Consider the following 288,358-nt stretch of genomic DNA (forward strand, 5'->3'; position numbering starts at 1 on the left):
AAACTCCATGGAAGGTCATGGATGACTTGGACAGCGAGTGTTCCCTGCCCAGATGAGGCACGGCTGATGGAAACGGCACAAGGATGGAAGTCAGGACAGCCGATTCCTGATCTGCTCTGCACTCGTTCACTGTGTGACCTACTGTGGAGCCAGCCACATCTCTACAGCCTCTATTTCTCAGCTGAGCAACAGGGACAACAGTGATTGCTCCACCCTCCCCATGGAAGATCAGCCAGTCCAGCAGAGAACATGTAGACAGACTTGCTGTAAGGGACAAGGTCCTAGACATGTGACATCATTAGGATTTTTTAGTATACTGTGTTTCTCTTTTCAGCATGCTTATAATAAAAAAAAGAAACAGCAACCCCGAATTCCCAATGTTATTTAATAGTTAAATTATAATAATTTATATAAAATAATATAGTATTCAGACAATACAAATGTTGCTGTAGATTAATACTGATTCTCATAGAATGATTTTATGATATACTGTTTGGTGGAGAAAAATAAGACATAAAACCAATAGGTCCAAAATGATTTTGTTTTTATACAAAAACTAAATATGAAAAAACTCATTTATATTCATATTCATGTTTTTATTGGGAGTCTGGAAATGCACACCAATGTATCCATGTGAGTTATCTATGGGTCAGGGAATTATTTTATACATACGCATGTAGTTTATCTATTTGATATAATTTTTGAGATTAAAGAAGATCCATCATTGAGAATAGGAAGACCAGACCAGACCAGACCACAAACTTCAGTTTTTCTTTCAGGTAGTGAGAAGAGAGGTCTCCAATGTGCACATTACCCCACAGCTCACAGCCGAGCTGCCTTCCTGCTCAGGCCTCTGAGGGTGAAACTAGCCGCCCTCCCCACCTCTTAGTTCCATCACCAACACAGGATCTTTCCTTTTATTCCCTGTCGCCACTCCCCAGAATTCAGCCACCATCTAAACCAGAGGCGGTGAATTCAGATGACAGAAGGACCAGGTAAGTACCATGAATGAGTGAACCAGCTTGGGTGTGGGAAAATGTGGCCACCAGAAATGACAACGCCGTCCTGGGAGCCGATACCTTTCAGCTCTGGAAGTTGCTGTGTCTCCCAATCTTTCAAGAGAAGATGGAAATCTGGAGTTTTATGAAAATCCTTTGAATGTTGAAAAGTTAACCTATAATTTTTAAATGCCCTACAACCTTGTGGAATGTAGTTCGAAGACTGTGGACTTGGTGTCAGCCCAGGACTCAACCTCTCATCTGCAGCTGCTTTGTTGGATGGTCTTGAGTAAGTTTCTCACTCTTTTGGAACTCCGGTTTCCTCAACTTTATGTTAAAGGTGGTATATGTATCCCCACGAAGGGGGTGATTTTGGAGGAATTAAATAAGATCATAGATAATTCATGAAAACTGGCCTGGTGCAGTGGCTCAAGCCTATAATCCCAACACTTCGGCAGGCTGAGGTGGGAAGATCACTTGAACCCAGGAGTTCAAGATAATTCATGAGAACTTCCTGGTACATGGTAGGCACTCAATAAGTGTCTCCTTTTCCAGGCCAGCAAGTTAATGGTATAACTAGTGCAATAACCCATACACCTCTATCTTCTGAGTCCCAGTTGTTTCTTCCCCCCACTGTATCCAGGTGTTCCCTTGCCTCTATGGCACTCATTGTCAGAGATATCAAGTATGACTTAACTTGGAACCTGAGCACAGGACTAGCGTTTTAGACACTGCTTTCTCTTCCCATGAACAAGCCACACTACTCCCTGGAGATCTCACTTTTCCTCTCCAGAACAAAAGTGACAACCAGTGTGCAAAGAGGTAATAGATCTGTATTCCCTCAAGCTAAATCACAGCAGGCCCATCTGTGAAGCCCCAGATGCCCATGAGTCTGGGATCAGCCTCTCATTTGATATTCATTTTAAAATGCAGGTTTGATGGTATGATTATTCGGGTATGGCGAGGCCGGCAGATTTTTATGATACAATTATTTGGGGATGGTGAGGCCATTGAAAAGACAGCTTGTTACTCATAGTCCCCAAGAGGAGAGGGGATGTCATGCAAGGCCACATGGGGAAGCACCAGGGTGGGTCAAGAAGCAGGAGGAACGAAGGGAAAATGCAAGCAAGGGCTTTTATTGTGGTTTACACAGGAAAAAACAGGCCAGGCAGGGTACACAGGCTTTGGATTGTCTAGTTTGAGTCATTTCAGTAGGCTGCGGGGTTAGAGACTGTGTCTAGTTGTCTGGTACCTGGCCCTAGGGTACTTAGGGCACAAGGAGAGTGGCCCAGAGTATGAGAGGGCACAGAGGAGGTGGCTGGGCTATGGGCTCCAGGTCGGTTTGTATATGAAAGGCATGCTCCTAAGCTAGGAATGGGCTAGCCCTGGCAGGGGCGGCTCCTCCAGGGTCAGCAAGGCCCTAGATGTCAAAGCATTAGAAATTTAGAAAATGGAAAGGCATGATTAACACAGAACATTCTCAAATCAGTGAGTATTTGCCCTCTCCACACACCACTGAAAAGATATCAGCATATTGGGGGGTGGGGGGCTTCAGAAACAGATTCCCCATAAAAGAAAGAGTAGGGCATGATAATCAAAGCCTCTGAAGGGAAAGGCCCCCTTGTGTGACAACAGAAAGCCAAGGTGCTCTGGTGAGGACAAGATAGAGCAGATCAATGTACCCTCAAGGCCAGGGCAGGGTTGGGCATGCTGCTAAGGAAAAAACAACACACAAAAGAAACAAACCAAAAAATCCCACATTTTGTTTTGTTTTTCCAAGTGAGCACAGTCCCTGGCCTTAGTTTCTAACATCCCAAGTCAGTCTGAGACTAAACGAAGCCCCCAGTCTCTGAGTGAAGAAAGCTACATTTGGATCCAGACATTGTAATGGAATGAAAATTACTCTGCTTGAGTGCATTGACCTTTATCAACCATTTCATCAGAATTTCTGGAGCATGAATCTGTTAGACATCCTCTGCAACTGTTCGTAGGAAGAAGGATCATTCCTTTCTGGCTCAAGTCCAAAGGATCTTTCTCAAGCAACCAGAGATGGGGAAGGCAAAATCAAATCCACAGACAGTTGAAATCTAGTTAGGGAATGGTTAGAGGAGACAACAAAAATAACAGTCAGGCTGCAGAAGTCGCTAGAGGATACTGTTTTTCTTCCCGTGGCTGCCTGAAAAAAACAATTACATTCGCAATATTCCTCCAACTAAGGCTTGGATTCAGTCCTATATAACATGCCGATTGCTGGTTTGAGGCTCTTCTTTCAGGCCAAGTAGATATCCAGGAAAGAATGGTTCGTTCGGCACACATACACAAATCCATGCTCATAAAAAAAATGCTTTTCAAAATAGTACCAAGATTGTAAAGACTGGGCAACATCTTACTATTTAAGAAAAAATATTTATTTGCAAGAAATGGAAATACAAAAGCATAACAATTTCAATTTATTTTTTTCCCCAAACTAAGTACAAGTGTCCTACAAAGCTTTTTTTTTTTTTTTTGGTATTTACTTAGCTATAATAAAGAATAAAAAGTCATTTAAAAAACGCGATAGGACAGATAACAGACTCACAACCTATTTAGATTTAAACACTGCTGGTCTACGTAACCTGTTACAAAAAAGAGCAAAACCTAACTGTCAGCATAGACATTAAAGCTCACTGTTGATTATAGCCCAGGGTCTGCTCAGCATTGTTTAAAAAGGGTCACTCACAGTTTTGTCAAAGAGTGCCGGTGTTCTCCATGAACTCAGAAAGTGTTTTATCCGAAAAGGTGATTTTCTAAGTAGTGTAAGCCATGGGTACATGGTGCAAAAAGTTCATGTTCTCACTCAGCTGGTGAGCAAAGGATGGGAGCAGAGAACAGAGCTAAAACCCCTGGTTTTCCTTTCCCCAGATGTAAAGCCTGCTAGCTGGAACTTACAGAAGATTGGAACAAAAAGGTAGGAGATGGACACCTGGGGGGCTGCTCCAGCATGAAGGGAAGCAATGAGCATTGCACAGCAGGGCCATTGCAGGGGACAGGTGCTATAATTCCTGCCCAGAGAACTTGAAAGCTTACAGTGTGATAACAGGAAGGAATCGGCTCAGCTAGTCCGGAAATTGTTGCATTTCCCACATTACTTAGTTCTTTATTCATCCTGTGGTAAAGAGTCACCCTTGTTTTCTGTATCTATAAAACTGAAAGACTTAACACTTACTTAGCACAGCTCCCAACACCTTAGTAAATGCTCAAGAAATATTATTTCCCTTCCTTCTAGAAACCAAGACTAAATAAAACATTCCTGAATTTTATGTTGTCCAAAGTAACAAAACAAAACAACACCGAGTTTTTTCCTGTGCTAAGTACCGACCCTTTGACCACAAAGGCATGGAACATTAATCTTCAAATGGGCCGGGTTCCTTTGCCCTGAGAAATGTTCCACTGTGAGGATTTATAATACCTTTAATCCTGGCTGGTTGTTTTTCTGATGTGATTGCACTCCTGCAAACTGGGATTTTCCTAATGGATGTAACCCTATTTCTTTTCTCCTGATGTGCAAATCTGATAGTGGCTCACTTTTAGGAAACCACTTTTCAGCCTTTGGAAAAAATTCTTTCCCCCACACCCACCTCAATCTAGTAATGGAAGAATATATACAAAATCTCCCAGCGACGAGGGATTCCTCAGTCATCCTGGATTTACATATAAGGCACATTTAAGGCACAAATGAGCATGCAAGGGAGGAATGTGAGTGTGTGTGTGTCAGAGAGAGAAGGAGGGAGAGAGAAGCATAGGCATTTGGGTGTTTTGAATAACTATTAATGTTTCCTCAATCCCTTCTATTCCCTGATATTCCCCAGGGCCTCAGGCAACACTCTTCCTTATGAAACTGAAAAGGCTTAGGAGTAACTGAATGAATGAATGAATGAATGAAACATCTAAGACTTGTCTCCGGATCCTTCACAGCCCCCACATCACCACCACTTACTCCCTCCTGTAACTGCTCTCCCAGTGGGGCCTATCCTAGCATGTGTCTACGGACAGCCTCAGTTGAAGGTGGCCAAACAGAATGACTCTCAAGAGGGCACTACCTGCCCACGGCTTCACAGGTCCAGCCAGCCCAGCGAGCAGAAGGGCTGGTGGATTTAACCCAGGTTTCTTAAAGACTGGCTTTAACAGAACCAACTGTAGTGACTTGGGGCAGATGAAGGGGAGGATGAAGGTCTTCTCGTGCATCTCTGCCCTCTCTGTGTTGGCAAGGTCAGCATGAATGGGCCATTATTCAACTGGGGGTGGGATGTCCCCATTTCTGGACTGTGCTCAGTTTCACACCTTGTATGACATGTGTGCAGAGGAGCTGGCCTGGAGAGGCCTCTGATTCTGCCTCTACGCTTTTGCTGGGTCTGAGGACATGGGAGGGAGGAGTCATAAAATGCTGGAAAACAATTTTAATAAAACACTTGTGAAAAAATGCTGGACATTGACTCCCTGCCAGAATAAAGAAGAGCCAATTCAACATCCCAACTTCATGGGCACGTAAGATTCACAAGCTGAACCGAGAGATTTAGGAAGAAAAAAAAACCATGGTAATTATAGGGGGTTTGTGAATAAGTTGAACTAAAAGCTGCTTTCACAATCTACAAATCAGGGCTCCAAATCAAAATCATTTATATTAACCAAAAGGTTATCTAATTTTGCCCATATTGGTGTCAAATCTCATCCCCACTCCCTGCCAAAAAAGAGCAACCTAGTTCAGCTGTCGGATTTTTATATAACACTCTCTTTATGTGAGCTAGACTCCAGAGTCCTCACACTTCACAGAAATTCTTTCTTAAAACTGGCACTGCAGCCTTTCATTTACAATATCCCTTTTTAAGTGCAAAGTCGAGAGCTGCGAAAAGAACCACACTGGGGGGGTCTGGGTTACGCAGGTCTTATCCAGTGAAAAATTAGTTCTCTGAATCTTTGCAAGATAGCTCTTTCACTGGTGCAATCTAAGAAAGGGAAATGGGAAACCTGTTTACATGATGAAAAATATAATTAAGAGATTTACTCTTTATTGCTTATGGTCGCTCTGACAGACTCGTATTTCTCAAAACTTACATTCAGGAGCCAATGTCTGCCACTATTTGAAATCTTTAGAGCTAATCATAAGTTAATGACTAGTCTAAGAGGCCACTTGATGGGGAAAACAAATCCACTGATATTCTGGTCTTAATTCCTGAACAGAAAATGCGCACACATCCATTAATTATTTGGAACCAATCTGGTGCTATACAACTCTTCTGCGTCCTCTTGACCCCATTGTGTCCTCCTAAAGGGACAATTGTTAGTTCCTTTAACTCACTCAAGCAAGGAGTGGAGGGCAGAGGTTTATCTAAAAGAGCAGTGATGTTGGTTCTTGGAGCCCCCTTAAAAGGGCCATCTGAGCTCTCTGGCTAATGTCCCATGTTTCTACATAGATTCCGTTTTGGAAGGACAGTTTCCCAGAGAAAGAGTCCCACTGTTTGGAGGTCTAGACAGAGTGATGTCAAGCAAGAGTAGGTAAGGGAGAAAATAAAATCCTCAAAGCACTAAGGACAGGGGCTAGAAGTTTCCTTTACCTTCTCCCTCCTCATTCAGAAGAGCACGTTTTCTACTCTACACCCGGGAGCCTTGAAAACCCACTCTGGTTCAGTTGCAGCAGGTACATGAGCTGGCTCATTCTCTCACTTCTGCTCTTAAATTTGAAACCTTTCCTTCCTCATTGCCCAAATCTACTTAAGTAAGTAAATCTTATCTTTTTGCCTTCTTTGGGCCCTATGGCTGCCTATGCCTGATAATGACCTGACAGTTTAAAAGAGAGGGATGGGTCAGTGGAGGCCCATTGGCTACCAGACACCAGCCAGGCCCAACAGGATCTGGCCTGCAGACAGTGGAGCAGAGAGAAGCAGAAGCAGAACCTGCTAGCAAAACCCTCCTCCTGCACAGCCCAGACAGTCTCCACCCCGGCTAATGTGAGGGACAACAAGAACCCTCCAGACAACAGGGCTGCCAGGACTACAGGGGCCCAGTCCAGCTTCCACTCACAGTGAGAAGATGAACTTGGCCGCGTTCCAGGCTGGAACCCTCTCCAGCATAGCAGAGAGAGGGGAATCACTCACAGGGAGCCCCAAACGGGCCTAGACAGACAAGGCAGGGCCCCGCTTATAAGATACGATGACAAATGTTAATAACATCAAATCCTGTACCTGATATGGAATGGAAGCCAGGTTGTGGGCTTAATCCCTCTAAGTACAGGCTCCAATAACAATGCAGATGACGTGTGTGTGGTGGAGGGGAGAGAGAGAGAGAAGGGGAGAGAGAGAGCGAGCGAGTGAGAGAGAGAGAGAGAAGCCAAAACCAAAGGCATTTCAGCTGCTCCTAAAAATAAAATACAAACTCTATGCATATTTCTTACACAAAATCTTTCCTAAGCCGGGAAAAAAACACTTGAGGGTCTTCTACATTATACAATAAAAAGGCAATTTCCATTTCTTATTTGTATGAAAGAGGAAAGATTTTTTTAAACTACAAAAGTTACTTTTAATCATAAAAAAAAAAAAAAAAACAACTAAAAGTAGGTTGGGGGTTACGTTGTATCTCTTTGGGCGAGCTGCAAAGTAGCCAAACCTGACTATCAAAGGTAAGAATGTGGATACACAAATGTCACCCACCCCACCGTGCTTTGTGCAGGCAGGGGACGAGGAGGACAAAGTGGAAGTGTGGAGGGAGGAGGGGGCCAGGCAGGTGTGGAAAGACAAGCCAGCAAGGCTGTCTGAAAAGTCTGTTGTCAGGAACAGGGCTTCCCTTCTCTGTCACGAAAACAGGATAGAAAAAGCTTGTGGCCAGGGAGCCCCGGGCCTGAGAGAGGCATGGTGCCATCTCTCGCTCTGAGCTCATCCTAGAGGCAGACATATACATGCTTAAGGGAACTTCTTTTTCAATGGTTATTATTCCAGTTAAAAGAAAAAAAAAAAAAAAGGAAAGGAAACAAAACATTGTCTGGAAAGACAGGGGATCCCAGAGCCTAAGGTGCCCTCCTCGCTCTGAAGGCTAGCAGAAAACTTGGCTAGCTTGAAAGGAGGCACTGATCTCTTCAGTGTGGTTGCTAGCAGGAAGCCTCGGCAAGCTAATAAATACTATTTACAAGTGGGGAGGAGAAGCCGGGGAGGCAGAACTATGGATGTGTGGGGAACCAGGTTGTGGGAGGTCCTAAAAGCGACAAGATGGGGCAGGTTTGCCTGGAGTAGAAAAGCCTGATCCCCTCAGGCATTGCACTTGCGGCCTGAGAATATGAACGGGAGCCCTCGTCTGCCAGTGCTGGTGCAGGAGACAATCCAGCGAGGGCTCCCAGAGGGCAGAGTGGGTGGAGGGCTGCCATCGGGTGCGTTCACACGGGAGACCCCAGTGCGAGCAAGGGAGGACAGGGGTCAGTGCTTTGCCAAATACCAACAGGCATCATGGCATTTTTGTGGCCAGAGTCTGGGGTCTTGACTGAACAAGAGCCATCTCGTCTCCAAAGCGGGAGCGGATCACGCCTCACAAGTGCACATTAGGCAGTATCTTTTTGGCACTGTTGGTGGAAACAAGCCTGCTTGTCCCACTTCCAGCCCCTAAAATAATTTCCTATGGCAGTAAGAGAAAGGAAGGGAGGGATGCAGGCTTCCTTCTGCACAGGAGGGGCATGGACCAGGGGGAGATGCTCTCTCACTGCAGGGCAAGTCCCAGGCTGGCCTCCCATCTGAAGCCACTAATGCTTGCCCATGTCTTCATGAAGATCCGGTGGCAAAGAGGAAAAGCTGATGACAAAGGTGGTTTGGGGATGTAAAAGTAGAGTTAAGGGAAAGGACGGGGTGCAGGCAGCCTCTTTAGAAAGTGGTGTTCACTCTTCTGTCGAGTTCTACAACTTTTAGTGTTTCATTTCCCTCCAGTTTGGCGCTGACCCTGTGAAGGCATTAAAAGGAAAAAGAAGTATTAGTCACCAGCTGTTAGCTACAATTCTCATGCTTTGTAGTGTGATGCAATCATTCAGGGGTTGTAACTTGGTGAGATGGCCTGGGCATGTTTCTTGTCCTCTTCTCTCCTAGTAGCAATTCTCTATTTCCAAAGTCCCCTGCTACCAGCCTCTGCACTGGTCCACATTCTTGCCTTTATCCCCACCCAAGGCATCCCAGTCCTACTAAGGATAAGCATGGTGGCTTGATAATCACCTGTTATGAGATGCATTAAATTATTCTATTTACTTAGGATGTTTAGCCCTATGCTAAACTCAGGGAAGGAGAAAATAAAATAAGAGCCGATCCTTGGCCTAGAAGAGTTAATAATCCAGACAAAGATTTTTAACAATGAGCTATTTGAAATAATAATAAATCCATAACAGAAAATCAATACATTATTAAACTGTGTAACGACATGGAAAATCTGTAGGCATTCAGAGGCGGCGAGGAGGCTCTGTTATCTAGGAGACATCACAGAACAAATGGGATTTGAATGGGGCCTCGAACAGCTTAGCTAAGAGGAGAGAAACTGTGTCCAGAGCCAAGTAAGAAGGCAATTGGGTCTTCTAGGGAGCCCAGCGGTGGCTACATTGGGAAGTTTCTCTATGACGGGAATAATAATGATGCCTTACCACCTGGGATAGCTAAAAGGATTTGTATGATACTGTTAGCCCTCATCCAAAAATCTAAAATCTAAAATTCTCTAAAATCTAGACATTTTTGAGCATTGACATGATGCTCAAAAGAAATGCTCACTGAAGCATTTTGGATTTTTGGATCAGGGATGCTTAACTGTTAAGTATAATGCAAATATTCCAAAATCTGAAATCTACAACACTGCTGGTCCCAGGCATTTCAGAGAAGGGATACTCAACCTGCCTCACATCTATAAAGTGCTTAAAATAGTAAGTGCTAGTAAATGTTAAATATGTATGTATAATGTACACACATAAAAGTACTTAATTATAAACCATCCCCTGCAGAATTAGGGGATGAAAGCTGAAGAATCTGAAACAAAATCTTTCACATTTACATTGGAATGGCCTCATTTCTGGGAAGCACAGGAGCAGAGTTCAGCTAAATCACCAACCATGCCACACGTAACCAGGAGCGTGCGTGCAAGCCCAGGGACCTCCCCTACCACAATAACAATACCTTGTCGTCGCATAAGCCTTTATGTTTACAAAGGGATTTTTCCCAGAAACTACCTAAGAGAAACAACTCATGTAGAATTGGAGCCAAATAGAGGTTGTTTTCAATGTGGAAATGCATGTCCAGCGCCTCTTAAATGGTACCTCAACATACATTTATAAGTATAAAACTATAATAGCTATAGCTTTAACACATATAACAAATATACATATAGCTTTAAATTATATGTATATTTACATATAAATCATAAACATATATTGACATATAGCCCAATATATATCTACTCCCTAGTTGAAGCCACAGAACATGTCTTAAAGTTGGATTTGCACAGTAAACACATTGTGGTTACCTGGGCTGTGCATTCACTTGTGTGGCTTGGAAGGGAGGGTGGAGACAGTGGGGGAAGGGATTCAAGCCCTTCCTCCACTTCTTGATGCCATCACGCCAGCTACCCACTGATGCAGCAGACATAGGGGAGCTCATGCTGGGTTTTTTCCCCATCTCTACTCAGGGCAGCTGTTGGCCAGCAACAGACTCTCCGCAGTCCCAGGTCCTGGAAATAGGTCCTGAGAGAGCTGAGGGACTGAACCAGGCCTATGGAGAGTCTTGACCTCACATTCCAGGTTGGTGACTCATAACCCACCATCAGTGCACTAGAGGAGTTGGCTCTGTGTCTCTATGACTCACAGGTGCTGCTGCAGCTCCAAGAGCACTGACTTCTCCAGGCTGGTCTCATTCGAGATAATGAAATGGGGAAGATCCACATCCGGCCTGGACTCCAGCGTTGACACCCTGAGCAGGGAGGAACCTCTGTCCCAGCCCCCCAGCTCCCCAGCTGAGCCTGGGCTGGACAGCTCTTCTTGGGGAGAATGTTCCTCATAGATCAGCAGGTTCCTGGATCTCACTGAGGACAGAGCAGAATAACAAGGTGTTAGCAAAAGACTACGGGGGTCCAACACATCTCCTCACACCAGGTACTAAGGGCTGGTGGCAGATGACAACGTGTGGGTTCTTGTTGCTCAGAACTATGGGTGCCAACAGGATTTGGCTTTCTCTAAAGACTTTAGAGCTTTGGAGTTTGTGCGTTGAAAAATTATACCAATTATACGGTACTGGAAGAACAATAGAAAAGCAAATAAACACAAGGCAAACTACCACCCCCACTGCTTTGAAAATATAAAACTCCCCTCCTTGCCAGCCATAACCATCTAGGGAACATGATTCGTGGAGAATGGGAATGGAATACTTGCAGATGTCCAGACCCAGCTAAAAGAAGAAGCATCCCCAGTGAGTAGGTCTGGCAGGGGGATGAGGTACAGGGCATTTCATTTAGAAAGTGAAGAAGAGACACAAAGCCAAAGCCATACATCAAAGGACAGACAATCTCCTTTGTTTTGTAGGACAGTCACACAGCTAGATGGCTCTGTAGCAATTTTCCACGACATAGAAACTATGCTTCCAATTAAATTTAGAGAGAGAGTTCCTTAGGGGGAAAAATTCCCAACAGGCCACTGAAATTATTTAATTGGAATGCCAGCACTTCTGTCATACCTGGCAGAGATGCACCTGCCTGGTGAAGGCCACAGATGTTTCAAAATGGCAAAATTTTCCCTATCCCAAATATAATACAGTAGCCCCTTATCCATGGGGTATACGTTTCAAGAACCCCAGTGGATGGTTGAAACCGAAGATAGAACTGAACCCTATGTATATGGTATAAGGTATATATTACAGGAAAAGCCATATTGGGTTTATATATGGGCATACAGCATATAGGGTTTATATGCCTTTTCCTATACATATGTACCTATGATAAAGTTTGATTTAGAAATTAGGCCCAGTAAGCAATTAACAACAATAATAATAAAATAGAAAAACTCTAACCATATCTTCCAATAAAAGTTACATGAATGTGGCCTCTCTCTCTCAAAATTTCTTATTGTGGTGTAGTCAGCTATTTTCACATAACTGCAGGTATTTTCATTGACTGCAGGTAATGTTTCTTATTTAGTGTATTCAGCTATTTTAAGGGAACCGCAGGTATTTTTATTGGCTGCAGGTAGCGTTTCTTATTATAGTGTATTCAGCTATTTTAAGGGAACTGCAGGTATGTTCACTGGCTACAGATAACTGAAACCTTAGAATGCAAAACCTCCTACTATACCACCTAACCCCACGCTTCTTCCTATAGGTGTATGTATGAATTTGTGTGTGTATTCCTTACTCACCATCCCTTTATTTCTAGATGAGAACACCATACACTTCTTATCTGACACCTGAGTCCCCAAATTCTCTAGATCTTGGGCCTAAGGTTTTGTAAGGCAGGCTGATTATTTTTGTTTGAGATGGAGTCTTGCTCTGTCGCCCAGGCTGGAGTGTAGTGGTGCAATCTCTGCTCACTGCAACCTCCGTCTCTCGGGTTCAAGTGATTCTCCTGCCTCAGCCTCCCAAGCAGCTGGGACTATAGGTGCGAGCGCCACCACGCCCAGTTAATTTTTGTATTTTTAGTAGAGACGGGGTTTCAGCATATTGGTCAGGTTGGTCTTGAACTCCTGACCTTGCTGATTCTTTTTTTTTTTTTTTTTTTTTTAGATGGAGTCTTGCTCTGTCATCCAGGCTGGAGTGCAGTGGTGCGATCTTGGCTCACTGCAAGCTCTACCTCCCAGGTTCACACCATTCTCCTGCCTCAGCCTCCCCAGTAGCTGGGACTACAGGCACCCGCCACCATGCCCGGCTAATTTTTTGTATTTTTTAATAGAGGCAGGGTTTCACCATGTTAGCTAGGATGGTCTTGGTCTCCTGACCTCATGATCTTCCCGCCTCAGCCTCCCAAAGTGCTGGGATTACAGGCGTGAGCCACCACGCCTGGCCCTGACCTTGCTGATTCTTTAACTTCACTTTACAAGCCCTTACCATATACATTACATTACATTACTCATACAATCCCACTCAGTGGAGGCAGAAACACAGCAGTTCTCTTAAAACGTCACAGAAAGCGACAGACTCTGTCCCTCATGTACTTCCCTCTCCCTTATCAGAACTCAAAAATTAGATGTCAGAATGGATCAGGGAGCACAGTCTAGAACAGTAGTTTGCAAACTGTGCTCTGTCCAGCTCTAGAAAATTCCCAGTGATGCCTCAGTCCAGCGGATGAGGGGCCCCAGGGGAACCCCCACTTGCTTCTTCTAAGGGAGAAGCTCCACTTTTACCACTTTTTAAACACTGAACTTTCACAGAAGATTCCTTTTGGAAGGCTGAGAAACCCAGCTCCAGGGAAATAAAACAAGACCCTGCCCAAGTTGCCACGTGCTGTCTTACCCACGGAGGCTGTGTAGGGCTCCTGCAGGGAATGCTGGCTGGGCAGAGCCATCTTGGTGGCAGAAGGATAGGGCCCATAGCCTTGAAAGAAGCTGCCGAATGCAACAGCAAAGCACAGCACCACAACCTGTGGGGAGAGAGAGAACACGAGGGGCTGCAGACTCCAGGCTCTGGACAGCACAGCTTTATACCCTGGGAGAGCCAGGGACACAGACGCTCCTCTTCAGGCCGGTGGACTGCACCCACGGGTGACATCACCGGAAGGCCTCACCGAGGAACAGCCTCGGAGTGGAGTTCCTCCGTGTGGTTTCTCCTGCTGCACAGCACTTGGCCTTGGTAAGCAGAGGGAGATGGGAGACAGGGGCCAGGCCAGGGGCGGTCACGGCACCACCCTGCTGGGAAGCTCACCATGAGGCAGGTGCCAGTCTGCGTGCCGGCTAACTTGCAGGTTCGAGAAACCTTGCCCATCACCAAAGTCTGAAGCTTCTGGAGTTGCTGAAGGAGAGTCCTGCCAATGATAACAACAGCCGTGAGGGGAGTCTGACAGAGAAGAGATGCTTTTTGATCTCCCCATGTGACCCAGAAAGGTTGCCGTGGCTTCATGCCTGCATTTCAACAGAGCCCCAAGGGACAGTTTCCTCTGGAAGAAGACACGAACACCAGTGCCTTCTAGCACTGTTGTCACAGAGCTCACTGGGGCTCAGAATCAGCCTTCACACTTGAAGGTCCTGTCCTTGCACTGCCCTGAGTTAGAAGTAGCTGCCTCCACATTACCCCTGACAGGCTGTGGCTTGTTTCTCAGCGATTGAGAACAAAGGAAAAGGAACACTCTGATTGGATGGTGGCTGAAGTCTGAATGGTTGTGTCTCTCCTAAATCCCTATGCTGAAACCCAGTCCCCTATGTGATGGTATTAGGACACAGCACCTTTGGGAGATGATTAAGTTATAAGTGGAGGCCTCGGCCGGGCGCGGTGGCTTAAGCCTGTAATCCCAGCACTTTGGGAGGCCGAGATGGGCGGATCACGAGGTCAGGAGATCGAGACCATCCTGGCTAACACGGTGAAACCCCATCTCTAAGAAATACAAAAAAAAATAGCCGGGCGAGGTGGCAGCGCCTGTAGTCCCAGCTACTCGGGAGGCTGAGGCCGGAGAATGGCGTGAACCCGGGAGGCGGAGCTTGCAGTGAGCTGAGATCCGGCCACTGCACTCCAGCCTGGGCTACAGAGCGAGACTCCGTCTCAAAAAAAAAAAAAAAAAAAAAAAAAGTGGAGGCCTCATTGATGGGATTTGTGCCTTTATAAGGAGCTGAAAAGACTAGAGTGCTTCCCTTCCACTATGAGAGGACACAGCAAGAAGCTGCCTCCTGTGAACCAGAAAGCAGGCCCTCGCCCAACACTGAATCTCCCAACACTTTTATCTTGGACTTCCCAGCCTCCAGAACTGTAAGAGATCAATTTCTGTTGTTTATAAGTGACTCGTTTATGATATTTTGTTATAGCAACCTGAACAGACTAAGAAAATGTTGACTAAAAGAAGAACTCATTTAACCAAGAGATGAGAAACATTGACAAAAACATAAAAAAGGGACAAAGGCAAAGAGAAGGAAAAATAAAAAATGACCAGCAGAGAATAACAGAAGGAGTGGCCAGGGGTGGGGGGCTGTAATTGGAAATGCCAATTCAGAGTAAGAGGCATTCAGAGGCAGGTTGGAAGAGAGAGAGAAAGGAGAGGAAAAACAAGCACAGCTCTATTTAGGGCAGAGAGGCAAACAGCCACCTGCAGCTCAAGCCTATGGTTCTTAAAGGCTCACAGCAACTCCAGAGTCAGAAAGGAAGCCAACATATGAAAGAACAGAGATGCCTGCTCAACTGGACCCTCATGCCCAGAGCCAGGGGTCTTTAAAACCATCCTTTGAAACAGACTCTAGCCTTTCTCCAGGAAAAAGACAAGAGAGCAAGAGTAGGAAAAAAAAAAAAAAAAAAGGAGACATTTTATCCCTAAAATTGGACAACTGTGCCTCTCCTTAAAAGGCAAAGTTTGAGGGATAAGAACAGTCTTATATACTCTGCTCTGTGTGACATCAGCACACAGAAAGAGCAGATGGTAAAATTCTTTGCAAATTCTGAACACTGCAAGGCGTAGAAAAGGATCTGACAACACACCCTCCTGAGTTACAGCACCCGGGATGAGTTCCGTGTGAGTGGTGTAAAGAGTTGAAGCTCCTCCTTACCCTCATCCCCCACCCCCAAACCCAGTGCATATGGCAAAGTGGAAAGATATGATGAGCAGATGCTCTCTCTTGGGTCTCAAGGATTTTCAGAAAATGCATGCTGTGATGTAACAATGTTAGACAGCCACATAAGTTCATTGGAAAACATCATCAAATCATTTATTCACAGAACACTGTGGGCTTTCACAGATAACTTGCTTCTCATCACAGTCTACCCCCGAATAGCATTCAGGTGCTAGAAGGACAAGCAGATTTTTCCTGGGCTTGCATCTTCGCCCCCAGCTAGTACCAATGAAACAAGTTCTCCCAATTCAAGCAAATTAAGGACAGGTTGGCCACAAGAATGGTTTTGCTTTCAGCAGTTCAAATGGCTAGTAGTAGTGGGTGAATTGGAGCAACCCTCAGCACACGGAGTAGAAGCTTTCTGGACTCAAAACGCCTTTGCGGGACAGGCGCTGTGGCTCACGCTTGTAATCCCAGCACTTTGGGAGGCCGAAGTTGGCCAGATCACGAGGTCAGGAGTTCAAGACCAGCCTGGCCAACATAGTGAAACCCCATCTCTACTAAAAATACAAAAAATTAGCTGGGCATGGTGGCAGGCATCTATAATCCCAGTTACTCGGAAAGCTGAGGCAGAATCACTTGAACTCAGGAGGCAGAGGCTGTAGTGAGCTGGGATTGCATCATTGCACTCCAGCCCAGGCAACAGTGCGAGACTCCATCTCAAAAAAAAAAAAAAAAACCACTCCTATACGGTTCCATCTACATGACATTTTTCCCAGGTATAGTGATTTTAATTTAAGCAACAAAAAGATCATTCATTCTATGAGTTAATATCACTAAATTAAGTTCTATTTAATGTGAAGATTTTTTTTGTACTTAATTGTACATTTTTGTTTGTTTCTGATTATATAGAAGTATGACTGAATATAGTTTAGACCTGGTTTATATTTAAATGTATTCAGGTACAATTTTTCTTTTTTTTTTTTCTGGAGATAAAGTCTTGCTCTGTCACACAGGCTGAAGTGCAGCGGAGTGATCACAGCTCACTGCAGCCTCAACCTCATGGGCTCTAGCAATCCTCCTGCCTCAGCCTCCTGAGTAGCCGGGAGGGAATACAGGCATGAGTCATCATGCCCAGCTAAGTTTTTGTATTTTTTTATTTTTTGTAGAGACAGGTCTCACTTTGTTGCCCAGCTCGTCTGGAACTTCTGAGCTCAAAAGATCCTCTCACCTCTGCCTCCCAAAGTGCTGGAATTACAGGCACGAGCCACTTGCGCCCAGCACCATTTTCTTTAAAAGCATTTTGTGGCCGGGCGCGGTGGCTCAAGCCTGTAATCCCAGCACTTTGGGAGGCCGAGACGGGCGGATCATGAGGTCAGGAGATCGAGACCATCCTGGCTAACCCAGTGAAACTCCGTCTCTACTAAAAAAAATACAAAAAACTAGCCAGGCGAGGTGGCGGGCGCCTGTAGTCCCAGCTACTCGGGAGGCTGAGGCAGGAGAATGGCGTGAACCCGGGAGGCGGAGCTTGCAGTGAGCTGAGATCCGGCCACTGCACTCCAGCCTGGGCGACAGAGCGAGACTCCGTCTCAAAAAAATAAATAAATAAATAAATAAATAAAATAAAATAAAATAAAATAAAATAAAAGCATTTTGTATGTTTACTTAATGCTGAGAAATACTCAACAGCATAATTACTTCAAATTCTACTTAAAGAAAGTTTGAGCTAAATGGTTCTACGATGCAGCACCTTTCCTTCTTCATGAAGCGTTTTCTCTGTTCTCCCAGGACTTCCCCAGAAAATTCCCTTTCTACCCAACAGCACAGCTGCCTTTTCCTTCTGCACAGCCACTGCCCGAGTGTGCATTCATTCTCACAGTGAGATTTCACTGGTCAGAGCATATATTTGACCGTCTACCACCTGTAATGCCAGCCCCAAAGCCCTCGCTGGGTGCTCCCTGCTGATATCTCTTCAAGTCCTCGGGTAAATTTACAGGTAAGCCCACAGATAAGACCACACGGCACAAACCCTGTCCTCTTACTGCTGGCCACTCTCCATCGTAGGAGCGGGTCTCTCCTTCCTGCTAAGCTATGAAAAGCGGTCTCCTGTTCCCCTGGCCTGCTCAAGAGCTCCTTCTTTAAGTGATGGCTGCCACTTTTCCTGGCACCTCAGTTTTCCACTGGGCACTCCTGCCGCCCGTAAGCTGGTGGCCTCAAGGTGCTGAAGTTTAGCTATGCTCTGGGCATGAGTGGGTTAACGTTTCTCCATCCAGGCTTCAGTCAGTACCTTTCCAGATGGTACCGAAGCACGTTACTTTTGCTCTAAAGTCTTAAGCTGTTCTGAAAGGGGAAGGACCACTCCATTTTTTACCAACAATCCCTATTGACCTGCGGCCAGCCCATACTTCCTCCCTACCCATCCCCTACCCCTTGCCTGGTCCTTAGAGCATGAATAGCTTTAAAAAAAAATCCACACAATACTTGGAATCAGTCCTGCCTTCCAATTTCTGGTTGAGATCTCTGGGCCTGGTACCCCTTCCCCTAGGAAGAACAGTCTCCCAGGAGGCTCCCCAGTACCTCCTGAAAACAGACTTGCAGCAGGCCAGATATATCCAAAGCCCCCTGAAAGAATATCTTAGGCTCAAATTGGAATCCCCCTTTTCCCAGTTACAGGTGTGAAGTGCTACAAGTTGGGAAGAAGGACCCTTTAAGACGGGCTGGAGAGAGCAGGGAGGGCTGGTGTTTCCTGACTGCACAGCACTTTGGTTGGCATTCACGGGCATTCGCAGACACATCCTTTCCCAACTCCAGATGATTATATTCTGAATCCACTGCAAATGAAAATGGTTGTTTAATAGTCCCTGATTTCTAACAGTTTATAATCTAACTCTTTAAGATGAGCAAACATGTAGTTTAAAATACACATTTTTAGTGCGAAATGTTGGTGGAAAGCGCGACAGTGACTAATAATGTACTGTTTGCCATTGGTTCTCCTACTGGTGCTGGAGAAAGTAAAAGGAACTGATGGTGGAAATGACAACATGCGCAAGGCCCCGTCAATCAGCAACACTGAGGCATTTCATGCAGTGTTGGATTTTGGATTCAACCAAAATCCAAACAGACTTCGATGATCCAATAAAGTTTGGGAAATTCATACACATCCATACAACAGAAACACTCCTTTTCATCATAAAAAAGAAAATGAACAATGACAGAGTACTGAGTGCCTACTACTTGAGTTCCAGGAACTACATACACTAAAATATTAAATAATCATCTCAAAGTCACGTAACTAATAAGTAGAGGACCTAAGATGTAAACCAAAACCTATCTGACCCCATAGCTTGTGTACATTCCAACGTGGCACAGCATGGTACCCTAATCAATAACCTACTCAAATTAATAATAAAGCATATCTTAAGTATATTTTTCTTAACTCCAGTGACATTATATTGACACCAGCCCAACTGGCAGATATGTCCACCATTAAATATGAAAATATTACTATTAAAAGAGACTAAGCCTTAGATGGAAGAGCCACAATAAAACCCATTCCAATGGCAAGAAGATGCATACTAACAAAATTTCAGTAACAACGACACAGAACCCATCAAGGCAAATGACTATTGTGTGGTATTTTCTCTGGGTACACCAAAGATAAAATGCAGATAATAGATAAAAGAATCAAGGGTACTCCTTGCCTAGTTAAGGTGTCAGGAAGACAAGCCTGGGCTTTATTTAGAAAAATGGAAAATATAAAATCTGTCCCTCTGTCAAGCACCAAAAAAGCTGATGAGATGGCTTTAGAATTGCTAAGCTGATGCATATAGATCAAAACAGGAGGATTGGCTCTAAAGCAAAGACACCTGAGTTTCAATCAGAGGACGACAGATATGTGCCTTTAATCAAGTTAAGTTCTAAGCTTCGGCAGCTACTCAGATGAATTCCCTTGACCACATCAGCTAATGGAATCATGAGAGTATGCCCCCTCCCAGGGTAACTCCGGGTTTGCTGAAGCAGATACATGTTTGAAGGGTGCTTGCTGTCTCTTTTCACTGATGACAGATGAGGCCAGCCCTTTTTATGGGAAAGCCTGTGACCTCATAACTGATATGTTGGTTTGAGATGATGTGGCACTTTCTCTGATGTCACTGAAACAGATGTCATTGCCTGCGGCAATGGGAGCTTGGATGACAACCCCCACCCTACTTACATGAAGGGCTGGGTGGAGAAAAGGCAGCCAGCAGATGAAATGGAAAAGTTATTTTTAAACTACAGCTATAAAAAGTCAACCGCAGGACAGATCCAATGGTGCCTACGAAGCTCAGCATAAACTTCCTCTTTATTATTGTATTTTAAATCATCAGTGATCATGCCTAATTATGGCCTTAATGAATTCTTGGGCTTCCGGGAACAAAATCTTAATTTAGAGAAAGGAATACTCTTAGCATACGTTTATCTGGGCCAACAGATTTTTCACAACTTGTTAAATTGGAGTGTCCAACACTTGATTGAAAATGTGGATTCTGTCCTGTGGTGAGATGTAAAAATAAACTCAGTGGCTATCCTCATGCAGTTCCTTGCAAAAGAGCAGTCGAAAGCAGCTGCCAGCCTTGCCCAAAATAAACCATCACCCTATATCTTGGGAGGCATCAAAGGAAATGGGGCAAAACATTCAGAAGCATCCAAGAGTGGGAGACACAATCTTACAATAACTGGGAAATGCATCAACAGTCTCGTGTTTTCTTTGTCTTTGGTTTAATTTTGCTTTTTGTATGTGTTTCCTTATTTGCGAAAGAAAGAATGAGAACAGTCATACAGGTATTGAATGTTGGACTTTGAACATTCAGGAACCTAATTTCTCACTGGAGTCAGAAACCAGGACCAGGGGAAAAAAACAAAAAGTGGTGGTTCCCAATTATTTGCTGTGTTGGGAGCTTCAACTTAGGCCCTCTCTGTAGATATACTTTCATCAAATCTTGTAACACAGCTTAGAAATGGAACTCTCTGGGAAGTGGTGTGTGCAGGTGCACATATTGTAAACTATTCCCTGGGTATATCACCCACCTTCTGAGATGAAGGAACTTTTTCACAGCCTTATGGAAGCACCTAGAGCAATAACTTCCAAATTCCAAACCATGAACCATTCGTGAGTTTGTGAAATCAATTGGGTTGTGACTGGTATATGTTTTTAATGAAATGGAATCAAACAGAATACATAATATCAGAGGGCACTGTATGCCGTAAAGAACTATCGATTTGTGCAGCATTCATATTAGTGAGGTGTATGTGTATATGCACATGTTCGTGTGGTATGTCTGGTGTGCCATTGACACTGCATAAACTAAAATAATTGTACAATCCAAAAAGCTTGAGTGTCACTTATCTAGAGCACACAATAAAAAAACAAACAAACAAACAAAGAAAACCACAGAACTTGGCCAGGCATGGTGGCTCATGCCTGTAATCCCAGCACTTTGGGAGGCTGAGGTGAGCGGATCACTTGAGGTCAGGCATTCGAGACCAGCCTGGCCAACATGGCAAAACCCCATCTCTACTAAAATACAAAAATTAGCCAGGCGTGGTGGTGTGTGCCTGTAGTCCCAGCTACCTGGGAGTCTGAGGAACAAGAATCGCTTGAACCCGGAAGGCGGAGGTTGCAGTGGGCCAAGATGATGCCACTGCACTCCAGCCTGAGTGACAGAGTGAGACTCCATCTCAAAAAAAGACAAAACTCAAGCGACGATCAGGTGGCCTAATGATGGAAGAGGTGAGCATCCATGTCCTTCTGAGGCAAAATCTCCCCTGAATCCCTTCCCACCCCACTTGAGTCACATGTAGAGTTAGTGCCTGGGAGATTCTGAGGTGAGGAGGGCGTGTCCAACAGCTGAAACCTCTACCTCAAAGTCCCGGGATGGACAGCAGGGAGGTGGCCGGATACAATGTTAATAATTACAAGTTCTACACATTTCATAAGGATATGTAAGGAAAATCATGAACAATCTCAAAGACTTTTAAATACTAAAGTGTGTCATACACAAAAGACAACCATATCAGCTCAGACTCCTAAACCTTGAGTAAATACCTATGTTTACAGTCTTTTACTTAAGTTTTGAAGGTTGTTCATGGGGCTCTGGCCTAAAAGAAAAAAAAGGGGGTATAAATTTTCTCCTTTTTCTTCCTGTGTTAATTGCTACATTACAAGAGGCTTCTTGATTTTGCAGGAAGCAGAGGGCATTTCTGAAATGCTAAATTACCTACTGACCCAGGAACAAACACTGGCCGAGGAACAAAACCTGAGGCTGTGGAATTTTGAACTTTACACTAAATTACACTAAAACGCCTTTCTCATCTCTCTGGGGAACATAGTTTAGTGCCCAATAATCCTTTGAAGTTTGAAATATTTCCACGTGAAAAGAAAGTTCATACTCTTCGCACAACCAGAAATTAGAGATAATGGAGAAACGAAAAGTGAATTAAAACCAAGGTAAAAGTGTATAGTAGAGGAACTTGGGTCATTTATCAGTCCTCAAATAGCTTCTCTGTGTGCAGCTGGGGGTGGGTTCAGCCAGTTATTGTCAGTCTAAGAGAGAAGAGATGAACCCACACACAGAAAACCGTAATAGTGTGTAGGGAACAAATACACAAAATTAGTGCAAACAGACACAGCTGTGTGGGCTAAACAAACAGACCAGGAGAGCCAGAATCCAGTCAAAGCCCAGTAAACTTGGCTGGAAAGACCTTTAACAGGAACCATATAGAGATTTTCAAGAACAAGAAAAGTAGAGTTAAAGACTATAGCTAAGAGGAAGATCAAAGAGAAAGATTAAAGAATTCTTATTTCTGATAACAATAGAGATAAATGTCAGGCAAGCATGTCCCTTACTTGTGAGGTCCGAGGAAAGTGTACAAATGAAGTCCCCATGCCACACATCTTAAGGTTTCTCCTTGCCTTACTCCAAGCCAAACAACCCAACACCTGCTCCTTCCGGCTCCCTCTATGGCCAGGTTTGAACTAGAATTCTTGGACCTCCCAGGGCTGCTTGCCAAAATGTGGTAGTATAAGCAGAACTACCCCAGGCCTCAGCCTGCTCCACTCCATTGGAGAGAGACAGTCTCTTGAGTCTTCTTGTGTTCCTATACATTCTGCTGGGGATGCCAAGATGGAAAGGCTCTCACTGCTCTTTTATGATGGGCCACCTCTCAAGGTTGTTATGAAGCTGGTAACCTGAACAGATGAGGTAATGTCTCTCTCTGGGCAAGAAGCAGGCTTATTGATTGCTTGCTATAAAAGCAGTGGATTCTCCAAGCTCAGGCTTCCTTAGCTGTGACACAATCCCCACTGAGAGCACAGCATCCACCCGGATCTGTCCTGGCTCCTGGGGGCAAGGAGAACTGATACATATACGCTTCCGCTCATACTGCCTGCTGAGCAATACAGTCCTTTGTCTCTGACCCAGGAATCGCATGTCTTCTACAAATAAGGCTAAATTGAATCCCAGAGCTGACATATTGTGAAGGATGTCATGCACACACCAGCCCTGGTTCAAACTCCATATGCAGCCCTCACAAAGAGCTGTCTCTGTCTACCCCACTGGCTTCATTGGTGCCCGCTGGTCCCCAGGTTTGCCCTTCAGAGAACAGATTTGGAGTAGAAGTCCACATAGGCCCTGGAAATGAGCTAAGACCTTTGGACAGGGAATTCCAAGATCCTAGGTAGTAGGGTAAGTTCTAGAGGGCTAGGGTGAGAACTCCAGATGGACGCATCCCTTTGTTCCTGCCAACTACGCATCCCATGGAGGGGGACATGGCTAAAGGACAGCCAGCACAGGGCCCTCTAGAACACTGAGTCCAAATCAAGGGCCCTTGTGTCTAGGTCTTAAGTTGGCTCTTGCTGGGGCAAGGTCCTTGAAGGAGCAAGAGGCACAGCAGCAAGAGAAACCGAAGTAAGGGCCAGTTCAAAAGTTAAGTGACCAAGTTCTCACCCCCTTCTAGCTCTAAATGTTTAGATGACTTTAACCCCACCAGGCCTCAGTTTCTCCTTCTGTGAAATAAAGTGATTAGCAGTTCAATACAATGATGTCTAAGGTGTAAATCAAGTCTAAGCTCCTACAATTCTACAAATCCATGCTCAAGGAGAGAGGCTGCGGCTCACAGCCCTGAAGAAGCCTGATAACAAAATAAGTAATAAATGGAGCAAACTGAGCCACAAACGCCTACAAGTGATGGGCCGGCCAGTGTATGTGCATCACTCGTGCAGAAGAAAACTATACCAGTGGGAAAAAATGACAAGATTTCTTAGGGATGAGACCAGGGTGGGGCCATCCAGAGAGCTTGCAGCTTAGAGAGGTGCATTCACTTAGAAAAGCCAGAAGGATTCTCTAGCAGCCACACACGGGCACTGCCCAGACACTGGCAAGTGAAAATGTATTTCTTGATGGAGCACAGGAAGGAGGGCCCCCTGGGAAACCATCTCACTCCCATCTTACACATTTCCTGATAGCATGCAATTAGCGGATCACCTCAGCAAAGGAAGTGTGAAGGTGCTTTCACACACTTCAGCTCTGTTCCGAGAGGCTCCCAGAGAAAAACCGAAGAAAGATGAAGAGGACTTCCTCATCTCTCCCAGCCCTGTCCTCTTCCAGTTCCCATGGCTCAGATAAAAGGTCTTTTCACCTAGAAATCAGTAATAGGCTAGGTGGCTGCCGCTGAGTCCAGTACAAAAAAAAAAAAAGAAAGAAAAACTAACTCAGGATTGACTCATAATCGGAGCACAAATTTTCATCTGGGTAGATGGGAAAGTCCCCTGTGGGGTATTGTATAGGAGTGGAAAAAAAGTAAAGAGGTATCATTTTCTTCCATTTGGTCAGTGATGAAACAGCCACTCCCCTTCCCTGCCATGCCATGCCACACCACATGAAACAATGGCCCCCAAGGCCTCTCCACTCCCCATTTCTGGTGACCCAGGATCCTGTTCACTTATCAAAGTTGTTCTACTTCCATCCAGCTGCCTCTGAAGGATGATAATATGAGAAGCACCAACAGGAACACACACACAGGTGTGCATTCCCCAGCCCAGCCCTGCACACAGCTCAAACACCGGTCACCTGCATGGGGCGATGTGAGTAAAGGGGTCCCGACGTCTTCCCTTGCCCAGCGCCCCAATCACCAGTTCCCCATGGCTGGCTCTAGGGCAGGGCATTGCCAATGCTTACATCAGTCATTCTGGTTAGCGTGGTGTTCTCTGAGTACCACAGAGGCCCTTGGCAGAAAACAAAGAGAAAGGGGGAAGAGCAGTCAGAGGAAGTCTAGGTCCATTCCCCCTGTTTGAGTGAGGCAGCCCTGCTTTTATTTACTTCCCTCTTGAGCCAAAATACATTAAAAGCTACTGATTTTGTTTGTCTGTTTGTTTTGAGATGGAGTTTTGCTCTTGTTGCCCAGGCTAGAGTGCAATGGCGCAATCTCAGCTCACCGCAACCTCCGCCTCCCAGGTTCAAGTGATTCTCCCGCCTCAGCCTCCTGAGTAGCTGGGATTACAGGCACACGCCACTATGCCCAGCTAATTTTGTATCTTTAGTAGATACGGGGTTTCTCCATGTTGATCAGGCTGGTCTTGAACTCCCAACCTCAGGTGATCCACCAGCCATAGCCTCCCAAAATGCTGGGATTACAGGCGTGAGCCACCGCACCCAGCCTTAAAAGCTACTGGTCTTATATGACCTTAGGAGGTCCCTGCTACAATTATCTGTGGGAAGATCACAGATGAATCCATTGCCAGCCATTACTACCATAAAAGTTTTGTCCACGAGGAGAGGTGAGTCTTGAAGAGGTAGAAATGGGAGAAGAAGCCAAACGGAGCCACTGCACTCCTAGAGTCAAGGGAAGGCACAGAGTACAGGGAAGGAGGCCAAGGGGAAGAGGAACATCAACACACTTGTCCTGCTTTGTAAGTAAAGTAAGCCAGACAAAGACAAATACTGTATAGTATCACTTACACCTAAAAAAAAAAAAAAAAAATAAGTCAAACTCACAGAAACAAGAGAATAGAAAGGTGGTCATCAGGGGCTGGGAGTGGGAGAACTGGTCAAAGAGTACAAAGTTTCAGTTATAAGGTAAATACATTCTGAGGATCTACTGTACAGCATGGTGACTAGAATTAAAAATGCCATATCATATACTTGAAATGTGCTAAGAGAGTAGCTCTTAAGCATTTGACCAAAAAGAAAAAAGAAAGGTAACTATGTGAAGTGATGGATGTGTTAATTAGCCTGATTGTGATAATCATTTCACAATATACACATACATCAACTCGTTACATTGTATACTGTAAAAATATGCAATTTTGTCAATTATACCTTAATAACACTGACAACACATAAACAAACAAAAAACTTTCCCTGCTTTAACAGGTGGCTAAACTAGCCCTGGTCACATTTAGTTACAGCAGCCTATCAGGGAAGGCTAAAGATCCCAATAGCATGAAGCAGATTATTATTATTATTATTATTATTATTTGAGATGGAGTCTTGCTCTGTCACCCAGACTGGAGTGCAATGGCACAATCTCGGCTCACTGCAACCTCTGCCTCCCAGGTTCAAGTGATTCTCCTGCCTCGGTCTCCCGAGTAGCTGGGATTATAGGCATCTGCCACCATGCCTGGATAATTTTTGTATTTTTAGTAAAGATGGGGTTTCACCATGTTGGATCCACCTGCCTTGGCCTCCCAAACTGCTGGGATTACAGTGGTGAGCCACTGCACCTGACCAAGGTAGATTATTTTTAATGGTGAGTCAAAGATCCTGTAGAAATGTATGAGAATATGTCCAGTGTTTTGTTATGTGGAAATAGTTCTTAACAAAGAAGTAAGCACAATATAAATACGTACACATAAAATATTCCAAAACATAAAGACAGTTCTGAGCGAAAGGATTCTATTTTTTTCTACATTATTTTTACAAGGAGCACATATTATGTATGCATCTTCCTTAAGTCTGAAACATACGATAAACAAGTAAAACTATATCAAACTAAGAAGCTTCTGTACAACAACAACAAAAAACAATTAACAAAATGAAAAGGCACCCCACAGATTGGGAGAAAATGTTTGCAAACCATATAAACCATGAGGGGTTAATATTAAAAATATATAAGAAATTCATACAACTCAACAGCAAAAACAAAAACAAAACCCAATTTTTAAAAATGGGCAAAGAACCTGAATAGACACGTCTCTAAAGAAAACATAAAAATGGTCAACTGGTATAAGAAAAGGTGCTCACTGACACTAGTCGTCAGAGAAACACAAATCAAAACCTTACATGATATCACTTCACATCTGTTAGTACAATCATTATAAAAAAGACAAAGCGTGACCAGTGTTGGAAAGGGTGTGGAGAAAAGGACCCTTCCACACTGCTGGTGGTAATGTAAATTAGTAAATCCATTATGAAAAACAGTGTAGAGGTTCCTCAAAATATTTTTTTTTTTTTTTTTTTTTTTTTTGAGACGGAGTCTCGCTCTGTGGCCCAGGCTGGAGTGCAGTGGCCGGATCTCAGCTCACTGCAAGCTCCGCCTCCCGGGTTTACGCCATTCTCCTGCCTCAGCCTCCCGAGTAGCTGGGACTACAGGCGCCCGCCACCTCGCCCGGCTAATTTTTTGTATTTTTAGTAGAGACGGGGTTTCACCATGTTAGCCAGGATGGTCTCGATCTCCTGACCTTGTGATCCGCCCGTCTCGGCCTCCCAAAGTGCTGGGATTACAGGCTTGAGCCACCGCGCCCGGCCGGTTCCTCAAAATATTAAAAACAGAACTCGCATATAAGCCAGCAATCCCTCTGCTGGTATATACCCAAAGACAATGAAATCAGCATCTTATAGAGTTACCTGTGCACCCATGTTCGTTAATGATGAAGAGTCTCGCTTTACAAAAATATTCTGCTAATAACTGGAGGAGAAACGATAGAATTCTACAAGGCTACTTTCAAACCCCTAATGTATTGCTCTCTCTAGTTAATAAGTGTACATTGTTGAGAACCAAATACGCAAATTTTATGTTCCTTCTGATAGAGGCGTGTAGTGGAACCTATGACGAATTCTTACCGAAAACTGAAACCAAACAAAGTAGAGTCTGTAGTGGGCGTAGGACTATGCTAACAGACACCGCAAGGATACTACAAGTAAACGAAGACCACGGAAGACTCTATAGGACAACTGACTCGGCCTTTACTAGATAACAGCAAAGACATTCAAGAGAACGTACAGACAAAAAGATATAATGGACGGATCAAACAGTTTGAACACATGGCCCTTATTTGGATATCTGACTCAAACAAGCAAACAAAAATGAAAATGTGCAAGGAGGGAGGAAAGGAGGGAGGGGGGATGGAGGGAGGAAGGAAAGAGAAAGGAAAGGAAAGGAAGGAAAAAAGAAAGGAAGGAAGGGAAGGAAGAAATGAAGAAAAAGAAGAAAAAAGAAAAAGAAAAAAGAAAGAGAAAGAAAAGAGGAAGGAAGGAAGAGAGGGAGGAAGGGAGGGAGGGAGGGAGGGAGGGAGGGAGGGAGGGAGGGACGAACGAACAAGCAGCACAGTCCACCTGCAGAGGAGAGGAGAGACTGCCCAGGCAAGGTGGTGGATCGGTCCTTCTCCCTCACACAGCCCGACTTTGCCCCCAGCACATCCCTGCTGTGCCTCTGCTGCCCCCATGTGGCCGAGGGAAGAGCTGACACTGAGGCTGTAGAGGACGAAACCTGAACGCGAACTCCAAGGAAGTCTTTGACAGATTGCTCTTCCCTTTTCACGAATTCCTGGCCGGGATTTGTCCCACCCACTTAGGAACATGGGACTGCTGCAGGAGCAAGTGCCAGGATGGGTGCCGGGATATCTGCTCAGAATGCTAAAAACTTGGATACAGATGCTGGCTGGGCAGGATCCAGAGAACCAGAGCCGCCTCAGGCAATCCCCCCAGGGGAGAGGAAGTGGAGATAAAAAGAGAGGAAGCCCCAGGAGACGAACGGCCAAAGGCAAGCAGTGAAACCAGCTCCCTTGCCTCCTGAGATCAAGGTAATGCCAAGCTAAGTTGGTGGCGCTTCCTCCCTTCGGGCAGTCTGTCTTACAGAGCACTTGCGGTGAACTGTCCCTGACTGCTCTCTGAGCACACGTTCCCAGAAATGCAGAGAAAATTTCAGGGGGATCCCACTGATGGTAGTTTTAGCTTATGTCTATATTAGCCAGCTTTTTGAGCAACAAACCATAAAGAATCAGGAAATGGGAATTAAATTCATTTGTTATTATCAAATAACATGCAAAGAGATTTAAACTGATCCCTTAATATTTGCACAACTGTTACTGGGCATTAATGCTGACCCTTAATCTGATTAAATTTTTGTTTACCCAGTAAGTTCATTTTTCTCTGCTTAATTTGTTGGATCTCTAACACTCAGGGTGACAGGAGTCTCTGACTAAGAAATAATTGTCACAGCACAGGCACGTATCACGTGTGCACATGAACACATACATTCTGGATGAAACTCCCCAAAAGCCAGTTTCTTAACCCTGCACTTTCACCCCTTCCTCTTGCGTATGACCCAGACATAAACCTCCATATACTCCTCCTATACTGAGACTCCAGAGCCAGACCACCTGGGTTCAAATGCAGCTTTAGCATTTACTGTGTGACCTTGGACAAATCACCTAAACTTTCTGAGTTTCAGTTACCTCCTCTATATAGTGAGGATGATAATAATGGCACCTCATAGGGCTAAATGAGTTCATAGCTGTAAAGTGCTTAAAACAGCACTTGGCACAGTAAGTGCCAGAGGAATTTATCAACTTGGTACCATTATAATTTTTGTAAAATGGGTTTGAAATACAATTAATTAACAAACTAGTTAATTTTTAAAAACAAATTTAAAAAACAATTTTCAGCTGGGCACAGTGGCTCTGACATGTAATTCCAGCATTTTGGGAGGCCAAGGGGGGCGGATCATGAGGTCAGGAGATTGAGACCATCCTGGCCAACATGGTGAAACCCCATCTCTACTAAAAAAAATACAAAAATTAGCTGGTCGTGGTAGCACATGCCTGTAGTCCCAGCTGCTTGGGAGGCTGAGGCAGGAGAATCACTTGAACCCGGGAGGCAGAGCTTGCAGTGAGCCGAGATCATGCCACTGCACTCTAGCCTGGGTGACAGAGCGAGACTCCATCTCAAAACAAAGAAAAAAAAAACACCAATGATTTTCTCTTTTTTTAAACTAGTAAGTATCATTTGCTACTAAAATTGGATTATAACGAAGTGGCCAGTGCCTCCTTGTTCACCTCTAAATTTTGATGTCATTTTCAGGAGAATCAGGCTTGTTGATCTTATTCTCCTCTAAGCCTCTTTTTTAACCCCCTAGTAATAGTCCTTGTCATGATCACCTTCTTCTTCAATGCTATATCATTTAGGAAAAGTAAAGAATATGCATGTATGTGTACATGTGTGTGCATGTGTGTGCATATGAGAGTATGTCCATGTGTATTGAGGATGTGAATATGACAGCATGTGTGCATATGTGTTTGTGTGAGAGTAGCACGTGTGCATGCGTGTGTGCATATGTGTGTGTGTAGCAGGAGCGGGTGGGTAGAGTTTGGCCATGCTGAGCATCTCAGCACATCTGCACTTTCACTGTGACCTCCTTTACTTTTCTTCCATCCCTGGTTCTGGATTCTATCCTCTTTCTTCCCCACCTTCCATTTGGCAGCACGATCAGCTCTCAGCCCAGTGACACTTACCTGTTAGTGTTCTCTAAAACCTCTACCTTCTTCCGAAGCTCCAAGTTCTCAGTTGAACAAGACTCCACTCTACAAAAGAGGGAGAAAGAAGAAAATTATTATCCATAGAGCAAACACTAAGCCAGGAGCTAGGGTAGGTGGGGATGAGGAAAATGAGGGTTGGGGGGATCTGCTACTCCATGGAAGTGTGGGAAAGTATGGAAAGAAGGACGAAGAGACTTAAGAAAAAAAAAATAGGCCGGGTGTGGTGGCTCACGCCTATAATCCCAGCACTTTGGGAGGCTGAGGCAGGCGGATCATGAGGTCAGGAGATCAAGACCATCCTGGCCAACACGGTGAAACCCCGTCTCTACTAAAAATACAAAAATTAGCTGGGCGTGGTGTCGTGCCCAGCTACTCGGGAGGCTAAGGCAGGAGAATCGCTTGAACCTGGGAGTCGGAGGTTGCAGTGAGGCAAGATAGCCACTGCACTCCAGCCTGGTGACAGAGAGAGACAAGAAAGAAAGGAAAGAAAGAGGAAGGAAGGAAGGGAGGGAGGGAGGGAGGGAGGGAGGGAAAGGAAGGAGAGAGAGAGAGAGAGAGAGAGAGAAAGAAAAGAAAGAAGAAAAGGAGCTGGGGCCAGGCATAGTGGCTCATGCCTGTAATCTCAGCACTTTGGGAAGCTGAGGCAGGCAGATCACTTGAGGTCAGGAGCTCAAGACCAGCCTGGCCAACATGGTGAAACCCCATCTCACTAAAAATGCAAAAATTAGCTGGGCATGGTGGTATGTGCCTGTAATCCCAGCTACTTGGAAGACTGAGGCAGAAGAATCACTTGAACCTGGGAGGCAGATTGCAGTGAGCCAAGATCATACCACTGTACTCCAACCTGGGCCACAGAGTGAGACTCCGTCTCAAAAAAAAAAAAAAAAGAGGGAGCTGAGTGACAAGTGCCTGAATAATGCAAGATGAATAGGGACGGTATAAAATATGACCCTCTTTTAGGGTGTTACAACCCTCTTTCCTCTCACCTCCTCCCTAGTGTTCTCAATGCCCATCATACTTCTCCCTCTATACTACAATGATCTGGACACTCCCGGCTACACTCTTACCAGGACTGATAAGAAGTGAAGAGACTTAAGCAAAGGGCAGGACAAGAGGGAGGACAAGAGCCCAGGACAAGGAATCCCGGTGCTGGGGCACACATGCCCAAAAGAGACAATAAAGAGATTTTCATAGAAACATCTTAACCCTGGATGCCCATAGAAAACGGGGGACAGCATGGAACTACAGTCATCCCATTGTATTCGGGGGGGATTAGTTCCAGAACTCCCCATAGATATCAAAATCTCCAATGCTCAAGTCCTTGATATACAATGGTGTAGTATTTGTATATAACCTTTACATATCCTCCAGTATATGTTAATCATCTCTAGGTTATTTATAATACCAAACACAATATAAATACTATGTAAATATGTGTTATCTTGCATTTATAGTTGTATTAATTTTTGTTGAAGTGTTTTTTATTATTATTATTGAGTTGTTTGGTTTGGGTTTTTTGAGACAGAGTCTCACTCTATCATCAAGGCTACAGTGCAGTGGCACAATCACAGCTCACTGCAGCCTCAACTTCCTGGGCTCAAGGGATTCTCCCCTCTCAGCTTCCTGAGTAGCGGGGACCACAGATGTGCACCACCATGCCTGGCTAATTTTTTTTTTATTTTTTAGGGGGTCTGGCTACATTGCCCAGGCTGGTCTTGAACTCCTGAACTCAAGCAATCCTCTCACCTTGGCTTCCCAAAGCACTGGGATTACAAGAATGAGTCATCACACCCAGCCTATTGAGGTTTTTTTCTGAATATTTTAGACCCATGGTTGGTTGAATCTGAGGACGCAGAACCCCCAGATATGGAGCGCTGACTATGCTTAATGCTACATTACCAGTACTTAAGTCAGGTGATAGAAGCACTAGACTTTAAATAGTAACTTCGAGAAACAGCCAGGAACCACCAGCCACTCCCTTCCCCAGATCCACATGAAGTTCATTCCTGTGTCTGGGGCCTCATGCCCATCTTAAAAAGGTCTTAAGTTTGTTAGCTGAAGAACTAACTTCTAGGGCTAAGACAAAACTGTATTTAATTCCTCTTTTTCTAACAGCCCGCCTGATGTTATAGACTTTTTAAAAGAACAAAGATTGCCTTCAAGTGTTTTTGCAAAAAAACATGAATTGTAGTGGCTGGAAAATAAAGGCCGCCAACCTGACATCTTTCTTTCCCTGCGTGCCCTCTCTAGAGTGTGAGGGAATTTGGCCAATGCGGGCTGATTAAGTAGCACTGCTCCTTTCGGCTAAAACAGGGTTTCTCCTGCTAGGAGTTTCAGGAATGTGCAGGAATGTTAATATTTGTACGTGTTAGAAAGGAAGTCTCTGAGGACTCCGGGGTCCTGGCTGGCAGTGGTGTGATTCAAACACCTACTAAGGTGCTTTTACTTCTTTCTTGCTTTATTATAGACATCTCCTCCAAATAACCACTAGGTGGCAGGCAAAATATAGCTGATAAACCACCGGGTTTCCAAGGTGGCCAGAAAGAGGAATTGAACTGCTTCTCCCCGATTCTCCACACACCCACATTTCTCAGTGCATATTGCCCGTACTGCCCGATGAACACAACAGTTTGCCAGCAGGCTTACTTTTTCTCCAGGCTGTCCATGTATTCTTTCTTCTTTCTCCTACTTTCTTGGGCAGAAATCTGAGAGAGAGGGGTGGGAGGAGAATGATTAACTTCCAGCTCTGTGAGTAAACCAGTTAAGACAGGAGGTGGTTAGTGTAGAAGTCACTAAAGTCCCGCTCACTTCTGCAAGCTGCTTGCCATTTGTTTAAGCTGCTGGTTCATCAACTAGTCACCTATTCTGTCCTCCTGGGTTTCCAGCTGCCAAACTCACACCTACTTTCCTACAAAGTAGGCCCCCAGTAAAATGGACACTGAGTGGCCAGGCACGGTGGTTCACGCCTGTAATCCCAACAGTTTGGGAGGCTGAGGTGGGTGCATCACTTGAGGTCAGGAGTTCGAGACCAGCCTGGCCAATATGGTGAAACGCCATCTCCATTAAAAATACAAAAAAATGGCTGGGCGCAATGGCTCACGCCTGTAATCCCAGCACTTTGGGAGGCCAAGGCGGGTAGATCACCTGAGGTCAGGAGTTTAAGACCAGTCTGGGCAACATGGTAAAACTCATCTCTACTAAAAATACAAAATTTAGCTGGGCGCGGTGGTGCATGCTTGTAATCCCAGCTACTTGGGAGGCTGAGGCAAGAGAATCCCTTGAGCCCGGGAGGCAGAGGTTGCACAGAGCCGAGATTGTGCCATTGCACTCCAGCCTAGGTGACAGAGTGAGACTCCGTCTCAAAACAAAAAACAAAAACAAAAAAATTAGCCAGGCATGGTGGCGCACATCTGTGGTTCCAGCTGCTTGGGAAACTGAGGTAGAAGAATCACTTGAACCTGCGAGGCAGAGGTTGCAGTGAGCTGAGATCACGTCACTACACTCCAGCCTGGGTGACAGAGTGAGACTCTGTATCAAAAAAAAAAAAAAAAGAAAGAAAGAAAGAAAAGAAAAGAAGAGAAAAAAATGGACACTGAGTAAGGAGCCAGGCCAGAACATGTAGCTCACAAACCATCAGTGTGGTCTCAGATAAGTGAGTTTAACTCCCGGACCTCTGCTGGCTGAACTACATCTATAAAATAAGACAGCTGGGGCTTGGTCATACATCAACTTGCTGCTGGTTCTGCGCATGGATAGAGTGACACTAAGCTCTTGTCTTCCTTCCCTCTTTGCCCCCACCCTCCCGGTAGGCCTGTGCCTCAGCCATCCCCCTGGTTTTCGTCAGCCCTGCTCAGCACTGAGTGGCCCAGGCGTAGGACACTACTGAGTCCAAATACAGACCAGCAAACTGCAGAAGTTTTGTAATCACTAAACCCTACAAGAAAAAAAAAATTAACCAAGCACTCTCAATGTATCTGTATTATATATATAATATACATATATGCTGTATTTTTATATATATAATACATATATAATATATAATACATATATAATATGTAATACATATAATACATATATAATATATAATACATGTATATATACAATACATATATAATACATATATAATATGTAATACATATATAATATATAACATATAATACATATATAATATATAATACATATATAATATATAACATATAACATATATAATACATATATATGTCTACTAGAGGAAACTATTGTATATATCGTAAGCCCAAAATTTAAAAGGCTGAGATTTTAAAGAAAAACTACATGGAAATTCTAATAGCTTCCTCCCACCCCTGAATGTATCATCGTGGGCACCAAGGAGGTAGACACTGATTTGGGAGTCTGCTGGCCTCAAGAGGGATGGGATGGGCTGGAGGAAGAGGGGCACGTGGTGAGGATGCTCCTCCCAGGGCCTAGGGAAGGGAGGGGCTTGGCCTTGGAGTCTCTGCCATGGGATGGGGTAGTGCTGGTCATTGGGAAGGCAGGGAAGGGGATGCTGACTCGATTCTGCTCGTGTCTCTGCTCTAGAAGTGCCTAGATTTGAAAGGCTCACCTTATTCTTGATCTTCCGCCGAATTTTCTTCAGGGCCTTCTCCTCTGATTTTGACAGGGGCAATTTGGTGGGGATGGGATAGCCCTCAGCGATCAGGGTCCTCTTTTCCTCCTCTGTCAGGACCAGAGGGCCTGATCCCTGCAGTTTCTGTGCAGACCAAGGAGCAGAAAAGGGTCAAAGAAAAAGAACTGGGACCACTGAAGAATAGCCTCCCGATGGGGTGACGAGAATCTGTTACAATGTCTTACAGAAGGCTCTGGGACAAGGATGCCCCACCTGCTTTGGATGATAGATGGGTATTTTGAAGGGCATGGGAAGATGGGGAAGACACTCTCATGTGAGTGTTATAACCTAGGGGTTATAATTCAAGGAAAAGAATAAAGAAACCTCCACCCATTATTTCCCAGGAAGCACCCCGCTCGCTAAAACATGAAAAGAAAAAGTAGAGAAGTCATTTCCCACATCCCTAGAGATTTCCTGGCCTTGGAGTGATGAAGGATTCATTTGCAGCCCTGCTTTGTACAACAGTTTTGTTGTTCTCCTTCTGAAAATGCAATTTTATAAGGTGCTCTCTACACACCAGGAGTCACTTCTCCACTTTTAGCTAAGGGTGCAGAGCACCCAGGGACACACCTGCAGACTCTTTCCATAGAAGCCTCTGGCTTTAGCAGTCTCAGACTGTCCATCAGCAATGAAGACAAGAACAGTAGCCCATCTCATGGACCCCACAGTAGAATGGCGTGTTTATAATTAATCAGAGTCCCTATTGCATTTTAGCTCCATACTAAATGCCATGGAGGACTATCTCTCAAGTAGCTTGTGATCAAGACTGTGAGACTGAATTGATACCCATGAAAGGATAAGAGTAATTAAATGCTAAACTGTACTCTTAGCGGATATGGTTTGGCTCTGTGTCCCCACCCAAATCTCATTTTATTGCTCCCATAATTCCCACGTGTTGTGGGAGGGACCCAGTGGGAGATGACTGAATTATGGGGTGAGTCTTTCCCGTGCTGTTCTTGTGAGAGTGAATGACTCTCACAAGATCTGATGGTTTTAAAAAACCGGAATTGCACTGTATAAGCTCTCTCTTTCCCTGCTGCCATCCATGTAAGACCTGACTTGCTCCTCTTTGCCTTCCACCATAATTGTGAGGCTTCTCTAGCCACATGGAACTGTAAGTCCAATTAAACCTCTTTCTTTTGTAAATTGCCCAGTCTCGGGTATGTCTTTATCAGCAGCATGAAAATGAAATAATACATTAGCTAAAGGTGCACTAAAAATTTGAAGTAAGAGAACAGTGCTATGAGCTGTGTAATCAGGAAAGGTTTAGGGCAGGAGATGAGATTTGAATTGGGCCTCCTGAAAGAAAGGGGATGATTTACATAAGAGAGAGGAGTGCATTCTAAGCAAAAGGCAGTATTTTGAAAAGTCACTGAAGAAGCCACTCTGCCTAGTGTGGGTAAGGAGTTCTTGAAGCAGCGGAGGGTTGGACACCTGATAATGAGTAAAGGTGTCACGGCTTGGTGCCAATAGATGATAGGGAAACACAACATAGTTGTTGTGCAAGCATCTGACATGGGGAAGAGTTCCTCCATCAACATGTAGAATGGACAGATCACAGTAGTACACACAGGTATATAGGATACAAGCTATTCTACTAATCCAAGGAGTGAAGTCAGGTTCCAGTTGAAAAGGTGAAGAAAGAGTGGAAAGGTGAATTCCCTTGTCCTCAGTAACAGTGAAATATAAGAATGTGGTTACAGATCAAGAACTTTCAGGGATGGAATCAATACAAACTTTCAAAGTTATGTTAATTAATGGATGGATGGTTCTTACAGAATTTTTAAACATCTCATTTCATTTAAATTTTCTAGTTGTGATACTGTAAATTCAAAATAGCTGATTATAATTTTTACAATTTCATAGAAATCAATTCACTCCTAGAACAATAAGAAGTTAATGATCTATTCTTCATTATGGTGTCCTCATGTATGTGAGGGATGAACGATGGGTCTTGATGTCTGATCTGAGTTTCTGGGTTAAGAGTCATATGACACACAGAAAAGGCTTAAACTGTTTTTGACCTTTAGGCATCAAAGACATTAATCTCATAGTAATTTTTAAGTTCACCAAAAATTGCTTATTTAAAATATAAAAGGTATTTCCTATGACATAGGTCACGAGGATCATTAACACAAATATTTATGATAGAACTTTGAGGAGAAAAACCCCAAATCTTTATTCCTCATGCCTATAGCTCTGTAAAATAAACATACGAATAAAAACCGGAAGTGTGCATGTGAAAACGAAGAGAATTGTGGTAGTAAAAGGTGAGGTGTGCAGGCAGTTCTTGGAAAGTGTTCTTTAGGGTTGACATCACTCCGCTTTGGCCATTAATCAGAAACTTCTTGACAAAAGTGAAAAACAAACAGCCTTGAGTGGTCCTGCTCTAGATACAGCCCCATGGGAATGAATGGAGAAGGTTCCTTTTGGTCCAGGAACGCCCGCTGCATACTTACATGAGGAGCCGTGAGAAGAGGGGAGCTGGAGAGGGCGGAGGGGGCCCGGGGTGCAGCTCTGGAGGGGCTGTGGGTCTGAGGCAGACTGAAGGGGTGCAGGCGTGGGTTGGGACTCAGGCTGCCCTCTGAGTCACTGCCGTGACTGCTCGGGGGGGTGGGCGGTAAATGCAGGTGGTCCACTGGGGCTGCAAAAAAGGAAGCACATCTCATCCATCCCAGAGCCACAAATCAGGATACAACTGATCTGTGGGACAGTGAACTAAAGCACAAGGGGCCTCCATGAGCTGACACAGACAGATCTCCAAAGTGCAGAGGCTGGATACAGGAGTCCTCCTTTTGCATGAAAACAGAGACAAAGAGGATATGGACCCCATATTTGCTTGTATTGGCAAAAAGAAACACTGGAAGTGTATACAAGAAACCAATAAACGTGCAACCAGGGGCCAGGCGAAGTGGCTCATGGCTATAATCCCAGCACTTTGTGAGGCTCGGGTGGGCAGATCAAATGAGGTCAGGAGTTTGTGACCAGCCTGACCAACATGGTGAAACTCCATCTCTACTAAAAGTACAAAAATTAGTTGAGTGTGGTGGCACAAGCCTGTAGTCCCAGCTACTTGGGAGGCTGAGGCAGGAGAATTGCTTGAACCCAGGCAAGATCACGCCACTGCACTCCAGCCTGGGTGACAGAGCGAGACTCCATCTCAAAAAGTCAGTGGCTGCTTTGAAAAAAGCCAGATTGTTTCTGGAGCAATGTGCGTGGTCATGCCTGCAGGCAAGACGCCAGGCATTCTTCATTCAGAAAACATGAAACCCATCTTCAGATGGGGGAGTGGGCACAGGAAAAGTAAGTGAGAGTTCAGTGGGGAGACTTTCTCCTGTAAAGTCTCCGCCCTTCCTCAGGGAGGCACAACACCCTCTCTGCCAGGGCCTATGGAGCCTTGGCCAGTGTCCATCAGGCATCTCCAGGGCAGCAGAGATGGGCTTCTGAAGGAGGAATCCAACCAGGATTCCTTGAAATGAAAGCACTCTTGGTTCTCACTGTTCTTTCTGAACAGTGCATATTTCTGTTGTACCAGCCACTGCTACTGAGCCAAGGGAGATAACTGCAGGTAAACACTTCATTCCTGGAGCCTCCAGGACAATGAGTCCTCTGTACGGCAGCCCCACGGTGGGCATGGCCCACACAGCTAGGTCTGCTCGGCCAGGGAACCAACTGCTGAAGGCCATGAGAAGCCTCAGCGCATCACCTCCTCGTCCCTTCTTCCAATGGAGACTACCCAACGTACTATGGACGGGAAGGGCCCTCCTGAGACACAACAACTGACCCAAGAAAGATGACCTCATTCATAGCTGCCTGATACAGTATGGCTGTGTCCCCACCCAAATCTCATCTTGAATTGTAGCTCCCACAACTCCACTGTGTGGTGGGAGGGACCCAGTGGGAGATCACTGAATCATGGCGGCAGTTTCCCCCATGCTGTTCTTGTGGTAGTGAATAAGCCTCATGAGAGCTGATGGTTTTATAAGGGGAAACTCCTTTTACTTGGTTCTCATTTTCTCTCTCGCCTGCCGCCTTGTAAAATGTGCCTTTCGCTTTCCGCCATGATTGTGAGGCCTCCCTATCCATGTGGAACTGTGAGTCCATTACACCTCTTTTTCTTTATAAATTGCCCAGTCTCGGGTACTTTATCAGCAGCATGAAAACGGACTAATACACTGCCCTCAGAGAGGATAAGCAGCAATCAGCAGCTCTCTCCTACAGGAATACCTGAATAGCCGAGGCCACAGCAGGCGATGCCTGGTCCCCCGGCCCCGGCATGCTATTTTTTCTTCTCTCTCTCTCATTGCCATTCCCTGTCTCTCTCCCACTCTTTCTTTCTCTTTCTGCCACATATAGCTTTTCTCTAGATGTTTCCTCTTTCCCTTTTTCTCTGCCAGTCTTGCCAAAGAGGTCCCTGGGGTTTTTAGTCTCTGTGGGCACTCTTACAGCTAAAGAATATGCTAAAATAATCCTTGTCACACTATTCCCACTACTCCTGCCACGGGTGCAGGCAGCCCAGGAAGGGAACCACATGCCTTAAATATGCAGGTGCTTGGCTAAGAAGGAGGAGTCCTAAGCGTGTTAATCAAGGTTTCTTGAGTGCCATGAATATTATGGCACTTCATAGTTTAAAAACAAAACAAAACAGGAAGCAGACGAACCTAATAGGGGCTCTGTGCTGTTACATTCCCAAGAATGTACCTAAAGTACCTAAAGCCACCCTGTCCCTTTCACTTGGTAGGGGCCAAATTATTCTAATACTGTTCTTCCGTCTAAGCAGAGGGCCCTTCACAAAAGACAGAAAGAGAATGATGAGAAAAGCAAGTGAAGCAACTTAAATCTTGTCTTTCCTACCTATGAAAGAGCTACAGGGCTGGCCAGAGGCACCTCAGGATCAGATTTCTAAATATCATTTGAAATGCTGCTTTTGGGTTACTGCAAGGTCTGGGGACAACAAGCTACTTTGCCTAGAAATTGCTGCAGTCAAGGATATAGAATTTCCTTATCTCTGTTTATCCAGGATAATAAGGAAGGGCTGTCCTTTACTTTATTCTTGAAACATTTCTCCTCCAATAACCCTGGATTCAGAAGCCACTATGGGATTCATTGTTATGGTGATGACACTTCTGAACCACATCGAAGCATAAAATTAAAAGAGTAAGATGCATTTGATAGTAATAACTAGTGTTATACAAATGAAAGCAATTACTTTGAAGCAGTATATGAAGCTGCAAGGCACTACTGTCTGTCACTCAGTGCAAAGAAATAGTGTCTCGATATGGATTCTACTCAGTATTGTTAACTTTTAAAATTTAATCATGTCTTTATTGATAATAAAGGCAAATAAAGGGCCAGCCCTGACTACATTGTTACAAACCAAATCCTGAGTTAGTTTCTAATGGAAAGAAGATAGCTGATATTTTCATGAGAAGTGCTCATATGTAAATATCCTCACGTTTATATACTGTAGCACATATACCTTTTTGGTGACAACTGTATAAGCCAATTTCTTATTTGTTGACCAAAGTAATGAACTGTACTTCAAAATTTGTACTGAAAGTATGAATGGGACCGGATGAGGTGCCACATGCCTATAATCCTGTCACTTTGGTGGGCCAAGGTGGGAGGGTCACTTGAGCTCAGGAGTTTCAGACCAGCCTGGGTAACACGGTGAAACTCTGTCTCTAAAGAAAATACAAAATTCAGCTTGGCATGGTGGTGCATGCCTATAGTCCCAGCTACTTGGGAGGCCGAGGTGGGAGAATCGCTTGAGCCCATGAGGTTGAGGTTGCCGCGAGCCAGGACTGCACTACTGCACTCCAGCCTGGACAACAGAATGAGACCCTGTTTCACAGAAAAAATAAATAAATAAAAAGTAGGAATGAAAAGGGAAGTGAGGGCATGACCGAAGGCACAGAAGTGAGAAGAGCAGGACCTATACAGGAGAATCTGTATAAACAAGGTGGCAGAGAGAGTTTCATTAGACTTTATGAGGCTCAGGGGTCTGCATCCGTTCCTAGCTATGGGCTTCACAGGAGAACAAAGAGAAACTCAGAAAGAAACTGACATAGAGAAAGAAAAATATAGACATATAACAACCTTGGCCAGACGTGGTGGCTTATGCCTGTAATACCAGGACTTTGGGAGGCCGAGGCAAGCAGATTGTCTAAGGCTGGGAGTTCAAGACTAGCCTGACCAATGTGGCAAAACCTCGTCTCTACTAAAAATACCAAAATTAGCTGGGTGTGGTGGCGCACACCTGTAATCCCAGCTTCTCAGGAGGCTGAGGCACAGGAATCGCTTGAACCTGGGAGGCAGAGGTTGCAGTGAGCCAAAATGGTGCCATTGCACTCCAGCCTGGGTAACAGAGTGAGACTCTGTCTCAAAAAAAAGAAAAAAGTATGACCACCTCTCAAGGACGTGTTAATTCTAGATGGATGGATGTCAAGAAGCCCAAAAAGATGCACAACTGTAAACTATGAACATGACCAAATAGAGAGGGGGCTCCTTGCAATGGCTGTCATCCAAAGTCAATGTTTACAAACAATGAATTGGCCGCATAATTAATTGTGAATTTACTTCACAAAGAGTTGAAACTAGAGTTGTTTAAAATAAGCAAGGTGCCTTTGTAGATGGTTGTTGATTTGTGGGGTTCTACAGGGTTCACACCTGGATGAGTAAGAGCTGCAGTTCTCTTGTTTGATAGTGTTATAGTAGCAGTCCATAAAGGTTTTGAAAAATATCACCCTGGCTAGAAGTAAAATATGGTAACACTTAGCCGAAACTTAATTAAGTGCATATATGGGAAAATAATATTTAGCTTGCAAAATTTTTATTTGGAAGCAAAATTTTTATTTTTTAAGAACAGAGCTATTTCATAAAGTCAGCTACATCTGTGGTACAAACTCATCCCAGCTCTCTCACCATATTCCCTCTCTGTAGACTCAGAGACCATCTCCACACCCAAAGGGACACAGGGAGGGCAGACAGACCTTCTTTAGGAGAGAAGTTTAGAAACTGATCCACTTCATGAGGCTCCAGCTTAATTTTAGGAATAATGGTCTGGCACGAGGAATCAACCTGGAGGAAGAATTTCAAACACAAGTTTTAAAAACCAATCACAGCCTTGACGACACACGCAGCAGAGCTATTTGTCACCTGTGTCTTCCTCTCGGGACAGCCCTGCCTATCCTGGAGAATAGCTGAGTGTATGCAGCTTCCCTGACAGGGAGTCATTTTAGTTCTTAACCTTTTTCTCATCGCCAAACTGGGCATTACAGCTGACAGGACCCTCCGAACTTACTTGAGACCACCCTGGGTAACATAGTGAGACACCATCTCCCCCAAAAATATAAAAATTAGCCAGTCGTGATGGCGTGCACCTGTAGTTCCAGCTACTTGGGAGGCTGAGGCAGGAGAATCACTTGAGCCCGGGAATTTGAGGCTGCAGTGAGCTGTGATCATACCATTGCACTCCAGCCTAGGTAACAGAATGAGATCCTATCTCAAAAAAAAAAAAAAGAAAAAGAAAAGAACGCTCAGAACTCTAAAGTTGAAAGTTAAATGCTCAAGCCCAAGACTATATCAATATTCTTTTCTAAGTTTTTGTAGTACTGTAAAGGCATTTTATTACAAAATATTCTGGTACTTTTTTTGTGTGGCATCATTCTGCTAACTTTATTCTTTATACACAGTTTGGGTTAAGGAAGAACCAAACATTGCTTCCACTCCCTCTATCCTCACTCCACTTTGGGGCTTTAAAAAGCGACTAATAGTTGATACGGGTCAGGATTCCCAAGACTGCAGAATTTAGCTGTAGAGCATAACTGTGCATTTGATCTCTGAAAGAAAATAAGAGACCTTCTAAGAGGTGGTGACCTTAGCAGAATGAGGAGGGGCCAGGGGGTCTGTTATCCCAGTTCAGCCTCACACCAGCCTGGGAGTTTTCCCTGCCTGCAATGTAAAGCAGCCTGTAAATTACATATAGCCACAATGCACTTAAATCGAGTCAATCACCATGGAAAACGGGAACTAAATTTTAAAAAGTCACAGGCGTCCACCAGCTTGCCCTGGGGTAGGGACTGTGCACCAAACTACATCCTTTCTCTTATATAACTTTATTAATATTGATTATTAATAATGTTTATAATATATAATTAATATTAATAATTAATGTTATTATTAAGGCTTCTTAATGACTGATTATATCTAATCATGAAATGCCTGGTAGGGAAAGGAGAAAAGTTACCTGGCCCATACACGGGAGCAAGGCCATGCCTCCGAGCTTTGCTAGTTACATGCTTTACAATAATTCAACTAGCCCAGGCGTGTGGCTCACGCCTGTAATCCCAACACTTTGGGAGGCCGAAGTGGGCAGATCACTTGAGGTCAGGAGTTCGAGACCAACCTGGCCAACATGGTAAAACCCCATCTCTACTAAAAATACAAAAATTAGCCAGAGGTGGTGGCAGGTGCCTGTAATCCCAGCTACTCGGGAGGCTGAGGCACAAGAATCGCTGAACCCGGGAGGCGAAGGTTGCAGTGAGCTGAGATCGTGCCACTGCACTCCAGCTTGGGCGACAGAGTGAGACTTCTGTCTCAAAAAAAAAAAAAGTAATAAATAAAATAACTAAAATCCTGTGGAGCAAGGAGACTAATAGAGACCCAGACAGCCTAGTCTAATAAAGAGACTCAGGTAGTTACTGAGAAAGGAATCCTAGCACACTTGCAGAGGCCTCTGTCTATAACCCTTCATCATTTACACAGATGGACTAACAAGTGAGTATGCAGTGACATTTTATGAGTCTACTGATTCAGTGTTATCTTATTCTGAAGAGGCAGACATTGTATCTTTTTTTCTTTTTTTTTTTTTTGAGACAAGTCTTGCTCTGTCGCCCAGGCTGGAGTGCAGTGGTGCAATCTCGGCTCACTGCAGCTTCCGCCTCCCAAAGTGCTGGGATTGTAGGCATGAGTCACCATGCCCAGCTGCAGGTAGACACTCTATCTTGCTCATAAGAAATAGGCTGGGCGCGGTGGCTCAAGCCTGTAATCCCAGCACTTTGGGAGGCTGAGACGGGCGGATCACGAGGTCAGGAGATCGAGACCATCCTGGCCAACACGGTGAAAACCCATCTCTACTAAAAAATACAAAAAACTAGCCAGGCGAGGTGGCGGGCGCCTGTAGTCCCAGCTACTCGGGAGGCTGAGGCAGGAGAATGGCGTGATCCCGGGAGGCGGAGCTTGCAGTGAGCTGAGATCAGGCCACTGCACTCCAGCCTGGGCGACAGAGCAAGACTCCGTCTCAAAAAAAAAAAAAAAAAAGAAATCTGACTTAAGGAATGTTAATGAAGTTGTTGTTTATAACCCGAGGCTTTGAACTTAAGGGAAGCTAAGACAGGCTTCCAACACTTGCAAGAAGATGTACAAATATGATGCTGGTCCATGGCCGGACACTGGACATACCCAGAAAGAAGGTAGAGTAGAATTAAATTCTATTTGCAGTAGGCATGGAATCCAGTAAGGAAAAAATCCTGATTTCTTATGCTTTCCACGGGTAACATAATAATAAGTGTTATTATTACTATTAATATTATTATAATGTTATTAATATTGTTATTATATTCATATTATTATATGAATCAATAGGTGGGAGGTTCCGGACTTGAGTAAGGACAACTCAGCATCTCACTAGGAAAGTAAAATACTACACAGGAGCTCACATTCCCAGGAGCCACGCACTGTAAGCCACAGATTGTGTCATCACCTCAATCACTCCCTTTCCACTGCTTAAAAATCAGTGCCATAGAGAATTTTTTTTTACCATAGATATTTTCTGTGTTTTTTATTTTGTAACAGTAATGAAAGACAGACTGAAATCAGCTTACCTACTATCTTTTTCCAAACAATGGCTTTAAAGGAAGCTGGCACCAAATCAACATACCCTTATTAAATGTATACATATGTATATACACACATACAAAGTTGCATGTCCTTAAATGTACACAGCCACTAACTCCAAAAAGATTAAACACCTTATTGGAGAATGATCTACCTGTATCTTTTAATCCAACCTGTTTATACAGAAGAAAACTGAGCATACCCCAGTATTCATTTCCAGAGGAGGTTCCTCCTTTTCATACGGGGTGGAGATGGCTGTGATCGTCAGAGTGACAGACGGAACGAGTCCTGGGGGTGGTTCGTCTGTAATTGGCTCTGTCTTGATGGTTGTTGAAGGGAAGTCTGTAGACAGGTACCATTTCTCACTTTCCACCTCATCTGCAGGAAAAAGACAAGCACACATGTGAACTTGTTCAGGGCATCAGGCATAAGCAAAACAAACAACCACTGGTTTTTCTCCCCAAAAAAGCTCAGTGAAGGATTACTGAGAGTGGAATAAAAGAAAATGAAGTATGTGAGAGAAAAGATCGATAGATGTAAACAGTAAAGTAAGAATCGATACTTGTATTCACTTGCATGTGAGTGTGCCTAAAGAAACTCTGGAAGGAATCCATAGAAAAGAGAAACTGCGTTTCTCAGGAAGAAGCCTGGGTTGATGGGGAATAGAATAGGAGGGAGGATTTTGAATATGTAATGAGCTACTCTTTTTGGTTGTCAAATCATGTAAATGTGTTATCTAATCAAAAACAGATAAATAAGCAAATTTAAAAACATTAAAGAAAGAAGCAGCTGGGCACAGTGGCTCACACAAATAATCCCAGCACTTTGGGAAGCCAAGGCAAGAGAATTGCTTGAGCCCATGAGTTCAACACCAGCCTGGGCTACAATGCAAGACCCTGTCTCTACAAAAAAAAAAAAATTTTTTTAATTAGCTAGGTGCAGGGGTGAGCATCTGTGGTCCCAGCTACTTGGGAAGCTGAGGCAGGAGGATTGCTTAAGCCAGGAAGGCCAGGCTTCAGTGAGCCGTGATCACGTCAGTGTACTCCAGAGCCTGGGCAACAGAGTGAGACCCTGTCAAGAAAGAGAGAGAGAAAAAGGGAAGGGAGAGGGAGGGAGAGGGAGAGAGAGAGGGGGGGAGGGAAAAAGAGCGAGGGTGAGAGTGAGAGCAAGCCAGTGAGAGAGAGAGAGAGAGAGAGAAGCAAGCAAATGGTTGGCAACCAAGGGGAGACGATGGGAGAGCATGGTGAGTAGGTCTCTCTCTCCTTCTGCCCAAAGGGAAGATATTTGGTTTTTTTCATATTTTTTCTTCTCACTCCATTTTTTTTGTTTGTTTTTGTTCCCTTCTGTTTTCACTGTGATCCCACCTAGGCCTTAAACCTTAACTTAGACTTCCAGAGACTTTGCTCAGCCCTTTGGGAGACTTTGGTTTGCAATAACCATCTGCCCTTTGCTGAAATGGACTAAATACTCTTCCAGAGAAAACAGCTGCATCTTGGTGAGTCTGGGTCTTGTCTGGTCTTTCCTGATCATCACCAGGCCTGGAGATAGCTAACAACCGAGAGACAAGATTAGAGAACAGACAGAGTGCCTCCGCCACTTAATGCACACTCTTCTCAGAGTCTAAGAGGTACCCTGTATTTCTTAACAAATTACTTTGGGGCTAGCGCCTCAGCACTGCCTGGAAAAGCAGGGAGGAGGGAAGGAAAGGGAAAGACGAGAGGGTTGGAAACAGCCACAGAACAAGACAAAGCAAGCTAAAGGCCACATTCCTTAGCTGATACCAGTTTTACTAAAATGAGGCTAAAATTAAGCAAAGACATGCTCCTTTACCAAAATGCTTAAACACATACACCACATTTCACATACTTAGTGACCCATGACTGTTAGGAGAGCCAAGTCGTTCACATTATAAATTTATTTTACATTTAAGAATGTGACTCCAGTTTTCTTATGAAACGGTACAATCATTCAGAACCGCTAGCAGGAAGGGAAGGGTAGATGCAGAAACTAAGAACTAAAATCTAAGATTATTAAACTTGTGTTTCATAAGCAACTTCCTTCAAGTGCAAAAACAGGTTCATATTTGAGGAAAATTATTTCCCCCCTAAATCCAGCTTATAATTGATAAATTATCCCAGCCTCAATTTATTTCCCGCGGTGAAATAAAGACGGGATGGGCAGGCCTTCTGGTGGAGGATGACGTTTTGCTTTTAGAGTGGCGCTGCTGAGTGCTATGGTGTGACGGGGATTTCCATCCTTCATGGGGTGTGGGCCATATCGTGGTGGAAGGGGAGGGAGGGGGAACAAAGGGCCTTCTGATGGCGGCCAGAGGAGGGAGACCACTCTGTACCGGACTCAGACCGTGCCCCAGCTCAGCCCAGAGAAGAAGCAACTGGACCACCAGCCAAAAGATTCTGTTGACTCTCCCCAAAGGAGTTTAGGAGCTGGAAGACACTGTCTGCTGCAAAGAACACCCACTTAGGACAGTCAGAGAAGGGTTGGGGAGCCAGAGACATCAGAGATTTCATTTTTTCCATTCAGCAATGACATGGTGATGCTTTTGCTTTTTTTGTTTTGTTTTGTTTTGAGACATTCTTGCTCTGTCACCCAGGCTGGAGTGCAGTGGCGCCATCTTGGCTCGCTGCAAGCTCCGCCTCCCAGATTCAGGAGATTCTCCTGCCTCAGCCTCCTGAATAGCTGGAATTACAGGTGTGCACCACGACACCCAGCTAATTTTTGTATTTTTAGTAGAGATGGGATTTTGCCATGTTGGTCAGGCTGGTCTTGAACTCCTGACCTCAGGTGATCGGCCTCCCAAAGTGCTGGGATTACAGGTGTCAGCCACCCTGCATAGCCATGCTTTTGCTTTTTGAAGTCAACACTTAAAGCCTGCCCACATTGAGCAATATTTATCCCTGGCAGAGGCTGGAAGAAAGACGGTAAGATGAAATATAGCCTCAGTACAGGCTGAAATGGATGGTAAGGAAGCAACCCTGAGAAAAAGGTCGCACACAATTACCAGGAAATTGTGAGATAAGCCCAGGTCCCTTGACTGTGCAGTGAAGGCGACTGTGATGAAACTTAATTCACAAGGCAAACAAAAGAAGAGGCAAAAGTTTAAAAAAAAAAAAAAAAGAATACAAAAAATTATAAGACAAAATGAAGATGGTTGATAGAATCAGTTCTTCCAATCTAGCGAAGCCATTCTCAAAGCATGCACATTCATAAAACAAGTCAAGACCATTTATATTCTTAATGCCCAGTGTCCTATAGCCTTCCTTACAAATGTGCAAATATCATCAGTGTTGCCTCAGGGAATGGAAACCGCAGGGCAAGCGATGGTACCTGAACTGTAAAAGGAAACTTTCTCTCTCAAGGACAACTACATTTCCAAGAGAGAAGCCCAATGCAGTGGCCTCTTCTCCCCTGAGCTTGTTTGAGGACAAACAACTGGCGCTGCTTTCGTGCTCCCACTCCAATATAGCAATTTAGTCCTTGATCCTGAGTTATAGAGAGATTTAAGGCCATCGAGCTCAAATATATATTTTTTTTTTTTTTTTTAGACAGAGTCTTGATGTGTCACGCAGGCTGCAGTGCAGTGGCGCGATCTCAGCTCACTGCAATCTCTGCCTCCTAGGTTCAAGCAGTTCTCCTGCCTCAGCCTCCCAAGTAGCTGAGATTACAGGTGTGTGCCACCATGCCTGGCTAATTTTTGTATTTTTTGTATTTTTAGTAGAGATGGGGTTTCACCATGTTGGCTAGGCTGGTCTCGAAATCCTGACCTCAGGTGACCCACCCGCCTCAGCCTCCCAAAGTGCTGGGATTACAGGTATGAACCACCACGTCCAGCCTATCATTTCTAGATGAGGAAAATGACACCTGGGCCTAGGTCACATGGCAAATTAGTGGCAGAACCCAGATCTCTGCACTCTGGCCAGTAATCTTCCCATTAACCCGAAAACTTTCTATGTGGATAAAGATTATGCATAAATAATGCTCACTGCGGCATTGTGTATAATGCCAAAAACTGAAAATAACCAAAACATTAAAAAGCAAGAGAAAAGTTAAGTCAATTATGGTGCATCCATACAATGGAATATTTACACAGACATTAATATTACATGTATACAGCCTTTTTAATTACAAAGGAAAGACATAATAAAATATTAAGATAAAAACTCTCTATATAAATTTATATACTATTAAAGAAGAAAGTGACAGAGAAGAATCAAAAGAAATATGTCAAATAGTAAGCATCTCTGGATAATCGTTCAGAACATGCATGACTTTTTCTTTAAATTTTATAGTACTTCTGGATTTCCAATCTTGGGACACTATTGTCTTTGGATGAACACACAGGGACATGGCCTGCTCTACTTCATGGCTTAGGATGGTAATTATTGGATAGAGGCTCCAATTGCCCAAGGGGCCATTTAGAAGCCCTTGACTCAGTAAGAGTCAATGAGTCCCTTATTATGTAAACACGTTGCATTCCTGGCTCCAGGTCTTCCTCCTCCCTCCTTCCAGGTCTTTTGTCTTAGAATTTTGCAGTGCCCTCCTACCATGGGCTGATCCCCACCTACAGCTTGGTTCTGTGGCTTGATGTACCAATAGTATGTGAGCTTTTTAATACAAGCAGAGTTTTGGAATGTGCTTGCAGGATGGAACTAAGGTTGCTGCAGTTTTGCCATCAGCATGAGAAGAATGAGCTGGGATAATCTAGTTATCTCAGGAGAAAGATGACAGCCACGGAGAACAGTCACCCCCAGAGGAGCTGAGCCAAGGCTAGCCAACTGTCAGCTGACCTCAGAGATGCCAGTGAATCTAGCTGAAACTCGCAGAACAACTCTGCTGACCCCCACGCAGAAACAGACACGTGGATTACCATAATAAATGACTGAGTGACTGCGTTTGGGGGTGGTTTGTTATGCCGCAACAGAGCTGGCCGATACAATATAGCCGAATGTATGAAAAATAAATGAAACCCATTACATTAGAATCTATTACAATAAAATTACTACATTCATTTCCAAAATAATTCCTCTGAACCATCAACTATGGATCATATCAATAAATATTTGTAGACTGGCTGATCGGACCTACTAGTTACATCATAAAATATGAAATGACTTCATATGAAGAAAGTCAGCCAGTAAGTAGTTTGGTGAGAACAGCATTCCAGTGGTAGCTGAAATGAAAGAAAAGAGCTTTTATTCTGAACTACTGGAGGTTGGCTTGTACTTTCTTACTCAATGGAAATAAATACCAAATCACAGAAAACAAAATGACAAATGTAATCTATGAAGTGAGGGTTAAGGAAGGACAGAGTCTAGGAGAAGGAGCAGAATATGTAACACAATGTTTCTCCATGACCTTATTTTTGTAGTTTTACTTTATTGGCAAAAAGAACAGTAGGGCTACCCTGGCTTAGAACTGGAATTATCCTTGGATGTCTTAGTTATTGGCTAAACTACAAACGTAAGAGTCAGTAGACACTGTACACCCTCTAATTTCTAAAACTTGAAGCTGAGATACCGAGTGGAAAAAATAAAAATGTTCTTTCTGCATTGTGTTTATACGTCTTTTAAGTGTCATTTCAGATGAAAAACATCCCTGGTAAAGTTTAGCAGTCCACAGTGTGAAGAATAAGAACAACCCCCGCCCCCCCATATCAGCTGATTCAAACAGCTTCCTGTCAAAGGTCAAACTGGCACATTTCCTCAGCTTCACCACTTAGCTGTCGCCAAAAAAATAAAAACAAGCCACCATTGTGGTGAGAAGCAAGTCCTTTACATCCAAAGACAAAACGGAGCAGCCATGATCAATGGGGCTAGATGCCAAGTTATCAAATCATCGAGATGGACAAAGAGACTGAAAAAGACACGAACTCAAAGCCAAGGTAACAGCAACACCAAAATGCAGGTGTTCCATCCTTTCCATATGTGCCACGTAGATAAGCACGAACGGATACAGGTTCCTAGGAAAGAAAGGAAAAAACAAACCAACCAACCAAAAACCCTAAATTGGGAGTTGGCATTATCTTGATATATAATGAAAGGAAAATAAAAACTCAGGACCCCAATCCACTATGCCAAAGGGAAAAATCAAGCTGAAAGCTGAGTCATGCAAGAAACTACCTTTCCTTTTATTCCTAAGCACAATTATAGATAAAAGGTTAAAGATCTCCACAAGTAGACACTCCATGTTGACCTTTTTTTTTTCTTTTTTTCAGACAGTCTTGCTCTGTCACTGCAGCCTTGACCACCCAGGCCCAAGGGATCCTGTCACCTCAGCCTCCCAAGTAGCTGGGACTACAGGCATATATCACCACGTCCAGCTAATTTTTTTTTTATTTATTTTTTGTAGAGAAGAGGTCTCACTGTGTTGCTGCACAGGCTGGTCTCAAACTCCTGGGCTCCAGTAATCCTCCTGCTTCGGCCACCCAAAGTGCTAGGATCACAGTCATGAGCACCCAGCTTAACATTCATCTTATCTTAATGAAAAGTGTTGATTTACTGAGCACGAGATGAATGCGTAATGGACTATTCCCCACCTGCTCCTTTTCTCTCTTGCAACATGTGGATTACCACACTCTCCCTTCTTTCCTGTTCAGCCACTTTTCCTTTAAATACTGAAGTCCTCAAAGTCATCTTTGCAGAAAGGCACAGACCACAGATTATTTCTGTGATTCTGTGTTTATTTGTTCTGGGTATGTCTTTAACCTTGGCAAAGTAAACTCCTAAATTGATTGAGACCTGTATCAGATACTTTTCGGTTTACAATACACACACACACACACACACACACACACTTATATACATGTGAACATAGAGAGAATGGGCATTTATTCTTAAAAAGAGAAATCAGATGACGTACTACCACTTAAGCATGAGAAAAACACATACGCAGTTGGTCCTTGAACAACACAGGTTTGAACCGTGCGGGTCCACTCACAAGCAGATTTTTTTTAAACAAACATTGATTGAAAATACAGTATTCATAGGATGCAAAACCCAAGAACAGTGAGGGCTGACTGTACATCCATTTACTATTTACATAACATATCTAAAGTAAAAAGAAAATTGTTTAAATTAAATAAATATGCCTCATCTAAATCCTTTAGCATTTCATTTGTTTGCCCTTTGAAAATTTTCAAAGGAGTTGGCACATCTTGACCAATTTTTTAATGTAAAATTCTCTTAAAGGAAAAATATAATGGCTGGGCTCTGGAAGCTGGGGAAAGGGGCAAGAATTCAGTTAAATGTGTCAGAATCATATTAAACTACAGCCCACTACATGCTCCAATGGAAGTTAGAGGACTATCTCCCCCTGGCCCCGTTCCTGAGTATCTTAACCCTGAAATAACTTTCACTATTGAATGGCATGAAGAGGTGGTGATAATAGTAAAAATAGAAAATATTTACTACATCCTTTCTTCTTCATTGAAGAAGTTATGACTCTCATTCATGAATATCCAAAGTAACTGTAATGACTAGATTAATGTGAACATTGCTTTCTTATACTAATCTAGCATGGCAATGGCTAGGTAGAGAAGTCATTATTTTACTATTTTTCAAAAAATAAAAAGGGGAAACATCATTATTGTTTTTATCTGTTTGGAAAAAAGTAAAAGGTAACACCAAAAACGGGGAGGAACAGCAAAATAGCGTGTATTACAAACCCAAGCTTCAGACGGAAGAGGTCAACTGGTCCTCTGCCTGTCCTCCCCAGTCACTGTCAGGTTCTCTCTTTGGCCGTGCAGGACAGAGGACCCGGTGACTCTCTCGGTAGATACACACACCTTCCTCTTCTACCCCTGAGTCTGGCTACTCTACGATGATTCAGACTGATGTTCTTGTCATCAGCTCACACTACATGTGATGAAGACACCGCTATGCACCTCATTTCTGTGATTTTCAAGTCTCGCTTCCATGGACCATGTCAACATCAAGATCTCTTCAACACTGCAAAGCAAAAACCTAAGTCACCTCTGACTCACCTCTGCCCCTTCCTCAGCATATTCGATCCTGTGCTTTTCCTGCTGCAGGTTTCATCAAATCATTTCAAAACCCATTTTTTCTTTGCCATCACGTTACATATACCTTTCCTCTTCTCCCCGGATAACTGTATCTGTGCACACCTTCCCTGTTCTCACATGGCAGCCATGAGATCTTTTGTGTTTCTTCTAAGCTCCAGAAAACGTCATCCTGTGTTTCTCAGTCCCTGCTTCCCATCAGGCAGAGATCAAACCCTAGTCCTTGCCCTCCTCCAGGCTGTCTCACTTACCCCATGTGACTTTGCCCCAGCAATGTCCGCTCACCTTTACCTCACAGACTACTGTGTTCATTCTCATCTGAGAACACAGCTCCATAAATTTAAGGTATCATAGTGAACCAGCCTATCCAGCCATCCCTTGCCACTGAGAGCCCTACTAAATTCATCAGGAGGAAGATGATTCTTATCCATGTCCCTGTAGACCTGGGACAGCCATAGTTAACGATCCTTTGTTCCACCCTTAACTACATTTGTGATGCAAAGGTAGTATTAGACCACTTCTGTATTAGCATATTTTATGCTAAGGTCTGTTGATAGTCTATATAATCTTTAGCTCTGTTCTTGTATCATCTTAGAGGATAGGGGCCATGTCTGGTTCTCTCTGAACAGCCCTCATCCAGCACCACAGAGTTTCTTCTTTAGGAAGAACACCAATATTAAAGGACAATGCAAATGCATACCTAGCATCCCAATTGAATTACACAAAGGAACATGACTGAAATACAGTAACTCATAAAGACAACCTCCATGTGGTGAGGTATAAGACTTGGTCATTCAAATGCAAGCTTTTGTTTCTCAAAGCATAAAAGTATCACAAATATTTTGCTTGGATGCTTCTGCTTTTTTGCCCTTAACCTCATTACACGTTTTTTTCTTTTTCTTTCTTCCTTTTTTTTTTGGTGTTTCGTTGTTGTTGTTGCCTTTTTTTGTAGAACAGAAAACCCTGCTTAGCGTCTGGTTCACAGCCTTAATCACAGGGAGAAATGGCTGAGTTGGATGTAGGATGTCTTTCTGCTGGTTTTGAAGCCTGCACCTACATTTCTAGGGTTGGCTCCTGTGGTTGCTGGGCCACGTGAAGTTCCTTAGCTCTAGTGTTTCAGAAGTCCACACTCAAAGTCCCCCTGAGATAGATGACTCCTGTGGAATCTTGGAACAGTTATTTTTAACTTTTTTGGTCACAAACTCTTTTGAGAATCTAAGAAAAGATGCAATAACTCTCAAAAAATTAACAAATATAGATAGCCCAAATTTTTATATACAGTTTTAGGGGTCCACAGTCCATCTGAGGTCCGTGATAGAATGATAGGATAAGAACATCTGCGCGTGCCCTTTTTAGTTGCCCTGGGGTTCAGGTGGAGGATGGAGGGAGGAAGGGAAGGTTAGGAGAAAAAGGGCAAAGGAGGAAGAGGGAAAGAGAAGAGTTCTAGTGGGAAGGAGACGGAGAGAGGGGAAGCAGGAGGCAGAGGGAGAAAAAAGAAGAAAAACTCTAATAAATTAGGAAGGAGTTTCCACTTAACTGTGTGTCATCACTCTTTTTCCAGGCTTAGAAGCAATTGCAGAAGAACTGTATTTAATCTAAGTACAACTGGACAGGGAGAGCTGAATCATTGGTTTTCCCAGGTATAATGAAATATTAATTCCCCATCCATCACTGAACACAAGGACTCCTAGTTTTGCTTAAGCTATTATCCCCATACAGCAGACAAAGAATATTTAATTTAAGGTATACAGCTGTCTATACATGCTACATATTTATGTATTGCCTAAAAAAAACCATCCTTCTCCATCAGGGTGTTATCTGCTCTAACAGAGCACTTGGATTTGGGAGAAATACTCGTGGATTGATTCCCCCACCCCACGGATCGCCACCTTAAGGGGGATGCAAACTGGGGTTCACATGAATAAAATAATTATGTTCCCAAACATCTGCCCATCCACACAACTCAGAAAAATAGATCCAGACAAAGCTTTGCTGGGCAAGTTCCCCATCCACTCATCCACACTGCTTCACTCTGATTTCACACATCTTAAATGACTAGTATCCTCACAAAAAAGTTGGTGACCAAAAAAAGCCTCCTGAGTAGCTAGGACTACAGGCACCTGCCACCATGCCCAGCTAATTTCTTTTGTATTTTTATTAGAGACAGGGTTTCACCATGTTAGCCAGGATGGTCTCAATCTCCTGACCTCATGATCCGCCCATCTTGGCCTCCCAAAGTGTATCCCGTGTTTGCTGTCTCAGAAAAGTGCTTTTGCTGGCCTAGGAAAGTGACTTTTACTCAGGGAAGACATTGGTACTTCAAAAAAGATGAGCTGTGGATCAGAAACCCTTTGTAAAATACATCTGACCCACCGTGCCTGTTCTCAGCAAATTACCAGCATGGCCTGTCACAGCCTAAGGGCTATAAAGAAAACAAAGCCCCAGCTGGGGGAACTGAATGGTGAATGCTTTGGCCTCACAATAAAAGGCCATCTCATGCCATTTAGAATGGCGATCATTAAAAAGTCAGGAAACAACAGATGCTGGTGAGGATGCAGAGAAACGGGAACACTTTTACACTGTTGGTGGGAGTGTAAATTAGTTCAACCATTGTGGAAGATAGTGTGGCGATTCCTCAAGGATCTAAAACCAGAAATACCATTTGACCTGCAATCCCATTAGTGGGTATGTACCCACAGGATTATAAATCATTCTACTATAAAGACACATGCACATGTATGTTTACTGCAGCACTATTTACAATAGCAAAGACTTGGAACCAACCCAAATGCCTATCAATGCTAGATTGGATAAAGAAAACGTAACACATATACACCACAGAATACTACACAGCCATAAAAAAGAATGAGTTCATGTCCTTTGCAGGGACATGGATGACGTTGAAAACCATCATCCTCAGCAAACTAACACAGGAACAGAACAGGAACCAGATGTTCTCACTCATAAGTGGGAGTTGAACAATGAGAACACATGGACACAGGGAGGGGAACATCACACACCAGACCCTGTCGGGGGGTGGGGAGCAAGGGGAGGGACAGCATTAGCACAGATCCCTAGAGGATGGGTTGATAGGTGCAGCCATCTTCAAAAGATGCTGCCATACGTACAGTGGTATAAGAACAAGAGGTCAACACTAACATCAAGAAGGTCAAGTTAGTGAGTATTCCTCACCATGTCATCCTCCTGTAAAGAAGAAGGCATATGCTGGACTGGCAGTAGGAAATGTAGTTTTAAAAATTTACAGTACTAAAATAGCTGGTTATCCCTCTAAGAAAACAAAACATAGAAAATTAAATTTAAAGCTGGGCATGGTGGCTCATGCCTGTAATCCCAGTACTTGGGGAGGCTGTGGAGGAAAAATCACTTTAGCCCAGGAGTTTGAAACCAGCCTGGGCAACATAGTGAGACCCCCATTTCTACAAAAAAATAAAAAATAAAAAAATTAGCCATGTGTGGTGGCACATGCCTGTAGCCCCAGCTACTTGGGAGGCTGAGGCTGAATGACTACATGAGAGCCCGGGAGGTCAAGGCTACAGTGAACTGAGATCATACCACTGCACTCTAGCCTGGATGACAGAGTAAGACCCTGTGTAAAAAAGAAAGAAGGAAAGAAGGAAGAGAGGAAGGAAGGAAAGTGAGGAAGGAGAGAAAATAAATAAAGAAAGAAGGGAGGGAAAGGAAAGGAGAGGAGAGGAGAGGAGAGGAGAGGAAAGGAAAGGAAAGGAAAGGAAAGGAAGAAGGAAGGAAGGGTGGGAGGGGAAGGGAGACAGGGAGGGAGCGAGGGGGAGGGAAGGAGGAACGGAGAGAGAAAAAGAAGAAGAAAGAAAAGAAAAGAAGGAAGGGAGGAAGGGAAGGGAGGCAGGGAGGGAGGAAGAGGGAGGCAAGGAGGAAGGGACAGAGAAAAAGAAGAAGAAAGAAAAGAAGAGAAGAAAATTACACTTAAAAGATATATATATATGCCTTGGAGAGTTTGGAACGAGATACAGTTTTTACCAATTATGGGCTGTAGAGTAATGGTGAAAACATCTTAATATCTCCAAGGTCAGAAAAACTAGACCTTCAACAAATACCACACTCATGGCATTGATGATGGGCATGAAAGGGTAACCAACAAGAAAGTCTAGGAATGTCCACTAAGATCTGGGGTGGGGGACATGGGGTCAATAGAACATGATGGAAGTGGGTTAGAAGGATGCCCAAGAAGCTTCTATAGAGGAATGGTTCTTTTTCATAAAAAAAAAAAAAAAAGGCATGACCCCTTGAAACAATGGACTTACTGTACTGGCAGGAACGACCAGCCAGATAGGCCGGGCTGATTTGCAAAAAGCTGTTCTGCTGCTGAAGCCACAGGACGAGAGAGTAATGACTATCCTTCAGCTACGGCAAGTCCCCAGGGGACCTGAGCAGTGTAGAGAAATGGGTCCTGTGCCTCTTTGCTTTTCCCCACAGCCCAAGCACAAGGCCTTACACACTGTAGGTATCTCACTAACAAGGGTGCTGACACCCTCTTTAAGATAATACACACTCAGCACCCTCAAGAGCTCAGAACCAAAGGGGCTAAGGTCTAGGTCTTCCTCCTCCTCTGAGTTTACCGTCATTGAAGCTGTCACTGGTGGTAACGTGGGTGAAGGGCGACTGGGCCCGAGGCTCCTCGCACAGGGAGTAGCTGTGCTCAGCCTGGATGAGAGGCGCCGGGGACGTCGGGGAAGGTTCCACCTCCATTGACACACTCTTCTCTGAGAGGAAAGGGTCATTCAGGAGCTGACCCAAGACGTTCTGGGAAAACTCATCCAGAAGTTCTGAGAAGTGCTACAAGAAACAAAGGAGGAAGAACTCAGTTTCTCTTAACCATGATGCGATAGTTACCCTACACACATATTCTAAGGCAAATTACCTCGTCCATGCTCGATATGAAGTCCCCTCTACACACACAATGTCCAGTTAGCACATGCTGTGTAGCAAACCACCCCAATGTTTAGTGGCTGAAGGTAACCATAATATTAATATATTACTTCTCACTCCTCAGTGGGTTAGGCTGGATGGGTGAGCTGATTTCATCTGGGTTCCCTGACACAGCACATTAGTGGGAAGGCTGGCTGCGAATGCGCTGGGCTGGGACCCCTGGACACCTGGGCCTCTTTCTCAAAAGGGAAGATCAGGCTGGACTTCCTCCCATGATGGCAGAAATCTTCCATGAGGGAGAAAAACCAAAGCTGAGTGGCCCCAGACATCACATACCATTACACCCTCCACATTCTTTTGGTCAAGGCAAGGGACAAGGCCAGCTCACGCCCATGGGGCAGGAAAACAGACTCCGCTGCTTGATGAGAGGAATGGCAGAGTCACAATGCAGATGAGTGTGGACGGTGCGGGGGGCATGATTCACTGGGGGTCCTTGCTGTCATGACCTACCACATTTTGCACTGATAATATTAATATGTTTAAATAAGCAATCCTCTATTTCTATAGCAGGAAGGTGCAGTTTACACTAAGGTGCCATGCCCAAAAATATTAGAGGTGGCTTCTCTCTAGTCTCCCCATGGCCTGGACTTTGTTCCTCTCTGGTTTTTCCTTAATATCCTCCCATCCTTCATCTCTAATACCATGAACTTTCCAGTCCCCATCATGCTTTGGACATAATATAGAACTAGCCCATATAAATTCCCTGGGATTCCCATACCCGCTGTAACACTGTCCCACTCTAAAGGAGCTGCAGTCCCGTCCACTCTCCCTCCTTGATGGGTCTATATTCATGGTATGAGGATCTTCCGAGCAGGGTTTCTCAACCTTGGCACTAATAACATTTTGGACTGGATTATTCGTTGTGAAGGGCAGGAGTGGGCATTGTTTTGTGCACTGCAGGATATTTAGTAGCATTCTCAGTCTCCACCCACTAGATGCCAGTAGCACTCCCCCAGTTGTGAAATCAAAAATATTTCCAGACACTGCCCAAATGTCTGTAGGTGAAAAAGTCACCCCTGGTTTAGAATCATTGCTATTGACTATATTAGAAATAATAATAACAACATAAAATAGGGCCAGGTGTGGTGGCTCATGCCTGTAATCCCAGCACTTTGGGAGGCCAAGGTGGGCAGATCACAAGGTCAGGAGTTTGAGTCCAGCCTGGCCAACATAGTGAAACCCCGTCTCTACTAAATATACAAAAAAAGAAATAGCTGGGCGTGGTGGCAGCTGCCTGTAATCCCAGCTACTAGGGAGGCTGAGGCAGGAGAATGGCGAGAACCCGGGAGGTGGAGCTTGCAGCGAGCCGAGATCGCGCCACTGCACTCCAGCCTGGGCGACAGAGCGAGACTCAGTCTCAAAAAAAATAAAAATAAAAAAATAAAGAAGCAAAGTGAACAGCAGAGAGAAGGCCCCTGCAGGCTAGGTCCCTAAAGAGTCAGAACAGTGAAATTCACTGACATCACAAACACGGGACATGGCATTTCATCAGGACAGAATGCAGGGAAGCTACAGGACTTGGGTATGTCCTAATAGTCATGATTGTCTATGAGAACAAGAGAGAGGATCAGGGAGAGAGGTGTCTGAGTACAAATACATTTCAAACTGGAAGGTCCTTAGGAGTATTTGAGGCCACTTGCCAACTGCCTGTATCACGATTACCAGGGAAATTTGGGTTAGTCATTTCATAATGAAATATTTTAAGCATTCAGAAAGATTATACATATTATGAACAATTATGTAGTCATTCCTTTAAAAAAAAAAAAACAACAAAAAACTGGGCAGGGCTAGGTGGCTCATGCCTGTAATCTCAGTACTTTGGGAGGCTGAGGCAAGAGGATCACTTGAGCCCAGGAATTTGAAACCAGCCTGGGCAACATAATGAGACACAGTCTTTACAAAAAAATACAAAAATTAGCCAGGCATGGTGGTGCATGCCTGTAGTCCTCACTACTCGAGAGGGTGAGGCAGGAAGATTCCTTGAGACCAGTAGGTCAAGACTGTAGTGAACCATGATTGTACCACTGCACTCCAGCCCAGGCGATGGAGTGAGAACCTGTCTTTAAAGAAAAGGCCAGGCATGGTGGCTCATGCCTGTAATCCCAGTACATTGGGAGGCCGAGACGGGCGGATTGCGAGGTCAGGAGATTGAGACCATCCTGGCTAACATGGTGAAACCCCATCTCTGCTAAAAATACAAAAAATTAGCTGGGTGTGGTGGCAGGCGCCTGTAGTCCCCAGATACTCAGGAGGCCGAGGCAGGAGAATGGCGTGAACCCAGGAGGCGGAGCTTGCAGTGAGCCAAGATCACACCACTGCACTCCAGCCTGGGTGACAGAGCAAGACTCCGTCTCAAAAAAAAAAAAAAAAAAAAAAAAAAATTGGCCAGGCTTGCTTGGTGGCTCCTGCCGGTAATCCCAGCACTTTGGGAGGCCAAGGAAGGCGGATCGCCTGAGGTCAGGAGTTTGAGGCTGGCCTGGCCAACATGGTGAAACTCCATCTCTACTAAAAATACAAAAATTAGCCGGTGGTGCACACCTATAGTCCGAGCTACTCAGGAGGCTGAGGCAGGAGAATCACTTGAACCTAGAAGGCAGAGGTTGCAGTGAGCCGAGATCACACCACTGCACTCCAGCCTAGGTAACAGAGTGAGACTCTGTCTTAAAAATAAATAAATACAATTTTTAAAAATTTAAATACAAAATTTAAAAATCTTATTTTTACATGTTTGCTGCTGTAATCTTTTTTTTTGCTTTTTCTTTTTCTCAAAAAATAAAACATGAAGGACTGTTAAAGCTCCCATTATTCCCTTCATCGGTCTCAAAGTTAACCATTAGCCAGACTTAGTGTTTATCTTTCCCATCCAGGTCTTTATCCTTTTACTACATATGCATGTATCTGTTATACATAGGCTTCTTTAAAACGTTAAGTAAATGGTACCATATCTCATATATCCTCTGCAATTTTCTTTTATTGAAAAAAATTTTTTAGATTTATTTATGTCTATACATGTAGCCCTATTTCATTGATTTAAACATCTGAATTCTACTCCATTGTATTTATCCATTTCCTCTTGAGGAACTCTTACATTTTCTTTACTATATGTAATATTGCAAAAAATATTCCTTAACATGAAAGGAACTTTCAAAAACACAAAAGTTTTGCTTTCAGAATGTGGTTTAAAGGCATAAATAAATAAAAACATACAAATTTGATGAGCCACCCTCATAGACTTTGACTTAGTAGGTTAAAAACATCTATATTAAAACTACCACCTAGGCCAGGTGCGGTGGCTTACACCTGTAATTCCCACACTTTGGGGGGTAGAGGTAGGCAAACGGCTTGAGCCTAGGAGTTCAAGGTCAGCCTGGACAACATGGCAAGACCCCATCTCTACAAAAAATAACAACAACAACAAAACTCACAACACCAGTCCTTCTATGGTCACCTCAGTTTCTCAATCACTGGCTCCTTTTCCACTCAACACTCCTCTCCCTACGCCACTTTACAGTTAAGTCCCTAGAAGCTTACAAAGATCCTAGAAGTTCAAATATGCCCAAGGTAAGAGGAAGATTCAAGGATTTTGCAGCTACTGTGTGTTAAACTTCAGATAGACACTGGAGATACAAAATAATAAATAAGAAACTAGAAAATGCCCATGCCCTACCAGAGTTTACCACTTAGGTCAATGCTCAAAGTTTTATGTGCAGGTGAATTACCTGGGGCTCCTAAGCCATCGCTTCTGATTCACAGGTCTAAGCAGGCCCAAGATTCTGCATTTTTAATCAGCTCCCAGGTAAAGCTGTGACTCCACAGACCACACTCTGGGCAGCAAGGCGCAGAGCAGTGGCAAGGCTAAGATTAGAACCAGACTTCCTGATTATACAACAATCTAAGTCAGCATTTGATTGCCTAACTAGCTCCCCAAGGACAAATTTCCTGGTTGCCTGATGGTGACTACTCTGCAACTGTTTGACAGAGATCCTTTCAAGACAAAACTAAGTTAACAAAAAGAGAAATAAATAACCGAATGCAACATGCAAATGCAAGAGGTAAACCCACAGTCCCTGTATTTCCAAGCTACAGTTTTGTTCCCTGAACTACAAGGTCAAGTCCCGATCTGCTGTGCTGGCCACTAAAGCTCTGGAATCCCATTCTATCCCGAGGCAAGGCTCTCTTTGATTGGCCAGGCTTTCCCATGGAAGTTGCCCAGGTTGGCCCGCTCTGCTGACACTCTGTTTTCTTTCTTCTGAGCAGCACTAATGAATGTTTTCATGAACATCCCCTGGATAACCAATAATAAATGTTCTCTAACTCTGCTAACTTTCCCTGAACTCCCCCCACTTTGGATTTTGCAGTAATTCTCATATTACAAACCATTTAGCCCTAATGATAGACAGTTTTGAAGCGTTCGCAGTTGTTATCAAGTGTATCATAACCTCCCCTCTGGAAAAGGATCCTCCTCAGAAGCCTAACTATGCCTAAACACCCACCCACACCCAGGAATTTAGCAAAGTGGTGAGCTCTCAGTAGGCTCAGGGAGATCCTTGTGATGGAAAAGAAACCGGTTCCAACCACATGCTATGACTCAGCCCAGCAAATTAGCTCCAGCTGGGTCTCCTTAGCAGTGGTGGGCTCCAAGACTCAACAGACAGGTCAACATCCCATTGCTGGTGCCAGGATCAGGCCAGAGTGGGCCCGTCTTTAATGCCAGCCAGTTGGAGAGGGGCCTTATGGTCCTGAAGGCCAAAAACCAGAGAGAGGAGCAAAGTGAGCCTCAAAGAGGAAGCCTTTCTGGATCCTGCAAACGCTTTAGCAAAGTACTACTCATGTGAACCCAAGGGTTATGGGATTTTAGTTTAATTCCTTCAAAACGCAATGGCATAACAACATTTTACCATTCTGTCTAATATTTGAATCAAACCTTATGGGTTTACAAAGTAATTTCATAGCCTTTTCCTCACTCAATACTCATGACAATCCTGTAAATTGGCTTTTAGTCCATTGTCCAAGATCTCTGTCCCCAACTGAGAGACCTTGAACTAGGGTACTCTTATTTCAAATTCACTGAATTTTTTCCTTCTTGTTTATCCTAGGAAAGAGGTATTTGAGCCTCACAATCCAACTGTATGGAGAGGTTGTAACAAGTGTAAAACCATCATGGTGATGATCATGGATGATGATGTTGACAGGATTAGGTGCTAGACTTGTCTGATGGACTAAGTACTTGACATATTAGATTTTCAGAAAATGAGCTGGGTGTTTTCCTAATATAAGGTAAACATGTCCCCATTTACAGATGAGAAAACTGGGGCTCAGGATACTTAGCTATTTTGCCCTGAGATGCACAGCTGATGAAAGGTGAAACTGACATTCCATCCCATGTTCAGCCAGTTCCAAATCCCAGGCACTTTCTACTATAGCATGCTGCCTCATTTGCATCAGCCTCTAAAGCTAGATAAAGAGAGGCTCGCAGACGGTCATCCACTATGAACACACGGTCTCCTGCACTAAACCTGTAGAAACATGCCAAGAGTTTGTTAGAAGGACAGGCTCCTGGTATCACTTGCTGTGATACATCAGCAATAAGGATGGAGATAGTTATTCGGACTTAAAGGATATTTCTGCCAAAGGGTTCAGGTAACATCACAGAATCTCAGAGTTGAAAGAAATCTCCTAAAAGGATCGAACCCCTGCCTCACAACATAAATGTTCTTCACCCAGTTCAGAGAATATACATGGCAACTTCCCTTAAAAATTGTGTCAAGTTTTATCTGCCCCATTTGTGTCAGGTTTTATCTTCCCATTATCTAAAGAGTCTGCATTAAACATCCTCCAACTATCCCAGAAAGTTTTGTCTCCCTTTATTCTTATAAACACAACACCTTCATTCCATTCCTAATGGTCAGTGTATGGCATTGTGGCAATAGAGCTTTGGAGTCAGTCAGCCCTGAATTTGAACCCTGGCTGTGCAAGCCTGAGCAAGATATTTCCATACTCCAAACCTTGGTTTATGAAGTTAACAATAATGCCGGTAAAGTGAAGTTGACAATAGTTCCGGCCTTGTGTCATGAGAATTAAACTAAATAATGCATGTAATACACCTAACACTCCACTGCATAGCAATCTTTAAAAAAGCTCCTTTGAAAAACTAGCATAATTAAAACAATAAAATGTTGGCATTTTCTACTTGTACACCAGCTTCTTGCATTGTTCTTCCTAGAATATGCTTTCATTTTCATCTTTACCAATCAGTAAGCTACCTAAGACAGAACAAATGTACTTCTTTTAGAAAGTCATCCCTAGACAGATACACCTTGAATTGATCTTTCATTTCGCTAAACAAGTAAAGTCCTTTAAATATCTCTTAATTTGACACATTTTTTCCTTTTCTTTGATGTTCCTTTCATTGCCAAGTTACTTAAATATCTTATCAGTAGGCCTTCCAAACTCTATGGTCCAGATATAAACCGTTTACCCACCCCTCTCTCTGGACCTAGCCCAGATCAGAGATCATAGATCGTAGATAGTTGCTGCATTCAACAACTATCTCATCTGGATCTACTATCATTCTATAACATCTTAACGAAATAGAAGATAAATCCAAATTAGGGCTAGATCTCCCAACAGTTAAAAATAAGTGTCTTCAAACATTTAAAATGTATATCCAAATTTGAAAATCAGATAAATTAGGAGAAATTTTTACCCTTACAAGAATTACTTATTTTATAAAAAATTACCTTGGCTCTGAAGCATTTACGCTTTGAGTTTTCGGGTCACTAATGAACTGCCAAAGTAGCTTGCAAGGATGGAGTGGTTTATGATCTGGGTCACCTCCTGCTGCTAACAACTGCCCTAAGATCTGAGGTCACGAGGGTGAGGAAAGGGGAACAAGGTGGGAGGAAAAGGAAGGATTCATGATTCTTTAGTTCAAATAACTGGCTACGTAAAGCTACCAACCTGTCTTCCATACAGCACTCTCCACTGAGGTTCACCCACTCAACAAATACAGTGGGAGCATGGGCAGAAAGATGAATAAAGGTCTTATAAAGAGAGAATTGTCCCAAGCTGCAAAATGAGTTATCCAGAATGTATGTTCCAGAGAACTTGTAGAGCGTGTTCTAAAGCAGTTTTGCCATCCCATAGTCAGCCCAACAGGCCTCTTCTGTGCACAGGCTAACAGAACAGCGCTGCACCGGACCAGTTAGGGACAGGAGTTCTAGTCCCAGCCTTGCACTTCCCTGGTGGTCACTCTGCCTCTTCTAGATTCAGTTTCCTTATCTGTAAACCTCTGTGTGTGTGTGTGTGTGTGTGTGTGTGTGTGTGTGAGTGTGTGAGTGTATGGGTACTGGGGTTTTAAACCCGCTCAGTAGTTTGTCATCTTTTCTCACCTTTTTTAAATTTCTTGGACCCTTTTGGGAATCTAATGAATGCTCCTGCCTGAGAATCTAATGTTCCTTTTGGGAATCTAATGACAGTCCTGCCTGAGAAATGCTCACAGTCACATATACACAAACACAGCCCAGTATTTCAGGAGGTTGACCCGCCCCTGAAGTCTGTCTGCAGACAGCAGGGGGATTCCATGGATCCCGGGTTAAACCCTGCCAGCAGCGAAAGCAGTAATAACAGAGGGATATTTATAGGTCATGGCTAACAACCTATTCAGCTCTACTACCCTATCATTTTCTAAAATGTTGCAGGCAACATAAAATGGAGCTACAAAGGTTTTTCAACTTGGGAAAAGGAGGACGGAGAACACCCTCTTTCTGCCTCACGGGTTTGTTTAGATTTGCCCCTGTAACACCTGCCCAGGGGCAGTGAAGCAGGTAGGCACGGCAGGTAATAGGATTCAGAAAGCAGAAGCTGGGCTGGCAGCAAGAGGCCCAAGGCCTGCCTGGGCTCCGTCTGAGCTCCCCAAGCATGCAATTCCCAGCCCTGCCCCCTGGGAAACAGGGATGCTTTGCAGCCAGTCTCTGGCTGAAAAGACAGTTCTCAGGCAGGCAGAAGAAGCCTTGTACTTAAAAATCGTGGCTAGGAGCCTTGCCTAGAGCACAGAATGCCTCCCAAAGACTGGAGCCATAGAAGTAGTGAGTGTGGCGGGAGCAAGCTGACCCTCTCCATAAATGATTCAGAGGACACACCTCAAATTCACATTAGAAACCAAGGCCCCCTTGCAGCAAAACACAGTTTGACTGTATTGCTCAGGCAGGGAGGAGCTGCCCTGGGCTCCTGGCATCCCCTAGGCCACCCTCCCTCCTCCCCTTGCAGGGAGAGAAGGGAACTGCCTTCAAAACCAGTGCACCATAGACCTGAGTGGCTCTCACACAAGTACCCTGCACACAACACACAGAAAAGGGCCAGATGCCAACCAGGAGTAAAAAGGTGACCTTGTCAAAGTCCCAAGAAAAAAAATGGCTCACAAGTCAAACCCCACGACAGTAAAATTTCAAGGATACCCAATTCTTTTCTAGTAGAAAAATGTAGGCATATTACATTATTTCTTTAAATTTTAAAAAATGGGGGCTGAGTTTGGAACTCTTTATTACACCAGAGGTTTGGAGGTTTGTGGCAGGGGTTATTTTAGGGAGGGTTGTTTTGTTCTGAAGTGATATTTCCTTTACCAAAATTTCACTAGCAGTAACAAAAGCTGTGTTAAATTTAAAGGGCCTTATTACAACAAGTAAATAAATAAATAAACACCTTGCTTGGTAGTATCCAGATGAATAAATGGAGTATGTGAAACAGATTAAGCAATAAAGGCATTGAGAGATGATATTTAAAGGAAACCTATTATAAATCCATTGGTAGGGTATATTGGTATAACATTGGTAGGGTATATTCGATATTTTGTAAAAGGAGTCATCCTGGGAGAAGAAGGAATAAATAAGTGGACTACAGATGATTTTTAGGGCAGTGAAACTCTGACACGGACATTATAATGGTGGAGACACGTTTTTATACATTTGTCCAAATCTACAGAATGTACATGAGAGTGAACCCTAATGTGAACTATGGACTTTGAGTGATAACAATGTGTCAATGTATCTACCATCATGTCTACCAATATGATGGTAGATGCTGACAATGGGGAGGCTATGAATGCGTGGGGCAGAGGGCATATGGGAAATCTTTGTACCTTCTGCTCGATTTTGCTCTGAACCTCAAACTGCTCTCAGAAATGGGAGTTTGTTTTTTGGGGACAGAGGATCACTCTGTTGCCTAGGCGGGGGATGCAGCAGTGTGATCTCGACTCACTGCCACCTCCGCCTACCGGGTTCAAGCGATTATCTTGCCTCAGCCTTCTGAGTAGCTGGGATTACAGGAGTGCGCCACCACACCCAGCTAATTTTGGTATTTTTAGTAGAGACAGGGTTTCACCATGTTGGTCAGGCTGGTCTTGAACTCCTGACCTTGTGATCTGCCCGCCTCGGCATCCCAAAGTACTGGGATTACAGGCATGAGCCACCGTGCCCGGCCAGAAATGGTTTATTTTTTAAAACTCATTCCTGATGTATATGTTATGTAAAAATGAATTTTTACATATGATATTTGCTTCAAGGGTCATGCACCACACTAATTCCTTTTAAACTACATAGTTGTTCATCATTAAAACAAGTAATGATCCACTTTCCCAAATGCATGCCAATCCTGAATGGCCTATAGCAGTTATTAGAATTTGATATGGAAAAAAAAATCCACTGTTTCATTTTAAGAGCATCTGCCCACAATACAAATAAATCAGTTAATGAGATGAAGGCAGAAATATCCCATAGGTGGCTCCTGATAACCAAGGAGAGCTGCAAGATTCAGAATTAGCCAGCACACAAAAATTCAATCTGCTTCCTTCTTGGCTTATTTACACATATAGCCGCAAATGCCCCCAAAATGCACTTCTTCATTCTTTCTGAACCCAAACTAGCCTCTAGCCTGGTAGGACCTGTCCTTCCAAGGCCCAAGAGTATCCAACAAGTACCAACACGAATAAAAATACTGCGAAGAAAATATAATAATAATGGCACCTTCCATGTTCAATGCATAGTATTTACATACAACAAAACACTTGCACACTGTGACTGTATGTGATCCTCACAAGATGGAGAATTATCCCGAGGGTGGAGACAGTGGGGCAGCCTGGAGTAGGGCAGGACTCCTTTTTGCTCTCCCCTTCCCAGGCACGTTCAGCATAGTCCCTGCTGTCTCCCAATCACTAACACAGAGAACTCGGAGCTCAGATTTCTAATTGTTCCCCAAAAATGCTTTTTAAATTGTAACTTGGGCCTGAGAAAAGGGCAGTCTCCTCATGTTAATGGAGGAAACCCTCAGGATCCTTTTAGAGCACGCAGAGCTGTTCCAGAAATACCCGTATCAGGTGGAGAAGTCCTCTGATTTGCTTCAAGAAACTCAAACCATCCCTGAGTCCTCTTGCCCCTTCCTTCTGCCGCAACAGACAGCTGAATCTCACCAACAAGTGAAAGACCATCAAAGCCATGATCAAGCCAACTGTTCAAGGCTGAGGCAGTATAGAACCTGTGATTCTGTTCTCATCATCTGTGGTGGGGAAGCCACGGAGACTGGGATGCTGAGAGCAGCTGCCATCAGGACCACCAATTCTTCCCTCCTCCTTTTCCCCACTTCTATCCCTGAGTCTAGACTCTACACCACACTCTTGGACGGGAGTGCTGGAGGCCCAGCAGGGCTTTTTGCCTGGTCTATCCCACATGCCAAGGCCAAAAAATATTTGCTTTTAACCCTCCCACACTTAAGAGCCTCCCACATAACTCAATCTATGTCCAAATTCCCCACAGTGAGAGTTTTTTTTTTTTTTTTTTTTTTTTTTTTGAGACGGAGTCTCGCTCTGTCACCCAGGCTGGAGTGCTGTGGCCGGATCTAAGCTCACTGCAAGCTCCGCCTCCCGGGTTCCCGCCATTCTCCTGCCTCAGCCTCCCGAGTAGCCGGGACTACAGGCGCCCGCCACCTCGCCCGGCTAGTTTTTTTTGGTATTTTTTAGTAGAGACGGGGTTTCACCGTGTTAGCCAGGATGGTCTCGATCTCCTGACCTCGTGATCCGCCCGTCTCGGCCTCCCAAAGTGCTGGGATTACAGGCTTGAGCCACCGCACCCGGCGTGAGAGTTAAAGTAGACTTAAATTTCTTACTACCCAGTTAAATTCTCTAGATACTCTTCCTAATTGATGTTCTATTCCTTGTCGATATCCCTCCTTCTGTCCCTTATCCTTCAATTTGCAGTTTTCAACCCTTTTACATGCTCATTATATAAGGAAATTTGGAGGGATTTTTGGTCAGACTGTTCTAATGAGGTTCTTGCCCTCTCTGTAGTCATAAGATTCTCCTCTCTGGTATCTTCCACTCTCTTAAACAGAAGCCATCCCCATTCCCTCTCCCACAGTATACACCTTCCATCTGCAACAATTCAGTCTTTACCTCGCCAGGGAACACCCAGGGCATCCCCTCATATCCTTCAGTGAAGGCACAAGCTAAGGTATTTACTATTCCTACGCTCTTGCGTCCTACCCTAAAATAATACAATCTGGTACTTTGCCATTCATTCCAGAAAAACTTTGGTTTACAGCAGGCTCCGAATCACAGACTTATGAAGCTTGAGAAAACACTGGATACCATCTGGCCTGACCTGGTCACTCTAATTTGAGAAAACTGAGGTCCAAAATGGCACATGAAATCAAAGAGTTGAGAATTGAAATCTACACTACAGACTTCTCTAACAAGAGAAACGGTGACCACACATAAAGATCCCCAAATGGGTGACTGAAAAGGCTTCCACAGACAACCCCCACCGAATTCTCTGAACAGAACGTGCATGTTGCAATGGAACAATTCCAACTCCAAGTCAAGATCCAATGCCAAAAACATCAGGTATGAAGCACTAACGGGGTGATGAAGTTTGTGGGAAAAAATGAACGGTATGCATACTTCCTAGAAACCTATGCTTTATTTATGAGCCAAATATGTCATAAGCATTACTGAGATAATCTCATCCCTAGAGGACCACACTGGGGTAAAGGAAAAGTGCCTGAGAGGTACAAAGTACTATCTGTGTTGCTTAAATTCTCAGGCATGACTCTGCCAGGACGTACCCCTCTACCACAAGATAAGAGCTAAGGGAATCCCGCAGGTCAGCAAATGGGAGACCAGGAAGATTCTGGCTTCTAGCCACTTTGGCTCCTGCTCTGTGAGACCTCACATGTATGCCCCACCTCTCTGGAATGACACGTGTTGAAATATACCAGGGGATCTTAGCCTTTGGAGCCCTTGTGTTATGCACTGGACTCATGAGACAGAAGGCATATAGTCTACATCAACTCTGTAGATCCTAGCAGGAACCTTGGGTCAAATCACTCACGCTCTCTACACCACTAGAAAATGAGAAATCCAATCTGCCTTCCAAACCTGTAGTGAAGATAAAAATGAATTCATCGATACAAGTCTAATCCAGATACAAGATGGTGCTATATTATGGTAAGTGAAAACTGGCCAAGAAAACCACGTGCAGGCTATGAACACGAAAGTGACTTCCCAGACATCCACAGAGTTATTTCTTATCTCCATCGTGGCCAGCCAGTTAGCAACAGCAGTTATTGGGAGCGCAGCAGCCAATGGCTGTCTGCTTCTGCATGTTCCTTCCTCTCAAGAACCTCAATCAGCTGAGGCAATGAACCCTCTTCTATCTCTAAGTGCTACCAGAATCCAAGAGCTTTAAGGCCTGCTCAGGACAGACTGTCTTGGAGCAGTGGGAAGTAAAGGGCTCCGGTTGGCTCTCTGTTATCCCACATTGCTAGCCCCAGCCAGGTTATTCATTCCAACCACATTTCTAGAAACCAGACAGATCAGAAAGGAAAGCTCCATTATTTTAAATGAAGAACCTGACGTTAAGGTACACTAAACCACTACCCCAAAGAAGCCGAGTTTGATGTTTCTCTATTCATTTAGAAGAGTTACTTTCACATAAGAGCTTAATAAATGTTAGCTGTTTTGTTGTTGTTTGTATTACATGCCTCGCTAAAACCGGGACAAAATTCTTAAGCATTTCTCTGACTTATCAGTCTATTAACACCATAAAAAATGATGAGGGTCATAAAACACCATTTTTCTTTAGTGAACTCAGTAGATTCTAGTTTGCCCATTTGCTTACCAGGGGGCTCATTTTCAGTTCATCAATTCATAACTGATCGATCTTCCTTTCCCGTTTTTTGAAAACTAGGCCCATATCTCCAGTCTCAAAGCATCTCTCTCATTCCCTGCAATTTCTCCACAGATCACCAGCCACACTGTGCTCACATCCATATGCTTCTTTAGCGCCCTTTCATCTTAACCAGCAATTATAATTTTTAGGCAAACCTCTCATTCAAACTTTTATGAAGGAACTGTTTAAAGCTGAACTGCACTATCAAGTTCCTGCTTTGGTGGCACTGCTGAAAATCAGACGAATATTTTCAGGTTCTCAAATCTTTCTCCGGAAGTGGGGTCCAGGTTCTCCTAAAAGTGTCCCTCTAAATCCTTCTGCCCTCAGGCGGATCTCCCCCGTCACTGAGCCACAGTCCTGTCATAACTTTTGGAATAGAAAGGAACCATTCTCAATGAATAGGGAAACATCAAACTCTGCTTCTTTGCGGGTAGTGGTAGTGGTTTAGTGTACCTTAACTTCAGGTTCTTTATTGAAAACAATGGAGCTTCAATTCTTCAACTTGGTAGAGTCGAAGAATTTCTAAGAAGGGGGGGAAAAAAACCCACGACGCCATAATATTCTCTTTCTAAGAAAGACCATAAATAGAATCTAGTGATCTCAGCAGGTTATTATGAGAACAAGCAAACAGAGATAGTCTGCAGTCCTGCTGGAAAACACATGCAACCACCATATGTTAAAAGTTATTCCCAGTTTGAATATTTTTCTCCCAAAAGACGAGGTAGAGCAATGCTTCTGAATATTTTTTCATGACTGAACAATGGTGGATACCTGCTTATTGGATCATGAATAGGACACATTTGCCTTCTAGTCACAAAAGATCATTTTCTGTTACCTATAAAGCCAATGGTATCAGAAAGTACACAAGGTTTGAATGTAATAATGATGCAATGCCTCAGGGTGGGGGGCAGTGGGGAGATATTCTAGAAAGAAAGTCAGCACAGCTTCATTAAGAAGTAAGAAGTCAAAGGGGTAGTTGCTGGCATAGCAGAAAGAATGCCTTGTTTGGAATCAAAACGCTTGGGTTTTAGACCTAGCTCTGTCACTACTTGGTTCTGTGACCTCGGACAAGTCACTGAATCCCTCTGGGTCTCTTATTTCTTAGGAAATAAAATAAGAGGTGGGACCAGGCGGTCTCCCAGACCCCTGCAGCTCTGGTATTCTGAGACCATCTATGATGTAGGTAGCTTCTGCTTCCCCTCACACCTAAAGGAGTAAAACAGCCTGAAAATAAATCTTAAGCCTGAGTCAATGTTCCCTGCAACTCCCCCTCTCTGGCCTTTTCTGAGACTCCTTTTGGCAAAGAATGGGTTCCCTTGAGGATGGCTGAGCTAACAGCTGGGCAGTACTGGATGATTTCCGCCCTTTCAACAGCTGGTCTCTGAGACAAACAACCAGACAGGCTTTATCAGAAAAAATGACTCAACTTGTGGAGACCAAGCATAGATGGAGAGCAGTATCAGACTTAAAACTACAGTACTACTTTCCCCTGAACCAAACCTCTTTCCATCTACCAATATCTTCTAGCCTCAGTTATGCAGAACCTCCGTGAGAAATGGGGGAGGGAAATGGCACTAGACAATTTCTGGGAAGCCTAGAAAAAAAATTCAGGGCCATAGTTTCATGTTTTCTGCCCCATTCCTCAGAAGAAACTAACAATTTCTGAAGTGGTTAGAGATGTTCAACCAGGGCCATGTTGATATTGTCGATAGGATGATTCTTCATTGATCAAGATTTTCCTGCACATTCCAGGGCCCCTGGGCACACAGTGCTAGTAACATCCCCCTTCCCATTGTGATAACAACCAAAACTGCCACCATATTATTTCCAAAAGTCAAAAAAGGAGCTTTCAAAATGTAGACCCAACTAAGAGGGATTGATAACGTCGATTTAGGTTCTTTCCAAGGGTGTGTTTTCAGCATTCATGCAAAATGCAGCACTGTGTCAGAAACTTCTCTTCACGACTGTCTCTGGCATGAAACTGTATTCTCTTCACTGTCTAAAGACCCACCAATATCCAAGAGCCCCTTTCCCCATTAATCCGAATACTCTTCACATTTGCAAAGTCTGGGTGTCTAATAGGTTAAACCTCTAACTTTTGAAGTCTGGGCTTTAAACTGATCTTTTGCTTACCTTTATTTAAATAGATTTTTGCCACCAGCAGCCCATTTAGAAAGGAAAGAAAAATAGCAATTCACAAAGCTGTACACAGAGTCCGTGTGTGGAACGAAGGTGCAGCTGGACCACCTCTCTGCCTAATGATGTCTGCAAACGCACAGTAAAATTAAGAAATTGTGCCAGTGCTAATATTCCCAGTCTCAACAAAGTGGTTTATTAGGTCTTCTAGCTCACAAAAGAGGTATTTTAAAACTCTGCATGTAGCCTTGGGAACCAACCATGGAAAAAGTAAACCTAAAGCACAAGTTTTGCCTTTGCAAGCAGCAAGCACTGAATCAATGAACATTAGACCATTTGAGTGAAGGCAACAAGATCACAATCAGAAAGAACAGCTTACTGATCAAAGGTAGATGTCCCTGAATCGTGATCCATCGATCTGTAAAACTTAAAATAGCCCATGTAAGAGTATTTAAATAAATTAAGGTATGTCTAAGTGGTTACTGAAAACAAATTGCTATTGTAGAAAACTATCTGTTAATATACAGAAATGTCCATACCATATATCTAAATGAAATATATTGTGAAAACTGAATTCCCTAATTTATAATTGTCTTTATATATGTATACATTTTTGTTACATACTTTATACATTAATGTATTTTTATCTATTTCATAAATTTATACTTTTAGAATTTATAACTTTTAATTGAAAGTATAAATTATAAGTGCTAGAATATAAAAATCTATGGACAGCCTTTTAGCAAAATGTTGACGCACTTCTGGGTAGTGCTAACAGGGTCTTTTTATTCTTATCTATATTTCTGACAACGAAGACCTCTAGTTTACAATGGGAGGAAGAAAGCATTTGTTTTTTCAAAACAGACTCTGTTTAACTGAATTAAGTGAGACCTGGTTTAAATAGTCCTCAGGGAACAAAAACCAGGGAAGACAACTGACTAGAGACAACATTTTCTGCCCAAAAGATAGATACTCTATATTTTACGCATGTTAAAAAATAAACAAGCAAACCCATTGGCAGGCACAGGCCTAAAAGACAGACTTTTCTGCAGGACAATAATACCCCAAATCACAGATACTTTTTCCTCTGACACTTTAAATGTCACATAGACAGAAATCTGCTCTCTAATTTTGCCCTCCATGTTGACAGCAATCTGGACTAAGAATAACTGGGCCTGTCTCCGACAAGCATGGCTACCTACAGGTGAACGCACAGGTTTTGTATTAGAACCTTAAATGCTAGAAAGGAGCTCCTCTTCATTCACTCCCCTCCTTACGAGGGTGGGTTCCGAAATGACTCCCAACAAATTGTCCTATCAAAACACTTTTCCTTTCATAAATCCAAATTTCCACCCTGAGCCACTACAATTAAGCTTTTATCTTTAGATTGCATTTAGTGGCCACTTCTGTTCTCTCTCATGACTTGAGCTACCAGCCACAAATACTTAAAATAATATTTTTGATCCTGCTGTGCAAATGCACCCTCCCCCAAATTACAGTCTGTTAAATCCCTCTGCTTTTATGGAAAGAATAAACAGGTACTGGCCACACACTCTCTCCTGCCCACTGTAGTAGGCTGAAATTCTAAGATGACCCCCAAGATTCCTGCTCCCTGCTGTAACATGCTTGGTATAACCCCCTTCCCCTGAGTGTGGCCTGTACAACCTGTGATTATGACAGATGGCCGTCCTGTGAGTGCCGGGTTACAATGGTGAAGGCAATTTTGTAGGTGTCATTAAGGTTCCAATTCAGTTGACTCTGAGTTCATCAAAATAGAGATTATCCTGAGTGCGTCCGACCTAATAAGGCAATCCCTTTAAAAGAAGGTCTAGAAATGAGAAAAATTTTCCTCCTGCTGGCCTGGAAGAGGCAAACCACTAGAAGATGTATTAAAAAAACAAAAACAAAAACAAATAAAAACCCTGAATTCTGTCTCCAACCATGTGATCCTGAACGAGGACCTCGAGCCTCAAATGAGACTGCAGCTCCAGTTGACACCTAACTGCAGGTTGGTGAGCCACTGAGGACAGGACCCAGTGAAGCCATGCCCAGACTCCTGACCCGTGGAAAATATGAGATAATAAATGTGGTTGTTTTAAGCCACAATGTTTGTGGTAATTTGTTAGGTGTAGTGCTCTGGATTGAACTGTGTCCCCCCCCAAAATCTAAATGTTGAAGCCCTAGCTCCCTCTCTCTCTCTCTTCCCTCTACCCAGTAAGGACACAGCAAGAAGGTGGCTATTTACAAGTCAGGAAGACAGCCCTCACCAGAAACCAACCATGCTGGCACCCTGATCTCAGACTTCCCAGCCTCCAGAATCATGAGACATACATTTCTGTCGTTTAAGTCTCCCAGTTGTGGTATTTTGTTATGGCAGCCACACCCGATCAATACCTGTAGCAAGAGAAAACTAATACACCCACTGACTGGCTACATCTCTGTCCACTCCCTCGCCTACACCCTCGCTTCTCTGTGTCTACTATCTGAAGACATTCATGAGGAGGAAAAATGAATCCTGAAGAGAAATGTGAGAGCTGGAGAACCTGTGACACTTTCAGGCAGCCTCAAACTGGGGGTGTGGCCCTGGTCTGTGCCCTCTGGGCTCCCCTGAGCCTCTCCACACCTGTGTCTTGATCCCGCCATTTGCCCCCCTCAGCTCACTCCTTTAGAGAAGGAAGTCAGACTAAGATGGCACCCGCGACTTCATACGTGGGCTCCCAGATCACAGGTCAGTTGTTCTGCCCTGGCCTAGGTTTAGGTAAATCTCTTTTTTCCTGATGGTCTAGCCAAGAACAAGTTGAGTTTTTTAAAGAAACTTTTACAGGAAAACTGAGGGGAGGGAGGAAGAGGAATTTTTGAAATGCTCAAAGTAGACACATTTACATAAGACACATTTCTTAACTGAAGACCAGTCACAGCCTGGCTTGGCTGGTGTCACGCCTGGAATATCCACCTCCACATTCACTTCCTTCCCCTGCCCTGTCTCTGCAGGAGGTTTATAACTGTGCCAGGCCTCCTCCAGCCCGACCTTCATTTGAGTTGGCTCCCTCACTAGCCTGGAGCCCCAGGCCCTGCCACTCTGCAGCTACCCCACCAACTCCTCCTGCTCTGTTTCTGGCTCCCTGGATAAACGAGGTACTTCCATACCTGACCTCAACAATTCCTCCCCTGGATCTAATAGTGAGGACCTCACAAGACAGTGCTTTCCCATGACTCCCTGTCTCCAGGCCTCTTCGCTCTTGTGTCTTACCCTTGTTCTCTGACCACCTTGGCTTCAATTCAGCTAAGACATATTCAAAATTCATGATGTGTCAGTCAACTGTGCTAAATTCTGGAGATGCAAACATGCTGTCTTGCAGCTCAAAGTCTACTAGGACTACCTAAAACATGCTCACTAGTTCATTATTGAAGCTGGTATTACATCATGCTGAAACTCAATTCACGATTAAACTGTTTTTCTCAACTAGTGCCCAAGCTTCATCTTGCTAGTAGCCAGGGGAACATTACGGTAGGGACCAAAACTTACCTGTAGCTTCTCTATCTCCTCCAACTCTCCAACTCTACAAAGTTGGAATAAAGCAAATATATTGGAATTTTGGTGTCTCAGTTCCATGTCCCTACTAAATTTCTCACTATTAGACTGTTTACTTACTTGCAGATATCCACTGCAAGTTAACAGAAGGAAACAGGACACTGATTTACCTGGGCCAAGGTAAATATTAACATTTAAGAGGATCGTCCTGGCTATTCAAAAGTGTGCTGGGCTCACCACAAGACTTCTCTAGTTTCAATTTTCCTACTGAATCCACAGCATGAGTATTAGTACATAACTAAAGAATAGCCTCATGAAAACGAATTGACCATTCCTATCCAGTTATCTGTTATAGACTGCAAACTCCAAGAAGGTATATCAGATGCATTTTGTTGTCCTTGTTCTGTGACCTGCACAACATAATGAACAACTGGCCATTCAAATGAGTTTTAGTGATGACGATGAAAACCAGCAGGATCATCAGTTTTGTGACGATCCCAGGCTTAAGGATGGCTGTCTGTTACCAACTTACACCACAGGAGTCAACAGAAATATACAGGACATTCACACAAGAATGGAACAAAGTTCCAAACATGTTTACATGAAGGTGTACCTCTTCCTAGTTGAGAAATAAGTCTATACCTCACATCAGGGTACAGAGATCACTGGTCTCAGGGCAATCTCAAAGGCCAAGTCAGCCCAAAGAAGTATCATTTTCTCTTAGGCAAATGCCAGCTATCAAAGTGCAAAAGGAAATAGCCACTTGGACCTGGAGTTCAGCATTCAGACTGCTGACCCTATCATCTCTGCCATAGTGAGGCTGATACTGACCCGTGATGGGCAATCCAGCAGTTGGGATTCACTTGCTAACTTCCCACAGATGTTTAAAAAAGGACAGGTCAGAAACGATGTCATTGTAAAGTGGAAGCTAATCTCAAAACACACTTTATAAAGGGCTCACATATTCTCATTTAATTGCAAAATTATCAGGAGAGAGGGAATCTTTTTGTTTCTCCAGTAATTCAAAGGCTTGGGGAAGCTTTCCCTGGTTTCAAGATCCTTCTGTGCAAGTTACTTCCTTATATTTCGCTTTTCCCATGGATTAAATAGGCACCAGTGTTGCAGTAGCCTCTTCCCACACCCCTTTGACCTGGGTCTGTTATATTCAGTAAGTCTCTTCTATGGCTTTATTCAACAGCTAACACAGACATAAAGCTTGTCAACACCCCAATCAAGATTAAAAAAAAAAATCTAAGGGGTATTTCATGAATGTTTACTTTGGAACATTTGTGTTTCTCACACCAGGGAAAAAATAACATGTTTTGGAAGAATAAAATTAAATAGTGACATTTGCTTAGATACTCATGGATGCAAAACCCAGTCCACACTGGTTATTTGATAATGGTGTTATTGAGAATGATCAACTTCAGGTCGAGTTGCTGGGAAACAAAGGTCACCGTCAAGATGACTCACTGATTTTCTCTAAGGATCTATTGATAAGCTCCTTGTCAAGAGAGGTACTATCAGAAGTATAATAAGGAAAGTGGCTAAGTATATTATTTTATTTAATCTTCACAACAGACACGAGTGGGGTCATTATTATCCCATTAGCCCAACGAGAAAATGCAAGCTCTGAGAGGCTTTACAACTTGCCCAAAGTTGCACAGCTAAGGAAGGGGTAGAACTAGGAAATCAAAATCAGTTCCTCTTGACTGCAAAAGCCACACTCTTTCCACTACACCACATGCTTCTTGATCTTTGATGGTGAAAATGTGAGTGGTTTTGTCATGGAATTGTGGGTCATATGAGGGGTACTGTGTTTTCCAATGGGATAGCTATTCTCACCAAACAGGCGCTGGTTAAAGAAAGGATCAAGACTCACACCCTGGATTTCTCCGGGGGGCAAAATGTGTGATAGTCATTTCAGGTAAGGTCAGATATGATTACCATCAGTTCACATTTATGTCTTTTTCTGGGGAAACTAGACCACATCAAAGAAGCTCACAAATGCTAAAGCCCCTCATAAATGTAAGGTGATATTATCACCACCGTTCCCTTCTGAGACACAGAGGGCTGTTTCTCCCCTACCCCATGCTTCTGAGCTACTCCGTAGTAGTGCTTTCTTCAGGAATTTGGTTTGTTTGGGGTATGGAGTGAGGAGGTATTACGAAGGCTCCACAAACACCAGAGTAGCAGTGTGTCTGTGTACGCATCTGAAGGGGAGCCATTTATGATTCAGTTTCATGGCAAAACAAACAAACAAACAAAAAGGACACGTCAGAAACCGTGTCATTGTAAGGTGTAACCTAGATCTCAAAACACACTTTATAAAGGACTCACATATTCTCATTTAATTACAAAATTATCGGGAGAAAGGAACCTTTTTATTTCTCCACTCTAGTAATTCAAAGGCTTGGGGAGGTTCTCTCTAGTTTCAGGATCCCTAGTTTCATGGTACAGCCATGGTACAGTCTGAAGAATAATACACTGATCCTCATTATTCACAGATTCCATATTTATGAATTGTGGCTAATTGATAAAATTGATTTGTAACCTCAAAAATCAATACATGTGGCACTTTCATGGTCATTTGAGAATCCACGTAGTGTGGCAAAAAATTTGAGTCACTGACATGCATATGCCCAGCTAAGGTTGAAGCAGGGCACGCTCTGCCTTCTTGATCTAGCTCTCAGGCTGTTACGCAGGGTCCTTTTCATGGTCTATTTAGTGCCATGTTGTTTTTCACATCTTTGTGCTTTTTGTTGGTGACGTTGCTGTCTAACACACCTCCCAAGCACAGTGCTAAGTGCTCTCTAGTGTCCTAAGTACAAGACGGCTGTGATGTGCCTCACAGAAAAAAATCCACGTGTTCGATAAGCTTTGTTCAGGTATGGGTGACAGCACTCTTGGCCGTAGTTCAATGTTAATAAACCAACAATATACTAATACATTAAGTATGGTGTCCTTAAACAGAAGCACACATAAAACAAGGTTATATACTGGTTAGTGATAAAAATGTAATCAGACACCGCAGGAACCTAATCCTCTATTTCCCTTAGCAGCAATGGTTTAGTATTTGCTAGTTCAGTGTTCACAGTGACTTAACAGACCCTAACCACTGCAAATAACAAGAATTGATTGTACTTACTAAAATGTATAAGTATGGTATATAAGCTTAAGGAAGTATTGGGGAAATGCCTGTTATGCATTCAAAGGGCAATATATTAACTATCTAAAATCATATACATGAAAAAGACTGTAAGAAATACACAAAACAGGCCAGACGTGGTGGCTCATGCCTGCAATCCTAGCACTCTGGGAGGTGAGGCCCAAGGACTGCTTGAACCCAGGAGTTCGAGACCAGTCTAGGCAACATAGGGAGCCTCTGTCTCTAACAAAAACAAATGTTTTAATTAGCTGAGTGTGGTGGTGCACAGCTGCAGTCCCAGCTACTTAGGAGGCTGAGGTGGGAGGATCCCTTAAGCCCAGGAGGTGGAGGCTCTAGTGAGTCAGGATCACGCCACTGCACTACAACCTGGGTGACAGAGCGAGACCTAGTCTTCAAAAAAAAAAAAAAAAAAGAAAGAAAGAAAAAGAAATATACAAAATAGATAACAGGGCTGTTAGGATAGTGGGAACATAAGAGATTTTTCTGATTTCTCTAACTTCGGTAATATGTTATTTTCGTAGTTTAAAAATAAAGTTTCAAATGCAAAATTACTCCCATCCATTAATATCTCTGAGAAAAACCCACAAGTCCTTATTGTCAAGTCTATGACTAATACCCTGTTCGGCAGCCCTACGAAAAGGTAATTAAAACCATCTGGAGGCCTGGTGAGGTTTGATTTACTTTTCTGGGAAACCTGGAAAAGATCTTCCTAGTATGGACCTGATTTGTCATCTAACATTGAAGGTTCTCGTTGTGTTTGATTTCTATTAACTATCTCTTCCATATACTCAGCCTCCTTCCCATCCTCCCCACGGCTGAGAGGATATCCCCACCCAGCCCTCAGGCTCTTAGTCTTTCAACTCAAATGTCACCTTAGAAAAGCAGTGTCCGTGTCCCCTACAGGAGCCACAGGTCCCATTTTGTCATCTTCATTGCATTTGCCAGTATCTGAAATTAGCTTACCGATTTATCTGTTCCAGTTTTTATCATGTGGCCCCTGCTTCCCCACCTTTGCGCTAGAATATACAGAGACTGTCTGTCTTGCTCAGGGTTTGACTGACACCCTACTACCCCACCCCACTCTACCATATCTGCAAGTGCTCAGTATTTGCTGACTTACTAAGTTTTTCCTGATTCCTCTTTCTCCTTTGACCCCAAATCCAGACATAATCACTTATTTACCTATCTATCCTCTTCCAGGAGGAGCTTAAGAATCTTTCTTTCTTTCTTTCTTTTTCAGATAGGGTCTCACTCTCTCACTCTGTCAACCAGGCTGGGGTGCAGTGGTGTGATCTTGGCTTACTACAACCTCCGCCTCCAGGGTTCCAGCGATCCGCCTGCCTCAGCTGGGATTACAGATGCCTGCCACCACGCCTGGCTAATTTTTGTATTTTTAGAAGAGACAGGGTTTCACCATGTTGGCCAGGCTGGTCTCGAACTCCTGACCTCAAGTGATCTGCCTGCCTCAGCCTTCCAAAGTACTGGGATTACAGGTATGAGCCGCTGCGCCCAGCCAGTTTAAGAATATTTCAATCACTTACTAAGACCTTTTAATGTAAACTCCTTGATGTCTCTTGACTTCATCCTGATTTATTTCCTGGGAAAGAAGAGAGCTCAGGGTTAGAGAGCTTGTTCCCTCTAAGTCACTGTAGTTGATGTTAAGTGGGATTAGCTCCCGGTGGTGTTTCACTGAAAACCTGCTTACCGCTTAGTTGATTAACTTCTACTCCACATAACACATTCCTTCTTTATGACCAAATTACTGCCAGAGCCTTCTAACTTCTCTGCACCCACTCCAGTCTAGCTAAGGCCCGAAGAATGGATGGGTAAATAACAGTATCTGAGACCTGCTGTTGGTTTATGTTAAATGTTCTTTAAAAAGGGTCAACCATCCCCCACACATGGCTCTCCTGAAAGGGAAGGGTATGTGGGTTTGCAGAGGAGGGGAGAGTTGGGTGGGTGATGACTGTCTCGAAATGTGACTATAGAGAAATCATGTCATCTCTGTTGGAAAGTCCTTGTTTCACTTGCATTGTGTTTTAAGGCTGGGAAGGGGTACACACTGAGCTCTTTCTAATGCCAAGCCTTCATCAGAAAGCAGCTGTAATATAGAAAAAAATGCTTTGCCTAATCCTGTTTTCATAACGGTTTCTAGGCAACCACTTGATGCAAACTAGTTTGTAAACAGCTGGCAGCTAGATAACCAAGAGAAAAAAGAGCACTTACAACAGACGGTCAAAGACCTGCAGAACAGAAAGGCATCATCATGGGGTTTTCACACAGCCCAGTAAGATCACAAGGTCCTGTAACCTCTCCAGGAGGAAAAAGTAGCAGGGGTGTGTGAGCTGGAAACCTGGAAGAATAAACGGCACTCTCCTGATGAATCATAAGGAAAGAGAAATTCTTCGTGTCATTCTTCACGGAGGAGACAAGATCAAAATCTTGAGAGGCAACCTCTCTGCATGGGTTTCTGCCTGGTATTCTGAAGTTCCACACACATAAGTAGAGTCCAGCCCTTTGACCTTGAGATACAGGTTGGACCTGTCCTGTCTACGTATGAGGGATAACTGAAATGACAACTGAAATTGTGAAATGACCCACAGCATTTAATGATTACCGGGAACAAAAGTGTAGGATCTTAGTGCTTGTTTACATTTGGCTTGAATTGTGTATTATTTTTCCTGAAAAAGAAAAACTAGTAATCCTAGGAACATAATCCACAGCTTACAAACACTCCTGCTCTTGCAGGTGGTGACAGCAGATAGCTACCTAGAAGTAGGGGTGGACCCAGGCAGGGCGCAGGGGGCTAGGGATCATCTCAGAGGTGTCTGTTTGCTCCCTGTTCTAACTATAATGGCCATGGCTCTCTATTTTCAGAACACTTTCAGCAAAAGGGAAAGAACTGCAAAGAAATCATCAGGAGCACTGCAGGCAGCACACATGTAACCTCTATAAAGGCAGGTCATGCTTGCATCCAAACTACCCTAAGAGCACTCCTATTTTTTAAAATGAATCACTTTGTATTGCCAAACTCCCCAGGTCCACCACATGTAAAGTTTATCTGTCACAAACAGCCTAAAGAGTTTGGAATGCTCATGGAATTGTCTGGCCATGAGACAGGAGGCAGGCAAGAGGAGAAGAGGAAGGCATGGAGGCTAGAAAGTAGGAAGACCAGCTGCCCCAGTTGCCTCAGACTTTTCTGGTTGTAAAGTTCCACATCTTGGGATACCTCTCAGTCCCAGAGAAGCCGGAACAACTGCCCAACCTATAAAGGAATAGAAAGAAGACGACAAATGTTGCCTAAGCGCTAGGGTAATTAGTCACTCAAGACTCCCAGTGATTGAAAACCCAGATCCAAGAAACCAGGCCCTATAACTGCCAGAGTCTGGGTTCTTATTTAACATAAAACTCTAAAGTTCCCCGGACAGAGCCACTGGTAGAGACACCATTCTTCGACCACGTTAACCTACATTTAGAAGTAAACAATGAATGATCATGATAAACCGATCCCTCTCCTGACCCCTAATTCTCACCAGGCTGACCTTTCGTAAGTGGTTACAGATACACTACTACTCTATCAGAAATCCTTGCCCATTCTTTCCATCTTCAATGAGTACAGCAAGAACCCATTCAACAGGTATAGAAAAAGCACGTGTTCACAGACAGTTTCTGGAGCAAGCAACAAAGCCCGGGTGGATTGCAGCTGGTTGCATCCTGGTTTGGGAAGCACCACAGAATGGGGGAGGGTGAAGATGGCAGTCTTATGATTAGTTCTTCAGCACTGTCACCTCACTGCTCTCGCCTTAATCCCCACAAGCCAAACATATGCGTCCGGTTCAAAAATACTCATGGAGTCTAGAAATAGGTGTGAGGGCACTTGGCATTTTCACTTCTAATTTGTGATTAAATTTTTGGTCTAATTGGAAAACAATCTGAAACAAACATAACTCAGAAAATAATTTAACAGGTACCCCTGAAATCCACCACCTACACTTTTCAAATGTAAATCTGCGATCTTGGCCTCAAATTTTTGAAAAAGAACTGAAATATTACCAATAAAATTAAAACCCACCTCAAAGAGGCAGATCTGAGCACTGTCATCTCCTTTTTATAAAGGCAGAAACTGAAGCTTGGAAAGATTAATATGCCTAGTGTTCCATTATTGGAACGCTAAGCATGGGGGAGTTATTTATATCCTACCACTCAAGGTCATCGCCAAGGTCTGATTTTTCATTCATGCAAAAATTCAAAAAATTGCAACCTAAGGCATTAATGGGTTAAATAACTTCCCCCAGGATATATGGGGACAGTCATTGGACACATTCAAATCCTAGTCTTCCTTGCTGCAAGTAAAATTTCTCTCACTGGGTACTTTTCAATCCAATTGAAATCACTCATACTTTGATGTTTAAAACACTAGCTAAGGCACTTGATTTCAGGTCTCAGATTTTGCTGCCGCTTGTGTTACCAGGCACCAGGTATTTGGTGGCAAGACAGAACCATCAGTTTGCCTCAGGAATGTAAGACTTTGAATCAGAGAAGACCCAAAGGCCTTCTAATTATTTATAAACAGTTGTTTCCCACTTATAAGTGGATATAAAATTAAAAAGCACTCACCAAGTGAGATGAATAAGCTATAAGGAGTAGAATACAATTTCGGTCTAATTGAACATTTTCATTATAGAGCATTTGCAAGTAAGTGTTTAGTCAATTTACTTTAGAGAGCATCTCAGGTCAGTGTCTGGTTTAAATTCCAACTACCACTCCTGCCAGAAGAAAATCGTTTCGCAGTGTTAGCAGTGGACAGTAATACCCAGGTTTCCACCCCCCCAGTGCAAGTTTCCAGTAATAGAATTAATTTTTAAATCAATTTCCACTAAATCAAACCTGAGCTCTCTCTTATTCACAAAAGCTCCGAAGCCCACCTGAGCTGCTCTCAAACTGCCATTGCACTCTCTACCTTCCATCTTTCGGGTCCTGTAAATATTTGTCCTTTCGTGCCAAATATTTCTCAAGAAGCCACAGCCCAGATGAGCCATATTGAAACAGTAGAAAATAACAATGATAGTTATTTTACTTTTACTTGTATTTCACAATCCAGGTTCTGAATTCTTCGAGTTGGGCAAAGATTTGCGATTGCTAGCCTACAGCATAAGGCCCCACCTAAAAGAGACCATTCAGACAGGTGAAACAACATTCCGCACTGAGCTAGGTGAATCTGTTCACCTTTTTCTAGAAAAAGGGATTTGTCACTTACAGGAAAGTAGCCAAATTCAATTAACCCAGTAGTGAAGAGCTACTTTTAGAGCTGAACAGCATTTCATTTTGTCAAACAGAGGCCTTTTTAAAAAGTAGTGTGTGTGGATTTAATCCAATGCCCCCCACCCCCCAGTGAATATTAAAATTCATAAAATGTTTTGTCTTTTCTTCTTCTGCCTCTCCACTCGGTTCCCGCTCTGGTCTAGTCAGATGTAACGATGACATGGAGTTCCCTGAACACACAGTGCTCATCACTCCTCCCCGTCTTGAACACAGGTTCCTACAGCCTGGAATACCACTTCCCTCCCTTCTCCACCTGGAAAACTGCTACTTCCACAAACTAGCCTTCTTCCACTCACCCAGGAAGTCATGTCACTAGGCACCCAAAATGCACCCAAAGATTTCCTTCTCTTAACACATTTACCACTTACTTTTTGCATTTTTTTTTTTTTTTTTTTTTTACTTATTTCTCTCTCTTCAAGGATGTGACTACAGGAATCTACAATGCCTAGACATAACAGAAGCCAAATAAACACTTGGGAAATCCATAATGTCACAACCTCATTGCTTTCCCCACCATCTGTACAGCATCCTGACCGTCCACAGGGATGCCTAATTATACAATCCCAAGTCCTCCTTCACCCTGGAATCTCCACTGGGCCCAGACTACTTCGCATCAGAGAAAAATACAGTAACTCCAACCTCAGCAACTAGGCCCAGCCCCTCAACTAGTATAGAACTCTTAAACTTGAGAAGATGGATAATTTTTCTTCATTTTTAGAAAGCGAAGAATATTTTAATAACCCAAATAGGCCGGGCGCGGTGGCTCAAGCCTGTAATCCCAGCACTTTGGGAGGCCGAGGTGGGTGGATCACGAGGTCAGGAGATCGAGACTATCCTGGCTAACATGGTGAAACCCCGTCTCTACTAAAAATACAAAAAACTAGCCGGGCGTGGTGGCGGGCGCCTGTAGTTCCAGCTACTTGGGAGGCTGAGGCGGGAGAATGGCGTGAACCCGGGAGGCGGAGCTTGCAGTGAGCCGAGATCACGCCACTGCACTCCAGCCTGGGAGACACAGCGAGACTCCGTCTCAAAAAAAAAAAAAAATAACCCAAATAATTCCTACTCCTTCCATTCAATTTACAGGCTTCACAAGTTTTCTTCAAAGAACGCACCTGTAAGAAAGCTGGGTGTATAAGAAGAGTGGTAAATGCAATGACATTGATCTCTTTCCTCTGCCACGGTATTAATTCATCAATAAGCAAAAACACTTCAGATGCGTTCTTACTAATTTTTGCTGTATCACAGGGTGGAAGGCTGTTTGATCCCAAGGGAACAATGGCTACAATATAGGACCTCCTCCCAGAAGACAGGAACATTGTGTCTGGCGTGTTCTGTCCCAGGCCTGGCCCACTGAAGTCCCAGGAGCTGTTCAACTGAATCAGTCACTTTCCAGTTTTCCCCTAAATCCAGGTCATCACTGTTCCTAATTTCCACGGTCACCAAGAGAAACACGCAGCTCCCTGACTCATGCAATTCCCTGGGGTCAGTCCTCAGTGGGAAGAGAGTAGAGTTTACAGGCCAGAAGTCAATTCAAACAGTTCACATTACCCAAGGCACACAAGCCCAAGGCTCTGCATAACAAATGTGATGGCCCAACACAAGTTAGAACTCAGGTAAAATTCACGTAAAAAAAGAACCCCTTAAGTTTGTGACTTGGAGACAAACCACTAAGATCCTAAGTCTACTGTCTTGGGAAAAATCTTGGAATTTACTTTTCCCCACAATGATCAGAAAATAAAACTTTGGACAGGGACAGTGGTTCACACCTGTATCCCAATACTCTGGGAAGCAAGGCAGGAGGATCAATTTAGCTCAGGAGTTCAAGACCAGCCTGGGCAACAGAGTGAGACCCTGCCTGTTTAAAAAAGAAGAAAGAAAGAAAGAAAAGAAATCCTTGGCTGCTTCAAACAAGCCAAACAGCTTGAGATCATCTGATGGGTGACAAGAGTTTTAAAAAGCTGCATTTGAGGAACTCACTTATCTGCTTGGCATTTGGTACAATGCAATGTTTAAATGTTTCAAGAAATCCAGTGAGTTAAGGGGTGGCCCTTTCTCCTATGTCTCACTTTCTGCATCAAAGACAATGAATAAGCTGCTCTTGATCCAGGGCCACCTGAAGAGCCTCTAGTGAGGTCACCAGCTGACACTTCCTCATTCTGCCTGACCACTGCTTAGACACGGGTGAGTGGATCTGGTCAGGATTAAATCCAAGGAAGGCCCAGTGTGGTCAGGGTCAATCCTCTGGTGCCAACACTTCACGCACTTGCAATCTGTCTGCAACATAAGGGATGTAAAAACTTAAGTACTTCTTTTCAGTCTCCAAAATGCCAAGTCATTTTTTAAGAGACTAACATTAAAGCAGAAGTTACTACAGTATGTGTGTAGTCTGTCTCACATCTGAGAAGGAACCTATTGACTCCAAGAGACCAGAATTGACTTGTTAATGAGGACTGTAGAGACCCCACCTAAGGAGGATTGTGAAAATGGCCTCAATGCTTGGCAGGCCCTCCCAGGAAAAGGTGATGTCTGTTTCTCTGCTCTTTGATTCTGCAATGGCGTTTCGAGTTGCTTTGGCCAACACAATGAAGTGGAAGTATAACTGTCCAAGTTCTGAAACTGGGCCCCAAGAGTCTTTGGCAACTTGAGCTGCCATCTGAACAAGACAGGACTAGTCTCTGGGTAATGAGTGAACCCCAAGGTCCATATTCCCCACCATTCCCTTTCTCTATCACCCCAGCTGATCGCCACCCATCCCCTAGAAGCAGAGCTGGCTGACCAGCACCTGACCACAGACTCACAGGTGAACCCAGCTGAGACCAGCAGAAGAGTCCACCTGAGCCCAGTCCAAATTGCTGGTTCACAGAATTGCAGGCTAAATAAATGATGGTGGTTTTAAGCCACTAAGTTGTATGGTGATTTGTTATGTAGCAAAACCTCGAATACCATTCCCAAAAACGTTCTGGGAGACAAGACATGACCATATGTTGAAATGACATTCAACTTCGTGAAGACAGTGAGCCCGATCAATGATTTCTCAAATATTCTACAAACCAGGGTGAAAGAAAGCATGATGAGAATCAAAGTGTAATAACCAAATTAAATTACCCTAAGTAAACTGCATCTTTTGCCATCCAGTGAGGAAAGTACATGCAATATTTAGAAAATGTAAGGTAATTTAATTACTGGTTCACCAGTACAACAGAAAGTTGAGTGATAAAATACTTACTTACCTCAGTAACTTTTCACTTTCACTCTCTTCCCTTTATTTCTCAGAGGTCTACTTTCCACATTCCCATTCCCTAGTTTTTAGAATTCTCATTGCTTCATATCCCCATTGTAGTCCTCTAGCAAAAACAGAAGCAACAGTAGTGTCCACTAATGGAGAGATTTTACTAGGTGCTTTTAACACCTAGTAAAAAATATATAATTCTCATTATATAGTGAATTCTCATAACTATTCCATTAGATAAGTAATAATTAGACCCATTTTATAGGGCAGTAAACCAAGGCTCAGAGAGGTGAAGTAACTTGCCAAGAACATGAGGTTTGAATGTGCTGGAGCTAGAATTTAAGCCACCATCTGTCTGGTTACACAGCTCATGAATTTTCCATTATCTAAACCGCCTCTGAGGAATAAGTGCTAAGTTCATAACATAGACTTTCCATGAGAATGCAAGCTTAAAATACAGTGACTATAAGTAAATGCAAAATAAATACATATGTGTGTATTTATACACATACACATGCACACACACACGGCGGAGGGGGGAGAGAAAATAAAAGACAGAAAAAAGTAATTGTGAAAACTGAAATTCCACCAAAAGAGTTAGAATATTAGTGATTTTGTCCAAAACCTTTCCAAGGCTTAGAGAGAGAATCAGGAATATATAACAGTTAGGGTCAGTGGCATATTAGCCTGGAAATATCTAATAAAAGACAACATTGGATCAATTACCTCTGGCTCTAAAGCATACACATGTAAAGACATCCACAGGGGAACCATCTGAAATTCAAATAATTAACTGTGCATATTGTGAACAGTTTTCCCATAATATAACCACTACAGAAGCATGTGTTTTATTTCATTTAAATTAACAAATAAACATAATCTTATTTATCAATTATTTTAAACTTAAAACTAAATAATTTCCTTTTTTTTTTTTTTTTTTTTTTGAGATAGAGTTTCGCTCTTGTAGCCCAGGCTGGAGTGCGATGGCACGATCTCAGCTCACTGCAACCTCCACCTCCCGGTTTCAAGCGATTCTCCTACCTCAGCCTCCCGAGTAGCTGGGATTAGAGGTGCATGCCACCACACCCAGCTACTTTTTTGTATTGTTAGTAGAGACGGGGTTTCACTATGTTGGCCAGGCTGGTCTCGAACTCCCAACCTCAGGCAAAGACCTCGGCCTCCAAGAATTATTTCTTTTACTCAGAAAGAAATGTAGGCTTAAAAAGTCAATCTATTATTTTAGGAAGAAGCTTAAATTGTTAAATGTTTACATTCTGCATTAAATTTACTTCCTTCCTCCAAATTATAAACTGGGGGGTGGGGGGTGGAGGAGATGAGAATATTAAAATTTTTCATTTGTGCCCAATTTTCTCAATTTAAATGAATTCGCTCAGTGTCCTTGCAATCAGACCAGCATATAATTCAGTGGCAGTTTGGAGGACAGTGCGTATGTCTCTGAATTGAAATTGGGGAAGGAACATGGGGGCCCTCCCCCTGCATAGCCAAAACACAGGCTGAATCAGGCTCTCTCTGCTTGGGTCAGCTGTTGCTCCCCACACCCAGGCAACCCAAACCTGGAATAATCTCAGGCTTTCTCCTATGTCACCCTCTCAGGCAGAGGCCCTTTATCCCACCTTTGCCATCACGGGATACAGACAGAATGCGTCTTCTGTGGATCCAACCTCTAGGCCTCAACTCTTCCTGTCATCTTGGGGGTCCCTCCCCTGTGGCATCTCTTGCCCTCCCCTCCCCATTTCTATGCCAGACAGTCCTCTGTCTTTCACGCAGGTACCTGTGATCCCTACGAAACAAAAGCTTTCCTTTTCCCACCCAGGGGCACACCTCACAAGCCTCTGATTATCACCTTGGTCACTCAGCTCGAAGCTCTGTCCCTGGCAACTCTTCCATTCATCCTCTGCTGCTTCCTGAAAGACCTCTAGCCTACCCCAGGACTCTCCTCCATGATCTCAGGACCCATGCCCTCTTCATGCCCACTGCTCAGTCTCTCTGTGGCAGGGCCCCTCGCTTTTCTGAACCATGGGAAATTCTAGGAAGTTCTTCTAGGAACTCACACGGCTCCCCTGTGTCTCCATGAACCCAGCCTCCACTTCCCTCCTAGCATCCCCTGCACCTCCACGCGCCTGCTCTGCTCTTCCCCATCTGTGACCCCACCAAAGTCAGGACCAATGTCAGGAAACACCTGTTCTCCAAGGTGGAAGACTCAGTGAATGTTCACATTGAAACGGACCCGGTGGTTTTTAAGCTCAAACCCACGCTAAACTCATGAAGCAGCACAGACCATTGCTTGGGCAACTTGAATTCTAAAGTTGCCATTCACTGAACTAAAAGCTGTCTCTTGGTAGCTTTCACTAGATGGCCATGGCTCTGACTTTGGAACTGTTCCCTCTAAGCATTGGAAGGCTGTCATCAAGAAGGATCCTAAGTGTGTACTCCCAGATCTTGTCCCTCCTCTACTCAAATCCTGAATCTCATCAGGATGAACAGCGGGTTTCTAGGCCCCCTTTCTCTGCCCTCTCACCTGGAGCTTCTTCCGGCACCATCCTCCTTCCCCTTCCCTGAGGGCTCTCTGCTGCAGGCACACTTGCCTCTCCCAGCTCTAGCACACAAGCTGGGGAACCACTTTTCCCAGCCATCTGGGCTGACTGCACCTTCACTGCCCTCAGGCTCAAATACCACAACATCAGGCAGGACTCCCCACAACCCTGTGTAAGCCAGTCACAGCCTCCCACCCCCCACCAGCATTCTCTTACCCCATGGTGGTTTATTGTTCTCCATAACATGAATCACCCCCTAAGAAATTACATGTATGTTTGTTTCCGATCTCCTGCACTACACATGAGCTTCATGGGGGCTGAACGTTTTTCTACTTGATTCACTGCTCCAATAGCACCCAGAACACAGTACCTGGCACAGCGTGGGTGCAGTGCTCTGCACGTATATATTAATAAATTAATTCCCACTCCCTTCCATCCTCGCACTCATCCCTCAGCACACACAAACCTCTTTGCTTTCTCTCTGCATTCACTGGCCTGCATATCCAGCTTTCCTAAACAGCAAGGTGATTTTGGATACTGATCTGACATCTGACATCCCAGCAGTTCCTCTCAGCTTTGGGGCCCTTGGATCTTCATAAAGGTGTCTCCCTCCCTCTTCATCTCATTCACACCAGCCCCCCTCCTTCATGTTCCTTCCGGATCCCAAGCCTGCAACTCCCTGAAAGTCTAGATAAGGGTTATGGTCTATGTCATCCTCAGATATGCTGATAAGAAGGCTGAGCAAACAGAGCAAGTTTAAAGATCCCCCTCTCCAGAGGCTCTAAGCCAGAATTTACCTGCTTCTCAGGACCTCTTAGGCAAATCCATGTTCCCACTTAGTCAGCACTGCTTTCTTCCTATTCACAAAGGATCTGTTTAATAACCAGCTCTACCAGTTTTCCAGGTATTAATGTCAAGCTTTTCCCTTTTCAAAAACCAGTACAGTATTCACTTCTTTCTAGTTTTCAGGCACCTCATACTTGACTTTGTTAGTCCTTAAACTGATTTCTAATTCATGCCATTTTATATTTATCCTAAGGTAAACATCAATCTCTCTATCTTCTGAATACATTATTTTAAATTCTGAGCTTAACAGAAGAGTCTCTAGTCACTCTGGTATCATGATCTACCCCTCCCATCTTTGTTTTTATTGTTCATTTTTAATGGATTAAATTTAAATGTTTTTCTAACTTCCTCCTTCACAAACTGTATTTATATTAGAGTCTCTGGTCACGCAGCTTACCTAATTTTCCCCCAGGATCTTTTGAAATCTTGAAATCCTCTTCCCTAAATTGCCAAAGCAGGGATAATTATGTCCAGCCATTGCTTGATTTGTTTTTATAAGCTTAAAAATAGTTATTGCCCTTTTTATTTTGGTGTTCCTTTAAAAAACAACAACAACAACTTATTTTGTTCAATGTTAGTATAGTATTTGACATATCTGTTGAGGAAAGAAAGAAAAAATAAAAATGAACAAATGATGACAACACCAAAGTAAGAACGTATCACAATCTGTTTTCAGCTGACATAAATTCCTAGAAGATCCTTTATCCCTTTTAAGATGGCCATGTTAAAGAAACCCTTGTGGCCGGGCGCGGCGGCTCACACCTGTAATCTCAGCATTTTGGGAGGTCAAGGTGGGTGGATCACCTGAGGTCAGGAGTTCGTAGGCCAGCCTGGCCAACATGGTGAAACCCTGTCTCTATTAAAAATAAAAAAATTAGCCAGGCGTGGTGGCAGGAGCCTACAATCCCAGCTATTCAGGAGGCTGAGGCAGGAGAATCACTTGAACCCAGGAGACGGAAGTTGCAGTGAGCCAAGATCATGCCACTGCACTCCAGCCTGGGGGACAAGAGCGAGACTTCGTCTCAAAACAAACAAAACAAAACAAACAAACAAAGAAAAACCCTTGCTTAACCCACCAGCATGTCTGTGGCTCCCAAAACACTTGTCACTACCAAATCAATCATGTATTTCAACAGGGGAATGTTTTCCTCACGTGTTTAGCCTTTTGAGCACTGGCATCTAGACTAAAGCACCCAAGGCTATTGACCCATCAAATACAAAAATGTTAAGTCATCTAGAAAAACCAGATCATTGATTTAAAGGCTTTCTTTGTGTCCCCTGCACTTCCACAAAGATGGGGAGGGGACAAGTGTGATATGCAAGGTAATCGGATATTGAACAATCCGGACAAACAGACTGCTTTCAAATTCTTCAAATTCTACTATTCTTTTCAAATTATAAAGAGTCATAATCCAGTAGTGATATGGTTTGGTTGTGTTTCCACCCAAATCTCACCTTGAACTGTAGCTCCCATAATTCCCACAGGTTGTGGGAGGAACATGGAAGGAGATCATTGAATCATGGAGGCGTTTTCCCCCATACTGTTCTCATGGTAGTGAATACATCTCATCAGATCTGATGGTTTTATAAGGGGAAACCTCTTTTGCTTGGCTCTCAATTCTCTCGTCTGCCACCATGTAAGATGTGCCTTTCGCCTTCCGCCATGATCGTGAGGCCTCCCCAACCACATGGAACTGTGAGTCCATGGAACCTCTTTTTCTTTATATATTACCCAGACTCAGGTATGTCTTTATCAGCAGCATGAGAACAGACTAATACACATAGTGACTACAGAGATTATTCGATAGGGGAAACAAAAGATAAAGAAACTGCCCATAAGGTAACATTCTAAATTCAGCTATCTCTAAAGCCAGAGTTAGATCAAGGGACAGGATAGTGCTCAAACTGTTGCCAACTCCAGTAATCACTCCTTCCTCAGATTACTTACAATTTTTCTATAAACAGAAATTTAGTCTGTCTCCTTCTGTCTTTCAAACATGTAGTATCAACACACATGTGCACAAATATATTTACACTCATCGAGGAAAACATGGCCAAAAAGACAGAAACGTGAACTTTTGTTAGTTTAAGCATTTCATTTTCTCCCTTAGGATAATTAAATCAAACCAATGACAAAAGTCCCTTGATTGTGAAGCTTTGCAAACTACATCTGAAATATCAGAATATTGTTAATATTAAAATGTTAAGAGAACCCACAGGTGATTAGACCAATGCTATTGGTTCTTCTGGAATATTTCCTTAAGTTATTTTACAAAGCACCCTGTTCTCAGGAAGTACTGATTAAAGTCTCAGGGAAGTGACACAGCCCATGTTATAAGCAAGGAGACAGAAAGCCCTGAGTTCTCCAGCCAAACACTGCAACTATCTGCAAAGCTCTCTCTTCTATGGTAAAGTGAGTTGACCAGGGTGATATCCACTCAAAATCCCACTCCACTTAAAACTATGGGATTGTACGCCTGAGGAGGAGCAAAACGAAGTGCTATTATTTATGCAAAAATGGGCAATTGGGAGAAACACCCACTGAATTCAGTCTCCTCATCTAGGGCAGGAATGCTTAAACCTGAGGGTGTATCACAATTACCTGGAGAGTTTATTAAAACACAGATGGGTGCATCTCACCCTAGAGTTTCTAATTCAGTAGGTCTGCAGACCCAAGAATATGTCTTTATAACAAGTTCTCGTACGCTCAGCTGGTCCATAAAGCTCACTCTGAGAACCACTGGTCTCCGAGGAAGGAATCTGATGTTCACTGATGGCGTCAAGGACTTAGGGGAACAGAAGTTGGGAGGGGCGTCAAGACAGAGGAGCCAAAGAAGATACAGATCAGAGACAGGAGGTGCAAACATGTGAAAAGTCATGAAATTCTTCCAGAAAGTGGAAAAATAAGGATGAGTTGCATCTTCTTAAATTATATCCAACTATGTCTTACTGCATAATTTGTAAAACAGATATGTTATTTGCTTATGTACTTTTAAAAATTATGTCCACTAAATTTGGATTGTAATGTGATGCACTTTCAGAAAGCAGGTGAAAAAAAGCAAATTCAGTCAGCAAAGAAAACTGTTAATGCATTGGCCCTCCCTCCAGTGGTTCAGGGAGAAGGAGGAGCGCTGTCCTTGATACGGAATTGGAATATTTAAGAAGTATATGGTGATCCTAGCCACATCTCAGATAGAAGGAAAGCTCAGAATAAGTTACTCTTTTGGATAAAAGAAGAAGACTACCTCACTTGTGACTACAGACAGCTCAATTTGGAGATTTTACAGAGAACAAGAAATAACACATTTGGCCTCATTTTCATGCCTTTTTATAATAAGGAAATTATAAAAAGAAAAATTGTAGGTAGAAAGGAAGGACCTATGCCATATGAGAGTTCATCAAAGCTCCCCTGCAGTGGCTTACTGACAAGCTGTAAAACTGTGCTTCTGAATCCTGTCTCTGCCTCCATATAATACGCAGGAACCGCATCCTCCTCAAGGTAACACTCTCATTACATACGGATTCTCAAGTGTCTGGGAATCAGGGCATGGAAGGAGGGTGTTATGAACTGAAAGTGTGTCCCCGCAAAATTCATATATTGAATCCCTAACCCCCAATGTGATAGTATTTGGAGATGGGGCCTCCGGGAGGTTTACATGAGGTCATGAGGTGGGGTTCCCATGATGGGATTAGTGCCCTTATAAGAACAGCCCAGAGAGCTCTCTCTCTCTCCCTCTCTTCTCTCTCTCTCAGTCTTCTCTCGTTCTCCCTTCCTCTCCCTCCCCACTCTTTTGCCCTGTGAGGATACAGAAAGAAGGCAGCTGTCTGCAAGTCAGGAAGCGGCCGCTCACCAGAGCTCAACTATGCTGGCACACTGATCTCAGACTTTCAGTCTCCAGAGCTGTAAGAAATAAACGTCTGCTGTTTAAGCCACCCAGTCTATGGTACTTTGTTAAGGCAGCCTGAGCAGACCAAGGCAAAAGGGGAGTGAATCTCGATCAGCCCAGCAGTTTGGACTCTGAGCTCATAATCAGGACATCATTATCTACCTAGAGACAATTCATCTAACATTGGGCCAAGGACTCAGGAAGAAAAGAGCCTCTGGAATGTTATCACGGTCACCACACTACTAGCGGATCTCAAAGAACAAACACCAGGCTTAGCTTGAGTCCCAGCCCTCCTCCCACAGTCACTCCCCCAACCCTAGCTTCTCCCTAATGCTAACCCAAAACAAGAGATACTCCAGATGACTCAGCCACAAGTGCCCTTGCTATTGATTTGAACTTGATCGGACAGTATGGTTCTGGCTCTTCGACTCTTTCTCAGACACCAAGTCCCATGCCTTTGAACTGGAGTGTTCCTGTGGCCTCTGCTCCTGATCACTGGAAACTGACTCACGAGTTTCCCTCCCAGGAACAGGAAGCCTGCCCTGCACTGCATTCCTAAGATCCTTCTAACCACTGGCAGCTCAGCCTCATGTTGGCCACCTGCATGAACTTCCAACCATCACCTCCCCTCGCTGTGATGCCCCATCCACTTGCTGGGACACCGTGTAAATACCTAACAGCTACTGTTGACTGAGCACCACCGTGTGCCAGAATCTCTGCTTTAATACGCATTATCCCTAATCCTCAACACAATGCTGCAAGGTAGGTAATACTCGTCCCATTTGCAGCTGAAGCACACAAGACTTAGAGAGTTAAATAACTTTCCCAAGATCACACAGCCAGTCAGTAAAAGTTTGCTATGTTCACCTTTCTGTCTGGCTTTAAAGCCTATTTTCTTTCCAATACAACACAGTGTCATTTCTACCCCATTTTGGCACACCCCATCCCTTCCTTGTCCTCCACAGCTGATGTTGCCCTGGACTGGAGCTGGCCACTCTTTTTTTTTCTTATTATTATACTTTAAGTTCTCGGGTACATGTGCACAACATGCAGCTTTGTTACATAGGTATACAGGTGCCATGTTGGTTTGCTGCACCCATCAACTTGTCATTTACTTTAGGTATTTCTCCTAACGCTATCCGTCCCCCAGCCCTCCACTCCCCACCAGGCCCCGGTATGTGATGTTCTTCTCCCTTTGTCTATGTGTTCTCAATGTTCAACTCCCACTTATGAGTGAGAACATGCGGTGTTTGGTTTTCTGTCCTTGTGATATTTTATTGAGAATGATGGTTTCCAGTTTCATGCATGTCCCTGCAAAGGACATGAACTCATCCTTTTATATGGCTGCATAGTATTCCATGGTGTATATGTGCCACATTTTCTTAATCCAGTCTATCACTGATGGACATTTGGGTTGGTTCCAAGTCTTTGCTATTGTGAATAGTGGAGCTGGCCACTCTTATATCCTCTCAACCTCACACTGTTTCAAGCCAGCTGAACCTCCTCCAATGGGGTGTACAGCTGGATCAGTCCCTAGTACAGCACCAGCTCAGGCCCACCACCAAGTCTCTGTCCCAATCCATAAATGAATCCAATTTGGGAGGTCCCACCTACAACCCCATTGATTTCCAATTTCCAATTATAGCACATAAGAACAAGTCTTGTGTGTGTCCTAGGGGGTCGGAGAAAAGAAGAAAGGTGAGAAGGGGCAAAAAGAAAATGAGGAAGAAAAAAGAGAAAGGAAGGAGAAGAAGAGGGTCAAGGAAAAAAGTGGATCAGAGAAGAGAGAAGGAACGAAGATGTGGCACCCCATAAAACAGCATGTGTCAAGTAAGGACACTGTGGGGCTGCTTAGTCAGGAGGGGCAGAGAGCTCAAATCTGGAACTCTAGCAAGATCCCTGGTCTCCTAGTTAAGCCAAAGAAAACTGTTCCTAGTCTGAGAAGAGAATGTGTGTAATGATATCAAGATTACAAATCATAAAAGCAAAGTTTGCTTTTTAATAAATTGGATCAGAAAAAGACAAGGCTATAAAGGACATTTTGGGGACAACTAGGGCAATTTGAACATGAATGCCTTAGATAATAGCACTGTATTAATGTAAAATTTTTTTGAGCATTATGATTTTCATTGAGGTTGTTTAGCAGAATGTCTTTTTTCTTCCAAGATACGAGCTAAAGTATTTAGAGATGAAATGCCATAATGTCTCGACTAACTTTCAAGGGTCATCAAACACACACACATATACATACACACACATACACAACATACACATATGCAGAAAGACAGAAAAATAAGTTAATATGGTAAAATACCAGCAATTGATGAATTTAGTCAAAGGATATATGTCTTGACTATATTATTTTTACAACTTTTCTCAGGTTTGAACTTTTTCAAAATAAAAAAGAAAAGAAATTACAATGTAGCCACAATCTAAGAAGCAAATGTTTCCCAGAGGCCCAGGGTATTTTAATTTGCATAATAAGTTCTTCCAACTGACTTGAAAGCACTGCTATGGGGGGTTAGAAGATCATCCAGCTCTGGAGTCAGGCTGCCTACACTGGGATACCATATAAAGAGCAAGTTTCTTAACCTCTTCAAGCCTCAGTCTCCTCATCTGTAAAATGGTGCCCAAAATGGTATGGAATACAAAGGGTTGATTATGAGAGTTAAATGTAGTAAGTCACAGAAGTTATTATTATTATTGATATGAGAAAAGACAGGATGTATAGTACTATCCTCACTAAAACTGCCCAAATAGAATTCCAAAGAATAAGCTGACCATTTCATTTTAGAACTTTCTTTTTCTTTCTTCCTCTTACATAAAACACAGAGAAGCAATTTCAGAAAGATGGTGTGTGCCAAAAACCACACATACTGGAATCAATCCAGATATCGTATCTTTTAACAAGAGAATGGGGTGGCATTTCTCTACCAAATAAAGTTTCTTATAAACTCTGTTTCTTAACTTTACGTTCAGGGCGAATCACTTGCAATGAAGAAACAGCAACTGTAAGAAGAAGAAATGGATCTTCTTCAATAAGCCGGACAGTTCACAGAAGGGGGTGGGTGGGGTGGGCAGGGTCCAGGTGGGAAACCCAATCTTCAAAACAGATTCCTTCTTTTGGCAGGAAAAGCTCAGGTCAAGGAACTGAAGAGCTGGCTTCTTCCTTTCCACAGTAACTGCCTTGATGACTGGGAGTGTGGCCCAGACAGAGCACATTCCATAGGGCTGGAGAGCGGGCCTGGGGCCAGCAACCGTTAAACACACTTTTGTATCCTCCAGCAAAAAGAATGTCTGGAACCAACAGCATGTGCCTTGTTCGAAGAACAGATTTCTCCTCCAGCTACTTCTCCAGCTTACAGAAGAAGTGTTTATGCAGTGTGCACCTACCCACACTACAGTTACTTTATAGCTGGGTGCCTCAGTGTGAGATACTTAAGAATATCCCTATTTTTAAAAAGCCTGGAGAATGGCATGCTTCCAACATCAGGATGAACCTAGTCCCTAAATAAAGTTAGCACACATATTAAGAGATACACACAAACTTAAAGAAAAAACAAAATCATGTCTACACAGAGCTTAAAGGTGCCTACTTATTTCCAGAGTCAGAATTATGTTTAAAAAAAAAATTGGGGCCGGGCGCAGTGGCTCACGCCTGTAATCCCAGCACTTCGGGAGGCCGAGACGGGCAGATCACGAGTTCAGGAGATGGAGACCATCCTGGTTAACACGGTGAAACCCCGTCTCTACTAAAAATACAAAAAATTAGCCAGGCGTGGTGGCGGGTGCCTATAGTCCCAGCTACTCGGGAGGCTGAGGCAGGAGAATGGCGTGAACCCGGGAGGCGGAGCTTGCAGTGAGCTGAGATCGCGCCACTGCACTCCAGCCTGGGCGACAGAGCGAGACTCTGTCTCAAAAAAAAAAGAAAAAAAAGGATCCAGGGAGACATACAAGTTGTTATGAAGGACACTAAGGCATGCTGCAGACACCGCAGAACTCGATCTTTTTGCGGCTATGCTGTGATGTGCGAGAGCGCACAAAACATCGGTCCTTACTCCCTGCAACCCTAATCCCCTGGATCTCCTTCCCCATTGTAAAGAACCTTATCATATGTTCTTACCTTAATCATTAACTTCTCTGGATGGTCCAAAAACAAAAAAGCCATGGACTGTTTCTAATGTATATTCTTGCTCTTTCCATTTTTCTAAAACTATTAATTAAACATTAAGCCAACCTATTTAAAAGAGGGAAAAATGGGAAATAACCTAAAATCCTAACAACTGAATGTCACTTAAGAACCTACAAAACATACACTCAATGAATAATACACAGCCATTAAAAAGTGATGGATAGGCTGCTCTGTCTATGGAGTAGCCATTCGTTCATTTATTTACTTTCTTAAAAAAAAAAGTAATGGTTAAGTATTAAAATAGGAAAATGTCCATTATTAAATACAAAGGAGCATGTCACAATAGTTATATGAATATAAGTTATATGAATAGCTATGTAAAAGAAGTATTCATAAACAAAAATCTGAACTCTAACACAAGAGACATTAACAGCAGTTTGGGGAGTGCATAATGAGCTTTTGACAGATGTCTTGGCTGGGCACAGTGGCTCATGCCTGTAATCCCAACACTTTGGGAGGCCTGTAATCCCAGCACTTTGGGAAGTTGAGGTAGGCGGATCACAAGGTCGGGAGTTTGAGACCAGCTTGGCCAACATGGTGAAACCCGGCTCTACTGAAAATACAAAACTTAGCCGGGAGTGGGGTGCACGCCTGTAATCCCAGCTACTTGGGAGGCTGAGGCAGGAGAATTGCTTGAACCCAGGAGGTGGAGACTGCAGTGAGCCAAGATCATGCCACTGCATTCCAGCCTGGGCAACAGAGCAAGACTCTATCTCAAACAAAAAAAGAGAGCGCTGTCTTTTTTGCTTGTTCTTTAGTTTCCTTAATGAGGTAATACTCTTTTTGTAATGAACGATAAGAACAGTATTTTTTTCTTAATAAGTAAAAGGAAGCCAGGTCTGGTGGCTCACATCTGTAATCCCAGCTATTTGGGAAGCTGAGATAGGAGGATAGTTTGAGGCCAGGAGTTTGAGACCAGCCTGAGCAATGCAGTGAGATCCCTGTCTCTAAAAAAAAAAATATATATATATATATATATATATATGTGTATCTTATATATAGAAAAGAAAAATAATAAACCTAGGATACAGGTTGATTTCTTATTTTAAATTCCACAGTCACCTAAGGGAGCTAAACTCTAAGGCGTCTGTAACATGCATGAATAAATACACTGTGGATCAACCCAGGGAGCATTTTCATACCAGCAAGGCCCCAGATGGACACCCTGGTAACAAACTCCTCTTGTTTGGGGGAATGTCCCCAAATCCCAATATAGGAAAGAAGCTTCAGGGCCTCTATGAAAATATTTACACATGAGAGAACACAGACACACACACCCCAAATCCACATGAGAAAATTGAAGAAATAGCATATCATGAAAAACTAAAATGGTTTGAAATTCTTCAACTAATGATGACCTTAATCACAGAGATCCCTATTCCAACTTATTTGCCTTGTGTAGAAGACTTAGGTGCTAAGGGGAATCCATACACTCATGATGAGGGTGTGCTAAAGTTGATGAACTTTAACTAAATAGGTTTAGTACTGCACCAAGGAACACAGTTTCCCAGACAATAGCCCACCAGTGCCTATTCTCCTTGAACACAATGGAAAGGCACATGACCCTCGGGAGCTAGAGGAAAACTCACCTAGAGTGAGTTGGAGTCTACTGTGCTCCTCGGTGGGAGTAAGCAGCAAAAAGGTAACAAGAGATGTCCTAAAGTCAAGAAGGTAGCAGCCCAGGGCCCATCCAACACGAGATCAGTGAGTAAGCCCAGAGACTTAATATGATGGATCTGAGACACTAATGCCTAATGCCACAAGGCAAAAAAGTCAGACTGGACAGAATGACCTTAGTCAGCCACAGGTTTACAACTCAGTCTCCAAATCCTCCTCTTACAAACCTCCTGGCATTGTTTAATCAATTATCCCGACAGGGCTTCTGATGAATGGTTCTCCCATTCATCTTCACAGTTAAATTCTCCAGTAGTTAAGTATGCACGTTTTCACAAGGTTTCCAACAACCTGAAAACATTTTATGAGCTGGCATTGCACGTTCTGGGGAGTATTTCCAAACCAATCACTGCTCATCATTGTCTCTGCTGTAGTGAATCTGGAACGAGCCAACATCGAGAAATGATGGCACAGAGAACCTATCAGAGGCAGAAATATCCATACTATAAAATTAGAAATAAAATAATGCCAAGCATCTGCTCTTTAAAAAAAATCAATCTCCGTGTGTAAAAAGAAAATGAATAAAAATACTTGTCCTACCTACCCCATTGGTTTCATTCACTGAACAAATATTCCTGAGAGCTGGGTACTGAGGTACGATGGTGATGAATAGCAAATAGACTCTTGCTCTACTGGAACTTACAGTAATGGGAGAGAAGAGGCGAAACAATCAAAATAATGAATCAACGATATGAAACATTATAAACCCTCTGAAATAAAGAACATAGATCTCTAAAAGCAGGAAGAGTTTCCTTATGGCTTGAGCACAAACTGAAGGCTAAGCACCAGGCAAAGGGAAAAGGGTGAAAAGAGTGTTCCAGTCAGGACCAACTGGAGGTATGAAGGCCCCATGGCAGCAAGAAATGTATTTAAAGATCTTAAAAAGGGGAAGGACGCTGGGCACGGTGGCTCATGCCTGTAATCCCAGCACTTTGGGAGGCCGAGACAGGTGGATCACGAGGTTAGGAGATCGAGACCATCCTGGCTGACATGGTGAAACCCCGTCCCTACTAAAAACATAAAAAATTAGCCGGGCGTGATGGCGGGCACCTGTAGTCGCAGCTACTTGGGAGGCTGAGGCAGGAGAATGGCGTGAACCCAGGCGGCGGAAGTTGCAGTGAGCCGAGATTGCGCCACTGCACTCCAGCCTGGGCGACAGAGCGAGACTCTGTCTCAAAAAAAAAAAAAGGGGAAGGAGACTCATGGATGGAACACAGATTGTCAGGGACGAGCTATAAGAGTCACACCATAGAGGGAGGTGAAGGCCTTATTAGGAATTGTGCTTTTATCATAACTACAATATAAAGCCATTGATGGGTTTAAGGAATGACAGTGACATAGTCAGATTTGCATTTTGAAAAGATTTCTCCTAAACTTGGGGATGACAGGAAAGAGAGAGAAGGGAGAATGGATATGAGGGAAGTTAATAGGCTACTGCAATAGTCCTGGCAAAAGACAGGGATAGCTCAGTCCTAATGAGGTGACCAAGGAGATGGAAAGAAGTGAATGGAGTCAAGCTATTCAAGAGGGAAGAGCCACAGGACTGAGTGACAGATGGGATACAAGTTAGGAGAGAAAGAATGACATCAAGGATGGCTCCTAGGTGCCTGGCCTGCCCCGGTGAATGTTTGACTGCACCATTTGCTGGAGATAGGGAACAGGTTTGGGGTAGAGCCTGTGAAAGTTGAGGAACCTTTAAGATAGTCCAGTGGAGAGACAAGGTGGCAACTGGATAATCCAGTCTTGGAGAGAGATGCAGGCTAACGATAAAAATTATGGGCCCATCATGATAGAGATGCCAACTGAAGTGCTGCCCAAGAAAAAGTTACAGAATGAGAAGAGATGACATTTCAGCATCAAGCCTTGAAATACTCAGTCAGACCTTTTAGGAAGTTGCATGAATCAAGGAAGATAAGGTATATGAATATGTTTTATAAACCGTAAAGCATTATAAAAATATTGGTTACTCTAAAAGATGAAAGGGCATGGAAATTAGTATTTATCTGACATTAAAAGCTATAGATCAAGCTCAACAAGGCCATCAGTTGTACAGAACTCATGAGGAGTTTAATCCGTATCAAAGCTCCAAAAGTCCAGGAGAACAGATTAAATTTGCTGTGAGCCCAAGAGGCTCTCAGAAGGGGACTTAGGGTTACTCATAACCAGCAGGCTATTTCTTCTTGCAGAACCCACAAATGAGTCCCATATTTGGGCCTCTGCAATCAGTTGGCTGCAGCTCCCAGGCGGGCTGACACACACTGCAACCTCACATCTGCGGGACTCTTGCCCCTTCTCTCTTTTTTAAAGGGCCTTTGTCCTTTGTTCCCCAGCCTCACAGGCAGGACAGAAGAGCCTTTGCTTCTGTACTTCTTAAAAGCATTAGAAAGAGACTTCATTCTGCACACTTCGGGGAGGACCAGGACCCACGACTCCACAGGAAGTAACACACAAGTAGCACACGACACACTTCTAGACGCTCTCTGCGTCTTCCAGCACCTCAACATCCAATTTTAAAACAGCAGGAAAGATTCAGTTAGAGCCCAAAACTAAATTTAAAAATTAAAAAAGAAAAGAAGTAAATAAATTAATTAAACAGCAGGAAAGAGAGAGACAGTCAAGCTTTGCAAAAAACAACTTTTATTTTTCTTTTGGGAAAATGGGTTTAAACTATAGTCATTCTCTGGAATTCAAAGTAGTTTTGCCCTTAAAAGGTTGACCTTAGAATCATTCCATCCAGCTGCATAAATCCAATACGATTCAGCTCAGGCCACTGGGAAAGACACTGAGTGGGAGGCTGAGCCAGATGACCCTCAGTGTTTCTCTGCTCCAAGAGTCTGATCCCATAAGTGGGAACCAGATGTTCCGCACACATCATCTCCAATTAGGGAATCAGCATCTTCCAAAAACAACTCTTTCTCTTTGCTAATAATGTGGCCCAATGGCCCTCAGAACTCTGATTAACCAAGTATTGGGTTCAACATGGATATTTTATCAGCCAGGAGTCTGCTCTTACCTACTTTCCCGGTTGGGCATCCTTGGGTCCCTTTCCTAAATATATGGCAACCCAGCCACCAGGCATGTGCCAAAATCTGCTTACTCGACACCCCTTACCCAGAGAACTAATGTAGTCTCTCTCCACTGATCTCCACACTCAAGCCTTGGGTGGCATCAGCCCCAGATTTCCTGCCCTGAGCACCTCAATGCAGTGGCCACTCGCTATTTTATCCTTTCGTCCAGTGATCCTCAAACCTGGCTGCATATTACAATCATCTGGAGAAGTGGTTATGTTTGGTTTTTTCCCAGCATTCTACTTTAAAATATGCAAATTGGAGCAAAGTTGAAAGAATTTTATAATGAATACCATATGCCTACCTCCTAAATAACACCATTAATATTTCATTGTTCCTGCTTATCACAAACCTACCCGTTGATATATTCATCCATTACCCCACTTTATTTCTTATGCATTACAGAGTAAATGGCAGACCTCAGTATAAATACAAATCCCATCTGGAGATTATTTTTAAAAATTTTACGCCCCATCTCCAGAAATTTTAATTTAGTCAGTTTTGAGTGGGGCTCAGGCATTAGTATTTTTTTTTTAAATCTCCCCAAGTAATTCAAATGTGCAACCCAAGGAATAGGGGAGAATGCTTCTGCCTCCCATAAGCCCTGCCCAGAGAGGGTGGGAGAGGCCAGTGGGTGGAGCCTGAGGAACACCATAAGCTATACAGGGTACGCAGCCAGCAGCCTGCCATCTTCTTGCACGTACACGCCCACACACGACACCAACCATCGACAAATGAAGCAAAGGCCAAGGAATGGGGTGGGAGGTGGAAAGAGAAAATTCCCTTCATTCCTTTAGAAATGAGGCTGCAGAAGGGGAAATTCAGGTCTAAAGACAGACACCCCCTGAGCTTCCACACTGAAACACGGCCCCTGCCCCTGCACCTGCACCTCCAACCATCCTTCCCAGGTTCCTCCCCCATTATTCTGCCTCCCAAATACAGTGGAAGCCTGCATGGAAATGGGGTCGCAGGGCTTCTCAAAATCCAGCAAAAGGAAGCAAGTGGGATTAGCAATAAACCCTGCCTAGATTTTCTAGTCCAGACAGTTCAAAACCAAAGTGCCAAGGTGGCAGAAGCTACTGGTAAGCAGCATCTCCACTTCTGTCCTCTAAGAGACCCAGAGCACACAAGTGAAATGGTTATGCAACAACACAACGATTACAAAATAAGACTGTGAGGACAGTTAATACTTACAGGGGCTTGGAAAAAGGAATGACAAATAATGACTCAGGAAAGAATCTTGGTATAACCCACTGGGCATCTAACTACATCATTAGTAGCCATTTCCAAAAGACCTGGAAAATTAATTTCATTTTGAAGGCAATAAATTATAGATAGATAGATAGAAAGAAAGGCAGACAGATAACCATATGTAACAACAAATCTTGTTTTGTTTAAAAAGAAATGTAGGGCTGGGCACAGTGGCTCACACCTGTAATCCCAGCACTTTGGGAGGCTGAGGCGGGTGGATCACTTGAGGTCAGGAGTTTGAGGCCAGCCTGGTCAACATGGGGAAACCCTGACTCTACTAAAAATAGAAAAATTAGCTGGGCGTGGTGGTGCACACCTGTAGTCCCAGTTACTTGGGAGGCTGAGGCATGAGAATTGTTTGAACCTGGGAGGTGGAGGTTGCAGTGAACCAAGATCATGCCACTGCCCTTCAGCCTGGGTGAGAAAGCAAGACTCTGTCTCAAAAAAAAAAAAAGAAATGTAGAAGCAGTTTCCAACACTGCCTTATAGTTCAAACTTGATGCCTTACAATTAGCCTTTTTTGAAGAGATTCCTCACAATCTTAGTAATCATATCAGCTTTGTGAAATCAATAGGTATTATCATTTCACCTTACAAATGAAGCAGAAGAGACCAAGATAAATAAAAACAAATCAGAGACCATGGAGTACAAGGAACCCAAAAATGCAAGTATCTTGACTTCTGGACAACTTCTAATCTCAAAGCATTTTAAGAAAACTTGAAGTCAAGGCCATATAGAATAATCACTCTTAAAATAGACTTTATGATAGAAAAGATGAGCTTGAAAAGCAGAAAAAAAGAAAATAGAATGTCCCAGGTCTAATTCCACAGGCATTTCAGAGGGTTGCAGAAATAGCTGTCTGTTGATGAAACACAGGTAAAACACAGTGCATGCCTAGACCTAGATTATCTCAGTGCAGTTTACACAGGTGAGTATCTGTTAAATCTGTCTGAATTTCGGGAAAGTCCACAATTTATCTCTGAGTGGCCCGTAAGACACCTACTTTATGTTTTTTGTAGTTTTTTTTTTTTTTTTTTTCCTGCATTTGTTGGCAGAATATAGTGGGCAACTTTTTAAAAGCAAGAGATTTGGCCAGGCATGGTGGTTCATACCTATAATCCCAGCACTTTGGGAGGCCAAGGCAGGAGGATCACTTGAGCCAAGGAGTTCAAGACCAGCCAGGGCAACAATCTCTCTCTCTCTCTCTTATTCTCTCTCTATATATAAATACATAAAATATATATTTACACATAACATATACTATATATGTTTATATATATTAATATATACATTTAATCAAAGATTGGTGGATAAACATAAATACAGCACAAATACAGCACAATTACTTCAGATCATTCTTCATATTGTATATACACAAACCGATGAACATAACCTGAAAGAAACTTGTAGACGGCAATGAAATGCATATAGCTTTTTCTCCCCTAGCTCAAAAAAAAAAAAAATGTTTAAATACACACACTTAGAATTTCATCAGCACACTCTCTCTTGTGACAAATGATTCAGAAATAAATAGTGGGTGCAAAGAAACTATATGATAACATTTGAATAACCTTTATTCAATGAAAAAACAGAAGCAGCCATAATGATTAAGATACACTCAGTTACCGATAACTAGTTGTGCCCTAAAGGGCATTATCAAAGAGGAATTATGCTGTAGAGAAAAGCGATATATTCATACACAATGAGAAAATAAACTGCAAGATTAATGCATGCAAGTTTATACTTTATTTATATAGAGATTATTTCTATACATATCTCTATATACAGAGATAACTCTATATCTCTCAAGAGATAATCTGTTTCTACATATAAAGCAAGAGATTTTACACACATATAAAATCTGTATTTCTAACATCTTTTGAAGTCAGATCATCTGAAAACACTGGGTCCAAATTAAAAATGGTAAGGGTCCGTTGGAGCTGAGTGGCAGCTGCTTCCTTTAAGCAGGTCCTGAGCTTTCCTATCCCCTCCGTCCCTCCTCCTCCCTATGATGTCCCTGACCAGCTTCACTCCTTCATGTGCCCTGACTCCTGAGCTCAAATCAACCGAGATGGTGATTTGAGGTGGTTCTGGAAGGTGGCAATGGCAGGCCTGGTATGATGTAAAGGTTAGGAAGTCATGTCATATTGTTTTCAAATAGTGGTGAGTGGGAAAAGAACGTAAGACACTGGTCAGGCAGTGACACAGGGGTCAAGAAGCTGAGTGACTCAGTGTGCTGTCATTCCCCCTGGGTGATGAGAAATGAGACGACTGGGGCTGTCCTGACTCGGGCAGTAAGTGACGCAGCTGAGGCAGGCAGCTGGGTCTCCACTAAGTTTGTGTTCTTCCAACACATAGCCCACTGCAGCACTGGGCACAGAGCTGCTCAGGAAACATCTGTGGAAGAGAGCCGTGGATGAAAACCTCAAGGAGAAACACATACTCTTTTCACCAACTGCCTGTGAGGGCCTAGAGTGGCCCCATGCATGGTGGGATGAGGCGAAGGTCTGACGGCATCTCAAAGATGTGATCTGAGAACTTGGAAGCTGTGGGACAAAACTCAAGACTCACAACGAGAGCGGTAAATGATGCTACTCTGGGAAAAAGAAATTTCAAAATAGTTGCATCGTAAGTAATTGAATATGTCTGCCTGGTGTGCCCTATTGACAGAGGAACTAGCATCAAGTCTGAGCTCAGGAGGGGAAAGATCTGTGTTGAAAATAAGCATGTTCAGGACACACGGGGAGGGAAGAACACCAGAGCTTTGTGCCTGTCATCTCTGTTCTAATAGATCCCAGCTCTAGTGTATTGTACCCATTTTCTTTCATGAAACGTTTCCTTTTAGCCTGATTTTCCTGTTCCTACCCTCCAGGGTCAGGATGGCAGGCTCTGCCAGGCTGACTAAGTAAAGCACAGCAAGGATGGGTCATGAGGCCAAGACATCAAAAAGCACAGGCTGCAACTGGTCCTACCAGTCCTTATTTTAAAATAAGAACACTGCCGGCCGGGTGTGGTGGCTCACACCTGCAATCCCAGCACTTTGGGAGGCGGAGACGGGCGGATCACGAGGTCAGGAGATCGAGACCATCCTGGCTAACATGGTGAAATCCTGTCTCTACTAAAAATACAAAAAAATTAGCCAGGTGTGGTGGCGGGTGCCTGTAGTCCCAGCTACTCGGGAGGCTGAGGCAGGAGAATGGCGTGAACCTGGGAGGCGGAGCCTGCAGTGAACCGAGATGGCGCCACTGCACTCCAACCTGGGTGACAAAGTGAGACTCCATCTCAAACAAACAAACAAACAAAAGAACACTGCCTGGCTCTTTCAATCCCCGGCCTTGAGACACGCTGGGACTTCTGAGTGGGCAGGTATAAAAGGGATCAGTCAGAAATGGAGAGAGCAGGGAGCCTAACTCAGATATAGAATGGACCCCCAAGAAGGGATCCTGGGGAGGCCACGTCAGTTTCTTGGGCTCCATCTAACTTGATCTGGCATCAGTACCTGGTGGTACTGTACCTGCGGATGATGGGTGAGTCCAATCAGCCTCACAGGAGGGGCAGCAGAATATTCTAGCCAGCAGTTCTCAAATTTTACATGCACATGGATCATGTGGTGATCTTCAGATTATAATTCAGGAAGTCTAGAGGAGGGCCTGAGATTCTGAATTCGTGACAAACCCCCAGGAGATGAATGTTGCCAGACCATGGACCACGCTTTGAGTAGTCACGCTCCAAGCCAGTGGTTCTCAACCTTGGTTTCACTTTGGAAGCACTAGGAAAGCTTTTAAAATGCCTGATGCCCAGGCCACATCCCAGAACCAATTAAATCAGAATCTCTTGGGTTGGGAGCCAGGCATGAAAATTGTTTAGGCTCCCAGGTAAGTGTGATGTGCAGCCAAGACTGAGACTCTTTGCTTTAGACCGTGGGGATGGGCAGAGCCGGAGCTTCATCGTTCCATTGGGTTCACCTGGCCTGGGGCAGCTCAGGGGAGTGGTCACCCAGGCTGAGTTGCGCAGGTGACCACAGGCTCAGTTAAAAAGGTTCCAAACTGGTGGGCAGCAACCCCAGGTCTGGAAAAACACAGCCAGAGAAAGGGGGAGGCACTTGCTGGTGCCCAGGGCTTACCCCAAGCATTGCAGACACCTGTAAAAAGCAGGCCTGCTTTCAGACTTCCCCAACCAGTGGTCCAGGCTCCTAAAATACATGACATGGGATTTCTCTGTATAGGCTCCAAAGCTACTAGAGCTATAGGCTGAAGGTCCTCAGGATTTCTACTGAGAGGGAGGAGGTGGGAAGGGCAAACTAGGAAACAATTTTCCACTGGCCACCAACAAAATTCCTCATTAATCTCTAAGAGTGACCAGCTCCTCTCTTTGCGTCTCCTGCTCTTTATTGATGCACTGGTCCCTGTTCCTCCACAATGTGACCCCCCTTGGTTGCCAGCTACTCCAGACATTTACAAAGTCAATTCTGCAATTTCCAAATGCCAGATAGAAATCCCCTCCAAAGACTCTTAATGATGCACACAAATAATGTGACACCATCCAGAATGGCACGGTCTGCTGAAGGCTCCGAGTCCTTGCAATAAGGTAGGAGAACCTGACACAAGATCCCAAGCCCTGAGTTCTGGTCCTCACATCTATCAGGACTGAGCAAAGCTCTAGGAACACTGGCAGAGTTAAAGCCCAGAGGAGGAGGGGAAGACCTGCATGAACAAAAGAAAGAGGAGAGCAAAGGAGACAAAAAGGGAAAGAGAAGGAGAGAAAGGAGAGGAGGAAAAGGGAGCCTGGGTGGAGAATGGGAAGGTGGAGCATTGGCAAAGACCTCCAGCGTCCTTTGGGGTCAGGGGTAGCAGTGACCTAGCCTGAGGATAAACCCAGATTCTCTGAGGGCCTGTGCTTGTAAAATGGATTCATGTTTACCAAGTTTTAAAAAGGAATGAAGTGACTTAGAGAAAACATATCAAATGAGGTCAAATAAAATTCAACATGGGTGTAGAGAAGGATTAGTCATGTGGGAGAACCAGGAAGTAGAGAATGAGAAAAAAAATAAGTATGGGGCTAGAAAACAGTCCAGATCCCACAGAAATTAACTAGGAAAAAAGTCACAGACAAAAAATGTATGCCCATGAGTCCCAGCCCTGCTCTTGAGATCAGTTAGCCAGGCAGGCAGTGGTTGAGCTCAAGCAGGGATGAATGAATGTGGGGGCCAGAGCCCTCCACTGAGAGGCAGAAAAGCCAGCTTCTACTGTTGTCTGCTTTGAATCCGAATCTTGAGAATACTGTGAAATGTCTTTAATAAGCACAGTGGTTTTTCTGGTTTATGATGTCAGACAGCCACTCGTTTCATGTATTCTCCAAAAATAGAGTTTGCTCCAAAAATAAAGAGTAAAAGAAGTCAACAAAGGGTTAGGTTTCGAGTACAGAGGCACAGGGTGGCTTTCGGAGGAAGAGCTCTCTCTCTTTAGTTCTTGGGCAGTAAGCTCACCTGCCAGCAGTCAAGGTCTAATTAGTGTCTAGCAGCAAGAGGGAACAGAGCTTCTCTGGGATGCTCCGGGGGGATGGGACTGCACGATGAGGTGGGGGGTCCTGGCCAGTGCACACGTGATGCTGGTGGTGGACATCACTGCACAGACCTGTTCCCTCGCAGCCTCTACTTTAGAGGTACAGTCTCTGGGACAGTAGCTTTTACCACTGTCAGATCAGCAAACCTTTTGAAAACGTGATGACAGATGCACATATGCACTACACATACGATACCCTGAAGGGCATTTCTGGAAATTCCCAGACCCTCTTGAGGCCATGAACTCAGCTTAAGAACCTTCAGTCTGTAGGTTTCAACTCTCACAGGTTTCTTTCAGTAGAAAACACACTGCTCTGGTCACCACCACGAGTCCTTGGGAACCTTATGAAACTCTAGTTAACCCCCAGTGCTATGGGTTGAATTGTGTCCCCTGCTAATGTGATTTGGCTGTGTCCCCACCCAAATCTCATCTTGAATTGTGGCTCCCACAGTTCCCATGTGTCATGGGAGGGACCCGGTGGGAAGTCATTGAATCACAGGGATGGGTCTTTCCTGTATCATTCTCGTGATAGTGAATAAGTCTCATGAGATCTGATGGTTGTATAAAGAGGAGTTCCCTTGCACAAGCTTCTCTTGCCTGCCACCATGTAAGATGTGCCTTTTGCCTTCCACCAAGACTGTGAGGACTCCCCAGTCATATGGAACTGTGAGTCAATTAAACCTCTTTCCTTTATAAATCACCCAGTCCTCGGTGTGTCTTTATTAGCAGCATAAGAACGGACTAATATACCTGCAAATTCATATGCTGAAGCCCTAACCACCAACGTGACAGTATCTGGAGACTGGGCCTGTGGGTTAAATGGGCTGAAAGGATGGTGCCCTCATGGTGGGATTAGCAACTTCATCGGAAGAGGACATAGCAAAAAGGAAGAAAGAAGATGCTCTCTCTACCACATGAGGACATAGTGAGAAGGTGGCCATCTGCAAGCCAGGAAGAGAGCCCTAACCAGGAACAGAATGAGCCAGCACCTTGATCCTGGACTTCCCAGTCGCCAGAACTATAAGAAATAAATGCCTGTTGTTTAAGTCACCCATCTGTAGTATTCTGTTATAGCAGTCTGAGCAGACTAATATGCCCAGATACTCTCAATGCCAAAATACAGTCTACCTGTTCCCATGTGTGCCATAAGAGCCTCTAAAACACTAGTCCCCCCATTTCTGCCCCCTCCACCAACCACATGACAAGGCGGTGAATGCCTTCCAGAGGACTATCTACCACACAGCCCCAGGACAGAGGAGACTGGCTGGGCCCTCGAAGAAGAAATCTTAAACAGCAGAAGCAAGGGCAGAAATGCAACATCAGAGCTACCAGGCAGTGGGGAAGGGAAGAGAGGATGGAGATTGAAAGTTCAGAGGAAACGCTGGTACAGAGCTAGCGGTCTTTTAGACATGTTCCAATAAATCTGGCTAACTTAATACTCCCTCTACATCCATCAAGGAGTCCGTAAGCACTATTGACTCAGGCTGTTCTTCTAAAGAAAACACAGCAGGCTTCAGGCAGGTGTTGTTAAATTGCTCCAACCAGGCAAAGCTGCTGACTCTCAATTAGTATTTTTATACACCATTGTGAGCCACCAAATAATAGACCTTTACAAATCCCGAGTCAATGCCAGCTCCTCCAAGCCACCTTCCCGGCCTGGTCACTCCATTTGCTATGGGCTTTCTTCATTGTTCGCATACCTCTCTGCTTCATCTCTCCCCTGTGGTTGTTCTGTCCGCCCCGCTAGGCCTTCACTCCTCAGGGGCAGGGACTGAGTCTTGTATGGCTTTTTCATTCCAGAAGGCTGGATTCCAGGTTCTGCACTCAGGGGCGGCCCAGTCATTATTGTTGGCTGGCTGCTTTTCCTGAGAAAGCACAATCAGGCCTTTTGATTCCCACACGCACACTGCCTGCTCCCAGCCACTCTGCTCTCCAGTGAAGGAACTTCTCGGCCCATTCACAATCCAGGCACAGTTTAGGGATCAGGGGAAGAGCAGCCACACCCAGAAGTGCCAAAAAGTGCCACTGAGGTTTTTGGCACGCTGAGTAGAAGTAGAAGGAAATAAAGTAGTTCCTTTATCTGTGAGATGCAGGCGTCATTCTCAGCCATCTCACAGGTTCCGACCAGACCCTGCATTCTATAAATTTGGGAAAATGTTATTTTGGGATGTGGTGGACACTACTGCTTGACCATTCAATATCCATCCTACCCGTCCTCCTTACTATCAGACCAATTTTCTTCAGGGTGGCAAGTATTAAGCTAACACACTCACACCTTCCTGGCCTCTTCTGCAGCTAGAGATGGCCAGTGAAATCTAAGGGAATTCTGCTGGAGGCCTCAGAGAAAGCCCCGGCTTGTGCTAATATAGGTACTACCCTTTCTGCTTTGCCCCGCCACTTTCTTCCACCAGTGAGGCTGATGACAGGCTGGAAGTGAAGCAGTCATCTTGTAGTCATGAGGACAAAGGTGACAGACAGCCTCACGGAGGGGCCCCGTTGGCCCTGATCAAGCACTACACTAGCCCTGGAGGGCCTAGCTCAGGACTGTTCGGTCCACGAGATAAATAGGCCCTTACATGTTTAAATTACCAAATGCTAAAGCCAAGGGACAGATAAGCTTGTCATCTTCATACTTTTATTCTTGTCATTTTGTTGCTGCTGCAGCTTTTTGTTTGGTTTTTCTAAAAGCAAACTTGGCTCAAGTAATAGTTCCTCAAAAAAAGCTATGGGGGGAAGAAAACATCTACCTACCAGGATATTTTTCTTTCAGTTGGCAAATACCAAAGAACAAACTTCTCCATGAAAGGAGTCTACGTTTCATGAAAGATCAAAGGTCTCGAAGTCTCCCAAATTGCAAACTCTTTTATAGTAAAATAGCCCAATAGGGAAGAACCATCAGGTACCTCATTAAAGCTTGTTGGCCTCAATAGCTAAGATTTTCTTTCTTTCTCATTGAACTCCATTATCAGCAATGAGTTCTGTGGGGGAGTTGGGGGTTTTGTTTGTTTTCTTTTGCTTTTGCTTAAAATACAAATGTGTAACTTAACTTCCAAGAGAGATTGAGATTTGGGCACAGGTTTTGGTCAGCTCCCTCTTCAAAGACCTACCGAAATTGCCAAAGTAATAATAAGACATTATGAAAAGGAGGAAGGGGGCCCATTCACATGTCAGAATCTCCATATAACCTCTGTTTGATAAAATGCTGGTTGGTCCAGATAAAAGGAAGGCACGGGAGAGCAACTTAGAACCTGATTCCCAAGAAAGCAGGACTCAGAGAGGTTCTCTCACTCAACAATATACACATCAACTGCTTGGGAACAGCCAAGGCTAGATGCAGTTCAGGCCAGGGGTTGGAGGGAGCATGTGGCTTAAATGCCTTTGCTGCAGCGTATCAACAGCACTCCAAAGGTGCTCTGCCAGGAAGCCCCAGGCCTCATGGATGGAGAGCACTTCAGCTGGTCCCTGATGCTACAGGCAGCAGCCCCGCCAAGGCTGCTCAGTGCCATCCTGCTGCCCCTTACTCGCCTTCCTGCTGTTAACAGACCCCTAAACAGGTCACAATCAGCCTCAGAAAAACTATTTTCATTCGGAAAAAATAATGTAAGTGACCTCAATGTCCAGTGATAGATGGTGTTTCAGGAAATGGCAGGGGCATGGAACAAGCTGTCCCCTTCTTGTCTTCCTTCTTGTAACTCAAAGAGTGCCAACACCTGCCGCCAACCCACCCCCTCAAAACTGACCAAAACAATTTCAGTTCCTCAGAAGCAGGTGCCTGAAAATTTGAAGTGTTAATTCAGTCATGCAAATCAATACCAGGCATTGAACCTAAGAGGACTCAGGTAAGAATTGAAGAAATATTTCAGGTCTTTTTCCCTAAATACCTTTTCACAATTAAGGCCACAATTCAGAGGTCTTATTCTATTTATTCATGTTCTCCATGAGTTCAGAATGCAGCAAACATTTTCTTCTTCCTAGGCCTCTCAGAAATTATTGGAGAAAAAAAAAAAAAATGGAGGAAAGGAACCTAATATCACCCATCTAGTGGCCATACACCAGACATAGTGACACTTTACTTATGTCATGTCATTTATCTTCCTCCACCATGGCCTTATGAAACAGTCTCAGAAAGGTGCTCACTGTAGGGAGAGCCAGAACCAGATTCTAAGCCTAGACTCATTCGCTTGTTCATCCATTCATTCACCAAACATTTTACTGGACACCTACCATGCGCCCAGCACTGTTCCGTTAGCTGGGGATAAACAGCAGTGCATAAAACAAAGTATCTGCTTTCACGGTGTTTCCATTTTGTTAGAGGAGAAAACAGACAAGCACACTTATCAGGGCTTCCCAACAGGTATACCAGGGAGTGCCCTACTCCATGGGACTGGGAAGGAGGGCAAGAGAGCAGCAGAGGCTGGAGTGACTGCCCCCCTGAGAAGGATTCCTCCCATGATGATTAGCCTCATCCGTTACTCTGACACACAGCACCATGCACATATCATCATTTTCCATGAGTGCCATGTCAGCAGGGCTCAGGGGCACTAAAGAAATCATTTGCCAGTGGTGATAAGGGCTGTGCAGTTGTGCTGACTGCAAAATCCTTGCTCCTCCTACCAGCTGACTTTTCCAGAGGTTGAGCAATCTGCAAACACAAAGACATTCAGAACCCCACCACTGAAACTGGGAGGGTAGGAATAAGAAGCTGAAACTTCCTCATGCTCCATCCACCCAGCCATCCCACCCTCCTTTCAGTGTCTTCCTAGAAGTCTGTATTTCAGTCAAAATGAAACACTGGGTTTCGACGTGCCTCATGTTCCTCAGCTTGTAAACACAGCTGAGAAACCAAATGGTTTTTTTGGCAGCTCCGTTTCTGCCCCTCTCTTACCACACAAGAAAATGTGTCTGTGAAGATTGCCAGGGTCACTGGGTGCCTTCGTTAGAACATGATGCCCCGAGCCCAAGGGCGACCACACTGCACCATGCAGATATCATGACAGCTGTGCAGCAGTTGTTCGCCTGCAGCTGGTTTGGGCCTTGGCCTCCTCAGCCCACTGCCCCAGCTCTCCCAGCGGCTCCAACGTGGGTCATGGGCTGCAGGAGAGCCTGGAGTGCAAGCTTGCAAACCCAGAGCAGAACCAGAAAAACAATTCCTGGCAGTGCCTCAGAAACGAATACCATTCAGGGATAGGAAGTTAAAAATCAAAACTACGAAGAAGATCGGAGTCAGGTTCTTTGGTTACAAAAAATATATACTGTTTCCTCACTAGATCCCATCTCTTTCCAAAGAACAACATCTACTGCCTAAATCATCTGTAAATGGAGAGAGGGAGGGAAATGCGGCACCATAGTTTGACTTTTTAATGGTACTGAAATCTATAGGTATGTGCCTAGTCGTTTGAATAAGTTTTCAGTAGCAAAAAACAAAAAACAGGATACAACCTTTGGTGTTCAAGGCTCTTGTGGCCAATCTGGCTTCTTGCTAGACTACAAAGGGAGGCTTATCGGTGACTAATCTTAAAAAATTAAGTTAAAATCAAAAGCTGCCCCAGGTGACCCCAGCTTATGAATTCATATGCCAAAAGTCTGTAATAGCAGGATGTGGATGGTGGGACAGGTTTTGTGTGTTGAGGGGCACAAGAGATATATGGGAACTTTTTGTATTTCTGCTCAATTTTGCTGTGAACATAAAACTGCTCTAAAATGCTTTCTGTTTTTGGAGAGACAGGATCTGGCTCTGTTGTCCAGGGTGGTGTACAGTGGCACAATCATGGCTCACTGCAGCCTCAACCTCCTGGGCTCAGGCGATCCTCCCACCCCAGTCTCCTGCAAGTAGCTGGGACTATAGGCGTAAGCCACCATACCTTTCTCCATCTTTTGTTAAAAGTTTTTAACACAGGTGGTTCAAACTCACAAGACATTTTCTCATTGACATAATCTGATTTAAAAAATCATCTGTTTCCCACTCAGGCCTCAGAAACCCACTTAATTCACCACAGAGCTAAACTGTGGAGTGAATCCTAAACTCTGTGTCTCCTTCCAAGAGCCTGCTCTGCTCTGGGCTGTGAAGGGTGGCCCTTTCCTCCCTGTGCAGTCCGAGGCAGAATTCTCCCTCCTCTCCACCCACCTCTGTCTTCAGTACTCACATGCCCGACCTCAGGCCCAGCTGAAGGGCTTCCTCCTCCCACCCCTGTTCCTCGTGTCCCTGGGAGGCCCGAGGGCCATGACAGGAACAGAGATTCAGTGAGGCAGAGTGCAAAGGCAGAATCCAGAATCCAGCCATGGCACATGGGAGACACAGGAAGGGAGCAGGGATGTGTCCAGCCAGAGCACCTTTGCGGGTCCTGAAACCTGGGCATTGCTAGCAGCTGCTCATTTTCTTTGAAGCTACAATTATTTACTTAATGTTCCTTTTTACAGGCTCATATTCTTATTACAAAGCCATTTGTCCTCACCTGTCCTTATTATTATGTCATACAAAAATGGAACCAATTAGGGCTTGTTTCTATGTTTCTACCACTTGAGTATTGTTGATGCCTCTGTGATCAAACTCATCTTCGGCATTCAGTGGATCCACCTGATACTTCCTTGGTGGAAGAGGCAGAAGAATAAAGAGAGGAAAAGACTCACACCTTGGAGTCCTGTGGTGAATCCCAACACTCTTGAGCAGGTGTAATGAGAACGAAGGCTACCCTTTTGCAAAGCCCCAATACTGAGAACTGCAAATGACACAGTCACAAAACAGACACAGGCACCAACTCCATCCAGCCGATGGGAAGGACATCCAGAGATAAATGGACTTATCTGGAGAGAAGAATGAAGAAAGGACCCTCAGAGGCCAGGCTCAGTGGCTCATGCCCATAATCCCAACACTTTGAGAGGTGGAAGGAGCAGGCTTGAGCTCAGGAGTTCGAGATCAGCCTGGGCAACACAGCAAGAAAGCAAGAGAAACAGAGAGAGAAGAAGGAAGAAAGGAAAAAAAGGAAGGAAGGAAGAAGGGAAGGGAATGGAAGGGAAGGGGGAAAGAAAGAAAGAAAAAAAGAAAGAGAGAAAGAAAGGACCCTCATAAAACTACACAGGCACCAATGAACCAGTGATGGTCCCCAATGCCAATTTTGAAGACTGATATTAATCTTGTTCCAAAAAAATCAAAAAAGGCAGTGCTGTGTTCTACACTTTGTCCATTTACTCTGACCTCCTGGCCTGCAGTTCGTGCTGTCACCTGGAAACCAGGCCTCTCCTTCCCAGCAGAATGCCACATCCCATGCACACAGGTCTGCCACAGAGAAGACCTGTGGCTGCGGAGACACAGACACCACCCTGAGCTAACATGCTAGTAAGTCCTTGGGGGACTCAGCGGTCAGCTGAATAGCACACTCAACCTTTATTTGTACTGACCACTCTGTAGCAACTCTCCCCTATTTTGGAGCCTATGATGGAATTTTCCTGGCTTTTCTCCACTTCTTTTTATTATTATTATTCTTTCTGGGTTCTATCTGTAGGGTCTTCTCCCTGGCCAATCCTTCTGGTGCCCCCAGGGTTCCACACTCAGCCCTTCTCTCACACTCCTCCCTCTCACTCTAACCTTTCTGGACTATCTTATACGGATTATTGGCTTCACTAATCCCTCACCAGGATCCTAACGCCCAAATCTACATCTCCAGTCCAGACATTTCTCCAGAACTCCAGACCCAAGTTTCCAAATGCCTTTTAGGTGTCGCTTCTGTGAATGTTCTGCAAGTACATCAGAATTACTGTGCCTGAAAGTGAACTCATTATCTTCCCTGCCAAACTCATCCTCCCTCCAAATATTCCCATTCGAGGTCAATGGCAACACCGTCAACTCAGCCTGCCAAGCCAGAAAACAAGAAGTCTCCCATAGCCCTCATGCCCTGTAATCACATCTCCAGTCTAGCCTCCCCTATCCTCTCTTGAATTCATCTACTCCTCCCTGTTGGGTTCAGGCCCTCATGGCATCCTGTTCTACTTCATGGATGAAATAGCCAGCCAGAACATCAACTTGCCACTATCAATTCTGCCGTCCAGTCCATCCTTTCTAAAATACATTTCTGCTCCTATCCGGTCTCTCTTGTTAAAAGCCTCTCACCTTCCTGCTTACAAAAGAATGTCCAAGTCATTTGCCAAGCACGCAAACCTCTCATGATCTTGTGATATCTCCCAAGACTCCCCATAGAGCACCCTACTCTCAAACTACATAAAATGACTTCAGATTCCCAGGATCAGTCATGACTTTTTACACGTTCCTATTCTGTACCTGCTGTTCCCACTGCCTGCTGAACTCCTATGCATACTTCAGAACCCTTTGTAAATATCACTTTCTCCTCCATGAAGTGCTCCCCAACTCTTCACCCCCTTCAGATTTGTCATTCCATCCTCTTTGCTACAGATATACTTTGAACACAGCTCTCATGCAAAACATATATCAGGCATTTAATGACTTATAATTCAATGATGTGTTTACACATCTTCCTTCCTACTCTGCTTGGAAAGCCACAGGTCAAGAATGCTTATCCCCTGCCTAGAACATGCACATGTTTAGACAAGCAGCTCATTAAGTTCCTCGAATTGGAGGAAGGACCAGCTCTGTGAGAGGTTTCCCCAGGATGCACGCAGACAGGATGCGAGGGGAAGGAAGGAGTTAATGGCTGAACCTTTAAAACTCTGTGATTGGTAACCTTGGATTTAAATTTCGTTTTAACACAATTGGCCACTGAGAAAGCATTTTCATCACAAATCCTATTTCCTCCAAGTTTTCTAAAAACGTCACCCTATCAGTTTGAATCCTGCAAGCTCTTTCTCAGCCAAAAGGAATTTCCCTTTAAACAAAAACTGTTCAGACATTTCCAAGATATGAAATGTGAAAAACCAGGATTTTCCACTCAGACAACTAGGAAACTGTTTGCAAATTTTTTTTTCCCCTGACTCCTTTTATTTGCCAAAGAGTCTGAAGAGATTTTCTAATGTTAAAAAAAAGTTTCCTACCTCTGTGTCTCTCTGTTTTTCCATTCTTTATTTTGTCTGGGTTTCACTTAAACAAAGTTTTAAGTCAGAAAACAGAGACCACAAAATGCAAAACTACACCTGCCCATTGAATTGCCCAAATGAAATACACAATCCACCAAATGCTGCTGGTGCTGCTGTCGTCGTCGCTGTTGTTGTTTTAAATAGCTTTCTGTTTGTTTGTTTTTGTTTTTGCTTTTTTTTGTTTTGTTTTTTTGAGACGGAGACTCGCTGTCTCCCAGGCTAGAATGCAGTGGCGCGATCTTGGCTCATGGCAAGCTCCGCCTCCCAGGTTCATGCCATTCTCCTCCCTCAGCCTCTTGAGTAGCTGGAACTACAGGCGCCCGCTACCACGCTCAGCTAATTTTTTTTGTGTGTGTATTTTCAGTAGACACAGGGTTTCACCATGTCAGCCAGGATGGTCTCGATCTCCTGACCTCGTGATCTGCCAGCCCCAGCCTCCCGAAGTGCTGGGATTACAGGCGTGAGCCACCACGCCTGGCCTTAAATAGCTTATTTTTTAAAGAATCTTCAGTGGTAGGGGCATAACACAGGTAATATCTGTGGGATTTTGAGATCATGTAACAAAAATGTAGAATTTACAAAGTGATCACCAAAGATATGAAGTAAATTGTACTGTGATGAGTTCATACATCAAAAGGCATGGCCAAGCACAGTGGCTCACGCCTGGAATCCCAGCATTTTGGGAGGCCAAGGTGGGTGGATCACTTGAGGCTAGGAGTTTCAGACCAGCCTAGCCAACATGGCGAAACTCTGCCTTTACTAAAAACACAAAAAATTAGCCAGGCGTGGTGGTGGGCACCTGTAATCCCAGCTACTCGGGAGGCTAAGGCACAAGAATTGCTTGAACCCGGGACGTGGAGGTTGCAGTGAGCCAAGATCATGCCACTGCACTTTAGCCTGGGCAATAGAGCAAGACTCTTGTCTCAAAAAAAAAAAAAAAAAAAAAAAAAAAAGGCTTTATCCTCCAAAGAAAAACTCTCTTCCAAGAACTACCATTGATAATTCTAACAAAAACCAGGCATTAAAATATGGATGGTTCAGAATAACCCATCTCAATTCTTTAAAAAAAAAATCTCCAAAGTATTATCAGACACCTACACCAGAATAGAGCAACTCAAAAGCAGGCAATTCAACATGAGGCAACTGTAGCTGAGCCCCAGAGCTGTTGTACACACAAGAGGAAAATATGGTACGTGATCTAAAAAGTTATGTCTCACTTTTGAATTGGCCTTCCACACAGTCGAAAAGATTAGACCTACCCCCACAGGATGCCACAGAGGGTTTCCCAAGCCAAAGTACAAGCAAAACACAGCCTGTCTCTAATGAGTGACACTGACTGTAGAAGCAGCTGATTCCCAGGAATGACCCATGAGCTCCTCTTGGGTTTACACTGCAAGAGAGCTGAGTCACTAAACATTCCCTGAGATAAATGGGTGCAGCGATAAGAAGGATCAACGTCCCAGCTCTTCTTTGAAACACATCAAGAAACATACGAAAATTCAAGGGTTACCCAGCCAGAGCTGTGCTGCTGTTCATGTGGACCTAGCAGGTTTGAGTCAGACTCCAAAGATCTGCTTTTCATCAAAAGACAAATAGCAAGTATAAAAAACTGAGAACCAGTTGCACCGAAGTTTATAGCGGAGGCCAGGGGAACATAAAGAGAGAAGAGAAGGCCAAGTACCAAACACTCACATTTAACAGGTGGTATGGAAGCCAGAGGAGGAAGAACTAAGCTTGCCAGAGTGTCATGGAAGCCAAAGCAAAAACGAGTTATGAGGCAATCCTGTGGTCAGTATTGCCAAATAATCCCATGAGGCCCTGCAGGTAAGGACAGAGAAATGACTATTGGATTTAGCAGCTAGGGAAAGGTTGAGCAGTAGGACCCAGGGGGCAGAGGATACAGGGTAGAGACTAAGGAAATGGAGGCCATAGCTGGTGACCACGCACTTGAGAAAACCTGGCAGTAAACAAGAGAAAAGAAATGAGTAAGAGGGAGCATCTGGCAAACATGTGTTCAAGGCAGAGGCCTGTGTTTACAGCAGAAGAGGAGGGGAAATAAAGATGCATGAGAGAGAACAATGACAGGCTCTCTCCACTTTCTGAATGATGTCAGACTCCCAAGGTTGGGACACTTCGTTCCCAAAGAGAAGACATGTGACTTAGGGGATAGGTTGGAAAAGTACTTCTATTACGGGTCAGGCAGTGACATGCAAAGAAACTGAAATCCACATAGGTGAAGTAATGTACCCAAGGTCACCAGAGAGCCTATGTCCCTCGACACCAAAATGGTCTGCCTTGAGAGCCCACCCTTTCCACTATGCCATCAACTCGACTCCCACTGGAAACAGGGGCTGTCACTCAATCACCCCATGCCCATCTTGTTCTCTAATCAAAACAAGAAAAGATATCAACACTGAATTACCCAAGTCACTATTATACTGAATTTTCACATTTGCAAAACCATTTACAAGAATCCAAAATTTATTTGTTTGTTCATTTATTTATTTATTTTGAGACAGGGTCTCGCTCTGTTGCCCAATCCGGAGTGTAGTGGCGTGATCACAGCTCACTGTAAACTCAACCTCCTGGGCTCAAGCGATCCTCCTGCCTCAGCCTCTGAAAGTGCTAGGATTACAAGCATGGGCCACCACATCCTGCCCAGAGTTTTTAAAATATATAAAAAGAGGCCAGAGCCACCCAGCTTATCCATTTTCCAGGACTGCCTCACTCTACTTAACTATGCATCAAGCACTTATGATTGGGCATCCTGCACTTGACTAAGGACCATGAGGGTATAGAAGAGACAGTGATGTCTCCTGTCCTCAAGGAACTTGTGCTGAGCAAATCTCTCTACTGCTCTATGTCTCACATTCCCCATAGATAAAATGGCCCGTCTTCTCCCATGCGCCTCATGAATAACCTATACAATTCGATTCAGGCAAAAATCAAGATCCCTTAGCACTTCATTGGGAAGGGCCAGAGAGCATCTACTGAGCAGGGAAAAGGAGAAATAGGCTCAAGGTTGATCCAGAGACAGTGGGTCTCATCATTTCCTTTCCATCCTGATTCCACAGGGGCAGAAAACATGGGCAGCACTCCCTCATTCATGAGATCACTCACTTGAACAATTCAGATGCCCTGCAACCATAGGCCTCAACCCTACCAAATGCCCAGCTAAGGCTTAAGGCTATTTGCCCCAAGAGAGTCACCAGACAGGGTGGAGCCATGTCAGGCTGAGGCCAGCAGTTTCAGCTGCAGAGAGGCACATGTGGCCTCATCAATATTTGAACAACCATATGCAACTGGAAAAATAGCTTATTTGAAAAATGGCATTTAGCTTTCTACCTGCTGTCCATCCCAAACAGAACAAACCATTCTTGTCCTGCATGGTAAGCATGATTACAGGCTCAGCTAGCTACCTTCAGCCCTGGTATTCTACTCTGCTGCCAAGAGTCCAGATAATGCAGTTAATTCTGCATCTCCTAGTTAGTGAGTCAAGACGTAGCCATAATCTCCTCCGGGCTCCCACCCCACCCTGAATAGCCTTTGCCTGGACTTTCAAGAGGCTATTTCTACATTTATAGTCTTCCTTCACTGGGCACTGGTAGCATAGCTAAATAACATTCTTAGAACTTTGCTGGGCCGGACATGATAGCTCATGCCTATAATCCTAGCACTTTGGGAGGCCGAGGCAGAGGATCCCTTGAGCCCAGGAGTTCAAGACCAGCCTAGGCAAAAGAAGGAGACCCTGTCTCTATTTAAAAACAAAAGAACTTTGCAAATGGCCCAGTACTTGGGTTTACTGTTTTACGCCCAGGGCAAATTACTGTGAATTTTAAATTTTCTAGTTGCTAGCCCAGGTTCATGAGAAAAGAAACATACCTTTTGACTAAGGAAAGAACTGTTAACTCAGACTGTTTTACTAATGATCCCAATGGTCATGCTGGTTGAGTCTCCAATATCTCTTCCACCCCCATATGATTAATCTAAGCTGATTACATAAATCCCATTCTCCTTTCCAGCCATTGGCTTAAGAATGGTCATGTGGCCCAATCCTTACCAATAAAGCTTTAAGAAAAAGAAGCTAGTGGGCTACTAAGAAAAGTTTCTTCCATTCTAAAAAAGGGACACAAGAAAAGAGACAACTTCTCTTCTTCCTCTGGAGGTTGTCATTTTGAACATAACACCTGTAACTCCTGTGTCCATCACACATCCAACCTGAGGATGAAAGCTGCACATGCGTGGAACCAAGGTCCATGGGGACACTGAGGAACTGCTGAATCAGCCAAACAAGGAGCTCTATTTGTTTTTGGTTTTTTGTTTGTTTTGTTTTGTTTTGTTTTTGAGACAGAGTCTCACTCTGTCACCTAGGCTGGAGTGCAGTGACATGATCTTGGCTCACCGCAACCTCCCCTCCAAGTTCAAGAGATTCTCCTGCCTCAGCCTCCCGAGTAGCTGGGATTACAGGCGCCTGCCACAGCGCCTGGCTAATTTTTGTATTTTTAGTAGAGACAGGGTTTCACCATCTTGGCATGGCTGGTCTTGAACTCCTGACCTTGTGATCCACCTGCCTCAGCCTCTTAAAGTTCTGGGATTACAGGTGTCAGCCACCGCGCCCGGCCAGGGGCTCTATTTAAAAACCTCTTGCAACATGAGATAATTTACTTACTATATGAGCCAATCTGAATCCATTTTCAGTTATTTCCAGCTGCAAACATTGTAATGAATTCAATTATTAATCTAGATTCTATACCTTATAACTCCTTCAAAAGCAATGTCACATCACAGATCCCTATTTCCACTGAACACTATAACTCAGGGATCTTTCGAGAAGGAGGGCAAATATAAAACTCTGTACTGCCCTCTCATCTTTCAGGACTGTGCCTATGTCTACCGCCTCCCAGCCAATGTTACTACCATGAGAACAATTTCAGAGACAATAAAATCATCGGTTAAAGATTTTTTGCTAAGCCAATGGAAATCCTTTAGATCACAGACAAATTAGCAACATATAAACAAGGCTGCCTTATGAATAAGAGCCACATTATGAAATAATGGAGGGGCAGTGAGGGTTCCTCTCCCATTCCCCAAATAGTCCCCCACTACTACCTAGCTATCACCCTAGGTTCTCCAAGTAGAGATTCACCCTTTTGACCTGAAGTAATTATTGTTAAATATAAATGCCCATTTCGGGGTAACATGTTAAATCTTACTAATACTTAAATTTCTAGTGTAAGCTTATCAAATCTTTCCTGACAGCAAAATTTGAAGAGAGGAAATTGGAAAGAGAACATTACAGTGAACACTTGATGTCTGAGAAAGGAGGGGAACACAAAAGGGGTGAGCATGTTGAAAGGTACCCCAAGGGTCTGGAAAAATTATACTTACTTCCCAATTCTGTCTCCCGTTAGAACTCATTACATTTATTCAGCTTGGGGAGGTCATGTGATCATAAGTAATGCCATTCTCAGCCAACAAGGACCCGGGTCCCCCTACAGAACCTGGTGTGGGGCCAAGCCTAGGAGGTGACTCCAAAGTGGAACATCAAACCAAAAGCTTCAAGATCACATTGAAATCATATCACTCTCCGGGCCAGGCAGGAGGAAGAGGAAACCACACAGTCTGTGAGATCAGCCAAGTCCTTTTCAGCACTCAGTAAGACATGGAAGCCAGATGGCCTTTCCATCTGGACCAGGCAGGTCGGATATTCCCCCAACTCCCTACCTACCACTGTCTGGAACCAGTAGTTTCACTTGAAGAACCAAACAGATATAAAGCTGTAGTAGCATAACCAGCAAATGATTTTACAAATAACTTGGCTTTATAGGAATTCTGCATTTTAAACAAGCAGAACTTCTGTTGTTACTTTCACAAAAACTTAGTTTTTATTATACACTTTTTTAAAAGGATATAATCATGGCAAAAATTGCAAAAATTGTTTTATTTTCCAGATGGCTAAACTGAGATAGAAGAAAGACAGAACATTATCAAGATCTTGACATTTATCATAGGCAAACCCCCTGCCGACCTCTCCCCCTAAAGCCTCTTTCCACAGGGCCTTCCCACTTCTCCTGTTCTTCATCCAAGGCCTCCACCGACCTTGAGTGGCATTGAGTTTCTATATACTCAAGCTATATACTGAAGTATATATTCTACATACTGAAGCTCCCTTTTCCCCAGAAGAACACTTGGTTGAAAATTACCTCTAGTTCAGTTTTACATGGTGCCCACAAGTTGTACTTCTTCCATTTTCTAGACATAGTCAGGAGATAAAAATTTGAATAGTACCAACGGGTGTAGTACGTAGACATGCTTCCCTTCATCTCTTGACTTCCACTTCCCCAAGCTGCTTTCCCAAAAATTATCCATTTCTTGAGCATCCTTCCAGATACAGTTCATACATATATAAAATACATTTTAAAATTTATAGATTATTTTGCTCTTTAAATGGCAAAAGGGGGCTGAGCACAGTGGCTCACACCTGTAATCCCAGCACTTTGGGAGGCCAAGGCAAGAGGGTCCCTTAAACCCAGGAGTTGGAGACCAACCTGGGCAAAAAACTGAGATCCCGTTTCTACCAAAAAAGAAAAAAAAAATTAGCTAGGCATGGTGGCACACACTGATACTCCCAGCTACTCTGGAGGCTGAGGTGAGAGGATCACTTGAGCCTGGAAGGTTAAGCCTGCAGTGAGCCATGACTGAGCAACTGCACTCTAGTCTGGGTGACAGAAAAAGACCCATCTTGAAAATAAAATAAAATAAAATAAAAGTAAAAAATAAACTACAAAAACACAGATAATTCCCAGAAAGTAATTTTCAGAGAATCTTACAGGAATACAATACAAATGGCAGAAATGTCCAACATACAGGCAGGTTTGGGGAAAGAGGCAAGGTTTCTTCTCACGGTGGTACCAAACCCCAAGAGATATTCTCCTGATTTTTACATCTGCCATCTTTTCTGAACCAATTTTAGCCTGTATTCCATCTTGAAGCAACAGCTTTCCTAAAATCAGTACTCACTGAATTAAAATAACATGTCATCATCTGTATGGAAACAATTTTTTAAGCTTCAAGAGGAAGCCCAGAGTTTTAGCAATTCAGGATCTAATGATCAATCCACCTTTGCCCTATCCATATGCTTCATTATTTTGTACACTTTGAACCTGTCTGCCTTTGTCCTTGTAGACCAAGATGTCTTCATAACTAACCAAATGGAAAACAAAACAAAACAAAACAAAACACTGCTCCTAATGGCTAACAGAAGGCTCCTGAGAAACATTATAATCTCAGCCTTGGGCAACAAACTTGAACATTCTAAATTGTTTAAATCAAGTATGTGACAGGTTTGCTAAAACAGAGCATTAGCAATCATGCATGTAGTAATTAAATCCCTAGTAAGAGCAACAAAAGTGATCTCACTAGGAAGGCTTGGTGGCTGCCACTGTCAGCCTCGTTTAAACATTAGCTGCTTTCAGGCTCAGCAGTTCCTATATTCCAATCATTCTCTTCCAACCTCTTACTCAGTTCCTTCTCTTTAAGTCAGGATTCTTCATTCAGACAGCCTGATGGGCAAGTACTTGGAGGCAGGCAGACAATGGGTTTGAATCCGGGTTCTATCACTAAATAGCTGTGGGAACTGAACCAAGTGCTTAAACTCACTAAGCCTCATTTTTCTCATCTGTAAAATAAAAGTAATAAAAATGGCTCATTTCATTGGGTCATTACAAGGGTTAAATGGCATAATCTTTGTAAAGCACTAGACACAATGTCTTTCAGCAGGACCAGCTACGGAATGTGTGAAACCCAGTGCAAAATGAAAATGTAAGTTCCCCTGTTCAAAAAGAATTCGGATTTTCAAGATGGTGACAGCAGAGCATCAAACCAAGTGTGGACCCCATGGCACTGCATGGGTGGCAGGCCATGTGGTCAGCCCTGCCTTTCAGATGATAAACACTCAATAGATGGTAGCTGTCATCATCTCTTACCACCCTCACACCCCACCCTCCCCTCAGGCTCTCCTCCACTTGGAAAGTTTGACTAAATCATTCCAAAAACAGGCACTGGTGTCTCAGAAGCACCTGGAGTTTATAAGACAAGTAACTCACCAAAATGAGTAATCTAAAATACATGATATTAACACAGGCTCATGAAAATGCACACCTACCTTAGGCCTTTGCTCTGGTTTTTCATCCTGCTCAGCTAACACTCTTACCTCCTTCCAATCTTTGTTCAGGTCCATTTTCTATGGGAAGCTTGCTCTGATCACTCAGTTCAATCCCATACTTTGCTCTTCTTCCACCCTGTGTTCTCTATCCCCCTCACCTTGTTCTGCTTATACGTTTTCCATAGCATTTATTTCATCTAATATAATCACTTCTTTATTATGTTTATTGTTTATGTTCCCCTACACACACACACACACACACACACACACACGTGAATATGAGCTTCTAGAGGTCAGGGATTTCTGTCTGCTTCTGTTCACTCATGTTCCCAAGTGCTTTATATATTCCACAAATACTAATCGAAAGAACAAATATCTCTTTGACTGAATGCATAATCAGGCCATCCTTTTTCCACATAAAGATTCAGCTGGAGTAACAAACAGCTCTGCCCCTGGATATCTAACAGAGTTCAGGAAACAGATGGGAAAGTTATCTATCTCCCCACCTCTTCCAAACGTCCCTTAGTTTGAGAGAAATATAACCCAATCATCTGTACTGCTAAACCAATACCTCTTTCAACAGTAATTCATATGCACAGTTGGTTGCACTGACTTGCAGCAATGATAAGCAGCATTTTATAGGAATGAGCTGTTCACAACAGACATGTACCTAAGTGGAGGACATAATAAGCATTTTTTAAAAATAGAATTAAAAGAAAACTAATCACACATTCCTGCTTTATCACAATGACAGAAAAACTGGGCTGTTAATATCAAAGCAAATGTAAGGTCTCTACTCCCTGAAACTGTGCATAAAGATGTTAGTCAGAGCCAGTCCAAGCAGTTCTTCCTGGAGTGAATGCCACAGTCACAGGTAGCATCTCGCACCCTTCCCTGTGAACTCACAAATGCAAGCTACGGGGTCAAACAACAGCAAGGTAGATGCCTGTGCGTAATTCATCCCACCAGCTGAAAGACAACCCCCTAACTGTAGCATTGCAGCTGTTGGATGAGACACTGTCACAGCAAAAGATTGATACTTTAAGAACAAAAGAGAAGGGCTGCCCCTCTGCATATGGATAAAATGTAGCCTGTCAGCAGAAACTCCTGGAGCACCCAATCATCAAAACATATTTGAGGACCAACATACTCCAAGTCCTTTACTGAGGACAGGAAGCACATCTGGGACCCCAACCCCCATGCTGCCCGCATGGTGTCCCCAGGACAGGCTCAGCAAGCAAAGCCCAGACGATCACACTGAACATCTGGCTTTTGCCCCAGCATGAACTACCACTCCCTCTCAGCCCTGCACTCTGCATTTTTTTTTAAACGAGCCACTCTCAGCCGCCACAAATACTTTGGTGGGAATCAGCAGGGAGGCCCTCATTCCTTGTCCCAAAATAACGTCAGCCAGAGGCAAAGGCCAAAGAGGTGGAGCCTGCAGGCCATTTTGCAGAAGTTTCAAATATCCTGGTACTGACCCCATTAAAAAAGCGTGAAGGGGAAGCAGCCAAGCCTCTAGTGGTTTTCTCATTAGTGTTCCCCCTCACCCCAGCCCCACCACCATTACAAACGTCTGCATGGATAAGAATCAAACAAAGAGATCTCGTATAAAGTTCTATGATCAGTACTGGCCATTGGAAACAAAATACCATTTTGCAAACTTAATACCAAAAAGTTAACATTAAAAACTCTAAAAGAAATGTGCGTGCTCTGGGACAGCTTATCCCCCAAAGAGATCTCTGAGGCATTAGTAGAAGAGTGAACAAGCAACTGGTGAGCTGTCCCACCTTCCCCAGAGCCTGTCTTAAATATGCAACTGTCTCAGATTTTCCATACTCCTCTGCTGGTTTTTCCTCTGAAGAGGGAGGAAGGAGACTTCTTGGTCGTACAGTTTAAGAAGGCAAATAAAGCCGCCTTTCTCCTTAACGTAGGGGAGCCCTTTCAACACACACACACACACACACACACACACACACACACACGTGTACTTTTTAAAACATAAATATGAAAGAAGAGGGAGGGAGAGAGAATACGAGACAGATGAAAAGGAAATGCTACTTAATCTTGTCCAGTTTTTGAAAACCTCAAAAAAAAAAAAAAAATCAATAGGCGGAGGCATGTTATTCTCAAAACACACAGTCCTCCCGCATTACAGTACTGTTAGCAACAGCAAATGATGTTACAGATGGAAAAAGCCTCAGGGAAAAAAAGCATGAATTGTTAAAGGAATACAAAGTGGCATTACTCTCACAAGAAGTGCAAAGGGGCCAGTTGCCCTCCTTCATCTGCTCAGACATTAAAGTACACCTCGCCCAGGACCTCTTGACTCTGGCCATGCCCTGCCCCAAACCCTGCCTTCCCGGTCCCAGTACTCCAGCTGCTCCTCGCGTGACAACACTTCCCCGCTTTGAAAGCCCTCCTGCCCCGCCCGCCGGGTCCTCACCGTGTGGTACATGAGGGCCTCGCCGTCCCCGGGCTCTGACAGCTCGCTCAGCTTGCGGTCCCACTGCAGCACGCCCTGCTCCCCGCTCTCCAGCACCTCCATGGCGGTGCGGGCCGCGCTGGGCCGAGGATGCTAAGCGCAGAGGGGACGCGCAGAGCTGCCTCGGACCGGCGAGGTTCCTCTCTTTCCGCGTGTGCGTGCGTGTGTGCGCGCGCGTGTGTGTAGTTTTGCACTTGGAAGGCAAACGTCTGCTCTTCTGCCGGAGAGAGGATGGCCAAGCGCTCCCGTCCGGTGTCCTCGGAGATCCGAGAATCCCCAGGGACACGGGCCGGACCAAAGGCTGCCGGGGCTAAAGCGGGATGTGCATCCAAAATGAAGGCAGGAGACCCACTCTCATCCCAGGAAAATCCCTTCGCCGCAAACCCACTTGCCGCTACAGCTCCAGACACAAACTTTGAGACACCCCAGGGCTCCTAGGCTCCGCTCCAGGACCCAGCTGCGGCCGCACCTCCCTCCCAGGCTTGACCAATCGGATATCCGTCTTGCCCAACAGACCCAATCAGAAGTCTCACTCTCGGTCTTGTCCCGCCCCCCAAAGGCAGAGGCCGCGGGAAGTCTCCGCCCACGCCTTGGAAAGTAGCCAGGGAGTGTCTGTGACATCACCGAGGAACTCCTCCTGCCTGAGCGCAGCCCACTGATGGCTGTCGCCTACAGCGGACCAATAGAGGGCTTGGGTTCGGAAGTGATGGACTGGAGGCTTGACTAATGGGAAAAGGGCATCTGAAAGGTACAGCCAATGAAATAGCGACAAGAATACATTTTGTAAAACGGGGAGGGTGAGCTTAGTCTTGCTGAGAATCCTCAGAAATTAGCCAGCGCGCCGACAGGGGGCGCGAGAGTTGCTGCGCGGGGGACTTACACATTTTCAGGTACTTTAGTTCATTTGGATCTCTCGGAATTTTTTTAATGGATTACATATTATACAAAAATCCAAATATTCCTCATGCACATAAATTTATATTAGTGCAGCTCTAGCAAATTGTCATTGTTCTTCACCTTTTTCGCCCATTTTCTGCTGGGTTCTTCTATTTTTTATGGACTTCACTTACTGTATTTTTTTCTTTCATCTGCTTGGTAAGAGTCAATGGCATGCTTTTCCAGGTCCTACAGAAGTGAGCCCAGTCCTTGAATTCATAGAGCTTTTATCTCAGAGGAGTCAGGCAATAAACAAAGAAATAAACATTTAAATGCAGAAAGTGGAAATTGCTATAATGAAAAATAAAAGCAGGAAAACAGGATGTGTCAAGATCAATGCTATTTTACGTGCTGATCAGGGAAGTTCTTCCTAAAGGAAATGAGATTTCGGGAGAAGCTGGTGTTCCCATGACTGCTGGGGAGGCCAGTGTGGCTGCAGCAGAGGTGCTTGGCAGGGAGGGGTGGGAAAGGCCGGAAAGGTGAGCCAGGGCCAGAGCACCAGGCCCACCTCCTAGAATAAGGAAGAGATGGCCTGTTCTAAAGGAATTCCCCCAACACTGTGATTCTTCCTCCTTTTTAATTCCAAAACAAAAAAAAAAAGAAGCCCTTGAAAATATAGTTTACCTATGTTAAATATAAAAGTCGGTCTTTGCCAGTTAGCTCTAGAAGTTTCTTACAATGGCACATTCAGGTATTAGCTATTGTGTTGTCTCCTCGGCAAGTATTTTTTGGCTGTTGGGGACAAAAGTCTTTGAACTCTATGTTGTCTTTAAAGCAGCAGTTTATCATATAAACTATTCCATTTGTCTGGCTGGTCCTATCTTCTGGGGTCTTTCGAGATTTTTTTTTTTTTTTTTTTGAGACAGTCTCACTCAGTCACCCAGGCTAGAGTGCAGTGGCACGATCTCAGTTCACTGCAGTCTCCACCTCCTGGGCTCAAGCAGTTCTCCTGCCTCAGCCTCCCGTGTAGCTTGGACCACAGATGTGCACCACCACACCCGGCTAATTTTTTAATTTTTTGTGGAGACAAGATCTCACTTTGTTGCCTGGGGTGGCCTCAAACTCCTGGGCTCAAGCAGTCCTCTTTCCTGAGTCTCCCAAAGTGCTGAGATTTAAGGCATGAGCCACCCACACCCAGCTTTTGAGATTATTTTAATGCTTAAACAGAAGCTCTAGTTTATGGGCACACACCTTCCTTATATAATAGTTTTCTCATTTTTCTCTTAGGTTCTTGGTTTTTCTTTTCCAGCCAGGTATCCCCTTCACCACATTCTTTCCATAGATCGCTCTTTCCATTTTTAGAGGCCTTTCTTATTTTTTTAATCTGGCACTCAATGTACAATGGGATTACATCCACATAAACCCATCATAAATCGAAAATATCATAAGTCAAAAATGCATCTAATATACCTAACCTATCAAACATTATAGCTTAGCCTAGTCTACCCTACATGTGCTCAGAACACTTATATGAGCCTACAGTTGAACCAAATCATCTGGCAACACAGTACTAGTTTACTGTCATGATTGTGTGGCTGACTGGGAGCTATGGCTCTCTTGCACCAAAAGAGAATACAATATCGCGTATTGCTAGCCTGGGAAAAGATCAAAATTCAAAACTCAAAGTACAGCTTCTACTGAATGCATATCTCTTTCACACCATCATAAAGTCAGAAAACCATAAGTCATAAGTCAGGAACCATCTGTACATCTTCCTTAATGTAGGAATACAAACATTTATCTGTGAAGCATTTCTGCTTTTGACAAAGTCTAATCCTGCTTATGCCCCCATGTAGTAGCCAGTTTCCAAGATGGCATCTAGTGATCCCACTTCCTGGTGCTCATACTCTTGTGTAATTCCTCCTCTTGAGTCTGGGCTAGACCTGAGGACTTTCTTCTAAAAGAAAGAATATGCCAAAAATGAGAGGATGTCAAAAAGATTATGGCTCCTGACTTGCTTTTTTCCTCTTCCTCTCTTGCTTGCCTGCTCTAAGAGAAGCCAGCTGCCATGCCATGAACTGTAATATGAAAAGGCCAATGTAGCAAGGATGTGTCCAGCCAACAGCCAGTAAGGATCTGAGGCCCTCAGTCCAACAACCTATGAGCAACTGAATTCCGCTAATAAACATGTAAGTGAACACAGAAGTGGGTCCTTCCCCAGGCGAGCCTTCATATGTCCACAGATCCAGCCAAGACTTTGACTGCAGCCTTGTGAGAGCCCCTAAGCCAGAGGACCCAGCTAAGCCATGCTCAACTTCTTGACCTGTCAGGTAATAAATGTATGTTGTTTTAAGCCACTAGGTTTTTCCTTTGTAAAATATGTATTATGATCATTGGCACCCTCAATAGTTTGGTTAAACTTACCTGTGATCTATTAATAACATCACAATCCCTCATGGTGAGTTTCTCCAGCCTTTGTTTCACGTATACTTCTCTGTTAAATGTACACACAACTTCTTACCAGTCTGTCTTCCTGTTTTGCATTTTCAAAACTAAATTATTTCCCTTTTCTTCTCCTTCTTAGAACTTAGTAATGTAGTTGACTGTCCTTCCAGCTTCTCTGGCATCCTTGTTGTCCTGTCTCTGTTATTAATAGATTGATGGCACTTGCATGACTGGAAGTCATACTTTCCCAAAATGAAAATCAGATACATTAGCCAACGAGACATTTCTGTTTCTTTTTTCTGATATTATTTGCTATCTTTCCACGTGTCAATCTATTTACAAATTTGTTCTATGTGCTTTCTATACCTTCATCTCAATTATTAAGACAAATTGTATCTAGAATTGGGCACTTGACAGATCCCCCACATCATGAAAATAGAATCCACCTGCCAAGTTCTCATGGCCCCATTCATCAGCATGCTTTTTCTTTGACTACTCAACAAAAATTAATCTATTGAATTTTCCTTTTTTGTGTCCGGTACTTTTTCAGTTTATTCACAGGGATAACTGTTAACTACCTGCTAAATTCCAGACACCATTGCATATAAATTTTTCCAGGTTTAAAACTCCCTTAAAAAAAAGAAATGGGGCCAGGCATGGTGTCTCATTCCTGTAATCCCAGCACTTTGGGAGGCCGAGGTGGGAGGACTGCTTGAAGCCAGGAGTTTGAGACCAGCCTGGATGATATAGCAAGCTGTCTCTACAAACAAATTTTAAAACTTAGCTGGATGTGGTGGCACACGCTTTTAGTCCCAGTTATTTGGGAGGCTGAGGCGGGAGGATGGGTTGAGCCAAGGAGGTCAAAGCTGCAGCAAGCTATAACTACCCCACTGCCCTCCAGCCTGGGAAAGTCTGCCTAAGCCAGTGTGAAAAGGCTGTGCAAAGGCATCCCTGGTGCCACATCCTGACACCCACACATGACACAAGCTGTGAAGACTCGGTCTTCTCAAGTGAAATTGTCGGCCAAAGAATGTGTGTGGGGTAGACAGCAGTTGGCTTATCAAGGTCTCCCTCACCGAATGGTGAGGATTATGTGAAGGGGAGAGGAAGGCATACTCTATTGGTTTCCCAAGGCTGCCATCACAAAGTACCACAGCCTGGGAGGCTCCAAATAACAGCAGTGACTCTCCAAGGTATATGTTGCCCTCTAATGTTCTCTGTCTCCTCTCTTTCCTTTGTACCTGTCCATTCAAGAGCTCATCTCAGCCCTTTCCAAACCAACACACTGAGTTCTCCAAGTACAGCCCCCTTGCCATCCTTACTGAAACCATTTGGGATTACTCAATCAGAGCTGCATTTTTAAGATCATCTCATTCCTCATGGGCAGTTTTTTTTTTTTAAACAGTATAACAAACCACGGAATCCTGCCCATTTCATCTCTGACATTGTTTTAATAAATTCTGAAGATGTATTAATTTTGCTCCTCTGCACTTTTGACTTTCTACCATCTGTTGAGATTTTTCTTTTTATTTTAACGTGTTCTATCATTCTATTCCAATTTGGAATGGGAGCAAACTTTTATCACCCTCTGGCCTTCGTTTGTTTAATTCTTCCTGTTCTAACAGTGTTCAGTATAATAGAAATGTCCCAGCTTTGAGGATTTTCTTTCAATTTCTATTTCTTATTTATTTATTTATTTGGAGACAGGGTCTTGCTCTATAACCCAGGCTGGAGTGCAGTGGTATGATCATGGTTCACTGCAGCCTCAACCTCCCAGTCTCAAGTGAATCTCCCACCTCAGCTGCCTGAGCAGCTGGTACTATGGGTGTAGGCCACCACGTCCAGCTAATCTTTTATTTTGTATAGAGACGGGTTTCCTGCTTTGTTGCCCAGGCTGGTCTCGAACTCCTGGGCTCAAGCTATCCTCCCACCTCAGCTTCCCAAAGTGCTGGGATTACAGGTGTGAGCCATTGCACCTGGCCTCTTTAGTGTATATAGCACAAACAGGAGAGAAGATATCTGCAAGAATCTAATACCTTTCTAGGAAATCCAGGAAATCAAGATAGGCCTCAGGAATGTGAAGTAAATTGGTAATGAGGACTTGGAGTACTGGGATAAAGAGTCAGACAGAAGGAGGGGAGAAGGACAGCTGCTCCCCACCGCTGAGAAGTCCACCTGGGGTAGAAAATGAGCTGGAAAGGGGCGACACAGGTGCCTTGGCTTCAATTGGCTGCATATTGCTTATTGATAGAGAATAGCCCCTGATGGGGGTCCTGGATGGAACCTTCCTGCCTGAAGTCAAGGAAACACGTCTGTTTGCCTCTCGGTTTCTGAAAGGGGTGGGGGCACTCTGAAAACCTACAAAGCAGGCTACCCTTGGAAACAGACCTTTTCCCGTCTTGGCAAATTCAGAAATGGCCAAAGTCCCCGGGACAACAGGAAGAGCTACAGATACGAGTAGCCAGAGTCACATACATTGGTCCTTCTCTACCTCTACTGATCTCAGGAGATCTTGGACTCCACCCTCCCAGGGCCACGCCCCCTCGGCTTCACAATTACATGCTGAATCTATACTCGTACTAACTTGCCACTGTGTGGTGCCTGCTAATGCACTACAGCTTTAAAGATTGTAGAAAATTTGAAAATAAAACCTTATTATATTAAACCCCTACCTTACAACTTATATGAAAAAAAGCTTCAGATGGACTAAGGATATTAGTGTAAAATAAAACAAAGCTATCCAGAGAAACCAGAGATAAAATGCTTTTATAATTTTAATTTTGGTGTGACCAAGGTCTAGGCATAATGTAAAAGGCAGAAAATAAATAGGAAAAAAACAGCTTTAATTTATACATAAGTATATGTGTCTGTGTGTCTATGTATGCATACACATAGCTATACAGAGATAATACATCTAACTTGTAATTAAATAAAAGAGATTAAAATGTTATACATGTTGCCGTTCGCATGAGTCATTTTGCAGTGAAGGTTTTTTTTTCTTCCCCCATTGTTTATCTGCTCATGGCCGTCCCATCCCAAGAACACAGTGGTAACAGCCTGGTACGTATCGTTCCATACTTCCTTTATGCTCATATAATCATATACAAATACACGGAGACAGAGAGAAGTTTGGTCATTGTTTTATTATGCTCATTTCTCTGTATTTTGCTCTTACGGCTTAATAAGAGATCTTGAAAATACCCCCAGTTCTCCAGTGTGGATTTAATTCATTCTTGTTAGCAGCTGACTGGAAAAGGATGAAGCATTTTTCATTCCCTGTTGATAAACAGGTTTTACTTCTAGAAACATCAATTGTGTGACATGGGGATCATACACTTTGCACAACTGAATTTCCCGGTATGTGACCTTCTCCCAGTGATGGAAGATCAGGCTTAGGGTGTTGAATTTTTTTTTTTTTTTTTTTGGAGACAGAGTCTGGCTGTCATCTAGGCTGGAGTGCAGTGGTACCATCTCAGCTCACTGCAACCTCCACCTACTGGATTCAAGGAATTCTGCCTCAGCCTCCTGAGTAGCTGGGATTACAGGCGTACGCCACCAGGCCCGGCTAATTTTTGTATTTTTAGTAGCGATGAGGTTTCACCATGTTGGTCAGGCTGGTCTAGAACTCCTGACCTTGTGATCCACCCGCCTCAGCCTCCCACAGTGCTGGGATTACAGGCGTGAGCCACCGCACACGGCCTCAGGGTGTTGAATTTGACAGCCTAAGGGCACACCCAGTGCCCAAGGAGCGGGGCTAGGAGGGCAGGAGAGGAACAGAGAAAGGGATCAGGCATGAAATGGTGTGAAGGGCCTGCGGGATGGTTAGGCCGCAGGGATAGAGAGGCTCAAAGATTGACACTGCTTCACCACAATTTTTCCTCCGACCCCTGCAGGGCGTTCCCTTTAGGACACTGTTGGCACCGTGTCACAAGAGAGGTTGGGGGAGGCAAGAATTCCCTTAAAGGAGGACGGAGGACACAGCCAGAAGCGAAACAGCCCTTTAGTTGAACTAGAAAGGACCGGAACTTCAATTGCAGCCGTTTTGGTCACTTCTCCAACACTGCCACCAAGTGGCTGTACAGGAACAATGCAACTAGCAAACCCAAAGGGAAAGATTGTAAGAGCTGGTCTGTTACAATCTGGCTAATTTTTTTTTATTTTCAGTAGAGACAGAATCTCATTATGTTGCCCAGGCTGGTTTCGAGTTCCTGGGTTCAAGAGAACCTCCTGCCTCGGACTCCCAGAGTGCTGGGATTATAGGTGTGAGCGGCCACTCCCGGCCCCAGCAGTGGTAAAATAAAACCACATCTCACAGTCCAGATTAATTTGCAACCCTCAGGTGAAGATAGAGAACATTTCCATCAACCCAAAGAGTGCCCTCACGCTGTCTGCTAGTCAGTGCGCCTCCTGAGGTCATTGCCTTTCTGGCTTCCATAGATCAGATTTGCCTGGTCTTGAGCATGATGCAAATAGAATTTTGCGGCACATACTCCTTGTCTGACTCACGTGTCTGTGAGCTGGGTCCATGCTGTTGCATGTACAGCCTATTCCCGTTATTTGCAGTAGCTCTGTTCTATAAAATCACCACAGACGCTGAATCAACAAATACTAAACCATTGCTCATAGGGAAAACAGGGTTTAGGTTCCTAGGAGACTCTGCTCATGACAATTTCATCAGGCAATCAGTACATATAAAGAGACAAATGTATCAATCTATGTTTAACGTGTATCAACTGATAAATATGCAGAAACAAAATAAAAGCAAATAACCTGGTTTTATGTGTATTTCTGTTTAAAGACACCTTGTTAAATATGTATTGGTGACTCATTAACGTTGAACTCATGGCCAACAGCACTGTAATTCATGACTGAACAAAACTTATCTATGTGTCTTTTACCCAAAAAAACACCTCACAGCCTTCTTGCACTTAGGAACATTAGACAGCACTTTACCCCTATGCTTGGGGCCATTTTAAACAGCAAAATCAGCAACAAAGCAGCACACAAATGAATTTAATGCTATGCTTAGCACTAAATTGACCACAAAAATGACACTTGTTTTACCGTATGACAGCCAGAACAAGAAGGCAGAACTTGGTCTTGTTTTATCTCACTGGGATAACTCAAATTTGGGGTGCAGTGGGGCACACCAGAAGATTCAAATTTTTCACTGTTCAGTGCAGGTCCAAAATATGGACCATAAGAATACCATGAGTATTTTAGGGTGACAAATAAATATTAGCAAGTAGGCAAATTCTCAAACACAGAATCCGTAAATAAAGATCAACTGTATTTGTACTTTGGTCTGTGGAGTTTATTGTTGTTGTTTTTGAGACAGGCTGTCACTTTGTCACCGAGACTGGAGTGCAGTGGCGGGATCATGGCTCACTGCAGCCTCGATCTCCCTGGCTCAAGCAATCCTCCCACTTCAGTCTCCTGAGTAGGTGGGACTACAGGCACACCACCATGCCAGTTTTTCCGACAGGCTATGAGCTCTATAAAGTCAATCTCAATTACTCAAAGCAGTCTTCTTATATCTGAAAATATGCCATTCCAGTCAAAGCCTTGGTAAAATACCCAGTGTCTCCACTTGTGACCTGTTACTAAACAAAAACAAAAACAGATTCTTATTGAACCTATGCAAATAACTGTACTGCCATAAATTAAGAATACTCAAATGGTTTCCAAATTCTGGAGAAATCAGGTAGAGAGAAATTTTACTCACAAGAGTATACTCAATTGTTAAAAGCTACAAATAACTCAAAAAGTTTTCAGCTGGGCACAGTGGCTCATGCCTGTAATCCCAGTACTTTGGGAGGTTAGGGTGGGAAAGTAGCTTGAGCCTAGTTGTTCAAGACCAGCCAGGGAAACATAGTGAGACCTCATCTCTACAAATAATAATACAAAAAAATTATCTCGGTGTGGTGGTGCACACCTGTAGTCCCAGTTACTCGAGAGGCTGAGGTGGGAGGATTGCTTGAACCTGGGTAGTCGAGGTTTCTGTGAGCTGAGATCATGCCACTGCACTGCAGCCTGGGCAACAGAGCAAGAACCCACCCTTCAAAAAAGGAAAAGAAAAAAAGTTTTCTTGACTCTGAAAAACAAAATAGTATCAGCAATGTTCCAAACAAAAAAGGCATAAAAAATTATTTCAGTTATATATTAGTTTAGTTCTATGTAATTAACCTTTGTTCTGTCCAAGATTGGGACAATAATCCTCATGAACATATCAGCTCTTCAATGAAAGATCTGGCAATTTTCTCTCTAGTCCAATGACACAGCCTCCAAACTTACTAGCAACCTGCATTCAAGAGCGCCCGTCAGAGTCCTTTCCATGAACTTCCCTAAAGAAGAAGTAACTTTTGAACTGTAGCTGATCATAAACTACTTTTTGAGATGAATCAAAGTAAAACAATAACTGTCCATGGATGACAGTCCTGTCTTAGGACAGGCCAGCTGCAGTGGCTCATACCTGTCATCGCAGCATTTTAGGAGGCTGAGCAGGTGGATCACTTGAGTCCAGGAGCTCAAGATCAGCCTGGACAACACAGGGAGATCCTATCTGTACAAAAAATAAAGTAATTAGCTGGGTGTGGTGGCATGAGGCTGTAGTCCCAACTACAGGGGTGCTGAGGTGGGTGGATCACTTGAGCCTGGGAAGCAGAGGTTGCTCAGTGAGCCGAGATCATGCCACTGCCCTTCAGCCTGGGTGACAGAGTGAGACTCCTATCTAAAAATCAAAAAAGTCTTAGGACAGTCATGGTTGAAGGTACAATTGGCAAGAAAATTTGCTTATTTCTATGACATGCAATTTACATCAGAATCGTAATTACTACTGATAATATAATATATACTAAGACATATCAGGATTACAGGAATCTCATACGATTTTGGAACACATACTAATATTTATTTAACTCAAAGTTAAATAAACATTTGATATTTGACAATGCTTCCTTTATGATTTTAACACACCAAATAAGGCAAGTAAGTCCAAAATCTCTTTTGGACTTCAGGGATCCTAATATTTAAAAAAGTTAATGAGGTCAAAAAGACTAAATTTCAAACCTGAAATTTTGATTTTGGAAAGTTTGTCAAATTTCAAAAGTTGAAAACACTTGAGATCACAAAATAGGATCACAGGTTATTCATTTAGCCAAAAGTGATAACTCAAATATTGCCAAAAAGAAAAAAAAATCTGGCCGGGCGCGGTGGCTCAAGCCTGTAATCCCAGCACTTTGGGAGGCCGAGGCGGGCGGATCACGAGGTCAGGAGATCGAGACCATCCTGGCTAACACGGTGAAACCCCGTCTCTACTAAAAATACAAAAAGAAATTAGCCGGGCGTGGTGGCGGGCGCCTGTAGTCCCAGCTACTCCGGAGGCTGAGGCAGGAGAATGGCGTGAACCCGGGAGGCGGAGCTTGCAGTGAGCCGAGATCGCGCCACTGCACTCCAGTCTGGGCGACAGAGCGAGACTCCGTCTCAAAAAAAAAAAAAAAAAAAAAAAAAAGAAAAAAAAATCTTTGCTCTTTGATAGAGAAGAGACTCGGTTTCCCAAACAATAAGACCTAATAAAGACAGCATGCAGCCAACTGAATCTGTCTCTTTACTTTCCTCTTTTTTCCTTTTTTTTGGCAGTTTACTCAAAAAGTAAGCAAACATATTTTACTGTTTCTTAATTATTACATGAAAATCTTGTTTAAAAGAGAAAGCCAAATTTGGCCTTTGCATAGTATATTACTAACACTGAAGTTAATTTTTAATAAAATCTTATAAACAAATCCATTTAATCTCAATCACTTTGACCATAAGGTAAGATATCTGTAAATCTTTTAGAATTTTCTAGTAAAAACAGATCAGCGCTCTAAGAAAACCCTTTTATTCCAACACAGGGCATCTGACTCTGGCCCTGCATCAGTGTGCTCTTGATATTAATGTTTAATTTACAGAAAAACTAAATAATACCCTTTAAATTGTAGCCAACTTGATCACACAAAAAAATTCCTTTCATAAGATCAATTCATCGCAAATCTTACTTAAAGCTTCACTTTTATCCTATCATTTTATCTTAGGACAAAAATTTACTTTTCCAATTTTCTATATCCATTTCATTTTATCTATAATTTTTCCTTCCATTTAAAACAACTTAAAAACCCTCTAAGCTAGGAAAAATCACTTTCCCTTTAAAAACAAAAACAAAAACAAAAACTACATTTCTCTGACCTTTTACCAAAAACACATGCTACTTTCCTTATATACTTTACATATAGAATTTTTCTCTCCTATCTAGTGGTTTTAATCACATATATTAGTTACAATGTTAACTCTTCATAATTTTTAAACAAAAAACCTAGGAGGTAAGCAATTTATGTGTCAGATATGTAGCCCAGGACAAAAGGAGAGAGCTGCAGATAATACATGACCCTTCCTACCACGGTGTGGAGGCATAGTTGGGCCAGAGAGAATTCCACATGTCCCCAGGCCCTACCATGCCACCTTTTAGAGCCTAGAATCTAAAGGTGCTAACACAGGCAAGTCAAACAAGCATCAAAAATATTCCAGAAGCAGTTTATAACCTTAAAACATCTAGCAAAGATAGCATCTGACCTACCTAATTCAGATCAAATGTCTACATTAAATTCTGAAGATGATTCTATTTTATTTCACCAGTAATTATAAAATTATCTTTATTTACAAAAGATTATTAAGGTCATGTGAACGAAAAGATATTTGAGTTAAAGTTTCTGTTCTTCTGATAAAGTATTTGATTTAAGCACTTACTTTTTTTCTTTAAGCCAATTAGTTGGTGTTATGCCCAGACCCTCTATTCCCCAAAGAAGACCACCAGAGTCCAGAGTCAAAGCCAAGCGGCAAGGATCTTTATGACAAGTTCGAACTTGGTCCCTCCATTACACAGCATACAAGAGGGCCCCGAACAATGCGAGTGTTTGCTTTTTATAGCCCGAAAGTTACAGGGGAACAAAGGAACTCTTTTGGTTCCCGTGCTTTCAGTAAAACTTTGAACGGCTGCCTCCTTATCGGAGACTTTTCCAGGTGGTGTTTGTACTGGGCTCAGGAAGTTTGAGAGACATATGGTGATATGTGGTGGGATGGGAGGATGGGATGTGTTTGTATTGGGCTTGTTTGTTTTGAGCCCGGGGCTGAGGAATGTGCCCGGCTCCTCTCATCCCCCCCTTCTTTTCAGGTATCTCTAGAGCCAATCTTGGGTCTTACAAGTCTGATTCTGTTTCAGCGTCTACAGGTTGGTATTGGGCTCTGAGGACCATGAGTTGTATAGTGTCAAATCTTTCTCTAACGAACCGCAAAATTCTGTTAACAACACAAGGTCCTACGGTAAGCAGAAATAGAAGACTCAGCAGGGGTCTAAGGAAGGGGGCTAACAGAGAAAACATAGATGAGTTCCACCATTGGTCTGCAGCTGAAGCAAACTGCCGTGTTCTTACTTCTGTGCTTAACTTGCGTAACTGTTGGACCCGGTCCTCCACAAGTCCTGATTCATTTATGTAGAAACAACAGTCTTCCTTTAGGAACATACACGTACCCCCTTTTTCAGCAGTGAGTAGGTCTAAGGCCCTCCGGTTCTGCAAGGTTACCTGTGCTAGGGACGTGAGCTGCCGCTGGAGGGAGGCAAGGGACTCAGCTGACTCCTCCATAGCAATGGCAAATTGTTGGCACAGCTTGTTACTTTCTATGAGGGTGTGACCTAAGGCTCCCCCCGCCAGTCCGGCTGCCATGAAGGATGCGGTGAGGGAGATTCCTGCAATGAGGGGGAGAAATATGGCTCGTGCAGGTCTCGGTCTAGGGACTGGGTGAATAACAGCACTAGTCCAGTTACCGGTATACCCTAGGAACTCTCCGGCAGTAAGTAGAGTCAACCGGGGAACTAATGTGACAGGAAGACACAGTAGGTTGGTAACAGAGGGGCTTGATAGGTTTTTAGATAATGTTCCATTATACCAGAAGAATATGCCTGACGGAGCCCTTAAGGTGATATTAGGGGGCGTTGCAGTGATGCTGCAGAGGCTGGAATTAGTTCCTGAGAAACAGTAGGGAAACTTTTCTTGACTGGGGTTTAGGTATAGTGGCACGTTAGGGATAGGGGCATATGAGAGGTTTCGGTGGTTGTTAGCTTGGGCAGAGGTAGAGGAGCCCCACGGCAGGGGGACAGCGGTTAGCGGTGGACGCCCTAGAGTGGCACACAGCAGCCAGACAGGCTGTGAAGTCCTGTAAGGTTAGCAAGTTCTAATCCTTCTTGCAATAATTTTAACCAGGAAAAAGGACGTAAATCTTGTGTCAGGCGGTTTTCTTGTCGCTGGATATTTCCATGGACCAGGGGCCGTACCTGCACTAGACCCCGCCACAGATAGAGGTGACTGCTAGGCCATGTGGAGGCGGAGGAGTAGTATACAGCCCCGTGTTGAGGCGTGGTCCAGCGGGAGTTCCAGGGGTCTCTAACTATCCATGTATATGAAAGGTCTCCATCTCGTCTACGATGGAAGGGCCATCTGGGATCTATCTGTTCTTTTCCACCCCACCATTGGTATTTATGGACGATACAATAGTTATAAGGGCAGCTGGCACTTTGGTGCCACCAATAGTGCTTACAGTTGTATTGAGTCTGATCATACTCGAAGCATATCATTGGTGCCACTGGTTTGGCTATTGGGAAATCGGTAAAATTTAGTAAAATTGGGCTATTGCACCCTGAGAAGGGGCAATCTGCACTGGCCACTAATTTCCCGGGCTTATGAGGTTGCCCAGGGTGGGTTTGGTTTTCATAAAGCCAGAATCTCCAGACAAAGGGATTAGGAGCTGGCTTTATGTTTTCCCCAGCGGCCACTAGGGCGACCAACGTTAGAGTCAGACTACCTAACTGCATGTTTGCAGTGAGCTATGCTGTCGGCACAGGGTGAGTTTTAAGGGGTTGTTCTTAGCTCTGTCCACAGTCCACGTGTCCGGTGCTTCAGCCGCCGCCGTGATTGGTCCCAGGAGGTCAGAGGTTGGGTCCACCAGCTTGACGTGGGTGTAGTGGATCCACGACGCGATGCCTTCTACCTTTAGGGCGGTGGGTGTGGTTAGGAGTACCAGGAGTGGTCCTTTCCACCTGGGTTCTAGGGTCTCTTGTCGGTGTCGCTTGACCAGGACCCAGTCTCCTGGCTGGTGCAGATGGGGTGTCGGCGGGGGACCGGTCTCATATAGTTCCTTCAGCTTGGGCCAGATTTCTTGATGAATTTTCTGCAGGGCTGGGAAGGATCTCTTCCAGAATTTTCTTTGCTACAACCTGAGCAGTTTCTCTTTTGGTTGGGAATGCTTCAGTCCACCCTGAAAAAGTATCTACAAAGACAAGTAAGTACTGGTACCCGTACTTTCCTGGCTTTATTTCAGTAAAATCTACTTCCCAGTAGATACCGGGCCTGGTTCCCCTGAGCCTTGTTCCTGTTGCAGCTTGAGATTGGGGGTATGCGTTGTTAAGCTGGCAGACTTTGCAACCTGTCACGATACTGCTGGCCGTCTCAGCTATATGTCTGATTTTGAGCTTGGAGCGTCTGATCAGGTCTATCATCCGCCGGGCCCCCAGGTGGGTGGTTCGGTGGATGTGTTCTAACACCTGTTGTCCTAATTTTTCTGGTAGGATGGTTTGGTCATTAGTATCAGTCCACCACCCATTCTGGACTTGTTTCAGGGGAAGTTTGTCAATCCACTGGAGATCTTGTTCTAAATATTCAGGGAAATTTGGCAAGTCCCGGGGGCCCGGGTCAGGGAGCTGGAGTGTAAGGAGTTGGCTGGGAGCCTTTGCCACATTCCTTGCAGTTTGGTCTGCCAGGAAGTTGCCTTGAGCAGTTGGAGTAGTTGGTTTCTGATGCCCTGGGCAATGCACAATGGCTAACTTTTCTGGCCTCCATAGGGCTGTTAGCAGGGCTAGGATCTCTTGCTTGTTTTTTATCTCTTTTCCTTCAGCCGTCAGTAACCCTCGCTCCCTGTAAATGGCCCCATGTATATGCGCCGTTGCAAAAGCATATCGGCTGTCTGTATATACTGTCAGCTTCTTCCCCGCCCCTAAGGTAAGAGCTTGGGTGAGCGCCATCAGTTCGGCCTTCTGGGCCGATGTCCCCGGGGGCAGGGGTTCCGCCCAGATTACCTCAGTCTCTGAAGTCACTGCCGCTCCAGCGTACCTCTGGCCTTGATGCATGAAGCTGCTCCCATCAGTGAACCAGACGAGGTCAGCGTCAGGAAGTGGCTGGTCCTGCAGGTCTTCTCGAACTCCGTGCACCTGAGCTAGTATCTCGGTGCAGTCGTGGAGTGGGGCGTCCAGGTCCGGGTTGGGCAGCAGCGAGGCAGGGTTTAAGGTCGTTGGGGGCAGGAAAGTTATCCTGAGAGGATTTAGTAGTAGTCCTTGGTAGTGGGTGAGCCGGGCGTTACTCATCCATCGATTAGGTGGCTGTTTGAGTACACCTTCGATGGCATGTGGAGTAACGACCCGCAATTCTTGTCCCATGACAAGTTTATCAGCATCTTGCACCATCAGAGCCATGGCCGCAATCATTCGGAGACAAGGGGGCCACCCGGCAGCCACTGGGTCTAACTTCTTTGACAGGTAGGCAACTGGCCTCCGCCAGGGGCCTAAGTTCTGAGTTATTACCGCCTTGGCGACACCCGTATTCTCATCCACATATAGGTGGAAGGGCTTGGTAACATCAGGTAGCCCCAGTGCAGGCGCAGAGAGTAAGGCGGTTTTAATCTGTTGGAAAGCCGACTCGGCTTCGTCTGTCCAATTAAATGGCTGCTGCCCCCGGGTTGCCTGATACAAGGGTTTAGCCAGTTCTGCGAACCCAGGTATCCATAGTCTGCAAAATCCCGCCGACCCCAGGAATTCCCTCACTTGTCGGGTGGATTGTGGCCTGGGGATCTGCAGAACAGTTTGTTTCCGGGCATCTGTTAACCAGCGCTGCCCTTCTTTAAGCAGGTACCCTAGATATGTTACCTCTGGCTTACAGATTTGAGCTTTCTTTGCCGAGGCTTGGTAGCCCAGATTCCCCAGAGCTTGTAAGAGACCCTTGGTCCCTTGGATGCAAGCTTCTTGGGTCTCAGCAGCAATTAGGAGGTCATCAACATACTGTAGTAAAGTTATTTCAGGGTGTTTGCGTCGGTACTCACCCAGGTCTTCATGGAGGGCCTCATCGAACAGGGTAGGAGTGTTTTTAAATCCCTGCGGCAGCCTGGTCCATGTCAATTGGCCACTTATGCCCCTATCAGGGTCATTCCACTCGAAGGCAAAGAGCTTTTGGCTCTGAGGGGCTAAAGGCAAACTGAAGAAAGCATCTTTCAAATCTAAAACAGTGTACCATTGATGTTTAGGGTTTAAGGTACTCAGGAGGGTATACTGGTTAGGCACAGTTGGATGTATGTCCACAACCCTCTTATTGATTTCTCTTAAGTCTTGTACAGGTCTGTATTCTCCACTATTAGGTTTTCGTACTGGCAACAATGGAGTATTCCAGGGCGAGTGATATGGGCGAAGGACCCCTTGGTCAAGGAGCTGGTGGATATGCGGGGCAATTCCTTTCTTAGCCTCTAGGGGCATCGGGTATTGGCGTACCCGCACGGGGTCTGTCCCAGGCTTAAGTTCAACAAACAAGGCAGGACGGTGTTTTGCTAGTCCTAAGCCCCCCGTTTCCGCCCAAGCTTCTGGATATTGCTGGAGCCAGGTTGCTATGTCCTGGTCAGGGGCCGCTCACTCCTGGTGGAGCCGGTACTCATCTTCTAGGGTTATAGTCAGGACGGACACGGGCCGATTGTGGGAGTTGGTCACGACCGGCCCTTCAGGGAGGAAATGGATCTGTGCTCCCATTTTAGTTAGCAGGTCTCTCCCTAATAGGGGACAGGGGCTCTCAGGGATGACCAGGAAAGAATGGGTTACATTCTTGGCTCTGAGGTTTACTGTCCTTTGTGTTGTCCATGGGTATTTTTTAACTCCTGTGGCCCCTTGTACCCACGAGGACTTGGAGGACAATTTCCCATTAGTTTTAACTAAGACTGAGTGCTGTGCTCCCGTATCGACCAAGAACTGGACTGGGGACCCCTCCACTTGCAAAGTTACCCTAGGTTCGGGGAGGGGATCCGAACCCCGTCTTCCCTAGTCTTCATCTTGAGTGACTAGTACGGGTGTAGACCTAGGGGGTCCCTGTCCTCGTTGTTTCTTTTTGGGGCAGTCTCTTACCCAGTGGCCAGCCTCCTTGCAGTAGGCACATTGGTCTTTTCTCAGGTTATCATGCCTGGGGGGCCGCCTAGGTTGGGTGTACCCTGGCTGTAGATGCTCTTTCTGTACCACTGCTGCCAGGACCTTGGTCATTTTTTCAGTGGCCTTAAATTGCCTTTCCTCTGGAGTATCTCTGTTATTGTAAACCCGCTGGGCTATCTGAAGGAGGTCTTGGATCCGCTTTCCTTCTAAGTCTTCTAATTTCTGGAGTTTTTTTTTTAACATCTGGGGCTGCCTGATTTACGAAAGACATTACAACAGCTGCCTGACTTCCTGGAGCCTCTGGATCTATGGGGGTGTACTGTCTAAAAGCTTCCATTAATCTTTCTAAGTAGGTGGCTGGGCTGTCTTTCCCTGCAGAATAGAATATACTTTAGCCAAATTAGTGGGCTTGCGAGCAGCTGCCCGGAGACCTGCCATTAGAGTCTGGCGATAAAGGTGTAGCCGTCCCCTACCTTCTGCCGTGTTGTAGTTCCACGCTGGCCTGGTCAGAGGAAAGGTCGCGTTTATGAGGTCGGGGTTGGCAGTCGGTTGACTGTCATCCCCCGGGACCAGCTTTCTAGCTTCTACCTGTATTCTCTCTCACTCTTCCGTGGTAAACAAGATTCGGAGGAGCTGCTGGCAATCATCCCAAGTGGGCTGGTGGGTGAACATGCCACTATCCAGTAAAGCCAGTAAATCTTTGGGGTTGTCTGAAAACCGAGCATTCTGAGTCTTCCAGTTATACAGATCACTGGGGGAGAATGGCCAGTACTGGAGCCTGGGGATTCCTGTGTCATCTGGGGGTCCTATTTCCCGAAGGGGTAAAGCCACCATGGAGTCAGGCGGCTGGGGGGGGCTAGCCCGCGAAGTGCGCCCTCGCGTCCACCCCGCTGGCCCTTCAAAGTTACCTTCCCTGTCAGCGGGCCCATGTGTGCCGGCCGCCTCTCCTCCGCCTGCTCCCTCCCGCGACTCAGCCCGGGGGGTCGGGGCCTGGGGCCCGGAGGGGTACGGAGGGGGTTCTGTGAACAGTGGGTCCCCGCTATCAGGTAGAACAGGATGGGGGGGGCAGTTGGTTGCTTGGATTTTAGTGGTCGAACAACCAGTGTCTTATAGGGTTCAGAGGCTAATTGGAAAGGGGACAGCCAAGGAGGCGGGTTCTCAACAAGGTCCTGCCATATGAGGATATATGGGATTTGATCTAAGTGGCCCGCACACCCAGGTAGGAAAATCTTGGACTTTACCCTAGTGATGACCGCAAGTCGGAAGGTCCCTTCGGGTGGCCACCCTACATCAAAGGCAGGCCATTCGGAGCGACACAGAGTAATTAGCTTTCCTTTCCTGATTTCCATACCAAGATCATGGCCCCTTGCTCTTACTTCTTTGAAATTATTTGTAAAGAGAGATAGAGGAGTGCTCTGGGTATTACCCATCCTGTAATAATTTGTAGTCCCTTCCTGTAAAGGAATGTGGGTTTGAATCCCTGCAAAGGAAATCTGATCTGACTTATTAATGATATTTAGTCGCGATCGTGCTCCGACAGCCCAGATCAGAGACAGTTACTGCCCAAACCTCAAACCGGCGCTCGGGGCAGTTCAGGTCAGAGACAGCTACTGCCCAAACCCCAAACCGGCGCTTGGGGCAGTGCAGATCAGAGACAGCTACTGCCCAAACCCCAAACCAGCAGTTGGGGCAGTTCAGATCAGAAACAGCTACTGCCCAAACCCCAAACCGGCGCTCGGGGCAAACCGGCGGTCGGGGCAGTTCAGATCAGAGACAGCTACTGCCCAAACCCCAAACCGGCGGTCGGGGCAGTTCAGATCGTTAGCTAGATCAGACAAGCGCCAGGGGACGTCTCCCACCGGTCTCCGCTGGCCGTTCTATAGCACGTCCGCCAGGACTGTGCCAGCTCCAGTTTCAGACCTCGCGAGTCGCAGATTCAGATTCAGAACAGACACAGACAGACAAACGGAGACGAGCCGGCTCACCTATCAGTAGATCGATCCTAGTAGATCCGTTGACCAGGGGTCTGGTGGGCTTGGGAGAATCCTGGACGAGCCCCCAGATGTTATGCCCAGACCCTCTATTCCCCAAAGAAGACCACCAGAGTCCAGAGTCAAAGCCAAGCGGCAAGGATCTTTATGACAAGTTCAAACTTGGTCCCTCCATTACACAGCATACAAGAGGGCCCCGAACAATGCGAGTGTTTGCTTTTTATAGCCCGAACGTTACAGGGGAACAAAGGAATTCTTTTGGTTCCCGCGCTTCCAGTAAAACTTTGAACGGCTGCCTCCTTATCGGAGACTTTTCCAGGTGGTGTTTGTACTGGGCTCAGGAAGTTTGAGAGACATATGGCAATATGTGGTGGGATGGGAGGATGGGATGTGTTTGTACTGGGCTCAGGAAGTTTGAGAGATATATGGCGATATGTAGTGGGATGGGAGGATGGGATGTGTTTGTATTGGGCTTGTTCGTTTTGAGCCCGGGGCTGAGGAATGTGCCCGGCTCCTCTCAGTTGGAGCTCTATTATATATTTTGGTAGTGAAACATCATACACATGACACAGATACATAGATAGAAGCAGATCTTAAAGGTTTACACGAGTCTCATTAGCCAGTTTTTAAATAGGTTTTTTTTTTCCCCATACACTCTTCCAATTGCCTATTTTATTGCCCTAGGCAATTATTATCTAGGTAACCCTATATTTGTCTTTATAAAGGGACCATTCTTAGGTGAAATGAGATAGAAAATGTTTATTTCAAAAGCACAGAGCTAAGACATTAGTCCTATATATTGTACCATCATTTGCTCAAACCAAGGACAAAATGGTATAAGTAAAAGTTCAGTTAAGATGGCCAGGAAAAGTTTGCTTGCTTACTTGCTCTTTATGTCTCTCTGCTTCTCTCTCTCTCTCTTTCTTTTTGTATTAGTTTGTTTTCGCACTGCTGTAAAGAAATACCTGAGATTGGGTAATTTATGAAGGAAAGAGGTTTAATCAGCTCACAGTTGTGCATGGCTGGCAGGCCTCAGGAAACACAATTATGGTGGAAGGGGAAGCAGACATGTCTCACATGGCAGAGGTGAGAGGGACAGAAAAAAGAGAAGGAAGAACTTCCAAACACTTATAAAACCATCAGATCTCATGAGAACTCACTCACTATCACGAGAACAGCATGGAGGAAACTGCCCCCATGATCCGATTATCTCCCTTTCTCGACACGTGGGGACTACAGGTCCCTTCCTCAGTGCATGGGAATTACAATTCGAGATAAGATTTGGGTGGGGACACAGAGCAAAACCATATCACTTTTCATTTTTGAGAGAGGGTCTCACTCTGTCACCCAGGCTGGAATGCAGTGGTGTGATCATGGTTCACTGCAGCCTTGACCTCCCAGGCTCAAGCAATCCTCCTGCTTCAGCTTCCCAAGTAGCTGGGACTGTAACCAACTTTCCCATTTTTTGTAAGAGAAAATTTATTTATTTTTTCTATCTTCTTTTATCTTTCCTCCTTTTCCCACTTTCTAGTTAGTCCTTTAGAAATGCAAGTATAGCCTTTTACCTCCCCTTCACCAGACATTCCCCACAGGGCAAGTTCATTTAACTATCTGCTTAGGAGCTCCAGAAAGGAAATCTCACCCACCAGGAGGTTGCCTTGAGAGATAACAGTCAATTCACAGCCCAAAGTACACATGCCCACAAAGAAACAGGCAGTCACCGCCTTGACCACCTAGTAGATAAGGTACCAAGCTAACATGTAGAAGTCCCAGTTGCTTACTTCCCCCCACCCCATGTGCCGTTCATGTTAAGCCCCCTTTAAAAGTGCGCACTTTCTGCTCCAAAAGCAAAGTTATATTTTAGGCAGGAAGCCTGTACTTGTTCCCCTCATCTAGCTTTGGAATTTAAAAAAAAAAATCACTTTCTTTATACCAGACCTTAGTTGGACTCTGCAAGCAGCAAATAGCTGAACCTGCATTTTGGTTACAATTTTGGTGGCGCATATAGGGAAAGTGCTGCGTGCTCTGGGTGAGTCTGTGCCTGACAGCCAGGTTTTGCTACCAGGCAAGGTGTGGGGTCACCTGTGAGCACCAGCTGCTCGTGGCTAGCAGATCTCATGACAGGAACATCTGGGAACTTCTCAGCAGCTGCCAAAAATGCTTTTGTTTTGGGGGAGCCTCCCTTGTGCCTCACGGCACACCTGCCTTCAACTCTCTGCTGGTACAAAGAAAGTGACCTCTGTAAAACCTGGCAAACTTTGAAAGTGGCTGAGTTAGCTGGAAGTGCACCCGATCACCCTCTGCTTCTTTTGGGGTGTCACTGGGGCCCTGTTCTACCTCAGACTTGGCTGCTAGTGACAGCATCTGAGCCTTTTAGGTATTTCTATTTGTAAGTGCAGCACCATAGGAGCTTTGCTGGGCCTATGGAACCATTTGGACCTGGGGAGGGGCATTCAGGACCTCACTCAGCCTCCTTGATTGGAGACTCGTTTGGAAGTATGCTGTTTGTTTGCAAGCACTTTGTGAATGGGCCCTGATTTCTTTCTTTCCTCTCTACTTCCAATCTCACTCTTCTATCTTCAGAGAGCCACCTACAGCCTTAGTCCTCTCAACTGCAGGCTCCCCTATCTCTCTATGACTGAAAGAGCTCATCTTGACCAGTTACTTGTGAAGGTGGGAGGGTCCCATCCCATATCATGTGGACCCTGGGTCTGAGTCTCTCCTGAATGGGAGATAAACAAGGGTGATGGGAGTAGCAACCCTGTGCCGTGTAAGTGACTGGAAGCTCTTGAGCTCCCTTTCTATCACTTTACTGTTCTTTTTATTTCCTTCTCCTCTCTCTCTCTCATGCCCTGCTTGTAAAACCTGGCTCCTATGCAGAGGCTGGCCAGACTATATATTCCTCTATTTGCTTTTCTGCCTGCTTTAAATCTGCTGTTATACTGGTGTTAAGATAAAAACGACCATTTGGATTCAACTGTTTTTTAATAAACGGATGAGTCTGCATTGATATCTCTTGGCTAGAGTTCAAAAACAAAAGCTATAGGATCTTTGTTTATATGAGTATGTATATGTGTGTTTATGTGTACACACATGTATTTTGTTATATGTTGCTGCTACAAGGTACCAAATTCACTTAAAGTTAAGGAGGACTCATGAGACTTAAGTAAAATCTTCAATAAATAAGTTGGCTTTAAAATTATTGGTGAAATAATATTAGAAATGTCTTATGAATTGTCAATATACATTTTTGTTCAGATTTATTGATCAAGTGGTTTCATATTTATCTCTGCCAGATATTATAAGGCATCAAAATTTGGCATAAAAGTTATAAAACTGTAAACCTAGCCCCAAAAAGAATGATCTTTGTTTGTGTAATTTTTTTTTTTTTTTTGAGACGGAGTCTCACTCTGTCACCCAGGCTGGAGTGCAGTGGCGCGATCTCGGCTCACTGCAAGCTCCGCCTCCCGGGTTCACGCCATTCTCCCGCCTCAGCCTCCGAGTAGCTGGGACTACAGGCGCCCGCCACCGTGCCCAGCTAGTTTTTTGTATTTTTAGTAGAGACAGGTTTTCACCATGTTAGCCAGGATGGTCTCGATCTCCTGACCTCGTGATCCACCCGCCTCGGCCTCCCAAAGTGCTGGGATTACAGGCTTGAGCCACCACGCCCGGCCTGTTTGTGTAATTTTTGATAAATAGTGTCATGCACGTCCATGTGAAGAGACCACCAAACAGGCTTTGTGTGAGCAATAAAGCTTTGTAATCACCTGGGTGCAGGCGGGAGAAAAAGAGAGTCAGCCAAGGGAGATAAGGGTGGGGCCGTTTTATAGGATTTGGGTAGGTAAAGGAAAATTACAGTCACAGGGGCGTTGTTCTCTTGGTGGGCAGGAGTGAGAGTCACAAGGTGCTCAGTGGGGGAGCTTTTTGAGCCAGGAAAGGGAATTTCACAAGGTAATGTCATCACTTAAGGCAAGGACCGGCATTTTCACTTCTTTTGTGGTGGAATGTCATCAGTTAAGTCAGGGGCAGGGCATTTTCTCTTATTTTGTGATTCTTCAGTTACTTCAGGCCATCTGGGCGAATACATGAAGGTCACAGGGGATGCAATGGCTTGGCTTGGGCTCAGAGGCCTGACATTCCTGCCTTCTTATATTAATAAGAAAAATAAAACAAAATAGTGTTGGGGCAGTGAAAATTTTTGAGGGGTGGTATGGAGAGATAATGGGGGATGTTTCTCAGGGCTGCTTAAAGCGGGATTAGGGGCGGTGTGGGAACCTAGAGTGGGAGAGATTAAGCTGAAGGAAGATTTTGTGGTAAGGGGTGATATTGTCGGTTTGTTAGAAGAAACATTTGTCGTATAGAATGATTGGTGATGGCCTGGATGCGGTTTTGTATGAATTAAAAAACTAAACAGAAGATAAAAGGTCTGAGTAAGAGAAGGAGAAAAAAACAGGTATTGAAGGACTAAGAATTGGGAGGACCTAGGACATCTAATTAGAGTGCCCAAGGAGGTTCAGCATAGCCTTGCCAGCAAAGATTATTTATTTACTTTAAGAGGGAATTTAGAGTGGCGGTTTGGGATAGCACCAGGAGATATGAGCTGTGATGGCTTGGAGAAACAGTGTAAACCGGCAGTGTAAACACGAGCAGGGCATTCATGAGTAGTTGAGAATGGACGGTGAATAGGAGTATGACTAGACAGAAGACAGTAGGGATGACAAGTTTTTTGGGGTCCAGTCCAAGTTGGTCTGGTGTCTGGAATGAGACTGGGACTTAATAAAAAGGAGTGTCCACACAGGAGCTCAAATGGGCTGTACCCTGTAGCATTCCGAGGACAGGCCTGAATTGTGAGAAGGGCAAGTGGTAAAGGTATTGTCTAGTCCTTTTTAAGTTGGTGACTGAGCTTGGTGAGGTGTGTTTTTAAAAGACCATTAGTCCGTTCTGCCTTTCCTGAAGATTGAGGACGGTAAAGGATATAAAGGTGTCACTGAATACCAAGAGCCTGAGAAACTGCTTGGGTGATTTCACTATTAAAGGCTGGTCTGTTATCAGACTGTATAGAGGTCGGAAGGCCAAACCGAGGAATTATGTCTGACAGAAAGGAAGAAATGACCGCAGTGGCCTTCTCAGGCCCTGTGGGAAAGGCCTCTACCCATCCAGTGAAAGTGTCTACCCAGACTAAGAGATATTTTAGTTTTCTGACTCGGGGCATGTGAATAAAGTCAATTTGCCAGTCCCGGGCAGGGGCAAATCCCCGAGCTTGATGTGTAGGGAAGGGAGGGGGCCTGAACAATCCCTGAGGAATACTAGAATGGCAGATGGAACAACTGATAAGTGATTTCCTTGAGGACAGATTTCCACGATGGAAAGGAAATGAGAGGTTCTAAGAGATGAGCTAGCGGCTTGTAACCTACATGGAAGAGGTTATGAAATGATGATAGAACAGAATGGAAGGAGGTATTTTCCTTGGTCCAAGAACCCTTTGCCTTGTGTCAGAAGAGATAGGTGGAAGTTTCGGCCGGGGAGTAGGTGGAAGTTTCATGGGGGAGTAGGTGGGAGTGGCCAGATGATAAGGAGAAAAACTGCCATGAGGGATAGAAGTTGGAAAGCTAGCTGCTTTTTTAGCTACCTTATCAGCATAAGCATTGCCCTGAGCGATGGGATCTGATGCCTTTTGATGGCCCTTGCAGTATCTGACTCCAGCTTCCTTTGGAAGTAAAGCAGCCTGGAGAAGAGTTTTGTATTAAAGAGGCATTAATGATGGAGGACCCTTGCTTAGTGAGGAAACCTTTCAGCCCATAAAACAGCATGGTGGTGCAGGATATGGAAGGCATATTTAGAGTCAGTATAAACATTGATGCAACAGTTATGGAGGCAAGGGAAACAGACCCTTGAAAAGAAGGTAATGTGGAGTTGGTAGCCTCCATATTAATTAAGAAGAGGACGGACTTACCTTCCACTGTAAGAGTTACCAAAAGCGCCTGTGATGGTCCTGTAGGCTTCCGAGGCGATCGGGCAGTGTCAGTCTTCAGCCGCTAAGCCGAGAAGATCTGGGAAGGAGTCAGTCAGAGCCTTGGGCCAGTTGGAACAGTCCAGTTTCCAGTGGGGTCCCGCACAGATGGGACACAGCTTAGGAGGAATCCGGGGCTGCGGGCATGCCTTGGCCCAGTGGCCAGATTTCCAGCACTTGAAGCAAGATCCTGGGGGAGGAAGTCCTGAAGGAACGCTTGACCCCTGTGGCTTAGGCGTTTTGAAGTTCTTGTGTGCTGGAGATGTGGTTGGGGTTTCTCTCACAGCGGAGGCAAGTAATTGCAACTCTTCTCTATTATTGTACACCTTGAAGGTGAGGTTAATTAAGTCCTGTTGTGGGGTTTGAGGGCCGGAATCTAATTTTTGGAGCTTTTTCTAATGTCGGGAGCTGACTGGGTGATAAAATGCATATTAAGAATAGGGCGGCCTTCTGGTTCCTCTGGGTCTAGGGTGGTGAAGCGTCTAAGGGTTGCTGCTAAACAGGCCATGAACTGGGCTGGGTTTTCGTCTTTACCTGGGGTCGTTTCTTTAAGTTTGTTGTAATTAACAGCTTTGTAAGCTGCCTTTTTAAGCCCTTCGACTAGGCAGGAAACCATGTAATCTCGCCTAGCTATACGTGGGGAATCTGCCTGATAGTTCCGTTGGGGATCCTCTCGGGGAGCTGCTCTAATGCCTTCCTGGAGGTCTGGCTCATGAAGCCGGCAGTTATTGGTGTGAGATTGGGCTAGAGAAAAAACTCTTTCCCGTTCATCTGGTGAGAGGGTAGAAGTTAGGATGACATTTAAGTCACTCCAGGTTAAATTGTAGGATGGAAGTCCTGTATATATTTAGTGGGGTCTGATTGAGAAAGAGCCTAAACGCTGGCTGATTTGGGAAAGGTCTGATAGAGAAAAAGGAGCATTAACCTTGACTGTGCCTTTAGCTCTAGCCACTTTTTAAAGAGGAAATTGCTGGGCAAGTGGGGGAGGGCTAGTCAAGGAACGAAACTGTAAGCCAGACTGGGTGTAAGGAGGGGAGATAAAAGGATTATAGGGTGAGGGAGCGGAGGCTGAGGAAAAATTGGGACCTAGCTTGGCCTGGCGAGGAGGGGAGAGGTCAGATGGGTCTGTAGAAAAGGAAAATTAGAAAGACTCAGCGATACTTGGGGTTGGGACTGAGGGGACAGGCGGGAGGGAAAGAAGGAGAATTTGGGACAAGTTGCATTGGGAACAGAGACTAGGGAGGGACCAATGTGTAAAAGAATGCTTGGACGTCAGGCACCTCAGATCGTTTGCCCATTTTACGACAAGAATTATTTAGATCTTGTAGGATGGAAAAATTGAAAGTGCCGTTTTCTGGCTATTTGGAACTACTGTCGAGTTTGTATTGGGGCCAAGTGGTATTGCAGAAGAAAATAAGATGCTTAGATTTTAGGTCAGGTAAGAGTTGAAGAGGTTTTAAGTTCTTAAGAACACAGGGTAAGGGAGAAGAAGGAGGAATGGAGGGTGGAAGGTTGCCCACGGTGAAGGAGGCAAGTTTAAAGAGAAGGGTAGAGACATAGAGAAGGGGGTGGGGAGCAGCCCTGGACTGCAACATGGGTGAGCAGCCAAAGCAGGTGTCCCCGCAATTGACTTGCCACCAAGGGAACATGGGTGAATGATCAAGGCAGACGTCCCCGCAGAGAACAGACACCAATGGAACGTGGGTGAATAATCAGAGAGGCGTCCCCGCAATGATTAAACACCAGGGGAAGGCTGCCTTCCTGAGTCCGTGACCAGCATTTTGGGTCCACGGATAAAACATGTCTCCTTTGTCTCTACCAGAAAATGAAAGGAATTGAAATTAAGAGAAGGGAGAGATTGAAGGGTGGCGCCAAGATTGAAAGGAGAAAGAGGTTGAGGGATAGCTGAGGTTGGAGAAGAAGAGAGTAAAAAGAGGTCGCTTACTGGATTTAAAATTGGTGAGATGTTCCTTGGGCTGGTTGGTCTGAGGACCCAAGGTCGTAGGTGGGTCTCTTCACGGAGTGAGGATGAGGACAGCAGATTGGTCTCCCGAAGGAGTCCCGCTGACCTGGGTCTTCGGCACCAAATATTTCACGTGTCTGTGTGAAGAGATCACCAAACAGGCTTTTTGTGAGCAACACGGCTGTTTATTTCACCTGGGCACAGGCGGACTGAGTCCGAAAAAGGAGCCAGCAAAGGGTGGTGGGATTATCATTGGTTCTTATAGGTTTTGGGATAGGCGGTGAAGTTAAGAGCAATGTTTTGGGGGCAGGGGGTGAAGCTCACCAAGTACATTCTCAAGGGTGGAGAGAATTACAAAGAAACTTCCTACGGTTGGGGGAAATTACAAAGTACATCTATCTGTGAGGGTGGGGCAGAAGCAAATCACAATGGTGGAATGTCATCAGTTAAGCTATTTTCACTTCTGTGGATCTTCAGTTGCTTCAGGCCGTCTGGATGTATACGTGCAGGTCGCTGGGGATATGATGGCTTAGCTTGGGCTCAGAGGCCTGACAAATAGGACATTTAATATTGTTTAACAGGAACAGCTAAATCTTCTAAGTCAGCACTCCTCAACCTTCTTGGCACCAGGGGCTGGTTTCCTGGAAGACAATTTTTCCATGGACCCCGGGAAGAAGGTAATGGTTTGGGGATGATTCAAGCACATTGCATATATTGTGCCCTTTATTTCTATTATTATTACATTGTATATATAATGAAATAATTCTACAACTCACCACAATGTAGAATCAGTGGGAGCCCTGGGCTTGCTTTCCTGTAACTAGACTGTCCCATCTGGGGATGATGGAAGATAGTGACAGATCATTAGGCATTAGAGTCTTAAAAGAAGCACACACCCTCGATCCCTCTCGTGCACAGTCCACAATAGGGTGCATACTCCTATGAGACTCTAATGCCACTGCTGCTCTGACAGGAGGCAGAGCTCAGGCAGTAATGCAAGCAATGGGGAGTGGCTGTAAATACAAATGAAGTTTCACTTGCTTGCCTGCTTACCTCCTGGTGTGCAGTATGGCTCCCAACAGGCTATGGACTGGTCCATAGTCCATAGCCTGAGGGTTGGGGACCCCTGTTCTAAGTTATCAACAAAATGTCCATGTATTTGACTATAAGGTTCTTACTTAAATAAACAACTGATGTTCACAAGCTTTAAAAGTGGTTAATAGAGAAATAACTTTAAATAATGTCCACCTTTGTGTCATAACCTAGTTTTCAGAAGTAATCTAAATAAATGTTTAAAAATGAGAAAATGGTTAAAAATGAGAAAATGGTTAAAAATGAGAAAATAAATGAGACAAATGCTTAGAAAAAATAAACTTTTTGTATAATTTAAAATCTTAAATCTGTTTTTTTTTTTGAGGCAGAGCCTTGCTCTGTCACCTAGGCTGGGGTACAGTGGAGTGATTTCTGTTCACTGCAACATCTGTTTCCCGAGCTCAAGTGATTCTTCTGCCTCAGCCTCGCAAGTAGCTGAAACCACAGGTGCATATCACCATATCCTGCTTTTTTTTTTTCCTTTGTATTTTTGGAAGAGACAAGGTCTTGCCATGTTGCCCAGGCTGGTCTTGAACTCCTGAGCTCAAGCAATCTGTCTGCCTTGGCCTCCCAAAGTGCTGGGATGACAGGCGTGAGCCACTGTGCCTAGCCTATTTTGGATGCTTATTGAATATTTGGATCATTTCCAATTAAGAAATGATTATATGGGAAATATGTTCCAAAATTGTGAACTATAAAATGCTAATATTGCATCTATAAAATGCTAGTATCTGACAGGCAGTTCAGGATTTATTACTTCCCAGGTTTATATCAAATGTGCCAAAGAAGATGTGTTCTTATTGAGAAAAAGAATACTTTCATCTAATTCAAAAGTTATCTAAAAGTTTATTCAAATTATGGATTTGAAAAGGTTATTGCATCCATGTAACTTTCTGTATTGCCTTTAAAGTACTTCTGCCGTTAAGTCATAGGGCTTTGACTCCTTACATCTAAAAAGGGCACATGATAATGTCATGTCTAGCCTCAATTCTCTTGAATAGTTAAAAATCCTTTGCAAGCTCAATAGTAACTGCTCTAGACTCCTGGAAAAAGCAACAGCAACCACCTTGTGCTAACTCAGTGGCTAAGGCTTTGCTCTTTCACATTGGCAGCCTAGGTTCAACTCCTGGCTTTGGAAGTAAGTCCTTTCTGGTTACTTCCATGGTAGTCATGGGACTTACAATTTGTTGATTCTTTTTCCTCTCCATGGACAGCTTCTGATTTCCTCTCTTGAATTTTCTTTTCTCTGAGCCACCCTACTGGGAATTCTAGATCTTGTGAAAACTGCTTGCTATCTTTTTGGAGATACCTCATACATCCATGGTTAAGTCCTAACCTTCATTAAAGCTTATTGGTTTCACTTGGGAGAATACTTTTGGGGGAAAACAAAACAAAACAAAACAAAACAAAACTTAAAGGCCAGAGGTGTCAGCTGTTTCTCCCAGCTAGAATCTGGTAATAAGAGATTTTAAAAGATTTTTGTTTTTTGTTTTTTTTAGAAAAAAAAGCTCTATCATTAAAAGTCAGCCCAACTAAATGCTGATATGTATTATATACATATTATATAAGTATATATAATATATAATCATAATATACAACATATATAATTTTAATATATGTTTATATGATATAATAATTTATATATGATAGATATATACATATATCCAGTCAACTGAATTCTGTCTGTCTTCATGCTACCCTCAACGCTCACATGAGAGGGCCTAAGGTAATTTCTGATATCCTGGAACTCCTTGGGAGAAACAGAGAAGGCACTGCAGACACCATTTCAGGAGAAACCTCTGTTTTCCTCATGGAACTCCAAGAATTGTGAGTAGAAAGATCCCTATCAAAATCTAAGGCTCTGTTCTGTTTTGCATTGTGTTACCCGACCTTTTTGACTTTTAGGGGCATCAGAAATTACTTTGCATTACAGTAGAACTTTTAGCCTTGGTGCGTAATAGCTAGGTAACAAATATATTTCTAGGGATGGTTAATGGCAGTTGCTTACAGTGTGTAGGCATTACTACAGGCTGGTACTTCTTTCTTGCATTTAAATAGGAAGAAAAGCATGCTCTATTGGCACCTAAAAGGCATGGAATGGGGGATGGGTCAATTATAAAATGGGCTGATTGACTTTGGTTTGCCCATCGGCCTCTGGAGAATGCCCTTGAAGTGAAAGGCACCAGTGAAACCATTGTACTGTCTTCTCCTATATCATTTCCTTCAATTCTGCAGGACAGCCTGTCACCCAGGCTGGAGTGCAGCGACACAAGCTTGGATCACTGCAATCTCCGCCTCCTGAGCTCAAGCAATCCTCCCACCTCAGCCTCCTGAATAGCTGGGACTAAAGGCACAAGCCACCACACCCACCTAATTTTTGTAGTTTTTGGTGGAGATGGGACTTCACCACGTTTGCCCAGATGGGTCTCAAACTGCTGAGCTCAAGAAATCCACCCACCTCAATCTCCCAAAGTGCTGGGATTACAGACATGTAATCCACCACACTGGGCCTCCTTTTTTTTTTCCTTTGAGACAGGGTCTCCCTCTTTTGCCTAGGCTGAGTGCAGTGGTGAAATCACAGCTCACTGCAACTTCAACCACCCAGGCTTAGGTGATCCTCCCACCTCAGCCTCCCAAGTAGCTGGACCACAGGCATGCACCACCATGCTTGGCTAGTTGTTTTTTTTTGGTTGTATTTTTTGTATTTCATCATGTTGCCCAGGCTGGTCTTGAACTCCTGGGCTCAAGCAATTCACACCTCAGCCTCCCAAAGTGCTGGGATAACAGGAGCCACCACCCCTGGCCTTTTATTAAGAATAGTACACTAATGCAAAGATGAAATTTCACTTTTGCTTTTGAACAACACTTTCATGCATTTACTAAAAGATAATGAAAGATTTTTTTTTTTCCTTTTAAATAAACAACCAAAAAAAAAAAAAAAAAAAGAGGGAAGGGAGAGAGAGAAAAGTCAGATTCGGGTTAGCCTCATGCTGTCTTTATTGGGTCTTGTATGGAAAGTTGAGTTTACTCTCAATCAACAAGTAACATTTTTGCTTTTTAAAAAATGTCGGAGCTGCCACCACAGCTACTGCAGCCTTTGGGTGCCTAGAAAAGGGGAATGAGAACAGTGAATGACTCAGTCCCCCATGGCAGTGGTGGTGGTTGTGGCCAGGGAGGCATGATGACGAGGTGGGGGCACTGCAGCTTCGAAGGGTAGGCAATGGTGGGGTGGTGTGTTTGGGGTGGGGCCAGGGCGGGGTGTTGGGGGCAGCACGTGAATAAAAAGAATCATCAAAAGCAGGGAAAAGTGGAAAAAGTTTAAAAGAAGGACAAGACACAGTAAGATCAGAGCAAATTTCCTTCAGGAAAAATAGCCTTGTTGCTGTCCCATCTACAGTATCTGCTAAAATAAATGTACCAATCTGTCAGCCCATAGTGAAGAAAGACAAACAGCAAAATTCGTCAAGGTTTAGCGTGAGCAATAATAAAGAACTCAAACACTACCATCTTTAAACGATGTTCCTCCTGCTGATCCAGAGACACTTTTCATTTGGAAGTTACATCAGTGTTGTGTCCTCTTTGACTTTGTTTCTGATCCACAAAATGACCTAAAGTGGAAGGAAGTACAATGAGCTACTTTAAGTGAAATGGAAGAATTTATCACCCATCATTGGAATTGGATCACAGAACCTGTTTACCCAGAGGTAGTCCATATGTTTGAAGTTGACATGTTTCAAACATTACCACCTTCTAGTGTCCAGAAGCTGAATTTGGCCCAGAGAAAAACAAACCAATGTCAGAAGCAACCTGGCCTCATTTACAGTTTGTTTATGAATATTTCTTAAGATTTTTAGAGGCCGGGCACTGTGGCTCATGCCTGTAATCCCAGCACTTTGGGAGTCTGAGGCGGGTGGATCACGAGGTCAGGAGATCGAAACCATCCTGGCTAACACGGTGAAACCTCGTCTCTACTAAAAATACAAAAAATTAGCCAGGCATGGTGGTGGGAACCTGTAGTCCCAGCTACTCGGGAGGCTGAGGCAGGAGAATGGCATGAACCCGGGAGGCGGAGCTTGCAGTGAGCCGAGATTACACTACTGCAGTCCAGCCTGAGCCACAGAGCGAGACTCCGTCTCAAAAAAAAAAAAAAAAGATTTTTAGAGTCTCCAGGTTTCCAACCTAATACAGCAAAGTAATATATTGGTCAGAAGTTTGCACTGCAGCTTTTAGAGTGCTTTGACAGTGAAGATGCTAAGGGAAGAGTTTTTTGTTGTTGTTTAGTTTTTTCTTTGTTTGTTTTGAGACAGAATTTTGCTCTCTCACCCAGGCTGGAGTGCAGTGGCACAATTACAGTTCACTGACTGCAACCTCTGCTACCCAGGTTCAAGCAATTCTCCCACCTCAGCCTCCTGAGTAGCTGGGACTACAAGGCATGTGCCACCACACCTGGCTAATCTTTGTATTTTTTATAGAGATGGGGTTTCACCATGTTGCTCAGGCTGATCTTGAACACTTGGCCTCAAGTGATCTACCCACCTCACTCTCCCAAAGTGCTGCGATTACAGGTGTAAGCCATGTGCCTGACCTGGGAGAGAGCTTTTCCTTAAACAAGCCTTTGCAGAATCTATGGGAAATTCTTAGGCTTGAGAGCTTACATAAGAAAACAGATAAATATTACATTTCATAGGTTTATTTATGAAACAGCTTCACGATGGTATAGCAGAGTTACTAGATATATTGGGAAGTATAATTAATGGATTTGTTTTACCACTAAAAGAAGAGCACAGATTTTCTTATTCAAGGTGCTATACCTTTGCACAAAGTGAAATCTCTGAGTGTCTACCATCCGCAGCTGGCATATCATGTAGTACAGTTTTTAGAAAAGGATAGCACCCTCACTGAATCAGTGGTGAAGACACTTCTCAAATATGGGCCAAAGCCTTACAGTCCAAAAGAAGTAATGTTCTTAAACAAATTAGAAGAAATTTTAGATGTAATTGAACCATTGGAATTTGGAAGATCATGGAGCCTCTCTTCTGGCAGCTAGCCAAATGTGTCTCCAGCTCACACTTCCAGGTGGCAGGTGGCAGAGCAAGCACTCTATTACTGGAATAATGAATACCTTATGAGCTTGATCAGTAACAACGCAGCAAAGATTCTGCTCATCACGTTTCCATCCTTGTACTGCAATTCAAAGACCCATTGGAACAAGACAATACATGGCTTGATATCCAGCATCCTGAAGCTCTTCATGGAGATGAACCAAAAGCTGTTTAATGACTGTACCTAACTGTTCAAAGCAGAGAAACTGAAAGAGAAGCTAAAAATGAAAGAACAGGAAGAAGCATTGGTTAAAATAGAAAATCTAACCAAAGCCAATCATGAGGTACTAAAAAAGAGCGTAACATGAAAACGTCCAGGGTGTTACTTGAATGCTTTTATAAGATAGGAATATATCTTCATCCTGAGAAGGAGGGATATCATTTTGGCTAACTAAATGACTTATAGTGACCTGGGATTCTATTTTGTAATAGCAAGTGTTTAAACCTTTGATATTTGACAAACTTTCCGAAGTCAAATTCTAAGCTTTTTCTTTGATCTGGCTAACCCTTTTAGATATTAGGTAGCCTAAAGTCCAAAAGGGACATATTTGGCTTATTTGGCATATTAAAACCATACAAAAAACATTACCAAATATAAAATGGTGTTTAAACTTTCTTTGGGTTATATTCATATAAATATATTATTAGCTTGTGTTCCAAAATTGTATAAGATTCCCATAATTCTGATATGTCCTATAATTCTGATATGTCTATATATTATCAGTAACAATTATAATTGTTAAGTTAAATTATTTTGTGCCATAAGGTGATCAGACTTTAACCATAGCTGTTCTGAGCCTTTAGCCCCTCACCTGGCCTGGGCAGCCCCTCCCCTGACCCTGCCATGAGCAGCCCCCTTGCCCCAGTACTCTTCAGGACCTGGTGGCCTGGCACTCACTTTGCAGGCCTGAGTGGCAGTGAGCCAAGTTATTTGTTAGGCTCAGGGAGAGAGCTGGCAATCCCCAGAGGAAAGGGAGGCTCAAACCCCTCTGTATGCAGTTGCCAATTGTTATTTCACTCTGATTCTTTTCAAAGGCAGTTTTATAATCAGCTATAGGACTCTGAAAAGTGCCCTGGAATCTAGGTTTCTGATAACTTTGAAAATTGTGAAATTAGAATAGAGGGAAAAACTTCCAAGACTCCCATGGAGAGTTAATGTGTTCATAAATGTCAAGCAGAACAGGAGTTAATTACATGGAAGACCAAAATAGTCTTTTTATGACTTTTTGTTTGAAACATGCTACTTCTTTTGTTTTACAGAGTTCAGAAAACTTTTTGTCTTTTGTACTGTTTGCAGCTTTTAACAATTGGGTAAAGTACACTCTTGTGAGCAAAATTTAGAGCCTATTTCTTTCTCTCTACCTGGTTTCCTTAGAATTTGAAAACGATTTGTAAGTATACTTAATTTATGGCAGTATAGTTGTTTGCACAAGTTCAATAAGAATCTTTTTTCTGTTGTAACAAGACACCATTGGAGACCCTGGTTATTTTACCAAGGTTTTGACTAGAGTGGCATACTTTCAGGTATAAACAAACTGCTTTAAGGAATCAAAGTTGACTTACAGAGCCAATAAAAGCCCCTTGGGAAAATTGGCCTCATACCTTGTCTACACAGTCCTTGTATAGAGTCCTCACCTGTGGTAAATAAAGAATGTCACCTTCTGACAGGTCCAGGAGCCCCAAATTATCTTGAGGTCTTAAGGAGAGGAATTCCCCCAACTCATATAGGTATTTGCAGGTACAGATAACTCCATGACTGGGCTCAAGGCTTTAAAAATCTAATCTGAGATTCCTTATGGAATAAAGGAATCAAACACTACCAGCGAAGCCAATTTTAGAAAGAGTCTACGTGGCAAGTAATTATTCTTGTTATACTTTATGCAAATATTCAGGCCACATATAAGACTGAAATTTATTATGCAAATAAATTGGTTCTACAATGACTTGTCTTTAGTAAAAATAATTAGAGAGAAAAATATATGTTTTAGAAAAAAACCCATAGTACACCTGTTGTTAGAGTCTAGTTGTGTTCACTGTTTGTGAGTTTTTATTTTCTGCAATTTGGACTGAATCCTGAATTCCATCCAGCCTTCAAGTCCCAAATTATTGCTTTCAGATTTTTCTGGCTTGGAATCAATGAAATTACTACTGCATTATTCCTTGTAATAGAGATGAGAAAGACATGTCAGACTACCACAGCCTTCCTCCTCTGTAACTAAAGATGCTTTGAGTCTAACATCTGAATAAATTGTGCTCAGTGTTAACCTTTGTTTTTCTTCTGTCTCCATAGAAATGCCTCTTATTAATAATCTGTTTGCCTTCATCACATGTAGAGGCCTAGCCCATCTGCAATGCCACCTCCGGGATGGGACGCAACTATTTAACTAACCTGATCCATTCTCAAGAACTAGACAGTGCTTATGACTAGGTTCATGAGTATTCATAGCTCTTCCTGGAACCTGTTAAATACATATTTAGCCAACCTGTCATTATATCCAATTATGACGGGCAGTGGGCAACCTATATGATAGTTAAGACTAACTGCTGTGTACACATCCCAGTAAATTTGGGAAATGTCTCAGATAGCCCTGCAAGACACATCCCAACAAATCAAAGCTATGTCTGACTCCACATTGTCACTAGACCAGTGATTATTGTCCTGACTCAGATCAGTACCATCCTGGTAGCAAAAGCTGGCTGTAACATTGGCCCTGATTTCAAGGATAAGCATGTCCCTCTGTTGTGCAGTTCAATGCTGCTGCACCCTCCGTATGGGAATGCAAGACGGACTTTCCCCAGAGACTTTCCAGACCTTGCACCATAATGGTCCAACAAATATCATCTGCAAAGTCCAGGTATTCGTAAATATTTCCAAATCCAAACAGATCAATTCCATACCAACACCCAATAACTACACCGTCTTTCAGCAGGAAGTAGCCAGAATAAATACAGTACCCCAATTTCACAGAGATGGAAGGGAACTTGGCAGTGGGGAACTGTAACCAACTACTCCCATTTTCCTAAGAAATAGTTTAATTATTTTTTCCTCTCTTCTTCTCTTTTTCCTCCTTGTCCCCACTTTTTACTTAGTCCTTTAGAAATGCAAATTTCTAAATTTGAATAGCCTTTTACCCCTCCTTCACCAGACATTCCCTACAGGGCAAATTCACCTAACTATATGCTTAGGAGCTCCGGAAAGGAAACCTCACCCACCAGGAGGTTGCTTGGAGAGATAACAGTCAATTTACAACCCAAAGTATGCCTGCCCATGGAGACACCAACAGTCACTGGCTTGATCACCTGGTAGATAGGGCACTAAGCTAACATTGCCAACCCCTCACCTGCTCACTTCCCCCCACCCCTTGTGCCATTAATGCTAAGCCCCCTTTAAAAGTGCTTGCTTTCTGATCCAAAAGAAAAGTGGTACCCTTAGGCAAGAAGTCTTATGACTTCTTCCCCTAAGCTAGCTTCGGAATAAAATATCGCTTTCTTTATACCAGACCTCACCCTTATTAAATGGACTATGTTGGCAGTGAGCAGCTGAGCCTCCATTTTGGTTATAAGACCACAGGGCATGCCACCAAGCCCAGTTATTTTTAATTTTTTTTTGCTAAAGGTGGGGTCTCACTATGTTGCCCAGGGTGGTCTCAAACATCTGGCTTCATGTGATTCTCCCACCTTGACCTCCTAAAGTGCTGGGATTACAGATGTGAGCCACTGTGCTCTGCCTCTATTTTGGCTTTTTAACTTAACTTATTCCCTATGTAGATAACTGGTTTTCGGTAAGGAAAGGGCCAGGAAAGCATGCAGCTTTAATGTTTAAATACGTAACAAGTAGGCAAAGCTGGAAAGCAGAACACAGATGCCCCAAAATCAAGGATCCCATTTTACATTGAATCTCGGGTCCCCAAAAAGAGGGGAGTACAGTGGAATGTGAACGTGCAATGCTTTTATAATACACTTCACTGCAGGGACATTCTCCCAAGATTGGTGGACAACTCAACACTAATCAGCCCACTCTGATCAGCCCATCCCCCACAGGAGTCTTATCCCTTATTGGAGAGTGAGGGTGTTTACATAGCTTTTAAACACCCAAAAGCACCTTTTTTCCCCTCCAAGTGTGCCACAAAATAAGTAGCACCTTGGAGTAATAACCATTCACTATAAGTAACTACCACGAGCCATCTCTAAGAGTGCATCTCTTACTTAACTATTACACACACCAAGGTTATTTTTGCATCATGCAAAGTAATTTCTGGTACCCCCCAAAAGCCAAAAAGACCACATAACACAATCCAGAAAGAACAGTTTTAGATCTGAGAGGACTATGTCCATTTACAGCTTGGGATTCCCTGAGGAAAAAAAGCAGCTGCTCCCGAAAAGGAGTCTGTGGCACCTTTTTATGTTTTTCTTAAGGGTTCTTGGACTGTTAGAATTTACAATATATGAAGAATAGGGTGAAATAAAACTAACTTGAAGAACAATTCTTAAAAAAAAGAAGTGAACATAGAAACCAAACACATAGGTTCTTTAAAAAGGTTCCAGTCATCTGAAAAAAAAAAATTCCCAAAAATAGAAAAAAAAGGGAAGAAAAGTATAAGGCCTTTTAAATACACACACACACGTGTATATATATGTGTATATGTTTATAGAGAAAGAGAGACAGAGAGAGAGAGAGAACACTTGAATATCAGCTTTTAATTAAGCTGATTTTTAGCCACAGAGCTCTTTAAAAAAACAATTCTTTCAAGTCTCCTGTTACCAGATTTTAGCCAGGACAACAGCTGATATTTTTGGCTTTTGAGTTTCTTTACCAAAGGTATCTTTCTAAGCATCTCAACCAAAATTATGACTTAATCATGGGTGCACAAGTTATCTCCAAAGAGGTGGCAAACAATTTTTACACGATCCAGAATCACCCTAAAGATAGCTCAGAGAAAGGAAAACGCAGGACAAGAAATCAGAAACTGTCCATGGAAGGAAAAAAGATCAATAAATGGCGAAAGCCACAGAAATATCAAACCAGAAAAGACTAATTCCCTGGCTGGGTATTGAACCCATGCAGCATTAGTCAAATGGGAGAAACTTAGCTACTGTACTATAGCATGGGGTGGTGTGTTAACCTGTATTTGCGTTGCTATAAAGAAATACCTGAGCCTGGGTAATTTATAAAGAAAAGAGGTTTGATTGGCTCATGGCTCTGCGGGCTTTAAAGGAAGCATCGTGCTGGCATCTACTTCTGGTTAGGCCTCAGGAAACTTACAATGATGATAAAAAGTGATAGGGAGCCTTCTCTTGGCCATGTCATATGCCAAGAGTGAGAGAAAGAGAGAGAAAGAAAAGAGGTCCTAGACTCTTAAACAACCAGATCTTACATAAACTAAGAACTCACTTATCACCAAGGGAATGGTGCTAAACTATTCATGAGGGATCTGCTCCTATAATCCAATCACCCCCCACCAGATCCCACCTCCAACATTGAGAATCACATTCAACATGCGATTTGAGAGGACAAATACCCAAACCATATCAAGTGATCTCCACTGATCTTCCCGGAAGGAATCTAGAGCAGGCAGTTTTGAACTTGCAAATGATTTTAACTTTTAGGTCAAAAGTTTTTTTTTCAGTTTTTTAATTTTATCAAGAGAATTTTTTTTTTTTTTAAGACGGAGTCTTGCTTTGTCACCCAGGCTGGAGTGCAGTGGCCAGATCTCAGCTCACTGCAAGCTCCGCCTCCCAGGTTCACGCCATTCTCCTGCCTCAGCCTCCCGAGTAGCTGGGACTACAGGCGCCCACCACCTCGCCCAGCTAGTTTTTTGTATTTTTTTAGTAGAGACGGGGTTTCGCCAGGTTAGCCAGGATGGTCTCGATCTCCTGACCTTGTGATCCACCCGTCTTGGCCTCCCAAAGTGCTGGGATTACAGGCTTGAGCCACCGCGCCCAGCTATCAAGAGAATTTCTAAGGCTAGCCATGATACTAGTATATGTCCTTTTAAAATTTCTGTTTTTCCCATTAATTATTTAGAATAAGAAATGTATAAAATGTTTTTTATTTTCAATGGTGTACTTAGTTCCGATAGTAACTCAATGCAAAAGCCTCTTGAAAGCCCAGGTAGTAATTTTCCAGGTTTCTTTCTACATAAGCAAGAGGTATTCCTGGAGAGGGCTTCGAGGAGGCAGTCCCCATGATCATCAAAAACTTACTCTCAGAAATAGACTTAAAATAACAAAAGACAGTGTGAAAGGAGAATAAATACTTGGGGCCCTAATTCATTATGCCAAAAGAAAAACATTATCCTGAAAGCTGAGTCATGTAAGAGGTTGCCTTGCTTTTTTTGCTCCTAAGCAGATAGCTGCAGATAAAATGTTAATCATCTCCACAGGCAGCTACTCTATGTTCACCTTATCTTATGTAAAGTGCTGATTTACTGATCATGAGATAAATACATAATTGTATACATAAATTGAATACATAAATTCCCCTACCTGCTCCTTTTCTCTTGCAACATGTGGATTACTATACCCTCCCTTTTTCCCCTCCAGCCCACTTTTCCCTTTTAAAAACTGAAGCCCTCAAACTCACAGTTAGAGAAAGGCACAGATCACAGACTCTTTCTGTGATTTTATGTTTATTTCTTCCAAGGATGTCCTTAACCTTGGCAAAATAAACTTCTAAATTGATTGAGACCTATCTCAGATACTTTTTGTTTTATACAACAGAAGCCCCATAGAGACGGAACCTTTCAAGACAAAACTCCCCTAAGAGCTTGAGACACTTGAGGTGAAGAGTATGCTGCTTAAAATATTACATGTCTTGGACTCCCAATCCTTTCAGACTAGTCCCCTGATATGAACCCAAAAATTCATGCCCTCCTCCTGGGCACAGTGTAATAATGCCTGTAATCCCAGCACTGTGGGAGGCTGAGGCAGGATCCAATCACCTCCCATGAGGCCCCACCTCCAACATTGAGCCCAGGAGTTCAAGACCAGCCTGGGCCACATAATGAGATACCATCTCCACCAAAAATCAAAAAAATTAACCAGGCATTGTGGATGTGCCCGTAGTTGAAACTACTTGGGGAGCTGAGGTGGAAGGCTCACTTGAACCGATGAGGTCAAAGCTGCAGTGAGTCATGACCACACCACTGCACTCCAGCCTGGTTGACAGAAGGAGATCTTGTGTCAAAAATAAAAGTTAAAATTAAAAAAAAATTCATGCATTCCAAATGGCAGAGACAAAGAGAGGGTATCCCCATCTAGTCACAAGGCAAAGCTCTCAAGGCCTTAAAACAAGATGAGAGGGGACTCTCATCTGATTTTTATTTCTGAAACCTACAGCAAAGTTTGTCTTTACAGATGCCAACATAGAACTGTGAAAACTGACCAGTCTGCAGGGCCTTGAACAGTGGGTTTAAAGGCTCATGTTCTCCCCTACGGTACCCCTCTTAATGACAGAAAAACACAGAAAGAAAAAGACAAAGGAAAAGAGCAACAGAAAAAGCTATTTCTGAGAGGAAATGGGGAAGTGGGTCAAACAGTATGAATATTCATACCACAAGTACCAAGTGTGTTATGCCCAGACCGTTTATTCCCCGAAGAAGACCACCAGAGTCCAGAGTCAAAGCTAAGCAGCAAGGATCTTTATTACAGGTTCGAACCTGGAACTCTCCCTCGCTCGTGAAACGAGACGGGCAGGAGAGCTCCCCCACTCAGCTCCGAACAATGTTATATAGTCTAAGAAAAGTGGGCATAGAGTTATACAAATCAGATATATGATTGGCTAGTGTTTGAACAAGGCGATTTGGCTAACTATGATTGGTTCCTGCCATTTCTGATATTTTGGTTCAAACTTTGAGGCGGGAGAGCAGGTTTATGGCAGCAAGAGTTTATCTTACTTAAACACGTCTTGTGACCTTGCCTCAGAACTTACAAAATCTCTGGTATGTGCAAAACAAAATCTCTGGTACGTGCAGAAAACCAGGTACTCACAGAACTTACGAAATCTCTGGTATGTGCAAAGATTAGAGAGCAGAACAAGGGTGTAGCGGGTGGGGGGCGGGTACACATCTATCTTTGTGTCCTTTCATTTCTCCCTTCTCATAAGTAACTGGATGTCCAATCTTGGATTTCCAGAGTCTTATAATATAGCCTCACTTTCTGGGTGCAGGAGAGGCTGGTGATGGCTACGGAGGACCATTAGTTGGATGGTATCAAACCTTTCTCTGACAAATTGTAAAATTTTATTTACCACACAGGGGCCTATAGTGAATAGAAGTAGTAAAGACATTAGGGGGCCTAAAAGGGGTGCCAGAAGGGAAAACATTGAAGAACTCCACCAATTGTTAGCGGCTGTAGTGAATTGTTGCTTTTTCATTTCTAAGCTTAGTTCGTGTAGGCGTTGGACTCTTTCCTCAACTAACCCTGACTCATTTATATAGAAACAGCATTCTTCTTTGAGGAACATACAGGTACCTCCTTTCTCAGCCGTGAGTAAGTCTAAGGCTCTGCGGTTTTGAAGGGTGACCTGTGCTAGGGAGGTGAGCCGCCGCTGAAGGGAGGCTAGGGAATAGGCGGAGTCTTCCATAGCAACAGAGAATTGTTGTAACAGCTTGTCGTTTTCTATCATGGAGTGTTGTAGGGCCCCTCCTGCTAACCCCGCTGCGACGACAGAGGTGGTTAAGGATATTCCGGCAATTAGTGGTAGAAAAACTGCTCGTCTATGTCGCGCAGTTTTAGTTGGGGCGGTCCCTGCCCAGCCTATGAACTCTGCCGGGGTTAGCAGTGTCAGTCGGGGAACTAGGGTAACAGGGATACACAACTGTCCGTCAGAGATGCTTTTGGACAGAGTTTTTAACAGAGTCATATTACACCAGAAGAACACACCAGGGGGAGCATATATGGGACTATTAGGGTATGTAGCCGATTGGTTACAGAGGCTGTTGCTAAATGCCGAATAACAATAAGGGTATTTCTCTTGGTATGGGTCACGGTACAGGGCTACATCGGGTATCGTGACTATCGATAAGTTAAAACCTGTATAGTTTGTGGGAGGGGAGGATAGAGGAACAGCCGTTAATGGTGGTCTTCCTAGGGTTGCACACATAAAGCAAGAGGACAGGTCGCCTAAACCAGTGAGGTTGGCGAATGCTAGCCCTTCCCGTAATAGAGTTAGCCAGGAGAAGGGCTGCAAGTCTTGTGATAGCTTGGTTTCTTGCCTGTGGATTTGTGTGTGGATTAAGGGTTGAATCTGGACTAGACTTCTCCACAGATATAAATGGCTACTGGGCCAGGTACTAGTTGATGAGTAATATACTCCCCCATGTTGTGGGGTTGTCCACCGAGAGTCCCATGGGTCTCTAATTATCCAAGTGTAAGTGACGGGAGACTCAGTTTTGTAAAAATACCACCCTTGTCATTCTCTCCAGTATCGGACAGCGTGCGTCTTACAGTAGCTATATGGGCAACCTGCACTCTGGTGCCACCAATAATTTTTACAATTATATTCAGTTTGATCATATTCAAAACAGATCATGGGTATTGATGGTTGGGCAATCTGGAACCTAGTGAAATTAAGGTAAACTATAGTATTACACCCTGAGGGGGGGCAGTCTGTGCTAGCTAGCAGTTTACCCGCTTGGGGGGTTTCCCCGGGGTGAGTTTTGTTCTCATAGAGCCAGAACCTCCAGACATAGGGATTAGACGGCGCAGCAGTGAGGAGAGTCAGATGCATAAGGCATAAAAGCATAGGTAAGCTAGACATGGTTACGGCTATGGGGATGACGGCGCAGGGTTAGCTTTAAGGGATTGTTCTTAGCTTTGTCTACGGTCCATGTAACCGGTGCTCCAGACGGCTCGAGAAGGTCGGATGTTGGGTCCACTGGTTTGACGTGTGTGTAGTGGATCCACGAAGCGATGCCTTCTACTTTGAGAGCTGTGGGAGTAGTCAGGTGTACTTGCAGTGGTCCTTTCCACCTGGGTTGAAGAGTTTCTTGCCGGTGGCGCTTGACTAGGACCCAGTCTGCCGGCTGGAACGGATGAGGCGTCGGCGGAGGTCCTGCCTCGTACAGTTCTCGTAGTCTGGGCCAAATTTCCTGGTGAATTTTCTGTAAGGCTTGTAAGGAGAACAGGAGCTCAGAGACATTTTCAGTTTCAGGTTTGAGTAAGTCATCTTTTAGACTGGGGACCAGGGGTGGGGGTCTGCCATACATGATTTCATATGGTGTGAGGCCTAGTCTGTAATGGGTATTTCGGGCCCGGAACAGAGCGTAGGGGAGAAGTACTACCCAATTAGCGCCAGTCTCCATGGTCAATTTAGTTAAGGTCTCCTTCAGAGTCCGATTCATCCTTTCTACCTGTCCTGAGCTTTGGGGCCTATAAGCACAATGTAATTTCCAATTTGCCCCCAGAATGGAAGCCAAATCCTGACTTACCTTAGCAACGAAGGCTGGTCCATTGTTTGACCCTATTTGGACGGGAAAGCCATACCTGGGGAGGATTTCTTCCAAAATTTTCTTTGCTACAACCTGAGCAGTTTCTCTCTTAGTTGGGAACGCTTCTGTCCATCCTGAAAAAGTATCTACAAAGACAAGTAAGTACTGATACCCATATTTTCCAGGCTTTATCTCAGTAAAGTCTATTTCCCAATAGATACCAGGCCTAGTTCCTCTACACCTAATTCCTGCGGTGGTCTGGGTTTGGGGGCAAGCGTTGTTTAGTTGGCAGGCTTTGCAATTTGTTGTGATATCGCTGGCCAGTTCAGCTATGCGCCTGATTCTAAACTTGGTGTGCCTGATTAAGTCCATCATTCGCCGGGCACCCAGGTGGGTTGTCCGGTGGATGTGTTCCAACACCTGCCGTCCTAATTTTTCTGGTAGGATGGTTTGGTCATTTATATCAGTCCACCACCCATTTTTAACCTGTTTTAGGGGAAGCGTGTTCATCCATTTGCGATCCTGTTCGGTATAGTCGGGAAAACATGGCAAATTTCGCGGGCCAGGATCGGGGAGCTGGAGCGCGAGGAGCTGACTGGGAGCTTTTGCTATGCTCCTTGCGGTTTGGTCGGCTAAGAAGTTGCCTCGAGCAATTGGCGTAGTTGGTTTCTGATGCCCAGGGCAATGTACTATAGCCAATTTCTTTGGTTTCCACAAAGCAGTTAATAGAGCTAGGATCTCTTGCTTGTTTTTTATTTCTTTGCCTTCGGCCGTTAATAGTCCCCTTTCTCTGTAGATGGCCCCATGTATGTGTGCAGTAGCGAAAGCATAGTGGCTATCCGTGTATACTGTTAGTTTTTTCTCTGCCCCTAGGGTGAGGGCCTGTGTAAGGGCTATCAGTTCGGCTCTTTGGGCCGATGTCCCTGGAGGCAAGGGTTCCGCCCAGATTACCTCAGTCTCTGACGTTACAGCCGCTCCTGCATACCGCTGGCCTTGGTGGACATAGCTGCTGTCATCAGTGAACCAGGTGAGTTCTGTGTCGGGGAGCGGACGATCTTGCAGGTCCTCCCGCACCCCATGCACCTGAGCCAGTATCTCAGTGCACTCATGGGACGGGGCGTCCAAGTCTGGATTTGGCAGCAGTGAAGCAGGGTTTAAAGAGGTTGGGGGCAGAAAAGTTATTCTGAGGGGGTTTAACAGCAGTCCTTGATAGTGGGTGAGCCGGGCGTTACTCATCCATCGGTCCGGCGGCTGCCGGAGGACGCCTTCAATGGCATGCGGGGTTATAACGCGCAACTCTTGCCCCATGATAAGTTTATCAGCGTCTCAGACCATTAGGGCGGTCGCCGCGATTATCCGGAGGCAGGGTGGCCAGCCAGCAGCCACTGAATCTAATTTTTTTGACAAATAGGCAACTGGCCTCTGCCAGGGGCCTAGGTACTGTGTTAACACGGCTTTTGCAACACCCTTACTTTCATCCACGTATAAGTGGAAGGGCTTGGAGACATCAGGGAGCCCCATCGCGGGGGCTGATAACAAGGCAGTTTTGATTTGCTGAAAGGCCAGCTCAGCCTCTTCCGTCCAATTGAAGGGCTGCCGTTCCTTTGTTGCCTGGTATAGGGGCTTGGCTAACTCAGCAAATCCGGGTATCCATAACCTACAGAACCCTGCCGACCCCAGGAATTCTCTCACTTGCCGTGTTGACTGGGGTCTAGGGATGCGTAGGACTGTTTCCTTTCGGGCTTTGGTTAGCCAGCGTTGCCCCCCTTTTAATAGGTACCCCAGATAAGTTACCTCCGACTTGCAGATCTGAGCCTTTGTTGCTGAGGCTCGGTAGCCTAGCTCCCCCAGAGTCTTCAGGAGGTCCTCAGTCCCTCGAACACAAGTTTCCGGGGACCTGGCCGCTATTAAGAGATCATCAACATATTGCAAAAGAGTTATTTCAGGGTGTTGCCGCCGGTACTCACCCAGATCTTCAGGAAGGGCTTCATCGAACAGGGTTGGCGAGTTCTTGAACCCTTGTGGCAGTCTGGTCCATGTTAGCTGGCCGTTGATGCCCCTCTCAGGATCCGTCCATTGAAATGCAAAGAGTTCTTGACTTTTGGGAGCCAGAGGAAGGCTGAAGAAAGCGTCTTTTAGATCAAGAACGGTATACCACTGTTTTTTGGGATGTAAGGCACTCAGAAGGGTGTATGGATTGGGCACAGTGGGATGTATGTCCATGACCCTTTTATTAACTTCTCTTAAATCCTGTACTGGCCTGTAGTCCGTACTGTTGGGTTTATGAACAGGTAACAGTGGAGTATTCCAGGATGAGTGGCAGCCCGTAGGACTCCCTGGTCTAGGAGTCGGCGGATATGGGGCGTAATTCCTTCTCTTGCCTCCAGGGGCATAGGATATTGCCGAACCCGAACCGGGTCCGTCCCTGGCTTAACTTCCACAAATATGGCAGGTCGATGTTTAGCTAGCCCCAAGCCCCCAGTTTCTGCCCACGCTTCAGGGAAACGCTGGAGCCAAGAGTCAATTCCCTGATCGGGGGGCTTTTGCTCTTGATGGAGTCGGTACTCATCTTCTAAGGTGACAGTCAGGATAGATATTGGCCTGTTTTGGGAATCAGTTATCTTGGGCCCTTCTGGCTCAAAGTGGATTTGGGCCCCCATCTTTGTCAGCAAGTCCCTCCCTAGTAGAGGGCAGGGGCTCTCTGGGATGACTAGGAAGGAATGGGAGACTTTTCCCATTCCTAAGTCTACAGTCCTCTGGGTTGTCCAGGGGTATTTTTTGATGCCTGTGGCCCCGTGCACCCAGGATGTTTTCTTAGACATTTTTCCAATTGGTTTGGTTAGGACTGAGCGTTCCGCCCCAGTATCGACCAAGAAGCGAACTGGGGACCCCTCCACTTGCAAAGTTACCCTGGGTTCGGGGAGGGGGTCCGAACCCTGTCCTCCCTAGTCAGAGTCCTGGGTAACGAGTACGGAGGTAGGGTTAGCTGGCCTCCGTTTCTTTGGGCAGTCTTTAATCCAGTGGCCACGTTCCTTGCAATAAGCACACTGATCTTTTTCTAATCCTTGCCTAGGGCCTTGCTTTTTCTGCTTTCTGTTTTGACCATTTCCTGCCTGGGGGAAAGCTGCTACTAAGACTTTGGTCATTTCTTTGGTTGCCTTGAACTGTTTTTCTTCTGGAGTATCCCTATTATTATAAACTCGCTGGGCCATCTGAAGGAGGTCCTGAATCTGCTTTCCCTCTAAACCTTCTAATTTCTGGAGTTTTCTTTTAATATCTGGTGTTGCCTGGTTTACAAAGGACATTACTACCGCTGCCTGATTTTCCGGTGCTTCCGGGTCCATAGGGGTAAACTGTCTGAAGGCTTCCATTAATCTCTCTAAATACACAGCGGGGCTTTCTGTCTTACCTTGTAACACAGAATATACTTTAGCCAAATTGGTGGGCTTGCGAGCTGCAGCCCGGAGACCCGCCATTAGAGTCTGGCGATAAATGAGCAGTCGTCCCCTACCTTCTGCCGTGTTGTAGTCCCATCTGGGCCGGGTCAAAGGGAAAGCTGCATTAATGAGGTCAGGATTTGCAGTTGGCTGGCCGTCATCTCCTGGAACCAGTTTTCTGGCCTCAGCTTGGATTCTTTCCCGCTCCTCCGTTGTGAACAGGATTCAGAGGAGCTGTTGACAGTCATCCCAGGTCGGCTGGTGAGTAAACATGACACTGTCTAACAACGAGGTTAGATCTTTGGGATTATCTGAGAACCGAGCATTTTGGGACTTCCAATTGTATAAATCACTGGTGGAAAAAGGCCAATACATGAGACGGGAGAGCCTGGTATCATCAAGCGATCCTATTTCTCTGAGAGGCAGGGCTACAGTGGAGTCAGGGAGTCGGGAAGCTTGGTCCCGCTGTACGCGGCCTCGTGTTCGGCCGGCCGGCCCCCCCAGGTTACTTTCGCTCTCGGCAGCTTCCGCTTCTCGGTTTCCCTCTATGGAAGCACCACCCTGGGGGACTGGGTCCTGCGGGATAAGGTGCGGATATGGTGGGGGAAATGTGGGTTCTAACGTTAGGGGGTCCTGGCTGTCCGGCAGCACAGGGGCCGAGGGAGCAGAGGGAGTCTTTTGTCTTGTAGGTCGCGTTACTAGGACTTTTCAGGGCTCAGGGATGAATGGAGTTATCCAGGGTGGTGGGTTTTCCACAAGATCCTGCCACACTAGAATATAAGGAATTTGATCAGGATGTCCTGACTGCCCTGGCAGGAAAATCTTAGTTTTTACCTTAGTAATAATAGAGAGACAGAAAGTTCCTTCGGAGGGCCACCCTATGCCGAAAGAGGGCCACTCCGAACGGCAGAAAGTAACTAGCTTTCCCTTCTTTAGTTCTACGCTTAAGTTACGCCCCCGAGCCTTCACATCCTTAAAATTGGTAACAAGGAGTGAGAGCGGCGTGCTCTGGTTGTTGCCCATCTTTGGACTGCTCCTACAAAGAGAAGGGGGGACGAAAATGAGTGTGAAGCAGAGGGGAGTATCCGACAGGTCCGGTCCTGGAAGGGGAAGAAAAGGTTTTATGTTTCGTTTTGGGCTTACACTTAACACTTAACAATAACGGACAGACAGTGAGAAACGATGAGCCTTCGCGAGCGCGTGTCGGACTTCCGACCTGAGTCAGACGGGGCAACCAAGGATGGAGGCCCCCAGATGGGCACTGGGGAACGTCTCCCACCAGTCCCGAGTGGCTGTCTTCTAGCGCGTCCGCCAAGACCGTGCCACTTACAGAACAGACCAATACAGATTACAGATTACGGATTTCGCGAAATTTCAGGGAGACAGACAGAGACAAAGACAGAGACAGTGACAAAGCCGGCTTACCTACAGATTAAGATCCGTTGACTTGGGGGTCTGGTGGGCTTGGGGGAAATCCCGGACGAGCCCCCATTTGTTATGCCCAGACCGTTTATTCCCCGAAGAAGACCACCAGAGTCCAGAGTCAAAGCTAAGCAGCAAGGATCTTTATTACAGGTTCGAACCTGGAACTCTCCCTCGCTCGTGAAACGAGACGGGCAGGAGAGCTCCCCCACTCAGCTCCGAACAATGTTATATAGTCTAAGAAAAGTGGGCATAGAGTTATACAAATCAGATATATGATTGGCTAGTGTTTGAACAAGGCGATTTGGCTAACTATGATTGGTTCCTGCCATTTCTGATATTTTGGTTCAAACTTTGAGGCGGGAGAGCAGGTTTATGGCAGCAAGAGTTTATCTTACTTAAACACGTCTTGTGACCTTGCCTCAGAACTTACAAAATCTCTGGTATGTGCAAAACAAAATCTCTGGTACGTGCAGAAAACCAGGTACTCACAGAACTTACGAAATCTCTGGTATGTGCAAAGATTAGAGAGCAGAACAAGGGTGTAGCGGGTGGGGGGCGGGTACACATCTATCTTTGTGTCCTTTCAGTGTACACCAGAGTCACTACAACCCAAGACTTGTCACACAAATTCTTTTTTCCCATTGATCAAAACCGTGTAGAGGAGACAACCAGTGATTTTTACCATCTCATCAGCTGGAGTGCACAGAGGGAGAGAGGCCCCCTGGCTGGTAAGAAATTCTTACCTCTTTGCTGAAAAAGGTTCTACCCAGGTTCCTGTTTTGTCTTCAGTGCAGCTTGCAGGAGAGAAGCATGGCTTTGACCATCCTGCTCACACTGCCATACTGTGGGGGCTATGGCCATTCACCCACTAAAGGTTCATTGAAAAATCACTGGCATGAAGCAGACTGATCAAGAGGAGAAAAGACATACAAATTAATTCAATGTGTCTACATAGGAGCCTTCAGAATGAAGACACAGCTTCCCAGTGAGTAATAGAAACTTTTCGAGTTATAGAAATTTCTATATTATCTTAAAGTTATGAAAAAAAAATGGGGGCTTGTACCCTGGTAATATAGATTATGGGAGCAGGTAGAAGAGGAATTCCATTGAGGGGCAATAAATAATTGATAGGAAGAATGACTGGACTGGGGAGCAGAGATCAACTTGCAAATCGTTTTCTTTGGAATTTAAATGATCCTTGGAGACAGTCATTATACTGTCTTCTCAGGTATGGTCACGGCTGGGTCTTCTTTTCTGCAATAGATAATGAGATAACAGGGAGCAGAAGAAAGAACAACTGTCCTCCTTGCTGGGTCCAGATCCTAGGCAGATAAAGGAACTTCGGCTTCTTTGGGAGAGACAGTGGAGGATAGGGGAAGGTTAAAGAGATCGTAGGTCTTTTCAGTTCAGCAAGTCAAAATGCCATACTTGGAGGTATTGGTTTCTGAGCCCCAAACAGCTTTATATTTTTACTTTTCACATTTAAATATATGATCTGTGAAAGGAAAGTGAAAAGTTGGGACCCCAACTCACTCTGCCAAAAGAAATAAAATCAACCTGAAAACTGAGTCATGCAAGAAGCTACTTTCCATTTTGTTACTAAGCAGCAAGCTACAGGTAAGTTAAGTATCTCCACAAGTAGCTATTCTGTGGTCGCCTTATGATATAGTGAGCACAGGATGAATACATAATTGACTATTCCCCTACCTACTTTTTTCTCTTACAACATGTGGATTCTAATGTGAGCAAATCCTCCCTCTTTCTCCTCCAGCCTACTTTTCCCCTTTAAGTACTGAAGCCCTCAGAATAATCTTTGGAGAAAGAAATAGGCCTGTCTCCCAGGCACACATCCTTCACTTTGGCAAAATAAACTTCTAATCTATTGAGACCTCTCTTGGATACTTTTTGGTTTATAAATTGGCAACCCAGGTAAGGGGCTCTGAGTGGAGGTGTCCCTTACCTTTGACAAATCTCCTGTCAAAGGTAAGGTACCAGCTTGAATGAATATCTTTTTTTTTTTTTTGAGACAGAGTCTCGCTCTGTCGCCCAGGCTAGAGTGCAGTGGCTGGATCTCCACTCACTGCAAGCTCCGCCTCCCGGGTTCACGCCATTCTCCTGCCTCAGCCTCCGGTGTAGCTGGGACTACAGACGCCCGCCACCGCGCCCGGCTAATTTTTTTTGTATTTTTAGTAGAGACGGGGTTTCACCGTGTTAGCCAGGATGGTCTCGATCTCCTGACCTCGTGATCCGCCCGTCTCGGCCTCCCAAAGTGCTGGGATTGAATGAATATCTTTAACGCTCAAACCGATAGGACATTTTGCTGAGGTCTGGGAGCTACTCCCCTCCAGTGGATCCTTGATCTCCCCAAATTTGGTTGAGATTTAAGGTTTATTTTGCTGTAAAGCTCCTTTTTCTGGAGTTTTACTCACTTCCAACAAGAAGGCCAGCTGTTTTGCTTCCATGACGTTGGACAGCAGGCAGTTCCTTCCTGGAGTTTCAGCTCACTTCCAACAGGGAAGGCATGTTTGAGATTTTTCCTGCTTCTAAGATGGTAGAGAGCAGTCTTCAATCTGGGTCCCATTCCTAGATAAGTAGCTGAATTCGGGTTTTGTCTTGGAAATTCTCCTTAATGACTAAAGTTAACATTACCAACCAGCTGATCTTAATTTTTCCTTACCATTAGAGCATTCAGTTATTGTATGAATTATGCAATTGCTTCTTTTGCTAACTGTTTTTTGTTTGTTTCTGTTTTTGTCACTGTTTTGGTCTTTTTCCATTGGGTTTGACCAACTCTACCCAACTTGATCAACTCTGAAAAAAAGTTCCAAATTATGGGGAACAAAGCCTCTGAATTGGCTAAATTCCCATAGCTGAGTGGGGGGAAAAAAAGGCCAGCAAAAAAAAGAAAGATTTTTACTACTTGAGGGACTGCATTTGCATAACTAGGCCACCTTTTGCTAGCCAAGCCAAACTGACAGAGCAATGACTGTCACTTCACATTGTAATTCAGTAGCTAAGATTCTACCCTTTTTTTCACCATGACAGCCTGGGTTGGTTCCTAAATCAGGTCTTCTCTGGCTTGATATTTCTGTTACTTTTGAAATATCAGTAGTTTGTCCCAGCTAAAAAATGGTATTGAGATTTAAAAGGATTTTTTAAGAGCTCAATGGTTAAAAGTCACCTTAATTAAAAGCTAATATCCAAGATATAAATGTGTGTCTGTGTACGTTTTCATATTTATATATTACCTATATAAAATGTAATTCATATTTATATATAATCTATATTTAATTCATATTTACATAATATATGTAATGTATATATATATTTAAAAGGTCTTTATGTTTTCTTTCTCTCTAGGGTCTTGTTTTTTGAGAAAAAGGTTTTTTTCTTCTCAGTTGACTAAATTATGTTTTCTCCATTTATTTCTAGCTGTCTCTCCTTCCTCTTGCCACCCTCTGCTGCATGAGGGAACTAAAATAATTTCTTTTTTTTTCTTTTCTGAGATGGAGTCTTGCCATAGTTGCCCAGGCTGGAGTGCAATGGTGCAAACTCAGCTCACTGCAACCTCTGCCTCCTGAGTTCAAGTAGTTCTTCTGCCTCAGCCTCCCAAGTAGCTGGGATTACAGGTGCCTGCCAACACACCTGGCCATTTTTTTTTGTATTTTTAGTTGAAACAGGGTTTCACCACGTTGGCCAGGATGGTCTCGAACTCCTGACTGCCTTGGCCTCCCAAAGTATCGGGATTACAGGCATGAGCCACCATGCCCAGCCAAACTAAAATAATTTCTAACAGCCTGGGCTTCCTTGAAGAAAACAGAAGGTGCTAAACTCCTTTTTGGGGCAAGACCTCTGCTTTTCTTATGACCCCAAGAGTATAAACAGACAAAGTCCTCTCATATCATAATCTGCTTGCTTTTGTATTGTGTTACCTGATTTATTTATTTATTTATTTATTTATTTATTTATTTATTTATTTTTTGAGACAGAGTCTCACTCTGTTGCTTAGGCTGGAGTGCAGTGGCAAGATCCTGCAACCTCCACCTCCTGGGTTCAAGCAATTCTCCCACCTCACCCTCCTGAGTAGCAGGGATTACTGGCATGCACCGCTACACCCAGCTGATTTTTGTGTTTTTTAAATAGAGATGGGGTTTCACCATGTTGGCCAGATTTTTCTTGAACTCCTGACCTCATGTGATCCTCCTGCCTTGGCCTCCCAAAGTGCTGGGATTACAAGCATGAGACACTGTACCCAGCCTTACCTGATTTGCAGTGAGCCGAGATTGCGCCACTGCACTCCAGCCTGGGTGACAGAGCGAGACTCCATCTCAAAAAAAAAAAAATAGTTATTACAACAGAGATACTCTTGTTTTACATAAGAAAGGGTGTTTAACATAAGAAAGGGTGTGTTAGTCCGTTTTCATAATCCTCATAAAGACATACCAGAGACTGGAAAGAAAAAGAAGTTTAATTGGACTTACAGTTCCCTATGGCTGGGGAGGCCTCAGAATCACGGCAGGAGGCAGAAGGCCCTTCTTACATGGTGGTGGCAAGAGAAAACGAGGAAGATGCAACACCAGAAATCCCTGATAAAACCATCAGATTTTGTGAGGCTTATTCACTACCACGAAATCAGTATGGGGGAAACTGCCCCCATGATTCAAATTATCTCCCACTGGGTGCCTCCCATAACATGTAGGAATTATAGGAGTACAATTCAAGATGAGATTTGGGTGGGGACACAGAACCAAACCATGTCATTCCACCCCTGGACCCTCCAAATCTCTTGTCCTCACATTTCAAAACCAATCAGTCCCCTTCCCAACAGTCCCCCAATGTCTTAACTCATTTCAACATTAACCCAAAAGTCCACAGTCCAAAGTCTCATCTGAGACAAGGCAAGTCCCTCCTACCTATGAGTCTGTAAGATCAAAAGCAAGCTAGTTACTTGCTACATACAATGGGGGTATGGTATTTGGTAAATACAGCCATTCCAAATGGAAGAAATTGGCAAAAACACAGGGGTTATAGGGCCCATGCAGGTCCAAAATCCAGTGGGGCAGTCAAATTCTAAAGCTCCAAAATGGAGTAGCCTGAGACAGGAGAATCACTTGAACATGGGAGGTGCAAGTTGCAGTGAGCCAAGATCGCACCACTGCACTCCAGCCTAGGCAACAACAGCAAAACTCCATCTCAAAAAATAATAATAATAATAATTAGGTAAATGGAGTAAATTCTTATAAATAAACTTGTCATATAATTTAGAATCTAAAATTACATTGGATTAAATAATATTCATTGTATGTCTGAGTCATTTCCAATTTTTTTTAGAAAATTGTAGGAAAACATTTTTCTAAAAAATTGTGCTCTTGGCTGGGTTTAGTGGCTCATGCCTATAATCCTAGCATTTTGGGAAGCCATGATAGGGCGATCACTTAGGCTTAGGAGTTCAAGATCAGTCTGGCCAAGTTGGTGAAACCCTGTCTCTACAAAAAATACAAAAATTAGCCAGGCATAGTGGCATGCACCTGTAGTCCCAGCTATTCAGGAGGCCTAGGTGGGAGGACCAGTCCAGCCTGGGAGGTGGCAGTTGCAGTGATCTGAGATGGTACCACTGCACTCAAGCCTGTGGAGAACAGACAGGATCTGACTGTCATACACACACACTCACACACACACACACACACACACACACACACACACACACCCCAAACGTGTTCTTATTTAAAGGAAAATAATTTTTGTCTAATTCAAAGGTTATTTATGAAACAAGGTAAAAGGAACCAGTAAATAAGAGAGACATAAAGACATCATAGTTATAAAGAGACATTTTTTGGTAAGAAAGGTTAAAAGGAAAATAATTTTATATGAGAAAGAATCTTGTATGGTAAATTTTCTATCCTGCAATGACTAGTTATTTAAGAAAGAGCGATGTTTAAGGCAAAACGGGAAGCCCAAGCATGTCATAAATGTTTTGTGTAAGTGGTAATAAGGTTTGTAAAAAGAGGATTTATGAGAAAAAAAACTTTACGTAATCAAGTTGGCTAGAATTAAAAGGAAATTATTGGTCGGGCGTGGTGGCTCATGCCTGTAATCCCACCACTTTGGGAGGCCAAGGTGGGCGGATCACAAGGTCAGGAGATTGAGATTATCCTGGCTAACATGGTGAAACCCCATCTCTACTAAAAAAATACAAAAAAATTAGCCGAGTGTGGTGGCAGGCGCCTGTAGTCCCAGCTACTTGGGGCTACTTGGGACTACTTGGGATGCTGAGGAAGGAGAATGGCGTGAACCCAGGAGGCAGAGCTTGCAGTGAGCTGAGATTGCACCATTGCACCCCAGCCTGGGCAACAGAGTGAGACTCCATCTCAAAAAAAAAAAAAAAGGAAATTATTTATGATAGTCTTTCTAAAAATTGGGCTTTGATATGAAATAAAACCCATGAATACACTAAAGAATGAGTTATAACAACATTTCCTTAAAGTATTAATTTTCTCCTAATAAAATTACAAGAGATTTGTTTAAAATTATTTTTATTTATTTTTTTGAGATGGAGTCTTGCTCTGTTGCCCAGCCTGGAGTGCAGTGGTCCACTCACTGCAAACTCCACCTCCCGAGTTCAAGCAATTCTGCCTCAGCCTCCCAAGTAGCTGGGATTACAGGTGCATGCCACCACACCTAGCTGATTTTTCGTATTTCTGGTAGAGATGAGGTTTCATCATGTTGGCCAGCCTGGTCTCAAACTCCTGACCCCATGATCTGCCCACCTCGGCCTCCCAAAGTACTGGGATTACAGGTGTGAGCCACTATGCCCAGCTGAGATTTTTATTTTTTTAACCCAAAAGTTCAACTTTTACTGCTTCTCACTGTTTTTAGCTTTCTCTTCATTTTGAGAAGGCTGTAGATAATAACTCTCTCTCCTCCAACTTTTTCATCAGCTCTTGTGACCTTTTTCCTAGGTTCTAACTGCAGTTCCGGCCTGATGCTAAAAAGGTTTTACTTTAAAGGAAATGTTGTCTTCTAAGATAACATTCTGTGCTCTTGGCTTTAAATTCTTCTATGAAACTTAAAATGTTCACTTACGACCTAGGACATACTCTTCCTATGTCTAACTAATTCAAGTACACTTTTCGTGAGTTTTGACTTCCAGATTATCGAAATGGACTCCCCATAGGGAATAACAATCACATTGAAGATGCTTTTTTTTTTTTTTTTTTTGCCTTTTGGTAACTGGTCTCAAACAGATTTTTGTTTCTTCAAAATAATTCCTATGACATTGTTATTAAGTTTTGATTTGCTTAGGAAAACTGAAATTAAACTTTTAAAATGTAAGGTTATTACACCCATGTAACTTTCTGTATTTCTTTCATAGTCCTTATGCCATTAAGTTACAGGGCTGTAACTCTTAGGTCTAAAAAGGACACCACGTCCTGCGAAATCTTAAACACTGATGGCAGTTAAAGCTTCATCTTCAAACCTGGGAAAAGATGACAATAAAAATAAACTGTGTTCATGAGACCCAGGGCCAGAAATTAAAACTACTGAACCCTTCTAAGCCCAGGGACTATTATGGAAGAGGTGGATGCATGAGATTGTAAAGGTGAGACATTTTTTGAGAGATAAAATTAATTCAGATTTTCTCTGTAAACATTAATATCAAAGGTACATTGATGTTACTAGACCTTGTCAAATTAACAAGGTTTTCTTGGAGCATTAGCCCACTTTCTAATTTAAATAAATTATAAAATGTTATAAAAAAGGTTTATGGAGGCCAGGCATGGTGGCTCATGCCTGTAATCCCAGCACTTTGGGAGGCTGAGGTGGGTGGATCATGAGGTCAGGAGATCGAGACCATCCTGGCTAACACGGTGAAACCTCATTGCTACTAAAAATACAAAAAATTAGCCAGGGCGTGGTGGTGGTTGCCTATAGTCCCAGCTACTTGGGAGGCTGAGGCAGGAGAATGGTGTGAACCCGGGAGGCAGAGCTTGCAGTGAGCCAAGATTCTGCCACTGCACTCCAGCCTCGGCGACAGAGACTCAGCCTCAAAAAAAAAAAAAAGGCTTATGAAATTTATATCTTATGATCAAGATAATTACAATTTAATAGATTTGTTTATAACATATGAGAGACAGACTTGACTGGCCTCATACTATCTTTATTAGGACTTGCTTACTGTTTGGGAAATTAAGTCTCCTCTCTGAAAGAATAAAGGTTTTGCTTTTAAAAATATATTTGAGTTATCACTTTGGTCAAATGAATGACTTATTTTAAATGACTTGTGATCCTATTTAGTGATATCAAGAGTTTCAAACATTTGATATTTGTCAAAGTTTCCAAAATCATATTCTAAATTCAGTCCTTTTGACATCATTTAATTTGTTTGATATTAAGTCCCCCAAAGTCCAAAAGTGACATATTTGGCTTACTTGGTATAATAAAATCATACAGGAAGCATTGTCAAATATGAATTGATATTTAACCTTTGAATTATATTTATATAAATGTGTTAAATGTATGTGTTCTCCCCACTGTCAGTATTAGCCAGATCAACGAGACACAAGATTAAAAGGGATATCCAGGACTTGAACTCAGCTCTGCACCAAGCAGACCTAAGAGACATCTACAGAACTCTCCACCCCAAATCAACAGAATATACATTCTTCTCAGCACCACACTGAATTTATTCCAAAACTGACCACATGGTTGGAAGTAAAGCACTCCTCAGCAAATGAAAAAGAACAGAAATCACAACAAACTGTCTCTCAGACCATAGTACAATCAAATTAGAACTCAGGGTTAAGAAACTAACTCAAAATCACACAACTACATGGAAACTGAACAACCTGCTCCTGAATGACTACTGGGAATATAATGAAGTAAGGGCAGAAATAAAGATGTTCTTTGAAACCAATGAGAACAAGGACACAATGTACCAGAATTTCTGGGACACATTTAAAGCAGTGTGTACAGGGAAATTTACAGCACCAAATGCCCACAAGAGAAAGCAGGAAAGATCTAAAATTGACACCCTAACATCACAATTAAAAGAACTAGAGAAGCAAAAGCAAACAAATTCAAAAGCTAGCAGAAGGCAAGAAATAACTAAGATCAGAGCAGAACTGAAGGAGATAGAGATACAAAAAACCCTTTAAAAAATTCAACGAATCCAGGAGCTGGTTTTTTGAAAAGATCAACAAAATTGATAGACCCCTAGCAAGACTAATACAGAAGAAAAGAGAGCGGAATCAAATAGATGCAATAAAAAATGATAAAGGGGATATCACCACCAACCCCACAGAAATACAAACTACCATCAGAGAATACTATAAACACCTCTACGCAAATAAACTAGAAAATCTAGAAGAAATGGGTAAATTCCTGGACACATACACCCTCCCAAGACTAAACCAGGAAGAAGTTGAATCTCTGAATAGACCAATAACAGGCTCTGAAATTGAGGCAATAAATAATAGCTGACCAACCAAAAAAAGTCCAGGACCAGATGGATTCACAGTCAAATTCTACCAGAGGTACAAAGAGGAGCTGGTACCATTCCTTCTGAAACTATTCCAATCAATAGAAAAAGAGGGAATCCTCCCTAACTCATTTTATGAGGCCAGCATCATCTTGATACCAAAGCCTGGCAGAGACACAATAAAAAGAATTTTAGACCAATATCCCTGATGAACATCAATGCAAAAATCCTCAATAAAATACTGGCAAACCGAATCCAGCAGCACATCAAAAAGTTTATCTACCAAGATTAAGTTGGCTTCATCCCTGGGATGCAAGGCTGATTCAACATACACAAATCAATAAACGTAATCCATCACATAAACAGAACCAATGACAAAAACCACATGATTATCTCAACAGATGCAGAAAAGGCCTTCAATGATAGACTTGATTAAGAAAATGTGGCACATGTACACCATGGAATACTATGCAGCCATAAAAAAGGATGAGTTCATGTCCTTTGTAGGGACATGGATGAAGGTGGAAACCATTATTCTGAGCAAACTATCGCAAGGACAGAAAACCAAATGCCGCATGTTCTCACTCATAGGTGGGTTTTGAACAATGAGAACACTTGGACACAGGGTGGGGAACATCACACACTGGGGCCTGTCAGGGGGTGGGGGGCAGGGGGAGGAATAGCATTAGGAGAAATACCTAATGTAAATGATGACTTAATGGGTGCAGCAAACCAACATGGCACATGTATAGCTATGTAACAAACCTGCACATTGTGCACATGTACCCTAGAACTTGAAGTATAATTTTAAAAAAAAAGTATGTGTTACAAAACATGTACTTTTGTGTGATATTCCTATGTGATTCTGATGTCTTAGTGTATGTTATTAGTACTAACATGATTATTATGAAAAATTGTTGTACACCACAGCAGTAACCAAATTTCTTTGTCAATTGTGTCTTTAACCATAGCTGTTCTAAGATTTTTGTCATGCATAATTGTTTTACTCTGCTACTTTTGTAAGGCAGTTTATAATCAGCTACAGAACTCTGAGGAGTACTCTTAAATATAGATTTCTGATAACTTTAGAGATTGTTCCATTGAGAACAATAAAGAGAAAAACTTACAGGACTTTCATGGAGAGCTGATGAATTCATGAGGTTTTTTAATCCAATATCAGGAAGAACAGGAGTTAATTGCGTGGGCCAAACTAATAGAAGACTGAAATAATGTTTTATAATTTTTTGTTTAAAACATTTTCTTATTCTTTTGTTTTTCAGTTAAGAGAACTTTTTCTTCTTTTAAGCTATTTACAGCTCTTAACAATTGAGTAAAGTATACTCTTATGAGCAAAATTTAAAACAAAGTTCCTTTCTCTCACTGAATTTCTACAAATTTTGGAACTATTGAGTATTCTTAATATATGATAATATAGTTATTTGCATAATTTTAATGAGTCTGTTTTCTTTCATAACAGAGCATAATTGGAGTCACTGATTATTTTACCAAGGCTTTGAGTGGGATGACATTTTCATACTGCCTTGAGAAAATGAGGCTGACCTATAGAGCCAATAAAACACCCTTAGAAAAATTGGCCTGATATTTTGTCCTTTACAGGGTCCTGACCTGTGGGTAAGCAAAGAACGTCACTTTCTTCCTTTTCTGAAGCACGTTAAAGAAAAAAAAGAATGACACTTTCTGATAGGCCCAGGAACCCTAAGTTTTCTCAGGACCTTAAAAAGAGGAATTGTCCCAATTCATACAGGACTTTGCAGACACAGGTAAATCCTTGGCTAGGCTCCAGGCTTTTAAAAAGGTCTAATCTTAGATTCCTTATGAAAAAGGTTCTAGCAAAGCAAATTGTTAAAAGGATTAGGGATAAAAGTCTTTAAGGTCAAAAAAAAAAAAAAAAGAAAGAAATTTAGAAAAGAGAGACAGAGAGCCATATGGCAAATGATTATTCTTGTTGCACTTTATGCAAATAATTAAGCCAAATGTAATAGGACTAAAACTTACTTTACAAATAAGTTGGTCCTACTGAACTAATGCTTGGACCAAGCATTAGTTACTTCTGGCCAAGACAGAATAATAGGGAGTATAATTAACCTTCTCTCTGGAACAATCTAACAAACCAGACAAAACATATAAAAACATTTTTTAAAGACACTGAATATTAGACAATGAAAGACAGTGATACCAGAAGGAATAGCATGAAATCCTGTATTTCTCCTTTGAATAAAAACTGATTTTTAAAAATATTAGAATTATATCAGTTTTCTTGTTGTTGACCTGAATTAAATTTTTGTTTACATAGATATTTTCATTTCCAGGTGTGTTTTTCTCATTTCAGTGATATGCTAGCAGACTGCAAATCTTGTTGCCCAATATACTTGAAAATAGACATTTTCACAATGACTATGATATTCACCTTAATTTATCTATTGGTAATTGCAAAATGGTGATATTATAATTCTTACATTTATCAGTTGCATTCTTCAGAAAATAAGAGTCTTTTCTCACCAAGTGTAAATAAACTGTGTTACAAAATTCGGGATGAAAATGTAATCATTCGTATTTAACTATCAGTTTTTGGAATGGGAGTAGATGTAATAATTGGCTGCAGTGGTAGTCTACGAAGTGTTTTTTTTTGTTTGTTTGTTTCAGTTCTTAACTGTTTAAAAATAATTGTATTAGCTGGGCATAGTGGGCATGCATCTGCAGACCTAGTTACTCAAGAGGCTAAGGCAGGAGGATCACTTGAGCCTAGGAGTTGGAAGCTACAGTGAGCTATGATCACACCACTGCACTCCAGCCTGGGCAACAGAATAAGAACCTGTCTGTAAATATATAAACAATGATTCTAGACTCATGAATTTTTATTTCCTTAAAGTTTTATAATCACTATTTTTAAAATAATTAAATTGTCCCAAATTGGACTAGCTCCAGTTTGCTCCAGCAAACTGATCTCTGTGTCCTTTTGATGTCTGTGTCCTTTTGATGTCCTTTTGATGTCTTTGAGCACTTTCTTCCCTTGGCACATCCAGAAAGGCAAGTTCACCCTGTCCTTTCTCTGCCCCAGTCCATATCCAGTCATACCTCTAAAGAGCCTTAATTTCCTGGATTAGAGAAAGGTATTTAGACGCTTAGATCTGAGCTCTAGGAGGGCTCACTACTAAGCTATCATTACTTTTAGGTGACTTCAGTGTGAAGAATATATGAATATCTTCTTAACTTGAGTTTATGTTAATCTATCCAACTCAAATTTGATATGACATGGCATGATTTTATGTTTATAGCTCTTTGACACTTTAAATCTTGATTCCTAATAACTTTAAGATATTTATTTATTTATTTGCTTTATTTTGCCCTGTGCTAATTTTGTAAATTTTTTTCTAACGTGACATTTGCATATGTTGTATGTGATTCATTTCCTTTTCATCTTGCCTTTTTTTCCTTTCAGCATCTTTATATGGGGCTTGATGTAATTCTTTTCTGTTGTTCATCTTTAAATAAGATGTGTCAAGTAGTTATTAATTTCAGACAAAGCCAACTTCAGAACAAGGAAAATGACCCAGAATAAAGAAGGATATCACATAATGAAAGAGAAATCAGTTCTTCAAGAATACATAATTTCTAACGTGTGTGCACCTAGCAACAAACCATCAAAATATACAAGGCAAAAACTGATAAACTGCAAAGAGAAATAGAGTAATCCACTATTATATGTGAATACTTTCATGCCCCTTTGGAGTAATGAATGGATCCTGCAGTCTGAATATCAGTGAGGACATAGTTGAGCTGAGCAGCACCACCAAACAACGGGATCTAATTGACATCTATAGAATATGTCATCTAGCAACAGAGGAATCCATATTCTTCTCAAGTTCACACACAACATTCACTATGATATAAGACCACATTTTGAGTCATAAAACACACCTTAGCAATCAGAAATTATATAAAGTATCCTCTCAGATTACAATGGAATTAAACCAGAAATCAAATCAGAAAGATAGCTGGAAAATCCCCAAAGCCCCAAAATACTTCAGTTTAAACAATCCAATTTTAAATAAACATAGGTTTAAAAAGTCTCTAGATAAATTTTAAAATATTCTGAAATAAAATGAAAATACAACTTATCAAAATGCATAGGATACAGTGAAAGCAATACTTTGACAGGAATGTATAGCACTGATAGCACTGAATGTGTACACCAGAAAAGAAGGAAGACTTCTGGTTTTAAAATGGCAGCATAGAAGCAAGCTGGCTTCACTGCCCTCCTGCAGAAAACCAGAAAATCTATGGAGAGCATTGAGATTTTTACCAGCAACAATTCAGAACTCAAACATGAAGATGAGAGAGATACCAGATCCACAAAAAAAGTAAAAAATTCCAAGCCAATAGCAGAATCAGACTTTCATATACCTGATGCTGCATCTCCTCACTGTGCCCAGCAACCTACTTGTGAAAAATCTTTCCTCAACCTACAGTTTCTACACTAGGAAAAGTGAGATTGAGGTGGTCAACCAGCTTTCTCACCACAGTTACCAATATCGGAAATTAAAGAGGGGCCATTACTACTAATTCCATGGACATTAAAAAAAAATGCAATGAATAATCTATGTCCACCAATTTGAAAACCTATATAAAATAGACCAGTTTCTTGAATGGCACAAACTAGATCCTGCCAGTTAGCCACTCAGCCTACACAACCGCCTGAGTTCTCACCACCACTGCTGTGGTAAGCAGCTGCAGTGCCACCTTCTCATTATCGTGGCTGGATATAACTGAATCTTCAGGAAACTGAGGATTGAGCCTCGGGGATGCCCAGAGGGGCTGGTAACAGGGCTGGTGGGAGCCTACGAAGATTAGTCTGGGGTGGCCGGGTGCAGTGGCTCACACCTGTAAACCCAGAACTTTGGGAGGCCAAGGTGGGTGGATCACCTGAGGTTGAGAGTTCGAGACCAGCCTGACCAACGTGGAGAAACCCCATCTCTACTAAAAATACAAAATTAGCCGGGCGAGGTGGTGCATACCTGTAGTCCCAGCTACTCGGGAGGCTGAGGCAGGAGAATTGCTTGAGCCCCAGAGGCAGAGGTTGCAGTGAGCCAAGATCATGCCATTGTACTCTAGTCTGAGCAACAAGAGCAAAACTCCGTCTCAAAAATAAATAAATAAATAAATTACTCTAGGGTTCAAGTTGGCATTGAGAATGCTTATTCTCAATGTGCTGTTTCATGAGGGGTCAGCAGTTAGAAGTGATCACACCTTTTCAATTATACTTCAATTCTTTAATTAATCTTTAAACACTTTCAAATATGGAGATTAATAACAAAGTTCTTACTTTGAGGGGCAGTTGGATTCCATTTTTTATTTAACATAATTTTTCTATCATTACTGTCAAATGCTAGAAGGCTGTTTCTAAGGTTGGACAGTAGACTTTGTATTTATGTTCCTTTCTGGTGGATTCTTAACGACCGTATCCTTCAACAAATAGAACACATACAGGAAAATGTTAAAAAACACCCTGTCTCTTCCTAAAGCTGTTCATCTGTCTCCCATGATTCACTAGATATTCTGAACAGGTAAAATAGACCTCCAGATTTTCACTTCAGGGCACTGCCATTTATTTTACAGCACATTTTCTGTGACAACTTTCCAAGCCTAGAGGTCAAACAGGATGAGCATGCCAGAGGAGCTTTTAACCAGGCATTGCAATTGGATACATATATTTTTTCTTGGAAGATCTATTTCCTGGTCAGCCTCATGGAATAAGAATTCTGAAAACAGAATCTATTTTGAAAGCGATTTTTGATACACCAGATAAGGATCCAAATTACAATCCACACCTGAAGAATGGCCAGAAGGTTTCACCTGTGGTGAGGGCCAGCACCTCAAAGGTTAAAGCAGCAGTGCCAATAATGAGACCCAGCTGAGAAGGACCCAGTGATACCCACTGGGATTCTTTTATCCTTTGTTGCAAAAGTGTGGACACTTGACAGCCTAGCAGATTTTAATCCCAGGAGCACTTTATGAAATGGTACACTGACAAATTCAGAAGACATTTCTAGCAGTTTTCCAGTGGTTTCTCACTATACTGGTACTGAAAGTGTAATCTCTTGAAGCCAAAAAGCTGGAGCAACAAACATCCTGCCACCATAACAAGTATATGAGTACTTGGATTCTAGGGTATAAGGCAGGGCTTCTTCTTTCTCTTCTTTGACAGATGAGGACATGGTATAAATGTAAGTTTCAGAGAGGACAAAATAAAACTGAATTCCACTTTTCTCTCACAGAAAGAAAGAAAGAAAGAGAGAGAGAGAAAGAGAGACAGAGAGAGAGGGAGGGAGGGAGGGAGGAAGGAAGGAAGGAAGAAAGAAAAGAAAGAAAGAAGAAAGAGAGAAAGAGAGAGAGAGAGAAAGAGAGAAAGGAAGGAAGGAGGGAAGGAAGGAAGGAAGGAAGGAAGGAAGGAAGGAAGGAAGGAAGGAAGGAAGGAAGGAAGGAAGGAAGGAAGGGACACAACCCAAAATAACATACATGAAGTAGATAGTCTGAAAAGGCCTATATTTATTTTAAAAATTGAATCAATAATTAACCTTCCAAAACAGGAAATACAGACCAAGATGATTTCACTGGTGGATTCTACCAAATATTTTTTTAAAAATTGTATTGGTTATCTACAATTTCTTGCAGTAAATAGAACCAGAGAGAAAACTTCCTAACTCATTCTATGAGGTCACATCACCCTAATACCAGAGAGTGACACTACAAGTAAGAACTACAGACTGATATGTCTCATGAACCTAAATGCAAATATCCTCAGTAAAACATTAGCAAATCAAATCCAACAATGTATTAAAAAATACAGCACAAATAAGTGAGATTTCGTCCAGGTACGCAAGGCTGATTTAATATTTGAAAATCATTTAATGTAATACATCACATCAACAGGCTAAAGAAGAAAAGGCATATGGTCAGTCATATCAATAGATGCAGAAAAAGCATTTGACAACAAACTATGACACCCATTCATGGTAAGAACAACAAAAACAACTCTAGCAAACTAGGAATAGGGAAAACTTACCAAAATGACCTAGAGGTTCGGTGTACTCCTGCTGCTTGCTGCACAGAAAGTGAATCACTGAAACAACAAGTATTGCCAGAAGTGAAGACTTTATTTGGGTGCTGCAGCCAAGGAGATGGGGAATCAGTCTCAAATCTAGCTTCCTGACCAACGAAAATTAGGGGTTTATATAGTAGAAATGTGACTACATGCAGGAAAATAGGGAGGGGTAAGGAAGAGAAGTTAGTCAATGGGAAGCCGGTGGTTGGTTAGACAATCATGATAGGTAAGGGGTCTGACAATTCATTGTCCAAATGCAGTGACCTGGTGAGTTTCAGTTCCTTGATATTATATGAGAAGCCTGATGATTAATTTCCTGAGAAGGGAGCTTAGATAAGACAAATGTAACTTTCTCAAGTTTCAAAATTTAGAGAATCAGTTTCTACGTTTATTCAAAAGAAAGCATGAAATCAGTCTTTGGGACAATTGGCTCAATTTCAAAATTTCCTAAACTCGATTAAGAAAAATTGAAGGAGACTTAAATAAATGGAGATATATTCCATGCACATGAATAGGAAGACTCAATAATGTCAAGATGTAAGTTCTTCCCAACTTTATATATTCAACACAATCTCAATCAAAATCTCAACTTATTTTGTGAAAATCAACAAACTAATCCTAAAGTTTATATAAAAAGCTGAAGACCTAGAATAGCAAACTGACATTATCTAACTTCAGGATTTACTGTAAAGCTATTGTAATGAAGACAGTGTGGTATTGGTGAAAAAACAGACAAATAGATCAGTAGAACAGAATCAACAGACCAGAAACAGATCTATATAAATATAGTCAACTGATCTTTGATAAGGGAGCAAAGGCAATTCAATGGAGAAAAGGTAGTCTTTTCAACTACTGGTGCTGGAACAACCAGACATCGCAAAACAAACAAACAAACAAACCAAAAGTACAAATCCAAAAACAAACAAACAAAAAGTACTATAGCCCTAGTTACTCAAGAGCCTGAGGTGGAAAGATCGCTTGAGCCCAAGAGTTGGAAGCTGCAGTGAGCTATGTTCATGCCACCGAACTCTAGCCTGGGTAACAGGGTAAAACCTTGTCTCTTAAAACAAAACAAACAAAACAAAACTGGATCTGAACATGGACTTTACAGCTTTCATAAAACTTAACTCAAAATGGATCATAGAACTGTAAATGTAAAACACAAAATTACAAAACTTCTAGATTATAAAATAAGAAAAAATCTAGGTGACCTTGGGTTTGGCAGTGAATTTTTTGACACAACACCAAAAGCATGGCCCATGAAAGGAAACAGTAAGTAGAACTTTAATAAAATTTAAAACTTCTGCTTCAAGAAAGACACTGTTAAGAGACTGAAAAAACAGAAACTGGCAGAAAATATTTGCTAAACATCTGATAAAGGACTGGTATCTAAAATATATAAAGAACTCTTAAACAATAAGAAAATAACCCAATTTTAAAATGGACAAAAGATCTGAACAGACACCTCACCAAAAAAGATACACAGATGGTAAATAAGCATATGAAAATATGCTCAACATCGTATGTCATCAAAGAATTTCAGGCCAGGCGCAGTGGCTCACGCCTGTGATCCCAGCACTTTGGGAGGCCGAGGCAGGCAGATCACGAGGTCAGGAGACAGAGACCACCCTGGCTAACACAGTGAAACCCCATCTCTACTAAAAATACAAAAAATTAGCTGGGCATGGTGGCGGGTGCCTGTGGTCCCAGCTTCTTGGGAGGCTGAGGCAGGAGAATGGCATCAACCTGGGAGGTGGAGCTAGCAGTGAGCCGAGATCATGACACTGCACTCCAGCCTGGGTGACAGAGTGAGACTCTGTCTGAAAAAAAAAAAAAGAATTTCAAATTAAAACATTAAGATACCACTACATACCTACTAAAATCACTAATTCATGTGGTATATGACATAAAATCTAATGATTTTTGTCTGATCTCTAAACTAACTGTACGTTAGAAAAATCAAAGGCAGAGGGTTAATTCAATCCTCTTTTGTAAGGATTGTAGCAATCCTTTTGTAAGCCAAAAATGAAGAGATTGCTACATATCAAAAGTCCATGGAGGTTGGGCTTGGTGGCTCACACCTGTACTCCCAGCACTTTGGGAGGCCAAGGTGGGTGGATCGCTTGAGGTCAGGAGTTCGAGACCAGCCTGGTCAACATGGTGAAACCCCATCTGTACTAAAAAAAAATACAAAAATTTAGTTGGGTGTGGTGGCATATGCTCGTAATCCCAGCTACTTGTGAGGCTGAGGCATGAGAATCACTTGAACCTGGGAGGTGGAGGTTGCAGTGAGCTGAGATTGTACCACCGCACTGCAGCCTGGGTAACAGAGTGAGACTCTGTCTCAAAAAAAAAAAAAAAAAAAAAAAAAAAAGTCCATGGGTAATCAGTACAGTGACAATGTGATACTGGTGAAAATAACAGGCAAGTTAGTTCAATAAAACAAAACACACAGCCCAAAAATAGACCCGAAAATATAGTGATCTTTGTTGAAGGAGCAAGGCAGCCTGGGCAACAAAGTGAGACCTTGACTTTAAATAAATAAATAAATGGAATCTCAATTTATGTATGCTTTGTACCTGTCTTTCTCACTCAGCCTAATGATTTTGAGATTCCTCCATGTTGTTGCACATACAAGTAGTTTATATTCCTTTTTACTCCCTGGTAGCATTTGCTTGTTTGTATATGCTGCAGTTTGTTTCTCTATTCACCTGTTGATGGACTTTTGTGTTGCTTCCAGTTTGGGACTCACAAAGAAATCTGTTATGAATATTAGTGTATAAGTCTTCGTGTGGACATACTGTGTCTGGAATTGGTTCCTTCTGGTGGGTTCTTGGTCTCGCCGACTTCAAGAATGAAGCTGCGGACCCTCGCAGTAAGTGTTACAGTTCTTAAAGACGGTGTGTCCGGAGTTTGTTCCTTCAGATGTTCAGATGTATCCAGAGTTTTTTCCTTCCGGTGGGTTCATGGTCTTGCTGATTTTAGGAATGAAGCTGCAGACCCTTGTGGTGAGTGTTACAGTTCATAAAGGTAGTCCGAACCCAAAGACAGCAGCAGCAAGATTTACTGTGAAGAGCAAAAGAACAAAGCTTCCACAGTGTGGAAGGGGACCCGAGTGGGTTGCCGCTGCTGGCTCAGGTGGCCAGCTTTTATTCCCTTATTTGGCCCTGCCCACATCCTGCTGATTGGTCCATTTTACAGAGTGCTGACTGGTCCATTTTACAGAGTGCTGATTGGTACATTTACAATCCTTTAGCTACACACAGAGTGCTGATTAGTGCGTTTTTACAGAGTACTGATTGGTGCATTTACATTCCTTTAGCTAGACACAGAGTGCTGATTGGTGCGTTTTTACAGAGTACTGATTGTGCGTTTACAATCCTTTAGCTAGACACAGAGCACTGATTGGTGCGTTTTTACAGAGTGCTGATTGGTGCATTTACAATCCTCTAGCTAGACACAGAGCGCTGATTGGTGCATTTTTACAGAGTGCTGATTGTTGCATTTACAATCCTCTAGCTAGACAGAAAAGTTCTCCAAGTCCCCACTCAACCCAGGAAGTCCAGCTTGGCTTCACCTCTCAATACATTTTGGTGAGCAGGAGGTTCACAGAGAAAAACTACAAATAATCAAACACAAGTTTTAAAAGATACAAAATTTGAAACAAAATCTTTTTGTTTTATTTATTTGTTTATTTACTTAGAGATAGTTTCTCACTCTGTTACCTAGGATGAGGGCAGTGGCACAATCACAGCTCACTGCAACTTCGACCTACTAGGCTCAAGCAGTTCTCCCACTTCAGCCTCCCAAATAGCTGGAACTACAGGTGCACCACATCTGGCTAATTTCTGTATCTTTTGTAGAGACCGAGTTTCACCATGTTGCCCAGGCTGGTCTTGAACTCCTGGGTTACCTCCCAAAAGTGCTGAGATTACAGGCATGAGCCACGGTGCTTGGCCCTGTGCTAATTTTCTAAATTTTTTTCTAATGTGACTTTTCCATATGTTGTATGTGATTCACTTCCTTTTCATCTTGCCTTGTTTTCCTTCCAGCATATTTATATGGGGCTGGAATGTAATTCTTTTCTGTTGTTCATCTTTAAATGAGGTGTGTCTTCCTGCATAGTTAATCAGAGAAGTATTTTTGTATTTAGTATTTCTGTAAGGGATGGAAGTAAACCAGAATAGCTGCCTTAACTCTGCTGCTGGAGGCTCCTCCTCTGTTGTTACCATCAAGAATCCAAAAATGTGGGCTCCCCATAAAGCCATTTCCACAATTTTGAGATCTGCTTCCTCTGGACCCATTCCACCAGCAGTTGAAACTTTTTTTCTCTCTCACTCTCCCTTTCTGCTCCTAAGTACTCCCTTATTCTCTGTTCTGCTCTAGCCAGTCTTTTCCATACAATATGTTTCTGTGCAATTTTAAGTGAGTTTTTCCTGGATATTTCTGAGTTTCTTGAATGAGGCTGCCTCAGGACTTGCTGGTCTCCTATAACCTCTTAGAGAGTACTCGTGGGCTTTTGGTGCTCATCCACATATTGGATCCTCCTTCCAACTCACTGATTCTTTGTGTTTTTTTGAAACAGATGAAATTAATTTTATTAATATATTTTGTTTAACCTAGTACATCACAAAATTGTTTTCAACATGTAGTCAATATAAAACATTGTTAGTGAGATATTTTATCTTTTATTCCCCCAATCTTCAAAATCCAGTCTGTATTTTATACTTGTAGCACATCTCAATTTGTCTTGCCACATTTCATGGCCAGTGGCTACTGTATTGTATAACATAGATGGATCCACACCAAGAAATATCTATTCTGGGTATTGCCAGCACACTTGATGAGCTCTCTAAGCCCTCACTCCAATCCCAATGTTGCCTCAGAACCCTGGTCTTTCATATGAGAAATGACTTTAAATATACAAAATCTTCTGGGTTGGCACCAAACCCAACTGAATTCTGGAAAATACAAAGACAGGGCACTATATAGGATTTATGTCTTGATCTGTGGACTGATGTTAACTTGAGGATGCAAAACAACAGACCCAACTCAAAATCAAGAAATGCCTGGCATTCATTTACAGGGAAACTGGGTGGGTGTCCTGTGCTTAAGAAAACAGCTACCATTACTGAGAGTGTCATGGTCTTCCTCCAGCGTCCTTAGGAGCCACTTTTGTATTTTGATAGATGGAGAAAGAAGTTGGACAACTTTTCTTAAACAGAAAGGAGCTGGGCGCAGTGGCTCAGGCCTGTAATCCCAGCACTTTGGGAGGCTGAGGTGAGTGGATCACGAGGTCAGGAGATCAAGACCATCCTGTCTAACACAGTGAAACCCCATCCCTACAAAAAATACAAAAACAAAATTAGCTGGGCACAGTGGTGGGCACCGGTAGTCCCAGCTACTTGGGAGGCTGAGGCAGGAGAATGGCATGAACCCGGGAAGTGGAGCTTGCAGTGAGCCGAGATCACACCACTGCACTCCAGCCTGAGCGACAGAGCGAGACTCTGTCTCAAAACAAACAAACAAACAAAAAAACAAAAACAAAAAACAAACAGAAAGGATATTTTTAAATTTCCTAAAACACCTGTTAATATATGTAATCAGAGCGATAGCGGAAATAACTCATTAGGACCTCACTGCGTTTTTGTTGTGCTAAAGATTTAGATGAGAGCAGCATCAGATGAAATAAACTTTTATCCACTTTAACGGAACTTATATATGGCCAAGTGCTTTTGAATTCCTATAAAGTGAAACAGAGTCCATCAGAGAGTACCATTTGCAGAGAATAATGTCACACATGAAGCCAGATTACATTTGTTAGATGATTTGGTAGTTTTAGTAGCTGTCATGGTTAGTCCTATTACCCATATCTCTGAATGAAACCTCATGCTAATTTTTGCTCTTTTTTTTTTTTTTTTTTTGAGATGGAGTCTTGCTCTGTCACCCAGGTTGGAGTGCAATTGCACGATCTCAGCTCACTGCAAACTTCGCCTCCTGGGTTCAAGTGATTCTCCTGCCTTAGCCTCCTGAGTAGCTGAGATTACAGGCGCTCGCCACCATATCCGGCTAACTTTTGTGTTTTTAGTAGAGACAGGGTTTCACCATGTTGTCCAGGCTGGTCTTGAACTCCTGACCTCAGGTGTTCCACCTGCTTCGGCCTCCCAAAGTGCTGGGATTACAGGTGTGAGCCACTGCACCCAGCCAAATTTTGCTCTCTTTTATCTCCATCATATTTTTAAAAAATTACCATCTATCTACTATTAAACATTACAGAAATATATAACTTAAAAGTGAAAATTCCCTGTAATGTTGCTTGTTTATAGTCTTTTGGATTTTTCTATGTGTACTCATTTTTCTCTAAATTGAATTCATAAGTTCATATTTCAATATTAATTATATTTTTAAAAGTTACCCTTCTCAAAGGCAACCACTACTACCAGTTTTCTTCTGTATTTTTCTAAAGATAGTCTATGCAAAGAATTCCATATAAATCTTTTTTCAAAAAAAAAACCAAATGGTATTATTTGAGATCAGGAGTTCGAGACCAGCCTGGCCAACATGGTGAAACCCCGTCTCTACTAAAAAAATACAAAAATTAGGTGGGTGTGGTGGCACATGCTTGTAGTCCCAGCTACTTGTGAGACTGAGGCATGAGAATCACTTGAACCTGGGAAGTGGAGGTTGCAGTGAGCTGAGATTGCACCACTGCACTGCAGCCTGGGCAACAGAGTGAGACTCTGTCTAAAAAAAAAAAAAAGTCCATGGGTAATCAGTACAGTGACAGTGTGATATTGGTGAAAATAACAGACAAATAGTTCAATAGTTCAATGAAACAAAATACACAGCCCAAAAATAGACCCACAATATATAGTGAAATGATCTTTGTTGAAGGAGCAAGGCAGCCTGGGCAACAAAGTGAGCAGGTATTCTATGCTCATTCTACTTTTTCATACTCAACATATGTTGGAGATCCCTCCATATCTATACATGAAAAGCTGCCTCCCTCCTTTCTAGAGATGTATGGTATCTTGCAGGCTGCACATTAATTTATTTCACCTATTGATGGACATTTAAATTATTTTCCATATTTTGGGATTGTAAGCAATGTCTCAATAAATAACCATGCAATTGTGTCATTTCGAACATGAATATTTCTATAGGATAACTTTCTGAAATTAGAATCATTAGATCAAAGGGTATATGCACTTTAAATTTTGGCTACATATTGTCAAACTGCACTCCCTAGAAAGTTCTGCCAATTTATAATTCCACCGGTACAATGTGTTCTAGTTAGCTGAGAGGTACAAAAACAGTAACTCATTTTGTTTAATTTGCTTTTCTCTTATGAGTGAACTTGGTCATGTTTAAATAGGTTTAGGAGCCATTTGCAGTTACTTTCTATAAATTGCCTGTTATTATTTGCTGACTTTTTTTTAAACTATACTTTAAGTTCTAACTTAAGGGTACATGTGCACAACGTGCAGGCTTGTTACATACCTATACATGTGCCATGTTGGTGTGCTGCACCCATTAACTCGTCATTTACATTAGGTATATATCCTAATGCTATCCCTCCCCCCTCTCCCCACCCCCCAACAGGCCCCGGTGTGTGATGTTCCCCACCCTGTGTCCAAGTGTTCTCATTGTTCAGTTCCCACCTATGAGTGAGAACATGCGGCGTTTGGTTTTCTGTCCTTGTGATACTTTGCTCAGAATGATGGTTTCCACCTTCATCCATGTCCCTACAAAGGACATGAACTCATCCTTTTTTATGGCTGCATAGTATTCCATAGTGTATATGTGCCACATTTTCTTAATCCGGTCTATCATTGATGGACATCTGGTTGGTTCCAAGTCTTTGCTATTGTGAATAGTACCACAATAAACATACATGTGCATGTGTCTTTATAGCAGCATGATTTATAATCCTTTGGGTGTATACCCAGTTATGGGATGGCTGGGTCAAATGGTATATCTGGTTCTAGACCTTGAAGAATGGCCACACTGTCTTCCACAATGATTGAACTAGTTTACAGTCCCACCAACGCTGTAAAAGCATTCTTCTTTCTCCACATCCTCTCCAGCACCTGTTGTTTCCTGACTTTAATGATCGCCATTCTAACTGGTGTGAGATGGTAGCTCACTGTGGTTTCGATTTGCATTTCTCTGATGGCCAGTGATGATTAGCATTTTTTTCATGTGTCTGTGGGCTGCATAAATGTCTTCTTTTGAGAAGTGTCTGTTCATATCCTTTGCCCACTTTTTGATGGGGTTGCTTGTTTTTTCTTGTAAATTTGTTTAAGTTCTTTGTAGATTCTGGATATTGGTCCTTTGTCAGATGGGTAGATTGTAAAAATTTTCTCCCATTCTGTAGGTTGCCTGTTCACTCTGATGGCAGTTTCTTTTGCTGTGCAGAAGCTCTTTAGTTTAATTGATCCTATTTGTCTATTTTGGCTTTTGTTGCCATTGCTTTTGGTGTTTTAGTCATGAAGTCCTTGCCCATGCCTATGTCCTGAATGGTATTGCCTAGGTTTTCTTCTAGGGTTTTTAATGGTTTTAGGTCTAACATTTAAGTCTTTAATCCACCTTGAATTTATTTTTGTATAAAGTGTAAGGAAGGAATCCAGTTTCAGGTTTGTACATATGGCTAGCCAGTTTTCCCAGCACCATTTATTAAATAGGGAATCCTTTCCCCATTTCTTGTTTTTGTCAGGTTTGTCAAAGATCAGATGGTTGTAGATGTGTGGTATTATTTCTGAGGACTCTGTTCTGTTCTATTGGTGTATATCTCTGTTTTGGTACCAATACCATGCTGTTTTGGTTACTGTAGCCTTGTAGTAGTATAGTTTGAAGTCAGGTAGCGTGATGCCTCCAGCTTTGTTCTTTTGACTTAGAATTATCTTTGCAATGTGGGCTCTTTTTTGGTTCCCTATGAACTTCAAAGTAGTTTTGTCCAATTCTGTGAAGAAAGTCATTGGTAGCTTGATGGGGATGGCATTCAATCTATAAATTACCTTGGGCAGTATGGCCATTTTCATGATATTGATTCTTCCTATCCATGAGCATGGAATGTTCTTCCATTTGTTTGTGTCCTCTTTTATTTCGTTGAGCAGTGGTTTGTAGTTCTCCTTGAAGAGGTCCTTTACATCCCTTGTAAGTTGGATTCCTAGGTATTTTATTCTCTTTGAAGCAATTGTGAATGGGAATTCACTCATTATTTGGCTGTTTGTCTATTATTGGTGTAGAGGAATGCTTGTGATTTTTGCACATTGATTTTGCTCACTGATACTTTCATTCACATCTGCTGTCCGAGGATTCCACTCAGACATATTTCTTCTCTTTGATGACTCAAGAGTTTGGGGTGGGGGGTGGGGGAAGGTACAGTGGCTCACGCATGTAATCCCAGCACACAGAGGCAGGAAAATCACATGAGGCCAGGAGTTGGAGACCAGCCTGGCCAACATGGCGAAACCCCATCTCTATTAAAAAAAAAAAAAAAATTAGCTGGGCATCATGGCATGCACCTGTAATCCCAGCTACTGGGAAGGCTGAATCTGGAGAATCGCTTGAACCCAGGAGGTGGAGGCTGCAGCGAGTGAAGATTGTGCCACTGCACTCCAGCCTGGGCAACAGAGCTAGACTCTGTCTCCAAAAAATAAAAAATTAAAAAATAAAACAAAGGAAAGAAAGAAAGCGTTTGGGGGAAATCTCTGTGTTCCAGGTTTCTCTGGAGATCAGAATTCCTTTGTCCCTTCCATCCACTACTTCCACATAGATTTATCTAGACTTTAAATCTAAGTGAGTTCTAGAGGATCCTGCTTTTTTTTTTTTTTTTTTTTTTTTTTTTTTTTTTTTTTTTTTTGAGGTCATTTAGCCCTACCTGTTGGTGTTTAGGGTTTCATGGAGTTTTCTTTGTTCCCAGTTGTATTGAAGATGTCTGTCATCTTTTTTCTTCTGTCCTCTTAGTTCCCCTCTCTCTTATATAAAGACATTTGGGAAAATTCAGAAACTCCTCTGCCATCATAATCTTGCTGTTTCTAGTGATCTCTTATAAAATCTTAAGCAAAGTGGCTAAGGGGGTCCTTCCAATGTTCAGAGACAGGAGTTAGATAATGAGTCATCACCTGGACTCCATTGCTGACAACGAATTTATCCTCACCCTGAAAGTTTGGTACCTTATTTAAGGACAAGGCTACTCTCCACAAGTATCTGTTGTTGGGGCTCAGAAACCAGTAACCCAAAATATGGTTCTTTGACATGATGAACTGGAGAAGGCTCAAGATCTCTCTGGCCTGCCCCCCTACCCACTATGGCCCCCGCCGTCTCTCCCAAAGCCTTTATCTGTCTGACATCCAGACCCACCACTTTTTGTTCCCCTCCGCATAACACCAATAGGGTAACCCCATTTGAACAGACACTTTCACAAGATAATGTACAAGTTAATCTCTGCTCCCTGGTCCATTCATGCTCCCTAGTAATTTTATCAACAGAATTCCTCTTCTCTGCCCTCCCGTAACTTGTTTTGCTAAGATGGTATATAAGCTTCCGCACCCCATTGGGGGATGGGTAATGTATGTACATTAAATAAAATTGTGTGCCTTTTCTCCTATGAATGTGCATATTGCCAGTGATTTTTTTTCAGCAAACCTTCGGAGGACCAAGGGGAACTTACACCTTGGTCCCCCTCCTCTGTCAAGCTATAATTTTCAAAGCACTGAAAATATGACTGATCAAAGAGGCCAGGCCCAGTGGTTCATGCCTTCAATCCAAGTACTTTGGGAAGCCAAGGCAGGAGGATCTCTTCAGCCCAAGAATTTGAGACCTGGACAACATGATAAAATGCCATTTCTACAAAAATAATAATAATACAAAAATTAGCCAGATATAGTGGTACACACCTATAGTCTCAGCTACTCAGAAGGCTGAGGTGGGACGATCACTTGAGCCCAGGGGGTCAAGGCTGCAGTGAGTCATGACTGTGCCACTGCACTCCAACCTGGGCAACAGAGCAAGACCCTGTCTTCAAAAGCATATATATAAAATGGAAAAATGCCAAAGGTTTATTTAACTTATTAATAAGGAGATAAAGAAGGAGATAATAAGAAGAGATGGTAAAGCTAGTTCCAAGAGGATTCTAGTAGCAAGGGTTTAAGTAATCCATTAGGAATGGCCTTTCAAAAATTTAGAAATAAAAATTGCTGGGTTGGATATAAAACTGATTATTGTCCCATAGGGTAATACATATAATTTGGGGGTTGTCTTTGCTACCAGACAAAATCTACAAATTAACATGTAAATTCAAAAAGAAGATTTTTATCAACTAGTAAAGGGTACTAAAGAATTAAATAATCCTGGGCCAGACACAGCGCTCACTCCTATAATCCTAGCAATTTGGGAGACTGAGGCAGGAGGATTGCTCAAGCCCAGGAGTTCAAGACCACCCTGAGCAACAAAGCAAGACCCTTTAAAAATTTATCCAGCATGGTGGTGTGCACCTGTGGTCCCAGCTACTCAGCAGGCTGAGGGAGGAGGATCACTTGAGCCCAGGAGTCCAAGGCTGTAGTGAGCTATGATTGCACCACTACACTCTAGCCTGGGTGACAGAGCAAGACCCTATCTCTAAAAAAAACAAAAAACAAAATGAAACTATAGGCTGGGCATGGTGGCTCACGCCTGTAACCCCAGCACTTTGGGAGGCTGAGGCGGGCAGATCACAAGGTCAGGAGTTTGAGACCAGATTGGCCAATATGGTGAAACCCCGTCTCTACTAAAAATACAAAAATTAGCTGGACATGGTGGTGGGTGCCTATAGTCCCAGCTACTCAGGAGGCTGAGGCAGGAGAATCACTTGAACCTGGGAGGCAGAGGTTACAGTGAGCCAAGGTGGGGCCACTGCACTCCAGCCTGGGTAACAAAGTGAGATTCTATCTCAAGATTAAAAAAAAAAAAAAAAGTACATGAAATTAATCAAAGGCAAACTTGAACAGGGGTCAGAAAAACTTTTATGGCAGGGTCTGCAGAACAAATCAAACATATCCTTGCTAATTTCAAAAACTACCAGTTCTTTATTGGTGACACATGATTCCAGATGACATGGTTGCTCTACCGGATTACCCTGAGGGTGGTGTGACCCCCATATATGATTTTCTTTAGGGATGGTTTAGAAATGGAAAAATGTTAACTAATTTGGCAATTACTTTGGATCTATCACTTGTCATCCACACAGCACCAGGATTTAAGACAAATGGAACTGAAGTCATCTTGAACTTTTCATTTATTTTGATTTATTTGAAGTAGAGGTATTGTTTTTAAGGAAATGACATGTTATGTAGGTTGTCTAAAAATATAATGCATTTAAACTCATTTGAGAGAATAACTCTTAGTTTAACACATTTTAATATTCAAACTAAATCCATCCTGTAGCTGTTTCTTCCTGAAGACACCTGGCTGTAGGCCACTACAAGAAAGCGTAATACTGTCATCAGATAACTTCTATCAGATACTGTCATCAGATAACTTCTACAGTGGAAACTACTTCTGGGGCTAGAATATAAAAAACAAGAATCATTTTTTTATTTATTGTAGAGACAGGGGTCTCCCTGTGTTGCCAAGGCTACTCTCGAGCTCTTAGACTCAAGCGATTCTCCTGCTTTGGTTTCCCAAAGTGTTGGGATTACAGGCATGAGCCACCATACCTGGTCTAAAAAACAAGAATCAAAAGTTTTAATTCCAAGTTGCAGTAAAGAGAAAGATCATGCTCATAGCAGTGACAGCACTGGAAGTGGAGCCTTACCCATTTTATCGCCTAAAACAGAAGCAGTAACTCTGGAAGAGATTGCCAAGAGAATAAAAAGAGCCTAATTCAGTTGGAAAAAAGAGAAAAAGAAACGAAGGCACTATGGAAACACACACACACACACACACACACACACACACACACACAACCAAAACACCCCATGCCTGGCATAAATGAGTTGCTGCTGCATCTCCACTGACAGTTTTAACCTCTTTCCATTCCACTTGTTTCATCGATTAAAATTATGATGCTAAATCATTGAATTGTAGCCCCACTTTCTGACAATGCTCAATCCTGATCAAACTTCTGATTCTTGAACTCTCTCAAAAATAACCTTAGGCCAGGTGTGGGTGGCTCATGCCTGTAATCCCAGCACTTTGGGAGGCCGAGGCAGGAAGATCGCTTGTGCTGAGGAGTTTGAGACCAGCCCGGGCAACATAGTGTGATCTCATCTCTATAAAAAAGACCTCAAATATTAGCCAGGCCTGGTGGCATGTGCCTGTAGTACCAGCTACTCAGGAGGCTGAGGTGGGAGGATCACCCGAACCCAGGGAAGTCAAGGCTGCAGTGAGCACTCCAGCCTGGGCGACAGAGTGAGACCCTGTCTCAAATTTTTAAAAAAATATAAAATAAAAATAACCTTAACATAAAGGCTCAATTCTACAAGGAGCATCTTTTCACTCCCTCTTGCCAAGACACTCCCTATTTCCCCAGAGTACGGTCTCCCTTGCTGCACCAAGCCCAATAAATGTATTAACTACAAGATGTATTTGTGGTAGTCTTTGATAGTGTGTGAGTGTTAATAGATGTGGAGGATAAACCCGAGACTCTCTCTGCTATAAACAGATATTTAACCCAGTAAGAATGTATATGCATTATCTGAGATCCTTTTCGTCTTTATCTGTTAGTCCCCCGCAACCACCCGCCTGACACGGCAATGTGTACGTTGAGTTGAATCTGAATCTGAACTCGGATTATTTGATTGCAGCCATTCAAGGTAAGATTTATCTTGTGTTCCTAGAAATAACATCTCCAGAACTTTTTGGGTTGTCTGGTCATAAGTTTATTGTTCTTTGATATAAAGATGTCCAGTCTTCTAAAACTTGCTTCTGTTATTCTGGGTTATTATCCAGTATCTTGAGTCTCATTTTTCTATAACAGGAAAAGTCTATGGAGAGAGGATGAGCATAGGCCCAGTGAGTCTATCCTCCAGGTGGCCCAGGGCTGAAGAGTTCCAAAGGTCTCATTAGACTAGGGCCCTTTACATAAGCTTTGCCTCAGATCTCTTTTTCAAAACTCTTCAAGAATTGTTCTGCAATCTTGTCTTTGTATCTCTGAAAATGTCTTTATTTTGTTTCATTTCCCCAGAGGTTTCACTGGTGATGACTTGTCTTTGGCCAGGTTTGGAAGACACATAGATTCATGAGCAGCATTCTAATCAGTCTCAGAAGTCTCCTGACTCTAAAATTCTGCCTCCTCCAGGCCAAATACCTATCTTTCTTCATGCTGTCTTGCTTCAGAGTCAATTCATGCAAATATCATTCCTTCTTTTTCTTTTCTTTCTTTTTTTTCAGGGCAGGGGTAAAATGGATTTTTATTTATCAATTTGAAGTGACAAATAAAAATGGTATTATTTATAGTATACAGCATGATGTTCATGCACCTATCCTTCCAACTGGCACAATTTACAGAGACAACCCAGGATTATAGTGGCCACTTTTAGAAATCTTTGGTATAAATAAGATTATTCATTCAAGATGCTCCTTAAGGAAAACAAAACACAATTTTAACTGTCCAATGGTCTGCTTTCTTTTTTTCTTTTTTCTTTTTTGTTCCTGACCCCACCTGGTCTGCTTTCTTTACTTAAGATGAGGAGGCTTCCAAGTGCAATTTGCCCTTTAAAACTGCCTCTCTAAAAAATTCTTTAAGCCCATTGAAAAGTTCGAGAACTTAGTAATATACTTCACCACAATTCTAACCCTAATACCACTCCTCTCTAATTGAAAATAAACTACTTAAATGAACCTACCCTTGTAGTATAAATCAATGCACCAGTCTTGTAAACTGGAAATGGAGACCTTCTCCCCAGTGCAACTCAGAGAGAAAGGATTGAACTTCACCATCAAAGCAGGTTAATAATGTATGTTTCCATCTGAATCCTATTCCCCTCATTCTTTTTTTTTTTTTTTGAGACGGAGTCTCGCTCTGTTGCCCAGGCTGGAGTGCAGTGGCCGGATCTCAGCTCACTGCAAGCTCTGCCTCCTGGGTTTATGCCATTCTCCTGCCTCAGCCTCCCAAGTAGCTGGGACTACAGGCACCCGCGACCTCGCCCAGCTAGTTTTTTTTTTTGTATTTTTTAGTAGAGACGGGGTTTCACCATGTTCGCCAGGATGGTCTCGATCTCCTGACCTCGTGATCCGCCTGTCTCAGCCTCCCAAAGTGCTGGGATTACAGGCTTGAGCCACCACGCCCGGCCTTATTCCCCTCATTCTTGTTTGTATCTTTCCTTTTTCTCTTCAGATTTTGACTGGTGTGTGCATTTCAAACCTTGATCATATTCGTATCCCTACGCCATATATTAATAACAGACTTCTCAAACCCCAGGATGGACAGGAAAAGGTATATTGAAGAATTCAGACCTGTCATGACCACTAGCAATTATATTTTGATAAGACCAGAAGATACAAAAACTTGGCGAAAAATATAATTAGTATAATCATGAGAAGGATTTACAAATTAATGAATTTTTAAGGGAAATTTAATAATTTTTTCAACAAAGAGACCTGTCAACATTTTAAACAAAGAGGTTATGGGAAAATTAACAGTCCTATCCTAACTAAAAGGAAAAGCAAAAACATTAAACTTGTAAAATGTGTTGTCTTTTACTATTTCATCTTGCTAGAAGCTCAGCGTTTAAAGGAAATAATGGGAGATTTAATTGTGAGTTAAACTAATGTCATTAGTTAGGGTTACAAGATTTAAAAAGTTGACTATACAGAACTTTTGGCATACTTTAGAGTCTTTCAACTTCAGTTGTTAATACAGATGTTTATAAATTATATTTTAAAGGTTTATGTAATATTCTTGATTAAAAAGGTAAATCTCAGATTGAGTCACTATTTACTCCAACAAACTAGAGTTAATATTGGTTTAGAGACAAATAATATTGATTGAGAGATAACACTGTCTTTCCCCAGGTTTTGTCATATGAGAAGTTTGTTAGCACAATATTTTAGTTTGTGTAAGACTGAAGTTAAGTTTCTCAAGATTAAAATTTTAGAAATTCCTTTCATTGGTCAAGTACATATAAGATGACAAAAATAGGTTGGGGCAGAGCAAGATGGCTGAATAGGAACAGCTCCAGTCTCCAGCTCCCAGCGCCAGTGACACAGAAGACAGGTGATTTCTGCATTTTTAACTGAGGTACCGGGTTCATCTCACTAGGGAGTGCTGGACAATCGGTGCTGGTCAGCTGCTGCAGCCCAACCAGCGAGAGCTGGGCATCACCTCACCTGGGAAGCGCAAGGGGGAAGGGAATCCCTTTTCCTAGCCAGGGGAACTGAGACACACAACACCTGGAAAATTGGGTAACTCCCATCCCAATACTGCGCTTTACCAAGGGTCTTAGCAAACAGCACACTAGGAGATTATATCCCACACCTGACTGGGAGGGTCCCACACCCACGGAGCCTCCCTCATTGCTAGCACAGCAGTCTGCAATCTAACGGCAAGGCAGCAGCAAGGCTGGGGGAGGGGTGCCCACCATTGCTGAGGCTTAAGTAGGTAAACAAAGCCACTGGGAAGCTCAAACTTGGTGAAGCCCACAGCAGCTCAAGGAGGCCTGCCTGTCTCTGTAGACTCCACCTCTGGGGACAGGGCACAGCTAAACAAACAAACAAAAAAAGCAGCAGAAACCTCTGCAGATGCAAACGACCCTGTCTGACAGCTTTGAAGAGAGCAGTAGATCTCCCAACATGGAGGTTGAGATCTGAGAATGGACAGACTGCCTGCTCAAGTGGGTCTCTGACCCCTGAGTAGCCTAACTGGGAGACATCCCCCACTAGGGGCAGACTGACACCCCACACCTCACATGGCAGGGTACACCCCTGAGACGAAGCTTCCAAAGCAAGAATCAGACAGGTACACTTGCTGTTCAGCAATATTCGATCTTCTGCAGCCTCTGCTGCTGATACCCAGGCAAACAGGGTCTGGAGTGGACCTCAAGCAATCTCCAACAGACCTATAGCTGAGGGTCCTGACTGTTAGAAGGAAAACTAACAAACAGGAAGGACACCCACACCAAAACCCCATCAATACGTCACCATTATCAAAGACCAAAGGCAGATAAAACCACAAAGATGGGGAAAAAGCAGGGCAGAAAAGCTGGAAATTCAAAAAATAAGAGCGCATCTCCCCCTACAAAGGAAGGCAGCTCATTGCCAGCAACAGATCAAAGCTGGACGGAGAATGACTTTGACGAGTTGAGAGAAGAAGGCTTCAGTCCATCAAACTTCTCAGAGCTAAAGGAGGAATTATGTACCCAGTGCAAAGAAACTAAAAATCTTGAAAAAAGAATGGAAGAATGGATAACTAGAATAATCAATGCAGAGAAGGCCATAAACGAACTGACAGAGATAAAAACCATGACACGAGAAATACATGACAAATGCACAAGCTTCAGTAACTGACTCGATCAACTGGAAGAAAGAGTATCAGAGACTGAGGATCAAATGAATGAAACGAAGCGAGAAGAGAAGTCTAAAGAAAAAAGAGGAAAAAGAAATGAACAAAGCCTTCAAGAAGTATGGGATTATGTGAAAAGACCAAATCTACGTCTGATTGGGGTGCCTGAAAGTGAGGGGGAAAATGGAACCAAGTTGGAAAACACTCTTCAGGATATCATCCAGGAGAACTTCCCCAACCTAGTAAGGCAGGCCAACATTCAAATTCAGGAAATACAGAGAATGCTACAAAGATACTCCTCGAGAAGAGCAACTCCAAGACACATAATTGTCAGATTCACCAAAGTTGAAATGAAGGAAAGACTGTTAAGGGCAGCCAGAGAGAAAGGTCGGGTTACCCACAAAGGGAAGCCCATCAGACTAACAGCAGATCTCTCGGCAGAAACTCTACAAGCCAGAAGAGAATGGGGGCCAATATTCAACATTCTTAAAGAAAAGAATTTTCAACCCAGAATTTCATATCCAGCCAAACAATGTTTCATAAGTGAAGGAGAAATAAATCCTGTACAGATAAGCAAATGCTTAGAGATTTTGTCACCACCAGGCCTGCCTTACAAGAGACCCTGAAGGAAGCACTAAACATGGAAAGGAACAACCGGTACCAGCCACTGTAAAAACATGCCAAAATGTAAAGACCATCAATGCTAGGAAGAAACTGCATCAACTAACGAGCAAAATAACCAGTTAATATCATAATAACAAGATCAAGTTCACACATAACAATATTAACCTTAAATGTAAATGGACTAAACTGTCCAATTAAAAGACACAGACTGGCAAACTGAATAAAGAGTCAAGACCCATCAGTTTGCTGTATTCAGGAGACCCATCTCACATGCAGAGACACACATAGGCTCAAAATAAAGGGATGGAGGAAGATCTACCAAGCAAATGGAGAACAAAAAAAGCAGGGGTTGCAATACTAGTCTCTGATAAAACAGACTTTAAACCATCAAAGATCAAAAGAGACAAAGAAGGCCATTACATAATGGTAAAGGGATCAATTCAACAGGAAGAGCTAACTATCCTAAATATATATGCTCCCAATACAGGAGCACCTAGATTCATAAAGCAAGTCCTTAGAGACTTACAAAGAGAATTAGACTCCCATACAATAATAATGGGAGACTTCAACACCCCACTGTCAACATTAGACAGATCAATGAGACAGAAAGTTAACAAGGATATCCAGGAATTGAACTCATCTCTGCACCAAGCGGACCTAATAGACATCTACAGAACTCTCCACCCCAAATCAACAGAATATACATTCTTCTCAACCCCACATCACACTTATTCCAAAACTGACCACATAATTGGAAGTAAAGCACTCCTCAGCAAATGTGCAAGGACAGAAATTATAACAAACTGTCTCTCAGACCACAGTGCAATCAAACTAGAACTCAGGACCAAGAAACTCAATCAAAACCGCCCAACTACATGGAAACTGAACAACCTGCTCCTGAATGACTACTGGGTACATAACGAAATGAAGGCAGAAATAAAGATGTTCTTTGAAACCAATGAGAACAAAGATACAACATACCAGAATCTCTGGGACACATTTAAAGCAGTGTGTAGAGGGAAATTTATAGCACTAAATGCCCACAAGAGAAAGTAGGAAAGATCAAAATTGACACTCTAACATCACAATTAAAAGAACTAGAGAAGCAAGAGCAAACATATTCAAAAGCTAGCAGAAAGCAAGAAATAACTAAGATCAGAGCAGAACTGAAGGAGATAGAGACACAAAAAACCCTTAAAAAAATCAATGAATCCAGGAGTTGGTTTTTTGAAAAGATCAACAAAATTGATAGACTGCTAGGAAGACTAATAAAGAAGAAAAGAGAGAAGAATTAAATAGACGCAATAAAAGATGATAAAGGGGATATCACCACCAACCCCACAGAAATACAAACTACCATCAGAGAATACTATAAACACCTCTACACAAATAAACTAGAAAATCTAGAAGAAATGGATAATTTCCTGGACACTTACACTCTCCCAAGACTAAACCAGGAAGAAGTTGAATCCCTGAATAGACCAATAGCAGGCTCTGAAATTGAGGCAATAATTAATAGCCTACCAACCAAAAAAAGTCCAGGACCAGATGGATTCACAGCTGAATTCTACCAGAGGTACAAGGAGGAGCTGGTACCATTCCTTCTGAAACTATTCCAATCAATAGAAAAAGAGGGAATCCTCCCTAACTCATTTTATGAGGCCTACATCATCCTGATACCAAAGCCTGGCAGAGACACAACAAAAAAAGAGAATTTTAGACCAATATCCCTGAGAACATCAATGCAGAAATCCTCAATAAAATACTGGCAAACCGAATCCAGCAGCACATCAAAAAGCTTATCCACCATGATCAAGTGGGCTTCATCCCTGGGATGCAAGGCTGGTTCAACATACACAAATCAATAAACATAATCCAGCATATAAACAGAACCAAAGACAAAAATCACAGGATTATCTCAATAGATGCAGAAAAGTCCTTTGACAAAATTCAACAGCCCTTCATGCTAAAAACTCTCGATAAATTCAGTATTGATGGAACGTATCTCAAAATAATAAGAGCTATTTATGACAAACCCACAGCCAATATCATACTGAATGGGCAAAAACTGGAAGCATTCCCTTCGAAAACTGGCACAAGACAGGGATGCCCTCTCTTACCACTCCTATTCAACACAGTGTTGGAAGTTCTGGCTAGGGCAATCAGGCAAGAGAAAGAAATCAAGGGTATTCAGTTAGGAAAAGAAGAAGTCAAATTGTCCCTCTTTGCAGATGACATGATTGTATATTTAGAAAACCCCATCATCTCAGCCCAAAATCTCCTTAAGCTGATAAGCAACTTCAGCAAAGTCTCAGGATACAAAATTAATGTGCAAAAATCACAAGCATTCTTATACACCAGTAACAGACAAACAGAGAGCCAAATCATGAATGAACTTCCATTCACAATTGCTTCAAAGAGAATAAAATACCTAGGAATCCAACTTACAAGGGATGTAAAGGACCTCTTCAAAGAGAACTACAAACCACTGCTCAGTGAAATAAAAGAGGACACAAACAAATGGAAGAACATTCCATGCTCATGGATAGGAAGAATCAATATCATGAAAATGGCCATACTGCCCAAGGTAATTTATAGATTGAATGCCATCCCCATCAAGCTACCAATGACTTTCTTCACAGAATTGGAAAAAACTGCTTTAAAGTTCATATGGAACCAAAAAAGACCCCACATTGCCAAGACAATCCTAAGTCAAAAGAACAAAGATGGAGGCATCACGCTACCTGACTTCAAACTATACTACAAGGCTACAGTAACCAAAACAGCATGGTTCTGGTACCAAAACAGAGATATAGACCAATGGAACAGAACAGAGTCCTCAGAAATAATACCACACATCTACAGCCATCTGATCTTTGACAAACCTGAGAAAAACAAGAAATGGGGAAAGGATTCCCTATTTAATAAATGGTGCTGGGAAAATTGGTTAGCCATAAGTAGAAAGCTGAAACTGGATCCTTTCCTTACTCCTTATACGAAAATTAATTCAAGATGGATTAGAGACTTAAATGTTAGACCTAATACCATAAAAACCCTAGAAGAAAACCTAGGTAATACCATTCAGGACATAGGCATGGGCAAGGACTTCATGTCTAAAACACCAAAAGCAATGGCAACAAAAGCCAAAATTGACAAATGGGATCTAATTAAACTAAAGAGCTTCTGCACAGCAAAAGAAACTACCATCAGAGTGAATAGGCAACCTACAGAATGGGAGAAAATTTTTGCAATCTACTCATCTGACAAAGGGCTAATATCCAGAACCTACAAAGAACTCAAACAAATTTACAAGAAAAAAACAAACAACCCCATCAAAAAGTGGGCAAGGGATATGAACAGACATTTCTCAAGAGAAGACATGCATACAGCCAACAGACACATGAAAAAATGCTCGTCATCACTGGCCATCAGAGAAATGCAAATCAAAACCACAATGAGATACCATCTCACACCAGTTAGAATGGCAATCATTAAAAAGTCAGGAAACAACAGGTGCTGGAGAGGATGTGGAGAAAGAGGAACGCTTTTACAGCGTTGGTGGGATTGTAAACTAGTTCAACCATTATGGAAAACAGTATGGCGATTCCTCAAGGATCTAGAACTGGAAGTACCATATGACCCAGCCATCCCATTACTGGGTATGTACCTAAAGGATTATAAATCATGCTGCGATAAAGACACATGCACAGTATGTTCATTGCGGTACTATTCACAATAGCAAAGACTTGGAATCAACCCAAATGTCCATCAGTGACAGACTGGATGAAGAAAATGTGGCACATATACACCATGGAATAGTATGCAGCCATAAAAAAAGGATGAGTCTGTGTCCTTTGTAGGGACGTGGATGCAGCTGGAAACCATCATTCTCAGCAAACTATCGCAAGAACAGAAAATCAAACACTGCATGTTCTCACTCATAGGTGGGAACTGAACAATGAGATCACTTGGAGTCGGGAAGGGGAACATCACACACCGGGGCCTATTATGGGGTGGGAGGAGAGGGGAGGGATTGCATTGGGAGTTATACCTGATGTAAAGGACGAGTTGATGGGTGCTGATGAGATGATGCGTGCAGCACAGCAACATGGCACAAGTATACATACATAACAAACCTGCACGTTATGCACATGTACCCTAGAACTTAAAGTATAATAATAATAATAAAGAAAAGAAAATTTAAAAAAAGATGACAAAAATATAAAATTGTATTCAACAAATTGAAATGGTAATAGCAGATGTCTTTTTAAAGGGTTTAATATAGTGAAATATTTATACTGCTACAAATCACAAAGGCTTAATGTGCTGGCTAAAATTATAATTTCCAGATCCTTAATTAGCTTTGATACCTTAGATAAAAGTTAAATTTAGCTCATTAATAAGTTATCATTGAATGCCCAAAAAGTATATTAGTAAGAAAAAGATACAGAAATTTAGTCACTAAACATAGTTTTAATTTGCCATTACTTCTTAAAATGGCAAAATTAAAAGTTTGTGTAAATGCTTTTAGAATAATGTCATATATTTATTTTTGCCACTTTATATTTGAGTTAATAATCTAACATGTGTATTCACTGAAAGAAAAGATAAGACAATTCTTGACTTCATGTTCTTTAATTTTCTTTTCCATCTGAAGGCAATAGAATTATTTTTGTTAAATATGGCAATTAATGTAAACGGTACAATAGATACAAAAATTTGTAAAATATATAAATATATAGATGGTACAAAAATGATTTCTCTATTCAGGAAATTGTTGTGCAGAAGATTAAAATGGTAAATGCAATATAATAAGCATTATTTTATTTTATATATTTATAAATTATATATTAAGATTAAAGTTAAAACCTTTATGTTTATCATCTGTTTGTATATTATATATCTCTCATGTCTAAATTCTTACACGTAGGGCAGTATTAGCAAATGATTTACCACAATTTGTTACATGAATAGTGAACCAAAAGGAGAAAATTATAATTTGTGCTTTTCTGTAAAATGACTCAGTTATTTTTTGGTCACAGATATACCTTTTTTAGCATTATAATATTCTATTAGCCCTCATTCCTTTGGGCATGCTTTTAAATCGTTTTAACAAAACAAAACAAAACAAAAAAACTTTCACAGCTTAAAAGAATTAAAAGTTTCTACTAATTATTGTTTCTTGTTAATGGTTATGGTATGTTTTAAAATATTGTCTGGAGAGAACAAACATTAGGGTAACTATTGCTTGCCTCTAGAGACTGTCTCATGTTTTATATCTCTTCTTCTCTGAAAACTCTTCATTTTGCATTCCCCAAATTTAGGCCCCAAATTCAGAAAAATAAGAGGATATGGACAATGGAGTTAATTTACAGCTGGACTTTCCACCTGTAATCTCTTTGTCTCTAGGTCCCCTGGATGACATTTTGACACTTAGACAAGATAAGGGCAGTTTTATGCTATGCTGGTTAAAAAGTAAACCTCCCCCTGGTGATCCTGCACCACCAAGGTCAATTTCTTTACTGATGATGTGCAACTGGTCAAACCAGCTGAGTTAGCTAGACTTGATTATATGGGTCAAGAGAGAAAAATTCCTGCTGGGAAGATTGGTTTTGAGTTCTAGTCTAAGCTAATGTATTCCTCACACAGATCTTGGCGGTTCAACCTGGAAACTTGGTGTGCTCCGTGTGAATACAGATGCTGGGAAGCTTAGCCTGGGATGCCATCTCTCTGACCCCTAATGCTTGCCTGAACTCTTCTGCTGCACTCTGTCTTTCCTCTGTAAATCACAGCATTGCATCACTATACTCTGGAGTCCAGTGAGTACTCACAGATGTCTCAGCTTGGAAAATCTTTTCAGTGAAGATGTCTTTTTATGACTAAGCTATCATTAAATTTCTCAAAGGGTTCACTAGGTACCACAAAGATTTATTTTAAAAATAAGTAAAAATAATCAGATTTGTCATTCTCCAAATTTTCACCAATTTGAAACTACTGTGCAAAATTTAAGATGAAAGGTGGGGGCAGCTTGATAAATCACAGCAAAAGTTCATCTTTCCAGATTAATTATGTATAAGTAAAATATGTTAATACAAATATGTACCCATCAATTTTGTGCTTTTCAGGTTAAAAGAAATATACCTATGTTTAAATAGGTATATAATAGTTATATTATATACCTAGTTATTATATATACTATATATAACTATTATATATAATAGTTATATTATATACCTAGTAATAGTTATTAATAACAGTTACATAAGAATAACTGCAAAAATAACTATTAAAAGACTTTGTTCTCAGTATTTTAGATGTAAATATTCTTATCAATTGTAAACAATGTACTTTATGGGATAAATTAAATGCCTTGGAGATAGATTATGGCATCATTGGTTGTCTCTCCTTCACATGTAACTATCCACAGCTTTAGTACCTTGGACCCAACAACTCTTCTTCCCTACTCAAGCAAGAAAAATGCCTTGATTATTTAACCTGTATTAGGAAATGATCGTGTCCTATAATGGAAAGGGCCTTCCATTGTCACTGGTGGACCTCAAGCTGAGAATTCTTCGAACTTTACCAGAAGCAGACAATCCCCTAAAGTAACAGTTGATTCAAAACCCTCCATTGAAGCTAATGATTATGTAAACTAGATAGATTTTACTAAAATCTCTGGAACAAGATTAACTTTAAGATAATTGAATACACTTTTCCTTTGGATTTTTTTTTGCTATGGAACTTGCCTAATAGCATATTTTGAAGTTCCCCAGTGACTGTGTCAAGAGTTCTCAGTCTGTTCTCCTATACAGGCCTTTCTATATTCCTTTTGTATGGCATGGGTTAACCTCTATTGACCTTATTTGGAGATAAGGACAAATGCTTATCTCCAGAGCTGCCTAGAGAATGACATCGACTCTTGTCAATACTAGGGAATGTATTAACTAAATATGTATTAATTAAAGGTAAATGATGTTATATAACCATGGATCTGTGAGTTGTTTTCAGAGTAGCATGTACCCACCTGTCAGCAATATTTAGTATTAATAATTGTATTTATAATTTCCACCTGGTTTTGGTGGAGCTTGAAGGACTAAGTCTGGTCACATATTGGAATATGTCTATGCAACTAGCTCACTGTAGGAGACACCCTTCTTGAGCAGGCTTTGGGCTTTCTGGTACCAAGGTGCTCACACAGGTCACCGGTGTTTTTAATACCTGAAGACGAAGCATAATCAGAACAACCACGTGGTGTAAAAGTAAGGAAGTCTGCACCTGAGATCTCTAGACACTCCCAGTGCATTTTCTTCTGCTGCTATTGCTGTATTTGTTGCCTGTGATAAAGTACAAACTGGGTCCTATGGATCTCTTCAGGAATCAAACACTTGATCAAAATAATTAATGCACCTTTTGATAACCCTAATTGAATTATGTTCATTAGTAGTTCATACTTAAACATAAAAGCTGGAGATTGTCAGGCAAGCTATGCTATTGCTGATTCGAATTCACTCTTGGCATATGAGCCTTTCTCAAAAGTCAGTTCACTTCAGATAACTGAGTTAACTGACCTCAGCTGGATCTGCCAATAAGCATAAAATGAAAGAGCAATTATTGGTCCAATCAGTATTTCCCAGTAAGCTTTGGTCATTCTTTACTTATTTTTAGGATAGATTGAGACTTTTTCTTGCCAGACCATCGTTAAAGAATTTGAATGCTTTGCCTTTTACTCAAAAACTTTATTGTTCTTATACCCAATCTTCAGGAAAATGTAGAGAAAATAAAGGATTACTAAAACTAAAAATTGTCAAAGTTGTAAGAGTCACTGGAACTTACATGTAAGTTCCTACTGTATTCCATTTACCTTCATGACATAGGCTCTCCCCTTAAGAGTTAATAACAGACCATGCCGTGCATTTCAGGATTTTGCTCTGATCCTAGTCTTTGCCCCACTGCAAATTGACATAACTAAATACTGTATCTTATCATTAAACAGATACAAGCTGCCTTTTCAAAGTAACCATTTACACAACCTTTGAGCCTGAAACCTGGAGATTTTTGTCTTCTGGAAGAGAAAGCAAAGGAAAACTTGCCTTGAGCTTCGACTAATAGGACTGTATCAGGTACTGTTACTAACACTGTGGTGAAACTCTAAGATAGTAATCAGTGCATTCATATTTTCAGTTCAAAAGACACACATCATTTTTCCTAGATCAGGGGCTTTCCATTTCACTGGTAGACCTCAAGCTGAGAATTCTTTGAACTCTACCAGAAGCAGACAATCCCCTAAAGTAACAGTTGATTGAAACCCCTCCATTGAAGCTAATGATTATGTAAACTAGATAGCTTTTACTAAAATCTCTGGAACAAGATTCATTTTAAGATAATTTAATACCCTTTTCCTTTGGATTTTTTTTACTATAGATCTTGCCTAATAGCATATGTTGAAGCTGTCCAGTGACTGGATCAAGAGTTCTCAGTCTGTTTTGTACATTTTTTTTTAACTTCTAAGCCTCTGTGGTCTTTTTTTGTGGCATTTCAAGAGGAGAAAACATTCTTGTACATTTTTCTCAGACCTTAGTTGCTGCTATAAATCTGATTGGTGAACCAATATCCATTTGGGGGAAACATATGTCATAGATGTTTCTTTAAATATTGTCAAGATAGACGTTCTTGTACAAATTTCTTTTAGCACTGAAATGTCTCTCACATTATGAGTCCCAACCTTCAACCTTGTAAAAATTGGACTTTACCTCCACATTACAAAATACTTCTTATTAGATCATTAACTAAACGCAGGAACTCCGCTCTACTCTCTGCAATGGTCAGTTGCTTTCTTCAGAGTCACTGTATCCTGAAGGAATTATTTAACTTCACTCAGAAAATATGTCCACCATTAGGGTCCAATGATTAGCTCTCTCCTTCTAAGATATGTAATGTTTATACTCTCCTTTGAGTCCATGCCCTACCAAAATACTATTTCTTATGTGTACACTGCCACTGGAAACCCATTCAACAGTTTAAATTGATGATGCAGAGTCTGAATGGATAATAACATATTTCATCTTGATTTCCTCTTTGCTAACCAAGAGGGAGTTTATGCCAGAACAAACATACCTCGGTGCAAATACATTTGTATAAGAATAGACTCTGCTGGAATTTTTTAGTGCATTTATGAGATCTGGGTTTGGTTATCTAGTCCACTGGATGAACAGTCTTTTACCAAAGTCATAATAATTTCTTTTTCTGGCAAGTGCCTTTATCACAGTTGTTCAATGCATCCTGTCTAGATTCTTCAGTATTACTGTGTAACCACTTTTACATCACACGATGCAAACACTCATTCTATAATATTTGGTTGGTGCAAAAGTAATTGTGGTTTTTCCCATTTAAAAGTAATAGCAAAAACCACAATTACTTTTGCACCAACCTTAGAAGGCTCAGAAGGAACTGGCACTTGTCCAGTCTAGAGGCAACCTTTCCCAGATAGTCCAATCAGCAGGATCCTGACAATGTGAAGGACTTGAACATCAAAGATTATTGTCCCACGGTCTGACTTTGTCTGTCCTGATATCTATCAGCGGACAGTGGCCTAGTTTCTACCACTAGGCTATGGTGTTCCTTCCCTGCTAAACATAAATAATTTCATCTCTAAAAACCAAAAACAGGAGAAAAGAAAAATGAGTTCAACATCATCAACCACATGCAAATAAAAATAACAATGAAATAACACAACAAATTTACTAGAAGGCTAAAATAAAAAATACTAAGTGATGTCAGGATACAGGACAACTGCAACTCAACTGCATTGCTACTGGGGAGGCAAAATGGTAGTTATTCAATTTTTATGATAATTTCAAAAAATAAAACTATGGTGATTGAAAACAGTGATTTCTATGGATTAAGGGATAGGGGAGGGTGTGATAGGATAGAGTTTTTCGGGTTATAGCACTTTTCAGTATCCCAATTGTGGTGGTGGTTACAAAAATCTATGTATGTGTTAAAATGCATAGAACTAAATAGCAAAAAATCAGTAATAATAAAAATAATAAACACATGCTAATCAACATTTTACCACACAAAGGTGCACAGTAAGCATTTGTTGTATCAATTTAAAAATGATATTGAAGACCATTACTGCCATGTTCCACATTGCCACAGCCTAGTTTAAATTACTGTGTCTGCTGTTAATGTGAATACTGAACATGTTATATATACGTTATATGTTAATGTGTACATAAGCAAGAATGACCCTTGGAGAGAGGGCAAGTCAATTATAGATGAACTTTATTGCTGAAACACCAGGAGTTCAGTCAAGATTGTGCTGCTCCCTGCACAGAATGCCAATCACTGAGTCAACGAGGATTGCCAGAGAAGACTTTAATCTAGTCCTGCAGCCAAGGAGAATGGGAGTTCAGTCTCAAATCTGTCTCCCTGACTGACCGAAATTGGTCTGTTTACACAGCAGGGAAGGTGGGGAAAAGAAATTAGGGAGGGATAAGGAAGCAATCCTGATGAATGAGGTGTTTGGTGTCTCAGTATCTGGATGTGGTGATCTAGTGAGTTTAGGTCCCTTGCCTGAGGGTCAGTTTCCTGAGGAAAAAACTCAGTTAAGACATAAGTTTCAAGTTTTAAGACAGAGGGCCCATTTCGATGTTTATTCAAAAATCCATAAATATGGGACAATTTGGCCAGTTTCAACTTCAGGGACATTTTAACCATTGTGGACTCAGTGACCTGTGAAGTGTACAGGCCAGGGAAACTTCCTCTTTGCCTTCTGAAGTTTCACTGAAAAATCAACTCACAAAAGGCAGATTAATTGGAGAAAAAGTATACAATTTTATTTAACTATATGTTTACACAGGGAGAACCACAGAGTGATTCCCCACCCACAGTGGGGTTTAGAAGCTTATTTACTGGCAAATCAGGTTATGGGAGAGGGGAAAAGAGGAATTCTGTTGAGGGGATCACTAGGGAGAATGAATGGATCAGGGAGTAGAGATTACTTTGTACATTATCTGGTGAAAGGGTTTGTTCAGGAGGGGTTACATTCTTAGTCTTACAGGGAGAGGAAGAAAAAAGAATTGTTCATTTTGGTGGGTCTGGATCTTAGGCAGATAAAGGAATTTCACTTTGGGAGAGGTGGTGGGGAGTAGAGGTCAGAGAGACCTTGAGGCTTTTCCAGTTCGGTATGTCAAAGTGCCATATTTTGGGGTATCAGTTTCTGACTCCCAACACATTCTTGGTCTTCTTGTTTTGTAACGGATCATGAGATAACAGGGAGGAGAAAAAGAACAATTGTTCTCCTTGGTGGGTCCATCCTATCTTTATGTAGACAGGGAAAAGTCTTTTCCAGAACCTGTTGATCTCTAAGGGTCTTTACTTCAAAATCTTCATTATACCAGGAAGCCATATGTTGGGGTGGAATTTCCTGCACTCCTTCAACCCCCAACTCCAAATTTAGAAATAACTTCTAACTCTTTTAAGGAAATGTCTTTTATTTCTTTTGGCCACTGTGATTGATTTCGTGAAGGATCCACGAACCAAGAAAGGCAATCAAGGCCAATAAGTTTCAATTTTGGGACTACTGTTTGAGCTACTGAGAAAGTAAGATCTCTTTTTTGTTGTTTGAAACTGAAACCTTGTCACTCCAAGGACAGTCAGTAAACACTTTTCAATGTTAAGGGAACTGAGAGAGAGAGAGAGAGCTTCCTGAGAGAACAAGAAGGCAGAGAGAAGAACGAGAAGTGAGAAATTGGTCCTGGCCATATTATTGTTCCTCTAGTCCAGTTTAACTGGTGATAAGCTTAACTTGTGATAAAGATCCTAGATCCCTTTCCAGTCCTGCTGCATCCAAATCTCCCAGGAAGTCCTAGAAAACGTCTAGTCTCCCCTGAAGCTAGCTCTACTGCCAGAATTTGAGGAAAATGAACCAATAAATTTCCATTATAGTTTAAGAGAATTTAAGATAGATCTGTGTATTAGTTTGTTCTCACACTGCTGATAAAGACAACTGAGACTGGGTAATTTATAAAGAAAAAGAGATTTAATGGACTCACAGTTCCACATGACTGGGGAGGCCTCACAATCATGGCAAAAGGTGAAGGAGGAGCAAAGGCACGTCTTACATGGCAGGAGGCAAGAGAGCATGTGCAGGGGAACTGTCCTTCATAAAACCATCCGATCTTGTGAGACTTATTCACTATCACAAGAACAGCACGGGAAACACATGCCCCTATGATTCAGTTACCTCCCACCAAGTCCCTCCCATGATGTTGGGGATTATTGGAGCTACAATTCAAGATGAGATCTGGTTGGGGATGCAGCCAAACTATATCAGTCTCTTATTTGCCAACAAAACATCCTAACTGATAGAGGCCAGATAGATTTGCTTCTTTTTGTTTTTTTCAATATTTTGTTGTGAAGAAGTAAGCATAAGCTCTCAATAGGTTATGTTTTACAAGCCTCTGATGAAGTTCAAAGGACAACCATGCTTAGGATTTCCAGGACAACCTTGAAAAAAAAAACAGGTTGAGAAATAGGTGTGTTAATCTCCCTTCCCTCTGCTCCTCCCTCTGGCCTTCCTTTCTTTGATTGAATAGGCTCTAGGACACCTTTTTAAAAAGACTCTCTGTGGTGTTCAGAATCACTCCTACAATCGGATTCTCTCTCCACAATGGATCTCAGTGCTGCAAGTCACCGCATACCTCTAAGTGATGGAAACAGCATTCCCATCATCGGACTTGGTACCTACTCAGAGCCTAAATCAGTAAGCTTATCTTTTCTCTCTTTGTTTGCTTGTTTCTTTTAACATTTGCCTATAGCATGATCTGCAATTTATTATAAGCAGATCTCATTGACTTACTTTTTGTAGTAATGGAAGCAACCTCAATTTGTAATAATGAAAGGACTACTATTTACTGAATAGGTATTGAGCCAAAGGTTAAACTAAATCAATTCATGATTAAAAATTAGTTTGGATTAGAGAAGGAGAACTTTCTGCTTCCTTTACTGAAATTTAGCTAAATGCTGATTACTAGAGTGAACTGAGTCACATGAAATTTGTGTGTTTATGACTTGTGTTTTTTTTAATATTAGATAATTTTTAGTTCAGTCTAACAAACACCTAGTGAATACTTGCCATGCACTAAGCATTAGGTGATAGAAGTGTCATATTGAGAAAAACAATGTCTGTGTTATTCAGGGATTAAAAATCAAATAGATGGGGCAGATTCTTTACAACTAATTGTAGAATGACAAAGATAAGGATCAATGCTATTCTAGAACTCTTTGTAAACAGTCTCTGAAAGCGTATGTATTAGTCAATTCTCATGCTGCTATTAAAGACATACCCTAGAGACTGGGTAATTTATAAAGGAAAGAGGTTTAATTGACTCAGAGTTCAGCATGGCTGGGGATACCTCAAGAAACTTACAATCTTAGCAGAAGGGGAAGAAAACATGTCCTTCTTCATAAGATGGAAGCAAGGAGAAGTGCTGAACCAAAGGGGAAAAGCCCCTTGTAAAACCATCAAATGTCATGAGAACTTACTATCCTGAGAACAGCATGGAAGTAACCTCCTCCATGATTCAATTACCTCTCACTGGGTCCCTCCCATAACATGTGGGGATAATGGGAACTATAATTCAAGATGAGATTTGGGTGGGGACACAGCCAAACCATATCAGCATAGAAATGGAAATAATTAAATTTGACCATGAAGATTGAAACAGGCTTCCTTTAAAACAGTAAAGTTTCAGCTTGTGAGAATATCTTTTCCTTGTTGCAGTTCAACATTTAATGCTGATTACGAGAATAAACAGTGACATGTGTAGAAATGCTACCGAAATTTGAGTGGTCATGTATGAATGAACTATTTGAAGTTGAGCATGAATGTACCAGACAGAGAAGCACACCTAAAGCAGGACATTTTTGGCAATAAGAAGTATAGAGATATTTTATTTAGACAGAGAAGGATATATGATATATCCAGGGAATGCCAAGCCCATAGTGCCTGGCACAGGGAATTAATGGTGATGGTAACTGAATCTGAAAATGCAGATTAAGACAGGGATTACCAAGGACCTTGAACACCATGCCAAGGAGTTGAAACTCTGTTGGATTACCAAGGACCTTGAACACCATGCTAAGGAGTTGGAATTTTGTTGGATTACCAAGGACCTTGAACACCATGGTAAGGAGTTGGAACTTTGTTTGTTCGTTTGTTTGTCTGAGGCAGGGTCTTACTCTGTCACCGAGGCTGGAGTGCAATGATGCAATCTTGGCTCACTGCAACCTCTGCCTCCCAGACTCAAGCAATCATCCTGACTCAACCTCCTAAGTAGCCGGGACCACAGGCAGGCGCCACCATGCCCAGCTAATTTTTGTATTTTTTGTAGAGAAGGGGTTTCATCATATTGCCCAGGCTGGTGTTGAACTCCTGGGTTCCAGCAATCCACCCGCCTCAGCTTCCCAAAGTGCTAGAATTACAGGCATGAGCCACTATGCTCAGCTAGGAGTTGAAACTTCATTCTATAGTAATGACACATCATCTAAAGTTTAGAAGCAAAGAGAGAGCATCACTAGATCTGTGTTTTTGAAAGATAAAACTCAGGTTGTAGCATAGAGAATGGAAGGCAGACGAGGAGAAATAAACTACCCATAGCAAGAGTAGTTAAAACTTGGATCACAATCCCACATTCCACTTCAACTGCCCACCTCCCTTGTTTTTGGTAATGCAATTGAAAATTACTCTTGGAACAATTATATGAGTTTGATCCTTGGCCCCTTTCTCTTCTTTCTTTGTACAATGTCTCTTTATGATCTCATTCATAATCTTGGCTCCAACCACATATATGCAGAGATTCTCAAAACTATATTCTCTATCATTTGTTATATCTCCCCCATGTAAGTCCCTTACAGGAGATAATTATTGTTCAAAGATGAAAGAAATGATGAGCAAGTCTAATTATGGGGTACAAGCTACAGAGAAGGCATGGCCCAGAAAGTTAGATGGGGGAATATTCCTTCCTGAGTGGCTCTGGTTGAGACTGCTGTAGTTGCAGCAAGTTTTCAGAATCTGAACGAGCCATGGGGCGAAGGAGAAGTGCAGTCCAAGCTCTTGGTGAGTACCCAGGAGAAGCCTAAAACACCCACTATATTTTTGCCCCTGAGCGGAGGGAGGTGGGGGTGCAGGGCTCAGAACCCATTTCTCAGGAATGTGCCATCCTTTAAACATTCCTTTTATTTTATTTATTTTATTTTTATTAGAGGCAAGTTTTTGCCATGTTGCCCAGGCTGGTCTCGAACTCCTGGGCTTAAGTGATCTGCCTGCCTCAGCCTCCCAAAGTGCTGGGATTATAGGCATGAGCTATGACACCCAGCCCTAAACATTCCTTACTTTCTCCCCAATGCCCATCTAATTCCCCTCTTCTGATCCCCCAGGGAGCTTTGTTTCACCTGAGGAAAGAAAAGCCTTGCTCTTACACCAAGTAATTTTTTCTGATCTGGTTTTAAGCTGAAGACAGGGTGAAGGTCTCATAAGCTCTACCTAAGGGGACCAGGGGCCAGGCAGAAAGCATAAATGAATGGTTTCAGAGAGTTAAGCCTATTTATCCATTTTGTCCTACTTCCCTGTTTTGATACTAGACATGAGTGCAAGCAATGCTTTATTTTCCTCTTTATTTCTACAAGAAAAAAGAAAAAACACAAGCAACTAACACTCGGGGGACTATTATTGAGGACACAGTAGAGATCACACTACAAGAGGGTGGCAGCTTGTCCTCCAGTACAGACAATCATCATGAATAATAATCCAGTTGTTGGCCAGTCTTGTAACACTTTTTGGAGAACACTGTAAAGTAATTATTAATTTGTAAGCAACAGCAACTCATTCAGATTTTGGATGACATATGGATGGCATGCTGTCTTGTCCAACTTGTGTCTAATCACAAATGTGCCAATTATATCTTACAATGGATTGCCACTGACCCACCCAAACTTATGTTGTAGTGGATTTTATATAACCCAGCTCATAATGGGCAGCTCTGGCCACACAGTCACATCACGGCCCATGGCCAGATATACTATCTCTACAGGGCTCAGCAGCAATGTCATCAATGTAGATGGCATGACTTGCTCCAGAACCCTACAGGCTTACCTTGTAATTCTCCAACTGAGGCTTGCCATAAATTCCATGCCACATGTAAACAATAGGGCCTGCTGGGTCATATGGCCCAAGTGGCAGGGATGCTTGTGGTAAAGTCTAGACTTCTGCTGAGCCCTTCCCCATTCTGGGCCTACTGAAACCTGGTGTATTCATGTCACTCAATAAATGGGTAGGGATAGTACTGCAAGTATGGAATATGCCGTCTGTGGAGCCTGAGGGCGCCTTCTGGGTAGTGTGCTTCCTTCTTAAAGCTTTTCCTAGTATACAGCCATACCTATGACTTTATCTTGAAAGAACTTCCATCAGCCTTCCAGTAATCCATTTTTTTGTTTAATTCTTAATAGAAACGAGATATTTCTATGTTGCCCAGGATGGTCTGAAACTCCTGGACTCAAGCGACTCTCCCACCTTGGCCTTCAAAATTGCTGGGATTATAGGCATGAGCCACCATGCCCAGCCCAATAATCCATGCAGACTGCTTTGGTTTCTGTAAATTATGCAATACACTTGTTGGCTGCCTATCTAACTTGCCTTTAGGGTAGGGTTGCCAGGTTTAGCAAGTAAAAATATAAGATGTCCAGGTAAATTTGAACTTCAGATGAACAATGAGTCATTTTAAAATATAAGTATGTTCCATCCCATTTAATATTTGGAATGTGCATATACAAAAAAGTCTTGCCCATTTGAATTTCAAATTTAACTGAGCATCCTGTATGTTGCCTGAAAACTCTAGGGATTTCATGTCTAATTAACCATCTCTGCAAAGCATCTCTGCAGGTCATTTGATAACAGTGCCCACTTCACTTCTGAAGTTAGTACTACCATGTAGCCTCTATTATTTTAAAATTCCATCATTCCTAGCTTTAAAAACAAGGACAGGATCTCACTGTGTTGCCCAGGCTGGTCTTGAACTCCTGGGCTCAAGCAATCCTCCTGTCTTGGTCTCCTGAAGTGCTGAAGTTAGAGGTCTGGGCCACCACACCTGGGCCCTAATTTTTTTTATTAAACCTAGTTTTTCAGCATCTCACACAGTCTACCTTGTCTACAGAGGACAGCTGTAATTGAGCTCAACAACTCTGGTATTTTTGTCGCTAAAGCATTGCTATCTCTCTGGTAAAAGGAGTGTTATCTGGACCCTGCTGCAAAACATAGGTCATCCGTGGATTTCCGGCCTTACGTAGTATATCCACTATAGTGGGCTCCCTTCTCTGAGCTTCCTGAGCCCTCTCTTGACCATCTGCCATGGTATTTCTGGAATGTCTACTTCATGTATGTGGATCTCACTTTTTCCAAGATTTCAAGAGTTACGCTGGCAGTGTGTTACCACTGTTTCCTGAGGTGTTAAGTGAGGTATCAGAGGATAGTGTTTCCATATCAATAAACTCTCCTTTATCCAACTTGAAATTCCACCTTCCTCTTGATGCTGCACCCCCAGATCCACTCTCACACCTGCTCTCCACCTGCATTGCACGTGGTGTCTCGGTGTGTAGTTCCCTCAGTGTATCACCCTCTGCCTTTATTCAGCCAGGAGATCTCATAAGGGATAATATCCAAAATATAAAAGGAACTCCTACCTTTTTTTTTTTTAGACAGACTTTTGCTCTTGTTGCCTAGGCTGGAGTGCAATGGTGCGATCGATCTCGGCTCACCAAAACCTCCACTTCCCGGGTTCAAGCCATTCTCCTGCCTCAGCCTCCTGAGTAGCTGGGACTACAGGTGTGCACCACCACACCCAGCTAATTTTTATATTTTTAGTAGAAACGGGGTTTCTCCCTGTTGATCAGGCTGGTCTCTAACTCCCAACCTCAGGTGATTCACCCCCCTCAGCCTCCCAAAGTGCTGGGATTACAGGCATGAGCCACCATGCCCGGCAATAACTCCTACCTTTTATATTTAGAAGGATATATTCTAACATGACTCCATGGCTGTGAAATTAGTCTCCCTACCAAGTGATATTCACTGGAAACCCCCTCTTGGAACAACTAATTATTGGTCTGGTGACTAGGAGGCAATATGCAGGTAGATCCTGCCTGGAGCACATGTTCCAAGGCAGCAGCTTCTGTGTCATTTTCAAAAGACATGGGGAATGCTGGACATTAACATGGAGAAGCAGTGCTGGATCATTTCTGATGATTTACCTTCTTCCTTCTACCTAATTTCTTCTTGCCATGTCCGATATGCTACTGATGCATCCATTTAATTTTAGATGTCTTACCAGATTTTTGTTTGTTTGTTTTGTTTATAGAATTGCTGTGTTTGGTTCTTTCCTAAATCTTCTAGGGTACTTTTCATAGTTTCCTGTCCTCTACAGAGATTTTCACATTTATTTCTTTGTTTTTAAATTTAATTTTTTTTTTTAATAGAGATGAGGGTCTTCTGTCACCCAGGCTGGACCGCAGTGGTGCAGTCGTAGCTCACTGAAGATCTCAACTCCTGGGCTCAAGCAATCCTCCTGCCTCTGCCTCTCGAGTAGCTAGGAGTACAGACAGGTGTACGTCACCATGCCTGGATAATTTTTTAATTTTTGCTTTTTTTTGATTTTATTATTTTATTGTAAGACAGGGTTTTACTATGTTGCCCAGGCCAGTCTCAAACCCCTAGCATCAAGCAACCCTCCTGCATCAGCCTCCCAAAGTGCTGAGATTATAGGCATGAGCCACCAAGCCCAGCCTCAAGTTTATTTCTTTAATCAAAACAATCATAGTTATTTTAACTTTTGAGTAATAATTCCGATTTTTTTTTGTGGTATTACTCTGTGACTGAATTATTTCACTTAGTATAACGTCCCCCAGGTTCATCCATGTTGTTGCGTATTGCAGAATTTCCTTCTTTTTTGAGGCTGAATAATATTACACTGTTTATGTACCACATTTTCTTTACCTGCTCATCTGTCAGTGACCATTTTGGTTGTTTCCATATCTTACCTATTGTGAACAATGCTAGAGTGAACATGGAAGTGCAAATATTTCCTCAAGATAGTGATTTTATTTCCTTTGGATATACACCCTGAAGTAGGATTGCTGGATCATATAGTAGTTCTATTTTTAATTTTTTTTCTTGACCAACATGGTCTAATATATCTTTAATTTTTTTAGGAAACTCCATACTGTTTTCCATAGTAGCGGCACCATTTTAAATTTCCACCAACAGTGAACAAGAGTTGTAATTTCTTTACATCCTCACCAATAATTGTTATCTTTCAGTTTTTTGATAATAGTCATCCTAATGGGTGTGAGGTGTTATTTAATTGTAGTTTTGATTTGCATTTCCCAGATGGATAGCGATGTTGAGTATCTTCTCATATACCTATTGGCCATTTGTATGTCTTCTCTGGAGCAATGTCTACTCAACTCCTTTGCCAACTTTTTAATCAGGTTAGTTTTTTCTTTGGGATGTTTTTGTTTGTTTTTTGTTTTTGTTTTTTTGCTATTGAGTTGTAGAAGTTCCTTTTAATTATATCTGGGATATTAACACCTTGTGAGGTATATGGTCTGCAAATATTTTCTCGTATTCCATAGGTTGCTTTTTAACTCTGTTGAGTGTTTCCTTTTCTGTGCAGAGGCTTTTTAGCTTGATGTAGTCCCAACAACCTATTTTTGCTTTTGTTTCTTGTGCTTTTGGTGTCATATCCAAGAAATCATCACCTACTCCAACGTCATGATGCTTTTTCCCTTATGTTTTCTTCTAGGAATTTTACAGTTTCTGGTCTTAAAAATCTTTAATCCATTTTGAGTTGACTTTTTGTGTATGGTGTAAGATACAGGTGCAATTTCATTCTAATGATAGTTCCAATATTAGGATCTATGGTTCTGTTTAGGCTCTCAATTGTTTCTGCCAGTCTTCCTTTATGGAACTTTGTTTTCTGGGGTACCTGAATTCTTCAACTGTGTGCAGGTTAATACTACTTTAAAAAAAGTATTTGTGAGCGTGCATCAAGGGGGAAAACAAGTATTTCTTCAGACAGCATTTGTGTGTGTTTGCTCCAGGTGCCCTGGAGGCACTGCTACCCAGTGACCACATTAAACTGGTCAGCAGACTCTGGTTACATAGGTTATGAAATCTCCCAGGGACTGGAGGTGGCCATAGCCTTTCAGGGAGTTTTGTACTTAGCTTTTTCATCTCCTGCACTTCTCATTTCTGCATTCAGACTTTCCCATAAAATTTAGTTTGAATTAATAAATGCCTACTGTCTTTTCAGCACTTTTTAAAAGTTTTAATCTAGTTTTGTTTCTTCGGTTTTTTTTTTTTTCTTTTTTTGAGACAGGGTCTTGCTCTGTCACCCAGGCTGAAGCGCATTTGCATGATTATGGCTCCCTGCAAATTCTGCCTCTCAGGCTCAAGCGAGTCACCAGACCCGGCTAATTTCTGTAGTTTTTATAGAGATGGGGTTTTGCCATGTTGCCCAGGCTGTTCTCAAACTCCTGGGCCCAAGCGATCCTCCCACCTCAGCCTCCCGAAGTGCTGGGATTACAGGCGTATGCCACCACGCCGGCCTAATCTAGCATTTTTAATTTTCTTAAGTAGAAGGAGATGCTGTCAGTCATTTTAGGAAACCGGATTTTTTTTGTTTTACTGTTCAGTGGGATTGTCCTTCATTGTGGAATCAAATTTTTATATTTTAGATTCTCCTATCATATCATTTATGTGGTATCCTATTTGATCTTTCTGATTTTTTTTCAAAACTGGTTTTCCTAAAAAATGTGTCAGAATTTATGTAAAATTTCTTTGTGCCACATTTAAGAATTACAAAGTGTGGGCCAGGTGCAGTGGCTCATGCCTGTAATTCCAGCACTTTGGGAGGCCGAGGCTGGCAGATCACAAGGTCAAGAGATTGAGACCATCCTGGTCAACATGGTGAAACCCCGTCTCTACTAAAAGTACAAAAATTAGCTGGGCGTGGTGGTGCGTGCCTGGAGTCCCAGCTACTCAGGAGGTTGAGGCAGGAGAATCGCTTGAACCCGGGAGGTGGAGGTTGCAGTGAGTCGAGATCACACCACTGCACTGCAGCCTGGCGACAGAGCGAGACTCTGTCTAACAACAACAACAACAACAACAAAGAATTAGAAAGTGTGGTCCTCATGTCCACAGTCCCAACTAGTTCCTCCATATTGATTAGAATTAAGTATAAAATAGTAATACATCTCACTGCTGCTTCTGCCTTCTGAGGGACAATATTTTTCAGCAAGTATATAAATATAAACATATAAATAAATAAGTCAATAGTAAATATCCAGCTTTTAGAAGAGACTCCGCGGTGATAGCTGAATAATTGCAAGATTTTCACTACTATAACTTGTTTCTGTGCCATAATCCTTGTTAAATGAGTCATCATCCAAATATGCAGCACCATGGTGGACTACACTCCTGCCTTAACCTTGCCTTTACCTCTTTCTTTCCTTCTTTCTTTCCTTCCTTCCTTCCCTCCCTCCCTCCCTCCTTCTCTCCTTCCCTCCTTCCCTCCTTCTCTCCTTCCCTCCTTCCCTCCTTCCTTCCTTCCTTCCTTTCTTCCTACCTTCCTTCTTTCTTTTTTGAGACAGAGTCTCGCTCTGTCACCCAGGGTGGAGTGCAGTGGCATGATCTCGGCTCACTGCAACCTATGTCTCCCAGGTTCAAGAGATGCTCCTGCCTCAGCCTCCCAAGTAGCTGGGATTACAGGCGCCCACTACCACGCCTGGCTAATTTTTGTACTTTTTAGTAGAAGTGGGGTTTCACCATGTTCGCTAGGCTGGTCTTGAACTCCTGACCTCAGTTGATCTGCCCGCCTTGACCTCTCAAAGTGCTGGGATTACAGGTGTGAGCCACAATCCCTGGCCATACTTTCTTTATCCTAAATGCTCTCCTCTGTAATTCATTTTTTGGGTTAATCTTTGAAAATACAAGCGCCTACTTTAATATTTATTTGTCTGGGGCACCCTTCATTGTGTACTTTAGCTCTTCATTTAAATGATCAGTTCCAGCCCACAAAATCTCAGTGATGTTTCTGAGATTCTATTTACCATCTAGTATTAAGCTTCATGTATTAATAATATATATGTAGAGGGAGGCCAAGGCAGGATCGCTTGAGCCCAAGAGTTTGAGACCAGCATGGGCAACATGGCAAAACCCCATCTCTACAAAAATGTTAGCCAGGCATGGTGGCACATGCCTGTAGTCCCACTTACTCGGGAGGCTGAGGTGGAAGAATCACTTGAGCCCAGGAGGCTGAGGCTGCAGTGAGCCATAATTGTGCCACTGTACTCCAGCCTGGGTGACAGAGACCCTGTCTCTAATAATAATAATAATAATAATAATAATGTAGATACTTGAGAATGAAAGTAGATGTTTATTTTCTTCCCTGTAAATTTCTGGACACCATGCCTCACTTCCCCTTCCCACTGTACTTTGGTTGTCACACTTGTCATTCATAACATCTCATTTTACAGGCTTTTTCTGGCCTTTTGACTCAATTACTCTCCAAGTCCTATTAATCATGTTGTTAATTAACCAAATATTTCTAATATTCCTGGAATGTGTGTCTCCTCCTCCCAGCTATTTGATATTTGTGACTATGAATCTTATAATATCATCTACGTAGCCAGTTTGTTAATTTTTCGTATCCTCTTATCTTCTCTATAGTGACGACTTTCAGCTGAAGCGGTGGGGGGGCAAAAATACAATATATGCTCCCAAAGCCTTCTGTTTCCTGCCCAGGACTATAAAGTCACTAGAAATACATTTCAGATTTATTCTCTTGCTCAGCCTACAACAAATCAATAGCTGTGGACCAGAGTTCACATGTCTGATGTGATTTGTCCAGCATTTGGTTAGAACACTAAAGAAAGCACAAGTAGTTGACCAACATTTGTTGAGCAAGATCAGAACAATCAACCTTCAATACCAAGTCAGCGCAAATCAGAAAATAGAACTAACCCTCTCACACAACACACTCTCTAAAAGATGCTTTGAAAATTATATTTGATGAGACTAGATGTTTGTCTTCAGGGAAATCTCATTGCTGTTTCTCATTAAAAAAATGTAACAAAAATGAAACACACTCGTATTTAAATGCCATCAAAACCGAGGCATAGGGATTTCTGTGGAATCTGAAAAATGGTGTCTTGCTCTATTTTGTGTGCTGTAACAGAATGCTTGAGACTGGGTAACTGATAAAGAACAGAAATTTATTCTCTTACAGTTCTGGAGGCTGGAAAGTCCAAGATCAAGATGCCAGCAGGTTAGGGCCCAGTCTGTCTGCCTCCAAGGGTGCACCTTGAATGCTGCATTCTCTGGAGGGGAGAGACACCATTACTCACATGACAGAAGAGTGAGAACCCACTCCCACAAGCCCTTTTTAGGGTGGCATTAATCCCAAACTCCTCCCATTAGGCCCCACCTCTCAACGCCGTTTTTTACATTGAAGATTCAGTTTCAACATGAGTTTTGGAGGGGACAAAAATAATCAAACCATAGCAAATGAAAAACCAGTGTTCAGGGGACAGGATATGCTCATTCTTAAGTTTAATGTGAGTTAATAAAATGAACAAAGATGTAGCTACCAAATTTTATTAAAATATATCCTAAAACATAAAATGTTCCTCAACAATATTTTTCCTCAGTTTTATTGAGACATAACTGACATATAATAAACTGTCCATATTTAAAGTATACAATTTGATGAGTCTGACATATATTCATCTGCGAGGCCATCACCACAATCAAAATAATGAACATAGCTATCAACTCTATAAGCTTCCTCATGCCACTTTGTGATCCCTCCTCCCACCCACACTTCCCCGACTCCCGACCCCAGACAATCACTGATCTATGTCTGTCGCCACAGACTGTGATTCCATTTATATAAAATGCTAGAAGAGAAAAACTGAAGTATTTATTCTTTTTGGGCTGGCTTCTTTCACTCAGTATAATTATTTTGAGATTCATCCATACTATGTGTTGTCATCAATGCTACATTTCTTTTTTTTTTTTTTTTTTGAGACAGGGTCTCTGTTGCCCAGGCTGGAGTACAGTGGCATGATCATGGCTCACCACAGCCTTGAACTCTCAGGCTCAAGCAATCCCCCTACCTTACCCTCCCAAGTAACTGGGACCAAAGGCGCATGCCACCACACCCAGCTAATTACTTTAATTTTTGTATAGATGGAGTCTCCCTATGTTGCCCAGGCTGGTCTCAAACTCCTGGCCTCAAGCAATCCTCCTGTCTCAGCCTCCCAAAGTCCTGGGATTACAGGTGTGAACCACCATACCAGGCCTACTTCATTCCTTTTTATTACTGAGGAGTATTCCATTCTGTGGATACATCTCAATTTGTTTACCCAACCTTTGATTTATAATTTAGCCTTCTTCAATCAGCTCGTGCCCTCCGATAAAAAAGGCTTCCATGAATTCTCATGTCACAAGAAATATTGATCAAATCACATTTTGTTTGTTTGTTTGTTTGAGATGGAGTCTTGCTCTGTCGCCCAGGCTGGAGTGCAGTGGCACAATCTTGGCTCACTGCAAGCTCCACCTCCCAGGCTCATGTAATTCTCCTGCCTCAGCCTCCCGAGTAGCTGGGACTACAGGCACCAGCCACCACGCCTGGCTAATTTTTTGTATTTTTAGTAGAGACGGGGCTTCAACGTGTTAGCCAGGATGGTCTCAATCTCCTGACCTCGTGATCCTCCCGCCTCAGCCTCCCAAAGTGCTGGGATTAAAGATGTGAGCCACCGCACCTGGCCCAAATCACATTTTTGATGCCACAAAGCTGAGGGCAGACCTGGGACAGATAGTGTCTCCCACTGAGGAAGGGGAGGCCCCTGGGAGGTCAGTTTCTCCTGCTGCTGAACACCATCTTCCAATCACAACAGCAAGGAATTGGGAATGTGTCATTCTAGCTGTAAAGGAACGTACATGCAAAGTGTCCTGATTAATGATGATTAAAGGAAAGACTATTTCTCTTTTCCCCAAACCCAACCTCTTTGTCACTTCAGACCCCTAAGGGAGCCTGTGCAACATCGGTGAAGGTTGCTATTGACACAGGGTACCGACATATTGATGGCGCCTACATCTACCAAAATGAACACGAAGTTGGGGAGGCCATCAGGGAGAAGATAGCAGAAGGAAAGGTGCGGAGGGAAGATATTTTCTACTGTGGAAAGGTGAGATCTTGCCTTCAGCCTCCAATGGGGACGGTGAGAAGGTTTCAGGTGTTCATTTTATTATTCATCTTCTGTGTGTGTGTGTGTGTGTGTGTGTGTGTGTGTGTGTAATTGCATTCATGAGTACGCAGTACTTAATAACAGTTTGGGTTGTTTCTTTGTTTAAAAGATAAGTGTTAAAATGAACCAAAATCATGTAAAATAGGATTTTCAACATTCTTGTATCATATTAATGAATTATTTATTAATTTGGGAGAAGTAAGCAGAGTAGCATTTGGGGGAGAGAAAGAGGGTTTAAAAAAAGTATTTGGCTGGGTGCAGTGTCTCACACCTCTAATCCTCACTTTGGGAGGCTGAGGCAGGTGTTTTGCTTGAGCTCAGGAGTTCAAGACCAACCTGGGTAATATGGCAAAACCCTGTCTCAACAAAAAAAAAAAAATACAAAAATTAGCCAGGCATGGTAGCTTGCACCTGTAGTCCCAGCTTTTTGGGAGGTTGAGGCAGGAGGATGGCTTGAGCCAGGGAGGTCAAGGCCGCAATGAGTCATGTTCATATCACTGCACTCCAACCTGAGTGACAGAGCAAGACCCTATCTCAAAAAAAAAAAAAAAAAAAAAAAAAAGAATTTGAGCAAATGTAATTAACTCAGAAATGGCATTTAGATTTTTTTTTTTTTTTTTTTTGAGACGGAGTCTCGCTCTGCCGCCCAGGCTGGAGTGCGGTGGTGTGATCTCGGCTCACTGCAAGCTCCGCCTCCCGGGTTCACGCCATTCTCCTGCCTCAGCCTCCCGAGTAGCTGGGACTACAGGTGCCCGCCACCGCGCCCGGCTAATTTTTTTGTATTTTTAGTAGTGACGGGGTTTCACCGTGTTCTCCAGGATGGTCTCGATCTCCTGACCTCGTGATCCGCCTGCCTCGGCCTCCCAAAGTGCTGGGATTACAGGCATGAGCCACCGCGCCCGGCCTAGATTTTGTTTAATAAAAGCAAACAAATGTAAATTTAAAACAAAAACAAGCTCATAAGGTCACCAATCCAAAAGCCAGCTATATGGGCTTCCTGGGCAGACACATTATACAAGCCTTTCGCTTAATGACTCATATTGTAAGAGTCATTTCTCACTATGATGGGGCTAAAGTTAGCATACAAGGAAAAGGTGGTCAAAACATGCTTTAAATTGTCCTTTAACTTTAATCCTTTAAATTGTCCAAAAAGTACAGTTGTGAATGGAAAGCAATATTCGTACATATACAATGTCAATATAGGCTGTATGTAATAAAGCATACGTGGGCGAAATATTGGTGTTTACTTAAGTAAACAGAAATAGCATGTGCAGCTGAGTTCATGTAATTGCCTCATCAGGATTGTCTTCGCTGCAGTTCAGCAGCACCTGAGAGGCAATGTGGGGGTGATTGAGTGCCCAGACTGGTACAAGATTGCCCAGGTCAGAGGCCCAGATCTGTCACTATTGGCTGAGTTGCCTAGCATTTCTGGACCTGAGTTTTTTTTTCTCTGTAAAATGGGGATAATAATGTCAACTATTTCATAAAGTTGTTTTGAGTTCACATTTACAAAGCAGTCACACCGAACCTGGTACAAAGCTAATACTATGTATGTTTGTTGAATAAAAGTAAATTAAAATATCATCAGCCTACGCCCAGGAATGAAAAAAGAAAGTAAATTAAAATATCAAACAGAATTTCCACTTAGAAGGGATTACAATAGTAACACCAAAGGGACCCAGAGTAGCCATCAAAACACACGTGACACATTTTTCCACTACTCTCTTCATGTTACATTTTCTCTGTGTTTTTAAGGCGAGAAAAAAAATCATTGTCCAACAGAGGAAAAAAATTAGATTTTACCAATTTTGCTTGCCCTTTCTGGTGACCAAAAAAAGTATGATTCAGGCCAGGTGCAGTGGCTCATGCCTATAATCCCAGCACTTTGGAAGGCAGAGGAGGAAGCATCACTTGAGGTCAGAAGTTTGAGACCAGACTGGCCAACATGGGGAAACCCCATCTACTAAAAATACAAAAATTAGCCAGGTGTGGTGGCAGGTGCCTGTAATCCCAGCTACTTGGGAGGCTGAGGCAGGAGAATCGCTTGAACCCGGGAGGCAGAGGTTGCAGTGAGCCAAGATCAAGCCACTGCGCTCCAGCCTCAGTGACACAGCAAGACGCCGTCTCAAAAAAACAAAAGAAACAAAAAAGAAAAGTATGATTCTAAACTTATATGCCCCCAAAAACTCTGTGAGCAAAACTGATAATCCAAAAGATGTACTAATTTGTCCTGCGGGTATGAGCAACCTTGGCACCGTATGTCTCAGACACCTAAGGGTACACATGCTCCAGTAGGATCAACCAAACCTTGATCCTTCATTATGTAATAATGCCTTAGTGAAAGAGTAACTTAATTGCTCTGGGGTCTAACTAGGGCCCAACAAGAACAAAAGATCAGTGAAAGCAAATGTAAATCTGTGCACTAATCTAAACTTTCACCAGGCTTTCACACCACCTGTCACAATGCGAAGGACCCGGTGAAGCCACACACATAACCATATTCCTTGCTCATTTTATCAGAGTGGCATGACAATAAAGTATCAGGCTAGGTCAGGACATCTAGAACATTGCGTAACCCTAGTTATACAATGAGGAAAAATGCAAGCACTAAGGATCAGTTAGGAAATTCGCCCGGAAATGGGAAAGACTGCCATCAAATTAGGTACTCTGCGGTCAGGAGGATCTGTAAGTCTCTTGTAGTAGAATTGCATAAAATTATGTCTGGAGATGTGAGGGCGATCTGGCTGCAACATCTGTCACCCCATTGGTCACCAGGGCTAATTCAGCCGGTCTGGCTGTCTGGGCAATTGTACCTCTTGAAGCTGCACTCTTAGCGGAAGAGGACGGCTTTCCCTGATGAAGGAGGAGGGTTTCTAGGTCAAGGGTATGTGAGTAGCTGCACTCCCCTGCTAGAACCTCCAAACAAGCTCTCAAGCTAGGCTCTGAGTGTCAAGAGTCTAATCAGCTCATCCTATACTCAGATGACACTGCATCACAAACATGTTTTTGTGAAATGAAATGTGTGAATAAAATGTGTACAAGGGGCCAGGCACGGTGGTTGACACCTATAATCCTGGCACTTTGGGAGGCTGAAGTGGGCAGATGGCTTGAGCCCAGGAGATAAAGATCGGCCTGGGCAACATAGTGAGACCCCTATCTCAAAAAAAAAAAAATGTGTACGAGTGCTTTACAAAGAAAAAGGGGCTGCATTATTGTAAAAATCGTGTGAACATTAGTTAATGATCCCTCTTTGATTCTTTCAGCTATGGGCTACAAATCACGTCCCAGAGATGGTCCGCCCAACCCTGGAGAGGACACTCAGGGTCCTCCAGCTAGACTACGTGGATCTTTACATCATTGAAGTACCCATGGCCTTTAAGGTGAGTTCAGATGCCTAAGTCAGGTCTCTGCACCCTGGCAACCATCAGCCAATAGCTATGTGCATGAAGCTAGCTTATTACTTAGCACCACTGAATATTGTGGTGTTTTGTTACCATAGATCAGAGAGTACTGACCTAGCCTGACAAATACCCAAGAAGATTATGTTAGCAGACTCAGGCTTGGTTTCCAAGTTTCTTGATTTTTTAATTCAATGCAATTTCTATTATACCATGTTTTTACAACTATAGTTTAAGCTCTCTGCATCAAACCAACATGTAGTCCCCTGACTGTAGCCCAGCCTTGAGACGCACACCCTTCTTCCCACTCACACAGTCATAATCTCAGCCCTCATCCTCACTTTGTTCATGTTGATTCTTGTTCAAATGTCAGATTTCTAACCTAAGTCTTAAAAATTTGGAAAGACCCAGTGTACATGTATGTGTTGCTTAGCGATGGGATACATTCTGAGAAATGTGTCATGAGGCAACTTTGTTGTTCTGCAAACATCACATAGAGTGTACTTATACAAACCTAGGTGGTAAAGTTTTACTTACCATGGTAGATGGCATTACTTTTGTAATAACATGAATAAAGCGCAAACACGTTGTGCCTAGATGGTATAGCCTATGGCAGACTTAGGCTAGATAGCCCAGCTGATTGCTCCTAGGTTACAAACCTGCACGGCATGTTACTATTCTGATTCTGAATACTGTAGACAATGTTAAAACAATGGCAAATATTTGTGTATATAAATATAACATAGAAAAGGTACAGTAAAAATATGGCATAAAAGATAAGATACACCTATACCTGGCACTTACCAGGAATGGAGCTTGCAGGATAAAAATTGGGTGAGTGAGTGAGTAGTGAGTAAATGTGAAGGCCTAGGTCATTACTGTACATGACTGGAGACTTTATATAAACACCACACACTTAGGGTACACAATTAATCAAATAATAGTTTTTCTTCAACAATAAATTAACAGTAGCTTATTGTAACTGTTTTTACCTTATAAATGTTCTAATTTTTTCAACTTTTTGATTCTTTGTAATAATACTTAATAATAACACTAATACTGATTACTTTTTTTTTTTGAGACGGAGTCTCGCTCCGTTGCCAGGCTGGAGTGCAGTGGCGCGATCTCGGCTCACTGCAACCTCCGCCTCCCGGGTTCAAGTGATTCTCCTGCCTCAGCCCCCGGAGTAGCTGGGACTACAAGCAAGCGCCATCATGCCAGGCTAATTTTTGTATTTTTAGTAGAGACGGGGTTTCACCATGTTGGCCAGGATGGTCTCGATCTCCTGACCTCGTGATCCACCCACCTCAGCCTCCCAAAGTGCTGCGATTAATTACTTTTTTAATAACATGAATAAAACACAAACATGTTGTACAGCTGTATAAAAATATTCTTTCTTTGTATTCTTATTGTATAAGCTCTTGTCTATTAAAAATTTTTTTTAACTTTTTTGTTAAAAACTAAGACACAAGCACACACATTAGTCTAGGCCTACACAGAGTCAGCATCATCAATATCACTGTCTTTCACCTCCACATCTTGTCCCACTGGAGGTTCTTCCAGAGCAGTAACACACATGGAGCTGCCACCTCCTGTGACAACAGTATCTTCTTCTGGAATCCCTCCTGAAAGACCTGCCTGGGGCATTTTTACAGTTAACATTTTTTAAAAGGAGAAGGAGAACATGCTAAAATTATCATAAAGTGTAGTAGAACAAATATATAAGTTGTACCCATAGTAAAAACAGAAATTGTTTATTATCATTATCAAGTATGATATACTGTACATGATGATGTGTGCTCTACTTTTATATACCTGGCAGCACAGTTGGTTTGTTTACTCCAGCAACACCACAAACGTGATGTCACTAGGTGATAGGAGTTTTAAATTCTATTATAATCTTATGGGCCACCAACATACATGCAGTCCGTCATTGACCAAAATGTCATTATGCAGCACATGACTCTATCTAAAAGTGAGAAAATAAAATTTACTTCTCTGTGACTAACTAATGACATTTAAATCTTTTTGGAGACAATAGATAATTTTTATTCTTACTTTTGATGGGTTCAAGGGCACAGAGGTAAAATTTTAACAGTGAGAAATGACACAATATAGTGACATTACCTCCCAACTGAACCTATAATTGGGAAATTGATATTTGAAGCTAAAATAGGACATGTTTTTTGGTGTTTATTTGTTTGTTTGCTTAAGGTAGGGTCAGCTGAGCATGGTGGCTCACACCTGTAGTCCCAGTACTTTGGGAGGCTAAGGCTGACAGATCACTTGAGTCCAGGAGTTTGAGACAAACCTGGGCAACACGGCAAAACCCCATCTCTACAAAAAATACAAAAATCAGCCAAGCTTGGTGGCACGTGCCTGTGGTCTCAGCTACTTGGGAGACTAAGGTGGGAGGATCGCTTGAGCTGGGGAGGTGGAGGGTGCAGTGAGCCGAGATCGCACCACTACACTCCAGCCTGGGTGACAGAGCAAGACCCTGTTTTGGACGGACGGACGGAAGGAAGGAAGGAAGGAAGGAAGGAAGGAAGGAAGGAAGGAAGGAAGGAAGGAAGGGAGGGAGGGAGGGAGAAAAGAAAGAAAGAGAGAGAGAGAGAAAGAGAAAGGAAGAAAAAGAAAGAAAGAGAAAGAGAAAGAAAGAAAGAAAGAAAAAGAAAGAGAAGGAAAGAAAGAAAGAAAGAGAAAGAAAGAAAGAAAGAAAGAAGGAAGGAAGGAAGGAAGGAAAGAGAAAGAAAGAAAGAAAGAAAGAAAGAAAGAAAGAAAGAAAGAAAGAAAGAAAGAAAGAAAGAGAAAGAGAGAAAGAGAGAAAGAGAGAGAGATATAAGGTCTTGCTCTGTCACCCAGGCTGGACTGCAGTGGTGTGTTGCTCACTGTAGCCTTGAGCTCCTAGGCTCAAGCAATCCTCCTGCCTCAGCCTCCCAAGTAGCTGAGATGATAGGTGTATGTCACCACACTCACCTAATTTTTCAATTTTTCTTTCTGGAACTCCTGGCCTCAAGCCATCCTCCCACCTCAGCCTCCTAAAGTGCTGGGATTACAGGCATGAGCCACCATATTTGACTTCACATGCTTTTTTGAATCTTAAGCTTTTTAAAACAGAAAACCTTTCCTGCTAAAATATTTTTAGCACTTTATTATTTTTTAAGTGTCAAGCAGACAGAATTTTAGCCAACAAAATGTTTAAAATTATGACATGTTTAAAAGATAAATGAACAAGAATGAGAGTCAATAGCATAGATTTTTAGAGGGTTGGGTTATTCTTCTAATAATACCTGACTGTGAGGAAGAGGAATGAAGGAAACAGACAAAGAGGCTTATCAGGATGAAACGATGAGTAAAATAGGCACAATGGAAGGTCAAGGGAAACACCTAAAGATATCTAACGTGGGTTCAGGTTTGATAACCACTTGACTAGAATCTGGGAAAGTAAAAATCATGTAACAGAATTCATGATGGAGGCATAAGGCCATTCAGAAGGTAAGTAAAATTACGAAACACAAGGCAAGAAATATGGAGCAGAAATGGGGGTTATAAGTGTTGAGAAAGTCAAAGTGATTAGAAATCAGAGACAGAATGGACAATTAACATGAGTAATAATGTGGCATCAAGGAGAAAAGGGACTGTTCCCTGCTCTCAGGGAGACGGGGGGAAGTTGAGAAGACATTGTCTTTCCCTAAAGCAGACAATGGGGAAAATGTTTTCACTAAAGGAAAGTTGAGTTTCACAAAGGTGACGTGCTAGAAGAAAAAATTAAAGAAAAAAAAATTTTTTTTGAGATGGAGTCTTGCTCTTGTTGCCCAGACTAGAGTGCAGTGGCATGATCTCGGCTTACTGCCACCTCTGCCTCCTGGGTTCAAGCGATTCTCTTGCCTCAGCCTGCTGAGTAGCTGGGATTCCAGGCACCCACCACCAAGCCCAGCTAATTTTTGTATTTTTAGTAGAGACAGGGTTTTGCCGTGTTGGCCAGGCTGGTCTTGAACTCCTGACCTCAGTTGATCAACCTGTCTCAGCCTCCCAAAGTGCTGGGATTACAGGTGTAAGCCACTGTGCCTGGCCAAATTAGGGACAAATTTAAGAGCATAATTATTTTGTCAATTCCTTGATTCCCTTCTCAGTCTGTTTTGTGCTGCTATAAAAGCATGCCTGAGGCCAGGTGCAGTGGCTCACACCTGTATTCCCAGCACTTTGGGAGGCTGAGGCAGGTTGGATCACTTGAGCCTAGGAGTTCGAGACCAGCCTGGACAACATGGTGAAACCCCGAATCTACAAAAAAAATATACAAAAGAATTAGCTAGGCTTGGTGGTGCACACCTGTAGTCCCAGCTGCTCAGGAGGTTGAGATGGGAAGATCACCTGAGCCTGGGGACATCAAGGCTGCAGTGAGCCATAATCATGCCACCGCACTCCAGCCTGGGCAGCAGAGTAAGACCTTGTCTCAAAAACAAACAAAAAACAACAACAGAAAAAGAATGCTATGATTCAGAAACATTTCCTTTAAAAGAAAAAGAAAAAAAGAATGCCTGACACTGGGTAGTAGATAATAAACAGAAATGTATTGGCTCAGAGTTCTAGAGGCTGGAGAGTCCAAGACCAGCACCTCACTAGGGCCTTCTTGCTATGTCATCACATGCTGGAATGAGGCAGGGCAGAGAGCACAAGAGGGCACCCCTCCTCATCTGAGCCCTTTTTACAATGTCATTAATTCATGACTGAACAACTCCCATTAGGTCCCACCTCCCAACACAGTTGCACTGGGGATTAAATTTCCAACACATGAATTCGGGAGGACACATTTAAACCACAGCGATTCCCAATAAGAAAATCCCGATTACCAAAGTCAACAAAGACTTTCATCCTGCCAAACCCAATAGACATTTTGTCCTCCTATTATTTGATCTCTTTCAATACAGTTGACTACCAACTCCTTCTGTAAACATTTTCTTCTCATGGTGCTCATGACATCTCATGACCTTCCCATGGTCTTTGGCAGCTTCTTCTCTGCCAGCTTCCAAATGTTGTTATGCCCAGTCCTCTACCCTCAATATTCTTGTCTTACTAGCTACACTCTCTCTATAGGTGACTTAATCCAACCTTGTGGATTTGATACCATTTTACATGCTAATGACTCCCAAATTTTATCTGTAGCCATGACCTCTCTCTGAGCTGCTGACTTCTCTGTTCAACTGCCTGCCTCAATATCCACTTGAATGTTTAATGACCATTTCAAAGTCAAAATATCCAAAATGATATTCCAGATTGCTAGCCCCAACCTCAGGAAATGGTTACCACCACCCACCCAAGGCGTCTGGGAATCATCTTTGATTCCTCCCTATCCCTCATTTCCACCACCCTACCTCATTTCCAAGTCAACATTAAGGCATGGTGGCTCTACTACTTGTTCATGTGCTAATCTGTTCCCTTCTTTTCCTCTCTACTGCAGTTGCCCCAGTCCCAGGCACCATCAGCTCTCCGCTATTGCATATAGCACCTTAGGCTGAGTTCCCCAGGAGCAGACCCTGAGATGAAGAGAATGCATACAAGAGTGATTTATTTTGAAGTACAACCAGGGAAAACTGATAAGCGAGTGGGGAAATGTGGCTGAAAAATAAGAGGTTAAGCAGATGTGAGGTAGAAAGCAGAGTCCTACAGAGAGCAACGTAGGCTAAATGTCACAGAAAGCTCTGGACACAAAGTTGTTCACATCTCAGAATTACACAGTCACGGGGCAAAGAAACAAATATTGATACTTGCAACTTTAGGTCAAAGGCTGCCCCAGCGAGGGGAGCAGGGTGTAAATTCCTGGGCACATCTAATTGAGTAGATACACAAGTCCCAGTAGCCTGAGGTCTGTCCTCTAACAGATGCAGGTGTCAGCTGTACAGAGTGAAAGGACAGTGCACACAAGACAGGTACTGGCATCCCAGGGGGCATGGGCAGGTGTCTTAATCCAGCTGGGCCACTATGACAAAATACTTTAGACTGGGTGATTTAGAAACAATAGACATTTATTGCTCACAATTATGAAAACTGGGAAGTCTAAATTCTATTATTTTAATTCCCAGGTATAAATAAAATGAATTACATTTATTCTTTTTTTTTTTTTTTTTTTCCAGCCAGGAGATGAAGTATACCCTAGAGATGAGAATGGCAAATGGTTATATCACAAGTCAAATCTGTGTGCCACTTGGGAGGTAAGTTCAAATGTGCTTCTTATTTTAAAAGACTATATTTTTAACACTGTGATCTGATTATTCCTGTCATATTTATGGAGAAAGATGCACCCTTTTCTTCCAATGAAAAGTAACAGTCAGAACAGGCATTCCTAACCGTAAGTACAGGTATATGAAATCTCCACTGCTGAGTACTAAATAATTCTTACTTTTGTTTTGCTGGAATGCCAAAGAAAAGAGAGCGGTGTGGAAGGAAAAACAATGTAAACAAAATATGTTCTAATATAAAAGTAATTAAAATATGTGAATAAGATAAATTCACAAAATAAAAAAAATAAATCTTAAGTTGTTAATATGATGCCTAAAAGAAACAAACTTAAAATGATACATAAAAAACTGAAAAACAGGCCAGTCGCAGTGGCTCATGCTTGTAATTCCAGCACTTTGGAAGGCCAAGGTGGGCGAATCATCTGTGGTCAGGAGTTCGAAACCAGCCTGGCCAACATGGTGAAACTCTGTGTCTAATAAAAATGCAAAAATTAGCCAGGCGTGGTGATGGGCACCTATAATCCCGGCTATTTAGGAGGCTGAGGCAGGAGAATTGCTTGAACCTGGGAGGCAGAGGTTGCAGTGAGCCAAGATCATGCCACTGCACTCCAGCCTGGGTGACAGACAAGATGCCGTCTCACAAAAAAACCTGAAAAGCAATTGTGTTTTTTATTTCTGAGCAAGCTGCTGGCTCTTTTCCCAAGATCACAAGAGTAGAGAACTATAGGAAAATAATATATAAACCCTTACGGATGCATGGCGGGGAGGGATATTTTGAACTTGTTTGCTTAGAGGTGGTGTGGCAGCTCTGACCTAGAGTAGAAGTCAACCCAACAAGCAGGAAGAAGATAGTACAGGAGAGGAAGGGTTGGTCCTTTTGCACTTCCTTCACCCCTGCCATAGCCTGGGAACAAATATTTCCACACAGTTGGAAACTCAGGGCTCAGTCAGGTATTTTCAGGAATCACAGTAGAGCAGCCTTGAAATCCTGAACTTGTGAAAAGTTGAAGAAAAACATAAGTTACCCACTGACTTCTGGCAGTTTTTTTCCCACTGATACAATTCTAAACTCCAAAAGCTTGGAAATTACACTCTGGTAAGTACCTCTTTCTATGTACTTGCCTCTGAGGCGAGAGCTGAAGGTCTGAGCTGCGGAGTTGTTTAGAGGGGTGAGGAGGAATATTTATTTCCCAGTGCCTGGGGCTCCGTCCGAAAGAACACACAGTCACTCCTGACCTCATGGGAGCGAATCAGGTTTGGATAGTTGGACGTTTTGAACATTCTCTTCTAAGGGACTACCTAACAGGACAGCCAGTATCTCCATGAAAAAATGATTTTACAGCCCAAAGTAACAAGGCATTTTTTTCACAAGAAGACAATACATCTCAATTACTGATCCCAACATAAACAGAACAGAGAACCAGGAACCTTTAAATTAACCAATTAATATATTAGAGAGCATAAGAAAAGATATTAGCAATATGAAATATGAACAAACAACATTTTAAAAAACAAGCGAAAATAATAATTAAAAAATAAAAAGAGTGCAATAGGTTGGGATAATAGAAGAAAATCGTCAAAGTGAGATATCAGAATGAGGAAATCTCTCAATATGAAGAAGAAAAGGACAAGAATTTTTTTAAATATGAAAGAAAAGCTAAGAAATTCAAAGAATAAAATTAGAAATTCCAATATCCACACAATTGGAGTCTAAGAAAAAAGAAAGAAGAAAAAACAAAAGGAAACAAGAAAGTGGGCATAGTGGCTCATGTCTGTAATCCCAATGCTTTGGGAGGCCAAGGCTGGAGGATCACTTGAGCCCAGGAGTTCAAGACCAGCCTGGGAAACATAGTGAGACACCATCTCTACAAAAAAGAAAAAAAAAAAAGTAGGGAGTAGTAATTACAGAAAAAAAAAAAAAGATCTTAAAGGGATCATGGAGCACAAAAGAGGAAAGATGAGGAATATCTTTCTGAGAAAGAGAATAATTCACATTTATAGTCAGAGATTCTATTAAAATGGTATCATACTAAAATGAAAAGTATACAGAAAGAGCTATAGGATATAGGAGATTTCAACATTATCAACCTTCTTAACCTGGTTGACATTTATAGAACACTTCACCAAAATATAACAGAGTGTTATTTTTCTTTTTTTCTTTTTTTTTCTAGACGAGTTTCGCAATGTCGCCCACGCTGGAGTGTAATGGCGTGATCTCGGCTCATTGCAACCTCTGCCTCTTGGATTCAAACAATTCTGCCTCAGCCTCCTGAGTAACTGGGATTACAGGCTCACGCTACCATGCCCAGCTAATTTTTGTATTTTTAGTAGAGACGGGGTTTCACCATGTTGGTCAGGCTGGTCTCAAACTCCTGACCTCATGATCCATGCGTCTTGGCCTTTCAAAGTACTGGGATTACAGATGTGAGCCACTGCGCCCGGCAACATAGGCCATATTTTGAGACATAACGTAAATCTCAGTAATTCTAAAATAAAAGTATTTTAATTATGTAAGGTATGCTGTCTGATCAAACAGGAGGCACACATGTAAATAATCCATAAGACCTAAAAAAATTAAAATCTTTATCTAGATGTAATTTATATATTAGCAACACACGATTGGAAATTATTTTTAAAAACAATACTAAACATTAAATATTTAGAGATAAATCTTTAAAAATCTGTGCAAGAGCTAAACAGTAAAAACAACAACTTATAACTGAAAGAAATCAAAGATGATCCAAAATTCAATGGAGATTTACCATGTTCCTTGATCAGAATATTAAGATGTTAATTCACCCCAAATTCATCTGTAGATTCAATGTAACCCCAGTCAAAATCTCAATAGAAATAGAAAACCTACTTCTAAAATTTATATGGGGCCCGGAGCAGTGGCTTATGCCTGTATATCTCAGCACTTTGGGAGGCGAAGGCAGGTGGATCACATGAGGCCAGGAGTTCAAGACCAGCCTGGGCAACATGGCAAAACCCTGTCTCTACTAAAAACACAAAAATTAGCTGGGCATGGTGGTGCCCATCTATAATCCCAGCTACTTGGAAGGCTGAGGCATGAGAATCGTTTCAACCTGAGAGGCGGAGGTTGCAGTGAGCCGAGATCTCACCACTGCACTCCAGCCTGGGTGACAGAGTGAGAGTCTGTCTCAAAAAAATAAATAAAATAAAATTTATATGGAAGTACAAATAATCTATAATAACCACAACAACTTTTTGAAAAAGAGCAATAGCCAAGCACAGTGGCTCATACCTGTAATCCCAGCACTTTGAGAGGCTGAGCAGGGAGGATCACTTGAGCCTACGAGTTCAAGACCAGTATGGGTAACAGTGAGACCCCATCTCCACAAAAACATAAAACAATTAGCCGGGCATGGGGGTGGCATGTGCTTGCGGTCCCAGCTACTCAGGAGGCTAAGGTCGGAGGATCACTTGACCTGGTGGTTGAGGCTCCAGTGAGCTATACCACTGCAATCCAGCCTCAGTGACAGAGCAAGACTCCATCTCACAAACAAAAGGCAATAAGTTTGGAGGGCTTATACTAATTTCAAGAATTATTATACAACTACTGTAATCATGACAGTGCCATATTAGCATAAAGAGGAACATATAGGTCAATAAAACCTAATGTTAAAATAGACTCACATACATATATGGTCAACATGGCCTGGGCAACATGGCAAAATCCTGTCTCTACTACAAACACAAAAATTAGCTGGACGTGGTGGTGCCCATCTATAATCCAAGCTACTTGGAAGGCTGAGGCATGAGAATCTGATTTTCAACAGAAATGCCAAGGCAGTTCAATGGGGGAGGGTAATCTTGTACTAAAAGTGGCCCATACCAGCTTGCAAGAACCTGTTGTGCAAACCTCTTCCTAACTCTACATTCAGTGATGTTGGATTGTTAGCTTGAATAACCTGGTGTGACTAGTCACATCACAGACATTGACAAATACTACAAACTGGGGAGCTTTTTTCTTCCTGGATAGCTGGTTGTTAAATATTTATCAGTATTACACTGGAGGTGTTCATGATCTTGATTGTGATGATAATTTTACTGGTGTATGCATACATTAAAATCCTCAAAATGTACACTTCAAAATGTGTAGTTTATTATACATCAGTTATAACCCACCAAACTATAAGGCAAAATGATGCAGGATAAAAAGTTCCACATCTACACATGCTCAGAAATTTTGCCACATAAAGACCCACACTGGAAATCATTAGGTCTGAGTGATGTACTAAGTAAAAGGAATAAAAATCTAACAGATGCTCCAAAAAAATGCATAAAGCAAAAGTGATCAAATTAAACTTAAAGTATGTATTATCTGTGAACATATTTAAGATCAAATAACAAGAGGAAAATGAACCCATAAGATGCTACAATTAAAGTTTATATATATACTATTAGCATCACAGATGTTGAGGGTAGACATAAATTCTGCATAAACATGCTAAGTTATTGTCTTTATTAGAAAAGTTCTTAAAAGTAATAAAGAGTTAAGATGAAACAGAATAAGTGGGATAAATTGAAATACATCAAGATGGTAGAAACAGTTCAAAAATATGTATGGTTGCAATAAATGTAGATAAAATAAACTCACCTAGACAGAGATTGACAATTTAAAAGGAGGCACCTAAGCAAAAAGACTTGTGAAAGTTAAAACTTTACAGTAAAACATACACACACACACACACACACACACCAGTCAAATATCAGAAAAAGTTAGTATTACTATATTAATATCATATAACACAGACTTAAAAATTAAAAGCATTATTAGGGATAAAAAGAGTTGTACATAAAGATGAAAGATTGAATTTACCAAAAAGATATACTAATTTAAGCACATATGTACCAAATAAAGTATCTTCAGAATATATAAAACAAAAAATTGACAGAATACAGAAGGACATTGGCTCATGCCCGAAATCCCAGCACTTTGGGAGGCCAAGGTAGGAGGATTGCTTGAGGCCAGGAGTTTGAAATCAGCCTGGGCAATCTAGTGAGACCCCCTCATCTCCAAAAAATATTTTAAAAACAAAATTTAACCAGTGTGGTTGCACATGCTTGTAGTCCAGCTACTCAAGGGGCTAAGAAGGTAGGATCTCTTGAGCCCAGAAGTCAAGGCTGCAGTGAGCAAAGATCCCACAACAGCACTCCAGCCTGGGTGACAGAGCAAGATACTATTTCAAAAAAAATAAAATAAAATACAGAAGAACATTAATATTATCACCAGTATAGTAAGAGATTTTTGACATATTCCTTTCAGTTTTTGACATATTCTTTCTGTTAATTTTGACATATTAATTTCAGTTACTGAGAAGCCAAGAAGAGCTAGACCTAATTTTATATATAACATGTATGTATGTATATTTGTATACATATAGGTATGAGAGAGACAGAGAGTGTTACATCCAAAAATGGGAGAATATATCTATTTCAGATATACCAGAATGTTTATAAAAATTGCCAGCCAGGCGCAGTGGCTTACGCCTATAATCCCAGCACTTTGGGAGACTGAGGCGGGTGGATCACCTGAGGTCAGGAGTTCGAGACCAGCCGGACCAACGCGGCGAAACCCCATCTCTACTAAAAATACAAAATTAGCCGGGCATGGTGGTGCATGCCTGTAATCCCAGCTACTCAGGAGGCTTGAACCCAGGAAGTGGAGGTTGCAGTGAGCCGAGATTGCGCCATTGCACTCTAGCCTGGGCAACAAAAGCGAAACTCCGTCTCAAAAAAAAAAAAAAAAAAAAAAGGGCCCAGGTATTATGCCATAAAGAAAGTATCCAAAAATTTCAAGAAGTAGGATCATTTTTTAAAAATGTTTTTAATTGAGACAGGGTATCACTCTGTTGCTCAGGTTGGAGTGCAGTGACAGTTATAACTCACTGCAGCCTCAATTTCCCCAGCTCAAGTGGATCCTTCCACTTCAGCCTCCTAAGTAACTGGGACTACAGGCATGCACCACCATGCCTACTTAATTCTTGATTTTTATTAGAGATAAAGTCTCACTCTGTTGACCAGGCTGGTCTTGAACTCCTGACCTCGAGTGATCCTCCTGCCTCAGCCTCCCAAAGTGCTGGGATTACAGGTGTGAGCCATCGCACCCTACCTGGGATCACTGAAGTGTGCTAAATACCTTGAGAAAATACAAGGGGAAAATATGGCATACACATATTTTCCAAACTCGATCATAGAATTCCTGCCTTTTCCCACCATTCTTCTTTTATTTTTTTTCGCAGGATGCTTATTAACATACCCAGGAACTTTCCTTTTTAAAGAATTCACAGTCACCCTTATAAACATTCATTCTTGCTTCTTGTGAGGCTTGTTTATTGACCTCTTGACATTTACTCTACAGGCTATGGAAGCTTGCAAAGATGCTGGCTTGGTGAAATCTCTGGGAGTGTCCAATTTTAACCGCAGGCAGCTGGAGCTCATCCTGAACAAGCCGGGACTCAAATACAAGCCAGTCAGCAACCAGGTACAGCCTAACAGCTTCCACTGGGGTGTGGGGAGTGGGGGCAGGATTTACATGACACGAAAAAGCCTCAGCTGGGAATCGGGAAGGCTCATGATTGCTCCACCTGAGTCTCATCATGGGCCCCCTATGCAAGTCTTTAGACTTCTTTCTATTGGTGTCACTTTAAAAAAACGGACTTGGGGCTGGGCGCAGTGGCTCACACGTGTAATCTCAGCACTTTGGGAGGCCGAGACGAGCGATCATGAAATCGGGAGTTCAAGACCAGCCTGACCAACATGGTGAAACCCCGTCTCTACTAAAAATACAAAAATTAGCTAGGCATGGTGGCACATGCCTGTAATCCTAGCTACTCAGAGGCTGAGGCAGGAGAATTGCTTGAACCCGGGAGGCGGAGGTTGTAGCGAGCCGAGATCACACCACTGTACTCCAGCCTGGGCGACAGAGTGAGACTCCGTCTAACAACAACAACAAAAAAGAATCTAATAAAAATCAATGACAAAAACAATGAGAAAAAACACTAAGGTTCAACAGAAAAAGGACTAAAAGAAATGAACAGAAATTCACAAAAGACAAATTGCAAGACTGGTAAACATGAAAAATGTTAAACTCACTATTAATTAGAGAAACTTAAATTGTAGTGTGATTTTTCTATTGCACATCAAATTAGCAAAGTTTTTGTCTTATTAATATTTTTAAATATAATGCCCCAATGTAGGCAAGTGATTAAATGCTAGTGAGTGCAAATTGGTTTAGCTTTACTTAAAAAAACAATTTGTCAATATGTATCAAGGCACTTAAAAAATGTTCACAGTCTTCTATTTCTAGTAATCTACCCTAATAAAAAATATCAGAATGCCTAGATAGACTGATATGTGTTTACTATAACATTGTTTATAATAGAAAAAAGTGGAAACAAAAAAAATTAAGGGAGTGATTAAGTTACAAGATATTCATATTATGTGAAATCTTAACAAAAGATGTTCTCAAATCCATTTTAAGGAAGCAAAATGAACAAGATACGAAGGGACAGACTAGGACACAAAATGTACACAGCATGAAGGAGATTCTATTAATAAAATGGATTCTATTGAATAACTTTTTTTTACTATAAAATTGCATTCAACAACGTGGCCTTGATTGTGTGCTCTGCTCTCCAATGCAACCACATAGGTTGAGTGCCATCCGTATTTCACGCAGCCAAAACTCTTGAAATATTGCCAACAACATGACATCGTCATTATTGCGTATAGCCCTTTGGGGACCAGTAGGAATCCAATCTGGTAAGTAAAACTTTAGGAAGTATTTCCTTTGATGTAGAGTGTGAGGCTCATGTGAACTACTGTACTTGATTGGAATGCCTTTTGGTTTGCCTATGCAACCCCTTCAAGTCATTATCTGTATATATGAATTAGAACTTTTCATACTTTCCTCACTGAGCTGTTGTGAAATTGATTACGTTATAGATATGAAATTGCCTATCAGTGCCCAATATATAGGAATGCTCAGTAAATGTTACTTTAATTATTATTTGACAAAGGAGTTTCTATGGCCATGTTTTGCAAATTTTGAATTTTTTGATCCTATATTCAATACTGATACTTTTACTATGATGTGTTCCATAAATGTAAGTAGAAATTTTTCTACTTTAAGGTGATTGCAAAAGTTGCGTCTCTATTTCTTCCACTTCAGTCTTCCTGCCTTTCCCTATATGCTGGCTGTCTCTGTAAGACTCATCAAAAAATATTATTTACCCTCTGAAGGAGGCAGCTCCATAAACTTGCTTTGCTTGATCTTCCCATACTAAGAGTACCTCTCCCTTCAATGCATACTCTGCACTCAGAGAAACTGGTTACAGGTGACCTGCAGTGTCCTGGTAGGTGACTGGGTGAATGGGAAGACAGAGGAGGAAGATGGCTTATTAACCTTTGGTTCTGATTACATAAACTAATTATGATGCATGTTTTGATATTTTTAAGGGTGAATGTTTCTTCTCCACCTTTGTTAAAGGATGCGCTTCTAAACTCATTGGGGAAAAGGTACAATAAGACAGCAGCTCAAATTGTTTTGCGTTTCAACATCCAGCGAGGGGTGGTTGTCATTCCTAAAAGCTTCAATCTTGAAAGGATCAAAGAAAATTTTCAGGTAAGAGAATTGCTTTTGGAAATGTGAAAAGATGGGTATGTTTGCTGTTTTTGCTTTTATAGAATATGTTCAGCTTAATAGGAAACTTGTAACACTCTCATACTGTATTTTATACCAGCTCCTTGACCCGTGTAGCCCATATCTAGGTTTAATTTTCACTGAATTTGAGACAATTGTTAGTACTTCAGAGATTGTTTTGCTACTTGTTCACTATCCAGATCCCTTATATTTTCTCTTTCCTTAATTTTTTTTTTTTTTTTTTTTTTTTTTTTTTTAAGAGACAGGGTATTGCTATGTTGCCCAGGCTAGACTGGAACTCCTGTCTTCAAGCGATCCTTCCACTTTGACCTCTCAAAGTTCTGGGATTACAGGCGTGAGCCACTGTACCCAGCCTCTTCTCTTATCTATTGACTCTTGACACTACCTACTCACTTCTCTACCAGCACAACAGAAATTGAGTGAATACAATTTGGAATTCATAATAGTCAACTTTCCACCTTCTTAATGGCTCTGGTAAAAGTTGAGGACAAATTCGAAAATTACTGACGAGGACCTTTTAGACTCTTGAATGCTAATTGCCTTTACTTCCCTCAATAAGTAATCTATGACTTACATTGTAACTTCCAGGTGAAGAAAGAACTAGACAAATGGGGTAATTCATTGATTCCACTACTACTAAAGACTAAACTGCTAGGTAAATACAACCATAGAAAAGTGCCATATAAAATTAATTAATTACCCATTAGTTAATTTACATTTCAAAAGTAAATTGCCTGTTTAGCCCTACTCATAATTAAAGATAAATAAAAAATAGGATACTAGTTGTCCCTTCATATCAGAAAATAATAAAAATACTTGGTAATATTTGGGGAAACAGGCGCTTTCACATACTATTGTTAGAAACATTGATTTGTATGAGATATGGAAGAGTAGGTTAAATTATTTCATGTCCATCAAAATTCAAATGCGCACGTTACATGATTTATTTATATATGGAATCTAAAAAAGTTAATCACATAAAAGTAGGGAGTAGAATAGTGGTTACCGGAGGCTGAGATTATTGAAGGGAGGGTGCTATGAAGAGATGTTGGTCAAAAAATGCATAATTACAGTGAGAAGGAATAAGTATCAAGAGATCTATTGTACAAAAAGGTGTCTATAGTTGATGATGATACAGTGTATTCTTGAAAAACATAAAGGGAGTACATCTTATGTGCTCTTACCACAAAAGTGATAACTATATGAGGTAATGCATTTGTTAATTAGCTAGATTTAGCCACTCCACAATTTATATGTATGTAGAAACATCATGTTGCATATGATAAAAACATACAATGTTATCTGTCAAATTAAATAAATCCAAATACACATATCCATTGACTCAGCAGTCTTATCCTATAGATGTATTTGCACATATATACATGGATGCACACACACACAGACAGATGTTTATTATAGAATTATTTGTAATATTTTAAAAACTCAAAACAATCTTCAACAGGATTTTATAAAACAAATTGTACATTGAAATATCATATAGCCATTTAAAAAAAAAAAGTACTGACATAGGAAGATATCCACAATATTAGACAATTACATCTTCAGAGCTTTTTTGCTACATGATAGAATGCAACTCAAACTTTAGCAAAGAAAAAAAAGATAATTTATTGGCTCGCATAACCAGAAAGTCCATGAGTAGATCAGAAATGGCCAGACACAGGTACTCAAATGATTTATAAAAAGATTTCGTTCTCTCTCTCTCGCTCCCTCTCTCTCTCCTTTCTCTCCACCCACATGGTGACACAGACAATTCCTAACAGCTCCAGGATAATCAATTACTCATACTCGGTGAAGAGTGAAGATGATCAGAAACAAAGGCTTCTATCAGGGTCTCTATCAATCCCTGATTAGCTCTTGTAGGTCACCCTCATATTACCCACTGTGGCCACAGAGTGGGATACCCTGATTTGCCCCCAGGGCTATATGCCTATTCCTGTGCTGAAGAAGTTAACAGCTCCACTAGAAAGGGGAAGGAAAGTTCATAAAAAGAAAAAAGGAGAAAAGATGCTAAATAGTTACATCAACTCCTGACAGTACTTTAACATTTGCCAAAATGCCTCATGCTAAAAAGTGGTTGACACTCTTTTCCACAGTCTTAGAAAGAGATCAACTGCATGACTAATGTGTTGGTTCACTGAAGATTAAAACACATTTTGATGGACTTTTCAAGGACTGAAAATTTTGCTGTTTAAAAATTACATGAGGGTGTTACAAGTGACCTTTGCAATGGAAGGCATTTGGACTTTATGGCATCTAGCAAATCGCAATTTTGTACCAGAGAAAATGCCACTCTCCTTGAAATTTTCATAGTAACTAATTATGTTATATTCCATATGTTTCCATAGCCTTGATAATAAAAGAATGGAACTCAGAGGTCACATATTCTAAAAAAATATAAAAGGGATACAGATTTAGAAGGAAAATGAGAATGAAAATCACAGCCAATTCTCACTTTTTAGGGAATAGACTCACCCAATAACCAAGAATTTTGCTGGGTATGAAAGCAAGAAGCAACAAAATAAAAAATTATGCTCTCTTAGAATGAAGGTAAAATAAACTGTTAGAATATTTTAAAAGAATGGCAAAGATCAATAAAACATAAAGAATAAACAGAAAAATAAATATTTTGATGATGAAAGAAAAGCAAAAGACAATAAAAATTATGTAATAAAAAGTTAAGACTGGGCACAGTGGTTCACACCCGTAATCCCAGCACTTTGGGAGGCCGAGGCAGGAAAATTGCTTGAGGCCAGGAGTTTGAGAGCAGCCTGGGCAACAAAGCGAGATCCCATTGCTTTAAAATAAAAAAAGTTAAGTTAAACCATCAGTTTAGGCCGGGCATGGTGGCTCACTCCTGTAATCCCAGCACTTGGGAGGCTGAGGCGGGTGGATCACCTGAGGTCTGGAGTTTGAGACCAGCCTGGCCAACATGGCAAAACCCTGTCTCTACTAAAAATACAAAAATTAGCCGGGTGTGGTTGTGGGCGCCTGTAACCCCAGCTACTCAGGAGGCTGAGGCAGGAGAATCACTTGAACTAGGCTGGCGGAGGTTGCAGTGAGCTGAGATCGCACCATAGCACTCCAGCCTGGCTGACAAGAGCGAAACTTTGTCTCAAAACAAACAAAAAAACTATGAGTTTAAAAACTAGATAAAATTAAAGGTAAAAATGAAGAAAACTAATATGGAGCCAGGATATTTTAAAAGTTAAAATTTAAAAAAAATATATGAAATCATACCAGGTGTGGTCCAGCTTTGTTGCCGTCATCCATTGGACGCCATTCTTTGAAGATGTTATCTCTGGGCTCACTTTCACTTTCTCCAACACTCTCCCTCTCATAATTCTTAGTGAATTCAACATCCACACCAGTCGTTCTCCACCCTTACCTGACAGCTCTGTGACTTCCTCTCCCATAAGAATCTTGTCCCATATATTTCAGCTCCTAATTCCCATGGCTATCCCTTGGAAATTACAATGACAACTTCCTAATAAATCCTCCATAGCCTCAATTTCAAACATCCCCCTCTCTTTCCTACACTAGCAATTGTTTCTCTCTACTGTGTAACTCCCACCAACATTCGCATGTATAGTAACCTCCTATCATAAAAAATAAAATCCAATCTAGACTCACTTTCCTCCCCAAGTATTACCCACTTCTCTCTGTTTCAAACATCTTGAACGAGAAGTTGTTCTCACTGCTTCTCATTCCCTTCCCCCACTATCTCTTGAGTCCATTCAAACCAAACATTTACCCTGACCATCCCACTGGAACAGCCCTTGTCAAAGTTACCGGTGACCTCCACATTGCTAGATCCAGTAATTCTCAGTCCTTGTCCCACTTGGTCTTTCAGCCACATCTGATACAGTCAACAATCTCTCCTTCTTCAAACATTTACTGGAATGGAAAACTGTAGGAGAAGCAGTTTGAGAGGAACTATCAGGAGCTCAGTTTTGTAATATGAGATCCTCATTCACTTAGGATAATTTGTGCCATGGGAGAAAAAAAAAGACCACCACTGAAAATCAATCCACATACAACAAGAAAAAACATGACGTAGAAATAATGTAGAGAGGGTGAATTTGAAAGCTTCTATTAAGATCGAAACCAAAGTTTATGAAAGTAAGTTTACTTTTATTCTCAACACAATGTAGGTTACAATTGCATGTTTATTAACTCAGAAGAAACAGTGAATCAGTGTTGATCTTTTCAAAATATGCTTGACAAAATTACATAACACAACATGACATCCTCTATTTCACAGAAGTTTTGCAGAATGTTCATAAAGAGAATAATTCTCACAAAAATTTTGGAGGGCTTTATCTGAAGGAGATTTGTAACTCTTTAATTTTTTTTCAAGTCACACTCTTTTGACATATCTATCAAAGGAGATTTTTAACTGTGCAGGATTCTTCTTTGAAAAACATCATACCTATCATTAGAACAAATCTCCAAGATCACTTTCTTTGATTTCATAAAATCCCGCATCTTTGCAAGATTTGCAACCTCACTTTGCCATTAGGGTATGCCATATATTTACTGGATAAGAGGCTGGCCCACCAAGACTTAAAGGACAGGACTAGTGTTTAGCAAAAAAGAAGTCTGGGTAAGGATTCGTTTTATAGGCGATTCATTCATTTTTATATTGTGCGAATTTTTCATTCCTTATATAATCTCATAAACACCAATAATTGGACAATAAATCATAAAAGAAAATGGTTCCCTGAAAAGAGTACTTGGAAATAATCCATGGAGGGAAAATTAACTAAATCATGTTCCATCTACACAATGAATACCGTGGCTAAAAGAATAAAGTCAGGTTGCATATTGTGATAGAACTATCACTGGGGTCACTAAGATATTATGTGAATAAAGGAAAGTTGCAGAATCATAAAGGTATGTTCTAATTACTGCATTTTCCTCTTAATGTGTGTAGTATTTGGGAGGAATATCTGGGAAGGGAAATAAGAATGGGGTGATGAGTGACAAGATTTTCATTATTTATTCCGTATAGGTCTAGGTACTTCTACAGTGTTTCATTTCTTTGCAAAGAGCATATATTTATGTACTACTTATATAATTAAAATCTATTAATCATTAAATATATTAAAATAAAAGTTAAAGGATAGAAAGATAAAATAATAAAGAGAAGATAGGTTATACACAGATAACCCAAATGTTAAAAATAAAAGGAAGTGAAAATAAAATATATAAATGTTAATAAGGGACAATTATAAAACCAGAATACAAATAAAGCATAAAAGCTAAGAAAAATAAAACAATGAAAATATAATTAGAATAAAAAGGTAGAAGAGACATCAAAGATGTTGAGAGAAAGGATTTCAACATAGCTAATTAAAAGTTAAAAACAAAGCAAATTAAAAGTTTTTTTAAAAAGCAAATTTAGGCCGGGTGTAGTGAGGCTCATGCCTGTAATTGCAGCACTTTGGGAGGCCGAGGTGGGAGGATTGCTTGAATTCAGGCATTTGAGACCAGCCTGGGCAGCATGGTGAAACCCCATCTCTACAAAAAATGCAAAAATTAGCCAGGCGTGGTGAAACGTGTCTGTAGTCCCAGCTACTTGGGAAACTGAGGCATGAGAATAGCTTGAACCCAGGAGGCGGAGGTTGCAGTGAGCCAAGATGGTACCACAGCACTCCAGCCTGGGTGACAGAGTGAGACCCTGTCTCAAAAAAAAAAAAAAAAAAAAAAAAAGCATATTTAGAGACTCAGAATTTTTTAAGTGTAAGACAGTAGTTCAGAATCAAAAGCCCAGCATTTCATACAGAAATAAGAGTTGTTCACATTTGAAATTTTAGGGGATTTCATTAACATTTGTGGTTTCAGAGCATTTGGAATTTCTTGTAAGATGTCCCCAGAAAGACTGTCTCAAAAACAAAGGGCAGATCAGAGTATCCAGCTCCACCTCAGTGGGTAGCCCCCCAACACCAGCCTGACTCCTCTTAGACATTTGCAAAGATATTCATACATCTTTCAGAGGCTCTCACTGGTGGTCCCACTTTCTGATCCCAAGCTTGACCTTCAAAAATATTCCATTATTTCCATTATTTCAGATCTTTGACTTTTCTCTCACTGAAGAAGAAATGAAGGACATTGAAGCCTTGAATAAAAATGTCCGCTTTGTGCCGTTGCTCATGTAAGTTCTGGGGATCATTAATGGGTACTGGCCAGTGGTATTGAATGGTCATGTGTCAAGCAACAAGGCTTATATGAACCCTGACCTATGTCCATAGCACCAGGGCAAAGCATGGTGGGCCGCATATTCTGAATGTTAACATGCCTGAGGGAAATACATCCACTACAGGCCTTCCACAACCCTACACTCTCACTGAAAAGGAAGGTCCTGGCATCTGTGACATTCTGTGACTTAGGTGAAACCATGCAGACTAAGGAGCCTGAGGATAATTAATTTATCATGTACATATGCTAAAACAACAGCAGCACAAATGTTGAAACAACTTATTTATTTAATCCTAAAAATCAAAGTGATGCACCAATCAGGGCAAAATTATTAAAAAAAAAAAATTCTGAGAGGCATGATAATGTTGCAGAAAGAACACTAGATTGAAAAACAAGAACTTAGACTTTCAGATAAATACTTTCTTGCCGATAAGATTTTAGTTTCTAGCTCTACCTATTAGCTGACTTCCCACAAGCAAAACTCGGTATACTCGTTCAAAATGTCAAGTTCGGCCAACCAACTGAAGTAGCTCTTTATTCTCTAAATATTACAGGCCCTTTAAAAAAAATAGTTTGGGCCAGGTGTGGTGGCTCACGCCTGTAATCCCAACACTTTGGGAGGCCAAGGTGGGCGGATTGCCTGAGGTTGGGAGTTAGAGACCACCCTGGCCAACACGGAGAAACCCCGTCTCTGCTAAAAATACAAAAATTAGCTGGGTGTAGTGGCACATGCCTGTAATCCCAGCTACTCAGGAGGCTGAGGCAGGAGAATCGTTTGAACTCAGGAGGCAGGGGTTGCAGTGAGCCGAGATCATGCCATTGCATTCCAGCCTGGGCAACAAGAGCAAAACTCCATCTCAAAAAGAAAAAAAAGAATAGTTTCTATATATGTGTGTATAGATATACACACACATATACACATATATATATTCATATACACACATATGCATTTTTTTCTTCTTAATCATTTTCTATTAATCTTTCAGTTCTTCAAATCACCTGAATAGTCATCTTCATCTTGAATCGTTAAGTGAGCATTCAGAAAATGCTAAGATGACTCATATGGTTTGGACACTTACTTTATTGATCCCACTGTTTTTCATGGGCCAGAAAGTACACTGGCTGGATTAATATTGAATTTCTGAATTAATAAAACAGCTTCCTAATGGAAATTTTTCAGGGGGAAAATTGTTTGACATCAAAAGGCACCACCACCCAGCCTCAAGAACAAAAGAGTAAACATAAACACATAAATAACACTTTCCCAGAACTAACAGTTATAGGTTAATTAATAGCTCTTGAAGATAAATGATTTCTATTGAATTGATATTATATCATTAAGTTTAGAAGACAAGCCAGGTGCAGTGTCTCATACCTGTAATTCCAGCACTCTGGGAGGCTAAGATAGGAGAATCACTTGAGGCCCAGAGTTCAACACCAGCCTAGACAACATAGCAAGACCCCATCTCTACAAAAAATTTAAAAATAAGCCATCGTGGTGGCAAGCACCTGTAGTACTAGCTACTCAGGAGGCTGAGGTGGGAGGATCACTTGAACCCAAGACTTTGAGTGAGCTATGACTACACTCCATCCTGGTAGACAGAGTGACGCCCTGTCTCAAAAAAATACAAAAAACAAACAAACAAAAACAGTATAATCCGTCAATGTACTAATTGTTTTACAGACGGTTGGTGACATTATTCATCTTGACATTTGTCATTATAGCAACTTGGGGGAAAAAAATAACTCTTACCAGGAAATAACTAGAAAAATCAGCAAGGTGAAACAAGAATTAGACCCCATTAATCACAAATACTGTATCATTTAGAGATACTGGACCATGATGTTTTTCAGCTTTTATCAAGTTGATTTTTAACATTTGAAAATCTTAATATTTTCCATTTTAATTTACAGTACCTACAGAAAACTAAATCAGGAACACATACACTCCAGACATTTCACAGACCATTTCATCATTGTTATCTAAGAGCTAAATTCACTGCCATCATCATTGTCATAATCATCAAGGAAACTTATTTTTCTACTCATCACGTTTCTAGATCTCAAACTCTCAACAGGCAGGAGGTCTGGTGAGAGGGGCAAGTAAAAATGCTAATGAGACTGGGTGTGGTGGCTCATACCTGTAGTCCCAGCACTTTGGGAGGCCGAGACAGAGGGACTGCTTCAGCCCAGGAGTTCAGCTTGGGCAACTGTGGTGGCACATACCTATAATCCCAGCTACTTGGGAGGCTGAGGTAGGAGGCTTGCTTGGGAGCCCAGAAGTTTGAGGTTGCAATGAGCTATGATGATGCCACTGCACTCCGACCTGAGTGACAGAGCGAGATTCCATCTGTAAAAAAAAAAGAAAAAGAAAAAAGTGCTCATCAGCAGAGGGTGACACTGGTAATAAGAGTTTTGAAGAGAAATACCCACGTAGTGGATTGGAGGAGGCAGCCAGCGTCAAGGGAACAGAAAGGGGGAAGGAGTAGGGAAGAGGTGTGCACATCTGACATGCCTAAGACATGACTCACCTCTGGGGATTCTGTTCTGAGTAAAATGTTGATAAGGTGGCCACTAACCTTCCCTCAACATACTCATATTCAGGAGGCTGTCCAGAGCTTCAGGAAAAGGTGCTGGCTTGAGGGAAAACAAAAGAGGAGAGTAGGTAAGAAACAGTAAAGGAATGAATAGGAGAGAGGGGTAGTGTCAGTGAAATTCTCAAAGGATGCTAGTGAAACATACAGCTGTGCAATTTTTGAGTGAACTTTTTTCTGTGGGGGAATTGTTTTGGCAGGTGGCGCGATCATCCTGAATACCCGTTTCATGATGAATACTGACTGCAGGGAGTTCCTGAACAGATTTTTCACTCCCATGAGTGCCAAGACGGTGCGATGGGTAGTCCCCTGGATGTGAAAATGAAAAGGGTTTTACCATCCTAAGAAAAAATAATGATGGAAATGTGTTTGATGTTTGTGTAGTGTAAGTGACTTTGACTGAGTCATATTGAAGTAAAAATATTAAAATCTGTTGAAATAACTCTTAGGAAATTATCAACTAATTTTTTCAGATCAATATCTTCTACGTTCCAGACAGAAAAAAATTAGACTTCGGAAGAAACATCAAAGGCAACATATGACAAGAAGTTCATGAATCTGGGTAGTAGCGTTGGCAATCTGAGTTCTTTAAGGGTTAACAGGACAACAAAGTGCATGTGGCAGTGTGCTGGCAGTGGCCTTGAGGCTTTGGACCATTGGTTATAAAACAGACACAGCCAAGATAAGACCACACATGCATTATTAACAAGGAAGTGATTTGCTGCACCTTGAGTTGAGAGGGCTACATGTAGAAAAGTCTTAAAATAGAGCTAAATACCACAGTGGTCAACAAAGCCATCATGATGTTGTTGTTTGTTTCCATCCAATGTATGTTTGTTTAGTTTTTATCCAACTTGAAGAATGAAAACTTAACTGGATCTCTCTTGCATCCTTAAAGGGCCTGAGTCTCAACATGGCTGCTGATCCATACTCACACATCTTACCATCGATCTTGCCTACATTGATTATAGAACCACTACTATGTGAAAAGGCTTGAAACAACCAACATACACAAATAAAACCCTGCCTTGTAAAATAGTTCTGAGATGCTATTTTAAAAGAGGGATTTAAAAAGGAAACTTTGGGAGATATATTGAAATAAGGTGCTTTATAACATTACTGTATTTAAGACTTTAACAGTGTTACTTGGATAGCTTATATGAATTTTGAGAAAGTAGCAAGTTCAAAAGAACTCTGGTAATTTTACTGTATGTACAATTTAAAGAGTGAATAAGATTATTAGAATTCAGCCATAGAAATATATCTGTTTTCAGTTCAACTACAGAAATATATTTTATTCATTCACATTAGGTCACTGTCATAGGATGAGAGAGTTCTTCAAAAATTATGTTTTCCCAAGATCAGTTGCTTATAGATAATGTTCAACAACCTCAAGACATATATTTCTGAGAAATTATCATTTTAAAAAATTTGGTCTATATTGATTGTTTTCACTGATTCCAATATTATTGCTTACAATGGTGACCTCTGGAAAATATTTTGTTCACAAGAAATAATAAAGTATAATGATTTGTTGCATCACATGAATCTCCATTCTGTTTCTAAGGTTGGGGCAGGGGAAGAATAATCTGAAGCCAAATTAAAAGGCCTTTGATTTGATTTAATTCCTGCTGTACATTTAGCATTGGAAAGAGAGGAAAGAAAAGGGGGTGCCACCAGGCATGGTGACTCATGCCTATAATCCCAGCAATTTGAGAGGCCAAGGCGGGTGGATGGCGTGAGCCCAGGAGTTCAAGACCAGCCTGGAACAACATGGTGAAACTCCATCTCTACCAAAAAAAAAAAAAAAATTAGCCAGGAATGGTGGTACACACCTGTGGTCCCAGCTACTCAGGAGGCTGATGTGGGAGGATCACTTGGGTTGGGGGGCAGAGGTTGCAGTGAGCCAAGATTGTGCCACTGTACTCGAGCCTGGGTGACAGAATGAGATTCTGTCTCAAAAAAAAGGAAAGGAAGGAAGGAAGGAAGGAAGGAAGGAAGGAGAAAAGGAAGGAAGGAAGGAGAAAAGGAAGGAAGGAAGGAAAAGAAGGAAGGAGAAAAGGAAGGAAGGAAGGAAAGAAGGAAGGAAGGAAGGAAAAGAAGAAAGGAAGGAAGGAGAGAAAAAAAAGGGGGTACCATTACGAAAGAGCATAAACTTGAGTCCTGGTCCCTGTTGTCAAAGCCCTTCAAAATACTTTAAGGGTATTAGTGTAGAGGTGAGAATGGAAACAACACCTATCAAAGCATTTTAAAGACAGGCATTGGAAAAGAGTCCCATCATTTATCAGCAAAAAGGTATTTCTAAAAATTGGAAGAGAGGAATCCTCTCTTAGTCATAACAGAGATGGAGGAAAAAAGATCTGGAGACAGAAAGTAGGAACCTCAGGAAAGAACAACAGCCTGATGGAAGCTTCTGCATGTTCCTTCTCCCTCCACTGTCACCCCTCTCAAGCTTCCCATCTGTTATGGGTTGAACTGTGTCCTCTCAAAATTCATACATTAAAGCCCAGCCCCCAGTACCTCAGAATGTGATCTTAAAGAAAAATAGGGCCAGGTGTGGTGACTCATGCCTGTAATCTCAGCTATTTGAGAGGCTAAGGTGGAAGGATCACTTGAGGCCAGGAGTTTGAGACCATCCTGGTCAACAGAGGGAGACCTTATGTCTATAAACATTTAAAAATTAGCTGGATATGGTTTTGCACACATGGCTGGTTGTGCAGACACATAGCACCCAGCTACTTGGGTGGCTGAGGCAGGAGAACTGTGTGAGCCCAGGAGTTTGAGGCTGAAGTGAGCTGTGATCATGCCACTATACTCTAGCTTGGATAACAAAGCAAGACCTCATCTCTTAAAAATAAATAAAATAGGGTCATTGCATATGTAATTAATTAAGATGAGATCATACTGGGGTAGGGTGGAGTAAGGCAAACCCTAAACCAATAAGACTCTGTCCTCATAAAAAAGGAAATTTGGACACAGACAACACACAGGGTGAATGTCATGTGAAGATGAAAACAGAGATCACGGTGATGCTTCTACAAGGTAAGAAATGACAAAGATTTTCAACAACTACAAGAAACCAGGCAAAAGCCTTGGAACAGATTTCACTTCAGCCCTCAGAGGGAATCAACATTGCCAACACCTTCATCTCAGATGTCTAGGCTTCAGGACTGTGAAACACTACAGTTTTGTTCTTTAAGCCACCCAGTTTGTGGTACTTAGTTACAGCAGCTTTACAAACGAACACACCACCCCTCAATAAAGATTTCTTGTATCTCCAGTTAACATCAGCTGTAAAAATGTCCTTGCCAAATCAATGCTGTGCTGGGCCCAAGTATTGACAACCAATAATCTTGATCTTTTGGGGACTTTTGCAACCCCAAAGAGATGTTTGTTAACCCAAATCAATTTTTCTTATCAATGGCCTCTGATCAGCTATGTAGAAAGATCCATCAATAGTGATGCAACCTGCCTGAAAAAGTAGAGGAAACCCATGGCATGCCATGCCTACTGGTCCACAGAAACATAGCGGGCTGGAGCAGCAAAGACATCCTGCCCCAGTACACAGAATGTTTCTGGATCTGCAGTGTTTCTTGGTAAGATTGTTTCTTGGCCGGGTGTGATGGCTCACGCTTTTAATCCCAGCACTTTGGGAGGCCAAAGCTGGTGGATCATGTGAGGTCAGGAGTTCAAGACCAGCCTGACCAACATGAGGAAACCCTGTCTCTACTAAGTACAAAAAAAAAAAAAAATTAGCCAGGCATGGTGGCACATCCCTGTAATCCCAGCTACTTGGGAGGCTGAGGCAGGAGAATCACTTGGACCTGGGAGTTTGCAGTGAGCCAAGATTGTGCCACTACACTCCAGCCTGGGCAACACAGTGAAATTCCATCTCAAAAAAAAAAGGAATGTTTCTTGATCTTTTTGTAGTTCATGAGCATGATGACTAAGTGTTCATGTGCATGTGTGAGATGTGCCACCCTCAAACCTTTTATAACATCAGCACATTAGCCATACAACATGAAAAAAATGTTTCTTATCCCTGACAGTTCTCCAGTTCTCCAACAGGGCCTCCCTCAGGCACTGTCATTCCTTCCACAGTAATGACACAGCACCAGGAGAGGCCATCAGAGGGGCACAGGCAATGATCCCATGTCTTCAGCCTTCAACACTTTGAGGTGTGTGCATTCCAAGGTCACAGTCATAGGGACTGACAAAGATGAACAAACTCATATTTCCAAGACTTGTTATTTCTCAGAACTCTCAGAATGTCAGGCTTCTGCTGGTAACTTCAATGTCTGCTTCTTGAATCAGAATCCTCCCTGAATCCGAATAGCAACCTTAATGTTTCTGTCTCTACACATGAAATCCCCAAATTCTCACTTTAGCTTCTTCCACCCTAGTCTCTGCCTCCCACTCATGACAAACAGGACTAATAGGCTTACTCTCTCATCCAAGGGGCATTTTGGTAAAAGACTTTTCTGGTGGGTCATATCTCCTCTGGCAGGAGCTATCCCCTTGACTTCCCTGTTAGAATTCCTCAGGATCTCGGCTTGAGCTCAGGCTACCCTCCCTGGATGTACTAACTGCCTTGAGGCAAAATTCTCCATTTGCACGTCAAGTGCTTGCCTGATTCAGCTCAAAGCAGATCAGACTTTCTTAATAAGGCCACATTCTCTTCTCTCTTTGCCTTCTGCACACCAAGCTTGAACCAAAACTTGGTTCCTTTATGAAGGACTTCACTGAAGGCCACAGGAAGCATCGAGCACAATCTTCTAACCCAGCACCAAAGCCTGAGCCTTGGCAGACACATGGTCCAAGTTCCAAAATGTAAGTTACACTTTAAGTGAATCTGGTGAATGGGCTGGAGCCTTGGTCTGGTGGGGAGTGCGGGGGTTTGCTGGGGAGGAGAGGAAGGGACGGGGGTGTTGGGGGGAAGCCCTCCTATCCGTCTTTTTTTAACAGTTACTCCTCTTCCTTTTTCTCTCTGGTTTCTCATTACTCCAACCAGCAGAGACCAGCCCAGGATGAAGACTGGGCAGTAGCCTGGGAGGAACCGGGCTTTGGTAACCAAACGGGCCCCAGGCGGCCCGGGAAGCGTGGAGGTCCCAGCCTGCGGGCAGGAAGCTCAAGCCGAGCGCTGCGGCAGCTCCATGGGGCCCTGGCGGAGGCAAAGGCACAGCGTGGCTGGCTGCGTATGTGAACAAGGTGCGCGGCGGGGCCACGGTCGTCGCGGAGCCTGAGCACATCAAGGAGCGCATCAGACTTCAAGGGCTGAAGTGCAAGGCAGCAGCTTTTGATTTCGGGGGCAACCAACTGGGACTCGATGGGTGGAAAAGAAGTGCCTAAACAGCAAGCTGCTTACCGCAGTCTCGGTCAGAATTTGTGGGGGCCCCATAGATGTGGGTGCCTGGCGGGGTCCTGGCGCCGCACTCTCGGGTTTGTGTGCTGCGCACAGTATCCTCATCACCGCACAATGGAAGCTGCAGAGCTGGGGTCAAAATGAGAAGGGGCAGCTGGGACCTGCGACACCAAGAGAATGGAAGCCCCCAGACTCACTGAGGGTCTCTGCCAGGAAGTGAGTGTGTAGGCGGCCTGTGGGCGGAACTTCACCTTGGCCTTGCCAGAAACGGGCTCTGCGTTTGCGTTTGGGGAGAACACGATGGGGCAGCTGAGCCTCAGCACCCACACAGGAGCATCCCCGGCCCCGCACAGATCATGGGCAACGGGCAGCCAATTACTAGAATGGCCAGTGGAAATGAATTCTGTATAATGGGCGGCAAAGGAGACCTCTGTTCCTTCGTGTGCCCTCAATATGGTCAGCTGGGACCCAGGCACAGTGATTAGTGTAAGGCTGCGAGCTGGTGCCGGTGCCACGATGAGTGGCCCACCTTCACTGAGAATGAAAGATGGGCAGATTCTGCCTGTACCAAAGGTGGTTTTGAGACCCCCAGAACAGGGCAGGGACCCCTCCCATTTTCCTTACATGCTGTGCTGACTGAAGCTACATTCAGCCTTGCGGCCACGCAACCACAAACGTTTCCTTTCACAAAAATAGACCAATCAAATCTGAGAGAGTACTCTGAGCACAAGCATCTTGGCTAACAGTGGGCACTTTGCAAAAGATTCTCCCCAATGCACTTGCCCAGTAATGTCCCAGCCTGTCCTAACCTGGCCTTTGCTTCATTTCAGTAGTAAAATTCACACCCCTGGGTTTCAAGATGCTAATGAGACATGCATCACATGAAGAAGCATGTCCAGAGACTGCCTAGGTACAACTGCCGCCAGACTACCCCAAACATACAATGATGTCACATGGAGGAGCTCCAAAGCAAATGAAACCCCAAACTAACCTGCTGCCAGGGAGCTAGCTGCAGGTCTCTTCCTGTTGCTACCTCCCCTTCTGCTCAAGCTGAGAGCTCCAATAAACTGCCTTGCTCGAGTCCATCTCAGATTCTTGGTCTATTTCTATTTACTAAGGGTCAAGAACCCACCAGCCAGTAACAGTTGTGCAAGACGCGGTCTGCGATGCTAACCACACATTGATTCTGGACTCCAACAAATAAGTCTTCTCCTGGGGCTTTGGTTGCTATGGTTGGCTGGGCCACTCAGAGCAGAAGGATGAGATGGTCTCCGCTTGGTAAAGTTGGAGTTTGACTTCCTTGGGTGTGGGGCATCCCAGATCCATGTTGGTTACACCTGCTCCTTTGCTGTCTGTGAAGTTGGTAGTCTCTTTTTCTGGGGAGCCCAATATCTCCCGTGAATCTTCCAAGTACCTGAAAGCAGTGCAGGACCTCTGTGGCTGCAGAATCAGGAGGCTGGCTTGTGGGAAGAGCAGCATCATTGTAGCCGCCGATGAGAGCACCATCAGCTGGGGGCTGTAACCAAACTTTAGGTAATTGGGATACAGGAAGCATGAGCCCAAGTCTTCCACTGCAGCCCAAGAGGTGAAGACTCTGGATGGCATCTTTTCAAAGCAGGTCTCCAAAGGCTACTCACACTCCTTCGTGATAGTGCGAGATGAAATTGAGACCAGGAAAGAGAAGATCAAGAAACTGCTAGGGCCGGGTGTGGTGGCTCACCTGTAATCCCAACACTTTGGGAGACCGAGGCAGGCGGACCATCTGAGGTCAGGAGTTCGAGACCAGCCTGGCTAACATGGTGAAATCCCGTTTCTACTAAAAATACAAAAAAATATCCAGGCATGGTGGCACATGCCTATAATCCCAGCTAATCGGGAGACTGAGGCAGGAGAATCGCTTGAACCCAGGAAGTGGAGGTTGCAATGAGCCGAGATCATGCCATTGCACTCCAGTTTGGGAACAAGAGTGAAACTCGATCTCAAAAAAAAAAAAAAAAAAAAGAAACAAAGAAACTGCTAGAATACAATCCCTGAACCCTTTGATGTTCCTGGGGACTCCTGCAACTTCACACATCTCCCAGAAGCTATCATTCCTGTGCACTGGGAGGGGAGGTCAGACAAGCAATTTTAAAAAGCAAAAGTTAGCCAAAGGTGCATTTTTGTTAGACTCCCTGGGGTTCCATTTTTACAAGGGATCTAATGTTAATTATCCTTTTCTGCATACTTTTAAAAGTCTGTTTTTTTCTCTTCATGTTTAAAATATTTAGAAAAAATATGAGTTGTTATAAAATAGTGGTAAAGACATCCGGACTCCCAGTGACGACCGTGTTTCCCATTACACTTCACCCAAATTAACTCAGTCGATTCTGACTTTCAGCAGTGTTCACTTGTTATGCCCCGCTTCCATATAGCGATTTTTCCATCAGAATGTTATTAGTTCCTAGTAACAGAAATGCAATTCAGACTAGTTTAAGCAGAAATAGTGAATTCAATTTATCACAGAACTGGAAACAAAGAAGTGCAGGGGCAAAATGGCTGTAAGCAGCTAGAACTCGGACTCAAACTGTGTCTTTGCAACTTGTGGCTGTTTTTCCCCCGCTTGGACTAGCCATCTCCAGAGAGCAGGCATGATAGCTCTCAGAAACACTCTCCTTCAACCAGATTAGGAACCTAGAAGAGAGTGAGAGTCTTTGGGAATAGCTCTATCAAGGAAGTAATCCTGGGAAGAACTCTGATTGGCCAGCATGCATCATGCTGGAACCAATGGTGATGGCCTGGTGCAGACTGAATAGAAACGCCTGAGACATAAACTCATCCCTGTGCAGAGAAGAAGAAAGAGAGGGATGAGGGAGACAGTGGGAGGGGGAAGGAAAGGCAAGAGGGTAGGAGAGGGTGGAACGAGAGGAGCACTGAGGAGAAAGGAATCATAAGGAACTACAATCTTGCCTGAATCACCAGAAATAGGTTACCCCAAGAAGCAGACAAAATAAGAGATGTCTGCAACAGGGACTTTCAGGGCCGGGAGATAAATAAAATTTAAAAGCTATTGGAACCCCCCAAAACACATTAAGCTCTGAGTGAGATATGGCTATGATCTGAGTCACACATGGTTACAACTTCTGTTCTCAGATAGATTAACTCACTTTCTTATTTTTCTTGTTCTGCACAATGACTAGAGAGAATTCAACTGCACCACAGATATATGCCTCCTGCCTTCTTCATTAATGGCCCTGGTCATAGATTCACTTCCCCTTTGCTGCCTCACTTTGCTTAGACCAGATGACAAAAAACACATAACTATTACACCCTCTGTAAAAAGTGTTAAATGTCCCCTTCCCAAAAGGAAACACTGCCTATAACCAATCAAATTGCTGTAACTATGCACCAACTTTGTGTAAATAGTGTTGTAATCCCACTAAAGTATCTGTCCCTGTCTATATAAATGGAATCTTAAATTCCCTACTTCAAAATCCTGACTCCATTCCTTTAGAGTTGCTGTTTTTGGGTGGTCCATCCTCACTCTTTGAGCTTGAACAAACTCTCTTTAAATTAGATTCTGAACCTTTTGATTATTTTAGATTGACAGGAGTTTTGGAGTACTAGGATTTAGCTTCCTGCTTCCCTCACTTCAGATTCCCACAAAAAAGATAGAGTAGATATCTCTATCCACGCTGAAAATTAAGAAGGTTGCTGCCTATCAGAGAGGGTAAATGAGAAGAAACTGTCAAAGTATAATTTTTTAAAAATCAGGCCGGGCACAGTGGCTCACACCGGTAATCCCAGCACTTTGGGAGGCCAAGGTGGGCGGATCACCTGAGGTTAGGAATTCAAGACCAGCCTGACCAACGTGGAGAAACCCCATTTCTACTAAAAATACAAAATTAGCTGGGCGTGGTGGCGCATGCCTATAATCCCAGCTACTCGGGAAGGCTGAGGCAGGAGAATCACTTGAACCCGGGAGGCGGAGGTTGTGGTGAGCCAAGATTGTGCCATTGCACTCCAGCCTGGGCAACAAGCATGAAGCTCCGTGTCAAAATAAATAAATAAATATTAAAAACATGATTCTTATATAAATACAAAATGAGTACATACCAGTAATTTAATTATCTCATTAATGATGGAAACAGAAAAATGGTAAGAGAACTACCAAGAGAATTGGAAAAAGTAAAATATTTTCAGCAGCTGAAAGAAAGGATGCTTGGATCAAATTGCTCATTTAGATCCAAACCAGTTTAGCCTTCTGAAAAGCAATACAACTATATAACTTTTGAGTTTATCTTTTCTACTAGATTTAATAATTTACAACTCTACAATAAAAGATCCATTTGCATTGTTATTGGACAAAAATCATTTTCATCACTACCAGGTTTCTATTAGTTAACAACTACTCTTACAAAATTGTAAATTACCCTATTAAATGATTCACTCAACTGATCTGGGAAATCCAAACCCTGCACCTTCCAAAGAAAGGTCTGGCCATTAACCACTTATTGAGGATAACCTCTAAGCCCTTGGAATGTCATTCCTGAGAAGAATGTCTTTGGTTATCTGGGGCTTTGGGCCACACTAGACAGTTTATGCTAACAATGTGATTTATTAAGGAGGAGGGGAGGGAGGTGGCTACATGATGTCAGTTTGACTCCAAAGGGCTGGAGACTGAGTAACTGAGGTCAGCTATGTGGGCACTCCAAGCCTATATGACTGACCCCCAATAAAAACCCTGGATCTAGGGCCGGGTATGGTGGCTCACACCTGTAATCCCAGCACTTTGGGAGGCTGAGGTGGGCGGATCACAAGGTCAGAAGATCAAGACCATCCTGGCCAACATGGTGAAACTCTGTCTATACTAAAAATACAAAAAATAAGCCGGCGTGGTGGCAGACGCCTGTAGTCCCAGCTGCTCGGGAGGCTGTGGCAGGAGAATGGCGTGAACCCAGGAGGCAGAGCTTACAGTGAGCCGAGATCACGCCACTGCACTCCAGCCTGGGCGACAGAGCAAGACTCCATCTCAAAATTTAAAAAAAAAAAACAAACAAACCTGGATCTCAAAGTTTAGATAAGTTTCCCTGGTTGACAATAATGCTTATGTGTTGTCACACATCACTGCTGGAAAAATTAAGCACTATCCATACAACTCCACTGAGAGAGAACAAGTAGAAATTTGTGCCTGGTCTCTCTCTTGGACTCTACCATATTCTCCTTTTACCTTGGATAATAAATCTAAATTCTTTTTCTATAATAAACCATAACTATGAGTAGAACAGCTTTTCTGAGTTCTGTGGTTCCTTCTACCAAATTATTGAACCTGAGGGTGGTCTTAGGAACCTCATACCACAAATAATTAACAGCAAATCAAAAAAAGTTACAAAGTTTCCCCTGGGGGGAATCAGTCCTTGAGGAAGCCTGCTAGACAATCCCCACAACAACACTGAAAGTGGACACTGATTTTTCTATCCACTTTCAAATTTTAGATAGTTTTTCTTAATGTATCTTAGAGAAAATACAAAGTTTTGTACTTTAATGAGTTGCGGCAGGAATGCAATAATAGCTTTAATGTCATGATAGGCCCTTACCTACTCTACAAATTTGTGGTAACAAAGTATATTGAAAACTACATGAATCACCCTGATGCCCACAGAAAACAGATGACTGTGCACACTGAGCAATACTGAATTCACATCCCTTGATAAAGAATTTTGCCTTCATATTAAACTATTGTAATTTATTTGTTATGCATATATACGAGTATATATAAATACAATCACAGTAAAGTACATAAAGTACACTAATCTGATATGTACAGCTCAGTGATATTTTTTACATATATACACATCTGTATTATTCCATTCTTGCATTGCTATAAAGAAATACCTGAGATGGGGTAATTTATAAAGAAAAGAGGTTTAATTGGCTCACAGTTCCACAGGCTGTACAGGAAGCATGATGCTGGCATCTGCTCAGCTTCTGGGGAGCCCTCAGGAAACTTATAATCATGGTGGGAGGTGAAGGAGACGCAGGCTCATCTTACATGGGCCAAGCAGGAGCAAGGGAGTGCAGTGGGGTTTGGGGAGGTGCCACACACTTCTAAACAAACAGTTTTCTTTAGAACTCTTATCAAGAGAATAGCACCAAGGGGATGATGCTAAACCATTCATGAAGGATCCACCCCCATGCCCCAATCACCTCCCACCAGGCCCCACCTCCAATACTGGGGATTACAATTAGACATGAGATTTGGTGGGGGGGGGACACAGATCCAAACCATATCAACACCCATGCCACTGACATCCAGATCAAGAGATAAAATATCTCCAGCACTCCAGGAGGTTCTCACCTGCTTCTCAATTCATATCCTCCTTCCAGAGAAAACCAATATTATGACTTCTCTTATTTGTGACATTTATAACTTTCTTAGCAAATAAACTTCAGCTTTGTTTAGTTCCCAGTGATTGCAAAGTTGCATATCCTGAAGATTATTGGAAAATGACATGAGGGCTAGATTCTGTTATTTGTAGACTTCTTTATGCGAAAATAATTTGAGCTTAGTCATGCTTTTATACAAGTAATGTATTTTTGTTTTATTTTTCTCATATATATCAGAAGAAAAGGGCCAGACATGATGTGCATGCCTGTAATCCCAACACTTTGGGAGGCTGAGCCAGGAGAACCACTTGAGGCCAGGAGTTCAAGACCAGCACAACATTGTGAGATCTCACCTACACAAAAGAAGAAGAATCTGAGACTTTGTTTGGATGTTTTGTTTCTTTGCTGCCTTTTTTCTAAACGCTTATTTACTAAAGATTTAGACACAAACTTTTTAATTACTATGTTTATTAAATAATAAACTAAAACCGGAAACTATAGACATACAATCCCCTAGGTACAGTTATGTAATCTTTTTGTTACTTAATTTAACCTTTATTTTATCACTAAACTTGGCTATATCTCAAATAATTGTTTTGTTTTGTTTTGTTTTGTTTTTGAGACGGAGTCTCTGCCGCCCGGGCTGGAGTGCAGTGGCCGGATCTCAGCTCACTGCAAGCTCCGCCTCCCAGGTTCACGCCATTCTCCTGCCTCAGCCTCCCAAGTAGTTGGGACTACAGGCGCCCGCCACCTCGCCCGGCTAGTTTTTTTTTGTATTTTTTAGTAGAGACGGGGTTTCACTGTGTTAGCCAGGATGGTCTCGATCTCCTGACCTCGTGATCCGCCCATCTCGGCCTCCCAAAGTGCTGGGATTACAGGCTTGAGCCACCGCGACCGGCTTCAAATAATTGTTTAAATATTTTTCTTTTTTTTTTCTTCAGTTGTTCTTATTGGAGATTTTCTCTGTTTCAGAAATCTCTGCCTAGAATTATTCATGTGTGGCTTAGAATCCATATGTGGCTTTTTTTCCTATTTTTTAGCTTTCTTCAGGTATAATTGACATATAAAAATTATATATGTTCAAGGTATATGTGATATTTTGATATACCTATACATTGTGAAATGATTTGCACAATTAAGCTAATTAACATATCCATCATCTCACATAGTTACTTTTCCTTTGATGTGTGTGTGTGTGTGTGTGTGTGTGTGTGTGTGTGTGTGTGTGTGTGTGGTGAGAATACTTAAGATCTATCTTAGCAAATTTCAAGTATACAGTACAGTATTATTAACCATAGTCACCATGCCATACATTAGGTCTCCAGAACTTACTCATCTTCTAACTGCAAGGTTGTATCCTTTGACCAACATCTCCTCATTTCTCTCCTACCTAACCCTGTTACTACCCTTCTATTCTTTGTTTCTATGGGTTCAACTACTTTAGATTCCACATGTAAGTATTCATCTTCTTATACCTGACATTTAATTAGCAAAATCTCCTCCGGATTCATCCATGTTGTTGCAAGAGGCAGGATTTCTTTCTTTGTTAAGGCTGAGTAATAGTTTGTTATAATATGTGTGTGTACGTATACTTGATATATATATCAAGTATAAATGTATATTTGGTCTCTGTCCCTGGTTCCTGGCACACAGCTGCTAAAATCCTTGGAATCTACAAAGTGATATGTCTTTTTGTATGCTAATGAGATGGCTGATCACTGAGTACTCCTAGATAACCACAGGATAGTTGCCAGGGGTGCCAACCATGTGGTTGGAGGGTTGCAACTTTCAGCCCCACCTCCACCTCTAGGAAGGGGAGAGGGTTTGAAGGTTGATTTGGTCATCAAAGACCAATCATACCTACCTAATGAAGTATGTGTGTATTTTATATATATTTATATATATATATATATATATATATATGTATGTATGTATGTATGTATAATTTCCTTGTCCATTCACCCACTAACAGACATTTAGTTGTTTCTGTATCTTGGCTATTGTGAATAATGCTGCTGCAATGAACATGGGAGTCCAGATATCCACCTTTTCAAGATCCTAATTTCGGTTCTTTTGGATACACCCAAAAGTGGGATTGCTGCATCATGTGGTAGTTTTATTTTTAATTTTTTGAGCACCCTTTATATTGTTTCCCATAGTGGCTGCACCATTTCACATTCCCACCAATAGTGTACAAGAGTTCCAGTTTCTCCACATTCTTCCCAATACTTGATATCTTTCATGGTTTTGATAATTGCCATTCATTGCTTTTTTTCTGTTGAGTATTTGTATATCTTCCATGGAGAAATGTCTGTTCAGGTTATTTGCTCATTTTAAAATCAGGTTGTTTTTCTACTACTGAGTTGTAAGAGTTCCTTACATATTTTGGATATAAACTTCTTTTGGGTTTTCTGGTTTGTGCATATTATATTATGTCTCATTCTGTGGGCTGACTTTTCATTTTGCTGATTGTTTCCTTTGCTTTGCAGAAACTTTACTTTGATATAATCCTGCCTGCTTATTTTTGCTTTTGTTGCTTGTGCTTTTGGTGTCATTGACAAGACCTCTGTCGTAGAGCTTTTCCTCTATATTTTCTTTTAGGAATTTTATAGTTTTAGGTCTTAACGTTTAAATCTTTAATTAAGTTTGAGTTGATATTTGTGCATGGTGTAAGATAAGAATCCAATTTCATTTTTTTGTTTGTTTTTGAATGTCGATATCCAATTTTCCCAACATCATTCACTGAAGAGACTATTCTCTCTGCATTGTATATTCTTGGCATCTTTGTTGAACATTACTTGATCATATACGTATTCATTTATTTGTTGGTTTCCTATTACATCCCATTGGTTTATGTGTTTGTTTTTATGCTAGTATCATATTGCTTTGGTTACTATCACTTTGTAATGAAATTTGAAATCAGAACACAAAGCCTCCAGTTTTGTTCTTCTTTTTTTTTTTTTTTTTTTTTTTTTTTTGAGACAGAGTCTCGCTGTGTCGCCCAGGGTGGAGTGCAGTGGCCGGATCTCAGCTCACTGCAAGCTCCGCCTCCCGGGTTTTTACGCCATTCTCCTGCCTCAGCCTCCCGAGTAGCCGGGACTACAGGCGCCCACCACCTCGCCCAGCTAGTTTTTTGTATTTTTTTAGTAGAGACGGGTTTCACCGTGTTGATCAAGATTGCTTTATCTATTCAGGGTCCCTTGAGGTGCCATATAAATGTTGTGATTTTTTTTCTATTTCCATGAAAAATGACATTGGCATTTTCATAGGAATTGCATTAAATCTATAGATTACTTTCAGTAATATAGACAAGTTTCCAATATTGATCCTTCAGATCCATAAACATGAAATATCTTTCTATTTATTTGTGTCTTCTTCAATTTTATTCATTAATTCATTAATGTTTCATAGTTTTCAGTGTACAGATATTTCACCTTTTTGGTTAAATTTATTCCTAATTATTTTATTCCTATTGATGCTATTATAAATGTGACTTTTAGGCCGGGCGCGGTGGCTCAAGCCTGTAATCCCAGCACTTTGGGAGGCCGAGGCGGGCGGATCACAAGGTCAGGAGATCGAGACCACAGTGAAACCCCGTCTCTACTAAAAATACAAAAAATTAGCCGGGCGCGGTGGCGGGCGCCTGTAGTCCCAGCTACTCAGGAGGCTGAGGCAGGAGAATGGCGGGAACCCGGGAGGCGGAGCTTGCAGTGAGCCGAGATCGCGCCACTGCACTCCAGCCTGGGCAACAGCGTGAGACTCCGTCTCAAAAAAAAAAATAAAAAAAAAAAAAATAAATAAATGTGACTTTAAAAAAAATTTCTTGTTCAGATAATTTATTGCTAAAGTATAGAAACACGAGTGATTTTTATATGTAGATGCTGTGTCCTAAACTTTACTGAATTCATTTATTAATTCTAACACTTTTGGATAGAATCTTTAGGTTGTTCTATATATAAAATCATGTAATCAGCAAACAGAGACATTTTAACTTCTTTTCTGATTTGGATGACTTTTATTTCTTTATCTTGCCCAATTCCTTTGGCTAGGACTTCAGTACTATGTGGAAAAAAAAAAAAGTGGTGAGAGTGAGTGTAATATTGTGATATAATAAAAAATATATATTAGGTCTCTGTCCCTGGTTCCTGGCACACAGCTGGTAAAATCCTTGAAATCTACAAAGCGATATGTCTTTTTGTATGCTGAGATGGCTGATCACTGAGTACTCCTCAATCACCTCAGGATAGTTGCCAGGGGTGCCAACCGTGTGATTGGAGGGTTGAAACTTTCAGCCCACCCCCACCTCTAGGGAGGGGAGAGGGGTTGAAGGTTGATTTGGTCATCAAAGGCCAATCGTACCTACCTAATGAAGTCTCCATTAAAAACCTAAAGATGGCTGGGTGCAGTGGTTCATTCCTGTAATCCCAGCACTTTGGGAGGCTGAGGTGGGTAGATCATCTAAGGTCAGGAGTTTAAGACCAGCCTGGCCAACATGGTGAAACCCCATCTCTACTAAAAATACAAAAATTAGCTGGGCATTGTGGTGCGTGCCTGTAGTCCTAGCTACTTGGGAGGCTGAGGCAGGAAACTCGCTTGAACCCAGGAGGCATAGGTTGCAGTGAGCTGAGATCACACCACTGCACTCCAGCCTGGGCAACAGAGAAGGAACTCTGTCTCAATTAAAAAAAGAAAAGAAAAGAAAAAAAAAACCTAAAAAGACAGGTTTTGGAGAGCTTTCTGGTTGGTGAACACATTTACATACTGGAAGGGTAGTATACCCCAACTCCATAGGGATGAAAGCTCCTATGCTCAGGACCCTTCCAGACTCCACCCTATGTATCTCTTCATCTGGCTGTTCATTTGTATTTTTTAAAACATCCTTTGTAATAAATAGGTAGATGTAAGTAAAGTATTTCCCTGAGTTTTGTGAGCCACTCTAGCAAATTAATAGATCCCAAGGAGGGGGTCTTGAGAACCCCAATTTAGAGCTGATCGGTCAGAAGCACAGGTCACAACCTGAGGCTTACCATTGACATCTGAAATGGGGGCAGTCTCAAGGGGCTGAGTCCTTAATCTGTGGGATCTGACTCTATCTCTAGGTAGATGGTATCAGAATTGAGTTAAGTTGTAGGACACGCAGTTGGTGTCTGCTGGAGGATGGCTTGGGAGTCTGGTGAAGAACCCCTACACATTTAGAATTAGAAGTGTTGTGCTGAGGGGTACGTGGGATTAGGAAAAACATTTGGTGTTTCCCATCTCTTAATAGTGGACATCCTTGTCTTCTTCCCAATCTTAGAGAAAAAGTTTTCATCTTTTCACCACTGCATATGATGTTAGCTGTGGGCTGGTAATATATGGCCTTTATTGTGCTGAGGAACATTCCTTTTATACCTAATTTGTTCAGAGTTTTAATCATTAAAGGATGCTGAATTTTGTCAAATGCTTTTTATGCATCAGGAGATGAGATGATTTTTGTCCTTCACTTTGTTAATACAATGTATAACATTTATTGATTTGCATATGTTGAGCCATCCTTGCATCCCAGGCATAAATCCAAGTTGATCGTGGTGAATGATCCTTTTAATATGCAATTGAATTTGGTTTGTGAGTCTATTGTTGAAGATTTTTGCATCTATGTTCCTCAGGAATATTGGGCTGTAATTTTTTTTTTTTTTTTTTTGTAGTGTTTTTGCCAGGCTTTCATGTCAGGATAATGTTGGCCTCACAAATTGAGTTGGAAAGTGTTCCTTCCTCTTTAATTTTTTGAGAAGTTTGAGAAGTACTAGTATTAATGCTTCCTTAAATGTTGGTAGAATTCAGCAGTGAAGCCATCAGGTTTTAGGCTTTTTTTCTTTTTTCTTTCTTTCTTTCTTTTTTTTTGATGGCAGAGTTTTATTAGTGGTTTAATTTTTTTTTTTTTTTTTTTTGGAGATGGTGTTTCACTCTTTCGCCCAGGCAGGAGTACAGTGGTGCAAGCTCGGCTCACTGCAACCTCTGCCTTCCAGTTTCAAGCAATTCTTCTGCCTCAGCCTCCCAAGTAGCTAGGATTACAGGAACCCACCACCACACCCAGCTAATTTTTGTATTTTTAGTAGAGACGGGGTTTCACCATGTTGGTCAGGCTGGTCTCGAACTCCTGACCTCGTGATTGGCCCACCTCAGCCTCCCAAAGTGCTGGGATTACAGGCGTCAGCCACCACATTGGCTTATTAGTGATTTAAAATTTAATGTCCTTATTTATCTGTCCAAATTTTCTGTTTCTTCATGATTCAGTCTTGTTAGGTTGTATATTTCTAGGAATTTATCTGTTTATTCTAGGTTATCCAACTTGTTGATATACAATTATTCATAGTAGTCTCCTAAGATCCTCGTATTTCTTTCTTTCTTTTTTTTTGACAGAGTCTCACCCTGTTGCCCAGGCTGGAATGCAGTGGTGTGATCTCAGCTCACTGCACCCTCCGCCTCTTAGGTTCAGATTATTCTCATGTATTAGCCTCCTGAGTAGCTGAGACAACAGGCGCACACCACTATACCCAGATAATTTTTGTATTTTTAGCAGAGATGGGGTATCGCCATGTTGGAGAGGCTGATCTCGAACTCCTGACCTTAAGTGATTCACCCACCTTGGCCTGGGCCACTGTGCCCAGCCAATCCTTTGTATTTCTGTGTTACCTGCTGTAATGGCTCTTCTTTGGTTTCTAGTTTGATTTTAGTCATCTCTCTTTTGTCCTTAGTCTAGCTAAAGGTTTGTCAGTTTTGTTTATGTCTTCAAAAAAGTTTTGTTGATCTTTTCTATTGTTTTCCCAGTCTCTTTTTTTTTCCTGTTCTGATCTGTATTATTTCGTTTATTCTACTAACATTGGGCTTAGTTTGTTCTTCTTTTTTGAGTTCCTTAAGGAATAATGTTAGGTTACTTGTTTGAGATCCTTCTTCTTTTTTAATGTAGGTATTTATTGCTATAAACTTCCTTCTTGAAACTGTTTTTACTGCATTCCATACATTTTGTTATGTAAGATTTCCATTTTTGTTTGTCTCGACATATTTTTTTAATTTCTCCTTCAATTTCTTGTTTGACCCATTGGTTGTTCAGGAGCATGATGTTTAATTTCCATATATTTGTGAGTTTCCAGTTTTCCTTCTGTTATTTATTTCTAGTTTCATACTATGGTTGTTGAAAAAGGTAGTTGACATAGTTTCAATTTTTTTATTTTTATAAAATATACAAAAATATACATAAATAGATACATATAATAGATTTTTATAATAAGTATACATAAATATATAAAAAATACATAAATAGAGTCTTGATACATTGACCAGGCTGGTGTCAAACTACTGGCTTCATGTGATCCTCCCATCTCAGCCTCCCAAAACTCTAGAATTACAGACAGGAGCCACCACTCCTGACCACAGTGTTTCAATTTTTGAAATCTGTTAAGACTTGTTTTGTGGCCTAATATATGACCTTAGAGAATGTTTTATGTGTGCTTCAGAAGAATGTGTATCCTGCTGCTGCTGTTGGATGGAATGTTCTGTATGTGTCTGTTAGGTCCATTTAGTCTAAAGTATAGTTCAAGTCCAATGTTTCCTTATTGATTTTCTGTCTGGAAGATCTATCCATTGCTGAAAGTGCTATGTTGAAGTCTCCTACTATTATTGTCTTGCTGTCTAATTCTCCCTTCACATCTATTAATATTTTCTTTATGTGTTTATGTTCTCCAATGTTGGGTACAGAATAGTGTGTGTGTGTGTGTGTGTGTGTGTGTATTATATATTGTTCCATATTACATATTGTTCTATCATCTTGATGAATTGACCTCTTTATCACTATATAATGGCACTGTATGTCTCTTTTCACAGTTTTTGACTTAAAGTCTATTTGTCTGACATAAGTATGGCTACTCCTCTTCTCTTTTGGCTTCCTTTCGTATGGGTTATCTTTTTACATCTCTTCATTTTCAGTTCATGTCTATTCTTGAAGCTGAAGTGAGTCTTTTGTAAGCAGCATATAGTTGAGTCTTTTTTCTATCCTTTCAGCCATTGCATGTCTTTTGATCAGTGAGTTTAATTTATTTAATGTAAAGTAATTACTGAAAGTAAGGACTGACTATTTCCATTTTGTTCATTGTTTTTTTGGCTGTTTGGTAGATCCTTTGTTTCTTCCTCTCTTGCTGTCTTTCTTTGTGATATGACGATTTTCTGTAATGGTATCATTCTGTTTTGTATTGCTGTGAAGGGATACCCGAGGCTGAGTAATTTATAAAGAAAAAAGATTTCTTTGGCCACCATTCTGATGTTTGGAAAAGTTCAAGACTGGGCATCTGGTAAGGGCTTCCATTTATGGCAGGAGGTGAAGGGGAGCTGGAATATGCAGAGATCTCATGGCAAGCGAGGACCAGAGCGGGAGGAGCCAGGCTGTGTTTAACAATTAGCTCTCATTAGAACTAACAGAGTGAGAAGACAGTCACCCCCAATGCAGGGCATTAACTTATTCATGAGAGATCTGCCCCCATAATCCAAACATCTCACATTACACCCCACCTCAAACGTTGAAAATCAGATTTCAACATGAGTCCAAATACCACATGCTCTCATTTATAAGTGGGAGCTAAGCTATGGGCACACAAAGGTATACAGAATGGTATAATGGGCATTGGAGACTGAGAAGGAAGAGGGTGGGAGGGGGCTGAGGGATGAAAAACTACATGTTGGGTACAATGTACACTACTCAGGTGACAGATGCACTAAAATCCTAGACTTCACCACTATCCAATTCACCCACGTAACCAAAAAACACTAGTACCCCTGAAGCTATTGAAATTTAAAACTTTTTTAAAAATTCAACATGAGGTTTAATGTAGACAAACCATATTTAAACTATAACTAGATATGCTTTTATTCCTTTCTCTTTATCTTTCGTGTATCTATGATCAGTATTTTCTTTGTGATTACCATGAGGCTTACATATAACACCTTATAGTTATAACATGCTATTTTAAGCTTATAGT

The 288,358-nt window shown here is 42.5% G+C and overlaps 2 protein-coding genes, 1 non-coding gene and 2 pseudogenes across 8 annotated transcripts; 4 read left to right on the plus strand and 1 right to left on the minus strand.

The window, feature by feature from the left end:
• Nucleotides 1–3,384: 3,384 nt before the first annotated feature.
• CREB3L2 (cAMP responsive element binding protein 3 like 2) lies at nt 3,385–131,816 on the minus strand. Of its 4 annotated transcripts, none has more exons than XM_005550880.5 (12): nt 131,351–131,816; nt 57,690–57,906; nt 45,244–45,419; nt 42,137–42,224; nt 37,604–37,788; nt 35,082–35,228; nt 33,146–33,204; nt 30,476–30,544; nt 13,883–13,982; nt 13,475–13,601; nt 10,844–11,060; nt 3,385–8,951 (listed from the first exon to the last, which is right to left on the minus strand). In XM_005550880.5, exons 1-12 carry the CDS (start codon nt 131,450–131,452, stop codon nt 8,876–8,878), a joined length of 1,563 nt encoding a protein of 520 aa, XP_005550937.1. In that variant the 5' UTR covers nt 131,453–131,816; the 3' UTR covers nt 3,385–8,875. The 4 variants fall into 4 exon arrangements, with proteins under 4 accessions (XP_005550937.1, XP_073892165.1, XP_065398693.1 ...); XM_074036064.1 differs by having other exon boundaries at nt 57,375–57,906; XM_065542621.2 differs by lacking the exon at nt 131,351–131,816 and adding an exon at nt 61,779–61,897.
• Nucleotides 131,817–163,658: 31,842 nt separating this feature from the next.
• Nucleotides 163,659–165,436, plus strand: LOC102115485 (serine/threonine-protein phosphatase 2A 56 kDa regulatory subunit gamma isoform-like; annotated as a pseudogene).
• Nucleotides 165,437–227,772: 62,336 nt separating this feature from the next.
• On the plus strand, nt 227,773–269,167 carry AKR1D1 (aldo-keto reductase family 1 member D1). 2 transcript variants are annotated; one of them, XM_005550881.3, is made up of 9 exons: nt 227,773–227,893; nt 240,262–240,429; nt 243,753–243,869; nt 250,019–250,096; nt 256,509–256,631; nt 257,802–257,911; nt 258,608–258,773; nt 264,905–264,987; nt 267,826–269,167. In XM_005550881.3, exons 1-9 carry the CDS (start codon nt 227,801–227,803, stop codon nt 267,866–267,868), a joined length of 981 nt encoding a protein of 326 aa, XP_005550938.3. In that variant the 5' UTR covers nt 227,773–227,800; the 3' UTR covers nt 267,869–269,167. The 2 variants fall into 2 exon arrangements, with proteins under 2 accessions (XP_005550938.3, XP_073892167.1); XM_074036066.1 differs by lacking the exons at nt 227,773–227,893; nt 240,262–240,429; nt 243,753–243,869 and adding an exon at nt 249,743–249,814.
• A 2,376-nt stretch (nt 269,168–271,543) lies between these two features.
• Nucleotides 271,544–271,646, plus strand: LOC123572681 (small nucleolar RNA U13). Its single transcript, XR_006697230.2, has one exon. It is a non-coding gene; the product is annotated as a small nucleolar RNA U13 (small nucleolar RNA).
• Nucleotides 271,647–272,698: 1,052 nt separating this feature from the next.
• LOC102115877 (protein RCC2 pseudogene) lies at nt 272,699–274,713 on the plus strand (annotated as a pseudogene). The gene is made up of 2 exons (XR_275951.3): nt 272,699–273,563; nt 274,123–274,713. The product of XR_275951.3 is annotated as a protein RCC2 pseudogene (transcript).
• Nucleotides 274,714–288,358: the final 13,645 nt, after the last annotated feature.

The sequence above is a fragment of the Macaca fascicularis genome, chromosome 3 (genome assembly GCF_037993035.2).
Source record: "Macaca fascicularis isolate 582-1 chromosome 3, T2T-MFA8v1.1".
Lineage (NCBI taxonomy): Eukaryota > Metazoa > Chordata > Mammalia > Primates > Cercopithecidae > Macaca > Macaca fascicularis.

What these genes read in the sequence shown, in the direction of transcription:
- CREB3L2 (XM_005550880.5), bottom strand. Translation starts at nt 131,452, where the DNA reads ATGGAGGTGCTGGAGAGCGGGGAGCAGGGCGTGCTGCAGTGGGACCGC. An exon ending in AGGCCCTCATGTACCACACG is followed by an intron (nt 57,907 to 131,350) that starts GTGAGGACCCGG and finishes TGTTTCTTGTAG; the next exon opens with CACTTCTCAGAACTTCTGGA. An exon ending in AAACTTCTCTCCTAAAGAAG is followed by an intron (nt 37,789 to 42,136) that starts GTCTGTCTGCCC and finishes CCTTTTTTGCAG; the next exon opens with CCCCAGTGGACCACCTGCAT.
- AKR1D1 (XM_005550881.3), top strand. Translation starts at nt 227,801, where the DNA reads ATGGATCTCAGTGCTGCAAGTCACCGCATACCTCTAAGTGATGGAAAC. An exon ending in ACCAGTAGGAATCCAATCTG is followed by an intron (nt 257,912 to 258,607) that starts GTAAGTAAAACT and finishes GATATTTTTAAG; the next exon opens with GGTGAATGTTTCTTCTCCAC. An exon ending in GGATCAAAGAAAATTTTCAG is followed by an intron (nt 258,774 to 264,904) that starts GTAAGAGAATTG and finishes CCATTATTTCAG; the next exon opens with ATCTTTGACTTTTCTCTCAC.